The sequence below is a fragment of the Oncorhynchus clarkii genome, chromosome 10, assembly GCF_045791955.1.
Source record: "Oncorhynchus clarkii lewisi isolate Uvic-CL-2024 chromosome 10, UVic_Ocla_1.0, whole genome shotgun sequence".
Lineage (NCBI taxonomy): Eukaryota > Metazoa > Chordata > Actinopteri > Salmoniformes > Salmonidae > Oncorhynchus > Oncorhynchus clarkii.
Window position 1 is genome coordinate 22,192,441 of NC_092156.1, and position 288,358 is coordinate 22,480,798.

General features: G+C 42.8%; 2 protein-coding genes across 3 annotated transcripts; one reads left to right on the top strand and one right to left on the bottom strand.

Annotated features, from left to right (window-relative positions):
• The first annotated feature begins 10,894 nt into the window (after positions 1 to 10,894).
• On the top strand, positions 10,895 to 50,675 carry LOC139418149 (roundabout homolog 4-like). 2 transcript variants are annotated; one of them, XM_071167378.1, is made up of 19 exons: positions 10,895 to 11,224; positions 27,432 to 27,764; positions 30,057 to 30,214; positions 30,651 to 30,771; positions 31,072 to 31,210; positions 31,776 to 31,903; positions 32,347 to 32,462; positions 33,883 to 34,114; positions 34,360 to 34,481; positions 35,012 to 35,183; positions 39,512 to 39,712; positions 41,413 to 41,455; positions 41,638 to 41,753; positions 42,265 to 42,564; positions 42,668 to 42,769; positions 43,084 to 43,231; positions 45,455 to 45,679; positions 45,979 to 46,340; positions 49,067 to 50,675. In XM_071167378.1, the coding sequence occupies exons 1-19, from the start codon at positions 11,134 to 11,136 to the stop codon at positions 49,318 to 49,320; spliced, it is 3,363 nt and encodes a 1,120-aa protein (XP_071023479.1). In that variant the 5' UTR covers positions 10,895 to 11,133; the 3' UTR covers positions 49,321 to 50,675. The 2 variants fall into 2 exon arrangements, with proteins under 2 accessions (XP_071023479.1, XP_071023480.1); XM_071167379.1 differs by having other exon boundaries at positions 10,935 to 11,224; positions 32,350 to 32,462.
• Positions 50,676 to 55,745: 5,070 nt separating this feature from the next.
• Positions 55,746 to 190,949, bottom strand: LOC139418148 (roundabout homolog 2-like). The gene is made up of 27 exons (XM_071167377.1): positions 190,376 to 190,949; positions 155,090 to 155,416; positions 113,473 to 113,630; positions 111,247 to 111,367; positions 110,903 to 111,041; positions 110,538 to 110,665; positions 101,543 to 101,667; positions 97,383 to 97,554; positions 85,353 to 85,555; positions 79,997 to 80,078; positions 78,514 to 78,682; positions 75,544 to 75,710; positions 75,130 to 75,251; positions 74,428 to 74,644; positions 73,669 to 73,793; positions 72,824 to 73,001; positions 72,278 to 72,514; positions 71,299 to 71,338; positions 70,775 to 70,914; positions 64,134 to 64,421; positions 63,635 to 63,785; positions 61,766 to 61,990; positions 61,181 to 61,377; positions 60,764 to 60,880; positions 60,419 to 60,565; positions 59,889 to 60,037; positions 55,746 to 56,517 (listed from the first exon to the last, which is right to left on the bottom strand). Exons 1-27 carry the CDS (start codon positions 190,437 to 190,439, stop codon positions 56,506 to 56,508), a joined length of 4,200 nt encoding a protein of 1,399 aa, XP_071023478.1. The 5' UTR covers positions 190,440 to 190,949; the 3' UTR covers positions 55,746 to 56,505.
• Between the last annotated feature and the right edge of the window lie 97,409 nt (positions 190,950 to 288,358).

The window sequence follows — 288,358 nt, forward strand, 5'->3', positions numbered from 1 at the left end:
TACACGGTCAGGCCCATCTACTACGAACGGTCCATCTCACACAGGCTGGGAAACGGGTGCTAGTTGAGCCTGGCCTGGGATGGATCTGAGACCAACCCAAGGGGGGGGGCTCCTTGCCTGTACTTGAGTGTGTGATTTCCACAAAACATGATCTTAGCCATAGAGGGGTAGAAGAACGGGTAACACTTTACTTGACACCCAGCGACATAACACGTTATGACACGGTCATAACCATGTCATATGTCATAACAGCTGTCATATTATGGTCATGACACATATATTTAGACCTGTTGTGACATATCTATATTGCATTATTTTAAGGCAGGTTATGACACCTACAAGGCAAAACATTCCATTCCACCACAGCCTACTTGTCAACAGTATGTTGATGTTATATAACATTTTCTTAAATGGACAGTATTCAATTATCATTGTTATTGCGCACACATTGATGTCAGACATGCACCTACCCCAATGCTTTGTTTCTGATGACTGAGTTGAATGCAGGAGCAGATATCAGGAGAAGGGAATGTACGTGATAGGCTTATCTGGTTTATTTGATTATGATGGTCATAATGCTTCTTGACAGTGTATTTTTACAAGTTATTTAAAATATAATGGTAAAAAAATAAGTGACTGTAAAGAATTCCTTCCAGCATCAACAATGGACTTTTTACATTTTTTATTGAACCTTTATTTAACTAGGACTTTCAAACGAAAGCAGGGAAAAAATACATTTGATAAAATGTGGGTTTTGACACTCTGTAGGTGTCATAACCAGACATAAAATAACCAAATATGTCACAACAGGTGTAAATATAAGGGTCATGACAGGTTATGACAAGTTAAGCTGTTATGACACTGTTTTGACCGTGTCATAACGTGTTATGACGCTGGGTGTCAAGTAAAGTGTTACCAAAGAATGTCATAGAGAGGTAGAATGTTTTGAAGCATAGTGACACTTGTTGTATAGGATTTACCTCTTAGTGTAGTCAACAAATGTGGCATACGCGTTGAAATTGTAATCAGAGACTAATTTATTTTCAGATGTGTGGGAGTTGTCGTTGAAATGGTCCTTTTTGAAAGGTTTTTCCTGCAACAGCAGTTGGTATTTCAAGGTCGCGATGCAGCAGATGCCACTGATTACCACCACATCTTTCAGATGCCTCAGGCTCTAAATCTGACAGTTACAAGGCCTGTGCAAAATGCAAGCCCAAACTTCTTTGCTCCAGCCGATCCTAGTGCATTTCCATGCTTTACCTTTTAAAAAACACAACTCTTTCTCACTCTTTCTTTTTGCTTTATCACTTCTTCATTTTCAATTTTGTTTACAAACTCCCAATAGGGAGTGGGAAAATGGGCAGAACAAAGTGTCTGGGGGTTTGAGGTTCATTTGGATCCTCGATCCAGAGCCTTTGTGTAGCAGCCAGCTGGACATACAAAGAGATGGGGAGACTGGAGAGAGAGAAAAAAAGAGGGAGAGAGATGTGGGGGCAAAGAGGTGTGTGCAAAGCTCAGGATGTGAGAGTGGGTGCTTGGTTTTGAAGCAGGGGAGGGTGCTCCTCCTCACTAGATCCTCATTGAGATCCACTCAAGCAGAACTCCTGCCTTTCACACCCCCACCCTCTCTCTTCCTTGTGCGATATGGCCAGTTTCACCAAGCCTTTCTGCTCTCACTCAAGCTAACCCTGAAAGACCCTCTATCAGTACTCCAATATCCTGACCCAAGGTTAGAGCATCCCATCCATGCTGTTTCATAGGAGACAAGAGCCCATGGTTTAGCAGTGGCAGTATTGACGATAGATCTTAGATCCACTCAGCTGGCAGGTTTTCAGCAGGCCTCCATTGCTAATTTGTTATAGGTTTCAAAACGTAAGACATTTTTTGACGAGGGCTTATACAGGGGAACGTCAAAAAATGTGTGAGCTGCTTCTAAATCTTTAATTTGAACTAGGACTCCCTGCCCAACGAGTGGAACTCTAGGAACATCCGAACCTCCAGTGAGTCCTCTCACTACCCTGGCTTGACTGGCTGCTTCACCAGAGCTGGGAAATGTTTTTGTTGTTTTTTAGCTTGATGCCGGGTTGCCCCGGTAACAGCTGATGTATTTTTGGGGCCGAGGAGTGTGGATTTTCTCACTGCCGCCCTGGTCTCGCTCCATTACCCTCTTTGTGCGAGGCCAGAGGGTGCTGTCAGTGCCCCACACACCCAGGGACAAATCTCGAGTCCCAGGACCAGGCGTCGCCTCTGCCTCTTACTCCTTTCTCAGGAGGGGATTACCCCAAAGCCGCTCCTCCCGGGGGGAAGATGAAGGCCCAATTTAGAGGTCAGAGTGCTCTCCAATGGCCCACTGGCAGCTAGGACCCGACGCCCCATCGCGGGCGAAGCGTGGCTCTTTGGGCGTCCCTGTGGGGGAAAGATGTCCGAACATGGGCCACTTCCCGGGGAAGGGGCTACAGTGTCAGGCTTTAGAAAGATTGTGGTCAAAATGATGGAGATAGAGATGGGTTGTCTGTAGTGGGTGGTCACTGGACTCCAAAAAATATCTGATACATAGGATACAATGTGGTCTGTTTTTAGTTCATACACAGGGAGGACTGTCACAGGACACACCTGTTGGTCTTGCTCTTTGTGTCAATCAGAGTCAAAGAGTGATTTTCATTTAAATAGTATCACATGCTCAATGAATGTGTTGAAGAAATGGCTAATGATGAACAAGGTGTTTGTACTATTGACTTGGCATAGAAATGCTCCTGAAATAGAATAGTGATAGCTCATTCAACTCAATAGTTTGACTTTGGAGCTGAATTCACACTAGGGAGATGTTGTAGCCAACCAGATATTAAAATCTAATTTGATTTTACCCGGTAAGTTGACTGAGAACACATTCACAGCAATGACCTGGGGAATAGTTACAGATGGGAGGAAGGAGACAATTGGAAGCTGGGGATGATTAGGTGGCCACGATGATTGGGAATTTAGATAAGACACCACGGTTAACACCCCTACTCGTATGATGTGCCATGGGATCTTTAGTGACCACAGAGAGTGAGGACACCCGTTTCAAAATCCCATCTAAAAGATGACACTCTACACAGGGCAATGTCCCTAATCACTGCCCTGGGGCATTGGGATATTCTTTTTTTGACCAGAGGAATGAGTTCCTCCTACTGGCCCTCCAACACCACTTCCAGCAGCATATGGTCTCCTATCCAGCTAGCTATGTGCTCTAATGTGTACTGCTCACTGCTGGAAGAGATGCATACAGCAGAAGAGACCAGTCATAGTGACTTTTAGTTCATCAAAGTCAAGTCTGTCATTGTCCATTAGCAGTTACAGGGCACAAAGTGAAAAACAGTCGAGGTTGTTGGGATAAAACCCAAGATCAGGTCTGATGTGTTAGCCCAGCACGGTACCTCTGTTACCTATTTCCCCCCAAGGCCTCTCTAGTATCCAACCAGCTGGACTGAATAGTGAAACATCGGACTAGAATGTTTCGACAAGGTCGTTGTAAAAAACTTTTGTCTGATTGTGATTGCTGAGCCAAGATGATGTATGAGGGCTCATACTGTGTGTGCAGGCAGCTACAAATTTGCCTGGCTAGTTGCGCCAGTGGGGGGTGGGCAATGGGGGTTTGAGTTGCCTTGTTAATGGAAGACCGAGAGGCGGAAAAAGAACCCTTTGTGGCCCTTTTTCCCTTTTACGTATTCCTCATCAAAGGGAACTGGCTGTCTTGCAGCCAGATAATTGATACATGAGCTCCGAAAATGTAAATTGTCACCAGTGAAAATGAATTATCTCCACCTCAACAAATGAGAATGCTGCAGGCTTGATGTCTAGTTTTTTTTCATCTTGCATTTGACTTTTCGTGGCATATTGTAATATTCCTTGTCGGAAAAGCTTGAATATCCTCCAACAAAGGCTTGCCCTTTCTTGGCATTAATGCATTTAGAGTTATCAGAGAGGGTCAGACTTGTTTGGAAACACTCCATCTCCAGTATTCGGTCTAAAACACTATGGGCAAGAAAGGGGGGGCACACAGTAACAGATACCGCCTGCCTACTTCAGTGAGTCACCCTTGAAGAAATAATCTCAGAACACAAACCAATGGGTGTGGAGAAGCAATGCATATCAAATTCCTTTGATGGAGTGGAGAAAGTGGTATTGCCTGGTATTGTGCTGGACGTGATCAGTCAGCTGGTAGACACTTTATTAATGGAACTGATCTACACTGAACAAAAATATAAACGACATGTAAAATGTTGGTGCCATGTTTCATGAGATTAAATACATTTTGTGCACAAATGTGTTTATATCCCTGTTAGTGAGCATTTCTCCTTTGCCAAGATAATCCATCCACCTGACAGGTGTGGCATATCAAGAAGCGAATTAAACAGCATGATCAGGTGCACCTTGTGCTGTGGACAATAAAAAGCCAATCTAAAATGTGCAGTTTTATCACACACCACAATGCCACAGATGACTCAAGTTTTGCGAGAGTGTGCAATTGGCATGCAGACTGCAGGAATGTTCACCAGAGCGGTTCCCAGAGAATTGAATGTTCATTTCTCTACCATAAGCCGCCTCCAACAACGTTTTAGAGAATGTGGCAGTACATCCAAACAACCTCACAACTGCAGACCATGTGTATGGCATTGTGTGGGTGAGGGGTTTGCTGATGTCAACGTTGTGAACAGAGTGCCCCATGGTGGCGACGGGGTTATGGTATGGGCAGGCATACGCTACGGACAACGAACACAATTGCATTTTATCGATGGAAATTTGAATGCACAGAAATTCCGTGCTGAGAACCTGAGGCCCATTGTCGTGCCATTCATCTGCCGCCATCACTTCATGCTTCAGCATGATAATACACGGCCCAATATCGCAAGGATCTGTACGCAATTCCTGGAAGCTGAAAATGTCTCAGCTCTTCCATTGGCCTGCATACTCACGAGACTTGGCACCCATTGAGCATGTTTGGGATGCTCTGGATTGACGTGTATGACGGCGTGTTCAGTTCCACAGGCCACAATCAACAGCCTGATCAACTCCATGAGAATGAGATGTGTCACGCTGCATGAGGCAAATGGTGGGCACACCAGAACTGACTGGTTTTCTGATCCACGGCCCTACCTTTTATAAGGTATCTGTGACAAACAGATGTTTGACTGTATTCCCAGTCATGTGAAATTCATAGATAAGGGCCTAATGAATTTATTTAAATTGACTGATTTCTTTATATGAACTGTAACTCAGTAAAATCTTTGAAATAGTTACATGTTGCGTTTATGTTTTTGTTCAGTATAGCTTAGGTGAAACAGGCTTCTCTGGATCTCCCCACCCCCTGCCCAAACTCGTTTCCCCTCTTCCTCCCCCTCCAGGCCTTGTTTTCGGTCCCCCCGCTCCGTGCAGAACGAATGGCACAGATGTTGTTGGAGAAGACAGGACCCATTTGGTCCCCTTCCGTGCCCTCCTCTCCCAGCATGGGGCCTGAAACTTGTTTTTCAATCATTGTTTCCCCCCCCCCAACTTCTTTTACCCCCCAAAGAAAAAAGAAGCACAGAGAAAGAGGAGGGTGAGAGTGAGAGAGCAAGGAGAGAGGCAAAAAAGAAAGAGGGAGGGAAGGGCATCACAAAGCTGGGGTGGAAGGAATATAAAGAAAAAACATTCTTTATAACAATCTCCAATAATTTAACGCAGGGAGGTCCAAGAGTTGTCAGGGGAGAGACTAGTTGAGTTGTGCCTGTTTGGGCTCAAAGTCTATCATGGTAAGGCATGGTGCCTTAGGCTAGGAGCTTCAGTGTAGAGCTGTGTCATCCAGATAGGGAAGACACGGAGGCTAGAAGATGCAAGTTGACAGGTGGCTGCTCTGGGTGACCTGGCTCTATATCTGGGCGGAAGGGTCACGCCAGTGTCAATGCCAATGCACCTGTATACCGGAGCCGGGACTGGCCGAGGGGTCAAAGACACCGGTTAAGGAGCATGACCGTCATCGATTGGAACACCGGCAGCATCGGCCACACAGGGACAAGCCACACCGGAGAAAAGGTAAGCACCCCCCTTCCTTCCCCCTGACCTATCTCAGACATCTTTTGAGGGAAACCTGTACCATAGCAAAGAATGATGGATGAGTTCATTGGAGTTGTGGAGTGCTGATGCTATTAGCCTAGACAGTTCTCCATGTTCTCCATGTGCAGGATAGAATTTGTGGAGTTAGGCTACATAATTAATTAATAATGCAATTCGTTGTCTTAATTTATAATGCATTACTGATTAAGTAATATATTTGATATTTTATAATCTATTGACTAATTATATAACAGTACAGAAAGACATCAAGTTTGCATACAAAGTCAAATTAATGTTGGTCAATATGCATACATATGTTCTATCCAATTACTAATGTAAATGTAAATACATATGAAAAATGATCAGTTATATATGAATTATTTAAGGTTGTCATTTGCATGTTTGGTGTATTATTTAATCGTAGCCTGAGACCGCTATGCCTGCGCCAAGCTGTTATGAGAAACATTGCACTCAGCATGTGTCCCAGTGTGAGGACCAATGCGTGACATCTTTAAGATGGAAAACGCTGAAAAATGTATTGGACAATTGATGGAAAACCAGTATGAGATGACTTGGGTCAGATTCACCCGCGTTGACTCTTGTTGCTGTATTTGCATCAATATTGTTGAAAACCTCAAACTGCAGCCAAAAAGTTTGTAATGTCGTTCTTCTTTCAACTTGTTTTAAGGAACAACTGTTGCTCAAACAGATGACTTGGAATCTCTTCATGTTTATAAATGAATCTACTAACGTGTTATTAGCAGTAGCGTGAAAATAAACATTTGTTTATGTTTGTGTAACAAAAAATATTGAGTTACAAAATATTTTTATTAACAATTTCTTAACACATCTGTTTAGCATTCAATACACTAAGTGTAGCATGTAATTAACAATGAGCTTAAAGATCAATGTACTTCAAACATTTCTTGACTTACTCAAAATGTTTAACCTGACACAACTCAAATCTAGACCCCCTACAAAATCAACTGTAACTGTACTCTGCTATGGTAGTGCAACGGGTTTCCACAAAGGTTTTGAGTAATAACAGCACATTGGGATTTACAGTGTACCTTTGATGAAACAATAATATATCCTCAATCTAATTACTTTTTGTGATCATTGACCTGATTTTCAGTGTATAACTATAAAAATGACGTAGCACTGGATTGCTTCTGTTTTAAGATACATTTGTGTAGTGGTGCTTCAAAAGAGGTTGCAAGTCAGTGGGGGCTCCGAGGAGGAGGGAGGGGAGGACCAACAACTCAGAGAATTTCAGAAAAATAGTGAAACATTAAAGTTTTCCTTTTTAGATAAAACTATATTAAATATATTCACCACCAAATAATTGATTAAAACACACTGTGTTGCAATGAAGGTCTACTGAAGCCTCAACAGCACTCGGTAGGGTAGCACCATGGTGTAGCAGGAGAACAGCTAGTTTCCGTCCTCCTGTGGTTACGTTGACTTCAATACAAAACCTAGGGGTCTCATGGTTCTCACCCCCTTCCATAGACTTACACAGTAATTATGACAGCTTCCGGAGGATGTCCTCCAAACATATCAGAGCTCTTGCAGCATGAACTGACATGTTGCCCACCCAATCAAAGGATCAGAGAAATAATCTAGTACTGAAAGCATAAGCTACAACTAGCTAGCACTGCAGTGCATAAAATGTAGTGAGTAGTTAACTCAAAGAGAGATAAAGACAATAGTTTAACCATTTAGAACAAATTAATTTCTTTAAAAATGAAGGAGAAGCAAGAAAGAGAGGGAGTTAGAGCTAGCTATATTTTGTTGTATTTTTTCACGTTTCACTAGCTGGCTATGGCTACCCAACACTGGAACTCTTCCAAGTCAAGGTAAGCTTTTGGTTTTATTAATTTATTGCCACCAGGGCCTGCCGGTGTAACTGATAAGCTGCTTGTTGAATGTACACTGTACTGCATGATTGTAGCGGGTTTACAAACGCGTTATTTTAGTAGCTAGGTTGACTATGACGTTACTAACGTTGTTAGCTAATATGGTGACAACGATGTCTAGCGGTTATGATATGAAGGTTTGGCTTGGAAAGGTTTTTTCGTCTGGTCAAATACAGCTGATGTGTTGTCACTGAAGTCCACAAGCGAAGGGTAAACGTGAGAAGAGAAGAGTGCATAGATCCGAAAAGGAATTATACAACGAGCCAAATGTTCATGCTGTTTGTATGTGGCTACTATGAAAGTGAACTGTCTTTGCGTGTGATCAGGGGTGTATTCATTCCGCCGATTCTGTTGAAAAACATTTCTTAAATTAAATGAAACTGGGAAAAACATACATGAATTTGTCCAATAGAAACTCTTGTTTGCAACGGTTGGACTAATGATTACACCCTAGATCAGCTAGACGCAGGCAAAAGTGTGCAAGGCGGTATTGAATGTGTCACCTTGATTTCTCCAATTTTTCTCTCAATCTGTGCATCTACATTGTAAACTTTCATTCAAAGGCTAGGTTGGAGGAACCTCATGAGTATAGGGAAAATGTTAGTGTCATGTAGTAGCCTGAACCTATTGATGTTACATTGAGCTCTGTGAATGGAATATGAATGACAGTCATCCAATATGCTGTAATATAAATAAGGCCATGCTCATGAAAAAATGATCATCTTCATCTTAAAAGACACCTGTTGCAAGTATATATATTTCTAGCTTGCTTGAAATAAAACAAAAAACACGTCAAAAGCTTTTAGCATTAAGTCCCTCTTTTTAAACACATAATTTTTCTCATTCCATTCATCTCTCTCACCCATTCCAACACCTCCTTGACCTTTGAGACTTCATAAAATTAAAAGTGGTCAATTTTAAAGCCATCCCTCAGCACATCTTTAACCCACCACCATTTCCATGCATTGTGTTTAGGGCTAGCCATCTTCCTTCAGCCTCTCCAAACCTTTTGTTCATGGCTGAAATCTGGCCAAGGCCATCTAGCACGAGTTCTTGGATCAATATAAGCGTCCATCACCACGACTGGGCCTTTCTAGACCGACACAATGGCAGGTTCACTAAACAACACTTTATCTATGTGGTTTTTGGGAGGGAATTAACTACCAGTGGCAGTTTCCCCCTTTTATCTCTCTTCTCTCCCTCCGAGAGCCCTGTTTGCACAGGGGATCTTGGGTAATTGGGATAAGTAACTATTAGCTCCTGAAGTTGTTTTTCTTTTCTCTTCACAGCTATGCTCTAGCAGGACCTCCTTGTTGTTTCTGCTGTAATGTATCACTTGGTGATGACATCTGAGTGGATTTGTAGCAGGATGGAAAAAAGAGAGATCAATTTTGTCTCAATTAAAACTCTAAATTCTAAATACTAAAAGAATATTTGAATGCATATGTTATTCTTTAGAGATACTTTAGAGCTACTCTGCATGAATCTGTAGGCTAGAGCAAGTCAAACCTCTCCATAAGTTGGGACCGAGAGACTGAAAAACAGCTTCTATCTCAAGGCCATCAGACTGTTAAACAGCCACCACTAACATTGTGTGGCTGCTGCCAACACACTGACTCAACTCCAGCCACTTTAATAATGGGAATTGATGGGAAATGATGTAAAATATATCACTAGCCACTTTAAACAATGCTACCTAATATAATGTTTACATACCCTACATTATTCATCTCATATGTATATGTACTGTATATACTGTACTCTATATCATCTACTGCATCTTTATGTAATACATGTATCACTTTAACTATGCCACTTTGTTTACATACTCATCTCATATGTATATACTGCACTCAATACCATCTACTGTATCTTGCCTATGCCGCTCTGTACCATCACTCATTCATATATCTTTATGTACATATTCTTTACCCCCTTACACTTGTGTCTGTCTATAAGGTAGTAGTTTTGGAATTGTTAGCTAGATTACTTGTTGGTTATTACTGCATTGTCGGAACTAGAAGCACAAGCATTTCGCTACACTCGCATTAACATCTGCTAACCATGTGTATGTGACAAATAAAATTTGATTTGATTTGATAAGTCATTTAAATTCAGTTGAAAAATAAGGCTGTCGATACTAGCAGATATTATTGTGATTGCATCTCTCTACAAAACAACTCCTTGCATTTCCAATTCCTTGTTGTGCAACATCTTTTCAGTTTAGATGAAATAATGCAATGATAAACCATGAGATATGACATGATTGCAAGAACTGTAAAATCTCTTCAGTTCATTAGAGATGAGATCATAACATTTACATTTATTGTTTAGAAACATGGGAGCCTCCACATTTCCTGCCTCACCATGTAGGGTTGACAGAACTGCTGCTACAAATAAGAAAACATGGAAGAAAACATGGAACTTGAAGACCAGTCCACATGGCTGTTTGTATTTTAAGCTTCTAAGAATGCAGGAAACCAAACACATAGGCAACCAATAAACTTATGAGGATCAATATTGCTGTAGGGTACCATCATTTATAACCCTGAAATTGGCACTTCAAATAAGGGAACATGTACATAAATGTAAACGAATAAGGTAGGCTTTAATGTGCCCCAGAAGCAAATGATCTTATTATTGCGTTTCAGGAAACAATTTATGTTCAAAGAGGACCACAATATATCCTGTTTAGCCCATGTATGCAGTGGCAGTCCTTTTTATTTCTTGCCATTTATGTTTGTAATGCTTACTTAGCAGGTGTTGGTGATAAAACGGTGGCATAAGCCCCTCATGCGATTAAAGTCATTTCCAGCCAGGGAGTTAAAACGTGGGAGTGTAGCTTTTTTAAAGCGGTGACTTGTTGCCGCTTCGCCTACCTCAATTCTGTCCGCATCATAGTCACGAGGGACCGTTCCTAATTGCGTTGGCGCTTTGTTGGATCTAGATAAAGCGGTAGTCATTGTGTGACGGAATGGCAAACGAAACAAACATTGAAATATCTGAACTATTTTATTCAATCTTGATAAGAAATTCCTCAAATTGAAATTTGGTTCGTGCGTAAAAGTTGAAAGGAAACGAACGTCCTCAAGTGAAATAATATGCACCAGATAGGTCAACGATGCAATAAGAATTTGATTACATGCTGTGTTTTGGTGACCTAACATTTAAAATGACGGAACAGGTGTTTACAAGATTGTTGGTATTTTTCGCAACTCTTGGCAACCTTGCAGGTAAGGCTTTTATTTTGATATGATATATGTAATGTAGGCCTATCTATGGTAAACATCGATTGTATGCCATATCTGATAATGCATTTAGTGTTAATTTTATTCTCATTATTGCTATCAATGAAATAAATAAAGTTTGTAATACCGTAGTTGTAGCCTATATTGGCTGGGTTATTGTTGCCTGGTTTGTGAGCTATTGAATGAATTGAACTTTCTCAACAGAAGTTTCTCTCTCAACAAAATAACTTTATCTCAACAACAGTTTACAAACAGAGATTCCAGTGGTATCAGAGCCACCATTTGTTTATTGACAGGCGTAGCTTTTTAAAGCCAGACTTTAGACTTAACTGTATGATCAATAGTTAATATAGTTATCTCCTGTTACATATTTTTTTTAATCCCCTACTTTTTTCAACAAGAGAGGAACAAATGTATTTTTACATTTAATTTTCCTACTTTTCAATGGCACTTTGTTGTTTAGTAAATAATCAACACTTGATCTAACCTACAGTATCTGCCAAGTCAGCCCATCTGTGTGACACACTATTGTTATTCCAATCAATATGGAAGTGACAATTTAGGAAAGATTTATTCGACTATTCTAGAGATTTTGAAAATAATAAACATGTAAAAATATAATATTCGATTTTCAAAAAATAGTTGTAGGATTTTGAGATGTTTCTTCCTCACGAAATAGCTCTGTCCGAAAGAATATAGACTTTACATGGCAAGCCACAGACAAGATTGTCTTATCCTATGATCAGGAATAGGCCTATGGCTAGCCTAGTGTTGCAAGTTACATCTGAAAACCTATGAAAAAGATCTTGACAGTCTTTGAAAGCATGTCCTCTCATGCATGATGAAAGCATCCATCAGATAGCTGTTCTAGTTGCAATATTTTAATATAAAAATCAACACAGGCACATATAGCCCATCGCAGCTCAATGGCCAAAGTTTGTGATTTTTATCCAATAGTACATATCTGCAATTAAGCCTTAGAATCAATAGGGTATCATCCTCCCAAGTCCCTCCCATTGGCACATGTGATTGACATGTTTTGACATTGCCATTCAATAAGGGCATTGTTGACAGGCCAGTATTAGCATGGGTACACTGCCACTGCCCAACACAGATTTCCCTTTGAGCCCTCTTGATTTTGTTTGTGTGAATGCGCTTTTGTTGCATCATTTAGAGGGGGGGGGGGGGGCCTTTCGACTGGTTTAGCTTCCTGTCCCATACAGGAAGTACAGCAAATACCCCCCACTTCCTCCAACTTGGAGTCATACAATACCATAGGACAATTAAACAATGGGAATTCCAATGCTGCTGGCTTAAGAATAGACATTGTTTGTTGGTAGCGGAGTCTCTGCTTGTTTGTGTTGGGTGTTCTTACTTAAGTGTGTGAGCTGACCCTGGACTAGGGGCACCCTCTGGTGTGGTGTCTCTGTACTGTAAAAGTTCACTATTGCTGACTCTTAAGTATACTCTTGCTCCACTTTGAGTTTGTTCATCTCTTCATCTGCCATTAGCCTCTGAGTCATACTGTACCACAATGTCGTCTCCATCACAGTAAAACTCATTTTTGAAGGTGGGAGTTGCTTATGGTATGAAAAGCATTGGGGAGCCTCCCAATGGAGGCTCTTGTTGTATCTAGCCTTCTAAACTGACCCAAGAACGGGGGCGCTAGTGCTCATGCGTATGGAGTAGAAGCGTTCCTTCAAATCTCCTCTCCACTTATTTTGAAATCTTTAATTGTTACCATTTTAGTTTCAAGTTTGCAAAAAAATATATACACATTGTTTAGTATGTTTCCCAGGCACTAACTAGCAGCAAAAAAGTTAAATATTGCGACGAAAACCAACAGAACAGCTAACACAATCTACACAGGCCCAACAAGCAGCAGCTAGCTCCATTTGAGTACTGAAGGTGACAACTCCAAATACCCAGCAACAAGATTCAATGTGTCAACAAATGAAAGAGGCTGTAATAAATCTATCAATGATCATTTTGACAGGCTCGAAACAAAGTTTGAGTCTCTAAAGACGGCACAGGCCGAACTGAAGAGCCGCATGGACACAGCCAATTAGGACTTGTCTGACCATGACACCCGGATCGGAGGCCTGGAAACCACCTGCGCGCAGCTTAAAAAGAAGAACAAGGCGCTCCAAGCCAAGGTTCTCGATTTAGAAGGCAGCAGTTGCAGGCTGAACATCAAACTTGTGGGGATTTTGGAGGATGAAGAACAAGGTTAACCCACAGAGTTCATGTCCTAGCTCATTCCTAAACTGCTGGGCGACGACAACTTCCCAAAGCCTCTCATCATTGACCGTGCACACCGCTCTCTACAGGCAAATCCCTCACCCGATGCCAAGCCACGCACCATAATTGCAAGGGTACATCGCTTTCAGGAAAAGGAGCTCATTCTACGACTTGGACGACAGCGAGCTATGGAATACAAAGGCCAAAAGGTTCTCATCTTCCCGACTAAACAATGGAGGCCCTAATCTATGGATTTCACATGACCTAGGAATCCAGATATGCATCTGTTGGTCACATATACCTTAAAAGAAAAGGTAGGGGCGTGGATCAGTGATCATTTGCCCACTGAAGTTGGTTGTGACACCGAACTGCAGTCAGATCAAAATCCTGAGGTTCCCTCAGACGGTTTCTGTTAGTTTGTGCAGAAATTCCTTGTTTGTGAACCCACAGTTTCATCAGCTGTCCGGTTTGCTGGTCTCTGACGATCCCGCAAGTAAAGCCAGATGTGGAGATCTCGGGCTTGCGTGGTTACACTTGGTCTGCGGTTGTGAGGCCAGTTGGAAGTATTTCCAAATTCTCTAAAACAACATTGGAGGCAGCTAATGGTAGAGAAATTAACATTAATTTCTCTGCCAACAGGTATGGTGGATATTCCTGCAGTCAGCATGCCAATTACACACTTCCTTAACTTGAGACATCTGTGGCATTTAGTTTTATGTCAAAACTGCACATTTTAGAGTGGCCTTTTATTTTCCCCAGCACAAGGTGCACCTGTATAATGGTCATGCTGTTTAATCCGCTTCTTAATATGCCACACCTATCAGGTGGATGGATTATCTTGGCAAAGGAAAAATGCTCACTAATGCTCATTGCATTTATATTTTTGTTCAGTGTACATGTGGTTAGGGGTAAAAGTAAGGCAGGCATTGCGGGAGGGGTTCACCGACACAGCTGATATAGGGAGAAGGGGGGAGAAGGATGAAGTGAGGGAGGGAGACTGTTATTGACAAAATAAGGTTGTTAAACACAAAGTGTTTAACAGGAATCTCTGTGTGTCAGTGTCCCCACCTGGGGTCCACAGTGTCCACACTAAGTGGCTACAGAGTACTTTATCCTGAAAAACAGACACACACACTCACATCAGTGGTGGTCGGTGCCATTTAAGATTAGGGAGGACAATTGTTATTGTTATGAACATGGCCTTATTTCTATTACAGCATATTGAATGACTGTCATTCATATTCCATTCACCCAGCTCAACGTAACATCGATAGGTTTAGGCTACTACATGATACTCAAAGTTTCCCTATACCTATCATGAGGTTGCTACAACCTAGCCCATGAATGAAAGTTTAAAACGTAGGTGCACAGGTCGAGAGAAATTTGAGTAATCAAGGTGACGGTCATTGACACATTCAATATTTCCTTGCACAATCTTGCCTATATCTAGCTGATCTAGGGTGTAATCATTAGTCAGTTGCAAACAAGAGTTTCTATTGGACAAATTCAGGTATGTTTATATTTTTATTTTATTTAACCGTTATTTAACTAGGCAAGTCGGTTAAGAACAAATTCTTATTTACAATGATGGCCTACCAAAAGGAAAAAGGCATCCTGCGGGGATGGGGGCCTGGAATTAAAAATTAATACAATATAAATATAGGACAAAACACACATCACAACAAGAGAGATAAGACTCCACTCCATAAAGAGAGACCGAAGAAGACAACATAGCAAGGCAGCAGCACATGACAACACAGCATGGTAGCAACATAACAACAACAACATGGTAGCAACAAAACATGATAGCAGCACAAAACATGGTACAAACATTATTGGGCACAGACAACAGCACAAAGGGCAATAAGGTAGAGGCAACAATACATCACACAAAGCAGCCACAACTGTCAGTGAGAGTGTCCATGATTGAGTCTTTGAGATTGAGATAAAACTGTCCAGTTTGAGTGTTTGTTGCAGCTCATTCTAGTCACTAGCTGCTGAAAAGAGGGAGCGACCCAGGGATGTGTGTGCTTTGGGGACCTTTAACAGAATGTGACTGGCAGAACGGATGTTGTATGTGGAGGATGAGGGCTGCAGTAGATATCTCAGATAGGTGGGAGTGATGCCTAAGAGGGTTTTATAAATGTGCATCAACCAGTGGGTCTTGCGACAGGTATACAGAGATGACCAGTTAACAGAAGAGTATAGAGTGCAGTGATGTGTCCTATAAGGAGCATTGGGGGTAAATCTGATTGCCGAATGGTTAAGAACATCTAGCTGCTCGAGAGCACCCTTACCTGCCGATCTATAAATTATGTCTCCGTAATCTAGCATGGGTAGGATGGTCATCTGAATCAGGGTTAGTTTGGCAGCTAGGGTGAGAGGAGCGATTACGATAGAGGAAACCAAGTCTAGATTTAACTTTAGCCTGCAGCTTTGATATGTGCTGAGAGAAGGACAGTGCACTGTCTAGCCATACTCCCAAGTACTTGTATGAGGTGACTACCTCAAGCTCTAAACCCTCAGGTAGTAATAGCACCTGTGGAAATAGGGGCATTCTTCTTACCAAACCACATTACCTTTGTTTTGGAGGTGTTCAGAACAAGGTTAAGGGTAGAGAAAGCTTGTTGGACACTAAGACAGCTTTGTTGTAGAGCACTTAACACAAAATCCAGGGAGGGGCCAGTTGAGTATAAGACTGTATCATCTGCATGTAAATGGATGAGAGCTTCCTACTGCCTGAGCTATGTTATTGATGTAAATTGAGAAGAGTGTGGGACCTAGGATCGAGCCTTGGGGTACTCCCTTGGGTACAGGCAGTGGCTGAGATGGCAGATGTTCTGACTTAATACACTGCACACTTTGAGAGAGATAGTTAGCAAACCAGGCCAAAGACCCCTCAGAGACACCAATACTCCTTAGCCGGCCCACAATAATGGAATGGTCTACCGTATCAAAAGCTTTGGCCAAGTCAATAAAAATAGCAGCACAATATTGCTTAGAATCAAGGGCAATGGTGACATCATTGAGGACCTTTAAGGTTGCAGTGACACATCCATAACCTGAGTGGAAACCAGATTGCATACCCGAGTTAATACTATAGACATCAAGAAAGCCAGTCAGTTGATTATTGACAAGTTTTTCCAACACTTTTGATAAACAGGGCAAAATAGAAATAGGCCTATAACATTTAGAATCAGCTGGATCTCCCCCTTTTAAATAAAGGACAAACTGTGGCTGCCTTCCAAGCAATGGGAACTTCTCCAGAAAGGAGATACAGGCTTGGTGATGATAGGGGCAGCAACCTTAAAGAAGAAAGGGTCTAAACCATCTGACCCAGATGTTTTTTTGGGTTCAAGTTTAAGGAGCTCCTTTAGCACCTCGGACTCAGTCACTGCCTGCAGGGAGAAACTTTGTAGCGGGGCAGGTGAAAACGAGGGAGAAGCATCGGGGATAGTCGCATTAGAAAGGGTGGGAGATGAGGAAATGTTGGATGGGCAAGGAGGGATGGCTGAGTCAAATAGGAATACTGACTTAATGAAGTGGTGATTAAAGAGCTTACTCATGTGCTTGTCATGTAACAACCACATCATCAACATTAAGGGACATGGGCAGCTGTGAGGGGGAGGCTTTATTCTCCAGGTCTTTAACCGTTTTACATAACTTCTTGGAGTTACAGAGAGAGAACGGCTCCTTAAAGTAACTAACTTTGGCCTTCCGGATAGCCTAAGTGCACTTATTTCTCATTTGCCTGAACGATAGCCAGTCAACCTGAGTATGCGTGTGCCGAGCCTTTCGCCAAATGTAATTCTTAAGGTGGAGTAACTCTGCAAGATCACGGTTGAACCAGGGGCTGAACCAGTTTTGAATTCACATTTTCTTTATGGGGGTGTGTTTGTTAACAATACCACTGAAAATATTAAAAAGAAGGTCCAAGCGTCATCGACAGAGCTGATCAAGCTGATTCTATACCATTTTACAGAGGCCAGTTCATGAAGGAAGGCTTGCTCATTAAAGTTTTTTAGCAAGCGTCTATGACAAATCAGGACAGGTCGTTTCACTGAGCAGCCATTGCGAACACAGACTGTAAAACAGTGATCACTAAGGTCATTACAGAAAACATCAGACTGATACCTATCAGGATTATTTGTGAGGATAACATCGAGGAGAGTAGCTTTTTTTTGGGGTGTTTGGAGTCATACCTTGTGGGATTGGTAATAATGTGAGAACTATTTAGGGAGTCCCATTGCTTTAGGACTTGGTCAGATGGTTTAAGCATGTCCAGGTTTGTCACCTAGCAGGACAAATTCAGACTTAGTGTAAGGGGTCAGGAGAGAGCTTAGGGCAGGTAAGGTATGGACTGGTTCTGATGGAGGATGATTAGCACCCAGCAACAGTCAACAAAGAGCTATTTGAAAGTTTAATGCTTAAAACCAGCAAGTCAAATTATTTGGGGACAGACTTGGTGGAGACAACTGAGCACTGAAGGGGATCCTTGGTAAAGATTGCCACTCCCCCACCTTTGGATGATCTGTTTTCCCAGAATAATGTTATAATCAGAAAGGTTAACATCAGTATTCAAAACACTCTTCCTTAAATCTCTTGAAGCTAGGGGGCACTATTTTTATTTTTGGAAAAATAACGCTTCCAAAGTAAACGGCCTATTTCTCAGGACCAGATGCTAGAATATGCATATAATTGACAGCTTAGGATAGAAAACACTCTAAAGTTTCCAAAACTGTAAAAATATTGTCTGAGTATAACAGAACTGATATTGCAGGCGAAAGCCTGAGAAAAATCCAATCAGGAAGTGACTCTTATTTTGAAACCCCTGTCTTTCTATGCATCCCTATTGCCCATTGAAAGGGATATCAACCAGATTCCTTTTTCTGTGGCTTCCCTAAGGTGTCTACAGCCTTTAGATGTAGTTTCAGGCCTTTATTTTGAAGAATGAGCGTAAACGTCCACATTGCGTAAGTGGTCAGTTGTTGGCTCTCAGTGTGATATATTATCGAATAGATATTTGAAAAACACCTTGAGGATTGATTATAGAAAATGTTCGCCATGTTTCTGTCGATATTATGGACATAATTTTGAATTTTTGTCTGCGTTGTCGTGACCGCTATTTCCGGTGGATTCCTGGGCATAATGCATCAAACTAACGGCGGTATTTGGATATAAAAAATATCTTCATGGAACAAAAGGAACATTTGCTGTCTAACTGGGAGTCTCGTGAGTGAAAACATCCAAAGAACATCAAAGGTAAACAATTAATTTGATTGCTTTTCAAAAATACGTTTGACATGTTTCCTCGATCATTACGAATACTATTTGGAATTTTCATCTGCGATGTCGTGACCGCTCGAGCTTGTTGATTTCTGAACATAACGCGCCAAACAAATGGAGGTATTTTGGATATAAAAATCATCTTTATGGAACAAAAGGAACATTTATTGTGTAACTGGGAGTCTCGTGAGTGCAAATATCCGAAGATCATCAAAGGTAAGTGATTTAATTTATTGCTTTTCTGACTTTTGTGACCAATCTACTTGGCTGCTAGCTGTTTGTAATATTTTGCCTACTGAGAGAGAGGTAAACGCTTGGATAGCTTTCGCCGAAAAGCTTTATTGAAATCTGACACGCCAGGTGGATTAACAACAAGCTAAGCAGTGTTATGCTATTTTGCACTTGTGATTTCATGAAAATTAAATATTTTTAGTGATTTAATTTGAATTTGGCGCTCTGCAATTCAGCGGTGGTGGATGAAAATGATCCCGGGATGGGTGCATCAAGAAGTTTTAACACTGCTGCACCTGCAGAGTGGTTGTTGCCATATGATAACCAGATATTGTTACCCCATTTATTTTTCCAAAAAGCTAGATCGGAGGAACAAGCATGAGTCTCTTATAGAAAGTAAAAGTCTGCATTAAACTGTTTGCAATACAGGAAAATAGCCCTATGTTTAAGTAAATAACGAATACCCCTGACATTAATTGATCAAAGAGATAAAGACAAACTTCAACCAACAACCTTGTTATGCTAATATAAGCTTTTCCTAAGTATAAGTATCTCAAAAGGATTTCCATCCCATTATTAACCTCCAACAAAAAACAAACACATACTGGTCATAAAGTTGCCAAACTATTCTTACTCCCACAAGGGGGAGACATTGTGCATATTTTACAATAAGCAGTTATTCACCCATAGTCAGTGTTTAGTTTACCAGTTCTCAGATCAGCCTTTTCTCATTCAAGTGTTTGGGTAAATTTTGTATAATAAACGGGTGTTTGAGTAGGCTAAACCAGCTAGCTGCAGTCGCTAGCTAGGTAAGTGAAAAAATATGGCTAGCTCTCTCTATTGCTCTCTCGCTTTTTCGCTTCATTTTTGGAGAAATTAATTTGTTCAAAACTGTTAAACTATTGTCTTTCTCTTTGTGGCAAACATTTTATGCACTGCAGTGCTAGCTATCTGTACCTTATGCTTTCAGTGCTTGATTAATTCTCTGATCTTTTGATTGGGTGTCCCCTGTGACTCAGTTGGTAGAGCAAGGCACTTGCAATGCCAGGGTTGTGGGTTTGATTCCCACAGGGGACCAGAAAGAAAATGTATGTACTCATTGTAAGGTGTTCTGGATAAGAGCATCTGCTAAATAACTAAAATGGAAGGAGCCACAGCCCACACAGTTATACACCTGAGCCTTCTTACTGCAGAACACAATCAATTCGTCAGATTGATGCAGGTGTGGGTTGTAGGGCGTCTTAGTGTTCTACATTTTTTCAATATTGGTAACTCGTAAAATAGCCTGTTTTGAACTGTATGCTAACCTGAGAAGTAGAAATCAAAAGGAGGAAAACTGGGAATTGCTAAGTAAATGGAAGAATACTCTTATTGCAATGTGCGTGGCTCTTAAAAGAGCCTTTGGTTGTGCAATGTGTAGTCTATCGCAAAAGATGTTGCCTGGGAAACAGCACCCTCCTCGTAGAAGTAGGAGGTGACGGTCTCCCGCACAGGGATTGCCTCCCGTGCTGCGTTGTAGGCCCCCATCCTGGCATCATCCTGCAGAGTAGCAGACATCTCCTCTCACACACAGCACTGAGTCCTCGTGACCATCCTCATGAAGTTACAGTATGCAGGACACAGGTAGCCTTCACACGCCTCTGAGTTAGTAGGGTGGACCCCGATAACTCGTTGGTACCTCCGCCACTGGGACGCAAGAATGCCGAAGGTGCACTCGACTGTGAGCCTGGCTCGGGAGAGGCGGTAGTTGAAGACCATGTTCCTCCTGAAAAGGTTCGCTTCAGGGGAAGTGCCGCATGAGGTTTCTCCAGCACGGAAAAGCCTCATCTCCCATGAAGACATGGGGCTGGGGTCCCGGGTGCTCTTCTCCTAGAATCAGGCTGTCTTCGGGAAGGTCCAGGGTGCCATCTGAGGCCCTGACCATGGAGGAATTCATGCCTGTCCCTTGGTTGGGAAATATCTCTCATTACAAATGATAACATTGGATGGATAGATGCATGTGCGCACACGTGCATGTGACAACAGAAGGATCATATCAAGGATGTCATCGCAAATGAATACATAAATATCACTTGAAGCTTGATGGTGAGTTTGAATCAGATGTGTGGTGCTATGGCAAAAAAAACAAAATGTGCACCTCTTTGGGTCTCCAGGACCAGGTTTGAGAACCACTGCTCTTGGGACATTCATTGGGACCTCTTCATCTGCATACAGGTTTTCACAGCTCTCTGTATCTGAGGACAGAAAACATCACAAAGAAACAGGCTTCAGTGTACTGAAATTAGAAAGCAATGAATATTATGTTGCTATTATCTCTGTCCTCGGTTGTTCTCTCGAAGGACTGAAACTACACAAGTACCTGCCCTATCCAGAGTAGCCTACTCTTCCCTTCTTTGACAGCTTGAGCTGCTAATCCTTTCACCCTCTTCCATTGCTGTTAGCTATCTAGCTAGCTACCTACCTACAAATAGATTTGGAGTGTGGGTTTTATATTTATTTACAAGATAGCTAGCTAATATGAAGTTAGGTAGCTATCTGGTGATTTATTTCATTCACATAGCTAGCTAGCTAGCTATACAGTATGTAAAGGTGGATAGATAGCTAGCTATGTTAGCAGTTCATTTGAGCTAGCCTGCCTGCAATACTGTAGCTAGCTAGCTTTACCTGGAATGCTTTTCCAGCAGTCTTAAAGGAGTTCCCACATATGCTGAGCATTTGTTGGCTGCTTTCCCTTTACTCTGCCATCCAACTCATCCCAAACCATCTCAATTTGTTTGATAGGGCGGCGCACAATAGGGCAGCACACAATTGGCCCAACGTCGTCCGGGTTTGTCCGGGGTAGGCCGTCATTGTAAATAAGAATTTGTTCTTAACTGACTTGCCTAAAGGTTAAACAAAAAAATAGCCCTTACACAGCCTTGAGGTGTGTTGGGTCATTGTCCTGTTGAAAAACAAATTATAGTCCCACTAATCACATACCAGATGGGATGGCACATCGCTGCAGAATGCTGTGGTAGCCATGCTGGTCAAGTGTGCCTTGAATTCTAAGTAAATCACTGACAGTGTCACCAGCAAAGCACCATCACACCTCCTCCATGCCTCACGGTAGGAGCCACACATGCAGAGATCATCCGTTCACCTACTCTGTGTCTCACAAAGACACGGCGGATGGAACCAAAAATCTCAAATTTGTAGTCATCAGACCAAAGGACAGATTTCCACTGGTCTAATCAAATCAAATTAAATGTTATTTGTCACATGCACTGATTACAACAGGTTACAGTGAAATGCTAACTTACAAGCTCTTAACCAACAATGTAGTTTTAAGAAAAATACCTAAAAAAAAGAATCATGTTTATTGCTCCTGTTTTTTGGCCCAATCAAGTCTTTTCTTCTTATTGGTGTCCTTAGGTAGTGGTATCTTTGCAGCAATTCGACCATGAAGGTTTGATTCAAGCAGTCTCCTCTGAACAGTTGATGTTGAGATGTACAGTGCCTTGCGAAAGTATCCAGCCCCTTTGAACTTTTCGACCTTTTGCCACATTTCAGGCTTCATACATAAAGATATAAAACTGTATTTTTTTGTGAAGAATCAACAACAAGTGGGACACAATCATGAAGTGGAACGACATTTATTGGATATTTCAAACTTTTTTAACAAATCAAAACTGAAAAATTGGGCGTGCAAAATTATTCAGCCCCTTTACTTTCAGTGCAGCAAACTCTCTCCAGAAGTTCAGTGAGGATCTCTGAATGATCCAATGTTGACCTAAATGACTAATGATGATAAATACAATCCACCTGTGTGTAATCAAGTCTCCGTATAAATGCACCTGCACTGTGATAGTCTCAGAGGTCCGTCAAATGCGCAGAGAGCATCATGAAGAACAAGGAACACACCAGGCAGGTCCAAGATACTGTTGTGAAGAAGTTTAAAGCCGGATTTGGATACAAAAAGATTTCCCAAGCTTTAAACATCCCAAGGAGCACTGTGCAAGCGATAATATTGAAATGGAAGAAGTATCAGACCACTGCAAATCTACCAAGACCTGGCCGTCCCTCTAAACTTTCAGCTCATACAAGGAGAAGACTGATCAGAGATGCAGCCAAGAGGCCCATGATCACTCTGGATGAACTGCAGAGATCTACAGCTGAGGTGGGAGACTCTGTCCATAGGACAACAATCAGTCGTATATTGCACAAATCTGGCCTTTATGGAAGAGTGGCAAGAAGAAAGCCATTTCTTAAAGATATCCATAAAAAGTGTTGTTTAAAGTTTGCCACAAGCCACCTGGGAGACACACCAAACATGTGGAAGAAAGTGCTCTGGTCAGATGAAACCAATATTGAACTTTTGGCAACAATGCAAAACGTTATGTTTGGCGTAAAAGCAACACAGCTGAACACACCATCCCCACTGTCAAACATGGTGGTGGCAGCATCATGGTTTGGGCCTGCTTTTCTTCAGCAGGGACAGGGAAGATGGTTAAAATTGATGGGAAGATGGATGGAGCCAAATACAGGACCATTCTGGAAGAAAACCTGATGGAGTCTGCAAAAGACCTGAGACTGGGACGGAGATTTGTCTTCCAACAAGACAATGATCCAAAACATAAAGCAAAATCTACAATGGAGTGGTTCAAAAATAAACATATCCAGGTGTTAGAATGGCCAAGTCAAAGTCCAGACCTGAATCCAATCGAGAATCTGTGGAAAGAACTGAAAACTGCTGTTCACAAATGCTCTCCATCCAACCTCACTGAGCTCGAGCTGTTTTGCAAGGAGGAATGGGAAAACATTTCAGTCTCTCGATGTGCAAAACTGATAGAGACATACCCCAAGCGACTTACAGCTGTAATCGCAGCAAAAGGTGGCGCTACAAAGTATTAACTTAAGGGGGCTGAATAATTTTGCACGCCCAATTTTTCAGTTTTTGATTTGTTAAAAAAGTTTGAAATATCCAATAAATGTCGTTCCACTTCATGATTGTGTCCCACTTGTTGTTGATTCTTCACAAAAAAATACAGTTTTATATCTTTATGTTTGAAGCCTGAAATGTGGCAAAAGGTCGCAAAGTTCAAGGGGGCCGAATACTTTCGCAAGGCACTGTATCTGTTACTTGAACTCTGAAGCGTTTATTTGGGCTGCTATTTCTGAGGCTGGTAACTCTAATGAACTTATCCTCTGCAGCAGAGGTAACTCTGGGTCTTCCTTTCCTGTGGTGGTCCTCATGAGAGCCAGTTTCATCGGGCTGACTCTTTTCTCTGTATATATTAATGATGTCGCTCTTGCTGCGGGTGATTCTTTGATCCACCTCTTCGCAGATGACACCGTTCTGTATACATCTGGCCTGTCTTTGGACACGGTGATAACAAACTTCCAAACGAGCTTCAATGTCATACAACACTCCTTCCGTGGCCTCCATCTGCTCTTAAATGCTATTAAAACTAAATGCATGCTCTTCAACCGATCACTGCCTGCACCAGCATCACTACTCTGGACGGTTCTGACTTAGAATATGCGGACAACTATAAATACCTAGTTGTCTGGCTAGACTGTAAACTCTCCTTCCAGACACATATTAAGGATCTCCAATCCAAAATAAAATCTAGAATCGGCTACCTATTTCACAACAAAGCCTCATTCACTCATGCTGCCAAACATACCCTTGTAAAACTGACTATCCTACCGATCCTTGACTTTGGCAATGCCATTTACAAAATAGCCTCCAACACTCAGACTGCATCCAATTTGCTGAGCAATCACAGTGCCATCCGTTTTGTCACCAAAGCCCCATATACTACCCACCACCGCGACCTGTATGCTCTCGTTGGCTGGTCATCGCTACATATTCGTCGCCAGACCCACTGGCTAAAGGTCATCTATAAGTCTTTGCTAGGTAAAGCTCTGCCTTAACTCAGCTCATTGGTCACCATAATAACACCCACCCGTAGCACGCACTCCAGCAGGTATATTTCTCTGGTCATCCCCAAACCCAACACCTCCTTTGGCCGCCTTTCCTTCCAATTCTCTGCTGCCAATGACTGGAACGGATTGCAAAAATCACTGAAGTTGGAGAATTATATCTCCCTCACTAACTGTCAGAGCAGCTTACCGATCGCTGCAGCTGTACATAGCCCATCTGTAAATAACCCATCCAACCAACCACCTACTTCATCCCCAAATTTGTGTTTGTTTTTCTGCTCTTTTGCACATCAGTATTTCTACTTGCACATCCTCATCTGCACAACTATCACTCCAATGTTAATTGCTAAATTGTAATTACTTCACCACTATGGCCTATGTATTGCCTTACTTCATTTGCACACACTGTACACGTTTTTATATTGTGTTATTGACTGTACATTTGTTTATCCCATGTGTAACTCTGTGTTGATTTTGTCTCACTGCTTTGCTTTATCTTGGTCAGGTCGCAGTTGTAAATGAGAACTTGTTCTCAACTGGCCTAGCTGGTTAAATAAAGGTGAGAAGAAAAAAAAATCTCAAATACGTTTCTGATTTTTTTGGTTACTACATGATTCCATATGTGTTTTTTCATAGTTTTGATGTCTTTACTATTATTCTACAAACTACAAAATAGTAAAAATAAAGAAAAACCCTGGAATGAGTAGGTGTCCAAACTGAGTAGGTGTCCAAACTGAGTAGGTGTCCAAACTTTTGACTGGTACTGTATGTCACCAGTAGGCCAAGTAATTGTACCATTAATACCTGTCATTTGGTTACATTAATTTCTGTTAATGCATGTATTATTTAATAATTTACCGTTCTCATTCTTAGAGGTGAAACATAGTTTGCAGAGTTCAAAACCTGCTAAACTTGTGAGAAACCAGTAGTTTTTTTTTCTCATAACCATCATTTATGAGTTTTGGAAATTTTGCAATTGTCTTGTTTGGCGTGAGCAATGAGCATGTCTCTGTCGGGTTTCTCTGTCCTGATAATGTTCAGGGAACGTGCACGTCTGAGCACGCATAGAAGTACCTGGCCTGCTGCACGCAAATTTAGGAAAGTGCCCATTTGGGATGTCTGAGTTCTGATGATCCAATATATACAGTTGAAGTCAGAAGTTTTACATACATTTAGGTTGGAGTCATTAAAACACGTTTTTCAACCACTCCACAAATTTCTTGTTAACAAACTATAGTTTCGGCAAGTCGATTTAGGACATCTACTTTGTGCATGACACAAGTAATTTTTCCAACAATTGTTTACAGACAGATTATTTCACTTATAATTCACTGTATCACAATTCCAGTGGGTCAGAAGTGTAAATACACTAAGTTGACTGTGCCTTAAAAACATCTTGGAAAATTCCAGAAAATGATGTCATGGCTTTAAAAGCGTCTGATAGGCTAATTGACATAATTTGAGTCAATTGGAGGTGTACCTGTGGATGTATTTCAAGGCCTACCTTCAAACTCAGTGCCTCTTTACTTGACATCATGGGAAAATCAAAATAAATCAGCCAAGACCCCAGAAAACAATTGTAGACCTCCACAAGTCTTGTTCATCCTTGGGAGCAATTTCCAAACGCCTGAAGGGAGCACGTTCATCTGTACAAACAATAGTACGGAAGTATAAACACCATGGGACCACGCAGGAAGGAGACGCGTTCTGTCTCCTAGAGATGAACGTATTTTGGTGCGAAAAGTGCAAGTCAATCCCAGAACAACAGCAAAGGACCTTGTGAATATGCTAGAGGAAATCGTACAAAAGTATCTATATCCATAGTAAAATGAGACCTATATCGACATAACCTGAAAGGCCGCTCAGCAAGGAAGAAGCCACTGCTCCAAAGCTGCCATAAAAAAGCCAGGCTACGGTTTGCAACTACACATGGGGATAAAGATCGTACTTTTTGGAGAAAATTCCTATGGTCTGATGAAACAAAAATAGAACTGTTTGACCATAATGACCATCGTTATGTTTGGAGGAAAAAGGGTGATGCTTGCAAGCTGAAGAACACCATCCCAACCGTGAAGCACAGGGGTGGCAGCGTCATGTTGTGGGGGTGCTTTGCTGCAGGAGGGTCTGGTGCACTTCACAAAATAGATGGCATCATGAGGTAGGAAAATTATGTGGATATATTGAAGCAATCCCGTACATACGACTAATACAACCTGAACTTGAAAGAACCTGAATTTTCAGCAGGATATTTTCTACTGGTTTTATTTGTTAGCTTTAGGCCTATCTATTTGACTTTGTTGACAATGGAAGTTATAGGCCTACTGCTTCTCATGGGAAACAACTATGACTTAATCGTCTTGGATCCCATTCGATGCTAAATGCATAGTATGCATTGTAATAGTAATAAACTATTTTCAGATCTTCTGTGAATTAACAGACGCAATAGCCTACTTTGACAGAACCTGAATTTCTCCATCTTTCCTCCGTCCACTGTTCTTGTGTCCTCCAGGTTCCAGACTGAGGACGGATGTGGTGGAGGTGCGCCCGCGGATTGTCCACCACCCCTCAGATGTGGTGGTCAAGGTAGGCAGCCCCGCCACCCTCTCCTGCCGCGCCGACGGCACACCCGAGCCCTCCATTGAGTGGCTCCGCAATGGCCAGCCCCTGGAGATGGACAAGCTGGACAGCCAATCGCGGCCCATCATCCTATCGGAGGGCAGCCTTTTTTTCCTTAGCGTGGTGCCAGGGAGGCGGAGTCAGTCACATGAGGGCGTGTACGCCTGCATGGCAAGGAACAGCGCTGGCAAGGCTACCAGCCGCAACGCCTCCCTCTATATCGCAGGTAAGACTGTGGTGATGTCTTTCAAATTAGATGGACATGCGTATCTTGTTATAAATTCCAAGATGCCATGCAGAAATAATTGCACAGTAGGATGAAGAGAGGTACCATGTTATAAAGAGGTCCCACTGTTATAGATCATGTGAGTGAAGAGACTATGTATCAGTCTCAGCAGTGGGCAGACTAACTAATAAACCACTCAAGGGCTTGATTGGCTGACTCAGGTGTGCTCATACTGAGATGGAACCAAAGCCACACACAGCTCCCTTCCATGCACTTAAAAACACTATGCCAGATGCATGTGAAAATCTGGCCTTAGAATACATTCTGTTGTCTTGGTTGGATGGCCCTCTGGCTCCTACATCCTGTCCCATTAACTTCTCTCCCTCTATGCTGATCTTAAATATGATATCAAGCTGATATATTATCCTTCAGGTCCACGGAAAGCCCGCAGTAACCACAGACCCCTGCTCCAGAGAGAAAGCGAGAGACATTGAGATTGTCCGTGTGATTGCTGAGTAGAATTATTATTATATATATATTTTTTAAAACATTTATTTAACTAGGCAAGTCAGTTAAGAACAAATTCTTATTTACAATGATGGCCTACCAAAAGGCCAAAGGTCTCCTGTGGGGACAGGGGCTGGGATTAAAAAAATATATATTTATATGTGTATATATATATATATATATATATATATATATATATATATATATATATATATATATATAGGTCAAAACACACATCACGACAAGAGACAACACAACTCTACATAAAGAGAGACCTAAGACAACAACACAGCATGGCAGCAACACATGACAACACAGCATGGTAACAATATGGTAGCAGCACAAAACATGATATAAACATTATTGGGCACAGACAACCGCCCAAAGGACAAGAAGGTAGAGACAACAATACATCACGCAAAGCAGCCACAACTGTCAGTAAGAGTGTCCATGATTGTCTTTATCTTTGAATGAAGAGATTGAGATAAAACTGTCCAGTTTGAGTGTTTGTTGCAGCTCGTTCCAGTCGCTAGCTGCAGCGAACTGAAATTAAAGGGGGTCCAAAATCAATGTTTACCACATTCCCGGGACAAACACTGCTAATTTACCCCTAACCCCCAGCCTCTGTTTGCACACAAAATAGGGTCACCCACAGACCACTGGATTCCTGAGCTGACTGGTATAATTAGTGGCTGATGTTGGGGGGACTTCCCTGGAGCAGTACGTGGTGGAGGCATGGAGCCATTGGCACTTTACTTTCGATTGAGTTATAGAAGCAGATCGATTGTAGTATAGTTTGCGTTTAACCTTTTATTTATCCAGGTTAGTCTCAATAAGATAATTGTGCAATTGTGACCTTTTGTAAGTAATAGTTGAACTGGTTAGGTTAGTAGCCTCTACAGTCATGAACTATGCAGCACTGTTAATTCAAGAGTTGTGCTAAGTTTTCTATCATAGCTAGACAATTATTGAGTTCAAGAATACCCGTAATACATGTTAAAGAAGTCCAGCCTTGGATGAAGAGTGGAGATATTCCAGTAGTAGTTTATGGCACTAGACCATTATAACCATACATGTGACCAAGTAGATGCCAAATACGTTTTGTCTCATGATTCCATGTGGTGTCATGTCCTAATGCAATACCTATGTTATCAGTGAAGATTTAAACAGACATCCTATACATGTGGTAATGTACACATGCAAGGGGAAAATGCCATTGTCTCTGTCCTTTTGGATATAATGGAAGGGAGCTCCTTAGACCTTCAACTGAAATGGTTCACAGTGACTCTTAATGATTGAGTAAACATGACAAGTCCCTGCAAAGACATCAGGCTTGTCTGTCATGTACTTGTGTTAATATCAATGTAGACGGGTCAAATTTGCTCTATGAATTGTTTGGGACCTCTGGGGAATATATGAGGTTGTTGATGGGGCAACACTGGACAAAAGCACTGTGTATTCTGTGTATAAAATATATGGATATTTAGAGCTGTGCAATGTGGTCCAAAACATATAGTGTGATATGGTGTGGTAATGGTACTGTGAAATAAGATAAATCATTAGATTAGTTTATTATAAGCCTTGCTAATTTTCGGTGGTCAAAAGTCAAGTCAAGCAGACAGTGGTGCGTGTGGTGCTGGGCACATGTTTCCCAGGCAATGTTTATTAACTACAGGCTTGGAGACTGACTTTGACTTTGTTATCCAATGTAATGTTATGGCCTTGTGCACCAGCTAGTCTCAAACCCACTGTTTATGAATGGACGACCTCTGTGTGTTCTTTCAGCTCTGCGTGAGGACTTCCGGGTGCAGCCCTGTGACGTGGAGGTGGCTGTGGGGGAGGTGGCGGTGTTGAACTGCAGCCCGCCGGTAGGCCACCCCGAGCCCAATGCCACCTGGAGAAAAGACGGGGTCCCCATCAACAACACCAATCTGCACTACACTGTGAGACCTCCTTTATAACATGCTTTGTAGGGCTTTCTTTCTATGCTTTTTGAAATTAGAAATTAGAAATTGACAGTGTTGTCAGTGTGCATTTCTGTGCAGTAAATGTATTTTCAAGACACTATGGTTTTTCCATAATGTGGAACAGATGTTCTATATTATTGTAATTCATTTTTTTAACTAATTTCCAGAGGTGGCAGGAGCTGAAATGCATACTGTTTTGAATATTTATTTCTCGAATCAAATCAGTGGTAACACGGTATTGCCAATAGAGGGCACTGTTGTACAACATTTTGATTAAAACCACAGGCCGCTTCATACATTTTCCTCCATTATTAATAAAAGAGGACATGTCACCTTGGATGAAGAACTATTCCCCTCCCAAAATCCTTGTTTATTTGTAACTGTATGTGCATGATCCCCATGTGACCTATAGGAACTGAATGGGAAGTTGATAATCGCCCCAGCCCAGAAAAATGACTCTGGCGTGTACATCTGTGTGGCCTCCAACACTGTGGGAGTAAGAGAGAGCAGGGCTGCCCGCCTGTCTGTCCTAGGTAAGATGAACCCTGACTCCATGTACAGTACCATTTTAGCAATAACCTTTTTTACACTACTGAGCCAAGCTGTACTTTGCTGGCTTGGTTATGCATCCACCATAGTTGCTGGAACGGTGCTGGAAATGAAAATGTGAAAAGAACAGAGTCCACACAGTACAGTTTGGGTCGGCACATCAGTGTGAAAAAGGTATGTCAGTGTTTGCTATTGATATAAGGGATAGCATGGAATTGAATGCTTAGAGATATGATATGAATAACCATAATTTATGTATTTGCCCCTGCTTTCTCCATCCCCAGCCAAGCCAGTGTTGGTGCTGAAGCCTCAGGATGTGTCGGTGGGGACTGGAGAGTCTGCCCAGTTCTACTGCGAGGCTAAAGGAGACCCAATGCCAGCTGTGGAGTGGAGCCGAGTGCAGGGCCCTCTGCCCAACGGCAGGTCTGATTATTGATTCAACAAAAAAAAACTTTATTGTCCATTAAATCTACACTAAGAACTGTTCTTGACATGAGGTTTACAACATGTGGTTTATATGCGTGACTGTAAGTCGCTTTGGATAAAGGCGTCTGCTAAATGGCTTATATTATTATATACAGGAGGTCAAAAAGTATTTGGATGGTGACAATATATATATTATTTTGGCTCTGTACTCCAGCACTTTGGATTTGAAATGATACAATGACTATGAGGTTAAAGTGCAGACTGTCAGCTTTAATTTGAGGGTGAAACGTTTAGAAATTACAGCACTTTTTGTACGTAGTGCCCCCCGTTTTAAGGAACCAAAAGTATTTAGACAAATTCACTTGTGTATTAAAGTAGACAAAAGTCTTGGGGGTGTAATCTTTGTGTCTCTTTGAGCTACTCTTCTGCACAGTCAGTACATGTATCATAACATGCATTATTAGTATGCAATAATAATAACAATAAGTAATTATTTGATTTGTAATCATTTCATACAGTTTCTATAGTGAATGTTGTGTTGGTTACTGTGTCATGTCTGTAGGTATCTAGTGAATCCTGACCAGAGCCTCCAGATCCACTACGTGACACCACAGGATTCTGGGAGGTACACCTGCACAGCTGTCAACGACGTGGGGGTGGTCACCGCCAGCGCACAGCTTGTGGTGGAGGGTAAGAGTACTTAGCTTGAGCCTTCACCACTACATTTATGTGTTGTGTATTTGTTGAATGTGTAATGTACCATGTTTATTTTGCATACAGCAGTACTGTTTGTCTAAGACAGTTTCCCCCTGAGGGAAACTAAAGTTGATCCTGTCCTATTTCCTTACAGCTAGAATAGAATGTATTTCTTTCTCCCAGGGGAATACAGAACACTCTACTGGAATGCTAAACAAGGACCATATTATTCACAATATGTGCAGCAGGATGTAACACAAACAAAAACGTTTCTTTTTATGATGTTTGTGAGATGGTGGAGGAAATGAGTGTGGTTCAAAGTAAACCGTTTTTAGGAGAACTATGGGACTTTTCGTTACATGGAGTTTAGTTTGTGTCAATTTCAGTGCCAGTAGGGAATTTCAATTTATGAATAGATTTTTCTCCCTCCTTCACAGCAGCTGCAAGCACCAGACAGAGGGACCTTCACAGAGAGTTGTCGGACCTGCGCATAGCTCTGGAGAATGTGACGGTGCTGACTCCAAACTCCAACATGTCCCAAGTGCAGTGGAAGGTACAGACATCAGATACGTCACATGGAGGTTCATGTATTACTATGAAAACTGTTTTCAAATAACAGATGACTGCATCAAGACGTTGAGAGAGTATCCCCCAGCTAACACTTCAATAGTGAACTCCTAATGTAAGGAATTTACCTTTGTGCTAAACTAAGATTCAGACCTGACATTTTTTGTTTGTTTAGAACAATATTTTCATGTCACAAACCACATTTCCATCCTGTTTTTTTATGCGAGTAAAGGCAAACTGTTTGTAAAAACTTTTTATGACAGCTGTGATGGAAACAGGATGTTTCGGTACAATTTTATAAATGACGACAGATCATTTGTTCGTTTGACATGGTGGGATCTTTTTGTGCCTCTAAAATCAGTTATGCGAGAAATGGAAATGCCTTCATGATATACATGAAAACTGGGTGCACACAAAATCGTCTATGTCATCACGCACTGATTTATATCCGCAACAAGTCAGTTTGGTGGAAACACACCACTGGTGGCAAAATGCACATATTTACTTCATGCAGATTTTAGACTATTCACATGAAAATCTGTCGCCAATTGGATGGAAATCTAGCTACAGATAACATTCAAGGAATTCAAAACTGCCATAATTACAAAAATTACTGAACATTATCAAGTAATCAATGGCGATCTATGTTAACTTTGGCAGTTTATACCTGAATACATTTTGTAAAATGTATTCATATTTAGTATTCATTTTTTATATCTGTGTCCATATTATCCATGAGTTTCAAGTGGATATACCATATGGCTTGCCTAGATAAATAAAGGTTAAATAAAAAATGTTTTTACATTTTAAATGGTTAAAGAGGAAATAGCTTAATTAATGAAAATAGAATATAATCAACAATGGCATTGTTTTCAATTAACTCTGCAACTCCTCTAACTATTTACTTTTTTCATAACTGCCACCAGTTTGGCTGCAAAAGATTTACAACAAAAGACATATTGACATAGTAAAATAAATAAAGGTGTGTACACTTTTTTGTATATATATTTAATGCTGAAACTCACATATTAAACACCAATGGTATTCACAAAGTCTATGGTTTTTATTTAGGCTAATGTTTTACAGCTTTGCCAGTGTATTTTTTTTTTTTTTTAAAGAATCGTATTTGATTATTTTATATATTTCACATGTGATAAGGCCACACAGAAGGCTATAGATAATAAGACGCCTGTGATAGTCTGAAGTTCCCAAAATGGCCACTAGATGTCGTGTGATAAAATTCTCCCCAAACCTGAAAGTTACCAAAGTTCTGGTAGTTTACTGGTAAAATTCAAAAGTTACCAGTAATATACCCTCCCATTGCAACCCTGGTTTCTACACTCAAAAGCGCAAATCTCATTAATGCTTGATAACTGTGTCTTTCCTTTTTGTTCTTTTTCTTTCAGCTCCAGTCTTTCCCAACCCAGCCTCAATACCTGGATGGTTTCGAGGTCCTCTGTCGCTCTCTCTTGCCCGCCAGTTCGGACTGGGCTGCTAAGAGAGTGCCACTACCCAACTTTCAAACACTGGTCGGCCCGCTCAAGAGGGGCTACAAGTATGACTTCAAAGTGCGTCCCTACGGCAGCAGCTTGTATGGCCGGGAGAGCAACACCAGGCACCTGCGTGTACCTGAAACGGGTAAGGAAAAGTTTTTAAAAAGTTAGCAGGCTGTTATCAACTGTAAACCAAAAAGTATGAAAATATACTGTAGGTGTGTCTTTGGATACTGTGGTTCAGGAGTTGTCCGACTTTATTGAATAAAGGTGGTCCTTTGCGCGAATCTGTACTATGAAGATGAAAAACTATGATTTGAATCAAGATGGGTCATATGTGTGGTTTTTACACATGTATTGTTATTTTCATGACACTCCATCTTCCTGCAGTGCCTAGCGCCCCACCTCAGGCCGTCTCCATAACAAGGTCCCCTGACCACAATGACACGGTCTATGTGACCTGGGAGCCTCCACCCCACAAAGCTCACAACGGCATCATCCAGGGATACCAGGTAAGAATAAGATGGCTACCTACACCTTTACCTTATTGTATCTATGCCTGAAAAATCTAGCACCTAGCATTCTTGTATGCTCCACAATGTGTTTTATGACATGTTTGAGAGCATGCAAGAAATTCCAGGGTGAGTTTATTTTCTCTATATGCCTGACATTATGTTGTGTGTTGAAAAATCATATTTTTCAATAACCTTGTACTGTGTTTACCATATTAAATTCACATTCACAATTTAATTACACATTGTATTGACAGGGGTCCTCTGCAACCCTGGTGTGCAAGCTTTTGTTCAAGTGCAAAATAACTGATTCAACCAAGCAGTCCTGATAGAAGAAGACCATGATAAGATTAATCAAAGGTGTGGGCTGGAACAAAAGCCTGCTTTCCCTGACCAGAGTTTCATAGTATCCCTGCTGTGGAAGCTGTTACCTGAGTGCACACACACACACACTCACGCACGCACACACAGTTCTCTGTAATGCTTCCTTGGTTCCCTCTGAGTTCTGTGTGTGCGTTTGTCCTGTCCAGTTGTGGTGTGTGCAGTTGGAGGAGCAGCAGTACTTGAACTGGACAGTGGACAGTGGGACCCACAGTCTGGAAATAAACCCTCTGCACCCAGACAAAGAGTACTGGCTCCAGGTGGCAGCAGTCAACGGAGCTGGCGTCGGGGTGCAGAGTGACCCCCATAGACTGGTCATAGGTCAGTGACAACACGCCACAGATATCTGTATGGTCAACCAAACACCACAGGGTTACAAAACCTTACATAAAACAAGACTACAATAGTAGATTTGTGCAATTTGCAGTCCAGTTCATTGAAAGCATCAATGTGGGTTGGAAGGTTTGAAGATTAATGAAACAGATGTGTATAACACTGCATGTGTTAGTGTCAGTAGTGAAAAAACAACCCAATTGTCATACTTGAGTAAAAGTAAAGATACATTTATAGAAAATTACTCAAGTGAAAGTCACCCAGCAAAATACTACTTGAGTAAAAATCTAAAAGTATTTTTGTTTTAAATATACTTAAGTATTAAATGTCCATGTAATTGATCAAATATACTTAAGTATCAAAAGTAAATGTATAAATAATTTCACAATTAAGTAAACCAGACGGCACGATTTTCTTGTTTTTTAAATTTCCGGATAACCAGGGGCACACTCCTCCACTCAGACATAATTAGCAAACAAAACATTTGTGTTTAGTGTTAAGTCTACCAGATCAGAGGTAGTAGGGAGGATCAGGGATGTTCTCTTGAGAAGTGCATGAATTGGACCGTTTTCCTGTCCTGCTAATCATTCGAAATGTAAAGAGTACTTTTGTGTTTCAGGGAAAATCTATGGAGTAAAAAGTACATTATTTTCTTGAGGAATGTAGTGAAGTCAAAATATAAATACCCCCCAAAACTATTTATTTTTACTTAAGTACTTTATACGACTGGTTAGTGTTTATATAGATAAAGTAGGTACAATTCTGATATTTTGCCTAATTATTGACAAAAGATCTGAGCTGATTGGTTAAAACACCACTACATGTAAAAAATATCATAATTAGACTGCTTGTGTAAATGCAGCCTTTGCTGTACAGTGCCGAGAAAAAGTATTTGCCCCCTTTCTGATTTCTATTTTTGCAAATCTATGATACTGAATGTTATCATATCTTCAACCAAAACCTAATATTAGATAAAGGCAACCTGAGTTGACAAATAACAACGACAAAAAAATGTAATTGTGTATATATATGGCTGTATGTGTGTGTGTGTATATACATATGTGTGTGTGTGTGTGTGTGTGTGTGTGTACATATATATATATATATATATATATATATATATACATACATACATACATACACACACACACACACACACACACACACACACACACACACACACACACACACACACACACACACAGTGCCTTGCGAAAGTATTCGGCCCCCTTGAACTTTGCGACCTTTTGCCACATTTCAGGCTTCAAACATAAATATATAAAACTGTATTTTTTTGTGAAGTATCAACAACAAGTGGGACACAATCATGAAGTGGAATGACATTTATTGGATATTTCAAACTTTTTTAACAAATCAAAAACTGAAAAATTGGGCGTGCAAAATGATTCAGCCCCTTTACTTTCAGTGCAGCAAACTCTCTCCAGAAGTTCAGTGAGGATCTCTGAATGATCCAATGTTGACCTAAATGACTAATGATGATAAATACAATCCACCTGTGTGTAATCAAGTCTCCGTATAAATGCACCTGCACTGTGATAGTCTCAGAGGTCCGTTAAAAGCGCAGAGAGCATCATGAAGAACAAGGAACACACCAGGCAGGTCCGAGATACTGTTGTGAAGAAGTTTAAAGCCGGATTTGGATACAAAAAGATTTCCCAAGCTTTAAACATCCCAAGGAGCACTGTGCAAGCGATAATATTGAAATGGAAGGAGTATCAGACCACTGCAAATCTACCAAGACCTGGCCGTCCCTCTAAACTTTCAGCTCATACAAGGAGAAGACTGATCAGAGATGCAGCCAAGAGGCCCATGATCACTCTGGATGAACTGCAGAGATCCACAGCTGAGGTGGGAGACTCTGTCCATAGGACAACAATCAGTCCTATATTGCACAAATCTGGCCTTTATGGAAGAGTGGCAAGAAGAAAGCCATTTCTTAAAGATATCCATAAAAAGTGTTGTTTAAAGTTTGCCACAAGCCACCTGGGAGACACACCAAACATGTGGAAGAAGGTGCTCTGGTCAGATGAAACCAAAATGGAACTTTTTGGCAACAATGCAAAACGTTATGTTTGGCGTAAAAGCAACACAGCTGAACACACCATCCCCACTGTTAAACATGGTGGTGGCAGCATCATGGTTTGGGCCTGCTTTTCTTCAGCAGGGACAGGGAAGATGGTTAAAATTGATGGGAAGATGGATGGAGCCAAATACAGGACCATTCTGGAAGAAAACCTGATGGAGTCTGCAAAAGACCTGAGACTGGGACGGAGATTTGTCTTCCAACAAGACAATGATCCAAAACATAAAGCAAAATCTACAATGGAATGGTTCAAAAATAAACATATCCAGGTGTTAGAATGGCCAAGTCAAAGTCCAGACCTGAATCCAATCGAGAATCTGTGGAAAGAACTGAAAACTGCTGTTCACAAATGCTCTCCATCCAACCTCACTGAGCTCGAGCTGTTTTGCAAGGAGGAATGGGAAAAAATGTCAGTCTCTCGATGTGCAAAACTGATAGAGACATACCCCAAGCGACTTACAGCTGTAATCGCAGCAAAAGGTGGCGCTACAAAGTATTAACTTAAGGGGGCTGAATAATTTTGCACGCCCAATTTTTCAGTTTTTGATTTGTTAAAAAAGTTTGAAATATCCAATAAATGTCGTTCCACTTCATGATTGTGTCCCACTTGTTTTTGATTCTTCACAGAAAAATACAGTTTTATATCTTTATGTTTGAAGCCTGAAATGTGGCAAAAGGTCGCAAAGTTCAAGGGGGCCGAATACTTTCGCAAGTCACTGTATATATATATACACACACTGCCATTCAAAAGTTTGGGGTCACTTAGAAATGTCCTTTTTGAAAGAAAATCACATTTTTTGTCCATTAAAATAACATAAAATTGATCAGAAATATTGTAGACATTGTTAATGTTGTAAATGACTAGTGTAGCTGGAAACGGTTGATAAAAAAAAAAACAATTGAATATCTTCATAGGCGTACAGAGGCCCATTATCCGCAACCATCACTCCTGTGTTCCAATGGCACGTTGTGTTAGTTAATCCAAGTTTATCATTTTAGAAGGCTAACTAATCATTAGAAAACCCTTTTACAATTATGTTAGCACAGCTGAAAACTGTTGTCCTGTTTAAATAAGCAATAAAACTAACCTTCTTTAGACTAGTTGAGTATCTGGAGCATCAGAATTTGTGGGTTCGATTACAGGCTCAAAATGGCCAGAAACAAATAACTTTCTTCTGAAACTCATCAGTCTATTCTTGTTCTGAGAAATGAAGGCCATTCCAAGCGAGAAATTGCCAAGAAACTGAAGATCTCGTACAACGATGTGTACTACTCCCTTCACAGAACAGTGCAAACTGGCTCTAACCAGAATAGAAAGAGGAGTGGGAAGCCCCGGTGCATAACTGAGCAAGAGGACAAGTACATTAGAGTGTCTAGTTTGAGAAACAGACGCCTCACAAATCCTCAACTGGCAGCTTCATTAAATAGTACCCGCAAAACACCAGTCTCAACTTTAACAGTGAAGAGGCGACTCCGGGATGCTGTCCGGGAAGTTCCTCGGTCCAGTGTCTGTGTTCTTTTGCCCATCTTAATCTTTTACATTTTTATGGGCCAGTCTGAGATACGGCTTTTTCTTTGCAAAAGAACATAGAGCCGGGGTCCTTCTTGGCTGTGATTGGCAATGCTGGAATAAGAAGTGGACCACTATCTGTTATCCTCAATGACCTTAAATTCAGATTCATCCGTTGGACTGCCAGATGGTGAAGTGTGATTCATTACTTTAGAGAATGCATTTACACTGCTCCCGAGTCCAATGGCATTGAGCTTTACACGACTCCAGCTGATGCTTGGCATCGCACATGTGGATCTTAGGCTGGTGCGTAGCCGCGTTGCTTTCAGAGGCAGTTTGGAAATCGGTAGCGAGTGTTGCAAACCGAGGACTGACGATTCTACATGCTAAACACTTCAGCACTCGGCGGTCCCATTCTGTGAGCTTGTGTGGCCTACCACTTCGCTGCTTCCCCGTTGTTGCTCCTAAGTGTTTCCACTTCACAATAACAGCACTGAAATAGCCAAATTTACTACTTTGGGTGGATTCGGGGTGTGTGTGTGTGTGTGCGCCCACATTGCCAATCATGTGTGTGATAGTGTTTCCCTCTTTCATATTCTCTGTCTCTGCCTTATTTTATTTCTGTCTGTCTCTTTTCCTCTCTCTGTGTTTTAATTATTTTATTCATGTCTTGTTTTTCTTTCCCTTCCCTCCCTCTTACAGACTCCCGGAGGTCCGGGGTCCCCCAGTCAGACAGCCCCAGTAGGGACCTGACTCGGGTTCTGGCTGTGCTGAGGAACCCTGTGTTCATCGGAAGCGTTGGCGCCCTCCTGTGTTGCATCCTAATGGTGATGGCCTTCTGCCTGTACCGCCGCCACACACGACCCGGCGACCACCTGGGACGAGGCCACGGCAAGGCTAAAGGTCTGTCTGGGCTAGAAGTGGGGGCTAGCTTATATGTTGTATCTTTAGCATGAGCTTAGCAAGGTTATCTTAGCATGGATATGTCATGCTATGCTAGTCAACTGTGTTGTAGTGGCTACGTAATCAGCGTCAGCTGCTAATCAGGTTTTAATGTTTGAGTGTTATTTGGCTAAAACAAGAGAGGTTGTAGCTACAGTAGGGAGAACAAGTATTTGATACACTGCCGATTTTGCAGGTCTTCCTACTTACAAAGCATGAGGTCTGTAATTTTTTATCATAGGTACACTTCAACTGTGAGAGACGGAATCTAAAACAAAAATCCAGAAAATCACATTGTATGATTTTTAAGTAATTAATTTGCATTTTACTGCATGACATAAGTATTTGATCACCTACCAACCAGTAAGAATTCCGGCTCTCACAGACCTTTTCTTTAAGAAGCCCTCCTGTTCTCCACCCATTACCTGTATTAACTGCACTTGTTTGAACTCGTTACCTGTATAAAAGACACCTGTCCACACACTCAATCAAACAGACTCCAACCTCTCCACAATGGCCAAGACCAGAGTGCTGTGTAAGGACATCAGGGATAACATTGTAGACCTGCACAAGGCTGGGATGGGCTACAGGACAATAGGCAAGCAGCTTGGTGAGAAGGCAACAACTGTTGGCGCAATTATTTGAAAATGGAAGAAGTTCAAGATGACGGTCAATCACCCTTGGTCTGGGGCTCCATGCAAGATCTCACCTCGTGGTCATCAATGATCATGAGGAAGGTGAGGGATCAGCCGAGAACTACACGGCAGGACCTGGTCAATGACCTGAAGAGAGCTGGGACCACAGTCTCAAAGAAAACCATTAGTAACACATTACGCCGTCATGGATTAAAATCCTGCTGCGCACGCAAGGTCCCCCTGCTCAAGCCAGTGCATGTCCGTATTTTCCAGCGACAGCCCCGAAGCCTGAAGGATCTGGAAAAGGTCTGTATGGAGGAGTGGGCCAAAATCCCTGCTGCAGTGTGTGCAAACCTGATCAAGAACTACAGGAAACATATGATCTATGTAATTGCAAACAAAGGTTTCTGTACCAAATATTAAGTTCTGCTTTTCTGATGTATCAAATACTTATGTCATGCAATAAAATGCAAATTAATTACTTAAAAATCATACAATGTGATTTTCTGGATTTTTGTGTACCTATGATAAAAATGACAGACCTCTACATGCTTTGTAAGTAGGAAACACTGCTGATTTTGCAGGTTATCAAATACTTGTTTTCCCCACTGTATATGATGTATAACTAGAGGTTTTACACCACAAGGTTGTATAGTAGCAGGCATGCTATTACTTACGTAGGTTGGTTTTTACGTTTGACTTTCTCATCATTCAAAGTAAATGCTATGTGAGAATTTATATTAAGGACACTTTAGCATCTATATCGTTGTAGTGATGCTATAATGATCTGGAAGCTTGTGCTATGGAAGCATGTGCTTCTACATCTGCATTGCTTGCTGTTTGGGGTTTTAGGCTGGGTTTCTGTATAGCACTTAATGACACCAGCTGATGTGAAAAGGCTTTATAAATACGATTGATTGATAGTGTTGAATGACAAGATTACCATTAACATCTCCAATGTTCCTGTATAAGCTGTGATACCTCATTGTGAAATAAACCAAGTGACTGTTACTCTGGATTTTGCAGGTTTGTACAGGTTGGCCAGTGAGGACCTAATCATCAAACACCGGTAGGTGGAAGACCGTGTCGCTCATTGAAAAGGATTTCACTACTTTTTTGTTTTGTAATGTGTATAATATGATCTGATCCACTGTATGTGCCTCCTAGTTTTGCCATTTTAACCATACGCAATACATGGGATTGACTGATTTACTGACTGATTGATTGATTGATTGTCCTGTGTCTCTGCAGAATGGCGGCCCCAGACTCACCATGGATCTCGGGTGCGTGGAGACCGGCCCAGAGTGGCGAGAAGTACCAGGGCATGTGGGCTCAGAGCCAGGAGAACCCCGGCTTCAGGAAGACCAGTGAGTTTTGCTCTACAGCTTGTCTAGAATCAGTTCATCCTACCACAGTTCTTAATGTAAGCATTATGAGTTGGATAAAAAGACTGGCCCTGGACCAGTTGATAATACAACACGGTACTCAGTTTGCCCTGTGTGCTAAAAGAGTAGGCTTTTAACATATATTTTTAGGTCTGAGGCTATTCATCTGCTACCTCTGCTATTCATTATGGAAGCTCAGTGAACCACCTCTGCTATCTAAACAATACACTTGATCCATTCTGCCTCAGAATTTCTCCAATCTTAGATCGATAACTCAAAAATAATTCCAGCCACACAAGTGTATGCACAGCATTTAAAATCCACACAAGTGGATGCACAGCATTTAAAATCCACAAAAGTGGATGCACAGCATTTAAAATCCACACAAGTGATGCACAGCATTTAAAATCCACACAAGTGGATGCTCAGCATTTAAGATCATTGAGGATAACAGATAGTGGTCCTCTTCTTATTCCATAATTGCCAATCACAGCCAAGAAGGACCCCGGCTCCCTGGACTCGGCTGTCCCCATCGTGCCCGACAGCTGCGGTGTCTATGGGACGTTCTACGTGGACCTGACGGGAAACAGCCTCAAGACCTTCAACAGCCCCACCCGATGCCCCAAGAGGCCCCACTGCCACACCACCTCCTCCTCACATTACTCCCAGCACGGCACAGAGGTGGTGCGTACCGCTGTCAAGACCATGCTGGTCAAGGATGGACAGGCCCTGCCCCCAGCCCAGCCCAAGATGGGCGTGCTCAAGGAGTCATGGGAGAAGAATTACAAACGAGGTGATAGTCAATGCGGCCTTCTTAAATGGTTTTGATGTCCATGCTCTTGGTTAACATCAATCTGTAATTACTTTTGAATCACAGACTTTGTCTCCTCCCTCAGAGCTCCATGCAGAGAACAGCGCCCCCTTGGTGTCATCGAGGAGCCAGGCGCTGGCTGTGAGGGGAGTGCCTTACAAACAGAGGCTCAGCCATCTCCCATCAGGTATTGTACTGTACTGTCATCTTACACCACTCATACCCTAAAGGCTTTTAATGCTCAAGGACAATTAGAACCAGTGTTTTCACTGAACCCCAGGTATGTACGTTTTTGTTTTATCCCAGCACTAGCAAACCTGATTCAACTAATCAAGGGCTTGGAAATTAGCTGCTTATCTTAAATCAGGTGTGTTAGTGCAGGGCCATGAACAAATATGTGCACCCCCGAAGGTTCCCCCAGGAATGGATGGTACAGAACCACTATCCTTGACAGTGTTGTTGTTGTGTTGACCTTGGTTCCTGTGTGTATTCTTCCTCCAGGTGGGCGCTCCGAGTGCGTCAAGCCCCCGGCGTCGTCCCGCTTCCTGCACCACTCAGCCTCACTGCACTTGGTGGACATGCTCCCCACCCCACCCCCACTGCCCATGGACGACACCACTGACACACACAGCCTCACCTCAGAGGAAGGGTGAGGAACACACAGGCATGCATGTGCACACAAACATAACCACACAGACACACACACATCCAAACAGAGACACACAGACATTGGCAAGACTCCCCAATCCTGCTCCCCCTCTCTCTGTGCCACTGTTCAAGACCTCCTGCCCCAGTCTCAAAACCAAGGCTACTTATGTTGACTAACACTTACCACACACTTACCACTTACCACACATGACACATGAGAGAATACTCATCAAACTGAGCTCAATAAATGTACCATCTGTTACATCTTTCATTGGCTGTAGCATTATATTAATAACTCTCCTGTAGTGTGTTGATGATTGGCGCTCTCAGAGACATACTTCTGAACAATAACCAAGAATCAAAGGGTTCTTCCTTATGGACCTTGTATTTAGCCCCTTGAATCAATAAGACCAGTCATCTACACTACATCTGAGCACATATGAGCATCTATGAGCCGTGTGTTTCTCACGCTCTGCCACAGGGCTCCCTTGTTTACTTCCTTTTAACCTCTTCCTGACACCAATCTATTACAGTTTCTCCCATTCCCCACTCTCTAATGAGCCACTGCGCTCCGCTTCCCTCCGTTTCCTCTGCCATTATAGTCAAACCGGATGGCCTGAACTGGTTTCATGTCTCCCGCTGGGGGAAATGATTGTACTTCCTCCCTGTTCTTAGCCTCGATGACAGGGCCTTGACACGGCTCATAGAACAGCAACCAACATGCGCCAATTTACATGACCATGAATGACATGTAGCCACAGTTTTTAACAAAGAAAACATTTAAATTCGAGTTATAGTACGACTATATTCTCTTGCAAGGAATAGTACTATTAACACAAAATAAATGGGAATTTCTTGTAACTACAGACGTGGCCAAAAGTTTTGAGAATGATACACAAATATACATTTTCATAAAGTCTGCTGCCTCAGTGTCTTTAGATTTTTTTGTCAGATGTTACTATGGAATACTGAAGTATAATTACAAACATTTCATAAGTGTCAAAGGCTTTTATTGACAATTACATGAAGTTGATGCAAAGAGTCAATATTTGCAGTGTTGACCCTTCTTTTTCAAGACCTCTGCAATCCGCCCTGGCATGCTGTCAATTAACTTCTGGGCCACATCCTGACTGATGGCAGCCCATTCTTTTATACTCAATGCTTGGAGTTTGTCAGAATTTGTAGGTTTTTGTTTGTCCACCCGCCTCTTGAGGATTGACCACAAATTCTCAATGGGGTTAAGGTCTGGGGAGTTTCCTGGCCATGGGCCCAAAATGTTGATGTTTTGTTCCCAGAGCCACTTAGTTATCACTTTTGCCTTATGGCAAGGTGCTCCATCATGCTGAAAAATGCATTGTTCGTCACCAAACTGTTCCTGGATGGTTGGGAGAAGTTGCTCTCGGAGGATGTGTTGGTACCATTCTTTATTTTTTGCTGCCCTTCTTGACACCAGGCCATCCTCCAAAAGTCTTTGCCTCACTGTGCGTGCAGATGCACTCACACCTGCCTGCTGCCATTCCTGAGCAAGCTCTGTACTGGTGGTGCCCTGATCCCGCAGCTGAATCAACTTTAGGAGATGGTCCTGGCGCTTGCTGAACTTTCTTGGGCGCCCTGAAGCCTTCTTCACAACAATTGAACCACTCTTCCTGAAGTTCTTGATGATCCGATAAATGGTTGATTTAGGTGCAATCTTACTGGCAGCAATATCTTTGCCTGTGAATCCCTTTTTGTGCAAAGCAATGATGACGGCACGTGTTTCCTTACAGGTAACCATGGTTGACAGAGCAAGAACAATAATTCAATAATAAGAGGGACTTAATAAGAGGGACTTTGCAATTAATTGCAATTCATCTGATTACTCTTCATAACACTCTGGAGTATATGCGAATTGCCATCATACAAACTGAGGCAGCAGACTTAGTGAAAATGTATATTTGTGTCATTCTCAACTTTTGGTAACGACTGTACAGTACATTTAGGCAACTAAGCACAAAGTATAAATACCTGCATGATTTTCTCATACACTAGGGTTTAATCTTTTGCTTATACCTAATATAAATAACTGCTAATATTTGGGCTTAAAGGCCCAATCTGTGATTTAGCCATTTTGTTCATTAATTTATGATTCACAAGTTGATTATTGAAGAATATAACTTATAAATGTCTCATGAATTTAGTCTGAATGATTGGAAATTACCTTCTGAGCTTTATTTGTCACACCTAGGTCCAGCAGGTCCACTAAACTGATGGTGGATGACGGGTCTCACCAGTCTGTGTGTGCTGCGTCCGGTCTCCGTGGCCCCCCATCCAACACTACGGGCTTCCCCTCCTACAGCCGCCTGTCCACTGCCTCTTACTGCCTGTCATTAGACGAGGAGCAGGACACGACAATGACCTCACAGGAAGTCACCCAGTACCTGGAGCTCAGCCCCAAGGCCGAGAGGTGCAGGTAGGTTTGCCATGGAAACCAAGGGGTGGCAAATAGAGGAGGGTGAGAGGGTTACTGTCAGAGTCATTGAGGGGCTGTGCTTTGACACTATCTATTCTACTACATCGATTGATAAGGGCATTTAAAGACAACCAAAATTATTGTCAGTAATATTCAATATTTGAATAGCCAGTCTCTTTATTAGTAAAATAGTGTTGGATATTACAATAATGTTTGTTATTTTAGTACAGTATTGCTTTACCGGAATCAGTAGTTTTCACTTCATTCACCTCTCATCTTACCTCACTTCCTGTTTCCAGCACAATGCCGGAGAATCCTCCTTCCTCCTCCCTCTCCCGCCCTTTCTCCCCCACTCCCACTTTGGGCTACATCTGTGGGCTCCTCCCCTCCGACCAACTGGAAGACAGGTTGACTGACGACCAGGAGTCCCAGCCAATGGGCTCTCGACGGGCCCGGCTCCAGAGCACACCCTTGTCGCTCTGCAGTGAATGGGAGGGCTCGCTGTGGAATGGCTGGGGGTCGGTGTCAGAGGGCAACATGGCTAACAGTGCCCGCACCAGCTTCATCAGCTCGTCGGATGGCTCATTCATGAACGATGCCAACTTTGCCGGCGTGCTGGCCACTGTGGCCGCAGAGTCCATGAGTGGAGCCTCTTTCTCAGGCAAGACTACTAGAGAAAATGTACTCACACATTAATTATATTTCATACTTTAACAGGTTACTTGAGATTGAGCTGTCTTGTCACCAACTACCACTAGGTGGTGAACTCATACCATACTGTACAATCCTAAAATGGTGCTTTTGAGTCAGATTTACAACAGATTCCTCTTTTACGTCTAGCCTCTATAGTTTGGTCATGATATATATTTTTTGGTGGATGCTACATCAGGGTTATGTTTATTCATTAATTGAACATTGTCTATAGTATTTAACAATGACTTTACAACTCATAAATGGAATTGTAGTTTATTCCCCCGGGTAAAGGAATTGAAAAGCAATTGACCACACGATCAGGTGTCACCAGTTTTCCTTTGTGCAGCTTATCGGCATGCTCTGATTCCACTGGGGATGTAGCCTAGACTAGAGTTAAGCAGTGGTCTTGTATTCTGGGAGGACTACATGTGGGAAATGTCAGTGCTTGTGTGGCCACTGAGACTGACCTATGGGACAGATCGATGTGATTTAGGTGAGAGTGTATCTCACAGACACACACAGTGGAGACTGTGTGTGTGTGCGTGTGCGTGCGCACGTATGTGAGGTAGGGGGTAAACTCAGGATTCAGGGGTGGCAACTGCCGATTACTTAGGAGCTCTCAGCAAATTGAAGGCGCTAGCGAGTAATCTTTCTCAGACTGTCATTTAATTAATCACTCAGTCCTTTCTCCAAATGTGCATACGGCAGATTCAACTTTATTCCATTTGCCCAATTGTTATTTTTAATACAGGAGTGTTGCCACAGTGAAAAAGAGTCCTGATTGTGCACTGTGCATTATACAAATTGGATTGCTGTGTGTGTGTGTGTGTGTGTGTCACCTTTCTGTTATCATATCTATTTTATCATGATGTCAGTTGTCATGTAATATGCTAACTGATACCATGATACAGAGAGATATCTCACTTTATCCTGGTATCAGTTGTTATATCTCTCTTTATCGTAGTGTCACTTGTCATATGGACACTTGTCACTGTATCATGGTATCAGTTGTCATATAGAGTACAGTCAAGTTTGGACACAACTATTCATTCAAGGTTTTTTCTTTATTTTTACTATTTTCTACATTGTAGAATAATAGTGAAGACATCAAAACTATGAAATAACACATATGGAATCATGTGGTAACCAAAAAAGTGTTAAACAAATATAAAATATATTTTATATTTGAGATTTTTCAAAGTAGCCACCCTTTGCCATTACAACCTTGCAGACTCTTGGCATTCTCTCAACCAGCTTCATGAGGTAGTCACCTGGAATGCATTCAATTAACAGATGCCTTGTTAAAAGTGTTAATGTTAATGGGTTTCAGCATATCAGTTGTGTTGTGACAAGGTAGGGGTGGTATACAGAAGATAGGCCTATTTGGTAAAAGAGCAAGTCCATATTATGGCAAGAACAGCTCAAATAAGCAAAGAGAAACGATAGTCCATCATTACTTTAAGACATGAAGGTCAGTCAATAGTGAAAATGTCAAGAACTTTGAAAGTTTCTTCAAGTGCAGTCGCAAAAACCATCAAGCACTATGATGAAATTGGCTCTCATGAGGACAGCCACAGGAAAGGAAGACCCAGAAGACTCTGCTGCAGAGGATAAGTTCATTAGAGTTACCAGCCTCAGAAATTGCAGCCCAAATAAATGCCTCACACAGTTCAAGTAATAGACACATCTCAACATCAACTGTTCAGAGGAAACTGTGTGAATCAGGCCTTCATGGTTGAATTGCTGCAAAGATACCACCACTAAAGGACACCAATAAGAAGAAGACACTTGTTTGGGCCAAGAAACACAAGACCAGTGGAAATCTGTCCTAGATTTTTGGTTTCCAACCACTGTGTCTTTGTGAGATAGAGAGTAGGTGAACAGATGAGCTCCACATGTGTGGTTCCCATCGTGAAGCATGGAGGAGGAAGTGTGGGGGTGCTTTGCTGGTGACACTGTCAGTGATTTATTTACAGTTCAAGGCACACTTAACCAGCATGGCTACCACAGTTTTCTGCAGCGATACACCATCCCGTCTGGTTTGCACTTAGTGCCACTATCATTTGTTTTTCAACAGGACAATGACCCAAAACACACCTCCAGGCTGTGTAATGGCTATTTGACCAAGAAGGAGAGTGATGGAGGGCTGCATCAGATGACCTGGCCTCCACAATCACCTGACCTCAACCCAAATGAGATGGTTTGGGATAAGTTGGACCACCGAGTAAAGGAAAAGCAGCCATGATATGTGGGAACTCCTTCAAGATTGTTGGAAAAGCATTCCTCATGAAGCTGCTTGAGAGAATGCCAAGAGTGTGCGAAGCTGTCATCGAGGCAAAGGGTGGCTACTTTGAAGAATCTCAAATATAACATTTAATTTGTTGAACACTTTTTTGGTTACTACATGATTCCTTCCTTATGTGTTATTTCATAGTTTTGATGTCTTCACTATTTTTCTACAATGTAGAAAATAGTGAAAATAAAGAAAACCCTGGAATGAGTAGGTGTGTCCAAACTATCAGTTGTCATATCTGTCTTTATATTGGTATCAGTTGTCATGTATCTCTTTATCATGGTATCATATATTTATTTGTATTATGGTATCATATATATCTCTCCACATGGTGTCTGCTGGTGCGTCATGGTATCATGCATCTGTGTGTGTGATAACTCTAGTTTTGTTCTCCTCTCCAGACTTCTCTCCCCTGGCGTCGCCCCTCAGTGCCCTGTTCCCTCCGGCTCCAGATGAAGGAGCGGAGTGTTTCGGGGAGCTGGATCCCATGCCTGTTTTGGACTGGAGTACAACCTGGGTGGAGGAGATGGAGGCGCAGTACCGCGCCCAGTACACCTCCCAGGCAGATGCACCCCCCGCCTGCAACACCTGGGGGCATTGTTGTGCTGACCGTCACTGTGAGGACCGCCGAGCCACCGGAGGGGGTAGGGTTTGAGGACGAGGACGAGGGTCAAGGACAACCTCACAGCGATGATTGGATTGATGATACATTTTTTGTGAAGTCCATTTCAATGCCAAGACATGCCTTTAATTTACTCATGATTTGTAAAGTACTCATAGAAAATCAGAGGAAAACTATGTAATTTTATGTTTCATCCATGAATTAGGAAGTGGCCTTTGTTTTCCTGTGAGTGGTTTACAACAAGTCATGAGTAGAAGATGTAATTGGGAATGAAATGATGTTGACCATTCAACCTCTCCCATCCAGACCACTATTGGTTACCTGAACTATGTTTCCCACAATACCTCAGGGAAGTCTCTCCCATGAAAATAGAATTCCTAGAATAGGCATCTTCTATTTCTATGGATCCTCCTCCAATTTGTGTTCTCCATTTGTCCTAACCTGGGATTGTCTTTCCAAGAGTTTAACCACAGCCAGCCCCAAAAACAACTTTTAAAAAGTTTGGAGTGTTATGATTTTAGTGGCACTATTACTGTATGTAGTGCATTTAGTTTATTCCAGAATCTTCCATGGGCCATGATCCTGCTGGTTAAAACAGACTGAACTGAACGCACAATGATGGGCGTAGCATTCAGTCTGGTTTAACCAGGCTATGATCCTACCATATTAGAATGTATTGAAAACAACACGAGATAATTTATACAGAACATTCACTGATCATTCATTTGCAATAGAATGTAAATATACGCGACTGATTTTATTTAATGAACCATGAACACTGTGACTTTCCAACCCATTTTCTGCCTCTTCTTTTTTTCATCCTTTGTTCACAAAAGACGGTCTAAAGTTTTATCATGTTTTTCATTATTATTAAATGTGCTTTTGTCTCTATTGATTTTATAATGAGAGCTAAACATTTAAGTTGTTACACTAGAATTTGGACGATGTAGTTGTGTTCTGTTTCAGATTTAGTTGAATTTCTCTTCCCTTTGACTTCAAGCTAAACATTAAGGGCTGAATCATGACTTCAGATGTGTGTGCATCACTCAACTTTTTCTCTCTCGCAATTCTCCCTTTGACATTAATACATGACTACATGACAAACACACTCCCATGTCAGAAGTTAGGATTTGTCCCTATGTACTTGTGTACCTAAATGAAATGTGTATACATTTAGCAATAAGTAGAATGTTTTTCTCATGATGTAACACTCTTCCTTCTGTAAGAATGGGTTCAGTAGGACTGGACTAATGTGTATTATTGGAGAGGAGGAATAATTATTCATTTGATATAAATGTTTATGCATGACTTAATACTACTATTTGAAGCATAACTAACTAAGTGTCTTCTACTGTGGCCTTATTGAGAATAAAAACGTATACATTTCAGTCTGAACTTCTTTTTAGTAATTCATGTTTAATCCAGGAAGTCTTTCTCAAGTAGCAGTGGATGTTAGCCTGTGTTTCATCCTTGCCTGTCTAAATTTGCCAGTTATTTGGTAAGACCACAAGTTGGCTTAAGCAAAAACAGACCAGCCAACCAAGGCAAATTAATTATATTTTGAGACTACCAATCGCATTCTGTGGATCAGGATGATCTCCCGCAAATATTTTGATACCAACTGGTATCCAACTCAAATGACATCCAGTTCAATCCTAATGTGACACTAAACCTTTGAATAAAATGTAATATTCAGTGGCATTTACAAAATATTCTGTCCTTGTAATGTAGAGGATGTACAACAGGAGGGTTATATAATCATTTAAAAAATATTATTAAAACGAAAGGAAAAGATCATCTTTGTCAATGTCTAACATTTTGTCCCCACTGGTCTCAGATCACTGCTGATTGCTCTGTATTGCCTCTCCTCACATTTGGTTAAGTGTGTGTGTGTGTGTGTGTGTGTGTGTGTGTGTTAAGCTTTGGTCAATAGCTTCTTAGGCAAGGAAAGAGTTTGCTGCTTTAGTCTGTATTGAGTTGTTACTTAGTGTTAATCCCCATTTCCCACTACCACAAACAAACAAATTACATTACACAACAGTGTCTTCATCTTTCCTCGTATGTGTAGGCTACACATCCAGAGGGATTAGCCTTCATATCACAGTGCTCACTACCCCACGGCCATATGCTCAGCACAAAAAGCTACCAGTCCCCACTCCACCCCCACACACACACAAGCGTATGCACACACTTAATTCATGCACATTTGCACACACACACTCTTCCACCCCCTACACACAAACACATGGTACCGCTGGGTTAGGCCTGTGCCAAAATGGCAGCTTTTTATAGCCTGTAGGTAATCCATTGGCCCGGACAGAGAACACAGAAACTGTGCCCCAATGTCAGCCGCAAAGCAGACCTGGGTTCAAATATAATGTGCAATCTTTTAAATACTTTGAGTGTTTGCTTTAGCCTGCCTCGAGTGTCAAATGTGCGAGATGTATACATTTGGGAGTATTCTTTTGATTCCATTTCGCCATGCTTGCTCAAACACAGCTGCAGTATTTGAAATGATAAAAAATAAAAAAAATTCAACCCAGGTCTGCTTTGATGCTTGTTTTGTACTTTTTAGCTCACGTTCTTTCTGTTTTTATTTACATATCAATTTGTATGTCATAACTGCCATTTCACCAGAGGGATTAGGCATTTTTGGAGAAAAATTATTATTATTATGCCATCTGTGTTTGGTCACTGCTTTCTCTAGAGAGTATAACTTTGAATGAGAGAGAAGTATCCAATGCTTCCTCATGTATTTGGACTTGGATGTCCAGTTAGATTTGACTGGATCGTTGGACAATAATATTCAGTGGCTCTGCTTGTACAGAATTTATGACAAGTCATTTTCTTACATCCCACCTCTCTGGGCAGAGAATGCTGCGTATTAACTGAATATAATTTCTGTGTGTGTTTTTGTGGGATTCCTTGCTTTCAAAGCACACCCTCAACCATCTGGGCAGAGGGAAAATTGCAATTAAAAGTTGTACACTGAACTGTGACAAATGTATTTACAGTTGCATGTTAAAGTGACAATGATTTAACTAACTGGAAATCAATGTGGCACACATGGGCAATCCATATCCACTCTGTATGTCTGTCAATACTATGTAACCAGCTCACCTCCATCGCACAAACCCACATACAGTTGAAGTCGGAGGTTTACCTACAGGTTAGCCAAATACATGTAAACTCAGTTTTTCACAATTTCTGACATTTAATCACAGTAACAATTCCCTTTCTTAGGTCAGTTAAGATCACCACTTTATTTTAAGAATGTGAAATGTCTGAATAATAGTAGAGAATGATTTATTTCAGCTTTTATTTCTTTCATCACATTCCCAGTGCATCAGAAGTTTACATTCACTCAATTAGTATTTGGTAGCATTGCCTTTAAATTGTTTAACTTAGGTCAAACGTTTCGGGTAGCCTTCCACAAGCTTCCCACAATAAATTGGGTGAATTTTGGCCCATGCCTCTTGACAGAGCTGGTGTAACTGAGTCAGGTTTGTAGGCCTCCTTGCTCACACACTCTTCAGTTCTGCACACACATTTTCAATGGGATTGAGGTCAGGGCTGTGTGATGCTGTGTGATGGCCACTCCAATACCTTGACTTTGTTATCCTTAAGCCATTTTGCCACAACTAATGCTTGGGATCATTATCCCATTTTCCCATGGGAAGACCCATTTGCGACCAAGCTTTAACTTTCTGACTGATGTCTTGATGTTGCTTCAATATATCCACATAATTTAACTTACGCATAATGCCATCTATTTTGTGAAGTGTACCAGTCCCTCCTGCAGCAAAGCACCCCCACAACATGACGCTGCCAACCCCGTGCTTCACGGTTGGGACGGTGTTCTTCAGCTTGCAAGCCTCACCCTTTTTCCTCCAAACATAATGATTGTCATTATGGCCAAACAGTTCTATTTTTGTATCATCAGACCAGAGAACAATTCTCCAAAAAGTACAATCTTTGTCCCCATGTGCAGTTGCAAACCGTATTCTGGCTTTAATATGGCGGTATTGGAGCAGTGACTTCTTCCTTGCTGAGCAGCCTTTCAGGGTTATGTCGATATAGGACTCGTTTTACTGTGGATATAGATACTTTTGTACCTGTTTCCTCCAGCATCTTCACAAGGTCCTTTGCTGTTGTTCTGGGATTGATTTGCACTTTTCGCACCAGTGTTAATCTCTAGGAGACAGAACGCATCTCCTTCCTGAGCGGTATGACAGCTGCGTAGTCCCATGGTGTTTATATTTGCGTACTATTGTTTGTACAGATGAACGTGGTACCTTCAGACATTTGGAAATTGCTCCCAAAGATGAACCAGACTTGTGGAGGTCTACAATTCTTTTTTCTGAGGTCTTGGCTGATTTCTTTTGACTTTCCCATGATGTCAAGCAGAGAGGCACTGTGTTTGAAGGTAGGCCTTGAAATACATCCACAGGTACACCTCCAATTGACTCTAATTATGTCAATTAGCCTATCAGAAGCTTCTAAAGCCATGACATAATTTTCGGGAATCTTCCAAGCTGTTTAAAGGGGCAGTCAACTTAGTGTATGTTCACATCTGACCCACTGGAATTGTGATATAGTGAATTATAAGCAAAATAATTTGTCTCTAAACAATTGTTGGAAAGATTAATTGTGTTATGCACAAGTAGATGTCCTAACCGACTTGCCAGAACTATAGTTTGTAAACAAGAAATTTGTGGAGTGGTTGAAAAACAAGTTTTAATGACTCCAACCTAAGTGTATGTTATTTTCCAATTTCCATCAACTGTAAATGTTTTTAATTTTACCTTCATTTAACTAGGCAAGCCAGTTAAGAACAAATTCTTATTTTCAATCACAGCCTAGGAACAGTGGGTTAACTTCCTTCTTCAGGTGCAGAACGACAGATTTTTACCTTGTCAGTTTGGGGATTTGATCTTGCAAACTTTCGGTTACTAGTCCAACGCTCTAACCACTAGGCTACCTGCTGCCCTCTACCTGCTGCCCCCAACATTAAGTGCTGTGTGGTGGTGTCATATTGGGGGTGTTTGGTTGGCCCTGGTTGGTGGTGTTTCCTGTGCGTTGTGTGATCAGAGTCTATGGTGAATTGGTCAGACCCCATGGGAGCCTGCCTTCTGTGACCCAGATCTGGTCTGGACCAGATTAGACAGAAGGGTCCCTCCAGCTTCCTCTCGTCTCTTCTCCTTTCTCTACTCTTCTCTTGAAACATACTAACTCAACCAACTAATGTTCAATACCCAAAAGTTTACATACATATTATTTTCTTCTGCTCACATTTCCTCTTGACTGCATACGGCTTTATTTGCGACCCATTTTGCATACAGACGTCTGCCTAAAAGTAAAAAGCATCCATCTCTTCTCTGCCATGCAATTAACATGGAAATTGGAATGTGACATGTTGCATGGGACAGGGGTTTTAATGACCCACCCAATCCCCAACTCCTCATCCTTCCATCTTGCTCTTTCTTTCTCAGGCTATTCTCTCTTTCTCTAGTGGGCGTTTCTGGCTTGACACTGGCCTAATGAATGAGCTGGATGATTAATGGCAACAGGGGAGAAATGGGGGGGGGGGGGGGTTGAAGGCGGGAAAGGGGCCTTCCAGGATGCCATGAAGGTGGGAGATAAGTGGGGGTGAGGTTTGAGGGCGAGTCCTAAAGGCTCTTCCCTGTCTACAGTGTGTTGAGAGGACCTGTGAGCTAGTCTGTCAGCGATAGCTCAGTATATTTTGTTCTCAAGAGTCGATTCAGCGTTTAGGGATACATAAAGGTAGAAGTGCTTTATATCAGTCATACATCATTGTTTTGGGTAGTCTCTGTCGAGCTGAGCTATAATAGGTATATGAGTTGTTCTGAATATGTTAATTTGGAGACCTGTGTGTCTCCTGTCCTTGTCTGTGTTCCTTGTGACCTGACTTGCATAGTAGTGCATCCCAATTAACTACACAGAGAGCAGTCCCATTCCCACTCCCATTTGAATTACTCCTTGATCTGCAACATGCCTTGTTTTTCCAGGGCACAACAGTAGGCTACAGTACAGTACAAAGACAACACATCGTGCCCTTTTTCAGTTCACTGCTGGGGCACAATGAGAGTACTCCCAGGACACTATATTTTGTGTGTGTGTGTGGAACCTCAGGGTGTGTGATGTCTCAGGTGGGCAGAGGAGAGGGTGCGTGTTATTTATTGCTCTGGGTTAATGCCCCTCACACTGGGAATTGCATTCTTCTCCATGCAGAACCAACCAGGTGGAATGTACTGTGAATAGTCAGAGGCCTCAGGAAGAAAATAAAGAAAACATGACTTCAGCTAGGCTTTTACATTTTCATTTAACTTGGAAAGAAGTGGTGGGGGGGGGGGGGGGGGGGGGGGGGTCGTACACAGTAAACTTATTTCTAGACATTCTTATGAAACATGACTTGTAAAGTCCAAAAAAGTTCCCAATTATTGTTCAACTAGTGTATTTTATTGTATTATTACAAAAGAACAAGACTACCAAAAAGTTAGTTGACAGAACAGATTATTTTGGTTCTTTTAACAGAATATGCAAGTTGTCGCACAATCGCAGCAACAGTCCTTCAAAAGTGATGGTTACAATCTTTTCACAACGTTGTCGGTCTGTCGGTTCACAACTAGCTTCCTCTGTAAAAAAAATAAAATAAAACATTGAAAATAATATTCTCATTGGACCACGGGCGATAGGGATCCAGAGAAGATAGGCAGAGTCGTCCTGAGTGGACGAGGACCCCTGCAGGTTCAGCTGTCCGGCCGGCTGCCTGACATGAACACACTTTGTGCTTCATATTTGTTGTTTCTCCACCACAACAAGAGTGCAATAGTCTTTATGCTTTCCGAACGGTATACAGTTCTACAAAATGACGTTGGCACATTCAAGACATTACCTTTTTATACATGTGTTTTTCCTTATAAATACAATATACTTTTTCTTTCCCTTTGTCCAGAGCCCACGTAAAAACAGTACAGCAATGGCTATTTGCAAACGAATATGGGCCGAGCCCGAGAGTCATAAATAATCATAATAATATAAAACAATTTATGAAAATCTGTTCTTATTCCATTGTTCTTCAGAAAGTGATCTTCATTTATTTTCTGTTTGCTTTGATCGAAGAAAGAAAATGGGAGGCATCAAAGGAACGTCGAACGACAAAGGTGTTTTGTTTTCTGCGACTCTTCCGGTATCCACTTATCTCATTTCCTGCAACAGACAGACAGACAGACGTGTCAAAATACAAATAAAAGGGGGAAAACGCAGAAATTATTATCTGCACATAACAGTAAGGAGCTCTCACAAAGCATGTCTCATAAATCAAAATGGTAGTCTACATCGCTAGTTTTGAATACAACAACATGTATTTACTTGTCAATTTATTTTCAAAACAGAACCCATAACCAGATACAAAACTAAATGGCAGGAGCTTAAAACCCCTAAGGAGGTGGCTTTTAAGCAGTCATGGAAAAAGTACCCAATTGTCATACTTGAGTGAAAGTAAAGATTCTTTAATATAAAAAATAGTATTTGGTTTTAAATATACTTAACTATCAAAAGTAAATGTTATTGCTAAAATATACTTAAGTATCAAAAGTAAAAGTATGAATAATTTCAAATTCCTTATATTAAGCAAACCAGACTGCACGATTATCTTGTTATTTTAATTTACAGATAGGCAGGTACACACTCAGACATAATTTACAAGCAAAGCATGTGGGGTTTTGTGAGTCTGCCAGTAATTTGACCAGGGATGTTCTCTTGATAAGTGTGTAAATTGGATAATTTTCCTGTCCCGTTAAGTGTAAAAAAAAATAGTACTTTTGGGAGTCAGAGAAAATGTAGCACATAAATGTTCTTTAAAATGTTGTAAAGTAAAAGCAAAAGTTGTAAAAAATATAAATGGTAAAATAAAGTACAGATACCCTGAAAAGCAGCTTAAGTAGTATGTTAAAGTATTTTTTATTTAAGTACTTTACTCAGCTGCTTTTAAGTATACACTTTTGGGAGAAAAGTGACCCACATTTTTACTAATAACCATCGTAAAATGTTTCTAAACCAGGGCAAAACCCCTATTCAGCTCTATCTCACTGTAACCCAAACGCTATTCAACCGCCCTATGGGAGCAGCTCTGGTTCGTCCTTCATGGATTACTTGACTCTGTAATCACCCGAGGGATTGGCTGTTAATCGAGGAAGTCAAGATCTGAGGGAGTCACACAAAACGTATCCCCCACTGGAGGGATAAAGAACAACTCCCTCCCCAATCACACATATACCGCATTCAACCGCTCTGTCCAAGTGGAAACATAAGGCTCAGCACAATGACAGAAAGAGGGGTAACCCGCAACTGGCTCCCCAGTGAAACACACAGTCCCTCTATTGTAAGGCTCTCACTTTTATGCTCCTGGTGGAGCAAGAAGGGCAGTGGAGGTGAGGGGGGGGGGGGCATCCCCCTCACTAGGGAGCCTGCAGGGAGTGCATATAAGCAACCATCACGCAGAGAAGTGTTCCCTCAGTAGAGCACTATAGAGGGAGAGTGGGGTATGGGGCTATCCTTGACATTATTATACACTGTGCAGGGGGTTTTGTGTTGTGTGTGTGTGCATGAGTGGATATTTTAATGGAGAATGATGAAGTATTTGTGAGTATGTGCACATATTTTTTTTATAGAGATACAATATATAGTATTTGTACTACACGCTTGACAAGGTTTTGCTCAGTTATCCCTCGTGTCAGCATTTCCATGTTAATGAATGATTATTTATGTATGACACTAGCACTGAACCATAGACAGTATAACCACCTCTCAGTTATGGACTGTTTTGTTCCGGCACCTATTTGGCTGGATCTGGTAATCCCCAGGAATTACCAAATTATTTTCACTTTTTGCAATGTAAAAATTCTCAAGCGATCAAAGTTCATTCGAGTTGTCTTTTCCTTAATTCTCCTGCCCCCACAAAAAAACGTGATGTCAAAAAGTATATTTTCAGCCTGGGCCTAATATTCTAAGAGTTAATTTGGGTTGGGCCGGCCTGGGTTTATGGTTTGTGCAACATAGTAACCTATGTTTGAGACCAACGCGTGGCCATGGCTGTGTGAGATGCGCATCAGTATCTCTCAGATAACTAGAATGAGATGAACTTTCTATGATCTCTCTGCTCTGATAGACATGAGCCTGCAACTCTCATCTCTCCTGTGTTGCACTTCATCATGTATTTCCTAATAGAATCATAACCTCGTAAAGGGTCCTGGAGGAGCCTTTCGCCGCCAGATAAATTGAAATAAATTTGCCAAAAGTATAGAATTACTGCTGTCTGTTCTGAAATAAATAAAATACTTCATAATAGCCTACTACACCATGAGAAGGCCTATAATTTAGCCACAGCGCATAAATTGCTTCTTTTTAAAAAGTAGCCTAACTGTTGAATGTAGCCCAATAACAAGGAATAACCTACAGTCTGGAACTAGCGGCAAATCTGTCAGTAAAAAAACAGCATGCAGACAAAACAGGCCTTTCGCAATATTTCAAATAGATTTGAGGGAAAACACAGGTTGGAAAGCAAATGGCTCCTGCTGAAAAGAATATGCTGTAGGCTACCAAAATATTTGATCAACTTCCAAGTATTGTTTTACGAGAGAGAGATAGGCTTTTGGCACGAGCACATTTGCCATCATCAGTGAGTGAGCTGCATATCATTGGGCGAGTCAGAGAAAATGGAAAGCTTTTTTAGAACTATAATTTCCTCCTCACATTGTAGCCTACAATATATGTCTCCACACACCTAGGCCTAGGCGGATGGTGGATTCAAGACAAAGTCGTTTTTATTCATCTCAGATTCTCAGTTTGTCAGTGTTAAAGTAGCCTGCCATTTCAATTACTTGTGTGCAATAAAAAAGATTCTACCAGAGTCTCCAGTCATGTAAAATGACGTAGAATTGCATGAAATGTGTTTATAAAAGGTTACATTTTTCCAGGATCCTTGGCTACTAAAAATGCCCCCAATGTGTGCAACTTCTATAAGAGCCTCTACTCTACTACTCTATGCCACTATGCAAATGCGATGATATGCATACAATGCTTTATTTTTCTCATGCGTTCCAGTACCTTTGCTTTATTGACAAAGACCAATGCGTGGTAGAGGGGTACATCTGAATTAATTAAATATGTATTTTTATAGTACATGGACTATGAAAGCGGCAACATTTATGGCCAAGTGAGATACAACAACTGCAGGGAAAGATAGTGCGCTGACACTCTCAATTGACGAGCGAATTTTGAAAGGAGAACAGTAGACAAAGAATTGGCTGTCCCGTCTTAACTAAGACATTAATCTGACATTACCCTAGGTGGCCTCTGCTGTAGTATCTCTTCTCACCCCTCTATTAACCACTGAACTCCAGTAGACATTGTAGCTCCCAATAACTAGAACCAATCATGGTACCCTTGTATTACCACTGTTCCTACTAATGTAGTCTCTTCTTGCCCCCCTTCTTGATATGAATAGTTCAACTAAATGCCAGAGAGAAGAAAAAAACAACAGATATTGTGGCTCCCAAGAACCAGAACCCTTGTCTCACCTCGTTGCGTTTCCTGCCTGAGCCGGGACCCCCTCGTGACCCCGTGGAGCCCCGCGACGAGGAGCTTCCTGTAGTGGAGCAGTTACTGGACATCTGACACCCCCGCCCCGCCAGGTAGCTGGGCTTGCTGTATGGGATCAGGTCCTCATCTGTGGAGGAGATGGGATTGGAGGAGAGGGGAGAATTAGGGTCAGGGATTTCCATATTGGGAATGGAGAGTGAGACAAATGGCTATTCTACTGATGAAAGAGGGTCTTGAAGGAAAGAGGAAGTGATAAGAGTTTTAATGGATGGATTTGTGAAATTAAATGTATTCATATGTTATTGTGTGTGTGTGAGAACGAGCATAATTGATTTATGTATTATTATTTGTGTGAATTAGTATTTTCTGGGTGAAAGAGTGACTGTTTGGGAGTCAGTGCTAATAGGCAACTGCAAAGGCTCTGGTTGTGCTTGTGTGTGTGTTGTGAATATGAGCCTGTGCATGTGTGTGAGTTTGTACACCACACTTCAGTATCTGCACCACTCACCATCTCGGCGTCTCTGTCCTGATCCCTTCCTGTAGGAGGTGCTACTTTCTCCCTCTCTGTCCAGGGATGCTTGGCCACAGTCTACAGCCCTTGCTGGGCAATGCACTGCTCCATTCTCTGGAGGTGGCTCTGGTGGGGGAGGGAGGTCTTGAGGAGAAGACACATGGACAACAGGTAAGGGTTGGACTGCACTGGAAGACCAGTAAATATATAAACATATAGGCAATAATGTAGGCTTTACGCACACAGAGACATGCTCATGCCCAACATATATTTGCTGTTTGCGTCTGTGCGTGCGTGTGTGTGAACAAACAAATCAAGGAATATGTGCTCACACACACTCACCTCCTTGGTTAAGCACCTCTCTTCTGTAAGCTCCGCTTTTGGAAGTCTTCTTTTTCACTCGAGACTTCAGGCCGGGGGGAGTGTGTGTGTTGTCAGCTGGGGAGGGCTGAGCTCTCACTGTAGGTCAGCCAGAAAGACAGAAAACATTACTAGAAGGTAATTGGACATTGGTCCTTTGAAGCACTATACATGGATAAATAACAACAATGCAATGCCTTATGTAATTTCAGCTGATTGTTTAGGTGTTACGAATAACATGAATTACATACTGGATATAAATGTAATACATTTTCTGTGTGTGTACATGCATGTGCGTGCACTTCTGACTTGTATGTGTTTGTATGTATGTGTTTATGCACATCCGTATGTGGTGCATTCACTGGTGTGTGTTTGCACAGAGCGGTAAGCGTCACTGACCAGGTGTGCTGGAGCTGACATTGTCGGCACTCAGTGCTGCCCCCTGGCTGAGGTCACGGCGGTGGGCCAAGCCGTTGCGGAGCGGTGTGCCCACCTCGGAGCCCTCACCGTGTTGCTGGGCTGAGAGGTTGGGGTTGGACTGCGTGAGGGGCGGGCTGGGCGCCCGGGGCACTGGGACGGGACCGCAAGGTAACCTACTGTATAACGGCAAAGAAAGAGTGGGTGGTTAGCAATAGCAATGACATACTTCTGTTATTTTACTACGATGATATGTTACACAATTGAATTATTGTTTTGTTTATTTGAGTGGGGATTTTACTGCTCATATCATGAGCATTGTGTTATTTGCTGTTAATGACATTGGGCAATTACCATACCAAAGCAATGATTATACCTATGTTATTACCATCTTATTAATGTGAACAGGAAATATTCACTGCCATCCCCATTAGTATCCGTCGAGGCTGCTGAGTGGAGAACGGCTCATAATAATGGCTGGTACGGAGCGAATGGAATGGCATCAAACCTTGTGTTTGTACATAAATGATGTGACTTTTAGAATTTGACTATTTTGTCATGTCATACCATGCTAGCTGCTGCCCATCAAGGTGGTGAAGGCGTGCTGTGTTGTGGGGTGGATGGCGGCTCTCCTCTCTGGGCGACGGCGTGAGGGTGGCGGTGGACTGGTGACTATAGGAGGTGGCGGGGGACGAGGCGTCACCCCTGAGGGGAGGGGCGGGACCTGCCTCGCAGCCCTCGATCAGATAGGTTCTTTCCGGAAGGGGCGGGCACCACTCTTCCTCATCAGACCTGCGATTAAATGTAATTAATCCATAGGTTCACTTTAGACAGAGGAGGATGACGTGGACCTTAGAGAAAATGATTAATGCTCAGTTTTTACATTTTCCTTATTAATGGTCAGGATTGTGTAGGATAAACTGTTCTTAGATCTGTGTCTGAGGGCAATTTCAATCTGGACCATTATAAAACAGTCACCACTACGTCACTGCTTGTGCAGTTGGTGCTATGGAGCAGTAGATCGATCATAACACATTCACGATGTTGGCCCCAATAAGATCCTATTCAATTCTAATTCCTAATTCTATGGGTGGCCCTCCCTCTCTAATTCCTACAGTATTTGTCTGTACCGTATTGATTTCCACTACTCTACAGCATTATTAGACAGTCTTCCCTGTGGGCAACACTATACCTGTTACAGGTCTGCTGAGGGCCATGTCTGAACAAGAGACTTCACCTGGGTGAAAAAAATCACATTCCATGTCCTTCTATGCCCAAGGCATTTCCATCAAACTGAACTGGCTTCTTCACAACATGGGAAATGTTTTTCAGCTATGTTTTTCATTCGTGTGCATGGAATCAGTTTTATACATTTGTGTTTGGTAGAGAAGTATGTGTGTGCACGTGTGTGAGTGCCAAGTGCGTTCATTTGTGTGTACATCATGGAGGAAATGGCCGAGGCCAGGGAGTAAGCTAGTTAATGTCATAATGCCAGGCCAACGTTCCTCTCAGCTAGCCACAGGGGCTAACTCATAGGTTAACGCTGTTATCGTGGGTTCATCACCAATCTCTGCTAACTGCTAACGGCTAACCGCAGGGAGGGCGGTGCATGAGAAGACTGCTGAATGATTACTTTGTTCTGGTGACCAGGAGAAAAGAACATGAGAAGGGGAACGGGCTAACGTAGGCTAATGTCATTAGCTAACGGGGTCAATGTGTAAGAGGGTTGGGACTTGGGAATGGTGGCTAATTTTCTAACTGCCTGCTAGCTTCTTGGATAGCGCCAATGTAATCTAGCTGTCAGAAATGCTTAGAGGTAGAAGTTTCTAAGCCTCATGGCTGCTTTAGTTGAGCTGCTAGCCTATTCTAGAGGAGTGAGTGGCATTTAGGAGCGATAAGTGAATGGTTCCCTTTGCCAAAATGTTATGAATACTGACTTGCTGGCCTTGACAATACTGTGTTATATGAAGTGTGTGCGTGCATGCATGTGTGACTATGTGTGTAGGCGAATGCGTGTGTATCCATTTTGCAGTGTGACAGTAATGCGGTTCAGCGGGGACCTGGAATAAAAGGTGCATTGAGGTCCAGAGCTAGCAACGGGTTAACAGAGAGAGACCAAAGAAGTAACGTTATTAACCTCCACACAAAGCCCTGGCCCACCACTATGTGTCAGTGGGGCCTGAGAGTGCAAGGACATGGGCCAAGAGAAACACAGTGTGAGAGAGTCAAAGGTCCATAGGACAGTATACAGACCTATTAAAGATTGTCCACCGAGGTTACATGAGAGAGCTACCATACCTCAATCAGTATGCAAGAAGATAGTGTAACTGATGTGTATGTGTGTGTTTAGTTGGTGTGTGTTATGCCAGACATCGTAAGAGTGTGTGTGTGCACGTGTTCACGCTTATGTGTATTCATGTGTGTCTGTGTGCTTACCCTAGCTCCATGTCCTCTTGGTCATCCATGGGCATATCCTCTACCACACACTGCTCCAGCTCCCCAGATGAGGGGGGTGGGGGGAGGGCTTCAGTCCATTTTAGAGAGGGGGTCTTCACCGCCTTCCCAATGGACTTCTGCTTGGGTTTACCTACACATAGACACACAAAGAGCTGGTTTAGTGCTGTTCAATGGAGGTCCTAAGGTCTCTAAATTCATTTTAATATTCCTGAAGAGGATATTCACAAACCGCAAAATGGAAACATAACTGGAGATTCCTTGTCATTTTTGGAGACATGAATCAGTGTTACACAGTAGGTTAGCTACCGCTACCTCTTTTGTTGCTAGCTAGTAGGTACCATAATACGGTTTCATGGCTCCAAAAATGTCAAGGTGCCTCCAGTTATTATGTTTACATTTTGTGAATGTTGCTTTAGGGTATTGGTGCCCCACCCTGAACCATTTACCAATGGAAACACCGTCTTAAACACTGTCTTACCGCAGTCCGTCCTGCAGCGCTCGGGCTGGGCGTACTGGGAAGAGGGTCCGGCGGGCTGGGTGATCCAGTGGCTGCCATCTTCCTCTGTGGGGCTGTGAGAGCCCTGGAGCGCCTGGTTGGTGAAGGGCATGATGGGAGTGCTGGCGTAGGGCGTGGTGGAGGAGTAGGGGCTGTTGAAGCTACGCAGGTCCTCGGCGTTGGGGTCGATGGTGCTGTAGATAGGACCTTCATTGGAGCTGCCCGTGCTGTACTTCTCTGTCTGGTTCAAGTAGTTAGAGATGCCCGCTTCTGGTGGTGAGAGGGGTCAGAAGAAGTGAGAAGTCAGATTCAGGTGACAGGTGACTGACTTATGGTAATGAGAATGAATTTGTTATTCGACTGCAGAGTTAGTATTGTTATGTGAGTTAAGCGATTCTTGTATTACCCAAAACAGTTACCATGACATACAATTTATTCAGAAAGAATTCAGACTCCTTGACTTTTTCCACATTTTGTTATGTTACAGCCTTATTCTAAAATGGATTCAAATGTGTTTTTCCCCTCATCAATCTACACACAATACAAAGCAAAGCAAAAGCTGGTTTTGAGAAATAAAAAACTTAAATATCACATTTACATAAGAATTCATACCCTTTACTCAGTACTTTGTTGAAGCACCTTTGGCAACGATTACAGCCTTGACTCTTCTTGAGTATGACGCTATGAGCTTGGCACACCTGTATTTGGGGAGTTTCTCCAATTATTCTCTGCATATCCTCTTAAATTCTGTCAGGTTGGATGGGGAGCATCGCTGCAAGGCTATTTTCAGGTCTCTCCAGAGCCCGGTTCAAGTCCGGGCTCTGGCATGGGCCACTGAAGGACAATCAGAAACTTGGCCCAAAGCCACTCCTGCATTGTCTTGGCTGTGTGCTTAGGGTTGTCGCCCTGTTGCAAGGTGAACCATCGCCCCAGTCTGAGGTCCTGGGCAAGTTTTCAACAAGGATCTCTTAAGTACTTCGCTCCGTTCATCTTTCCCTCAATCCTGACTAATCTCCCAGTCCCTGCCGCTGAAAAACACCCCCACAGTATGATGCTGCCACCACCATGCTTCACCATAGGGATGGTGCCAGGAGGTTTCCTCCAGATGTGACACTTGGCATTCAGGCCAAAGAGTTCAATCTTGATTTCATCAGACCAGAGAATCTTGTTTCTCATGGTCTGAGAGTCCTTTAGGTGCCTTTTGGCAAACTCCAAGCGAGCTGTCCTGTGCCTTTTACTGAGGAGTGGCTTCCGTCTGGCCACTCTACCATAAAGGCCTGATTGGTGGAGTGCTGCAGAGATGGTTGTCTTTCTGGAAAGTTCTCTCATCTCCAGAGAGGAACTCTAGACCTCTGTCAGAGTGACCATCGGGGACCTGACCAAGGCCCTTCTCCCCAGAATGCTCAGTTTGGCCGTGTGGCCAGCTCTAGGCAGAGTCTTGGTGGTTCCAAACTTCTTCCATTTAAGAACAATGGAGGCCACTGTGTTCTTGGCGACCTTCAATGCTGAAAAAAAAAATGCTACTCTTCCCCAGATCTGTGCCTCGACACAATCCTGTCTCGGAGCTCTACGGACAATTCCTTTTACCTCATGGCTTGGTTTTTCCTCCGACATGCACTGTCAACTGTGTATATAGACAGGTGTGTGCCTTTTCTAAATCATGTTCAATCAATAGAATTTACCACAAGTGGAATACAATCAAGTTGTAGAGGATAAAATAATTTAATCCATGTTAGAATAAGGCTGTAACATAACAAAATGTGGAAAAAGGGTAAGGTTTTTTTTTCCGAATGCACTGTATACAGGATACAGTAGTTAGTTATGCACAAGAAAATATAAAAGTACAACAATTCAACCTGTTTGGTTTGCAGAAGATATTCAGACCTGCCAACCCTGTCCAGCATTTTAGAGTACCAGACACACGCGGGAAATTGAAGAATCAACTCACGCGTGTAGCACGCTCTTTTGGTTGGAATGCTTTCTTTCTTGACAGCATTCCATTTACACATATGGCAAAAGTCGCTAACAATATATTTTACTAGGCAAGTCACTTAAGAACAAATTCTTATTTACATTGACCTACTGGGGAACAGTAGGTTAACTGCCTTGTTCAGGGGCAGAATGACAGATTTTTACCTTGTCAGCTCGGGAAGTCAATTCAGCAACCTTTTGGTTACTGGCCCAACACTCTAATCACTAGGCTACCTGCCACCCCATCTAATTTGAACGAACACACAAAGGGCCTTTATTCTTATTTTTTATTTGATTAAACAAACAATAATAAGTTATTTATTTAGGTACAAAACGTACAAACATCTTTTTTTTTTAACTGATAAGAATAACAAATGTTTGAAGCAGTGCATCAGTGTCAAATAAACACTTTATCCATAATAAAAACAAAAACAATGATAGGAAACAGTGGGTGAGAACAAATCTTCTGGAGACCTTCAAATGTTCAGGAAATCATTTCCTAGACAGCTTTGCCTGGTAGCTAGCAGATGTAGCCTCACGCAGCAGGGCATCAGGGTAGACTTCTCTGTGGCAAACAGTTCCTCTGGCAATCATTGAAACCTTCTTGGTAACGAGAGCACTCAGCATGTCTGTACTGAGGGAGGCTGTACTGGGTTTTGTTCTTGGAAACAAGACGGAATATTCGTTCGCAGTCTGCATTGCTGTGGAATATGACCAATATTCCCAGCATCACAGCCAAAAGGTTGCCCCCCCCTTTCATTGTGCTGATTTCTCTTCAGGCCTGATTCTTGCGCATGTTGACCAGACTCTGCTCAAAGGTTGTTGACTGATAGAGTCTAAACTCATCTTCCAACAGATGAACAGCGGCTCCTTCAGGAATAATGCAGGGAAAGCGTGCCATGACAAAGTTGAGGGATGAGAACTTGGCAGTCAGCCTGTTGGCAATGTCAGCGACCACTGCATGCAGGAGGAGCACATCTCCAAATCTACTGGAGAATAAAATAAGTTTCTGACATCTGCATAGGTCTTCAGATCCAGCTTGCCTTGGCTTCCTATGTAGTTGCGGGTGTCCTGGCCAATGGGCAGCTCCTCCTCAGGAAGCTGGTTTTGTCTCGCCAGGTAGAGTGTAGGCTTGACACCACTACTCGTTTCTGCCATCATGGTAGTGACAGTGTCTGGCTTGCAGTAGGACATTAGTTTCTGCAGTTGCATCTCTAAAGTTGACAGTAAAATGTGAATGCACGGCGCCTCTCGTTGTAGAATCAGATTTCCGACATCAAAAATTGGTATGGCTTGGTCATGTAGTGTATTTTTTATTTTTTGGACCCATTTTAAACTAGATAGATAACTATGAGGTTCAGAGATATATTTATGTATATTTGAGTATACTCTGTAAAAAGTATGCATAGATTTTTGATACTGGATCTGTGAGACATTTTAGGACTTTCTCAATTTTTGTAAGATCTTTTGTTCCTTCTTTTTCCTTCTTTTCTGTCTTTTGTTTTGCCCCTTTGTCCCCGATAACCCTTTGCTTGAACAGATACTGAGTCAAGTCGAAGGTTTTGTCAGTAGGTCCACATTTGATGGAGGATGACTTCTACAACATGTAGGCTCTGTTCATTGCTGATAACCTATTAGAGTGGTGGATAAAACTTCTACAACATGTAGGCTCTGTTCATTGCTGATAGCCTATTAGAGTGGTGGATATAACATCTACGCTCTGTTCATTGCTGATAACCTATTAGAGTGGTGGATAAAACTTCTACAACATGTAGGCTCTGTTCATTGCTGATAGCCTATTAGAGTGGTTGATATAACATCTACAACATGTAGGCTCTGTTCATTGCTGATAGCCTGTTAGAGTGGTGGATAAAACTTCTACAACATGTAGGCTCTGTTTATTGCTGATAACCTATTAGAGTGGTGGATAAAACTTCTACAACATGTAGGCTCTGTTTATTGCTGATAACCTATTAGAGTGGTGGATAAAACTTCTACAACATGTAGGCTCTGTTCATTGCTGATAGCTTATTAGAGTGGTGGATATAACATCTACAACATGTAGGTTCTGTTCATTACTGATAGCTTATTAGAGTTGTGGATATAACATCTACAACATGTAGGTTCTGTTCATTACTGATAGCTTATTAGAGTGGTGGATATAACATCTACAACATGTAGGTTCTGTTCATTACTGATAGCTTATTAGAGTGGTGGATATTACATCTACAACATGTAGGCTCTGTTCATTGCTGATAGCCTATTAGAGTGGTGGATATAACATCTACAACATGTAGGCTCTGTTCATTGCCGATAGCCTATTAGAGTGGTGGATATAACATCTACAACATGTAGGCTCTGTTCATTGCCGATAGCCTATTAGAGTAGTGGATATAACATCTACAACATGTAGGCTCTGTTCATTGCTGATAGCCTATTAGAGTGGTGGATATAACATCTACATGTAGGCTCTGTTCATTGCTGATAGCCTTTTAGAGTGGTGGATATAACATCTACAACATGTAGGCTCTGTTCATTGCTGATAGCCTGTTAGAGTGGTGGATATAACATCTACAACATGTAGGCTCTGTTCATTGCTGATAGCCTATTAGAGTGGTGGATATAACATCTACAACGTGTAGGCTCTGTTCATTGCTGATAGCCTATTCGAGTTTCAATACGAGTAACATGACTACTCTTTTGCGCCGACATCACCCCAAAGTGCCAATCAGTGTGACTAGGCGAAAAAAATGAAACGGAAACCACTTCTCCCCACAGCCTTCAGGCAACAATATGAGGCTGACTCCGGTAGGGCTAAAGAAATCAACGGAGCGAAGGCAAAATTCATAGCGGCAGGCCTTCTCTGTGGTATAGAATGCAGGGTTCTGAAACATGTTTAAAGTGGTCGAGCCGCGCTGCACTATTCCTTCCCGTACACATTTGGCCCAGACATTAATGCCTGCCTTATACAAACCAAAAAAAACTACTTCAGAGCAAGTTGTCAGGAATGAGGTCTGTTGCTCTAACAACAGACAGTTGGACGTCTACAGCTACCATACTGTAACGGCTCATTTCATTACGGCAGAGTGGGAGATAAAAAGCCATTTCCTTCAAACACGTCCCCTTGAGAGTCATGTAGTTGCCGTGTGGAAGTTGGAGGGGGATAACGTAACGATTCCTGTGACCACTGACAACGCTAGAAATATTGTAAATGCCGTTGCACTAGCTGGATTGGGGCCACAGATAGGATGCTTTGCTCACGTTATTAATCTAGCATCTCAAAAAGCATTGTCAGTGAATCCAATCTCTTGCCTCCTAGCAAAGATCAGGACGGTGGTATCCCTCTTTCATAAAAGCACAACTGCTGCACATGTTTAAGACAAATCAGGAGATGCTGGAGCTGCCAAACCACAAATTAATCCAAGATGTCCCTACTAGACGGAATTCAAGCCATGACATGGTTGAGAGACACCTTGAGCAGAAAGTTACTGTGTATTCTACACCGACTGATCAAGCTGTGAGGAAGAATGTGAAAGCTATTGTGACTGTCTGAAAATAACATAAGACTAGCAGAGGAAGTTATCAAAGTGTGCAAACCTCTCAAAACAGTCACAACACTGATATGCACTGAAAGCATTCCATCAGTTTCCATGGTCCTGCCTATGAAAACAATGATCCTGAAATCAATGGTGGCATCTGATGAAGATGAACCCGCAGTAAGGGATGTCAAGACTGCTATCAGAGTTAACCTGGAGCCGAGATATGCTGACCCTGGTGTCCAAGACTTCTTACACAAGAGCCCCTGCTTTGGACCCCCGGTTCAAGTCCCTGCTGCACCTGGATGCTGCTGCTCGTCTGAGAGTCTACAATGAACTCACAGCAGAGATTGTGATTTAACAATTCATTATAAGGTAATAATTGTAATTGTCATAATAGTGTCTGATATATATTTCTAACAACAAATCATATTTTTAAAGCCACTTCAGAGATAGTATTTTCATCTAATTTAATTCTGCAGGGTCAAGCCACAGATACCACAGGAGCTAACCCCTCTCTAGAGATGGCAGGTGACAGGGGTTCTCCTCCAGAAAAGAAGTCTGCCATGACTGAGCTTTTTGGAGAGTAGTTCACAACCCAGGAGCAGGGAACCAAGTCAAAGGTCAAGGCCATAGAGGAGGAGGTGACCTCATACCGGGAAGTGGACTGTAGTCCCCTGGATGCTGATCCACTTACATGGTGGAAGACCAAAGAGTTAATATACTCTCATGTTGCCATGTTAGCAAGGCGCTACCTGGCTGAGCCTGGGACCTCTGTCCCTAGTGAGAGGGTATTCTCCACAGCTACCTGGCTCTGCCTGGGACCTCTGTCCCTAGCAAGAGGGTATTCTTTCTTTCACTATCAAATGCGAGTGAACTGCTGTTAGATTTACTCAGTGGATTCATTTTTTATTAAAATGTAAAAACAAAAAACAAAAAATCCGACCCTATTAATTTCTGCATACTTTTAACCCGGAACTCGTACCTGCGTACATGGACAGAGAATTGCGTAGTTGGTACGCAAAATGCGTGCATGTTGGCAGCCCCGTAGTATACCATTCATGTTTATACAAAACAAAATGGCCATCGTGTGCAGAATCATGCCCTGTCTCATACCATTGTAGTATCTCTCTGCCGTGTCATGTTTGGAGGTGCAGCATTTGACAGCCTCCTTGCCACTGTGGACCAGGTTGGTGGTGGGCCAAGAGTCTGCCAGCCATGGGTAGTTGCCCATGTTGCCACCCAGCATGCCAGGCCTAAAACACAATTAATCAAATCAAATCCATTTTTATTTATCACATGCGCCGAATACAACAGGTGTAGTAGACCTTACAGTGAAACGCTTACAATGCAGTTTTAAGAAAAATACCTACAAGAAATAAGAAATAAAGGTACCAAATAATTAAAGAGCAGCAGTAAAATAACAATAGAGAGGCTATATACAGGGGGTACCGGTACAGAGTCAATGTGCAGGGCCACCAGTTAGACAAGGTAATTGAGGTAATATGTACATGTAGGTAGTCACACACTATGATCATATCTGATGTCAATCCACAACTTTGTTCTCATCACATTACAAAAAAAGGACTAATATAAGAATGTGAAAATCAACTTGAAATGACATAAACAGGGATCCTTACCTTCCACTAAGTCCAGATGTCTCTCCATGTGGAAAGCCAACTGCAGAAAAAAATAAATGTGCATTCAGGTGTGAAGGGCAAGGTAAAATACAGTAAGGTTGCCACAGTGCAGTATGGTACAGTTCGTTGTAATATATTGGCAACCCTAAAGCAGGAATCAGCATTTAAAAAAAAAAAACGCATTCATATTCTGTTTCAGTAAAAAGCTGAGAGATGGGGCTATAGAAATGTAACCACTCAAATTTATAGACAAAGCTATGGATGCAAGGACTGACCGTCCATGATATCAAAATTATAGTTCTAACCATGTTGTCAGGATGTATAGTGTTTGTTTACATTTGCTTTGTTCCAAACATTTGAGTAAAGCAACCTTATATTTTGGGTTCTGATGAGGTATGACAGTTGAACAAAGCTCGCGAGGCATTTACTGTATATGTTATATTCTTCAAGAATCAATGGGTACATATCATTATGTTGTAAGCACGAAAATGGATGTAGCAACTGCAGATGGCCCCTTTAATGCATCAAAAGACTATTTTGGTGTTCACACAAGGATTTGTTTGATTTACAACTGCACAACAAGTAAAACATCTAAACTGAAATGAAGATTTAAAAAAAAAAGTATTACGAATTCAGAATTCAAATTAATTTGGTTGGAGGCAGGTGATTCTCGTTTACTATGTCACTTTGGGTAAGTTTCAGGTGCCTACAGGGTAAAAATAGTCATTCAACCAGTTTTGAAAAGAGAAAACAGAAGTTTCTACTCCATTGCACTCCATTGTCAAGTGCAAGTTTGCCAATATATTAGAATGCAACAAGTAAATATTTTGTTAGGTAACTTTAACTTTAATAGTAGCCTTTTGTAAAGTGCAGTGGAATACTTGATATGGTAAGGTGAGTTACAACATACTTCTTTGATATTGTGGTAAGGTAACATTTAGTGGTGTGTAAAGATTGCATCATATAAAGTGCAAAGTACCAGCAGGCGTGTAGTTGAACGATGCAGTGTAGTGACTAAGCTCCTTCCTCTTCTTGCGGCGGCAGTAGATCCACACGCTGAAACCCATGAGGATGACCCAGCAGGCCCCGCCGATCCCAGCGATGAATGCCGGCTGCTTCACCACATCAGTAATCTGCTCGGCCAGGCTCACGCTGCTCTCATCACCCTCCGCGTCCTCCCCGGTACCGGGCACTGACGGTGCTTCCACTGGCAGCTCTGAAGGAGAGCGGCAAGTAGTTAGTGGAGGGATATTTAACTTTTACCTGTTAAGTATTATAACCAACCTCGAATCCCTTAGCCGAATAGGTGAAAAATCTGTCGATATGCCCTTGAGCAAGGAACTTAATCCTAATTGCTCCTGTAAATCGCTCTAGATAAGAGCGTCTGCTAAATGACCAAACATTTAAATGTAATAAAAAAAATGCATGGCAATAATTTCAGTAATTTTAGCTACCCCCACTATCTCCTTGATATCGCAGTCTGAAATGTCTAATTCTGCTAGCTTGTGGTTCTGGGGGGACTCACTGATGAGGACAGACACAGGCTGGCTGTGGATGCCCACTCTGGCGCTGGTCACCGCTGCCACCTCCACCTGGTACAGGATGCCTGGCAGCAGCCCCTTGAGTACGGTGGAGAGGACAGTGCCATCCACGGTGGTGTTGATGTGGTAGCGGGTCTGGGTGTCATTGCCCACACACCACACCTGTTGATGGTTGGAGGACGGTGAGTTGGTGTGAGATTGAAGAGGTAAAATTTGCGGTGTCCAAATTAGGACGCATGTTAGCGTTTTTTTCCGTCATGAATCTTGTTCTGAAGGCAGCTCTGCACAGCCACAAAGTCATAAAATCTGATTTTAAACCTAACCTAACACTAACCTTAACCACACTGCTAACCCTAACCTTAAATGAATTTGAGTTTTTATATACATTTTTTACAATATAGACAATTTTGACATTGTAGCTGGCCTATCTAAGAAGAAATCACTCAGTTCTGCCTCCAGGACGAGACTCATGACAGTAAACGTCAACATGCTATTAGGACTGCCTGTTGTGACTCTGAGGAAGTCATTATATAGACACAATTTATTTTACAGTCCTGTTTGAGCTGGTGTTTACATTATATTTTGTTATTTAGAAAATACTTATTTGGTAACTGGGTACTTTCTGATACTTGCTTCAAATAATTCAAAACAATTCATAGCTACTCCTTTGTTTCCCATTACTTGTTTTAATGAATCCCAAAGAAACTATGTCGTAATTATGTAACTATTATTATGTAATGTCCATTTTGTTTATACGAAAATGCCAAAAAACGTGGATGCACGTTTTTGGACAGATCCAATCATCATGCCATTTTCTCTGTCAGCATACCTTGTACTCCTGGATTATTCCACTCTGCATGTCGGCGGGAGGAGGCTCCCAGGACACACTAATACTGGAGCTGTTGCTCAGCTTCACTGTAACCACGTTTACTGCTCTGGGAGGGGCGCTTGGGACTGCAGGAGAAGAGATACGAGCAAGGTGTGAAAAACCCCCAACTGATGTGAAAAAAATGAAATAGGGGCATTTGGCAAAATAGCGAAAATATGATTTGAGAATGATGAAAATGGCCGACTCCATCAAATGCCATCAAATGGTTATTGAACTATAAACAGTGCTTCGTCTTCATAACAGGATGTAAAGGTCACACAGGTGTTGGGAATTGCAATCCAATTGCTTCGACTGTGATGTGACTCCTAGAGGCTCCTGAACACCTAGCTATTTTCAAAAAGCCAGAGTCCTCAAAATGTTTCAAGACAAGTATTAAAATGTTTTATTTAAAAAACACTTCTAGAATGTATTTTGTATTTCACCCTTATTTTGCTGGGTGAATTGACTGAGGGCACATTTTCTTTGACAGCATCGACTGAGTATGACCAATCAATCGCCACTTTAAAAGCCTTTATTTGAACCTGGAAGTCCCATTGAGAAACACCTATTTTAAAACCCTTGTTACCCACCATTCCCTCCATTATGGACAGAGGCTATCTCAAGTGTACCATGTCCATATTAGGAGAGCCTCGGTCTCAAAAGGGCTTGTGTCAGTCTCATCAGAAGTTGTGAGTAACAGTAGCTTCAAGCCAGTCTTACCTTCCGCTGCTGTTCTGATCAGCAGCAGCCGACTGTCCTTGCCCTGGAACTCGTCGAAGTAGGGCCGGATCTTGATCTCATACTCTGTGCCTGTGAGCAGGTTGGCGACCACGGCCAGGCGCTCTGACGGGGCCTTGATATCCTGCAGCTGCCAGGTGCCACCGCTGGGCCGGTATAGGAGCCGGTAGCCCTGGATGTACTGGGACTGACGGTCTACCTGGGGAGGGACAGAAGAAAAGGGTGGAAAGAGAGAAAAAAAATAGACATTTATGAATTACAGTTTTACTGCCCTTGGAAATGGATATACAGTAAAAAAACAAAAACATTCCAGAGTGTGAAAGTACAACTGATGGTGTCACGCGTGCTCCCTCTCCGGCCTCTAGGTCAGCAGGCTGCTCGTTATGGCGCACACCTGTCACCATCGTTACGCTCACCTGCAGGTCATCAGACTCACCTAGACTCATCACTTCCCTGATTACCTTCCTATATATGTCACTCCCTTTGGTCCCTTCCCCAGGCGTCATTGTTTCTGTTTCAGTTTCCTGTCTGTGTGCTGTTAGTGTTTCTTGTTTTGTATTATGTTCCGTACATTTTTTTTAAACACTCACTACCTGAACTTTCTTCCCGACTCTGAGCGCACATCGTTACAGATGGTATTTCTCCTGTGAAAGAATATGTAAAAACTCAGGTCAGGGTACTCACCATCCATGATACTTGAACACTGGAGGCAGTGAGTGTGACAGGCTCCTGAAGATGAACACCCACCTCTCCCAACTCTCTCTGGACCTGCCTGTGGTCCACTCCCTGACCTGTAGGACTACCATCTGCAAACACAACATTAACAAACATCAGACACACAATAACAGTAAAACTATAGTAGATGCTTACTGTAGCTCATATACACTTGATTGAAATAATCTAAATCGTTTTTATGAAGCCTTCAAACCGCCATACTTTCATGATGAACTGCTTCAAAATTTGAGAAAAAAGTTTTCACTTTCAAACTTTTCACGCTCTCTCTGCACTAACAACCACCTTGTAATGCTTACATTTTTTTCAATTGTCTTTCATAGTAAATGTCCAGTAAAGCTGTTATATCCCCTCCCAGGTACTGACCTTGTGTGCGGACGGGCTCAGAGATAGGGCTGGGGTCACTCAGCCCGTAGGCGTTGACCGCTCGGACGATGAACAGGTAGATGGTGTTGGGAAAGAGACCGCTGACAGTGTGTTTCTCCAACTTTACCAGGTCAGCCACCGTTTGCCACGTACTGCCTGCTGATTGGCTAGAGTAAGAGACCACAGACAATGATGTCGTGTCATTTCCACTTATGTTAGTAAAGTTACTGTGCAAGGCAAGCCTTCCTTATACCCTGTAGTGACAACGATGTCATTACTCTATAGTGATAAACTATTATTCACTGTCTTCATTCTGATTACAATAACAATAATGCCAGCTGTATTTCTGTCAAGTCTTATGTTTTTTTGTCCTTTTAAAATTGCTTGTTTTTATGAAAATGTGTGAGATCACTTGCATAATGATACTATTTCGCTCTGTAATAAATAAATGTGATAAATCTTGTGAACAACACATCTGATGAAGGTAGAGGGAAACATGTTGAGCTTCTTTGGCTTTGACGGTCCCGCATTTTCCTCTCCTGACTATTATTTAGTGGCATGGTCACATGACAACCTCCTCCACCCCTCGCTTTTTTATTTTTTTAAAATTTCTCTCCATTCGTTCACTTTTTATTTTCTTCATCTTGCCAGAGACAGCAGCAGACTAGTGACTTTACAGCTAACCTGTGCAATTAGGCGACAGAGATATAAAAGCTGCGCGAGCCATTCATATTCCTCGAGCAGACCACCCAATACTGGTAGTGATAAATCTAAGGTCACTTTGTCGGAGGAGAGGCTGAAGCATGGGAAGCACACACACACAGGAAAACACAGATACACACGTAAACATACACTCTTTCCCAATAAACATGCATGTCCTTTAGAATGGTACATATGCCATTCTTCATACAGTAACAATGTGTCAGGATTCCATCTCCCCATTGTCACACACACACTCATCCCCACTTCTCTCTCCCTGGACACTCCCACCCCCACAACCCCCAGCACAATTTTGCCCACTTGGCACGGTGCTAACTACTGCCCAGGGGGCAAGGTGAGAGAAGAGGGATGAGGGGGCTAGTGAGTCAGGTTGGGAGGGGGCAAAATTCCTCTCAGCGTACAATAGCCCAAGGACTTGTCTGTCTGTGCCATCCGCATTTAAATTTATTACCATTTTAGATTACCCCACTAATTTCCATGAAGGCGCGCTAAGTTGATCACGGTGTGTTTATGTGTGTGTCATTACAAACCACTTGATGTTTTTTGCAACTGCATTCAAGGAAACTTTGAAAGTTCTTGAAATTTTCCGAAATGACTGACCTTCATGCCTTAAAGTAATGATGGACTGTTGTTTCTCTGCTTGTTTGAGCTGTTCTTGCCATAATATGGACTTGGTCTTTTACCAAATAGGGCTATCTTCTGTATACCACCCCTACCTTGTCACAACACAACTGATTGGCTCAAATGCAATAAGAAGGAAAGAAATTCTACAACTTAACTTTTTACAAGGCTCACCTGTTAATTGAAATGCATTCCTTCCAGGTGACTACCTCATGAAGCTGGTTGAGAGAATGCCAAGAGTATGCAAAGCTGTCATCAAGGCAAACGGTGGCTACTTTGAAGAATCTCAAATATAAAATATATTTTGATTTGTTTAACACTTTCTTAGTTACTACATGATTCCATATGTGTTATTTTACAGCTTTGATGTCTTCACTATTATTCTACAATGTAGAAAATAGTCCAAATAAAGAAAACCCCTTGAATGAGTAGGTGTGTCCAAAATTTGTCTGGTACTGTATATATTTATTTTATTTTTGCCTTTATTTAACTAGGCAAGTCAGTTAAGAACAAATTCTTATTTTCAATGATGACCTAGGAACAGTAGGTTAACTGCCTGTTCAGGGGCAGAACGGCAGATTTTTACCTTGTCAGCTCGGGGATTAAGTCCAATGCTCTAACCACTAGGCTACCTGCCGCATGCACATACACTGACATTGCTCGTCCTAATATTTTAAATAATATATATCCAGTATTAATTATTTCTTAATTCCTTTATTTTACTTTTAGATTGTTGTGAATTGTTAGATATTACTGAACTGTTGGAGCTAGGAACACAAGCATTTCGCTACATCCGCTGTCACACCCTGACCTTTGAGAGCCTTTTTATTTCTCTATTTGGTTCGGTTGGGGTGTGATTTGGGTGTGCATTCTAGTTTTTCTATTTCTTTGTTGGCCGGGTAGGGTTCCCAATCAGAGGCAGCTGTCTATCGTTGTCTCTGATTGGGGATCATACTTAGGCAGCCCTTTTTCACACCTTAGATAGTGGGATCTTGTTTTTACATAGTTGTTGTCTAGCGCTGCAGAACTTTATGTTCTGTTTTGTATTTTGTTGTTTTGTCGGAGTTCAGTTTTAAAAATCATGAACACTTTCCACGCTGTGCTTTGGTCTCATTCATCTAACGACGGACGTAAAACCCGCAATAACATCTGCTAAATATGTGTTTGCAACCGATAAAATGTGATTTGATTTTGATTTGTTTGATGTGGAATAAAAGCAAAGTGAGGGCAGCTGGGAGATTTGGGGAGTGGCTTAGCATGGGCCAGCTGCCAACCTAGCTGGGGTTGATTAGAATGTGAAAGGTGTCAGAGTCTGTGTGTCCGTGGGGGGGGGGGGGGGGGGTGAGCCCTCCTGCCTGCCATGCCCGGCTAACACGGCTCATGTGCTGACACACCATTAAGAAACGATGAGGGATGGCTGCACACAGCAACCTCTGGCTAGAGAGAGGGCAGTGGGCTGGAGGATAGAAAATGTGTGTTAGGGAAAGTGTGTCTTCAGATGTTTCGTGTTACTTCTAAGAAAAAACTGTTTTTCAAATCTGTCTTTCTGTCTGTTCTACAGAATGTACCACAAGGTTGAGCCCTACTGAACGCGGCCCAGGTCTATCTTCTACTGTCGACTCCACCCACCTGAAGGCCTCGAGGATGTAGGAGGTGACGGCAGCCCCCCCCTCATGGGCGTTGGGCTGCCAGGTGAGGGTGACACTGTTGCGGGTCACGTCGGTCACCACAGGCTTCTGGGGAGGTCCCGGTAGCTGGAAGGGTTCTGATGCCTGGGACACAGACGAAACGCCACTCTCTGAAAATCACAATCAAATCAAACTTTATTTAAAATGCATTTAAAAAGAGACAATAGAGACAGAGGATGAGAGGGTAGCTGGAGGGTAGTGAATCTCCTATATTTAGTAGTACCATTCTCAATATAACTGTTGTTGGAAGCCCTTTTGTGGTCTAAAGAGTTACAAATAAATAATTCATGCAATAAGGTCAATTAAATTTAAATTCTGTCAATTACGAATTGAAAAGAATTCAGAGTTTCTGTTTGGTTGGTTTACGATGCATTAGTAGGCACTAAATACCATCTTATCAAGCTTCATCAAACATTAGCATTTCATAACAGCAACAAGACACTACTTATTCCAACTCATCATCCCTCTGCTTCGCCATGGGCCAAGCAACGCCCCTAGGTGTGATTTCATCCACAATATCACAAGACCTCTGCCTTATTTCTTGATTCAATGATCTTATATGGGCATGACTGTCACGGATCTTTCTGGAACACACCTGGCCCCTATTCCCACTGATTGTATTTGTATATATGTGCCCTTTGGTTTCCATTTGGGGGTTGATTATTGTTACAATGTCCGTTGGTGCGTGTGAGTACCTGTGCTGTGTGTTTTGGGTTTTCGTGCTCTTGTGAGTCGGGTCTCGTCCCATGTGTTAATCATTGTGCGCATGTTTTATTTATTCAAGGTACTCCTAGTTTTTTTGTTTGGTCTTCGTCCCCATGCCTTTACATGGCAAGCCGTAATTTGTGCTTCATTTTAAAAAAAATATTACGCATTCCTGCGTCTGTCTCCCAAATCATTGTTACCAACGTGACAGAATAATCGGCCATTAAGGGAGACAGCGGGAATGGCCCGTCCGACAATGTTGCGACTGGTCCGTCTGGTGTTGCTGCAACTTCAGCAGCTACAACTGGCCCGTCCGACGACGCTACAACTAGTTTGTCCGGAGCCACTGCTACTGGTCCGTCCGGTGCCATCGCAACTTTGGCAGCAGCAACTGGCCCGTCCGACGCAACTTCAGCAGCTGCATCGTGTCCTGATCGACCTGCACTGCATTCCTGTGATTGTCCTCAAGGCCGGTGTCGTTGCGCTGCTGTCACGGATCCCTCCCCGTGCCTTTATACGGCACGCAGTAATTTGGGCTTAATAATAAAAACTATTACGCATTCCTGCGTCTGTCTCCCGATCCTTCATGCCAACGTGACAATGACATGGCAGAGGCAATCTAATACTGTAGGGAGGAGTTTATTACAGTAGATTTACCATTCACTGTGTCCGTGTGCATGTGTGTGTGTGCGCGCGTGTCTACGTGTGTGGGCATTTACCTTTAACAGTGAGTACACCGCTCCACATCGTTTCTCCGCTCGAGCTGGAAGCCACGCAGGTGTAGGCCCCAGAGTCGGTTTCCTGGCAAAAAGAGAGAGGGCCTAGTCAACATTGGTGTATATGCACAGAAGCACAATGCCTTTGCCTTTTCACATTCAGGTGTTCTGGAGCAAATCTTTCCAGATAAGTCAACATGAACATCTACCTAGAATCTATGGGCTATCTGTAGTCTCCAAAGACTGTTAACTATGTATAATAATTCTGTGTATCTCCCCAAAGATACCCATATGTTTTATTGCTCTAATCTAATAAGTACTATTCTCATAATGGTTAATGGGGAAGTATTCTATTTACAGTATGTTCTATTGGAACATAGTTGTTGGATATGTACATTTGCGCTCATATGTTCCCATGAACATTAATAAAGAGTAACATTACGCTTTGCTGTCAATGAAGTCTCACATGTAGCTGTAACACTGCTAGCTTGTCCCTTAATAGAGAAACCACAGTTCCTCAAAAAGGGTTTGGAGCATATGTGCTGTTATTTTAGTTCTTTACTATAGTACCTCTGGGCCTGTGCACATAAAGCGTCTTGGGTTAGAGTTTCTGATCTAGGATCAGGTCCCCCCTGTCCATGTAACTGTATTCATTAAGATGTAAAAGGCAAAACTGATAATAGATCAGCATTCCTACTCTGAAATACTTTATAAATATGGGCCCTGATCCTTTGGTACTAATGGGAGAGTTTTAAGGGGCAATCTGCAATTGCTAGATACATTTTTGGACTTATAAATGTATTATATCTACCAATTGATTTTTAAAGAACACTAACTTATAAATGCCTCATGAGCTTAGTTCAACTGTTGTACCCCAACGTTTAAAGGAGGTTAAAGGACTTTTCACATTATGTAGACAATGGTATTGTGCTGGGCATAATGAACATGACATTGAAAAGAGGTGGAATATGTAACCAAAGCGGTCTGCAAACTTCTGCCGCTCATACAGCACTTCATATTTCTGTGGCTCTGACTGTGCTGCATACTGAGCACTCAACAGTAAGCAGCAACACGGGCTGATGATCCATAGCCATACTACTAGCAAGGGAAACTGTGTGTGTGTGTGTGTGTGTGTGTGTGTGTGTGTGTGTGTGTGGGGGGGGGGGGTCATTAAAAATTCATTGGGAAGCTCAGAGCTAGACGGGGGCTAGAAATTGCTCACAACAGTGGAAGATGTAGAGACTTTCATTTGCAGACAAGGATCTAATGATGGTGACAGCTCACGGCCACCCGCTTGCAGGTTAGTGGGCTACACAATCACACAAACACAGATTTCAAACTAACAACTAGGTTTTCAGACCTTTTGGTTAATTTAAAACCACTATTATTCAAAACAAAGCTAATTAATAATGCAAAGCACACTACAAAAACACAGAGGGAGAAAACACAATGCAATCAATATAATGCAATGTGGTTGGTTTTTGGATGCCATCCACTACTTCTGTGTGTGTGTGTGTGTGTGTGTGTGTGTGTGTGTGTGTGTGGCTGGCTGGTCAGTTGCAGTGGCGTTGGCATTACACAAGTCTAAGTGCCTTGTCTAAAAGCCCCAAGAGAGACAGGAGAGGTGACTCCAAGTCGAACAGTACATCACTCTTCCATCTCTCTTCCTATAGGCCGGCTGACCCTGAACGGACCTGTATGGCAGCCAAGGATGTGGCTGTCTGTGGTGGCAGGTCCATGTTGGTGACTGGTGATTGGAGGAAAGAAGTGGGAAGGGGTAAATGGCCGGGCATCTAACTATTAATCATGGTTGGCAGCTTTGGGTGCTGCGCTAAACAGATTGTTAAAAATGTATGAAGGAGGCAAGAGTTTGTTATTTTCTCCACATCCTCGCTGTTCTTTCTCTATATTGTAGCATCTTCCTTGACTTGTTTTGTTTCTCTCTCATCTCAATACCCTGTCTTTCTTTCTCATCTATTTTCTTTCCATCCCCCTCGTTCTTGCTCTGGTCCCGGGGTAATGGGCATCTCTTCAGTCACAGAGAGGAACAAACCGACCATCTGTCGGGTCCCCTGCCCTCTCTTCTCCACCCCACCCTCCTCTCTCACCTCTCCTACCTCCACCATAAGTCACCTTCCTGTGCCCCACTCTGCTTTAGTTCAAAGATGAGCGTCCTGATAAAAGGGAAGGAGAGCAATTAAAAACAAACAGGGACAGTGTCCAAGTTTCAAAAAGATAGAATTGGCCATAAGTACAGTCCATCTAGTCGAGGCGAGTCGAGATGTGAGAAATTCTTTAATACAGTCATTAGAGGAAGTACCAAAGAGTGTTTTCTACATCTTGAGTGCATGAAAAATGTTTTGGTACATTGAGATGCTTGACTTAATCTTTTTTCTCTCTTGGTCTCTCCTCCTCAGCCTCTCTCAAAACTCCTACAAGGATTTAATTAGTGTCATGGCGATCGTTAATCACTCTGGGCCCAACAATCAATTAATTAACGCGTCAGCTGGTCCTGAAGCTCGCCACACACACACACAACCTGCGGGTTGCAGGTGCAGCCCGCAACCCCGGAGAGCTCTTGGTAGAATGTATATCATTATCCGTGCATATACTACCACTAACGATTGCACTCGTTCATTACCTTGGCGAGTATGCATCACCGCTAATTTATTTATTTATTTCACCTTTATTTAACCAGGTAGGCTAGTTGAGAACAAGTTATCGTTTACAACTGCGACCTGGCCAAGATAAAGCATAGCAGTGTGAGCAGACAACACAGAGTTACACATGGAGTAAACAATTAACAAGTCAATAACACAGTAGAAAAAAAGGAGAGTCTATATACATTGTGTGCAAAATGCATGAGGAGGTGTGATAAATGATCAGATGGTCATGTACAGGTAGAGATATTGGTGTGCAAAAGAGCATAAAATAAATAAAAACAGTATGGGGATGAGGTAGGTAAAAATGGGTGGGCTATTTACCGATAGACTATGTACAGCTGCAGCGATCGGTTAGCTGCTCAGATAGCAGATGTTTGAAGTTGGTGAGGGAGATAAAAGTCTCCAACTTCAGCGATTTTTGCAATTCGTTCCAGTCACAGGCAGCAGAGAACTGGAACGAAAGAAGGCCAAATGAGGTGTTGGCTTTAGGGATGATCAGTGAGATACACCTGCTGGAGCGCGTGTTACGGGTGGGTGTTGCCATCGTGACCAGTGAACTGAGATAAGGCGGAGCTTTACCTAGCATGGACTTGTAGATGACCTGGAGCCAGAGGGTCTGGCGACGAATATGTAGCGAGGGCCAGCCGACTAGAGCATACAGGTCGCAGTGGTGGGTGGTATAAGGTGCTTTAGTGACAAAACGGATGGCACTGTGATAAACTGCATCCAGTTTGCTGAGTAAAGTGTTGGAAGCAATTTTGTAGATGACATCGCCGAAGTCGAGGATCGGTAGGATAGTCAGTTTTACTAGGGTAAGTTTGGCGGCGTGAGTGAAGGAGGCTTTGTTGTGGAATAGAAAGCCAACTCTAGATTTGATTTTCGATTGGAGATGTTTGATATGAGTCTGGAAGGAGAGTTTACAGTCTAGCCAGACACCTAGGTACTTATAAATGTCCACATATTCAAGGTCGGAACCATCCAGGGTGGTGATGCTAGTCAGGCGTGCGGGTGCAGGCAGCAAACGGTTGAAAAGCATGCATTTGGTTTTACTAGCGTTTAAGAGCAGTTGGAGGCCACGGAAGGTGTGTTGTATGGCATTGAAGCTCGTTTGGAGGTTAGATAGCACAGTGTCCAAGGACGGGCCAGAAGTATATAGAATGATGTCGTCTGCGTAGAGGTGGATCAGGGAATCGCCCGCAGCAAGAGCAACATCATTGATATATACAGAGAAAAGAGTCGGCCCGAGAATTGAACCCTGTGGCACCCCCATAGAGACTGCCAGAGGACCGACAGCATGCCCTCCGATTTGACACACTGAACTCTGTATGCAAAGTAGTTGGTGAACCAGGCAAGGCAGTCATCAGAAAATCCGAGGCTAATGAGTCTGCCGATAAGAATATGGTGATTGACAGAGTCGAAAGCCTTGGCAAGGTCGATGAAGACGCCTGCACAGTACTGTCTTTTATCGATGGCGGTTATGATATCGTTTAGTACCTTGAGCGTGGCTGAGGTGCACCCGTGACCGGCTCGGAAACCAGATTGCACAGCGGAGAAGGTACGGTGGGATTCGAGATGGTCAGTGACCTGTTTGTTGACTTGGCTTTCGAAGACCTTAGATAGGCAGGGCAGGATGGATATAGGTCTGTAACAGTTTGGGTCCAGGGTGTCTCCCCCTTTGAAGAGGGGGATGACTGCGGCAGCTTTCCAATCCTTGGGGATCTCAGACGATATGAAAGAGAGGTTGAACAGGCTGGTAATAGGGGTTGCGACAATGGCGGCGGATAGTTTCAGAAATAGAGGGTCCAGATTGTCAAGCCCAGCTGATTTGTACGGGTCCAGGTTTTGCAGCTCTTTCAGAACATCTGCTATCTGGATTTGGGTAAAGGAGAACCTGGAGAGGCTTGGGCGAGTAGCTGCGGGGGGGGGGGGGGGGGGGGGGGGAGCTGTTGGCCGAGGTTGGAGTAGCCAGGCGGAAGGCATGGCCAGCCGTTGAGAAATGCTTGTTGAAGTTTTCGATAATCATGGATTTATCGGTGGTGACGTGTTACCTAGCCTCAGTGCAGTGGGCAGCTGGGAGGAGGTGCTAAGCTTTATGACGCCACAGAAACTCGACCACCAATCACTAAATCACTGACTCACCCATAAACCATAAAAAAGCCACTCTGCCAGTATTCCAATATTAATATCTGCCTCTCAATTAGATTGCTGAGTTGTGTTTTAGTGGACGGCTACTATGACCTGTATGACGCTTAATGAGTAAATATCAATATATCAAATGGACAGGTTGCTTTGCCGTGGCATCTCAACACTGCTATGCCTATTGCTGTGACTGGCAGTGAGTCATAATAGTACATAATAGTACAATGAATGAATTTAAGCTAAATACCATTAAGGCTGAGAAGTTGATTGGATTGAATTGGAAACAGCACTCAGTTGTGACTGCATGCAGTTGCTTAGTATCACCTAGGAGAATTAGCTCAGAAGATTGGCCATGATGAGACTTGGAGTGCATTGAGAGGAAATGTGAAGCGTTTAATTTAATTTACTAATATCCAGGGAGTGATGGCATTTACGAAGGAGGATGGAAAGAGAATCAATGAGAACATTCTTGCAACGTTCATGAGCATTATTGGGAACATTCTTTCTATGTTCTTAAGAATTATTGGGAACGTTCTATTTAAGTTATTTTCAGGTACCTGCAGGTTTGTGATCTGGAACATTCCGTTCTCCATCAGGCTGACACGCTCATCTCCCAGGATCCTCTGGCCATCCTTCTCCCATTGAATGCTGGGCAGAGGGTTGCCCATCACGTGGCACTGTAAATGGGCCGTGGAGCCCGGCGCCAGCGTTTGATTGGCCGGTCCTTGGCGGATGATGGGTGGGACTCGGTCGGAGGATGCTGTGTGGGGGAGGGAAGGAGAGAGAGATACGTTATGAGAGAGGGTAGTTGAGTGCATTCTCTTGGAGGACCATCCTCCACCAACCAGCTACAGAATACAAACACATTGCTATATATTCATGAGATATCTGTTTTAGAGATCATAGAAAAACTAATATACATAAATTAATCGTAATAGTTAATTAACGTAACAGTTATGGCATGTTGCGTTAATGTATCCTAAACATTTGCAGCATGGAGAAACCTTGAAGCCTCCAGTCACTCAGCCTTGTTAAAATACTCCAATCCAGTGGCCTCCCGAGTGGCGCAGCGGTCTAAGGCACTGCATCGCGTCACTTTGATGCGTCACTTCAATCCCAGGCTGTGTCACAGCCGGCCGTACCCATGAGACGGCGCACAATTGTCAGTGTTAGGGGAGGGTTTGGCTGGCTGGGATTTCCTTGTCCCATTGCACTCTAGCGACTCCTTGTGGTGGGCCGGGCGCCTGTAAGGTGACTTCGGTCGTCAGCTGGTCTGTGATTTTTGTACATTTTTATTTTGTATTTTTTTAATTGAATATCCAAAACATACAATATACTTGCAGTGAAGCCGCTCAACAACTACACCACACCAGTCATCCAACAGACTCCCATTCAGAGCGACACACAGAAGCATCCAGGGTCAACGCCCTGCTCAAGGGCACGTCGACAGATCTCTCACAAGGCCAAAAAAAACGGGGACGCCAACCCTCCACGATCCCCCCACAGTTCCCCATAGCTGTCCCTCAACCATCCGAGACCACTCCCACAGTCACCTCTCCCAATAAAAAAATGTAATTCCATTCCCCACCCCCAAGAACCCCCCCAATGCACCAAAAAAAAACAAGAAAATGAACTCATGAGAAAAAGAAATAGACAAAATAAAACAGAAAACAAGAATGCAAAAAAAACAAAGGACATCAAGGACAACTAAATTCATAACAACAAGGCCAACTGTATATGTTTGAGTGCATGTCTGGCACTATTTACATGTGTGTATTTGAATGAGAGTATGTGTATATGCATGTGTACAAACACCGGCGCTGCATCAGCCTCAGGCATCATTGTCTTGTTGGAAGACAAATCTCTTGAAATGGAAGGAGTATCAGACCACTGCAAATCTACCAAGACCTGGCCGTCCCTCTAAACTTTCAGCTCATACAAGGAGAAGACTGATCAGAGATGCAGCCAAGAGGCCCATGATCACTCTGGATGAACTGCAGAGATCTACAGCTGAGGTGGGAGACTCTGTCCATAGGACAACAATCAGTCGTATATTGCACAAATCTGGCCTTTATGGAAGAGTGGCAAGAAGAAAGCCATTTCTTAAAGATATCCATAAAAAGTGTTGTTTAAAGTTTGCCACAAGCCACCTGGGAGACACACCAAACATGTGGAAGAAGGTGCACTGGTCAGATGAAACCAAAATTGAACTTTTTGGCAACAATGCAAAACGTTATGTTTGGCGTAAAAGCAACACAGCTGAACACACACTGTCAAACATGGTGGTGGCAGCATCATGGTTTGGGCCTGCTTTTCTTCAGCAGGGACAGGGAAGATGGTTAAAATTGATGGGAAGATGGATGGAGCCAAATACAGGACCATTCTGGAAGACTCCTGATGGAGTCTGCAAAAGACCTGAGACTGGGACGGAGATTTGTCTTCCAACAAGACAATGATCCAAAACATAAAGCAAAATCTACAATGGAATGGTTCAAAAATAAACATATCCAGGTGTTAGAATGGCCAAGTCAAAGTCCAGACCTGAATCCAATCGAGAATCTGTGGAAAGAACTGAAAACTGCTGTTCACAAATGCTCTCCATCCAACCTCACTGAGCTCGAGCTGTTTTGCAAGGAGGAATGGGAATAATTTCAGTCTCTCGATGTGCAAAACTGATAGAGACATACCCCAAGCGACTTACAGCTGTAATCGCAGCAAAAGGTGGCGCTACAAAGTATTAACTTAAGGGGGCTGAATAATTTTGCACGCCCAATTTTTCAGTTTTTGATTTGTTAAAAAAGTTTGAAATATCCAATAAATGTTGTTCCACTTCATGATTCTGTCCCACTTGTTGTTGATTCTTCACCAAAAAATACAGTTTTATATCTTTATGTTTGAAGCCTGAAATGTGGCAAAAGGTCGCAAAGTTCAAGGGGGCCGAATATTTTCGCAAGGCACTGTAAGTAGTACAGTATGCAGTTTACATCAATAGTGTACGCCTTGCCCCTTGGCACTAAATCCCATCCCTCCATAGACTGTCCATCCTGTAGTGAAGCACAGGACCTGGCTATAGGCTCACTAAACCACCATTGCCATGCAAACAAAAGCAAGCCAATGGACATATGTGTGTCTGTCTATGCCAACTCTGTACGTCTGTGTGTACACCATCACGTGAACATTACTGTGTGTGTGCTGACATCTTACAGAAAAACATACAGTTTCAACGTCACCTAAGTACCACTGTACCTCACTTTCAGTGTGTAGTCTATTGACATGAAGTCTGCTCATTGACATTTAGTCATATATCATTTTTTAAAGTTTTTTAAATTGTGCGTTTTGATTGATTGTACCCCAGCCAATGTCACCAAAAGAAATCATTAACACAAAATGTACCTCAAAATGTATATCAAAACTACAGACTTATTGTATCATCATGAGACAAATTCATTTTTTTGCTGGAGCCATAGCTAGTGATATTGTTGGTTTATGAACTCAAACACCATGGCTGAACTATGACAAAGGGAAAATGTGAAAAAAATATTTACCATTGAGCTGTAAGCATAATGTACACTTAGGTTGTTGTCTGTATGCTAAGCTACAATATTCTAGCTAAGGTACAGTGCTTTGAGGCAAACACGGAGCACAAATGCATCTAAACAACAGTTTATCCCCTTCCCTAAATGGCACGGCGGGACGATGGGAGCATGTGTTCCCGGCGAAGTTAATTTGCATAGCGCCATTCCGACTTGTGCTTTTTGATTACGTCTCGCGTTACCTGCTGCTGTTTGTTCATTTGGGGGACTGGGGGGGCGACAATGTTTTATGTTTGATGGCTTTGAAGAATCTTTAATTGATTTGGGTTTAAACAATTGTGAAGGAAGTGATGGAGGGTGAGGGGGGTGGGATGGGGGTTACTGGGGGTCTAGTCCATTGGCTAAAACAGCAGTCCATGACATATGTCAGCATAAAAAATGATAATTAGGTAGTCGGAAATAGACTAATTCCCAAATGGCACCCTTTTGCCTTTATAGTGCACTACATTTGACCTAGGGCTCTGCTCAAATACATATAAAACAAATACAGTGCCATTTAGGATGCATCCAAAGTGTTAGATGGTAATGGGATATGAATGTGGGTTTGTACGAGGAAGGCCCTGGCTTGGGTTTAGGATATTGGTTATTGGCTGTGTGTGTGATAGTTGATAACCCCCTAGGGATCACTAACTCCAGGGAAACTCACGCTAGGTTTCTGTCCTTACAGATTAGCTTTCATACACACACAAACTGGCACACACTCACTCACACAGGAATGCACAAGCACACACACGCATGCACACACACACCAGTGGAGGCTGGTGGGAGGAGCTATAGGAGGATGGGCTAATTGTAATGGCTCGAATGGAATAAATGTAACGTTTGACGTTTGACTCGGTTCCATTAATTCCATTCCAGCCATTACAAGGAGCCCTCCAATAGGTCCTCCCATCAGCCTCTGACGCATATATACACATACACACGCAAACAAACTGAAACACACACACACTAAGAAGCTGTGACGGTGCAAACAACTATTTTGGAGGCCTCTGAATTTATGGGATGGTGGGAATCCATTCTTTAACGACAATGTTCAGGCAGGTGGGAGATTAAAACATGCCATGATTTCCTGATTTGTGTGTGTGTTTAGCATGTGTGTGTCTGTCCCAGACTTTTGTGTATGAACAATATACAATATAGATCACGTATATCATGATATACAATATATATCAATGTATATCATCCCTACAGGATTTCCTGGTGATTTCTTGGGATATTTGCATGAAAAAAAATGCTTGTGGAAATGCTTCTTGGAAATTCTGACTAGGGTTGCAAAGGTACTGGTAATTTACCAAGTCCCGAGAATCTTCAGTAAATGTGTTAATTAACAAAAAATATATGGCAATCTATTGTAAATTTGGTAATTTATACTCTAATAACTTTAACAAAAAAATATTCATATATAGTATTCATTTTTTATATCTGTGTACATTTGTCCATGAGTTTCTAGTAGATAGACCACATGGTTAATGAGAAAATAGCCTAAGTAATGAAACAATTAACTCTGCAACTCTTCCAAATATTGACTTTTATTCACAACTGCCCCCAGTTTGACACCAAAACATTGACAACAAATACATATTGACAATAATAAAGGATTTTTCATGCTGGAAAACTCATATTAAACACCAAAGGTATTCATTAAGTTGATGGTTTATATTTAGGATAATGCTTTTTGGTTTATTTTAAAATCATCTTATTTAATTATCTAATATATTTTACATTGATAAGGCCACACAGAGGGCCAGAACTAATTACAGACACCTGTAATAATCTAAAGTACCCAAAAGGGCCACTAGATGTCTTGTGATAGATTACAGAAAATCCTTGAAAGATACCAAAATTCTGGCAGTTTACTGATAAACTTAGAAAGTTTGCAAACCTATATCTCCCTTTGCAACCATATACAGTATCTGACATTTTGCATGTTAATATGCCCTGATTTTGTCAAATTTGTCCTGAAAATGCTCTGACGAGGGAAAACGTTTGTTGACGTGTGGCTTGGTTGAACCATATTATGCTGTAAATGTGCAGTGATTGGATGAAATTGTGAGCCCTCTTTTTGTACTGTGGTGATGGGTCAGTTTTATGTGATAATATTGATATGATTTGCCATCTCTGGTCTCTTGGCCCTCCCATCCCTACGGGAGGGCACCTGCAGCTCGGCCCAGTCAAAGCTCTTCTGTCCTGGGACCCCAATGGAATCAGCTTCCCTCTGAAGCTAGGACAGCAGAGTCCCTGCCCATCTTCCAAAAAACACAACCCTAGCTCTTCAAAGAGTATCTTAAATAATCGCACAGTACCCACTCCTAACACTCGCAGTTGACTCCCCGCCACTAGCACTGACTTTGCTGATAGCTACTTTATTGAGGAAAAATGTACTTACTATGATTGAGACATTTGGTTGTCCCACCTAGCTATCTTGCGACGAGCAATCCCGGATCCGGGATCGTAATCATAGCCTCAAACGAATTAGCATAACGCAGCGGACATAAATACCCCTAGTAACTTTTCCTTATCATGAAAATCGCAAATGAAATGAAATAAATATATTCAAACACAAGCTTAGCCTTTTGTTAACAACACTGTCATCTCAGATTTTCCAAATATGCGTTACAGCCAACGCTAGACAAGCATTTGTGTAAGTTTATCATGGCATAATGCTATGCTAGCTCTGCTGGCAGCAGGCAACATTTTCACAAAAATAAGAAAAGCAACCAAATGAAATCATTTACCTTTGAAGAACTTTGGATGCTTTCACTCAGGAGACTCCCAGTTAGATAGCAAATGTTCCTTTTTTCCAAAAATATTATTTTTGTAGGCGAAATAGCTCCTGTTTGTTCATCATGCTTGGCTGAGAAATCGACCGGAAAATGCTACCACTACAACGCCAAACATTTTTCAAAATTAACTCCATAATTTCGACAGAAATACGGCAAACGTTGTTTAGGATCCATCCTCAGGGTGTTTTTAACATATCTATTCGATAATATATCCGTCGAGGCAATTGGTTTCTCATAAGAAGCGATTGGAAAAATGGCTACCTCAGTATTTTACGCAAGATTTTCTGCGGGAGACACCATGTGACCACTTGCTATATATGGTCCCTTACGGCTATTCTTCAATGGAAATGCGTAAAAAGACGTCACAATGCTGTAGACACCTTGGGGAATACGTGGAAAACATAAGCTCATTCGTAGCTCATTCACAGCCATATAAGGAGTCATTGGCATGAGGCGGTTTCAAAAAATGCGGCACTTCCTGATTGGATTTTTATCTGGGTTTCGCCTGTAACATCAGTTCTGTGGCACTCACAGACAATATCTTTGCAGTTTTGGAAACGTCAGAGTGTTTTATTTCCAAAGCTGTCAATTATATGCATAGTCAAGCATATTTTCGTGACAAAATATATTTTTTAAAACGGGAATGTTTTTCATCCCAAAGCCCCCTAATGCATAACTGATGAATGCACTTACTGAAAGTTGCCCTGGATAAGAGTTTCTGCTAAATTACAAAAATTTAAAATGTAAATGTAATGATTTGACTGCTTTATGCAGAAATAGTGCATTGATTGGTCAAATTTGCAAGGCCTTGCATAATATGCATGGATTTGTTGATTTTACCAAAAAACATGCGATCGCAGAATTGCGGAATCCTGGAGGGACTGATATACAATAAGCTCCAAAAGTATTGGGACAGTGACAAATGTTTTGTTATTTTGGCTCTGTACTCTAGCGCTTTGGATTTGAAATGATACAATAACAATACGGTTATAGTGCGGACTGTCCGCTTTAATTTGAGGGTATTTTCATTCATATCGGGTGAACCGTTTAGAAATTACACCACTTTTTGTACATAGTCCCCTCTATATTAATGGACCAAAAGTATTGGAACAAATTAACTTATGTGTATTAAAATAGTAGAAAGTTTATTATTTGGTCCAATATTCCTAACACGCAATGATTATATCAAGCTTGTGACTCTACAAACTTGTTGGATGCATTTGCTTTTTGTTTAAGGATGTGTTTCAGATTATTTTGTACCCAATAGATATGTATGGAAAGTTATGCATTGTGTCATTTTGAGGACACTTTTATGGTGAAAAATAATATAATATGTTTCTAAACATGTCTATAGTAATGTGGATGCTACCGTGATAACGGATGGTTCTAAATGACTCGTCAATAATGATGCACATATCATACCCCAAATACATGCTAACCTCTCACCATTACTATAACAGGGGAGGTTAGAATTTTTTATAAGGGGTAGGATATTTGTGCGTCTGTCACGGCTGTTGAAGGAAGTGGACCAAGGTTTCAGCGTGGTGAGCGTAAATGTTATTTTATTATAAAAAATAAAGCCAACAAAACAACAAACGAGAAAACAACCGTGGCAGAACTTCCCACCACCACAAACTGACCAAGCAGCGTGTTCAGGAGGACTGGACATGGGTGGACATCTTAAATGGCAAGGGATCCTGGACATGGGAGGAGATCCTGGCGGGAAAGGATCGCCTGCCGTGGGAGCAGCTGGAAGCAGAGAGGAAGGCGGAGGCAGTGAGAAAGAGGGCCCAGGATTACACAGGGTCACGGCTGGCACTAAAGACCGTGAGGCCACTCCCCAAATATTTTGGGGGGAGGCATACGAGGAGATTGGCTGAGTCAGGTTGGAGACCTGAGCCAACTCCTCTTGCTTACCGTGGCAAGCATCGTACTGGTCAGGCACCGTGTTGTGCGGTGGAGCGCACAGTGTCTCCAGTACTCATTCTTAACCCGGTGCGCTACATTCCAGCTCCCTGCATCTGCCAGGCTAAGGTGAGCATCCAGCCAGAATGGGTTGTGCCAGCACTGCGCTCGAGACCGCCAGTGCGCCTCCACGGCCCAGTGTATCCGGTGCCTCTGCCAAGAACTAAGCCTCCTGTATGTCTCCCCAGCCTGGTGAGTCCTGTGCCTGCTCCCAGAGCCAGGCCTCCTGTGTGTCTCTCCACTCCAGTGATCCATGGCAAGAAGCCTCCAGTGATGATCCATGGCACGAAGCCTCCAGTGATGATCCATGGCAAGAAGCCTCCAGTGATGATCCATGGCCCGAAGCCTCCAGTGATGATCCATGGCAAGAAGCCTCCAGTGATGATCCATGGCACGAAGCCTCCAGTGATGATCCATGGCACGAAGCCTCCAGTGATGATCCATGGCACGACGCCTCCAGTGATGATCCATGGCACGAAGCCTCCAGTGATGATCCATGGCACGAAGCCTCCAGGGATGATCCATTGCAAGCAGCCTCCAGTGATGATCCATAGCACGAAGCCTCCAGTGATGATCCATGGCAAGAAGCCTCCAGTTATGATCCATGGCCCGAAGCCTCCAGTGATGATCCATGGCAAGAAGCCTCCAGTGATGATCCATGGCACGAAGCCTCCAATGACGGCCTCCAATCCGGAGCCTCCAGCGACGGCCTCCAGTCCGGAGCCTCCAGCGATGTCCTTCAGTCCGGAGCCTCCAGCGACGGTCTCCAGTCCGGAGCCTCCAGCGACGTCTTTCAGTCCGGAGCCTCCAGTGACGGTCTCCAGTCCAGAGGCCCCAGCGACGTCCTTCAGCCCGGAGCCTCCAGCGACGGTCTCCAGTCCGGAGCCTCCAGCGACGTCCTTCAGTCCGGAGCCTCCAACGACGGCCTCCAATCCAGAGCCTCCAGCGACAGCCTCCAGTCCGGAGGCCCCAGCGACGTCCTTCAGCCCGGAGCCTCCAGCGACGGTCTCCAGTCCGGAGCCTCCAGCAACGTCCTTCAGTCCGAGCCTCCAACGACGGCCTCCAATCCGGAGCCTCCAGAGACGGTCTCCAGTCCGGAGCCTCCAGAGACGGTCTCCAGTCCGGGGCCTCCAAAGACGGTCTCCAATTCGGGTGCCCAGTCCGGGGCCCGCAGCGAGGTGACACCAAAGTGGGGTGAGCCAGTGGTGGAGCGGGGTCTGCGTCCAGCACCTGAGCTGCCACCGCGGATAGATGCCCACCCAGACCTTTGGGGGGGTGGGGAGGGGACTGCCCACCCAGACCTTTGGGGGGGTGGGGAGGGGATACTGTCACGCCCTGACCTTAGAGATCCTTTTTATGTCTCTCTTTGGTTTGGTCGGGGTGTGATTTGGGGTGGGTAATTCTATGTTCTATTATTTGTATTTCTATGTTTTGGCCGGTTAGGGTTCTCAATCAGGGACAGCTGTCTATCGTTGTCTCTGATTGAGAACCATACTTAGGTAGCCCTTTTCCCACCTGTCTTTGTGGGAAGATGACTTTGTTTATGGCACATAGCCTTTAGCTTCACGGTTTGTTTTGTAGTGTTTCTTGTTTTGTCTTTTCTAAATAAAATAATATCTACGCTCCCCACGCTGCACCTTGGTCCAGTTCTTTCAACGGCCGTGACAGCGTCTGTAACTTTCTCACTCATCATTATTCCTTGATTCATTAAGGATTCATGGTAGCATCCACATCTGCACTTTAACCTCATAGTCATTGTATCATTTCAAATCTAAAGTGCTGGAGTACTGTATAGACCCCCCCTCACCCTTCCGGACCCGATAGGCATAATTTTTTTAATTATAGAGACCTGTTCTGAATGGACCCGAGGACAACTAGACCCTTTCCGTATAGACCTGGTTGGATCCAGACCCGGTCCGAGTGAGGAAAGCAACAGAAAGGAACATTTTTCAGCTACTTTATTAACTAAAGCTGATAAAACTCGAGAGGAGGGAGAGAGGTGCCGCTCTAGAAGGCAGGGGAGAAGGGCCATACTGTGATCGAGTGGCATGGGGAGGAGGGTGGGAGAGACAGCAGCAACTAACCAACTCGACTTGCTGCCAAAGCTGCCAAAATTTTTTCATCAAATATGATTATGCAGTACCTGTCTTAACTGCATCAATCCAGGAGAAGCGGATTACTTAGTACCTGTCTTGACTGCTTCAAACCAGGAGAAGCGGATTACTTAGTACCTGTCTTGACTGCTTCAAACCAGGAGAAGCTAGTTAAGCTAGCTAACGTTAGCTAGCTAGGCTAACTGAGGCTGCAGTTCATGCACTTTCTCATCCTACTGTTAGAAACAACAACAACTCCATTCAGAATATTAAGTAGCAGCCTGACTCCCTTTTGGCTATTGGTCATTGTAGACTATCCTTTTCCTTTAACTTTTAATTCTGTCATTTTAATTCCATCTTCCATTGATTAGATACAGTATCTCCTAACTTTTGCCACACATGGAGTGAGGCTCTATTTCTGTAGCCTATTGCCACTGATTATTTACAGTGCCTTTGGAAAGTATCCAGAGCCCTTGACTTCTCCACATTTTGTTATGTTACAGCCTTATCCTAAAATTGAATAAATATATATATTTTTCAGCAATCTACACACAATACCCCATAACTATGAAGTTTAAAGAGGTTTTTAGAATGTTTTACAAACGTATAAAAAAAAAAAAACACATACCTCATTCACATAAGTATTGCTATGAGACTTGAAATTGAGCAAAGGTGTATCCTGTTTCCATTGATCATCCTTGAGATGTTTCTACAACTTGATTGGAGTCCACCTGTGGTGAATTCAATTGATTGGACATGATTTGGAAAGGCACACACCTGTCTATATATGTCCCACAGTTGACAGTGCATGTCAGAGCAAAAACCAAGTCATGAGGTCGAAGGAATTGTCCGAAGATCTCCGAGACAGGATTGTGTCGAGGCACAGATCTGGAGAAGGGTACCAAATAAATTCTGCAGCATTGAAGGTCCCCAGGAACACAGTGGCCTCCAAACTTCCATCAGAAGTTTGGAACCACCAAGACTCTTACTAGAGCTGGCCGCTCAGCCAAACCGAGCAATTGGGGGCTAAGGGCTTGGTCAGGGAGGTGACTAAGAACCCGATGGTCACTCTGACAGAGCTCTAGAGTTCCTCTGTGGAGATGGAAGAACCTTCCAGAAGGACAACTATCCCTGCAGCACTCCACCAAAACCTGTCTCAGAGCGCTCAGGACTTCAGACTGGGGTGAAGGTTCCCCTTCCAACAGGACAATGACCCTAAGCATACAGCCAAGACAATGCAGGAGTGGCTTCGGAACAAGTCTCTGATTGTCCTTGAGCAGCCCAGCCAGAGCCTGGACTTGAACCCAATCGAACATCTCTGGAGAGACCTGAAAATAGCTGTGCTGCAACGCTCCCCATCCAGCCTGACAGAGCTTGAGAGGATCTGCAGAGAAGAATGGTAGAAACTCACCAAATACAGGTGTGCAAAACTTGTAGCGTCATACCCAAAAAGACTCAATGATGTAATCGCTGCCAAAGGTGCTTCAACAAAGTACTGAGTAAAGGGTCTGAGTACTTGTGTACATGTGAAATATCAGTTTTAAATTGGCAAAAAAAATTGCTTTGTCATTATAGGGTTAGGGTTAGGGCTAGAATATGGCTATAACAAAATGTGGAAAATTCAAGGCATCAGAATACTTCCCGAAGGAACTCTATGATTGGCCAACAACAAGCTACACACGCCACGCTCTTCTCTCTTGAAAAGCAAGAGCAGCTGCATAAATTATAAAATGTCTCTCTCTGTCTCTACTGCAGCAATCACATTCAGACCTGTACATTCCAGGCAAGTCAGTTAAAATTACACATACCCGAGACAATCATACCAGATCCAACTGAGACCCGTGACATTATTTAGAGTTCTGGATTTTTATTTAACCTTTATTTAACTAGTCAAGTCAGCTAAGAACATATTCTTAACTGGAACAGTGGGTTAACTGCCTTGTTCAGGGGCAGAATGACAGATTTTTACCTTGTCAGCTCTGGGATTCAATCCAGCAACCTTTTGGTTATTGGCCCAACGCTTTAACCACTAGGCTACTTGCTGCCCCACGGGTATATGTGGAGTCGGACCCGCTTGGGTCCCAGATCAGGTCTCGGGTATATGTGGATCTGTGAAGCCCTCTAGAGTTTGTGTTCCTCCCACAGACACTCACCACTCTCGACCTCCAGCAGGGCCTTGGTGAGGATGCTCCCAGCTACAGAGATAGCCTGACAGATGTAGTATCCCGAGTCCTCACTGTGGACGTCTGTGATGGTCAGCTCCCCGCTCAGAGACACAGAGAACCGTCCCGACTGGGCAGCTTCCTGGATGGGGAACAGCAGGATCTGGGGAGGCAGGAAATGACACAACACACTGTCACATAACAAGTAGGCTGAAACCAGTCAGCACAGGGGGACAAAACTTTACATAAACTGTTGTCACACAACAGGTAAAGCATATCACAACAACACATTATTCTGAATGTAATTTGGTTCTCAATTAACCACCCTGATAGAAATTGGCTGTGTAAAACTGAATAGTATTTTGTGAGTGGAATTTTGAAAGTGTAAAGCAGTGGATACACTTAAGATAATTCAGCCACATGAGAGAGAGAGAGAGAGAGAGAGAGAGAGAGAGAGAATGCCTGTGTGTGCATGCATGCAGTGTATGTATGTGTGTGTGGTGTTCGTCGCCTCTAATGTGTATGTGTATATTTTGGGGGGTTGCAGGGGTGCGGTGCTCTTTGACTCTGTCCTCTAAGAGGCTTAAAGCTGTTTGGTGGACAGCCCATGGCTAGAGGTAAAAGATGAAGGGATAATCGTGTGTGCGTGAGAGGCAGAGAGAGAGTGAAAAAGGGAGAGGGCCACAGTCGCGCTTAGTGATAGAGAGAGGGAGGACACAGGCACAGAGGGATTGAGGGATGGATAGAGGGAGAAGATGGGCACAGAGGGACAGTGGGAGGGATAGAGGGAGGGAAATAATAGAAGGAAAGGGCAAAGAAGGAAAAAAGAGAGGGCCACAGGGGCACAGATGGAGGGAAAGAGGGAGGAGAGGGGCGCAGAGGGATAGAGGAAGGTATAGTGGGAATAGTTAGTTAAACCAAAGAGAAGCCCTCTGTTGTGGTATTTAGAGCCAGGCAGTTTGGTGTTATCTAACAGCCATGGCAGGGCTACAAATGGGTTCTCTCTCTCTCTCTCTCTCTGCACCTCCTACTCTCACATACAATCCTTTGCTCTCTACATCAACTTCTCATTCCTCTCCCCTCTTTAACATTAGCATCTATCCATTTCTATCTTCCCTTTTCTGTTTCTACCTCTCCCTCTACCCACTATACCAACCACTCTCTCCCTCTATCCACCTTCTCTTCATATCTCTCTCTCCATCACCCCCCCCCCCCCCCTCCCCCCACCCTCCTTCTGTCCCTGAGAGTGGTGCTACAGGCTCCCACGCACACACTCCCATCAAGCCTTTCAGCATGTTGTCGCAGACTGTGATGCATCACAGAGTTCTCTGTATTCTCACAGTGACTCGCAGACACATACACACACTTATTTTCTATCTTGCTTAAAGAGCCTATATACTCCTGGTGAGATCTGCTCTAAAATGAGAAGTATATTGCACATTTACACCATAGACTAACACCAGAATCAGGCAGATTCTGCCTTTAAACTCCTTAAGTTCCAGTAATAGGCTACACCAGTGGTCGGCAGCCTTTTCCATTTGGAGTGCCAAGTTATTGTACCATTTCTACTGATCTGCATGACAGTTATGATTTTCATATGCACATTTTCATGGAACGGTTTCATTTTATTTATAAAAAGGTCTTCCTATCTCAAAGTCAATGTCATGTGGTTAATCAAAACTATCTAGATGAAAATTATACAAATCTAAAAGTAACTTCTATTGCCATTGCCAATGGGTAAAAATCGCCTACATAAAGCCAATAAATATAGACATTGCAGCCCGCAGGTAGAAAATATCCTGATAAAAATAAAAATCCTATAAACCACATTGGCTACGCATGGCCTGTCTGTAAGTAACTTGAAACATTGTATCAACCATTAACTTGGTCAGCCAGAAGCTGGTGCTAACAAACTTGCAACATTGTATCAAATATTCTGGGCCCTCAGAGTTTCCTGTGCCAATGAGCTCCAGACAGACAGACACCGCTGTAGACTTTTTGTGCAAGGGATAAGACGTAATCAGGTAGGCCTATTTTATGACGTTTCCACCCGACCAGAGCATGACATTTTTTTTCATTTCATGCTGAGTGGTTATCGAAAGGGAGAGCGCTGGAAATATTTTTCAAATAGGCGACGTTGAGGATCTATTGACAATCTCAATGGATGTGAAAAAAATACTGTTTACTTACTGTTTGAGTCAAAGAAAAATGAGTTTGAGAATTTCCACAGTGATGGTGAGGTAAGACAATGAGAAATGGTATCAGATCCCCAAATGGGCACATTTATAAGCCTACATTTCCGAGCAGGCCAGGTAGCCTAGGCCTAGTTCTATACGTAATTAAGTGCGTGTCCTTACTCAAGATTGACAGGAGCACTCCAAACAAAAGACAATGAATAAATTGACAACTTGTAAATGGAATGAAATAAACATGTGTAGCCTAGGTTGTGCGCTCTACAAACAACGTGTCCACTTCTACATTGACAACAGTAAGACTGTAATGCATTCAATATATCATTATTATTAACGGAAAATACCGTAACCAAACAAATGTAGATTAGAAGTTATGGGAATTAAAGGTAAATGTACTGCTGGTGATACTGGTGTTGTAAGGGGCTTATTACAGTTGTATTCCAGCCACTAGGGAGTACTCAGGTGAATCCCATGGGAAATAAAGCAAAACAGTTTATGTTAACTGGGGGAGAGGAATAAAAACTATTTTTTTTAAATGCTCTAAACTGCTGTTACATCGTGTTGACATGATCAAGTAAACAGTACCTTTCGCGCTGGAGTTTACATTATAAGCGCATAGAAAGGATAACACATGTGTTACTTTCTATGAGCTTATAATATACACTACCGTTCAAAAGTTTGGGCTCACTTAGACATTTCCTTGTTTTTGAAAGAAAAGCACATTTGATCAACATACAATTGATCAGAAATACCGTGTTGACATTGTTAATGTTGTAAATGACTATTGTAGCTGGAAACGGGCTGATTTTTAATGGAATATCTATATAGGCGTACAGAGGCCCATTATCAGCAACCATCACTCCTGTGTTCCAATGGCACGTAGTGTTAGTTAATCCAAGTTTATCATTTTAAAAGGCTAATTGATCATTAGAAAACCCTTTTGAAATTATGTTAGCACAGCTGAAAACTGTTGTTCTGATTAAAGAAGCAATAAAACTGACCTTTAGACTTACAGTATCTGGAGCATCAGCATTTGTAGGTTCGATTACAGGCTCAAAATGGCCAGAAACAAAGCACTTTCTTCTGAAACTCGTCAGTCTATTATTGTTCTGAGAAATGAAGGCTATTCCATGTGAGAAATTGCGCAATTGCCAAGAAACTGAAGATCTGGTACGTCGTGTACTACTCCCTTCACAGAACAGAGCAAACGGGCTCTAACCAGAATAGAAAGAGGAGTGGGAGGCCCTAGTGCACAACTGAGCAAGAGAACAAGTACATTAGAGTGTCTAGTTTGAGAAACAGACGCCTCACAAGTCCTCAACTGGCAGCTTCATTAAATAGTACCTGCAAAACACCAGTCTCAACGTCAGTGAACAGTGAAGAAGCGACTGTGGGATACTGGCCTTCTAGGCAGAGTTCCTCTGTCCAATGTCTGTGTTCTTTTGCCAATCTTAATCTTTATTTTTTAACTTTTTCTTTGCAACTCTGCCTAGAAGGCCAGCCTCCCGGAATCGTCTCTTCACTGTTGACGTTGAGACTGGTGTTTTGTGGGTACTATTTACAACATTAACAATGTCTACACTGTATTTCTGATCAATTTGATGTTATTTTAATGGACAATTTTATTTATTTTTCTTTAAAAAAACAAGGACATTTTAAGTGACCCCAAACTTTTGAATGGTAGTGTAAACTCCAATTTTTTAATTGGTCACCAATGTTGTATTGTACTGTTAGTTGACTAACTGTAGCCCGTCTGATGCTCAGCACAATTCATGTCAGCCTCCTCTGTCCTCTTTCATCAATGACCCATTTTCGACCAATGGCCTGCCATTGACATGGCAGCCATTTTGTGCCAGAACCACACTGACTGAACATCAGTTTCCACAGTGAAGTGGTCATATTGGTGTATACAGAACAACTGTGTTGACCTGATACAGCATTCTATGGAGGGTGTCTTACCTGGCTGCCTTCTTTCTGCCAGAACACGGCAGGTGGAGGGTTGCCCTTGGTTCCACAGAGGAAGTTTACAGTGCGACCCTGGGCTGTGATCTGGTCCCGGGGCCGAACCACAATCTGAGGGGGCACTGCAGAGAGAGGGAAGAGTATGTTAGGACATCCAGAATATGTTCAGGTTGTGTTTCTTTGTGTGTGCACGTGTGTGTGTGCATGCCTGTGTTTGGTGTGCACTTGCTATCCTGTCTTCTTGTGAGTGTGTCTGCAAGCGGTGTGTGTGTCCACCAAGCTGTAACCATTGACACTGTGCATGTGTGGAATGCTTAGAGGCCCACCAGAGCACCCTGTGCTCACAAACACTATGGACACACACACACACACACACACACACACACACACACACACACACACACACACACCTCTGTTTAGAGTGAATAAAATACAGACCACTACTTTGACAACTCTACCAATCTAGCACTTACATCATTTGGGTTCTTTGGCTTTCTACATGCTCAGCGGTGCATATAGAGGAGCCCATCCTCCCTCTCTATCCTACCCAGTCATGTACACCTTAAACTGGGGCACACATCTGGAGATTTGGAGGTCACTTCTTGATCTAGAACCTTGTATTCAGATGTCTTTGAAGGAGGAAAATAATACAATGGGGGTGAGGAGAATGAGACTTCATCCTCATAATCTCACACACACACTCACACTCACACACACACACACACACACACACACACACACACACACACACACACACACACACACACACACACACACACACACACACAGCTTCTTGATTGCTATTGATCACACAACCAGCTATTGTCTATTATTGCAGAGGGACTGAATGTGTAATGATGTCACCTTTGGCCTTGCAGTGCCTAATTGATTTCTCATCTCTCTGGCTGATCCACCTCTCTTATTTCACTCTCAATTAGAGAGCAGACAGAGATGAAGGCCAGGGGGTAAAGAGAAGGAGGGGTAGAGAGGAATATGGGTAGAGAGAAGGAGAGGGGGTAGAGCGAGTGAGTTGGGGGAGTGAGAGGCAGAAAGAGAGAAAGGAAAAGAGAGTTAGAGACAGGTCCTGACAGAGCACATTAATAGTGCCTTTGGGTTGCATCCTATTTATCTCCTCTTTCATTTCCTTTCAATTCATCAAACCAATAGTGGAGCCAGACCCCAGCAATCATTATCGACCCACCTAGAGCAGTTAGTCTAACAGAAAAACTACCACCTTTAGTTAACTGCCCTGTGAGTATTTTCACATTGGAGGTGTGTTTATTTCAGGATGGTTGCTCTATTTCTGAAGTGTATAGGCCTACCACAAGCTTTCATTTTTCCCTATCAACGCACCATAGACAAAGCTACCCCTTCTTCCTGTCACACTCGCTCTTCACATAGTGGGACGGGTGTGGTCGGCATGTCAACAACCGAATAAATCACCCGCAAAATAGACCCCGGGCAGAGGTCGCTGAGGGTCGTGTTCAGGGGTTAAACGAGGCACCACATGCTGACCCCAAAGGTCAACAAGTTAAAATCTGAAACACATTCCCTACTGTCTGTTATTTGAGCTAGGGGCTGTGGGGCAGAAGAAGAGCTAGCTAGCTAGCAAACAAAAGTAACACCAGAAAACAACAATCTATGTATCCCTCTTTTCTGTCTACGTAGCTATCTCTGGAGCGTGCGCTCCTATTGATTAAATCCCATTGTCACGGTTGATGAAAGCACTGAAGTAGTGCAGAAACGCAGTGTAATAACCACATCTTATGCTACCTCACCCTAGGCTTGTGCGCACACACACAAAGACAACACACTTGTATGTGGCGGCAGCGTAGCCTAGTGGTTAGAGTGTTGTACTAGTAACCGAAAGGTTGCAAGATCCAATCCCCAAGGTGACAAGGTACAAATCTGTCGTTCTGCCCCTGAACAAGGCAGTTAACCCAGTGTTCCTAGCCCGTCATTGAAAATAATAATTTGTTCTTAACGGACTTGCCTAGTTAATAAATAAAATAAAAAATATATATATATCGACAACAATACCAACAAAACAAATCCAGTGCACACTAGACAAGGGGTTTGATTAAGACAACTTGACTAAGCACACTCCAGCTAGTTTTAGTGTTTTTTTTAACTGGGTCTTTTTCTCCGCCGAAGCTCCATCTTGAGAATAACAATGGCGATGCTTGATTTGAAGAGACATTCACTCACACATTGCCTATGGCTACAATAAATAATTAGCCATAAAGGGCACAGCGCTACGCACTGAGCTTCAGAGCCAGGAAAAATTGAGAAAATTCAATGTTCTCACATGGGATAGCACATTGGGGAACACACTGTAATGGTGGATCTAAAATATACATAACACCAGAATTGAGAAAACGTATCAGATGTGTCATAGGGAAGAAATAAGAAATGCCTTCCGCCTACTACACGTTTTAAGAAACTAATGCTTACATTAGTTTTTTCCCACAATGTGATTTTCTGGAGAAAAAAATTCTCATTTTGTCTGTCATGGTTGAAGTGTACCTATTATAAATTACAGGCCTCTCTCATCTTTTTAAGAGGGAGAACTTGCATAATTGGTGGCTGACTAAATACTTTTTTGCCCCACTGTATGTAAGAATGCTGTTCATTGACTACAGCTCAGCCTTCAACACCATAGTGAAGCTCATCATTACGTTCGGGGCACTGGGGCTGAACCCCGCCCTGTGCAACTGAGTCCTGGACCTCCTGACGGGCCGCCCCGAGGTAGTGAAGGTAGAAAAAATCCAATCACACATATACAGTTACTGGCACAATGCTCTAACCACTGGGCTACCTGCCGCCCCTATCTACTCTGTTTAGAGTACATGTACAGTTGAAGTCGGAAGTTAACATACACCTTAGCCAAATACATTTGAACTCAGTTTTTCACAATTCCTGACATTTAATCCTAGAAAAATGCCCTGTCTTAGGCCAGTTAGGATCACCACTTTATTATAAGAATGTGAAATGTCAGAATAATAGTAGAGAGAATGATTTATTTCAGCTTTTATTTCTTTCATCACATTCCCAGTGGGTCAGAAGATTACATACACTCTCTTAGTATTTGGTAGCATTGCCTTTAAATTGTTTAACTTGGGTCAAATGTTTCGGGTAGCCTTCCACAAGTTTCCCACAATAAGTTGGGTGAATTTTGGCCCATTCCTCCTGACAGGGCTGGTGTAACTGAGTCAGGTTTGTAGGCCTCCTTGCTCGCACACGCTTTTTCAGTTCTGCACACAAATTTTCTATAGGATTAAGGTTAGGGCTTTGTGATGGCCACTCCAATACCTTGACATTCTTGTCCTTAAGCCGTTATGCCACAACTTTGGAAGTATGCTTGGGGTCATTGTCCATTTGGAAGACCCATTTGCGACCAAACTTTAACTGATGTCTTGAGATGTTGCTTCAATATATCCACAAAACTTCCCTCCTCATGATGCAATCTATTTTGTAAAGTGCACAAGTCCCTCCTGCAGCAACGCACCCCAACAACATGATGCTGCCACCCCTGTGCTTCACGGTTGGGATGGTGTTCTTCTGCTTGCAAGCCTTCCCCTTTTTCCTCCAAACATAACGATGGTCATTATGGCCAAACAGTTCAATTTTTGTTTCATCAGACCGAGGACATTTCTCCAAAAAGTATGATCTTTGTCCCCATGTGCAGTTGAAAACTGTAGTCTGGCTTTTTTATGGCGGTTTTGGAGCAGTGGCTTCTTCCTTGCTGAGCGTTCTTTCAGGTTATGTCAATATAGGACTCGTTTTACTATGGATATAGATACTTTTGTACCTGTTTCCTCCAGCATCTTCACAAGGTCCGTTGCTGTTAGGGAATTTATTTGCACTTTTCACACCAAAGTATGTTCATCTCTAGGAGACAGAACACGTCTCCTTCCTGAGGGGTATGACGGCTGCGTGGTCCCATGGTGTTAATATGTGCGTACTATTGTTTGTACAGATGAACGTGGTACCTTCAGGTGTTTGGAAATTGCTCCCAAGGATGAACCAGACTTGTGGAGGTCTACAATTTATTTTCTGAGGTCTTGGTCTTGGATTTTCCCATGATGTCAAGCAAAAAGGCACTGAGTTTGAAGGTAGGCCTTGAAATACATCCACAGGTACACCTCCAATTGACTCAAATTCTGTCAATTAGCCTGTCAGAAGCTTCTAAAGCCATGACATAATTTTCTGGAATTTTCCAAGCTGTTTAAAGGGACAGTCAACTTAGTGTATGTAAACTTCTGACCAACTGGAATTGTGATACAGTGAAATAATCTGTCTGTAAACAATTGTTGGAAAAAATATTTGTTTCATGCACAAAGTAGATATCCCTAACCGACTTGCCAAAACTATAGTTTGTTAACAAGAAATTTGTGGAGTGGTTGAAATACTAGTTTTAATGACTCTAACCTAAGTGTATGTAAACTTCCGACTTCAATATACACTGCTCAAAAAAATAAAGGGAACACTTAAAACAACACAATGTAACTCCAAGTCAATCACACTTCTGTGAAATCAAACTGTCCACTTAGGAAGCAACACCGATTGACAATAAATTTCACATGCTGTTGTGCAAATGGAATAGACAACAGGTGGAAATTATAGGCAATTAGCAAGACACCCCCAATAAAGGAGTGGTTCTGCAGGTGGTGACCACAGACCACTTCTCAGTTCCTATGCTTCCTGGCTGATGTTTCGGTCACTTTTGAATGCTGGCGGAGATTTCACTCTAGTGGTAGCATGAGACAGAGTTTACAACCCACACAAGTGGCTCAGGTAGTGCAGCTCATCCAGGATGGCACATCAATGCGAGCTGTGGCAGGAAGGTTTGCTGTGTCTGTCAGACAGGCCAGTACATCAGGAGATGAGGAGGAGGCCGTAGGAGGGCAACAACCCAGCAGCAGGACCGCTACCTCCGGCTTTGTGCAAGGAGGAGCAGGAGGAGCACTGCCAGAGCCATGCAAAATTACCTCCAGCAGGCCACAAATGTGCATGTGTCTGCTCAAACGGTCAGAAACAGACTCCATGAGGGTGGTATGAGGGTCCGACGTCCACAGGTAGGGGTTGTGCTTACAGCCCAACACTGTGCAGGACGTTTAGCATTTGCCAGAGAACACCAAGATTGGCAAATTCGCCACTGGCGCCCTGTGCTCTTCACAGATGAAAGCAGGTTCACACTGAGCACATGTGACAGACGTGACAGTCTAGAGATGCCGTGGAGAACGTTCTGCTGTCTGCAACATCCTCCAGCATGACTGGTTTGGCGGTGGGTCAGTCATGGTGTGGGGTGGCATTTCTTTGGGGGGCCGCACAGCCCTCCATGTGCTCGCCAGAGGTAGCCTGACTGCCATTAGGTATCGAGATGAGATCCTCAAACCCCTTGTGAGACCATATGCTGGTGCGGTTGGCCCTGGGTTCCTCCTAATGCAAGACAATGCTAGACCTCATGTGGCTGGAGTGTGTCAGCAGTTCCTGCAAGAGGAAGGCATTGATGCTATGGACATGGCCCGCCCGTTCCCCAGACCTGAATCCAATTGAGCACATCTGGGACATCATGTCTTGCTCCATCCACCAACGCCACGCCACATTGCACCACAGACTGTCCAGGAGTTGGCAGATGCTTTAGTCCAGGTCTGGGAGGAGATCCCTCAGGAGACCATCCGCCACCTCATCAGGAGCATGCACAGGCGTTGTAGAGAGGTCATACAGGCACATGGAGGCCACACACACTACTGAGCCTCATTTTGACTTGTTTTAAGGACATTACATCAAAGTTGGATCAGCCTGTAGTGTCGTTTTCCACTTTAATTTTGAGTGTGACTCCAAATCCAGACCTCCATGGGTTGATCAATTGGATTTCCATTGATCATTTTTGTGTGATTTTGTTGTCAGCACATTCAACTATGTAAAGAAAAAAGTATTTAATAAGAATATTTGATTCATTCAAATCTAGGGTGTGTTATTTTAGTGTTCCCTTTATTTTTTTGAGCAGTGTATATGTACTTCAGACTCCAACATTGCTCATCCTAATATTTATATATTTCAAACCAGATGCAATGGAGTATCACTGCAGAACGCTGTGGTAGCCATGCTGGTTAAGTGTGCCTTTAATTCTAAATAAATCACAGTGTCACCAGCAATACACCATCACACTTCCTCCTCCCTACTTCCCGGTGGAAACCACACATGCGGAGATCATCCGTTCACCTACTCTGCGTCTCACAAAGACAAGGTGGTTGGAACAAAAAATGTCTAATTTGGACTCACTCGACCAAAGAACAGATTTCCACCAGTCTAATGTTCATTGCTCTTGATTCTTTCTTATTGGTGTCCTTTAGTAGTAGCTTCTTTGCAGCAATTCGACCATGAAGGCCTGATTCACGCAGTCTCCTCTGAACAGTTGATGTTGAGATGTGTCTGTTACTTGAACTTTGTGAAGTATTTATTTGGGCTGCAATCTGGGGTGCAGTTAACTCTAACGTACTTATCCTCTGCAGCAGAGGTAACTCTGGATCTTTCTTTCCTGTGGCGGTCCTAATGAGTGCCAGTGTCATCAGAGCGCTTGATGGTTTTTGCGACTACACTTGAAGAAATTTAAAAGTTCCGCATTGACTGACCTTCATGTTCTAAAGTAATGATGGACTGTCGTTTCTCTTTGCTTATTTCAGCTGTTCTTTCCATAATATGGATTTGGTATTTTACCAAATAGGGCTGTCTTCTGTACCTTTCCTTCACAACACAACTGATTGGCTAAAATGCAATAAGAAGGAAAGAAATGGTTGAGAGAATGCTAAGAGTTAGCAAAGGTGTCATCAAGGCAAAGGGTGGATACTTTGAAGAATTTCAAATATAAAATATATTTTTATTTGTTTAACACTTTTTTGGTTACTACATGATTTCATATGTGTTATGTCATAGCTTTGAAGTCTTCACTATTATTCTACAATGTAGCAAATAGTCAAAATAAAGAAATACCCCTCCATCCTCCAAAACACCACCCTGCCAAGCCGCACTGCTCGCTTAATCCAGAAGCACCAATGTGTCGGAGGAAACACCGTCCAGCTGGCAAACGGGTCAGCTTGCAGGCACCCAGCCCACCATAAGGAGTCGCTGGAGAGCGATGGAAATCCCAGCTGGCCAACTCCTCCCCTAACCCAGACAACGCTGGGCCAATTGTGCGCCGCCTCATGGGTCTACCGGTCACGTCCGGCTGTGGGAGAGCCCGGGTCTGTAGTGACGCCTCAAGCACTACAATGCCTTAGATGGCTGCGCCACTCGGGAGGCCCCCCAATGACCAGTCTGACAGAACTACAGAGTTCCTTGGCTGCGATAGAAGAACCTGCCAGAAGGATAACAGTCTCTACAGCACTTCACCAATTAGGGCTTTATTGGAGAGTGGCCAGAAAAAAGCCACTCCTGAGAAAAAGGTGCATGAAACACGCCTGGAGTTTGCAAAAGATTCTGATGAGACAAATATGTAACTCTTTGGCCTGAATGCTAAGTGCTATGCCTGGAGAAAACCATGCACAGTTCATCACCCGTCTAACACCATCCCTAGCGTGAAGCATGGCGGTGGCAGCATCATGTTATGGGGATGTTTTTCAGTGGCAGGGACTGGGAGACTGGTAAGGATAGAGGTAACAATGAATGGAGCAAAAACAGGCTAATCCTTGATAGCCTGCTTCAGAGTGCAAACTACCTTTGACTCGGGTGGAGATTTACGTTCCAATAGGACAATAACCCCAAGCATACAGTCAAAGCAATGCTGGAATGGCTTCAGAACAAGAATGTGAAAGTCGTGGCTCAATGTCAGCAATCCAATCAGCTTCGAGTTCATCTACAAAATGGTCTGTACTATAGATAGTCTGCACTATAAATACAGCAACAGCCATTGACACTTTAACCATAAACATTAAAATGCCAAAAAATGCAATTGGATCAAACTGGTCCATGATATTGATGCACGCAAAGCTAGCCTTTTCTGTACACCTACAACAACATACAGTACATATGGTATTGTCAGAGTATGATTTGACAGGTCTGCCAGGGGGGCTTAATGAATATTGACTTTTTCCCCCAATCATACAGTATAAAAGCAAACGAGGGGTTTAACTGGCTCAAATTAAGATCCTACATCTGTATGGCAACCACATGGAATCAGATAATTCCTTGCCCTCCTCCCGACACACACACACACACACACACACACACACACACACACACACACACATACACACACACACACACACGATGAAATGGTGTACTTACTGAATGGACCCACTGGAATGGTGAGATGGAGAAAAATTGAGCAGAGAGAAAAAACAAAGAGATGAATGAAAATGAGATGGGTTGAGTTGAGACTTGATTTAATGTGCAGTGCAGTCCAGTGAACCAAGATTCAAGATTTAGTGTATCATCATTAGATTATGCTTTATGTAGTATGGCTCAGGTTGGAGGGTTGTAGTATGGTTCCGGTTGGAGTCAATTTAGTCAATTCAGGAAGTGAGAAATAAATAAATGCCATTTTAAAATTTCGAACAGAATTTCTATTCATCTTCTGAATTGAGTGAATTTAAATTAAATTGACCTCAACCCCTGCTATGGCTAGGTATTACGGTTTGATGGCTATACTTCAAAAAAATAACACACACACACACTAGCATAACGCATTAATATTGCAGCTGCACTCTCCAAACTAAATAATGTTGCCATAATTCACACAGAACAATCTCCATGCAATTCCATGCCATAAACTCCTATTGGTGCGTGTGTGTCTTTACTTGTGTGGGTGTATGCGCACAAGCATGTGTGTGTGTGGAGGATTCCAAAAGTAAATTGTTAAAAAGTGCAAGAGACCTAAGTCATTACTGATGGAGTCAAATGCTGCTGAAATTGAAATTGCCTGTCAGCTTTACATAAGAGACTGTGTGTCACTCATGCCCATATTCATGTGTGTTGTGCCTGGTCTTACCATGGACCTGCAGGCTGCCCGATGCCTCTGCCTTGCCCACGCTATTCTCAGACACACAGGTGTAGGTGCCCTCGTCCTCAGCCCGAACCTGGGTCAGACGCAGGCTGTGGTCACTGCGGATATCTGACCTGCAACAACAACAACAGACCAGGGTGAATATATAGAATGATATCCTACTGTACATGGGGTCCATTCACTCTCATTGATGTCTGGTGACCTCTCTCTCTCTCTCTCTCTCTCTCTCTCTCTCTCTCTCTCTCTCTCTCTCTCTCTCTCTCTCTCTCTCTCTCTCTCTCTCTCTCTCTCTCTCTCTCTCTCTCTCTCTCTCTCTCTCTCTCTCTCTCTCTCTCTCTCTCTCTCCTCACCTGCCACGGGGCAGCTCTCCTTCCTCTCTCCTCCAGCGGATGGTGGGGGCGGGGTCTCCATGGGCCTCACACAGGAAGTCCACCGTGTCATCAGCCAACACCACCTGGTTCACAGGACGCTTAACGAACATGGGTCGCTCTGACAGACCGAGAGTGAGAGAGCGATATGGTCAGAGAGAAAACAACGTACAGTGAGAGCGATAGAGAGAAAAAGAAAAGGAGGACAAGATTGGAGACTGACAGAAGTTGGGAAAATATGATAAATACACAGTAGAAAATAGAGAGGACCAGAGAAAACACAGAACCTGGGAAAGCAAGGTCATCTGAATTTAAACTCCACTCACCAAACACCACTAGTTCTGCTGGGTCGCTGTCCCTTTCCCCCACCATATTGGTGCCCACACACACAAACATGCCTGCGTCGCTCTTCCTTGTGTTCGAAATCATCAGCTTGCCTCCTCGAATCTATGAGAGAGAGAGAGAGAGAGAGAAAAGAAGTAAGTCCCCTTAAAAGACACCACAGGGGGGAAGGAAGCATGGTGATGTGCTTGTCATGTCCCCAAGCCTATTCACTCTATCATGTTGTTTATTAAGCAACCAACACATTTAGGCATCTGTGTCTGTTTATCTCTCTTTCTCCATACCCCTAGCATCAAATTGTCACTATCTCTTTCCTTTTCTGTCCCTCTCTCTTTCTCCAACCTCACCCCACTCCACTCTCTCTCTTTCTCTCTCCCATCCCCCCTCTATTCCTCTTATTCATGTGGTTGTATTTGACATTGAGAGAACCTCCACATAGACAAATGTGGAATACATATACCCAAAGCCTTCTTTACAAATAAGTGACTGTAGTTTGTGTTATGTGTAGTGTATCTGAGTGCTTTAGGCCTCAGAGAGAGCAGAGAGGTGGTCTATTATACTGGTGGGTTCAGTTTTTGGTCATTACACCTTCAAATAGATTCAATTAAATGAGTTTTTTGTCCGTCCGTCTGTCTATCTGCATATACACTACCAGTCAAAAGTTTGGACACACCTACTCATTCAAGGGGTTTTCTTTACTTTGACTATTTTCTACAATGTAGAATAATAGTGAAGACATCAAACTATGAAATAACACATATGGAATCATGTAGTAACCAAAAAAGTGTTAAACAAATCTAAATATATTTTATACTTGAGATTCTTCAAAGTGGCCACCCTTTGCTAAATCTTGGCATTCTCTCAACCAGCTTCATGAGGTAGTCACCTGGAATGCAAGTTCATTTGTGGAATTTCATTTGTTTTTAATGCGTTTGAGCCAATCAGTTGTGTTGTGACAAGGCAGAGGTGGTATACAGAAGATAGCCCTATTTGATAAAATACCAAGTCCATATTATGGCAAGAACAGCTCATTACTTTAAGACATCAAGGTCAGTCAATGCAGAAAATTTCAACCATGATGTTGAAACTGGCTCTCATGAGGACCGCCACAGGAAGGGAAGACCCAGAGTTACCTCTGCTGCAGACAGTATGTTCATTAGAGTTACCAGCCTCAGAAATTGCAGCCAAAATAAATTCTTCACAGAGTTCAAGTAGACATCTCAACATCAACTGTTCAGAGGACACTACATGAATCAAGCCTTCATGGTTGAATTGCTGCAAAGAAACCACTACTAAAGGACAACAATAAGAAGAAGATGCTTCTTTGAGCAAAGAAACACGAGCAATGAACATTACACTGGTGGAAATCTGTCCTTTGGTCTGATGAGTCCAAATGTGCGATTTTTGGTTCCAACCGCTGTGTTTTTGTGAGACGCAGAGTAGGTGAACGGATGATCTCCACATATGTGGTTCCCACTGAAGCATGGAGGAGGTGGTGTGGGGGTGCTTTGCTGGTGACACTCTTGGTGATTTATTTAGAATTCAAGGCACACTTAACCAGCATGGCTTCCACAGAATTCTGCAGCGATACGCCATCGCATCTGGTTTGCACTTAGAGGGACTATCATTTGCTTTTCAACAGGACAATGACCCAACACACATCCAGGCTGCGTAAGGGCTATTTGACCAAGAAGGAGAGTGATGGAGTTCGGTATCAGATCACCTGGCCTCCACAATCACCCGACTTCAACCCAATTGAGATGGTTTGGGATGAGTTGGACTGCAGAGTGAAGGAAAAGCAGCCAACAAGTGCTCAGCATATGTGGGAACTCATTTAAGACTGTTGGAAAAGAATTTCAGGTGAAGCTGGTTGAGAGAATGCCAAGAGTGTGCAAAGCTGTCATCAAGGCAAAGGGTGGCTACTTTGAAGAATCTAAAATATATTTTTATTTATTTAACTTTTTTGTTACTACATGATTCCATATGTGTAATTTCATAGTTTTGGTGTCTTCACTATTATTCTGCATTGTAGAAAATAGTCAAAATAAAGAAAAATCCAATAAGTAGGTGTGTCCAAACTTTTGAGTGGTACTGCAGGTATAGATAGACGAATATGCAGGCCTGCAGGTCTTTTTTGGATAGCCACAACAATAAAATTATTGAAGGATGCAACAGAGGCATATTTCTATAGACAGATAGAAAGGACTCACGGTGATCCTCTCGTCGTGGTCGTTGACTTTCATGTTGTTCCTCTTCCAGGAGATGGTGGGCTCCGGGTGGCCCCGCGGGGGGATGCACTCCATGACAGCTGGCTCCCCTGCCGCCACCACAACGTCACTGGGTGTCTGCCTGAAGTCATCCCTCAGGACTGGAGGTAAGAGAGAGGTTGGAGAGAGGGAGGTGAAGGGGGGTTATCATACAGCAATGATTCCTCAATATCATTTGCTTGGTAATTTTACACATGTATTTCTTGCCAAAAAAGCACTATCACAGATGGAATTGAATAGAGAGAGGGAGCACTACACCTACTGCCCAATTCCAAATCAACCCCTAACCCCCTAAGCATTTGTTGATGTAACATGATTTGATAGGTAATAGCAAGATTGTAATAGCTCTGCCTTTTCCTCTGTAAGGGAGAGACATAGATGCTGTGGAAGTCCACATCAAAATTCTAAAGTAAGGGTAGTCTAGTACATCTTTCACTGTGCAGGGTAGCTTATAATGTAGGCTAAGTTTAATTTGTAAGTGGGAACTGTATGCCATAAAGTTTTGTGCTGCCTCCACTATCAAGTCTCAAGTCTAAATAAGAGATGAATGCAAAACAGATGAAATTCAGAAAGCAAGAGCAACTCTCAGTGTGTGATTTAATGTTATAACCCAAAGCCCTTCAATACTGGGATAATGAAATGACTGTGTTTACTTGCATGCGTGTGTTTACTTGCGAGCGTGTGCGTCTGGTTCCTCCCTATGGTCTTCATTGACAGTGTGCATGTGTTCTTGTGTGTGTTCGTCTGTGTGTTATCGCGGCTTAATTCTTCAATCAGACCCACACACTACCAACACACACACACACACACACACACACACACAAAATATATAGACGTGCTGTACATGAGACAGAAATACAAACACTTGAAAATACTAAAGAGACATACACTAAAACACATAGTTGCGCACAGAACATGAGACAAAAGCCTACTGATATACGATCCCCCCCCCCCCTCTTTATTTCACTCTCTCTGCCACTCTGCAATTGGTGTTTGGATATGGCCTTACGTTTATGAGCAGAAGGGCTTTGTGATATTGCTTTGCACTCGATTCAATATACTGCAGTGCTTCATTTGAGCTGGATCTTGTCGGAACAGGATCCGGCACCTCTCCGTTTTGGACTCCTGTACCTCTTGTGGCATGAAAAATAATTAACTTTTTTCAATGTAAAAATTATTATAAAAGCGATCAAAGTTCATTCAAGTTGCCTCTTCATTAATTAGCCTGCCCCCACAAAAACATTATGTGAAAAATAAAAATCTTAATATTCTAAGAGCTGATTCGGTTTGGGCCAGGCTCGAGTTTATGGTCTGCTCAACATTGTAATTTACTGTATGTTCGAGATCAACGCAAAGCTGTGGCTGTGTGAGAAGTGCACCAGTATCTCTCACATTAGAATGAATTCAACTTGTATGATCTCTCTGCTCTGATAGACATGAGCCTGCAACTGTCATCTATCCAGTGTTGCACTTCATCATTCATTTCATTATAGAATCATAGCCACGCGAAGGGTTCTGAAGGAACTGCAGCACCCCTGATCAATTGAAATACGTTTGCCTGAATAATAGAATTCCTGCTGTCTGTTAATGAAATCGTTCAGAATAGCCTACTACATCATGTGAAGGCCTATAACTTAGCCCCAGAGGATCATTTGCTTATTAAAAAAAATAGCCCAGCTGTTGATTGTATCCCAATAATAAGGAATAGGCTACAGTCGGGAACGTGTGGCAAATCTGTCAGTGAAAGAATATAATGTAGACAAAACAGGCCATTCGCAAAATTTCAAATACAATCAAGGAAAAACACAGGTTGGAAAGCAAATGGCTCCTGCTGAAAAGCAAAATATTTGATCAACTTCCAAATATTGTTTTACAAAAGAAAGAGAGATACTTTGGCACGAGCACATTTGCCATCATCAGTTAGTGTGCTGCGCATCATTGGGCGAGTCAGAGAAACTGGAAAGCATTTTTAGGACTATAATTTCCTCCTCACATTGTAGCCTACAATAAATGTCGTTTTCATTGAGCTCAGATTTTCAGTTTGTCAATGTCAAAGCCTGTCATTTTAATAATTTGTGATGTATTAAAAAAGTCTCCAGTCATGTAAAATGACATAGAATTGCATGTAATGCATTTATAAAAGACCCTAGGTTAATAGAATGTTCCCAATGTGTGCAACTTCTTTTAAGGGCCTCTGTTCCACTGCTCTATGTCACTACACAAATGTGATGCTGTGCATGCAATGCTTTATTGTAAAGGTGATTTTCTTTTTTTCCCCCTCATGCATTCCGGTACCTTAGAACTCCCCAGGTCACCCCCCTCTCCTGCTCACTTTTTGTTCCGGAACCTCCCGATTTACAAATTTAGCACTGATCCACTGTAATACCAGACTGCTATTAAACTGAATGGAGTCAGTTGGAAAATGGCAGTAGCTTGTATCATTGCCTTAGAAATAACTATGAGAATAGTGGAGTTGGTATTTGAGAGGGATCACTGTCCAACCCCAGGATCCTATCCTCAAACAACGCGCCATTTTGTACCCTCCCAAAATTCCCTTTCACATCAGCTTCTGTCCCACGGTTAGCCAATGGGAAACTTGTGAAAATGTTGGGTGTCTTCGGCTTCTAAAGTTACTCAACTTTCTTCACAAAATTGGCCATTCATCTTTGAAGTTTAGAGTGAATTGAGATTCGGACATCAATGATGGTGGATGATTTATTGATGTGTGAGAGTGTTATGGGGGTGGATGTGTTGCATATATTATGATGACCTGATTAGTAATATCAACGCTTGGACGTTCTCACCACATTCTCACTGAACATTCTCTCATGAGTATGGAAAGTGTGAAACTCTCAAATCTTCCAGTCAAATGTTAAGAGGAAAGATTTCCCTCAAAGGTTTTCCTCCAAAAAATGGAAGTCCTTACCCTATATTAATTGCAACAGCACTGATTCACTATATTGTCTATTATTCAGATATTCCAATGAATATCATTCATCTCTTTGTTTTTTCTCTCTGCTCAATTTTTCTCCATCTCACTTTGTCACACTCCAAAAAGCACCACTATCCCTTAACTGGGCATTAGGGGCTGAATTACAGTGCTAATGTCCTCACAATGTCACCCGAGCAGGGTGGTTCTGAGCTTAGTCTATCTGGTTAATGACAACTCACTCCTATAATGAAGGTTGAGAAAAGCCAACAAAACCTGAGGACATTACCATAACCATCCTTTATGGAACTTATGAAGACACTTCCTATCTCTGTCAATGGCTAACATCCATTATGAGGACACCTTATCTCTACTGATGGGTTACGTTCCTTATGAGGACTCACTCTCCCTATCTCTGTCAATGGGGCCCTCTCATCCCGCTTATGTTTGTAATAATTTCTCCAAATGTCAAGATAGCGTGGCGTTCAGTGTGTGTGTGTGTCTGTGTCTCCATACATCAGCCTGTTTTGTTTATAAGCAAGGTCATGCCAGATCGAAGTGTCTAAATGAGAAAGAATGGGGGATCTTTTTTTATTTCCTTCAACAGTAGCAGCATCACGGAGATACAGTATATGCTGGAAGAGATGTTTTCTGGGATGAATGAACAGTAAATGAGCGCTCCACATCTCAGTTTCCTTGAGGATAGTAAATTGTAGTGCCTTTGTTATGAGTATATCATTGCTATTTCTAAGCCCTTGCCTAGGGCATGTGTGTGCTTACTTGCCCATACGGTATATGTTAGATCCCATACTACCACCCCTGTCCCTAGACTCCAATCATTGGAGTGGACCACACAGCCTTTGGGACCCACACTCTCCCATCGGCACATCAACTGAGGGCCTGAAACACACACACACACACACACACACACACACAGCCCTTGACCTTATATAAACCTAATTCAAACCTTACCCCAACCACCATTAATCAAGACCAAAACAGTGCACTACCAAAATCACTCAGGGACCTGTCCAGTCATGGCATGTGGTTTCAGGGAACCTATTTAGCTTGCTACATCCTGGGTCCGGATTGGAGTGCCACAAGGTTAAGGAAAGCTTGTGTTGACCTGTCACACCCGATGCAAGGGGCCCTTGATCCTTGTTCCCTGGATCCCTCTCCTCACTTGCCTCTGCTTCACTGGATGCATCACAAATGGTACCCTATTGCCTATTTAGTGCACTACATTTGATAGGGGCCCATAGAGATCTGGACAAAAGTAGTGCACTATATAAGGAATAGGGTGCCCTTTGGGACCCAGACACTGACTGGCCAGCATCTTTGAGAAAAGGGGCTCCACAGAAACTTGATTAGGCACTGGCAATTACCCATAAAGCCCTTGGGGGACCAGATTAAGCAGGTGAACCTTGACCCGCCAGTGCTGATGCCCCTCGGGGGAAGCTCCTCAAAAAAGCCAGGCATAATCCCTACCACCAGGCCTGCATGGTCCACTTCAAATAAGAGGGGGAGACACACACACACACACATATGCAGAGAGACATGCACACACACAGATATGTTTTATTTATATATATATATATACAGTGCCTTGCGAAAGTATTCGGCCCCCTTGAACTTTGCAAACTTTTGCCACATTTCAGGCTTCAAACATAAAGATATAAAACTGTATTTTTTCGTGAAGAATCAACAACAAGTGGGACACAATCATGACGTGGAACGACATTTATTGGATATTTCAAACTTTTTTAACAAATAAAAAACTGAAAAATTGGGCGTGCAAAATTATTCAGCCCCTTTACTTTCAGTGCAGCAAACTCTCTCCAGAAGTTCAGTGAGGATCTCTGAATGATCCAATGTTGACCTAAATGACTAATGATGATAAATACAATCCACCTGTGTGTAATCAAGTCTCCGTATAAATGCACCTGCACTGTGATAGTCTCAGAGGTCCGTTAAAAGCACAGAGAGCATCATGAAGAACAAGGAACACACCAGGCAGGTCCGAGATATTGTTGTGAAGAAGTTTAAAGCCGGATTTAGATACAAAAAGATTTCCCAAGCTTTAAACATCCCAAGGAGCACTGTGCAAGCGATAATATTGAAATGGAAGGAGTATCAGACCACTGCAAATCTACCAAGACCTGGCCGTCCCTCTAGACTTTCAGCTCATACAAGGAGAAGACTGATCAGAGATGCAGCCAAGAGGCCCATGATCACTCTGGATGAACTGCAGAGATCTACAGCTGAGGTGGGAGACTCTGTCCATAGGACAACAATCAGTCGTATATTGCACAAATCTGGCCTTTATGGAAGAGTGGCAAGAAGAAAGCTATTTCTTAAAGATATCCATAAAAAGTGTCGTTTAAAGTTTGCCACAAGCCACCTGGGAGACACACCAAACATGTGGAAGAAGGTGCTCTGGTCCGATGAAACCAAAATGTAACTTTTTGGCAACAATGCAAAACGTTATGTTTGGCGTAAAAGCAACACAGCTGAACACACCATCCCCACTGTCAAACATGGTGGTGGCAGCATCATGGTTTGGGCCTGCTTTTCTTCAGCAGGGACAGGGAAGATGGTAAAAATTGATGGGAAGATGGATGGAGCCAAATACAGGACCATTCTGGAAGAAAACCTGATGGAGTCTGCAAAAGACCTGAGACTGGGACGGAGATTTGTCTTCCAACAAGACAATGATCCAAAACATAAAGCAAAATCACAATGGATTGGTTCAAAAATAAACATATCCAGGTGTTAGAATGGCCAAGTCAAAGTCCAGACCTGAATCCAATCGAGAATCTGTGGAAAGAACTGAAAACTGCTGTTCACAAATGCTCTCCATCCAACCTCACTGAGCTTAGGCTGTTTTGCAAGGAAGAATGGGAAAAAATGTCAGTCTCTCGATGTGCAAAACTGATAGAGACATACCCCAAGCGACTTACAGCTGTAATCGCAGCAAAAGGTGGCGCTACAAAGTATTAACTTAAGGGGGCTGAATAATTTTGCACGCCCAATTTTTCAGTTTTTGATTTGTTAAAAAAGTTTGAAATATCCAATAAATGTCGTTCCACTTCATGATTGTGTCCCACTTGTTGTTGATTCTTCACAAAAAAATACAGTTTTATATCTTTATGTTTGAAGCCTGAAATGGGGCAAAAGGTCGCAAAGTTCAAGGGGGCCGAATACTTTCGCAAGGCACTGTATATACACACACACATAAACACACAAACACATCTCATGAGAGAGGTAGACCCTAATGAAGGCAACCCTATTCCATCTATCAGCTACCATAAATCAATTTCTCATCTCAGAAGCCTTTTCTGTTTTTAAGTGAGCTCTTTTACAGAGTCAACAATCACGCAGCACGTCTGTTTGAGTTAGCTGTCAATGCGCGTCTCTCATCCAACGTAGCTGTTTGTCAACACCAATGACAAATATACTAGTCACACAGAATGACAAATAGCAAGTCTAAGCTTACCACTCTGTCATCTACATGCAAACATGTCCATTACATTGAATCTATCAAAAATAATAAGCCACGCATATAAACAAAATCAACAATACCAGCTGTGTATTCACGGAATCAAACTTTTCCCCAGTGACCAGCGAATTACTCTTGCAATGCTTCTAATATGTCCCCACTACAACAACACTGTCAGGACCTCACTAATATATAAGTGCATCGTTTGTGCTCCTGATTTGAAGTAAACGCTTGAGGCAGGCATGTGGCTCACTTTTAATTAAAAGTCCACTTTATTGTCATCATCAAATGCTCATCAAACGTTCATCACATTCATCCGATGTTCAGGAAGAGGCTAGTGTGTGTTCTTTCCACCTGACAAGCGTCAGTAATTTACAGCAGCTCTATTCATGAATACATTTTCATATAGATGATGGAGAGTGAGAGAGAAGGAGAGACAGAGAATGACAGATCATCTCAGACTGGTAAAAAGAGAGTGAGAAAAGGAGAGAGATGAAGAGAGAGAGGGAAGAGAAGTGAGTGGGAAAGATAGGGAGAGAGTAAGGGGGAGGGAAGAGAGAAAGAGACGTAGGTCTCCATTTCAGGCTTTATTGTGTGGGGGTTTGCGGCGGTCATCTGCCAATCTGTCCACTTGCATCTCAAGCTGATGTGAGGCAATCTGTCACACACACGTGCACACGCACGCACAGGTCATCTACGCCTCCACACACTAATCGCTACGTTTTATCAACCTCAAACATTGATCTGATTTAGAACCAACAAAACATAACACACACATTTACAAGCCCCCCAGACCCCTGTGAAATGATTCCAAACAGAGATTGAAATTCTAATACGTTATACGACTGTGGATTTACCTAAAGTTACAGTCTTAGGGGCCAAGCAGAGTTTCATCAGCTCCTGAAGTTGAAGAGGTGCTGTTGCGCCTTCTTCACCACACTGTCTGTGTGGATGGACCATTTCCGGTTAGCAATGAGGTGCCCGCTGAGGAACTTAAAGCTTTTCACCCTCTCCACTGCGACCCAGTCGATGTGGATGGGGGCGTGCTTTCTCTGGAAGTCCACGATCAGCTCCTTCATTTTGTTGACGTTGATGGAGAGGTTATTTTCCTGGTACCACTTCCAGGGCCCTCACCTCCTCCCTGTAGGATGTCTCGTCATTGTTGGTAATCAGGCCTACCACTGTTGTGTCATCAGCAAACTTGATGACTTGAGTTGTAGACGTGTGTGGCCACACAGTCATTGGCCTCCGCTCAGAACCCAACCCTGAACTTAGGTCACTGTTACTAGCCAGCTACCACCCGATACTCTACCCTGCACCTTAGTGACTGCTGCCCTATGTACAGTGCCTTCAGAACGTATTCACACCTCTTGATGTTTTCCACATTCTGTTGTGTAATATTTTGCCAATGAGCAAAAACATTATTTAAGGAAAATAAAGCACAAATATATCTTGATTAGATAAGTATTCAACCTCCTGAGTCAACACATTTTACAATCACCTTTGGCAGCGATTACAGCTGTAATTTTTTTTTGGGGGGGGGGTAAGTCTCTAAGAGCTTTGCACACATGGACCTTGACATTTTCCCATTAAGCTCTGTCAAGTTGTTTATTGATCAGTGCTAGACAGACATTTTCAAGTCTTGCCAGAGACTTCGAAGACGATTTACGTCAAAGCTTTAACTACGACATTCAGGAACATTCAACGTCATCTTGGTAAGCAACTTGTGTTTTAGACAATTGTCCTGCTCACAGGTGCATTTGTCTCTCAGTGTCTGTTGGAAAGCAGACTGAACCAAGTTTTCCTCTAGGATTTTGCCTGTGCCTAGCTTTATTCCGTTTATTTTTATTTAAAAAACTCTGTAGTCCTTGACGATGACAAGCATAGCCATAACATGATGCAGCCACCACCACGGTTGAAAACATCTGTTACATGGGCAGGATTTAAACAAACCCAACCTTCATTTACATTGTGATGCAGTCACAACCACAAGTCTAACAAAACTCAGTTTAGCACGAGATTGACTTTATGACCAAAATTATCCTATTTGACAGTAGAATAAATGTGTCTGACTCAAATCGATGCCACATAGGTAGTTTTCTACAGAAGTTGTTTTTAGGGTCAGTTGCTCTTTAAAGTTATTGTAAACTGACACGACCAGGTCAACTCCACTGTAAAGACAAATGCAGGTGTCTGCACAACACAACTCCAAATGTAACACATGCGGATGTAAAACTTACTACTCAGCCTGAACTGTCCCTACTTGTTCCAGCAAATAGGTCGTTTTTTTGTGTGGAGCCAACTGGTAAGATGCTTCAGGAGGGCGGTCACGTGTGCTAGCAAGGCAGAGGTCCCGAGTTTGCGCCAGGTATGGGAGAAATTGGGAGGAAAAGGTCCTCACAAAGCAAGCAGCGTGATGTCCTTTACACAAACATGACAGATAAGAAGCTACACTATACAGTATATAGAAAAGTTACACTATATATAGAAAAGTATGTGGACACCCCTTCAAATGAGTGGATTGGGCTACTTCAGCCACACCTGTTTCTGACAGGTGTATAAAATTGAGCAGACAGCCATGCAATCTCCATAGACAAACATTGACAGTAGAATGGCCTTACTGAAGAGCGCAGTGACTTTCAAATGGGCACCGTCATAGGATGCCACCTTTCCAACAAATCATTGGTCAAGTTTCTGCCCTGCTAGAGCTGCCCTGGTCAACTGCAGGTGCTGTTATTGTGAAGTGGAAACGTTTAGGAGCACCAATGGCTCCACCGCAAAGTGGCAGGACAGAAACTAACAGAACGGGACAGCAGAGTGCTGAAGAGCATAGCGTGTAAAAATCGTCTGTCCTCGGTTAAAACACTCACTACAGAGTTCCAAACTGCCTTTGGAAGTAACTTCAATACAATATATGTTCGTATGTAGCTTTATGAAATGGGATTCCATGGCCAATCAGCCGCACACAAGCCTAAAATCACCATGTGCAATGCCAAGCGTGGCTGGAGTGGTGTAAAGCTCGCCGCCATTGGACTCTGGAGCAGTGGAAACGTTCTCTGGAGTGATGAACCATGCTTCAACATCTGGCAGTCTGGCAGATGGACGAATCTGGGTTTGGCAGATGCCAGGAGAACGCTACCTGCCAACTGTAAAGTTTGGTAGAGGAGGAGTATTGGTCTGCGGCTGTTTTTTATGGTTCGGGATAGGCCCCTTAGTTCCAGTGAAGGGAAATATTAATGCTACAGCATACAATGACATTGTATATGATTCTGTGCTTTGTGGCAACAGTTTGGAGAAGGCCCTCGTGCACAAAGCGAGGTCCATACAGAAATGGTTTTGTCGAGATCGGTGTGGCCTGCACAGAGCCCTGACCGCAACACCATCGAACACCTTTGGGATGAATTGGAACGCAGACTGCGAGCCAGCCCGAATCGCCCAACATCAGCGCCCGACCTAACTAATGCTCACGTGACTGAAAGGAAGCAAGTCCCCGCAGCAATGTTCCAACACCTAGTGGAAAGCCTTCCCAGAAGAGTGGAGGCTGTTATGGCAGCCAAGGGGGGACCAACTCCATATTAATGTCCATGATTTCGACGAGCAGGTGTCCACATACTTTAATAAAACCGAAAGCATACCTTGACTTGGAAGAGTTCCAATGTTGGATAGCCTTAGCCAACTAGCTAACATAAATAGCATTCCTCTCTGTTTAAGTCAGGTTGTTGATTAAGCTAAATTAGCTAAATCAAACACCTTTGGGAATACAGGCAACATCCGCACTGAGCTAAAGGGTAGAGCTGCCGCTTTGAAGGAGCGGGACTTTAAAACGGAAGCTTATAAGAAATCCCTCTATGCCCTCCGACGAACCATCAAACAGGCAAAGCTTCAATACAGGACTAAGATCGAATCTTACTGCACCGGCTCCGACACTTGTCGGATGTGGCAGAGCTTGCAAACTAAAAAATGTATTAATTTATAAGACCTCTATGATTCATTTTATACCAGCTATAAAGTTATACCAGCGAATGTGAAAACATTACTTATGGGCCGATGTATTTTCTATGTTTTGTTCACCAACAGTCTAACCACAAAGCTGGCAATTCTTTCCCCTCTCTTTCTGGCTGCCCTTTCCCTTCCCTTCTAAGTTCAAGTTTGTTTATTTGTCATATACACATGATTTGCATGGAGTACACAGTGCAATTAAATGCTTACTTGCAGGTTAACCTCTTGACAATGCAGCAACAATAAGAAAGGTATGTAGCTAAATAAATAAAACAGTAATATAAAAGATTAATTCAGTAATTTCACCAATTTAATAATGAGCAGTTCATTTATTTATATATATATATATATATATATATATTAATACAAATTGTTACATAGTCTATATGGAAATAACAAACATGAACCAAGTATGGAATAGGTTAGAAGACTGTCAGTTCTACCACCTCAACATTGCTAATTTTATATAGGGTTAAATATAATGTTGTTAAGTTCAGCTTCAGTCCACAGGGGGGCACTGTGTCACTTGGCTGTGCTTCAGTCAGAAAAACATTTTCTTATCTCTTCAGGTCTCAGCTAGCTAGCCAGCCAGTAGTTACTGAATAGGCTAGCCATCCAAGCTAGCTACTAGGGCTGACCCCATTGTCACGTTTGTCGTAACGATGAGACCAAGGCGCAGTGTGATTTGAATACATTCTTCTTTATTTACGAAGAACACTAAAACATAATGACCGTGCCGCTAATAATAACGAGTGCTGACATGCAACTACACATAGAAAATAACCCACAAAACCAAAATGGAAAATGGCAACCTAAATAGGATCCCCAATCAGAGACAACGATAAACAGCTGTCTCTGATTGGGAACCAATTTAGGCCACCATAGACCTACATTTACCTAGACAATACCAAAACCCCATAGATATACAAAAAACCCTAGACAAGTCAAACACACATACCACCTCGTCACACCCTGACCTAACCAAAATAATAAAGAAAACAAAGATAACTAAGGTCAGGGCGTGACACCCATTTAGTCAACTGGTCGATTGTTTAGTCTCGACTGAGATTTCGACTGAGATTTCGACTGAGATTTCGACTGAGATTTCTTTAGTCGAGCAGTAGCCCCCCCCAAAAAAAATATATTTATATTGTAGTGTACAAGACACAGTCTGATTCGCGTTGAGGGGACTGATCCATTCTGTAGGTCGTAGGGATGGCACAGTCCATCAGTATAAGACGTGATACTGAACTTGTATTTGATGGTATTACATAAACAATAGTGCAAAACTAATACAAATGATATTATTTAATAACAAATGCACTTTCTCCCTCGTTGGATAGTGGCTGCTGTCCACGGTTCTAAAACACATCAGTGCGCTGTTGAATTGGAACCTTTTCCTAGACCATGTTGATATGTGCACATTAGGAATGTTAACCAGCTGTTGAGAGCAATGCCGCGGAGGCACTAGCAGAATGAGGAGATGAGAAAACAGCTCTTGCCTTATTGTCTAAGAAAAGTGAGGAGAAAGGAAACCCAAACTTAATTAGGTCTATAATCAATAGCCTAACTGTTAAATGTCCCTGGCTTTATAAATCATCAGTATATTTACAGAAATAAGACAGATCCTGCTTCTGTTGCCAGTTTGTAATTGTATTTGCATTTATTATGGATCCCCAATTGTGACCCGATTCAGGAAACTAGGCGTATGTCGCAAGTCACCACTTCACAGGAGAGCCGTTTGAACATAAAAAATGTTTTTTTAACAAAATGCGTTTCTTTTGGCAGAAATGCCTTCTCGACCATGTGAACTTTCATGTGCCTTAATAACAAATTTGTATGCCATCTGTAAATATGAATACAATTGTTAATTAAGCCACAGAGAAGTCAGCAACCTTCCCACTAGCCATGATTGGCTGAGATGAGTGGGCTGGACATGCCGAGAGAGGAGTTCGGATTGGTCTGCCATTTTGAAGGTGTCTGTCTATTTGAGCTCGTCAGTCTGTTGGTAATCCTATCGAATGTGGCTTTTACATTTTTTTTATTGCGTAGTGGAGCTGCATAATTGTTGCTCTCCATTTTCTGGAGGATCAAGTTTTGAAATCAATGTAATTCAGAGACTTTAGCTATCATACTCTAATTCCATCTTCAAACTAAGGGCAACTGTGGTATGGCATTCCTGACAGGGAGATACGTCCATGATGCATGTTGATGTATGCAGGTGAGATAGTCAGCTAGCTACTGTACATTTTTATATATTACACATTTCACATTTTGACAGAAAGTGGTTTCATTTCAAGCTAAAGTGCACTCTTAGCTAGCTAGCTAACGTTAGCTGGCTGGCTCCCTAGCTGATATTATTTCTTTCCCAGAGCCATTTGCTTTTCTAGTTAGAGTCTAATGTTAACCAACCAGGTCCAATGTTAGCTAGTTATCTCCCAGCACTGTGGCATTGTTGCCACTTTGTTCATTGTTGTTTAACTAGCTAATGTTAGCTGGCTGGCTCGTTAGCTAACGTGACGTGTGTACAACACCCGTTGAATATGGCCGGTGTCAGTAAATGTCTGCAAAAAAAGCGTAATGAAATTGTTGACAGCAGTTTTCATGTTATCCAGAGGTAAACTAATCACCGGTCAGTGTCAAGTGTGTGCTTCGAGAGAGAAACAAGATGGGTGGGGCTAAAGCTTAAGAAGGTGTGAACGATGCTCAATGGTTGTAGACAAAGAAGAGGTCTTCACTAGATACCAAAACATTCAAAGGGGATTTTTTCAAAAGTGAGTTTACAAGTTGATCAACTTTCAAAGCAGAATTACTTTCCCATTGTTCCTCAAATGTAGTGTATGATATACCATTTTGTAGCACTGAGTCTCTACTTTATCCAATGTAAAAAATAAAAATAAAAATTTTCTCACTTCACAACATAAGACCGAATCCAGGTGGCGAGTCACATTGGCAAAATTAAGGCAGACATTCACAACAGATTTCACAACATATTAAGTGTGTACCATGCTCCATGCATGTTCCATGCAGTCATGGCTATATGTATTACTGTGTGCCTCCATAGTCTGTTCTGGACTTGGAGACTGAAGAGACCTCTGGTGGCATGTCTTGCGGGGTATGCATGGGTGTCCGAGCTGTGTGCCAGTAGTTCAAAGAGCCAGCTTGGTGCAATGAACATCTGATGAAGTCAATCTCTCCTCCACTTTGAGCCAGGAGAGATTGACATATATATTTTCAATGTTAGCTCTCTGTGTACATCCAAGGGCCAGACGTGCTGCCCTGTTCTGAGCCAATTGCAATATTCCTAAATCCCTCTTTGTGGCATCTAACCATAAGACAGAACAGTAGTCCAGGTGCGACAAACCTAGGGCCTGTAGGACCTGCCTTGTTGATCGTGCTGTTAAGAATGCAGAACAGCACTTTATTATGGACAGACTTCTCCCCATCCTAGCTACTGTTGTATAAATCTTTTGGACAACGACAGTTTCAATCCAGGGTTACTCCAAGCAGTTTAGTCTCCTCAACTTGCTCAATTACCTGTCATGATCGTCATAGTGAGGAGACCAAAGTGCAGCGTGGTGTGAATACATATTTTTAATGAAAGACGAAAAAACACGAAGTACACTAAACAAACAAAATAACAAGACGAACGTGACCGCTATCAAAACTGAGTGCTAACATGCAACATCACATAGACAAAAACCCACAAAATATCCAAAGAAGATGGCTGCCTAAATATGGTTCCCAATCAGAGACAACGATAAACAGCTGCCTCTCATTGAGAACCAACCTAGGCAACCATAGACATACATAAACACCTAGATGGTAAACAACCCCATAAACCTACAAAACCCCTAGACAGTCCAAAAACACAAACATCACCCATGTCACACACGTGACAGAACCCCCCCACAAAGGTGCGGACTCAGGCCGCAAAACCTAATCTAAAGGGGAGGGTCCGGGTCGGCCTCTTTCACGGCAGTGGCTCGGGTGCGGGACGTGGACTCCGCTCTACCTCAGTCTTGGCCCACTTAGGTGGCGCCTCAGGAGCGGGGACCCTCGCAGCGGCCCTGGACTGAAGATCATCGTAGAGAGCGCCACTGGACGAAAAGGTGCCTCTCGACTGAGAAGCGACTCTGGCAGCTCCGGACAGGAGGGAGACTCTGGCGGCTCCAGACAGGAGGGCGACTCCGGCATCGCCGGCGTGACAGGCGGCTCTAGCAGCTCCTGGCTGGCTGGCTGACGGCTCTGGCGGGTCCTGGCTGGCTGACGGCTCTGGCGGGTCCTGGCTGGCGGACAGCTCTGGCGGGTCCTGGCTGGCTGACGGCTCCGGCGGCTCATGGCTGGCTGGCGGCTCTGGCGGCTCCTGGCTGGCTGGCGGCTCCTGGCTGGCTGGCGGCTCTGGCGGCTCCTGGCTGGCTGGTGGCTCTGGCAGCTCCTGGCTGGCTGGCGGCTCTGGCAGGTCCTGGCTGGCTGGCGGCTCTGGCAGGTCCTGGCTGACTGACGGCTCTGGCAGGTCCTGGCTGACTGGCGGCTCTGGACAGACTGGCAGCTCTGGCGGCTCAGGACAGGCTGGCGGCTGTGGCGGCTCAGGACAGGCTGGCGGCTCTGGCGGCTCAGGACAGGCTGGTGGCTCTGGCGGCTGGCGGCTCTGTAGGGATGAGACAGAGACAGCCTGGTGCGGGGGGCTGCCACCGGAGGGCTGGTGCGTGGAGGTGGCACTGGATAGACCGGACCGTGCAGGCGCACTGGAGCTCTTGATCACCGAGCCTGCCCAACCTTATCTGGTTGAATGCTCCCAGTAGCCAGGCCAGTGCGGCGAGGTGGAATAGCCCGCACTGGGCTGTGCTGGCGAACCTAGGACACCATGCGTAAGGCTGGTGCCATGTACGCCGGCCCGAGGAGACGCACGGGAGACCAGATGCGTAAAGCCGGCTTCATGGCACCTGGCTCGATGCCCACTCTAGCCCGGCCAATACGAGGATCTGGAATGTACCGCACCGGGCTATGCACACGCACTGGGGAACGGTGCCTGCCCGGTTCCTCTCTCTCTCCGGTAAGCACGGGAAGTTGGCGCAGGTCTCCTACCTGGCTTCACCACACTCCCCGAGTGCCCCCTCCCAATACATTTTTGGGGCTGCCTTTCAGGCTTCCAGCCACGCTGCGGTGCTGCCTCCTCATACCGGCACCTCTGCTTTCGCTGCCTCCAGCTCTGCTTTGGGGCGGCGATATTCCCCTGGCTGTGCCCAGGGTCCTTCACCGTCCAGAATCTCCTCCCAAGTCCATGAGTCCTACGTTCTTTGCCGCTGTTGCTGCTTGCCGTTACCACGCTGCTTGGTCCATTGTTGGTGGGTTATTCTGTCACGATCGTCGTAGTGAGGAGACCGTAGTGAGCGTGATATGAATACATCTTTTTAATAAAAGACGAAAAAACATGAAGTACACTAAACAAACAAACAAAATAACAAGCCGAACGTGACCGCTATCAAAACTGAGTGGAAACATCACATAGACAATAACCCACGAAATACCCAAAGAAGAAGGCTGCCTAAATATGGTTCCCAATCAGAGACAACGATAAACAGCTGCCTCTAATTGAGAACCAATCTAAGCAACCATAGACATAAATAAACACCTAGATGGTAAACAAACCCATAAACCTACAAAACCCCTAGACAGTACAAAAACACATACATCACCCATGTCACACCCTGACCTAACCAAAATACATAAAGAAAACAAAGAATACTCAGGTCAGGGCGTGACATTATCGCATTATTCATTACAATTTTTAGTTGAGGTTTAGGATTTAGTGAATGATCTGTCCCAAATACAATGCTTTTAGTTTTTTTATTATTTAGGACTAACTTATTCCTTGCCACCCATTCTGAAACTAACTCCAGCTTTTTGTTTTCAGTGTTGCAGTCATTTCAGTCTGTCACGCCCTGGCCATAGAGAGGCTTTTATTCTCTATTTTGGTTAGGCCAGGGTGTGACTTGTGTGGGCATTCTAGTTTCTTTATTTCTATGTTTTCTGTTTCTATGTTTTGGCCGGGTATGGTTCTAAATCAGGGACAGCTGTCTATGGTTGTCTCTGATTGGGAATCATACTTAGGCAGCCTGTTTTTCCACCTTAGTTGTGGGTAGTTGACTTTGTTTGTGGCCTGTATAGCCCTAGTAAGCGTCATGGTCGTCGTGGTTGTTGTTGTTTCTGTTGGCAACATTCTTAATAAAAAGAAATGTACGCTGCACCTTGGTCCGGTCATTTCATTTCCCTGACGAAGTTCGTGACACAGTTGCTGTGGTAGCTGACGTGTATAGTGTTGAGTCATCCGCATACATAGACACTCTGGCTTTACTCAAAGCCAGTGGCATGTTGTTAGTAAAGATACAAATTGTAAGGGGACAGCTACCCCAGGGATTTCCTAATTCTACCGGGATTTTGTTGGAGAGGCTTCCATTAAATAACACCCTCTGTGTCCTGTTAGACAGGTAACTCTTTATCCACAATATAGCAGAGGGTGTAAAGGTATGACACATGTTTTCCAGCAACAGGACTATGATCGATAATGTCAAGAGCCGCACTGAAATCGAACAAAAAATCCCCCACAAACGTTTTATCATCAATTCCTCTCAGCCAATCATCAGTCATTTGTGTGCTGTGCTTGTAGAATGTCCTTCTCTATAAGTGTGCTGAAAGTCTGTTGTCAATTAGTTTACTGTAAAATAGCATTATATCTGGTCAAGCACAATTTTTCCAAACGTTTACAAAGGGTTGGTTACAGGCTGATTGGTCGGCTATTTGAGCCAGTAAAGGGGGCTTTACATATCCTTACGTTGGGGAATAACTTTTGCTTCCCTCCAGGCCAGAGGGCACACACTTTCTAGTAGGCTTAAATTGAAGATATGGCAAACAGGAGTGACAATATCATCCGCTATTATACTCAGTAATTTTACATCCAAGTCATCAGACCCCGGTGGCTTGTCATTGTTGATAGACAACAATCATTTTTTTCACCTCTCCCAAACTTACTTTACGGAATTCAAAATTACAATGCTTGTCTTTCATAATTTGGTCAGACATACTTGGAGGTGTAGTGTCAGCGTTTTTTGCAGGCATATCATGCCTAAGTTAGCTTATCTTGCCAATGAAAGTTGACAATATCAGTAGGTTTGGTGATGAATGAGCCATCTGATTCAATGAATGATGGAGAGGAGTTTTCCTTTTTGCCCAAAATTAAATTTAAGGTGCTCCATTTGTCAAAGGCAGGGCTGCAAAATATTTTGCTTGTCCATTCCCAGCGTTCCACTCCAGGGTGCTGTTGGAAAGATGCATTTCTGCAGTGCTCCACCAACATTCAGTCCCAAAAAATTATCTAACATAAATCATGTAACAGATATAGGATATGGTAGAAAGAGTATGTGGCCTTTTCTGAAGCCTACAGGCTGGAGATAAAATGTATGACAATGTAATGAGATAGACACTTTTTACATCATGCAGGTTTCTCCGATCAAATAGCCCAACCCAAATGGCACTCAATCAAATAAAAAAGGAGCTGTCATGTTAGAAAAGCAACATATCCTTCAAACAGGACAGGTCAAAGTAAGATGGACAATCACAACTGCTGTCCAGGAGTTTCACCCCATTGTCATGATCAGTGGTTTCAACCCTTGCGATAAAGATTGCAGTCAGAATGCAGTATAAGTGCAGTACACTGCAGTATAACTCCAGTTAGGGTGCTATATAACTGCAGTATCCTGAAAATACTTCATCCAAAATAACATTGTTTTTTTCACAGGAGTAATGTATCAGTGTAACTGCAGTTAAAGTGCAATACAACTGCAGTACACTGCAGTTATTCCGCAATTACTGCATCTAAATAAAGGCCTGTCTGGAACTGCACCAAAAAAATACATCTAAAAGGCGCTGGCATTGGTCAACTGCAGTTACTGCACCTTTACTGCATCTTTTTTCTTAAGGAAAGTTTGTATCCTACCATTTTTTCACAAGCTTAACATATAGAGCGAAAAAGTTAATACTTTTGGATTTCCCACTGTGTAAACACATTACAAATACTCTCGCGATAGCTCCTGATAAAGTTGGCTAACTGATATTCAGAGCATAAATAGCCAAATTGATTAGTCACAGGAATCAGGACTAATAAAGACAATGCAATGGCCTGTTTTACAATTGGTGGGCCTACCACATACTGTACATGGGCATTCATAAAATCCCATTGCAGGCGGACATGGTAGGCTACACCCTAGTAAGCACGAGCCAATGTCTTTTGGACGTGTTTTTTGGTCCTGTCCTGACGTAGTTTTTTAAAATTAAATTTAAGGCAACACTGTAGGCTCAGTAAGCAAGGACCGACGCCAAAGCCTTTTAGACGTCTTTTTTTGGTGCAGATCCGGACTTGATTTCCACATCCACGGACATTGGTTTCTGGACCAGCCTTAATCTGGTAAAAACATTTGGTAAAAACATAAATGTCTATATATGACTTCTTTCCAACTTTTATTCAGAACACAAAATGAGCCTGATTTCAACATCCAGAAAATACGCATTTTTCAAAGTCCGGAAAATATGCATGTTCAGTGTCCTGGAAATTATATATTTTAAACATACGGAAAATACCTTTTCACCTTTCATTCAGAACCTAAATTGAACCAAACTTCAATGTCTGGAAATACGTATTTTAGTCTTTCCAATGTAACTGTAACCTATTGTTTTTTGGCAAACTCCAAAGTCATCTGATAATACTAGTTCCGTGCGAATCGACATCCTTGTGTTTTAAGAGAAATGTCTGAGTTTGACGGTGTTGCTCTCGGTTTGCGTATAAAAACAATAACTCATTCGAGAAATTTAACTAAGTGCTGCGAATAAGCTATATATGAATGGCCTACATGTAGCCTATCAACATTCACAGTGAATGCTTTTGTTTACAGTAGCAGTGAAGAGTTTGGACACACCTACTCATTCAAGGGGTTTTCTTTATTTTGACTATTTTCTACAATGTAGAATAATAGTGAAGACATCAAACTATGAAATAACACAAATAACACATGTAGTAACCAAAAAGTGTCAAACAAATCATATTTGAGATTCTTCACAGCTTTGCACAATCTTGGCATTCTCTCAACCAGCTTCATGGGGTAGTCACCTGGAATGCATTTCAATTAACATATGTACCTTGTTAAAAGTTCATTTGTGGAATTTCTGTCCTTAATGCGAGCCAATCAGATGTGTTGTGACAAGGTAGGGGTGGTATACAGAAGATAGCCCTGTTTGGTAAAAGACTAAGTCCATATTATGGAAGAACAGCTCAAATAAGCAAAGGGAAATGACAGTCCATCAATACTTTAAGACATGAAGGTCAGTCAATCCGGAAAATGTCAAGAACTTTGAAAAGTTTCTTCAAGTGCAGTCGTAAATCAAATGAAATTGTATTTGTCACATGCGCCAAATGCAACCTTACAGTGAAATGCTTACTTACAAGCCCTTAACAAACAATGTAGTTTTAAGAAAATACACAAAAAAAAGTAAGAGATAAGAATAACAAATAATTAAAGAGCAGCAGTAAATAACAATAGCGGGGCTATATACAAGGGGTACCGGTACAGAGTCAATGTGCGGGGGCACCGGTGTTGAGATAATAGAAGTAATATGTACCTGTGGGTAGAATTATTAAAGGGACTATGCATAGATAATAACAACAGAGAGTAGCAACTTGCTGCTCCGGAACCGCTTGCCGTGCAGTAGCAGAGAGAACAGTCTATGACTAGGGTGGCTGGAGTCTTTGACAGTTTTTAGGGCCTTCCTCTGACACCACATGGTAAACAGGTCCTGGATGGCATGAAGCTTGGCCCCAGTGATGTACTGGGCCGTACGCACTACCCTCTGCGTGCCTTGCAGTCGGAGGCCGAGCAGTTGCCAAAAACCATTAAGCGCTCAACATCTCAACATCAACTGTTCAGAGGAGACTGTCTGGTTGAATTGCTACAAAGAAACCACCACTAAAGGGAGAAACAAGCAATGGATATTGTGAAACATTTATTTAACTAGGCAAGTCAGTTAAGAACACATTCTTATTTTCAATGACGGCCTACCACTGTTCCAGTGGGTTAACTACCTTGTTCAGGGGCAGAACGACAGATTTTTACCTTGTCAGCTCAGGGATTAGATCCAGCAACCTTTCAGTAACTGGCCCAACACTAACCGACATTCGACTGGTGGAAATCTGTCTTTTGGTCTGATGAGTCCAAATTTGAGATGTTTGGTTCCAACTGCAATGTGAGACGTAGAGTAGGTGAAAGTTTTTGTTTTTCAATCAACCAACAAAACAAATTCCACATTCACAGATGTGGCAGACATAAATAACAAAATAAAAATATAAAACAAACAAACTTGCAGCATCACTATCAGCGTTCCTATTAGCTAATTCCAGCCTTTGCTGAGACGACGAGCAAAGAATTTGTTTTTACAGCGCATGCATCTGCCCATTCACTCTTTCCAATTTGTGTAGTGGAGTAGTGGAGACCAGAGGCTATCAAACTTGGGCTGTCTCTTGTGGAGGTCATAGGTGAGCTTTTCAAGAGGAAGAAAGTCAACAAGCTGGTCAATCCAGCTTGCGATGTGTGATTATGGAAAATCATATCAGACTGAAATGTAAGAACAAACAAATAATATCAAAAGATTCGGTGCTGTATTAAAAACATCTGGCTGAAGCCCCGGAAGCCAAGGCCTAATGACGCCACTGGGCCCAGCCCACCATGGTATGTCATCCTTCAGCACAACATGTAACCCTTTATAAGTCTTAACGTCGAGTCTCGATTTAAGTCCCATGTAATAATGGGCAAGTCTCAAGTAAAGTCCTAAGTTCCACAGCTCACGTCGAGTCAAGTCAGAAGTGCCTAATTTTGGGTTTCGAGTCCTCAAGTCAATGGTTAAGTGTTTTATGCCAATTTCATTGCAATTGAAACCGATAGCAATGATTTTTGGATCCGATGATGCCCTGATGCAGAGGTGACACCACAGGTCCCAGAGTGGTGGGGCAAATTGTTTTCCCTGGGGCCCAGAGCTTTTCCTAATTTGGTAACCTTACCAGGTATAAATCAGGACCCTATTGGATCTGACAGTGATTCGTTACTAGTTGTAAAATGATATTTATATTGGCAATGGTGGGAGTGGGACCAGATTCATGGGGTTAAGTGCATTGCTCAAGGGAACACAGACCTTGTCAGCTCGGGGATTCAAACCATTGACCTTTCAGTTACTGGCTCAACGCTCTTAACCACTAGGCTACCTAGTATACAGATATTTTCTAAACAGGTCACATGTTTTTTTTTTTATTCTGGTAAAACATCTGGCTCTAGGGAGGGTGAAAACCCTGTCAAACTGCAGCAACCTAGTACGTGTTATTAATATTAATTATATTTTAAAACTAGACTTTCCTTTACACAGACACAACCACTGCAATTGGACAATATAACTCACAGGGCTGAGCTTGCATTATGCAGGTTTTCATTGTATAGGCCTATGCAACTGCAATTAAAAAGTAACACACACAGTCTATTTATGTAATCGATATTGTTTGAGTAATTTCAGTAATTTTGGATTGAAAAGGTCAAGGTAGCCTAGCCAGCCAAAATTGAATATAGCCAAATTACATTTTATCACATTTTCCCCTAACTTAAATAAATGTGCTATAAATAGGCTACATAACATTATTAGCATTATTAACATTACCCTGGCCAGAGGGCAAGAGAGGACAGGGTGCATTGGCTGTAGCCTATGCAGCTGTGGGCTACGGTTGTTATCAGTAGCCTAGTTGATCAGACTGAGAAGTTCAATACAGTTTAGGTGTAGGCTGCTGCAACATTTCTGTGAAGAGTTCTTGCTTGTATACTGTATGTCTGGAGTGATGTATTATCAAGTTTGCTAAATAAATACCAGAGGACAGTGGCATGGCGAGCACTTTGCGCTTTGCTAGATGACATGCATTTGCCCTGCCTGCACAACCTGTGATTTCCATGAATCAGATTGGTCAAGATACAGAACGCACAGAACCTACAGCGCTGATATAAAAGACAGACAGGCTTACATAGTGCGCTAGTTGACAAAACGAGTCCAAGTTAAGTCACGAGTCATGGATGGTCAAGTCGAGTCGCAAGTGTTTTTTCTTTTTGCCAAGTCAAGTCTCAAGTTGCAAAATTTGCATCCAAGACACGTGATTTGAGTCCACATCTCTGTAAAGCATGACATATGGTCATAGATGCTTTGTAACACATTTATGTAGTGCTTATGAAGGCATTATGAAGGCTTTATGAAGCCTTTATAAGCTGAACATAATTTAAAGCAGGACCATTATCGTTCTGGTCCCTAAGTCGAGCAGGGAATTTCAAACACAGATTCAATCACAATGACCACAGAGGTTTCCCAATGCCTCAGAAGAGAACTTATTGGTAGATGGTAAAAACAGACATTGCATATCTCTTTGAGCATGGTGTAGTTATTAATTACACATTGGATGGTGTATCAATACACCCAGTCACTACAAACATACAGGCGTCCTTCCTAACTCAGTTGCCAGAGAGGAAGGAAACCGCTTAGGGATTTCACCATGAGGTTTTAAAACAGTTACATAGTTAAATGGCTGTGATAGGAGAAAACTGAGGATCGATCAACAACGTTGTAGTTACTCCAAAATGCTAACCTAAATAACAGAGTGAAAGGAAGGAAGCTTGTACGGAATAAAAAATATGGTGGTGGTGGCTGCATCATGTTATGGGTTTGCTTGTCATCAGCAAGGACTAGGGATATTTTCTAGGATAAAAATAAACAGAATAGAGCTAAGTGCATGCAAAATCATAGAGGAAAACCTGGTTCAGTTTGCTTTCCAACAGACACTGGGAGACAAATGTACCTTTCATCAGGGCAATAACCTAATACACAAGGCCATATATACACTGGAGTTGCTTACCAAGATGACATTGAATGTTCCTAAGTGGCCTAGTTACAGTTTTGACTTAAATTTGCATGAAAATCTATGACAAGACTTGAAAATGGCTGTCTAGCAATGACCAACCACCAATATAACGGACCTTGAAGAATTGTATAAATAATAATGGGAAAATATTGTACAATCCAGGTGTGCAAAGTTTTTAGACTTACCCCCAAAAGACTCACAGCTGTAATCACTGCCAACACTGATTCTAACATGTATTGACTCAGAGGTGTGAATACTTATGTAAATTGAATTTAATTTTAATTTATTCATAGCTGACTATGAATGTGTGCTGTATTGATGGCTTGTGTTTGACATTCAATGGAAGCGGCCAGTGCCTGTGATGATAAGGTCAATGTATGCAATCTATGCCTCATCTCCTGTGTGTTGTATTAAGTGGGCCTAGCCTCCCCCCTTTATGGTTTTGCATGTCCCTTTTCTGTATGAGGAAGTTGTACAGTCGTGGCCAAATGTTTTGCCAAATATTAATTTCCACAAAGTTTGCTGCTTCAGTGTCTTTAGATATTTTTGTAGAATGTTACTATGGAATACTGAAGTATAATTACAAGCATTTCATAAGTGTCAAAGGCTTTATTTGACAATTACATGAAGTTGATGCAAAGAGTCAATATTTGCAGTGTTGACCCTTCTTTTTCAAGACCTCTGCAATCCGCCCTGGCATGCTGTTAATTTACTTCTGGGCCACATCCTGACTGATGTCAGCCCATTCTTGCATAATCAATGCTTGGAGTTTGTCAGAATTTGTGGGTTTTTGTTTGTCCACCCGCCTCTTGAGGATTGACCACAAGTTCTCAATGGGGTTAAGGTCTGGGGAGTTTCCTGGCCATGGACCCAAAATATCGATGTTTTGTTCCCCGAGCCACTTAGTTATCACTTTTGCCTTATGGAAAGGTGCTCCATCATGCTGGAAAAGGCATTGTTCGTCACCAAGCTGTTCCTGGATGGTTGGGAGAAGTTGCTCTTGGAGGATGTGTTGGTACCATTCTTTATTCATGGATGTGTTCTTAGGCAAAATTGTGAGTGACCCTTGGCTGAGACGCAACCCCACACATGAATGGTCTCAGGATGCTTTACTGTTGGCAAGACACAGGACTGATGGTAGCGCTCACCTTGTCTTCTCCGGACAAGCTTTTTTCCGGATGCCCAAACAATCGGAAAGGGGATTCATCAGAGAAAATGACTTTACCCCAGTCCTCAGCAGTCCAATCCCTGTACGTTTTGCAGAATATCAGTCTGTCCCTGATGTTTTTCCTGGAGAGAAGTGGCTTCTTTGCTGCCCTTCTTGACACCAGGCCATCCTCCAAAAGTCTTTGCCTCACTATGCGTGCAGATGCACTCACACCTGCCTGCTGCCATTCCTGAGCAAGCTCTGTACTGGTGGTGCCCCGATCCCGCAGCTGAATCAACTTTAGGAGACGGTCCTGGCGCTTGCTGGACTTTCTTGGGCGCCCTGAAGCCTTCTTCACCACAATTGAACCGCTCTCCTTGAAGTTCTTGATGATCTGATAAATGGTTGATTTAGGTGCAATCTTACTGGCAGCAATATCCTTGCCTGTGAAGCCCTTTTTGTGCAAAGCATTGATGACAGCACATGTTTTCTTGCTGGTAACCATGGTTGACAGAGGAAGAACAATGATTCCAAGCACCACCCTTCTTTGAAGCTTTCAGTCTGTTATTCGAACTCTATCAGCATGACAGAGTGATCTCCAGCCTTGTCCTCGTCAACACGGGAGAATCACTGACATGATGTCAGCTGGTCCTTTTGTGGCAGGGCTGAAATGCAGTGGAAATATTTTTGGGTGATTCAGTTAATTTGAATGGCAAAGAGGGACTTTTCAATTAATTGCAATTCATCTGATCACTCTTCATAACATTCTGGAGTATATGCAAATTGCCATCATACAAACTGAGGCAGCAGAATTTGTGAAAATGAATATTTGTGTCATTCTCAAAACTTTTGGCCACGACTGTATATTTATTTTGCCTTGGACACCAGATGTATATGCAGATGTATAAGGGGTGGGGGATTGAGTGTCTTGGTGGGTCCCCAAATTGGTGATCAATAAAAGTTCATTTTTGGCGGAGGGGAGGTAGGGGGATGGAGGAGGTATGCCTTTGGGGCCTCTCCATGGGGGCCCCATACTTTCACTAGGACGAGACTAGGATAAGACAGTTGTGGTTTGGCCTATAAATTCTCACATAAAACACGAACACACATGTGGCCACACATACACACATTGAGTGACATTGACAAAAACACACACGCATGTGTGTGTGAGAATGTGTACCTGAGGGGCAGATGATCTCTAGTTACCCCTCATACTCATAATGTAGAGGGTATTAGTGTTGGGACTCAGACAGACAGCACTGTCTGTCCTACTGCTGGAACCACAGCTGTCATGGAGGGTGTGTGTGTTGTGTTTGGTGTTGGGGGGGTTGGTGGCATGAGCTGGACGGGTGGTTTGAGGGGAAGTTTGTGTGTGAGTGTGTGTGTACGAAGAGAGGAGGGAGTTGTTTGGTGCCTAGAGACACCTGCGGCCAGGACATCTGTCCCACCCAGAGCCCCCTCACACACACACCCACCCCTCCCTCCACGCTCTCTCCTTGACGTTTCATCATCTCCAAACTCCCGATAGGGATCAAAGAAAGGCCCACTCTGGATAATGAGACTGGTTGATGGTGGTAGGGAAGACTGAGACTGGTATGGTGAGGCAACCACTGACGGACCCAGACAGATATTGCCTTGGGGATGATAGGGAAATGAGAAGGGGGAGCAGGGGAGGTTGGGGGGAGGAGGGTCCAGTCCAGGAGGGTTCCACCCCCCCCAGCCATATGACCCTGATGGCGTGTTTTCTCCTCTCCTTTCTCCCCTTCCCTCATTTCTCCTCATTTTCTCCCCCTCTTTTGTTTATGATGCGCCACTCATTTAGACGCTGTCTCCCCTGGTTTGGCCCGTCACCTGAGTCCTGTTAACACACAACAGCTGGGGGTTCCTCCCCTTCCCCTCACAGACCCCCATCCCTAGGCCAACCTCTCTGGCTTTTGGGTGACTGATGGGTGAAAGGCAGCTGGCCCCACCGTGGTGGTGACAGGGCATTAAAAATGATTTCCTTTATGACAGAGAAAACACATAGGACTCTCCAGGTTGATTGGAGTTCTGATACACCACCATGCATTAAGCATTCTTCCTTTTGTCTTTGTTGCGTTGCATTAAATGTATTTTTTTTATGAAACAATAAAACAAACAATGTTTGCATGTCTGCTAAAGTAGTGTGTCAGTTCGGGCAACTATATGAGGTAATATTGTTTACAAATAAGGTTTCACTTCCATTTTCCAACTCTACCCAGGGATGCATGACAGAAAACATACACTTCTTTAAAGCTTCTCAAAACTCATCAGCTTTGGTCGAAGCACCTCATAAAAATTCACTTGTAGCATGACTCATAACAACGCAATGTAGAAATACTGTAACGTTCGTAATTCAAACTTATATGACATAAAAATCTCAGACAGCCATGAAAATAGTTGGGGGAGGCCAGCATAGACTGGGAGGGACAGATAGACGAGGTGAGCTGTCAAGGTGCAACATTTCAGGCCTTTTTAAGTGGTCATAAATGGCCATGCCTGGCCCTCCTCAGCAGCCTTTCACAGACAGAAGTGCCAGGGTACAAATTGGAGTAAGAAATGAGTGTGTGGCGACCGCACTACTCAATGTGGAGGGTGACTGTGACCTGCAGGGCCTCATATGAGAGCGAGCGAAACCTTGCCTGTGTGTGTTCATATTTGTACATGTATAGGTGTGTGTATACAGTGGGGAGAACAAGTATTTATACACTGCCGATTTTGCAGGTTTTCCTACTTACAAAGCATGTAGAGGTCTGTCATTTTGATCATAGGTACACTTCAACTGTGAGAGACAGAATCTAAAACAAAAATCCAGAAAATCACATTGTATGATTTTTAAGTAATTAATTTGCATTTTATTGCATGACATACATGTAAGTATTTGATCACCTACCAACCAGTAAGAATTCCGGCTCTCACAGACCTGTTAGTTTTTCTTTAAGAAGCCCACCTGTTCTCCACTCATTACCTGTATTAACTGCACCTGTTTGAACTCGTTACCTGTATAAAAGACACCTGTCAACACACTCAATCAAACAGACTCCAACCTCTCCACAATGGCCAAGACCAGAGAGCTGTGTAAGGGATAAAATTGTAGACCTGCACAAGGCTGGGATGGGCTATAGGACAATAGGCAAGCAGCATGGTGAGAAAGCAACAACTGTTGGCGCAATTATTTGAAAATGGAAGAAGTTCAAGTTGACGGTCAATCACCCTTGGTCTGGGGCTCCATGCAAGATCTCACCTCGTGGGGCATCAATGATCATGAGGAAGGTGAGGGATCAGCCAGGAACTACACGGCAGGACCTGGTCAATGACCTGAAGAGAGCTGGGACCACAGTCTCAAAGAAAACCATTAGTAACACACTACGCAGTCATGGATTAAAATCCTGCAGCGCACGCAAGGTCCCCCCTGTTAAAGCAAGCGCATGTCCAGGCCCGTCTGAAGTTTGCCAATGACCATCTGGATGATCCAGAGGAGGAATGGGAGAAGGTCATGTGGTCTGATGAGCCAAAAATAGAGCTTTTTGGTCTAAACTCCACTCGCCGTGTTTGGAGGAAGAAGAAGGATGAGTACAACCCCAAGAACACCATCCCAACCGTGAAGCATGGAGTTGGAAACATCATTCTTTGGGGATGCTTTTCTGCAAAGTGGACAGGACGACTGCGCCGTATTGAGGGGAGGATGGATGGGGCCATGTATCGCGAGATCTTGCCCAACAACCTCCTTCCCTCAGTAAGAGCATTGAAGATGGGTCATTGCTGGGTCTTCCAGCATGACAATCACCCAAAACACACAGCCAGGGCAACTAAGGAGTGGCTCCGTAAGAAGCATCTCAAGGTCCTGGAGTGGCCTAGCCAGTCTCCAGACCTGAACCCAATAGAAAATCTTTGGAGGGAGCTGAAAGTCCGTATTGCCCAGCGACAGCCCCGAAACCTGAAGGATCAGGAGAAGGTCTGTATGGAGGAGTGGGCCAAAATCCCTGCTGCAGTGTGTGCAAACCTGGTCAAGAACTTCAGGAAACGTATGACCTCTGTAATTGCAAACAAAGGTTTCTGTACCAAATATTAAGTTCTGCTTTTCTGATGTATCAAATACTTATGTCATGCAATATAATGCAAATGAATTACTTAAAAATCATACAATGTGATTTTCTGGATTTTTGTTTTAGATTCCGTCTCTCACAGTTGAAGTGTACCCATGATAAGAATTACAGACCTCTACATGCTTTGTAAGTAGGAAAACCTGCAAAATCGACAGTGTATCAAATACTTGTTCTCCCCGCTGTATGTGTAGCCTACAGTATATGTGTGTGGGGAAGGCCAGTAAACTCCTTCGTAACAGTGAGTTGGAGGGAGGGAGGTTAGTTTATGTGGTAGTTGGCTTGGTCTTCACCCTCTCCTTCATGCACCTCCACCCTCCAAAGGTCTGCCCCATGTCTCAGGCCTACTGGGCCAGTTTGATTGAAACACAGACATATTTCAAGTCAAGAGGGGCGTTATTAAAATACTGGACAGCTGGAATGTTCTGACACCAGTCCGACCCACTACTTCTCCCCATCACACTATCACACTCCCCTCTGCCTTTTCAAGCTTTCTTTTCCTCTCTCCCCTTCTCCTTAGCCCTCTTCCCACAAAAGCATCACTGGTCTCTTTCAGCCTTGGGAAGCAGCCTGTGGACACACACACACACACCTCATTGGGGTGTAAATCCTTCCAATCCCCCATACCATGGGAAGTGTTCACCTAGTGTCTCGCTTCATGGCCCATTCCCATCTCCTATAACGGTGGTCTTGCTCTGGCTGTGCTCATCCGACCAGGGGCTTCCGGCCAGGAACTTCCGGCGCCGACAGAGATGGCCGCCTCGCTTCGCGTTCCTAGGAAACTATGCAGTTTTTTGTTTTTTTACGTGTTATTTCTTACATTAGTACCCCAGGTCATCTTAGGTTTCATCACATACAGTCGAGAAGAACTACTGAATATAAGATCAGCGTCAACTCACCATCAGTACGACCAAGAATACGCTTTTCGCGACGCGGATCCTGTGCTCTGCCTTACAAACAGGACAACGGAGTGGATCCCATGCAGCGACCCAAAAAAACGACTCCGAAAAAGAGGGAAACGAGGCGGTCTTCTGGTCAGACTCCGGAGACGGGCACATCGTACACCATTCCCTAGCATTCTTCTTGCCAATGTCCAGTCTCTTGACAACAAGGTTGATGAAATCCGAGCAAGGGTAGCATTCCAGAGGGACATCAGAGACTGTAACGTTCTTTGCTTCACGGAAACGTGGCTTACTGGAGAGACGCTATCCGAAGCGGTGCAGCCAACAGGTTTCTCCACGCATCGCGCAGACAGGAAAAAACATCTTTCTGGTAAAAAGAGGGGCGGGGGCGTATGCCTTATGACTAACGTGACATGGTGTGATGAAAGAAACATACAGGAACTCAAATCCTTCTGTTCACCTGATTTAGAATTCCTCACAATCAAATGTAGACCGCATTATCTACCAAGAGAATTCTCTTCGATTATAATCACAGCCGTATATATCCCCCCCCAAGCAGACACATCGTTGGCTCTGAATGAACTTTATTTGACTCTTTGCAAACTGGAAACCATTTATCCGGAGGCTGCATTCATTGTAGCTGGGGATTTTAACAAGGCTAATCTGAAAACAAGACTCCCCAAATTTTATCAGCATATCGATTGCGCAACCAGGGGTGGAAAGACCTTGGATCATTGTTACTCTAACTTCCGCAACGCATATAAGGCCCTGCCCCGCCCCCCTTTCGGAAAAGCTGACCACGACTCCATTTTGTTGATCCCTGCCTACAGACAGAAACTAAAACAAGAGGCTCCCACGCTGAGGTCTGTCCAACGCTGGTCCGACCAAGCTGACTCCACACTCCAAGACTGCTTCCATCACGTGGACTGGGACATGTTTCGTATTGCGTCAGACAACAACATTGACGAATACGCTGATTCGGTGTGCGAGTTCATTAGAACGTGCGTTGAAGATGTCGTTCCCATAGCAATGATTAAAACATTCCCTAACCAGAAACCGTGGATTGATGGCAGCATTCGTGTGAAACTGAAAGCGCGAACCACTGCTTTTAATCAGGGCAAGGTGTCTGGTAACATGACCGAATACAAACAGTGCAGCTATTCCCTCCGCAAGGCTATCAAACAAGCTAAGCGTCAGTACAGAGACAAAGTAGAATCTCAATTCAACGGCTCAGACACAAGAGGCATGTGGCAGGGTCTACAGTCAATCACGGACTACAGGAAGAAATCCAGCCCAGTCACGGACCAGGATGTCCTGCTCCCAGGCAGACTAAATAACTTTTTTGCCCGCTTTGAGGACAATACAGTGCCACTGACACGGCCTGCAACGAAAACTTGCGGTCTCTCCTTCACTGCAGCCGAGGTGAGTAAGACATTTAAACATGTTAACCCTCGCAAGGCTGCAGGCCCAGACGGCATCCCCAGCCGCGCCCTCAGAGCATGCGCAGACCAGCTGGCCGGTGTGTTTACGGACATATTCAATCAATCCCTATACCAGTCTGCTGTTCCCACATGCTTCAAGAGGGCCACCATTGTTCCTGTTCCCAAGAAAGCTAAGGTAACTGAGCTAAACGACTACCGCCCCGTAGCACTCACTTCCGTCATCATGAAGTGCTTTGAGAGACTAGTCAAGGACCATATCACCTCCACCCTACCTGACACCCTAGACCCACTCCAATTTGCTTACCGCCCAAATAGGTCCACAGACGATGCAATCTCAACCACACTGCACACTGCCCTAACCCATCTGGACAAGAGGAATACCTATGTGAGAATGCTGTTCATTGACTACAGCTCGGCATTCAACACCATAGTACCCTCCAAGCTCGTCATCAAGCTCGAGACCCTGGGTCTCGACCCCGCCCTGTGCAACTGGGTACTGGACTTCCTGACGGGCCGCCCCCAGGTGGTGAGGGTAGGCAACAACATCTCCTCCCCGCTGATCCTCAACACTGGGGCCCCACAAGGGTGCGTTCTGAGCCCTCTCCTGTACTCCCTGTTCACCCACGACTGCGTGGCCACGCACGCCTCCAACTCAATCATCAAGTTTGCGGACGACACAACAGTGGTTGGCTTGATTACCAACAACGACGAGACGGCCTACAGGGAGGAGGTGAGGGCCCTCGGAGTGTGGTGTCAGGAAAATAACCTCACACTCAACGTCAACAAAACTAAGGAGATGATTGTGGACTTCAGGAAACAGCAGAGGGAACACCCCCCTATCCACATCGATGGAACAGTAGTGGAAAGGGTAGCAAGTTTTAAGTTCCTCGGCATACACATCACAGACAAACTGAATTGGTCCACTCACACAGACAGCATTGTGAAGAAGGCGCAGCAGCGCCTCTTCAACCTCAGGAGGCTGAAGAAATTCGGCTTGTCACCAAAAGCACTCACAAACTTCTACAGATGCACAATCGAGAGCATCCTGGCGGGCTGTATCACCGCCTGGTACGGCAACTGCTCCGCCCTCAACCGTAAGGCTCTCCAGAGGGTAGTGAGGTCTGCACAACGCATCACCGGGGGCAAACTACCTGCCCTCCAGGACACCTACACCACCCGATGTCACAGGAAGGCCATAAAGATCATCAAGGACATCAACCACCCGAGCCACTGCCTGTTCACCCCGCTATCATCCAGAAGGCGAGGTCAGTACAGGTGCATCAAAGCTGGGACCGAGAGACTGAAAAACAGCTTCTATCTCAAGGCTATCAGACTGTTAAACAGCCACCACTAACATTGAGTGGCTGCTGCCAACACACTGACACTGACTCAACTCCAGCCACTTTAATAATGGGAATTGATGGGAAATGATGTAAATATATCACTAGCCACTTTAAACAATGCTACCTTATATAATGTTACTTACCCTACATTATTCATCTCATAGGCATACGTATTTACTGTACTCTATATCATCGACTGTATCCTTATGTAATACATGTATCACTAGCCACTTTAACTATGCCACTTTGTTTACATACTCATCTCATATGTATATACTGTACTCGATACAATCTACTGTATCTGCCTATGCTGCTCTGTACCATCACTCATTCATATATCCTTATGTACATATTCTTTATCCCCTCACACTGTGTACAAGACAGTAGTTTTGGAATTGTTAGTTAGATTACTTGTTGGTTATTACTGCATTGTCGGAACTAGAAGCACAAGCATTTCGCTACACTCGCATTAACATCTGCTAACCATGTGTATGTGACAAATAAATTTGATTTGAAGAGGTTAATCCCCCACACACACCTTTCCTGTATGTGTCTTTTTGGGGTGGCGAGGGGGGGCGTGTATGCGTGCCTGTGTGCGTATGTATGTATTTGGGCTACAGTCCCCCAGGCAGCTAGGCTTAGCTGAGCACCATAATTCAAGGAGAGTACGATAGGGAAACATGTCTGCTGCCAGCCAAGAAGCCCTCTCCAACATCTCTGCCGTCACACTGGAGCATTCTAACTGAAGCCAGTTTTGAAGCCATGTTCCAAATGGGCCCTAATAAAAAGTAGTGCACTATAAAGGAAAAAGGGTGCCCTTTGGGATGCATACTATGTCTCTGTCTAAGAATGTGAAAACAGCACCAACGAAGGGCTAGAATTTACCTAAATAACTAATAGGTCCAAGAAAAGTATCTTAACTTATATATTATATTTTCTTTCCACAATGAATAACAATGAAAACACTTTGTTTCATAACAGCTCCCTATGAGTGACTATGTTATATAAAGGTCAGCAAAGAGTGGAAAATGAATACAATTCCTAACGTGCAGCCTACAGTATATGTGTGTGGAGAAGGCCAGTAAACTCCTTCATAACAGTGAGTTGGAGGGAGGAAGGGGAGGGTCGTTTATACAGGGGCTGGCTTGGCCTCCACCCTCTTTTGCGTGCATCTCCACCCCACCCCAACAGTCATAGTGGGACAGTTTGATTGAAACACAGCCATACAGTACTTCAAGTCAAGAGGGGCCATATTAAAATACCACTTGATGTTTGCGAGCGGTGTATACACCTCTTCGCCACTGGAATAAAGGTCTGACCCAAAACAACTGAATGGTGACAACAAAGAGAGGAAGCATGGTGAGAGGGAGGAGGGACGAGAAGAACGAGGGGACTGGGCACTATTGATGGCAGGGCTGACGGGGGGAGAGTCCTGCCCCTTTCAGCCCCCAAGCATAGTAATTTTGTATGCAGATTCCTCCAACAATAAATCCATTACTGATGTGGTCTAATCCCATGCGTGTGCCCAGCTAATAGAAACATTGTTTGCCCTGGAAGAGGGTTACATTCTCCATTCTCCATTCTCTCCATTTGCCCCCATTCTCCCAAATTCTCTCTATTCTGTCTACTGTACGCCAGCCATCTGGAGAAACTGTTATGTCCCCACACTATCACAATGAGATGAGAATGGAAGATTAGAATGGGTAGTTCTGTTTCCACCTCCCCCAACCCCTCTCTTTAAGGTACCATATCTCAGTACGATAATGAAGATCTCTGAATACTAAGCGAAGTCTGATGAATAATTGAAAATTAGGTTTCAAAAGGTGCTTAAGAGTTAGATTCCCAACTGATCTCTTGAAGAGTGTTTTATGGCTTTCTAAAAAAACGACCAACCATCCAACCAACCAACCATCACAGCCTGGGGATAAATATGGTGTAAAATAGGTATAGGGGGGCAAGGGTTCAGCCGGTGTGATGTTTAGTTTGAGAATGCAGCCCGGAGGCATTGTCGTTCCACACAAACAAGGAGTTGATGAGTGGTCAAACATAAAAATATCTCAGCCTTTTCTCTAAAAGCTGTATGACAATAAAATTACCATAAAATGGACAATAACAAAACATAAAAAGCTTAATTGAACAAAGATTGAATTTTGCAGCAGCATTGCCAAAAACCAAAATGGTAGATCTAGTATCCTGAAGAGAAATATTCTATTTTGCACCTCGAAAGCTTTCTTGGTGCCCACCTTACAATGTGGGACAGCTTGCCAAATCCCATACGCCTCTTTATCCACCTTCCCTCAGGAGCCAATGCGGGGTTAAAAAAAACGAGTTCTGAACATAGTCGAAATGACTCATGCACACACAACAGCAGAGAGACATGACTGAAATGCAGAATCTGGACTGGAACTGGGCAGTGAGCAAGAGCGAGAGTTGTATTGGGTGCACACATCGGTGATAAAAACCAGGCCCGTTTTCAATCTGTTTATCGGTGCTCATTTCCAGGTCCATGTCCTTTGGAAATGTAGGACAGATTTTTTACTTGTCCAAAAGCTCAAATCACTGTGATTATGCCTTTGGCTGCTGGACAATAAAATAATGTTGATCTGAAAATCAATAGAACATGAGAAGAATGCTGGTTTCAATGGCCTATTAAGTGTTTATATGGTCATATATTGGCTCGGCTACTTTGAAACAAGGTAAGACATGCTTTATAAAATTATTTAAAATGTTCAGGTTTTAAACAATTACGTTTATGGTTAAATAGTTTCAAAATACTGACCGCCTCCACTCAGATTCAAAGTGGGTGAAGTGCGGTGCAAAACAGGCACGGTCCTTCACTCTCCGGTCTTGTGACCAGTTGATCTGGGTGAACTTCAGTAGGCTATGTCAACAGAATCAAGTCTTTAGATGCTAATTATCAATTTGTCAAACATGACTGGCGTTTTGCCTATATTTATGAAATTAAAAGTCTCATTTAAGTTTGGCTACATTTTCTGGCGTCTCCCTCATGTCAGGATCGGTCTGGACATGAGGCTGTAGACAATATGCATATCACCTACACTTTGACACGTAGGTTTTTTTATTGATGTACATGGAAAAAATATATATATTTTTAAGCACTTTTCTCCCCAATTTCATGACATCTAATTGGTAGTTACGATCTTGTCTCATCGCTGCAACTCCCCAACAGTCTTGCTTACTCTGAAACATGACCTGCGCTGTTTCTTGACACACTGCTCGCTCAACCCGAAAGCCAGCCGCAACAATGTGTCGGAGGAAACACCAACATCCAATTCTGATCGGAATAGTCCTTAATTGTTTGATATTGTGATTTGTCAGATTTTGCAAAAATTGTCAATTCGGACAGCTTATTAAATCTATATTATTCTTGTCTGACAATTTTTTTACTTGTCTTGGACAAGAGGAGAAAAGTCGGGAGATTTAGCCGTTGGGGGATTTAGAATAGATGCTTACGCAAACACGCAAACAAGGCAAGGCCGGAGACAATGCCAGACACCACATTGTTCTAGCATCTACTGGCATGCGCCAACTATTACACTGTTGGTTACTTCTCACTTTTGTGCTATTGCTGTAATCGAGGTACATGTCATGTTATCAGCTCTTTATATTGGATAGAGATAGGATAGGAGGCCAATTGAATAGGAGGCGGTTTGTGTGTGTTTGGTGTCAGCAATCTCCACAGAGAACACACACATACATGCCTCGGTCACTTCTGTCTCATTCTGGCTGGGGACGGTGAGTTTGACAGGGTACGATTGCATGTGTCCTCACTGCCCACATGGCGGTCAGTCAGTTTGGCAATGTCAGCTTTCCTGATTTTGTGCATTGTGTGGTTGTTGTCGGTTGCTGACACTTCTGTCTCATCTCGGAGACGGTCAAGACTGTGTGTGTAAGCGGACAAGTGTCCAACTGTGTCTGTCCATTCATGACGTAGGGGCAGTGTGGGAGCTCCCGATGAACAATTGGTCCAGGAACAGATGGCGAAGGTGCGCTTTTTACTGACTTTCTGCATACCGCGGTGCCCAGTGCTCTGTCAAATGTGCTGAGTGTCGTTTATCCAGTGCCCATTAATGTGCCCTGCTCATGAAAACTCCCAAACAACTCCCTCAAGCGTGGCAGATAAAAGAGGGTGTGGAGTTCAAATGCACCCATTTTCCCCACGTCAACAAACTCCAAAGAAAATGGATCTGAGATTAAATCCATTTAGATCCAGTCGAATGACTTAAGCTCTTCTCTGACCTTTCCAACTCTGAAGCGGTGGTCATCTTAAGGTGAATTTCAGCTTAAAAAGTTTAAACGGTCATTTGCTTGGTCATTTACCATTTGTGGAGGGTTAAAAACAAATATATCCCCTTGAAATGTGCTTTTAATACAACAATGTATGGTATTGTTGAACGCCCAGAGTTGAATGTCTGTAAATAAAATGTTCCCAGAGTCAATTAAGCGAAAACTTGACTTTGAATCAGCCTCTCGTCTGGCACGCAGAAGGCTCCCGGGGAAGAGGACGATGCAACAAAATGAACGGAATAATAAAGCAGCCGTTGGTAGAACCTAAAAACAGCAATATATTCACCGAGCCTGACCCCACAGGAGTCACCTTGGGGACAAGAATGGGAGTTGATCTATTTTTGAACCGCATCTTATTCCCGTACAACATGCTTTTGAAATATATCTGAACAAATTTGAGGAATTCTGTGATCACAGTATAACAAGGTTACAGGACTCCAATTAGCACTCCTACTATTGCATAACAGTTTGGGAACTAACAGAATCTGACAGACGGTGGAGGTCAGTGGGAGGGTCTGGTGGATTTGACAGTGTGGCGGTATAGCCGACGGCGCTAGTGATCTGTAGCCATGAGACATAATGTATTGTGATTAGTCACAACGGTCGGAGCGGGCTTTTATTGTTCTCCACGATGGTCTGCGTGGTTCTGCCATAACCCAGGGCACACAATGGCCCTGCAGATGCCCCACAATGGCCCTGCAGATGCCCCACTGCTCATTAGCATGGGGCAGGGGTGAATGGAGAGAGAGAGAGTGTGTGTGTGTGTGTGTGTGTGTGTGTGTGTGTGTGTGTGTGTGTGTGTGTGTGTGTGTGTGTGTGTGTGTGTGGGTACTTTTATAAAGCTCTTCCTCACACCACCTGTTGTCATCTCCTCTTGACCCCCATCATCCCTCTCTCTACACAACACACACACCACTGGCCCCAGGCCACCAGTACAGGTCTTGGTCTCGTTAGCCCCTAACTGGTCTAATTAATTCATGATCCTATGAGGAGGTCAGATTTGGCCGTTGGGGCCGGCTCGATGACCACCAGAGGGAAGGGGGACAAGAGTGGCCAGCCAGGGTCCCAGCCTCACCTCGGGCCATCTGACACCTCCTTTTGTGTTTAGCCCCCATGGTCCTGTCCTCTGCCCCGTCCTCAGTCTGCACAAGCCTGGCCGCCAGCCCACTGATCTCATTAGTGAAGCCTGGACACACAGGAGGGCTCAGAGAGAGTCCAACTCTGAGACAGACCAACTCAGAGAGATCAACTCAGAGAGGTCAACTCAGAGAGATCAACTCAGAGACATCAACTCAGAGAGATAAACTCAGAGAGATCAACTCAGAGACTGACCAACTCAAAGAGAGATCAACTCAGAGACAGTCCGACTCAAAGACAGTGGCAAATTACCTCGGAACCACTGATGTCCCTAATCTCTGATGGCGACTATGGGCCCAGGCCTATATTTCAGGATTTCTGCTCCTAGCTAGACATGAGGTTGGAAAAAACTCAATCAGGAGTGTGAAGCAGTTATGGAGAAACGTGCCCCATATTGGCTCTGACCAGGGTTAATAACAAAGAGGGAAACCATCCTGGAGCTGCCTGAGGAGAGCGTGCCCTGTAGCAGCTTGGCCATTTCAAAATGGAGGGAGGCAACTCAGACACCCTTATCTGCCAAGTCCCCCCTTCCTCCCAGTTCCTAATCCCCTAAAACCTCAATATTTTTTTTCTGGAGGAAGGGTGGGGGTGTGTGTTTGTGTGCGTGTGCGTGTGTGTGTGTGTGTGTGCTTCAGCTGCTTCTCAGACACTGCCGTCCTGGATTAGGACGGGTGATAAAGTTGGCCCTGCTCCTGCCACACACATACAAACACAGACACACACAAACATAAAAAACAGACACACACACACACACACGGAACCACACACACACCAGATAGAGGAGAGAGGACAGTGTTGTCAGATCCTCCCCTCACCTGTGGAATCCCAGAATTCCCCCGGCAGCTGCCATCCTGCCCCCACCAGTTCCCCTGGAAACCACAGCTGACCTCCACATGACCTTCGGGCTCTTTTTTGGACCCCCCTCTCTCCCAAGTTACCCCAGGCAATCCTATTTCAAATGTATCTCAGGGACTGACCCTGTCCCCCTCTGGTACACCTCCATGCCTCGTCTCCTCAAACATATTCATGAACCATAAAAGCAGCGGTAGAGACAGAGACAGGGTCATAAAACCTTCAGAGCAATATAAAACCCCAAACAATGGACTGGCGACCTGGGAAAAGGCAGTCTGAATTTCAAACAGCTTCTTTTCAGTTGGGTCTATTGTACAGCGATGGCTATTACGTTGCAATTTTAGCCGTAAAATGTGATATGATCTTTGATGTGGATGCCATCCACGAAACACACACACAGGCGAACACATTCAACACAGACACACTAATGTACTATATATACAATGACACATACACACACACACACACTCACAGTATGGACAGTGCCTGTCTGGTCTCTAGACCACCGCTCATCTGTGCTGCTCAGTGCCTCTCCGCTGGTAGCAGATGGAGCAACTAGAGGTTAAACCCCCTGAACCTGTGAGTGAGCCGTCCCACCGAGCAATCTGGCTCCTACCCCCAGCTCACTAACTAGCAAAGAGCCATTGAAAGGTTACTGCCATGCCTGCCCCATACCCGCGCCACACCGATGCCATGCTGTGCCCCTGGCATGGGCACAGCGGCACAGAGGGTCCTGGCATCCAGGGTCGTATTTCAAGCATCACCATCATCATGCAGGCACCATTGGCACGCGCCCACTGATGGAGATGAGCAGTTCCTCTCTAGGCGACCCCAGCCATGAGCCAGCCCTGGGGCCAATGATCCGAAAGTCAGATGTGTGCGCACACACACACACTCATATAACCATGAGGTTGCAGGCTGAGAGAAAAAGGAAACATAGGATCCTTATCTTCTGGGGAGAGGAGATGGGAGGTATGAGCAGAGCGACTGATCCACAATGGGCAGTGTGTGGGGGTGTGTGTTGTAGTAAGGGATGTGTGTGTTGGTGAGGGGGGGGGTCCTCTCCCTGAGGGTCGGAGCAGGCGTTCGGTGCGTGTGTATGTGTGTGTTTCTCAGTCGAAAGCCAGCTGCAGGGTGCATTGGTCTCAGAGATACTAGCTTCAAAAACCAGCGGAGACACTGGGCTCCAGAGACTAGGTCAGGATGCCAGTACCTCAGGGCCATTGGATTAGGAGTGACTCAGTGAAGCAAGAGAGAAACCTGTATAGCACTGACTTAGTGAAACCAGACCAGCATCAAATAGAGACGAGATAAGTTGAGAGCCATCTGTGGCTCAGTCAACCACTTTTCATTGCAACTCTTCCTTAGACCATACAGTGTAAATGAGAATGTCTTCTCAATCAACTTACCCTGGTAAAAGAAAGGTATGTCTTCTGTAAAACCAACACCAGTCTTAGAGCTAACATAAGCAGCCCGCCTCAAATATACCATCATGGCATATACGGCTGAAAATACTAGTCAGACAAATCATGATTCCAACAAAAACATTTCCACTACACATTGCCTTATTCCTCAGCTCCCAAAGTGTCCTGTGTTCTGCAGCCTACTCCACTTCCCCTAGCTCAAACGATTACTTCCTAAGGCTTTACTGCTGAAAGTACACCCTTCTGAACGGCCAAGAACACAACTCCAATCTGCTTGCTCACAGCCAATCCCATAAAACATGTAGCTATTTGAGGCATCGGGATATGAGAGCAAGACAAAGTAAAAAGATAATCCTTGGAGCTATGCTCTCAGTTCAGGTGACCGATGTAAGCCTTAACGACCCCGCCAAAGAACAAGCATGGGACTAATTTATGTTAGTGTTTCCGTGGAAGCAGCCAGGGTGAAATTAGGCTTGAAGATTAGGTTATAGGGCTGGAGCTTTCCAAAACAGGACGCAGGACCTGAGGTGTTGTAAGAGGGTCTAGAGTTTCACTGACTTTTGGAGTGAAGGGGAGATGTTTTCCCCTCTTTTTTCTCTTCTCTTCAGCTGTTTCTTATTACTGCATTGGGAGGTGAGTTTCATGTTATGGGGGGTTTAAGCAAAGGGCAGAAGAATGTAGAAATTCCTGAGATGTTTGCAAGTTTTAAGGTGAGCAATATTGGCTCCAATATACATTGGTATATCACTGCTACCTTAGTAAAAACAGTTTCTGTGTTTCAGGGCTAATTTGAGGGGAGAAAGTTAGTCATGGGGTAAAGACAGCCTTCACAAGAATTTAGCTCTAATAGATATGTGTATGTTGCTATCAATACTGTATACAACCAACTGCTTACATCATCCTATAACAGATTCTGAGGAATTGGGTAACTGTAGCCTCCCAGGCAACAATACATACGAAGAAACCATCCTCAACTCATATCAGGAAAAACGTAATAAAAACAGCTTAAGTACTGAAATACTCAAATGACCCGTGTTGTTGTAGAACGGAATTACATAATGAAATCCTAATGCAATAGCGCATTGGCTAATCTAATAGTGAAATCAAATTGGCCCGTCCACATTCCATTACAGCAGAACAGATATCAGCAGTGTCCTATTGTGAAAAGTTGCTAGGCGCCAACTTCCATTGCTTTCCATTCTTACAGGTTTTTCTATAGTGGGTGCGTGTGTGTGAGATGATTTTGGGGGCTAACACCTGGAAACAGGAACCATTGGCTGTTCTTGCTACACTTTCCCTTTCGAATGGCACTTATTCGCTTGAGCTGTCACTTATTCGCAATAATGAACCCAGTCCAGGAAGATTGCCTCTATTTTCTGTCAGTGCTATACAGTGCTATTCTCCAGCCATCTCTTCCATCTTGGCTGACATCAAGAGACAAAATGGCAGACAAAAGCAAAGGCACTTACTTGCCACCTCCAGCGATGCATTGCGACTGACGGACTCGCCTAGGTAGTTGCGTGCCACGCACACATAGACCCCCTCGTCAGGCTTGCTCCGTCGACCGTGGACAATACGCAGGAAGAAGAGGGAGCCGCTGGGCAGCAGCATACGGTGGGAGCGCGGGTCTTCCCTGTCTGTCTCCACTCGTTCACCATCTTTGTACCACTCCACCATGGGGCTGGGACGCCCCTCGGCCTTGCAGTTGAGGGTGGCTGGTTCGCCCTTGGACACGATCAGGTCAGAGGGGTGCTCCACAATCCGCGGGGGGGCATCCTCTAACCTGGGCCGGGATCCTGGAATAGAGAGAGAGGGGGTAACGGGTTAAAAGTGTACAGTGTTGTGTGACTTGTTGTCAGTAAGTAGGAAAAAGCAGGAGAGAGAGTGAAGAGGGTGAATACTCTTCTATGTTGTGAATATGCACTAACTTTCTGGAGGGGAGAGGGGATAGGGCTCCTTGACTATGCACTAACTTTCTGGAGGGGATAGGGCTCCTTGAGTATGCACCAACTTTCTGGAGGTGAGAGAGGATAAGGCTCATTGAGTATGTACTAACTTTCTGGAGGGGAGAGGGGATAGGCCTCCTTGAGTATGCACTAACCTTCTGGAGGGGAAAGGGGATAGGGCTCCTTGAGTATGCACTAACTTTCTGGAGTGGAGAGGGGAGAGGGCTACTTGAGTATGCAGTATCTTTCTGGCAGGGATGGGGCTCCTTGAGTATGCACTAACTTTCTGGAGGGGATAGGGCTCCTTGAGTATGCACCAACTTTCTGGAGGTGAGAGAGGAAAGGGCTCCTTGAGTATGCACTAACTTTCTGGAGGGGATAGGGCTCCTTGAGTATACACTAACTTTCTGGAGGGGATAGAGCTCCTTCAGTATACACTAACCTTCTGGAGGGGAGAGGGGATATGTCTCCTTGACTATGCACTAACCTTCTGGAAGGGAGAGGGGATAGGGCTCCTTGAGTGTGCATTAACTTTCTAGGGGAGAGGGGATAGAGCTCCTTGACTATGCACTAACTTTCTGGAGGGGAGAGGGGATAAGGCTCCTTAAGTATGCACTAACTTTCTGGCAGGGATAGGGCTCCTTGAGTATTAACTAACCTTCTGGAGGGGAGAGGGGATAGGGCTCCTTGAGTATGCAGTATCTTTCTGGCAGGGATAGGGCTCCTTGAGTATGCACTAACCTTCTGGAGGGGAGAGGGGATAGGGCTCCTTACGTATGCACTAACTTTCTGGAGGGGAGAGGGAATAAGGCTCCTTAAGTATGCACTAACTTTCTGGGGGGAGAGGGAATAAGGCTCCTTGAGTATGCACTAACTTTATGGCAGGGATAGGGCTCCTTGAGTATGCACTAACCTTCTGGAGGGGAGAGGGGATAGGGCTCCTTGAGTATGCAGTATCTTTCTGGCAGGGATAGGGCTCCTTGAGTATGCACTAACCTTCTGGAGGGGAGAGGGGATAGGGCTCCTTGAGTATGCACTACCTTTCTGGAGGGGAGAGGGGATGGGGCTCCTTGAGTATGCACTAACCTTCTGGAGGGGAGAGGGGATAGGGCTCCTTGAGTATGCACTAACTTTCTGGAGTGGAGAGGGGATAGGGCTCCTTGAGTATGCAGTATCTTTCTGGCAGGGATAGGGCTCCTTGAGTATGGACTAACTTTCCGGAGGGGATAGGGCTCCTTGAGTATGCACTAACTTTCTGGAGTGGAGAGGGGATAGGGCTCCTTGAGTATGCAGTATCTTTCTGGCAGGCATAGCGCTCCTTGAGTATGCACTAACTTTCTGGAGGGGATAGGGCTCCTTGAGTATGCACCAACTTTCTGGAGGTGAGAGAGGATAGGGCTCCTTGAGTATGCACTAACTTTCTGGAGGGGATAGGGCTCCTTGAGTATGCACTAAATTTCTGGCAGGGATAGGGCTCCTTGAGTATGCACTAACCTTCTGGAGGGGAGAGGGGTTAGGGCTCCTTGATTATGCAGTATCTTTCGGGCAGGGATAGGGCTCCTTGAGTATGCACTAACCTTCTGAAGGGGAGAGGGGATAGGGCTCCTTGAGTATGCACTAACTTTCTGGAGGGGAGAGGGGATAGGGCTCCTTGAGTATGCACTAACTTTCTGGAGGGGATAGGACTCCTTGAGTATGCACTAACATTCTGGAGGTGAGAGAGGATAGTGCTCCTTGAGTATGCACTAACTTTCTGGAGTGAAGAGGGGATAGGGCTGCTTTAGTATGTACTATTTTTCTGGAGGGGAGAGGGGATAGGGCTCCTTGAGTATGCACTAACTTTCTGGAGGGGAGATGGGATAGGGCTCCTTGACTATGCACTAACCTTCTGGTGGGGAGAGGGGATAGGGCTCCTTGAGTATGCACTAACTTTCTGGAGGGGAGATGGGATAGGGTTCCTTGACTATGCACTAACCTTCTGGAGGGGAGATGGGCTAGGGTTCCTTGACTATGCACTAACTTTCTGAAGGGGAGAGGGGATAGGGCTCCTTCAGTATGCACACGCCTACAGGAGAGGATGGAAGATGGTTGGTGCTGATCACTAGGTGGAAAGGGTTCATTTCTCTTTGAGCTCCACCTTAGCCCTCAAATTATTTTTTACTAAGGAGACACTCAACACTTGGGCTGAGTGGACAGCAAACAACAGAATAAACAAGTCAACACAAACATGTTGAGTTATTGTTCTCCACGTGATACTATTCTGTATTCATATCAACTTGATGGCTGAGAAATTACATGCTCTAAATTTGACTACCAAACAAAACGCATCTCTAGCGAAACGTGTCAATTAAAACATCTCAGGTATTTTAGAATTTACCGCCAAGGGTTTTTGTTTTGAGAGAGAGAGAGAGAGAGAGAGAGAGAGAGAGAGAGAGAGAGAGAGAGAGATAAATAATTCCAGCAGGTTTTGATGCTGTAGTGCTTAGAAATTGCTTCCTTGTCATTCCCCCAAGTTTTAATGACAGTGTGTTGATGGGACAATTATGGATGAATAGCAACAGGAGCAGAAACACTAGCACCGTGGGGCGAGTTTTTTCTGTGTGTTTTTCTCACGGTGTTTGTCAGAATAATTACGGAGATGCATCCCGATGCAGATTTTTGATGAAGCCACAAGTTTTTTTGAGTCTTTGAGCCGAGTTGACTTGTCAGCAAACCAAGATGGAGGAGGAGGCTCTCAAGACCTCTCCGCAGAGCCAGGTGTGAGAATGTAGGTTCAAATTATGTCTGAAAGCAACTGATAAGAGGGCGGCTTCGTGTCCACTGGACGGATGCCTTTCCTTCCACGGTCGAATCCTCCAGGGTTATAGGATTAACAAGTCAAAGGTAGATGGCTTTTAGTTGATGGAGGAGATATATGATGATTGTATTGAGTGATGGACCCTCGCTCAAACCTATTACTTTCTTATAGAAGGAATGTGTGGAATCTTGATGTAAAGGAAATGGTGGTAGATGGAATTTCAAATCATATGTTAAACAGCAAATGTGATAGCTTGACCTTAGTTAGTGGCTAATATATCATGGATCGTTATCATAGAGAATGATAGGCCTTTCAAAGCAAATCCTTGAACTGGCTGCTAAATCATAACTTGAATACTGTCTCTCGAAGAGAACAAATAACCTGTATTCCAGCAGAGCTTGGTCTACTCATGCCTATAACCAAGTATAACACAGAATCTGACGGTCTACTAAACAAGAAACTACTCTCCATTTGTTTGTGGAGAGTAGTTGTCTTCCCTCTAGGGCAGACTCTGCAGAAGAACAGTATAGGACCAACTGACACTCAGCTAATAGCTTTTAGGGTGTAGAAAAGCTGGACAGATTTACGTTGAGGGGGTTGGTGGAAGGTTGTCGGGAAACCCAGCATGACCGGGCTTTAAGAGCTCCTTCATAAATATTACAGGCCGGGCCTGTCAGAGCAGCCCATGTGGGAACGTTGAGCAAAGGTTTTTAAAGGGGAAGGGACCGTGGTCTGAGACTGAGCTAATGTTATGTGGGCATTTTTAAAGCAACCAAGCACCTAACAGGAAATGGAGCAAAATGTTATGCAAAGGTTTTTAAAGGAGAAGAATACATTATTTTGCTCAACTTGAAATAAGCTAAATATTAGGCAAATGTGATACAACCTGGATTCGAACCAGGGTGTCTGTAGTGCCTTAGACCACTGCACCACTTAAGAAACCTTTTTAACAGAATCGGCGGAATGAACACACACCTGATCACCCGCACACACAGTTCACTTTCATAGCAGCCACATACAAACAGCATCATCACTTTGCTCGTTGTATAATTCCTTCTTGCATCTAGGCGTCCTCCTCCTCTCACCTTTTCCCTTTGCTTGTGGACTTCAGTGCAGTCTGTGACCAGGTGAAAAAACCTCTCCAAACCTTCCTAAGTAGACTTCCCTTGTGCAATCCGGAACTAATCATAGGGCAGGAGCCTATCTTCTGTTTCTGTAGCGTGAGGCAGCTTGACATAGAAACACACACCCTGGACAGGACGCTAGTCTATCGCAGGGTCTTACCCCCAATCTATCTCCTAAATGTTGATTGCCAAGCAGAGACACATCAGGTCCCATCTTTACAGGCTTCCAATCTCAGAGTGGATACTCTAACCACTGAGGCCACTGAGTTGGTAACCCAAACCTTCATACCATAACCACTAACCGCTACACACAGCCTACATTGTTGTTACCATCATATTCAACATAGCTACACTATATATAGTATGTGGACACCCCTTCGGCTAATTCAGCTACACTCGTTGCTGACAGGTGTATAAAATGGAGCACACTTCCATTCTATCTCCATAGACAAACATTGGCAGTAGAATGAAGAGCTCAGTGACTTTCAACATGGCACCGTCATAAGATGCCACCTTTCCAACAAGTTAGTTAGTCAAACTTCTGCCCTGCTAAAGCTGCCCCAGTCAACTGTAAGTGCTGTTATTGTGAAGTGGAAATGTGCTGAAGTGTGTAGCACGTACAAATCGTCTGTCTTAAATAGCATTCCTCTGTTTGAGTCAGGTTGTTGATTAAGCTAAATTAGCTACAGTGAGGGAAAAAAGTATTTGATCCCCTGCTGATTTTGTACGTTTTCCCACTGACAAAGAAATAATCAGTCTATAATTTTAATGGTAGGTTTATTTGAACAGTGAGAGACAGAATAAAAACAAAACATATATAACATATAACAAAAATGTTATAAATTGATTAGCATTTTTATGAGGGAACTAAGTATTTGACCCCCTCTCAATCATAAAGATTTCTGGCTCCCAGGTGTCTTTTATACAGGTAATGAGCTGAGATTAGGAGCACACTCTTAAAGGAGCACATCTCAAGACATCAGTCAGGAAGTTAAAGCTTGGTCGCAAATGGGTCTTCCAAATGGACAATGACCCCAAGCATACTTCCCAAGTTGTGGCAAAATGGCTTAAGGACAACAAAGTCAAGGTATTAGAGTGGCCATCACAAAGCCCTGACCTCAATCCTATAGACATTTTGTGGGCAGAACTGAAAAAGTGTGTGCAAGCAAGGAGGCCTACAAACCTGACTCAGTTACAGCTCTGTCAGGAGGAATGGGTCAAAATTCACCCAAATTATTGTAGGAAGGTTGTGGAAGGCTACCCAAAACTTTTGACCCAAGTTAAACAATTTAAAGGCAATGCTACCAAATACTAATTCAGTGTATGTAAACCTCTGACCCACTGGAAATGTGATGAAAGAAATAAAAGCTGAAATAAATAATTCGCTCTACTATTATGACATTTCACATTCTTAAAGTAAAGTGGTGATCCTAACTGACCTAAAACAGGGAATTTTTACTTGGATTAAATGTCAGGATTTGTGAAAAACTGAGTTTAAAATGTATTTGGCTAAGGTGTATGTAAACTTCCAAATTCAACTGTAGATAGGAAGGACTGTGTGTGTAAAAAAGCCAGTTAAAATTCTGACCCTACCCATGTCAACAGGGTTGGATAGTATCTAGATAGTGTTTGTGTGGCTGAATGTTATGCTGGCATTGTATTTGTGTAGTAGTGCTGTAATTGACTGTTAATTAGCATAAACATGTTTAGCATCTCCAGGCCTCTTCACATACAAGTTGATGATGCTCTCCTTTGGAATATCTCCATTTAAAAAAGTCAAATCAATTTAAATTACACCATCACAATGAATCCATCATTTATTTTAGGCAGGTATAAAGAGACATTATGAGAAATATACTTTTTGTGCTTATGGAACATTTCAGGGATCTTTCATTTCAGCTCATGAAATATGGGACCAAGACTATACATGTTGCGTTATATTTTTGTTCAGTATATATTATTTGTTTTTATAGTAAGAAAAATATAATTTAACATAGCTGAATAAAATATAAAGGATATTTTTCGCATTCCAGAGCGAGTGCGCATGTGATGTGGCTATGTTGACCATAAAAGTGATAAGTTGAAACAGGTCCTATACACTAGATTTAGAGTTATCTGGCAACCTTAGTTTTGAATGATATGAATCTTAGAATATCAAAAAAATCTAAACATACAGTGCATTCAGAAAGTACTCAGACCCCTTGACTTTATCCACATTTAGTTATGTTACAACCTTACTCAACATTTTTTTTAATTATCCTCATCAATCTACACACAATACCCCATAACGGAAAAAGAAAAAAATGTTTTTTAGAAATGTTTGACAATTTATTAAAAATAATAAACTGAAATATACGTTTGCATAAGTAATGAGACCCTTTTGCCAGTACTTTGTTGAAGCACCTTTGGCAGCGATTACAGCCTTAAAGTTCCTTGGGTATAACGCTACAAGCTTGGCACACCTGTATTTGGGGTGTTTCTGCCATTCTTCTCAGTAGATCCTCTCAAGCTCTGTGAGGTTGGATGGGGAGAGTCGCTGCACAGCTATTTTCAGGTCTCTCCAGAGATGTTCAAATCGGGTTCAAGTCTGGGCTTTGGCTGGGCCACTCAAGGACATTCAGAGACGTGTCACAATTGTCTTGGCTGTGTCTTTAGGGTTGTTGTCCTGTTGGAAGGTGAACCTTCGCCCCAGTCTGAGGTCCTGAGCGCTCTGGTGAAAATTTTAATCAAGGATCTCTCTGTACTTTGGTTGTTCTTCTGGAAGGTTCTCCCATCTCCACAGAGGAACTCTGGAGCTCTGTCAGAGTGACCCTCAGGTTCTTGGTCACCTCCCTGATCAAGGCCCTTCCCCCCTGATTGCTCAGTTTGGCCGGGCAGCCAGCTCTAGGAAGAGTCTTGTGGTTACAAACTTCTTCCATTTAAGAACAATGGAGGCCACTGTGTTAATGGGGACCTTCAATGTTGCAGCGTTTTTCTTGGTACCCCTCCACAGATCTGTGCCTCGACACAATCCTGTCTCAGAGCTCTACGGACAATTCCTTCAACCTCATGGCTTGGTTTTTGCTCTGACATGCACTGTCAACTGTGGGACCTATATAGACAGGCGTGTACCTTTCCAAATCATGTCCAATCAATTGAATTTACCATGGGTGGACTCCAATCAAGTTGTAGAAACATCTCAAGGATGATCAATGGAAAGGGGGACACCTAGTCAGTTGTACAACTGAATGCCTTCAACTGAAATGTGTTTTCTGCATTTTTCCCAACCCCTCTAAATCAGAGAGGTGCTGGGCGCTGCCTTAATCAACATCCATGTGTTCGGCGCCCGGGGAATAGTGGGTTAACTGCCTTCCTCAGGGGCAGAACAACATATTTTGACCTTGTCAGCTCGGGGATTCGAACCAGCAACCTTTTGGTTAACCCAACGCTCTAACCACTAGTCTACCTGCCACCAACGGGATGCACCTGACCTCAATTTTGAGTCTCATAGCAAAGGGTCTAAATACTTACGTAAATAAGGTTTCTATAAACCTCTCTATAAACCTGTTTTTGCTTTATCATTATGGGGTATTGTGTGTGATCCAATTTCAAATACGTCTGTAATGTAACAAAATATGGAAAAAGGGAAGGGGTCTGAATACTTTCCCGAATGCACTGTATACAGTATGGGCTGCATGATGTGACTATAGGCTGAGATGATTTGAAAAAGTAGCAAAATAATCTTGCGCTCTGTTCCTTGCCTCAGGCTGCACACTCTGTTCTCTCATCAAGTGATCATATTTCCACCAATCAGACTATTCTCAATTTAATCTTGTCTTTAGTAATATGTAACATTTATTTTGATTTAGAATGGCCCATTATCAAATGGGTGTAACGGCCGTCGTCGGTGGAAGAAGGTGAGGACCAAGGTGCAGCGTCGTAAGGGTTCATGATTTTTAATATAACCAAAACTGAACACTAAACAAAATAACAACTAGGAAGAACGAACAAACGAAACAGTCCTGTCTAGTGAATACACACAAAAACAGAAAATAAACACCCACGAAACACAGGTGAAAAAAGGTTACCTAAGTATGATTCTCAATCAGAGACAACTAACGACACCTGCCTCTGATTGAGAACCATACCAGGCCAAACTCAAAAACCAACCTAGAAAAACAGACTGCCCACCCCAACTCACGCCCTGACCATACTAAAACAAAGACAAAACAAAGGAACTAAGGTCAGAACGTGACAATGGGCAGGAAAAGGGTCAAGGGAAAAAGGCATGTCATCCGTATGTACTTTCTTTCTTTTGATTGTTTCTGGATTATATGTGTGTCGTTTTTTTATTATTATGATTGCAAGGTATTACTGCACTATTGGAGCTAGAAACACAAGCATTTTGCTGCACCTGCAATAACATCTGCAAATCTGTGTACGCGACCAATAAACTTGATCATAATTTGAATATTTCACCCCATGAATCAACCACTGTTTGAGGAACATGCAGCCTTTCTCTGCGCGGCAGGTGATATTCCATCCAAACTCTGTATGCCATGGGCTCGCCAAACCTGTTCCTGCAGCTAACTGTGCTTAATTTGGGAAACCAAGTGAAATCTGTTCAGGAACATCGAAAGTAACATGTCACAACTAAACATATTTCATTAAACTGTTGACAGCTCCTCTCTCAAGAAAGGAATGAAGAGGAGAGAGAAGAGAAGAGAAGGAAACACACAGTGGTGAGATATTCTGTAGCTAACGGTAATATGACAGCCTATTCATTATGAAAATATAAAAATGCCTATTATTAGGCTATTCAAAATCAAGTACAAACTCACTATAATGATAGGCTAACTCTGTAAGCCGCCCTGCACAATCAATGAACCAACAGCATCACCTAGGCTTATAGATTCTCCCCCAGACTCAAGGAAAGAAAGTTTGGAGCGTAGCATAAGGTCCATCCAGTATGCCTAATAATACAGTCCACACTCAAAGGCTACTACTAGAATTTGTTACATTTTGGATTATATACCAGTTGTGTACCAAAGACATCTTAAATCAGTTGTTTTTTTGTTTTTCTGCCATGCATTATATGCTGTAGGCTATTAGGCTATGTATTGTATAACAACACAATCATTATTGTGTTCACTATGCTTATTCCACTCAGTTTTAACCTGGTGTTGAACTTCTTTCTTCAAATTGATCATCACAGTCAGGTAAGTTTTAAAAGCATGATTCTGTTTTGATGATAAGTGTTTGATGTGATTTTTGATCGCATTTGCATTGATGTCAGAGTGGTTAGAGGGACAATAGAGTGCTTAGTACCAGGCCATTAGCAACGTCATTAGCAAGTTGGGTACTACCAACGCATGTCCAGAGTGTATAAAGAGGATATTACGGTGACTCAACTGTCACATTGAATTTGACTGCGGTCATGACTCATGACTGCTGGTGTGGCGTAATACTGTCACCGCTACAGCCCTTGTCCAAAGGCAGAAAGATGTGCAATGGTTTGGGTTTCCTTAACTGACCTGAGGAGCATTTGAAGTGCAATGTAGGCTACTGCAATGTGGGCTATGGTCCCGTGTAGCTCAGTTGGTAGAGCATGGCGCTTGCAATGCCAGGCTTGTGGGTTAGATTCCCACGGGAGAAAAGTATGAAAAAAAGGAATGAAAATGTATGCACACTACTGTAAGTTGCTCTGCTCTGCTACTGTGTTGAGTGTTGAGCTGCTTTGTCTTCAATTGATATTAGAATGCTTTAACGTTACATACTGGCAGTTGTGTGATTACATATGAGTTGTTCGGCTATGGGTGTATTGACCAGATACTGTGTGTATGGAAGTACAGATGTTAATCAAATCATTCCGAAATGTGTGGTCATGCTATGGTTGCTGCTAACGTAGGCCGTCATTGTAAATAATAATTTGTTCTTAACTGACTTGCCTAGTTAAATAAAGGTAAAAAAAAAATGTTTTTTTAAACTTTTTTTTTAAACATACAAATAGCCTAGTGAGAAGAACATGCTATATACAATATTGTCATGCCCACTAAGACTCCACAGCAAGCTATCGTGACTGATTAACAGCAAAGGATGAGAGTACATTTGAGTATTACATGTTCGTCGGGTAAGCCTCAAAATGACAGGGACAAATGCTAAACTAATGCTGATGCTAAACTAATAAACTGATGCACGATCAGCATCAGCAAGAAACATCAGGACTGTGTCAATGTTATTAGAGTGAATACGCATAAATGCACAGTCACAAGAAAAAAATACTTTATTCCAAATCTTAGACAGACCTTTCTTAGCTGGAGAGTAGATCTAAGTCTAAGTCTAAGTCTGAGAGAGAGAGAGAGAGAGTATTTTCCCATCACTACAACAATGTATATAGACATAATACAGACCTTTCTTAGCTGGAGAGTAGTAAGTCTGAGAGAGAGAGTATTTTCCCATCACTACAACAATGTATATAGACATAATACGACATTTTAAATATCTTTATTCTTTTGGAACTTGTGTGAGTGTAATATTTACTTGTAACTTTTTATTGTTTATTTCACTTTTGTTTATCCATTTCACATCCATTTCATGTTTCCCATGCCAATAAAGAAAATTGAATTGAGAGAGAGAGAGAAAGTAACACAATGGCCTTAGTACGGGAACATATTCTTGTTCAGACTTCAAATATCATTCTATACTGGTGAATGAAAAACTGCTGTGAGGTGCGTTTTTCTCTTCTTCAAGTTAGCGAGTGGATTGGTTTGACCTTGTCATCTGAAAAAAGAGACGGTACCAGCATCCATAGTGGATTCCATCTCCATGCCATCTCCCTCCACTATTTATTTCACAATGTCTATCCTGGTGGGCTTTTACCCGCTAAGCAGATTGATCAACTTCTCTGGGGAAGTTAACTCAATCTGCACATCACCCAACTCCCACAAATCACTTAAGTACTCACTTGACTGACATTCTGATGAAAGACGGGCCGAGGGGTACAAATAATTTGCACAGGGCTAACATTGTTCAAAATTTAAAAGAGACACTAGCAATTTAGAGCAACTTCTCACAAACGGAACGAAGATCATATTAAACCTTTTCTTTGTGTTTTCTAGTAGTCAAAATATAATTCAATAATGGATAAACACTATTTTTACCACACAAATTCACCACATCAACTAAAATGTGGTCCATGGAGGCATTTGGCAATTCTATCTTGGTTTGACCTGGGTAAAAAGTTCAATTTCAAATCGTCATGACAACAGGCTCAACCCCCCTAAGACATTAGAGGTCAATTGAATAATTGTCTTCTTCATTCAAGCACATGAGAAAGCCTTGAGGTCAACACTCACCAACGTACAGAAGACTAATTGATACAGCTAGCTTGCTAAACATCCCCCCACACAACTAGCTAGCTTGCTAACCACCCCCCCCCCCCCCACATACCTCCAAAGTACTCTCATGGCAGTTATGACACATGAGGTAAAGTATGTGAGAAGACCCTGCTTTCATCTCCCTGCGGGGCAAACCTGAGCATAAAACACTGATGACATCTTAGCTGAGTCGGAGTCAGACATTTTAACACCGTGAAAAATCTCTTTAATTTCCACCTGAGGAACTTGAGATTTAATCAGGCATGGGCTGCCTATCAGAACATAGCACCTCAAATCCTTATCACACTGTGAGTCTAAAAAGAGAAGATTAATCCATGCACTGGCTTACCATTTGAAATCACAGCTAAGTCAACCCCCTGCTTCAACTCAGCCCCGCTTCCCCGCAACTCTCTCAAATAAAACTTCTGACTTCAAGTCTCCACGGCTGGAAGGAGCCATTCACATTGTAATTCCAGTACAGTGGCTACTATAGAAGTGACCGCCATATGAGAGTTTAAAGGGGGTTATCAACATGAGGTATTAGGACAAGAGGAGAGGCATGAGGGGAAAGAGAAAGTGAAAACCACCAACATTCTTATTCCTCCCTCATCTGCAATTCTTTTTACCAGACTGCCCTCCCCTCCCTCTACACTGAAGTTTGTTTTTTTACAGCATCCCTCCTCCACCTCCTCCTCTTCTCTTTCGCCAAAGCCTGGGAATTTATTTGCAAATGGGCAATCCTTTCCCTATGTTAAATTGGGAGAGGGAAGGGGGCGGAGAGTGGGTGCTTTCTCTCCAACCGCCTACTCTTTGACCCGGGGTACAACAAAAAGGGGTCTTCAAAATTGAGCTTCTGTTGGTTGTGAGTGACTAAATAAGCCAGGGTCAACTCTGAAAAGGAAATTGCTCTGGTGTTTCCTTCTCCCTTCTCGCTCTTGGGGCTAGAGGGTTTCATGACCGGAGGCTCTTTCTCTGTCTTTGAGAGAGGACTTAAGGGGTCTGCATGCTTCCCACCCGAAACAGTTCAAAACAGTTTGTGCATATTATTATGAAAACATTTTGTGACGTTATGTTTGTTTTGGTCTAAAGCAAGGGTTGTTCATGCACAAATTTTTTCTCGAGGCAAGCCGAAGTCGGTAGCTGAAGTATACTCCCCTTTGTTGGTCATTGGTCAACAGTAGGATTTCTTCAATGAAGTGTTTGTTTTCATTCAGCGATAGACAACTCAGTTTTCATGCCAACATTTGCGCTTGAGAAATACTGCACCAAACATCTTACTTAGATGTAAAATTGTGTGACTAAGATCTCTTCAGCAAAAAAATAAAAAATTAACCTCTTGAACCTCTGGGGGCAGTATTTCATTTTTGGAAGAAAAACGTTCCCGTTTTAAACAAGATATTTTGTCACGAAAAGATGCTCAACTATGCATATAATTGACAGCTTTGGAAAGAAAACACTCTGACGTTTCCAAAACTGCAAAGATATTGTCTGTGAGTGCCACAGAACTAATGCTACAGGCGAAACCAAGATGAAATTTCATACAGGAAGTGAGCCAGATTTTGAATGCGCTGTGTTCCAATGTCTCCTTATATGGCTGTGAATGCGCAAGGAATGAGCCTACACTTTCTGTCGTTTCCCCAAGGTGTCTGCAGCATTGTGACGTATTTGTAAGCATATCATTGGAAAATTGACCATAAGAGACTACATTTACCAGGTGTCCGCTCGGTGTCCTCTCCAGGTGCGTGCATTTTTCCATTTTGTTCACAGGAGAAACCAAACTGCCACGAGTGATTTATCATCGAATAGATATGTGAAAAACACCTTGAGGATTGATTCTAAACAACGTTTGCCATGTTTCTGTCGATATTATGGAGTTAATTTGGAAAAAAGTTAGCCAAACGTGATGAACAAAACGGAGCGATTTCTCCTACACAAATAATATTTTTGGAAAAACTGAATATTTGCTATCTAACTGAGAGTCTCCTCATTGAAAACATCCGAAGTTCTTCAAATGTAATTGATTTTATTTGAATGCTTTTCTTGTTTTTGTGAAAATGTTGCCTGCTGAATGCTAGGCTTAATGCTATGCTAGCTATCAATACTCTTACACAAATGCTTGTGTAGCTATGGTTGAAAAGCATTTTTTGAAAATCTGAGATGACAGTGTTGTTAACAAAAGGCTAAGCTTGTGAGCCAATATATTTATTTCATTTCATTTGCGATTTTCATGAATAGTTAACGTTGCGTTATGGTAATGAGCTTGAGGTTATAATTACGCTCCCGGATACGGGATTGCTCGTCGCAACAGGTTTTAACTGACAGATTTCTTGAGTTATCTTAGATTACTTCTGACTATTTTGAGGAAGTGTACGCCTTGATTCGGTCTTATGTAGCAACATTTGAAAAAGTGTTTTTTACATTGGATAAAAGCAGAGACACAAAATTATATATCATACACTGCATTTGAGGAACACATTTTGAGAAAATGGACCCATTCGTTCACACCCTCTTAAGCTTTAGCCCCACCCATCTATTTAAGGGTTGATCTGAGCGTTCTGTCCTAACAGCAGTCAAGCACCAAAGCTAACTGGCCAATGTTGGATAGCTTGCCATCTACTTCCAGACACAAATGAGAGAACAGATCACTGACCATTTTACTCACCTTAGCAGAACTGGTTAGGCTGTTTTTATGTTATCCAGCGCGTTGGTGACTGCAACTGTGCTGCTGGCAACAATTTACGGGGCGAATTTACTATTTACTATTTTGTCTATCAACAGCTGTCCCAGTGACATTCTATTGAAATGTTTACTTGCATAGTGGAGTCTTTCGTCAAGACATAGGTAAACAATGAACCATAACCTGCATGAATCTGCAGGTAGCTAACCAACCAGGTTCAATATTAGCTAGCTAACATTAGGCTATAGCTAGCAAAGCAAATGGCTCTGAGATACGAATAATAAGATCATACACGTAATGTTAGCTAGTGAGCTAACAGTACACTTGAAATGAAAACAACTTTGTCAAAATTAGAAATGTGTAATATCTGAAAATGTAGCTAGCAAGACTAGTTTACCGTATACATAATTGGACCTCACGTCTTGCTGACAGTGCATATTGGTGGTTGGGGTATTTAATTTATTTTGTAATTATAAAAATAAGCTGTTACCATGTTCTAACATATGCATTCTGTTTCAAAGTTGTAACAAATGCACTAAAATTGATTGAACACTTGAACTTATATATATTGTTTTTGTTTTTACATATAGCCTACAGTAACATAAACTAAGGCAAATACTATTGTGTTATTTGAACAACATAAAAAATCGTATTCTAAACATGACCAAATTATCATTTTTGCGATAGCAAATATTACATGTATTAATTACATTGTTAGAATGTTGCAGTAAGAATGACTGCTCACTAGCTTGAAGGGGGGTCCCTTGAGGCTCAGCTTTCTAGTATTAAGGAGAAAACACATTGCACCTAATGACGGTCTACTGTTCATCTGCTGTTCGTTCACAGAGACATGTAGAATCGGTTTGCACTTGGTTTGCAAATTACCTGCACTCTGTTCAGAGGTGCTCTCGGACGGCAAGCACTTTAGAAGCCTCAAATGCAGAGAGCTTGCCTACGAATTGGAGTGGGTAAGTGATATTGAACAGCAAGAATCTGAATGTAGGCATACATTTAAGATGTACAATATACCACCCCATCCATGAATTAAACTCATCATCCTTTTTCTAGGGCTTTATTGGTTCAAGTTATTCAAGAAACAGCAACATCTATCATGTTGGACACCAGAGGCCACATCCTTGGCAAGGGTCACTGCCTAAAATCATTTTTTTTAATTGTGATTGTGTTGAATTGTGTTTGTGAAATAAACACAATTCAGTACAGAAATTAGTAGAAGTGAAAGATGTTACCCCAAGGGGGCTCAACTTACCCTATCCTTATTCTCAATTTACCCCATACCTGGGCTAAGTTGTGGGACCACTTTGTTTTCAGTAATGTTTACATGAATTCTGATTATATCCTGAAATATACGTAGACAGCTTTGTTAGAAATAATACTATATTTTCCTTGAAGTAGTGATGCTGAATGTTAAAAAAAAAAATGGGTCAACAAGCCCCACTCTCCCCTATTAACACTGTCAATTGTACATGAGAGAGGGAAAGGAGGAGGAGGATGGGGAGAATAGAGAGTGGAATCATAAGCGAGATATTGATTCTTCATGTGCTGAGTTTTCCAGGGGTTGTCACTTTGCATGAAGGCTACGGTGATGCACAAGCCACCCTCAAGTCTTACCTCTGCTTAACTCTTTCTACATTTGATCCCACTGAAAACTAATTCAGAGAGATGCTCACAAATATTTTCTTCTTTCTTTATAATCATTAACCAAACAACAGCGACATCTGGAAAACAACTTTGCAACCGATCACGTTTCACAAAGAGCTGTCTGTTTCAGACTACAGGCAGTAATTTTACATAGCGTAGAGGCAGGGGTGTAAAAGGCAGATCACTAATAAATTGTCGGTGAGTGCAACAGTGGAGCCCCTGCTTAGCTGTATCATATCACTGGGGCGTGTGAGACTGTATCCCAGAGTGAGTTCCTGGTTTGGGGGTTCCACTGAGACCAGCCCACCACCACAGCTGGGGGAGATAGCAGCAGTTTACACACAGTGGCACAGTCTCAGCATTCTTCTGGATTAGAGACCCCACCGGAACTGAAGACACAGACATACACGTGTGCACACATAAACTGCCCCTAACTCATATCCTGTCTGACCCACAGACCCCACATATCACCACAGAAGAGGAAAGGGGCCCAAAGTGAACTTGGTGGATATTATCAAGGCATATATTGAATGGTGTAGTAGGGGGGATATCAAATGTCTGGCTGCAGAGCCTGTTCCTGCTATCCGCAGCAGATTAAGTCAGGCTAACATCCCTATGCTCAGTCAGAGGCCTAGCCTCTCTTTGTGCATTTGGCGCTTAACGCCTGCCTGAACAACAAAAGAATAAAGGTAACAAGGCAAAGTATGCATCATAGCTAGTTTTAAACTCACTCTCATTCACATTAGAGATGTACTCCTTGGAGTTTCTTATAAACTGGCAATACTGCTTTACAAAACGAAGGCAATACAAGGCACTAGGGATGTGTCCTAGAGTGATAAGGGATGGACACAACAGAAAATGGAGCAAACAACCAGCGGAGGAATTCTATGTGGAGAAAGATCTTCCCTTCTAGTCTGTACCTACTTCTCAATACCTCTCCCATATTGACATTCCTATTTGAGACGACAGGAATATTCAGTGGAAATCTGACAGGAACTTATCCTAATGACAGATGCCAAAGTCAAGGAATCGATGACAGCAGCTGACAAATGATCCCCTACACTGACAGGAAACTAGTCACCTTGAGAAACGGAGGACGGTAAATTATGAATCATCAAATGATTGCCTGAGCCTTTCGAAGTGCTCAAGTCTGCAATGTCTGGCACCTGAGAAATACCAAATGGTCTCCCTGCCAATTTGTAGAATTCTGCCAGCTGCTTCGGGTGACAATTAGACTTCGGGAGGGCGCACACTTTTACTACGCATATCATTTTGGTTGTTGACAGTCAATTTGAAAATTTAGCTGCACTTTTGTGGAACCACTACCTGAGCTGATTCAAAGCTGCGTGACAGGGAGACAAGTCCTTCAATGAATAGACACTTTTTCACAAGTAAATTGTCTCATCTAATGAAAACCAAATCTCTGTTGTTAGACTTCAGAGGATGGCTAAGGTGGAAGAGAGAAACAGAAGCTTCACTCCATCTCCAATCCACTTTACCATATGCCATATATGTATTGTTTATTTGTAACATTTTCATGTGACCTTCACCAGAATGCTGAGCAATTATAACTGTCCACTGAATACTATGCTGTTAATGGAAATGGAACTAAGATAAAGCTACTACCAGTACAACATACAGACAGACTACTGTTGTTGGCAAGTAAGACTAGCTAGGAGTCTATTCCCTAATAGTAGTAGTAGTAGTAGTAGTAGTAATAGAGTGACAGGAGATAGAAAGTATGAGTTTAGTTAAATGACAAAGTCAACAGTGGAGGTGAGGAAGTGTGTCTGTGCTCAGAGTCATTAGACTGAGATCTCCTGATGGGAGTATACACATGGCAGTGGGCCAATGCTGTTTGAAGTGCCATTCAGAGGGGTCTAAGTTGGCAACTAGTTTACTTAGCGGGGAACTATCCAAATACAGCACCATATAAGAAGACCATGATTAGGTTGTATTTATTTGCACCAAAGAAAACAAATGTAAGACAAAACAGAACAGATAAAAAAAAAATGATAAAAAAACAGTGTGCAGGTGAGCTTGAAACCCAAAAGGGCTTATATTTATTTATTTACAGTGCCTTGCGAAAGTATTCGGCCCCCTTGAACTTTGCAACCTTTTGCCACATTTCAGGCTTCAAACATAAAGATATAAAACTGTATTTTTTTGTGAAGAATCAACAACAAGTGGGACACAATCATGAAGTGGAACGACATTTATTGGATATTTCAAACTTTTTTAACAAATCAAAAACTGAAAAATTGGGCGTGCAAAATTATTCAGCCCCTTTACTTTCAGTGCAGCAAACTCTCTCCAGAAGTTCAGTGAGGATCTCTGAATGATCCAATGTTGACCTAAATGACTAATGATGATAAATACAATCCACCTGTGTGCAATCAAGTCTCCGTATAAATGCACCTGCACTGTGATAGTCTCAGAGGTCCGTTAAAAGCGCAGAGAGCATCATGAAGAACAAGGAACACACCAGGCAGGTCCGAGATACTGTTGTGAAGAAGTTTAAAGCCGGATTTGGATACAAAAAGATTTCCCAAGCTTTAAACATACCAAGGAGCACTGTGCAAGCGATAATATTGAAATGGAAGGAGTATCAGACCACTGCAAATCTACCAAGACCTGGCCGTCCCTCTAAACATTCAGCTCATACAAGGAGAAGACTGATCAGAGATGCAGCCAAGAGGCCCATGATCACTCTGGATGAACTGCAGAGATCTACAGCTGAGGTGGGAGACTCTGTCCATAGGACAACAATCAGTCGTATATTGCACAAATCTGGCCTTTATGGAAGAGTGGCAAGAAGAAAGCCATTTCTTAAAGATATCCATAAAAAGTGTTGTTTAAAGTTTGCCACAAGCCACCTGGGAGACACACCAAACATGTGGAAGAAGGTGCTCTGGTCAGATGAAACCAAAATTTAACTTTTTGGCAACAATGCAAAACGTTATGTTTGGCGTAAAAGCAACACAGCTCATCACCCTGAACACACCATCCCCACTGTCAAACATGGTGGTGGCAGCATCATGGTTTGGGCCTGCTTGTCTTCAGCAGGGACAGGGAAGATGGTTAAAATTTATGGGAAGATGGATGGAGCCAAATACAGGACCATTCTGGAAGAAAACCTGATGGAGTCTGCAAAAGACCTGAGACTGGGACGGAGATTTGTCTTCCAACAAGACAATGATCCAAAACATAAAGCAAAATCTACAATGGAATGGTTCAAAAATAAACATATCCAGGTGTTAGAATGGCCAAGTCAAAGTCCAGACCTGAATCCAATCGAGAATCTGTGGAAAGAACTGAAAACTGCTGTTCAAATGCTCTCCATCCAACCTCACTGAGCTCGAGCTGTTTTGCAAAGAGGAATGGGAAAAAATGTCGATGTGCAAAACTGATAGAGACATACCCCAAGCGACTTACAGCTGTAATCACAGCAAAAGGTGACGCTACAAAGTATTAACTTAAGGGGGCTGAATAATTTTGCACGCCCAATTTTTCAGTTTTTGATTTGTTAAAAAAGTTTGAAATATCCAATAAATGTCGTTCCACTTCATGATTGTGTCCCACTTGTTGTTGATTCTTCACAAAAAAATACAGTTTTATATCTTTATGTTTGAAGCCTGAAATGTGGCAAAAGGTCGCAAAGTTCAAGGGGGCCGAATACTTTCGCAAGGCACTGTATTTATTTTTCACCTTTATTTAAACATGTAGGCTAGTTGAGAACAAGTTCTCATTTACAACTGCGACCTGGCCAAGAATAAAGCAAAGCAGTTCGACACATACAACAACACAGAGTTGCACATGGAATAAACAAAACATACAGTCAATAATACAGTTGAAGAAAATCTATATACAGTGTGTGCAAATGAGGTAAGATAAGAGAGGTAAGGCAATAAATAGGCCATGTTGGCAAAGTAATTACAATATATCAATTAGACACTGTAGTGATTGATGTGCAGAAGATGAATGTGCAAGTATAGATACTGGGGTGCAAAGGAGCAAAATAAATAAATAAATACAGTATGGGGATGAGGTAGTTGGATGGGCTATTTGCAGGTGGGCTATGTACAGGTGCATTGATCTGTGAGCTGCTCTGACAGCTGGTGCTTAAAGCTAGTGAGGGAGATATGAATCTCCAGCTTCAGTGATTTTTGCAGTTCGTTCCAGTCATTGGCAGCAGAGAATTGGAAGGAAAGGCGGCCAAAGGAGGAATCGGCTTTGGGGGTGACGAGTGAGATACCTGCTGGAGCGCATGCTACGGGTGGGTGTTGCTATGGTGACCAGTGAGCTGAGATAAGGCGGGGCTTTACCTAGCAGAGACTTGTAGATGACCTGGAGTCAGTGGGTTTGGCGATGAGTATGAAGCGAGCGCCAGCCAACGAGAGAGTACAGGTCACAGTAGTGGGTATTATATGGGGTTTTGGTGACAAAACGGATGGCATTGTGATAGACTGCATCCAATTTGTTGAATAGAGTGTTGGAAGCGATTTTGTAAATGATATCGCCGAAGTCGAGGATCGGTAGGATGGTCAGTTTTACGAGGGTATGTTTGGCAGCATGAGTGAAGGATGCTTTGTTGCGAAATAGGAAGCCGATTCTAGATTTAATTTTGGATTTGAAATGCTTAATGTGAGTCTGGAAGGAGAGTTTACAGTCTAACCAGACACCTAGGTATTTGTAGTTGTCCACATATTGTAAGTCAGAACCGTCCAGAGTAGTGATGCTGGACAGGCAGACAGGTGCGGACAGGGACCGGTTGAAGAGCATGCATTTAGTTTTACTTGAATTTAAGAGCAGTTGGAGGCCACGTAAGGAGAATTGTATGGCATTGAAGCTCGTTCTCGAGGTTAGTTAACACAGTATCCAAAGAATGGCCAAAAGTATTCAGAATGGTGTCATCTGCGTAGAGGTGGATTAGAGAATAACCAGCAGCAAGAGCGACATCATTGATGTATACAGAAAAGAGAGTCGGCCCGAGAATTGAACACTGTGGCATCCCCATAGAGACTGACAGAGGTCCGGACAACAGGCCCTCCAATTTGACACACTGAACTCTATCAGAGAAGTAGTTGGTGAACCAGGCGAGACAGTCATTTGAGAAACCAAGGCTGTTTAGTCTACCGAAAAGAATGTGGTGATTGACAGAGTCGAAAGCCTTGGCCAGGTCGATGAAGACAGCTGCACGGTAATGTCTCTTATCGATGGCGGTTATGATATCGTTTAGGACCTTGAGCGTGGCTGAGGTGCACCCATGACCAGCTCTGAAACCAGATTGCATAGCGGAGAACGTACAGTGGGATTCGAAATGGTCGTTAATCTGTTTGTTAACTTGGCTTTCGAAGACCTTACAAAGGCAGGGTAAGATAGATATAGGTCTGTAGCAGTTTGGGTAGAGTGTCTCCCCCTTTGAAGAGGGGGATGATCGCGGCAGCTTTCCAATGTTTGGGAATCTCAGACGACACAAAAGAGAGGTTGAACAGGCTAGTAATAGAGGTGGCAACAATTTCGGCAGATAATTTTAGAAAGAGAGGGTCCAGATTGTCTAGCCCGGCTGATTTGTAGGGGTCCAGATTTTGCAGCTCTTTCAGAACATCAGCTATCTGGATTTGGGTGAAGGAGAAATGGTGGAGGCTTGGGCGAGTTGCTGTGGGAGGTGCCGGGCAGTTGACCGGGGTAGGGGTAGCCAGGTGGAAAGCATGGCCGGCCGTAGAAAAATGCTTATTGAAATTCTCAATTATTGTGGATTTATCGGTGGTGACAGTGTTTCCTAGCCTCAGTGCAGTGGGCAGCTGGGAGGAGGTGCTCTTATTCTCCATGGACTTTACAGTGTCCCGGAACTTTTTTGAGTATGTCCTGCAGGATGCAAATTTCTGTTTGAAAATGCTAGCCTTAGCTTTCCTAACTGCCTGTGTATATTGGTTCCTAAGCATATCACGGGGGCTATTCGATGCTAGTGCAGTACACTACAGGAGGTTTTTGTGCTGGTCAAGGGCAGACAGGTCTGGGGTGAACCAAGGGTTATATCTGTTCCTGGTGCTACATTTTTTGAATGGAGCGTGTTTATTTAATATGGTGAGGAAGGCACTTTTAAAGAATAACCAGGCATCCTCTACTGGCGGGATGAGGTCAATATCATTCCAGGATACCCCGGCCAGGTCGATTAGCAAGGCCTGCTTGCGGAAGTGTTTTAGGGAGCGTTTGACAGTGATGAGGGGTGTTCATTTGACCGCAGATCCATTACAGATGCAGGCAATTTTATTATTTATTTTTTATTTATTTAACTAGGCAAGTCAGTTAAGAACAAATTCTTATTTTCAATGATGGCCTAGGAACAGTGAGTTAACTGCCTGTTCAGGGGCAGAACGACAGATTTGTACCTTGTCAGCTCGGGGATTTGAACTTGCAACCTTCCGGCTATTAGTCCAACGCTCTCACCACTATGCTACCCTGCCACAATGAGGCAGTGATCGCTGAGATCTTGGTTGAAAATAGCAGAGGTGTATTTGGAGGGCGAGTTGGTTAGGATGATATCTATGAGGGTGCCCGTGTTTACGTATTTGGGATTGTACCTGGTAGGTTCATTGATCATTTGTGTGAGATTAGATTGTTGGGCTATACTCGGCCTTGTCTCAGGATGGTAAGTTGGTGGTTGAAGATATCCCTCTAGTGGTGTGGGGGCTGTGCTTTGGCAAAGTGGGTGGGGTTATATCCTTCCTGTTTGGCCCTGTCCGGGGGTGTCCTCGGATGGGGCCACAGTGTCTCCTGACCCCTCCTGTCTCAGCCTCCAGTATTTATGCTGCAGTAGTTTATGTGTCGGGGGGCTAGGGTCAGTTTGTTATATCTGGAGTACTTCTCCTGTGCTATTCGGTGTCCTGTGTTAATTTAAGTGTGCTCTCTCTAATTCTCTCTTTCTTTCTCTCTCTCGGAGGACCTGAGCCCTAGGACCATATCTCAGGACTACCTGACATGATGACTCCTTGCTGTCCCCAGTCCACCTGGCAGTGCTGCTGCTCCAGTTTCAACTGTTCTGCCTTATTATTATTGGACCATGCTGGTCATTTATGAACATTTGAACATCTTGGCCATGTTTTGTTATAATCTCCACCCGGCACAGCCAGAAGAGGACTGGCCACCCCACATAGCCTGGTTCCTCTCTAGGTTTCTTCCTAGGTTTTGGCCTTTCTAGGGAGTTTTTCCTAGCCACCCTGCTTCTACACCTGCATTGCTTGCTGTTTGGGGTTTTAGGCTGGGTTTCTGTACAGCACTTTGAGATATCAGCTGATGTACGAAGGGCTATATAAATAAATTTGATTTGATTTGATTGTAGGATGGCCGTGGTGTTAAGCATGTGCCAGTTTAGGTCACCTAGCAGCACGAGCTCTGAAGATAGATGGGGGGCAATCAATTCACATATGGTGTCCAGGGCACAGCTGGGGGCAGAGGGTGGTCTTTAGCAAGCAACAACGGTGAGAGACTTGTTTCTGGAAATGCCCTTGTTTCTGGAAATGTTTAAAAGTAGAAGCTCAAATTGATTAGGTAGTAACACATAACTCTGCAGGCTATCTCTGCAGTAGATTGCAACACCGCCCCCTTCGGCAGTTCTATCTTGGCAGAAAATGTTATAGTTAGGGATGGAAATTTCTGGGTTTTTGGTGGTCTTACTAAGCCAGGATTCAGACAATGCTAAGATATCTGGGTTGGCAGAGTGTGCTAAAGCAGTGAATAAAACAAACTTAAGGAGGAGGTTTCTAATGTTAACATGCATGAAACCAAGGCTTTTACGGTTACAGAAGTCAACAAATGAGAGCATCTGGAGAATAGGAGTGGAGCTAGGCACTGCAGGTCCTGGATTAACCTCTACATCACCAGAGGAACAGAGGAGAAGTACGATAAGGGTACGGCTAAAGGCTATTAGAACTGGTCGTCTAGTACGTTCGAAACAGAGAGTAAAAGGAGCAGATTTCTGGACACGATAGAATAGATTCAAGGCATAATGTACAGACAAAGGTATGGTAGGATGTGTGTACATTGGATGTAAACCTAGGCATTGAGTAATGATGAGAAAGATATTGTCTCTAGAGACGTTTAAACCAGGTGATATCACTGCATACGTGAGAAGTAGAACTAAATGGTTGGTTAAGGCATATTGAGCAGGGCTAGAGGCTGTACAGTAAAATAAGACAACAATCACTAACCAGGACAGTAATGGACAAGGCATATTGATATTAGGGAGAGGCATGCATAGCCGAGCGATCATAGGGGTCCAGTGAATGGTTGGGCTGGTTGGAGACACGGCGATTCAGACAGCTAGCAGAAGGGCCTTAGAGGGACGTTGTGACGGAGGAAAGTCTGTTTTAGCCTCCTCGTGTGGTGACATCGATAGACCCGTCGTGATGGATTAGTAGGGTTCCGAGTAGCAGAGGGGTCCAAGTCCAATTGACAAAATAGGTATAGTAGCCCAAGAAATTGTCCGATGGATCTATTCAGCTAACAGTCCAATATGCTCTAGACAGCTAGCGGGCCGTGGCTAGCAGGCTAACGATGGGAATTCAGGGGACGTCGCAACGGATTGGGCCTGTTGAAAAAAAAAACTTGGGCAGATTACGTCGGTAGACCTGTTGTGATGGATATGCAGAGCTTCATTGAGTAAAAGGGGCCCAGGCCAATTGGCAAAATAGAAATAATGGCCCGAGAAATTGGCCGATGGGCCTGTTAGCTAACAGTCTGATATGCTTTAGACAGCTAGCAGTCTGCGGCAAGCAGGCATCGGGCATTCAGGGGACATCGCGAAATAGGAGCCAGTTGAGTACCCCCTCGAGCAGAAGGATCTGCGGGGTTCCATGCCCCGTACCTTCAGTAGAAGGGGTTCGGGTATTGTAGCCCAGGAGTGGCTGATGTGCCTCTTCAGCTAGTGGGGAGATGGGCCTAGAATGGGCTAGCTCCAGGCAAATTGGTGCTTGCTTCGGGACAGAGACTTTAGCCAGGAATAGTCACTCGGGTTGCAGCTAGATAGCTGCGAAGATCCAGGTGAAAAGTTTCAGAGCTTGCCGTAGGAATCCGGGGAAATGGAGAGAAAATAGGTCCGGTATGCTCTGGTTTGACTCGCGTCGTACTGGCAAGAGCCTTCCGAGCTTAAGGTTAGCTGATGACCGCTAGCAGTGGATTAGCTGACTGCTTACTACTAGCTAGTAGCTAGTGAGCTAGCAAGCTTCTGTTGGGGGATTCCGGGCCCGAAGTAAATAGAAATACTTTACAAAAAAACAGATCCACACCACATTGGATGAGGCAGGTTGCAGGAGAATATTTTGAAGTTGAGGTTTAGAAAAATATATAAAAAGATTTATACAGTGGGGCAAAAAAGTATATAGTCAGCCACCAATTGTGCAAGTTCTCCCACTTAAAAAGATGAGAGAGGCCTGTAATTTTCATCATAGGTACACTTCAACTATGACAGACAAAATTAGAAGAAAAAAAACAGAAAATCACATTGTAGGAATTTTAATGAATTTATTTTCAAATTATGGTGGAAAATAATGGTCACCTACAAACAAGATTTCTGGGACCAAAGTAACAAAGCCTACCATCAGTAACACACAACGCCGCCAGGGACTCAAATCCTGCAGTGCCAGACGTGTCCCCCTGCTTAAGCCAGTACATGTCCAGGCCCGTCTGAAGTTTGCTAGAGAGCATTTGGATGATCCAGAAGAAGATTGGGAGAATGTCATATGGTCAGATGAAACCAAAATATAACTTGTGTATAACTCGTGTTTGGAGGACAAAGAATGCTGAGTTGCATCCAAAGAACACCATACCTACTGTGAAGCATGGGGGTGGAAACATCATGCTTTGGGGCTGTTTTTCTGTAAAGGGACCAGGACGACTGATCCGTGTAAAGGAAAGAATGAATGGGGCCATGTATTGTGAGATTTTGAGTGAAAACCATCAGCAAGGGCTTTGAAGATGCATGACAATGATCCCAAACACACCACCCGGGCAACGAAGGAGTGGCTTCGTAAGAAGCATTTCAAGGTCCTGGAGTGGCCTATCCAGTCTCCAGATCTCAACCCCATAGAAAATCTTTGGAGGGAGTTGAAAGTCTGTGTTGCCCAGCAACAGCCCCAAAACATCACTGCTCTAGAGGAGATCTGCATGAAGGAATGGGCCAAAATACAAGCAACAGTGTGTGAAAACCTTGTGAAGACTTACAGAAAACGTTTGACCTCTGTCATTGCCAACAAAGGGTATTGAGATAAACTTTTGTTATTGACCAAATACTTATTTTCTACCATAATTTGAAAATAAATTCATTAAAAATTCTACAATGTGATTTTCTGGATTTTTTTCCTTCTCATTTTGTCTGTCATAGTTTAAGAGTACCTATGATGAAAATTATAGGCCTCTCTCATCTTTTTACAGTGCCTTGCGAAAGTATTCGGCCCCCTTGAACTTTGCGACCTTTTGCCACATTTCAGGCTTCAAACATAAAGATATAAAATTGTATTTTTTTGTGAAGAATCAACAACAAGTGGGGCACAATCATGAAGTGGAACGACATTTATTGGATATTTCAAACTTTTTTAACAAATCAAAAACAGAAAAAGTGGGCGTGCAAAATTATTCAGCCCCCTTAAGTTAATACTTTGTAGCGCCACCTTTTGCTGCGATTACAGCTGTAAGTCGCTTGGGGTATGTCTCTATCAGTTTTGCACATCGAGAGACTGAAATTATTCCCATTCCTCCTTGCAAAACAGCTCGAGCTCAGTGAGGTTGGAAGGAGAGCATTTGTGAACAGCAGTTTTCAGTTCTTTCCACAGATTCTCGATTGGATTCAGGTCTGGACTTTGACTTGGCCATTCTAACACCTGGATATGTTTATTTTTGAACCATTCCATTGTAGATTTTGCTTTATGTTTTGGATCATTGTCTTGTTGGAAGACAAATCTCCGTCCCAGTCTCAGGTCTTTTGCAGACTCCATCAGGTTTTCTTCCAGAATGGTCCTGTATTTGGCTCCATCCATCTTCCCATCAATTTTAACCATCTTCCCTGTCCCTGCTGAAGAAAAGCAGGCCCAAACCATGATGCTGCCACCACCATGTTTGACAGTGGGGATGGTGTATTCAGCTGTGTTGCTTTTACTCCAAACATAACGTTTTGCATTGTTGCCAAAAAGTTCAATTTTGGTTTCATCTGACCAGAGCACCTTCTTCCACATGTTTGGTGTGTCTCCCAGGTGGCTTGTGGCAAACTTTAAACAACACTTTTTATGGATATCTTTAAGAAATGGCTTTCTTCTTGCCACTCTTCCATAAAGGCCAGATTTGTGCAATATACGACTGATTGTTGTCCTATGGACAGAGTCTCCCACCTCAGCTGTAGATCTCTGCAGTTCATCCAGAGTGATCATGGGCCTCTTGGCTGCATCTCTGATCAGTCTTCTCCTTGTATGAGCTGAAAGTTTAGAGGGACGGCCAGGTCTTGGTAGATTTGCAGTGGTCTGATACTCCTTCCATTTCAATATTATTGCTTGCACAGTGCTCCTTGGTATGTTTAAAGCTTGGGAAATATTTTTGCATCCAAATCCGGCTTTAAACTTCTTCACAACAGTATCTCGGACCTGCCTGGCGTGTTCCTTGTTCTTCATGATGCTCTCTGCGCTTTTAACGGACCTCTGAGACTATCACAGTGCAGGTGCATTTATACGGAGACTTGATTACACACAGGTTGATTGTATTTATCATCATTAGTCATTTAGGTCAACATTGGATCATTCAGAGATCCTCACTGAACTTCTGGAGAGAGTTTGCTGCACTGAAAGTAAAGGGGCTGAATAATTTTGCAAGCCCAATTTTTCAGTTTTTGATTTGTTAAAAAAGTTTTAAATATCCAATAAATGTCGTTCCACTTCATGATTGTGTCCCACTTGTTGTTGATTCTTCACAAAAAAATACAGTTTTATATCTTTATGTTTGAAGCCTGAAATGTGGCAAAAGGTCGCAAAGTTCAAGGGGGCCGAATACTTTCGCAAGGCACTGTAAGTGGGAGAACTTGCACAATTGGCGGCTGACTAAATACTTTTTTGCCCCACTGTACATGGGACGAGGACAAGACGAAGGACAAAGACGTCTGACTGCTACGCCATCTTGGAATAATAATATGAAAACCATGACACGAAAACCAATATACAAATATACTGTAAGCTAAAAAAAAGTTTGTTCAAACTACTTTTGTAATACAACTTTAGGTATTTTTAAGCGTTAATAATCGATCAAATTGTAGACGGGTCTTTCTGTGTACAATACAGAAAACAAACCAGCGCCACTTTTCACATCTTGCGCAACTCACAAAAGTGTACCCAGTTCCTAGTTGGCCTACTTCTTCATTGCACAAAGGAATAACCTCAACCAAATTCCAAAGACTGGTGACATCCAGTGGAAGCGGTAGAAGTTTAAATACACCTTAGTCAAATACATTTAAACTCAGTTTTTCACAATTCCTGACATTTAATCCTAGTAAAAATGCCCTTTCTTAGGTTAGTTAGGATCACCACTTTATTTTAACAATGTGCAATGTCCAAATAATAGTAGAGAGAAAGATTTATTTCAGCTTTTATTTCTTTCATCACATTCCCAGCGGGTTAGAAGTTTACCTACACTCAATTAGTATTTGGCAGCATTGCCTTTAAGTTGTTTAACTTGGGTCAAATGTTTTGGGTAGGCTTCCACAAGCTTCCCACAATAAATTGAGTGAATTTTGACCCATTCCTTCTGGCAGAGCTGTTGTAACTGAGTCAGGTTTGTAGGCCTCCTTGCTCACACATTCTTTTTCAGTTCTGCCCACAAATGTTCTATAGGTTTGAGGTCAGGGCTTTGTGATGGCCACTCCAATACCTTGACTTTGTTGTCCTTAAGCCATTTTAACCACAACTTTGGAAGTATGCTTGGGGTCATTGTCCATTTGGAAGACACATTTGCGACCAAGCTTTAACTTCCTGACTTTAGATTGCTTCAATATATCCATGCTTCACAGTTGGGTTGGTGTTCTTCGGCTTGCAAGCCTCCCCCTTTTTCCTCCAAACATAACGATGGTCATTACTGCCAAACAGTTCTATTTTTGTTTCATCAGACCAGAGGACATTTCTCTAAAAAGTATGATCTTTGTCCCCATGTGCAGTTGCAAACGGTAGTCTGGCATTTTTATGCCGATTTTGGAGCAGTGGCTTCTTCCTTGCTGAGCGGCCTTTCGGGTTATGTCGATATAGGACTCACATTTTACTATGGATATAGATACTTTTGTACCGGTTTCCTCCAGCATCTTCACAAGGTCCTTTGCTGTTGTTCTGGGATTGATTTGCACTTTTCGCACCAACGTACATTCATCTCTAGGAGACAGAACGCGTCTCCTTCCTGAGTGGTTTGACGACTGTGTGGCCCCATGGTGTTTAAACTTGCGTACTATTGTTTGTACAGATGAACGTGGTACCTTCAGGCGTTTGGAAATTGCTCCCAAGGATGAACCAGACTTGTGGAGGTCTACAATATTTATTTTGATTTTCCCATGATGTCAAGCAGAGGCACTGAGTTAATCAATTGGCCTGTCTGAAGCTTCTAAAGCCATAAAATATTTTTCTGGAATTTTCCAAGTTGTTTAAAGGCACAGTCAACTTAGTGTATGTACACTTCTGACCCACTGAAATTGTGATATAGTGAATTATAAGTGAAATAATCTGTCTGTAAACATATGTTGGAAAAATTACTTGGGTCATACACAAAGTAGATGTCCTAACTGACTTGCCAAAACTATAGTTTGTTGACAAGACATTTGTGGAGTGGTTGGAAAACGAGTTTCAATGACTCCAACCTAAGTGTATGTAAACTTCCGACTTCAACTGTAGCTAGCAGCTGACACTCCAGCACACACATAACATGCACACACATTTATACTGACTCTACACATAGTCACATACAATCATCATTCACACTACTGGTACGCTGTTTATCATATATCCTGATGCCTAGTCACCTTATCCCGAAACATATCTACCTCTATCACTCCAGTATCCCTGCACATTGTAAATATGGTATTGGAAATGAAAATTAGAAATTCTATTTCTTGTGTGTTTTTCTTCTACCTTATGTTATTGTTAGTGCTACATTGATATTGATTACCACATTGTTGGGTTTGGAGCTTGCAAGAAAGGCATTTCACTGTACTTGTGCACGTGACATTAAAACTTGAAACACACCAAGAGTATTGATTGAATTTGAAAACACACAACGCCACATAAACTTGGCATACATACACTCATGGACAAACACATACAGAGCAAACACACAGTGCATTCAGACACATCTACACCAAACAAACTGTCTTCCATTTGACTACCCTAGACATGCTGCCTCTCTGTGTGACTTCCTGACAGACAGACAGACAGGGGGACCTTGTGAGGTCTGGGCAGGGCAATGGGGGGGGGGGGGGGCTGTGTGAACAGGATGCCTGAGAGGAACAGGATAGCTCCTCTACTATGTTCAAGTGCCCACGCTGTCTTCATCAACACAGCGCCGCGCAGCCACACATGTCACTCCCCCTGTGTCTCACATATGCTCACACACACACTTTCTTATAAAATGGCATTTTCAAAACACTTGGTGTTACATGCTGTAGCCAGTGCATTAAGGATGTGCCCCATGCCAGGGGGCAACAAGGGCACAGAGAAGTCAACTCCTATGGGGAAAAATTGCATTGGTTATGTGTTATTCCAGTAAAATTCTCTGGTTTGGTTAAATTCCAGTAAAATTCTCTGGTTTTCCAGAAATAGATGAATGTGTATTCACAAACACATAACAGAAGGATCACAGATATTGCTTTAATGTTGGATTAACACAGCAATAGCAGGGAAAACATCCTATTTACTTTGCCATTTCATGCAAAGAAAACTATTAATTTGCAGTTCAATCATTTCAACCGGTATCTATGAAATTGAAAACACTTTGAGAGCCTCCGCAGACAAAACGTGGAGGGGTGAGACTTCCAGAGTTTGAAATGTCTTCTTCCTCAGCCCACATCACGCTGTTCTGCATTTAACTAACTACACAGTCCTCAAGTAGCAGAAGTTTAACGGAATATGCAGAAAATGTTGTTGACAGCTTGTGTTGACAGTGACAAGATAAAAATACATTATTTTAATTATATTCCTATGCCGACAGCAACAGGACATAGAAATACAATGCATAGAATATCCTTTATGGTAAAACTGAAAAAAAATACAGAGAAACACAAAGTCGTAACAGTCATACATTGTCACTTCTGCGCTCTTTTTTTTCCTCTCTTTCTCTGTCCATTTTAGTGCGTGACCAGCGCTAGGGGTCAGCGTCCACGCAACGTTTTATCAATGTCTATACAACCACTGGACTACTGGAACTAATGCCCCCGGCCATTAAGCCGTCTGCGACTTGGGGCCCCGGCCCAGGGGCCCGTCAGATTTATGCCACGCTGGTATTGTTGAGGGCCCTGTGGCCCCTTTTCACTTCGGACAGCCGTGCTGGAACTCTTTAAAGTCTGGAGAGAGGTGTTGTCAGCAGTCACTGTTAAAAAAATGTCCCCTGTGGTTTGGTTTGTTTCTTTTGATGACCGGATGAACTGGATACCTCAGCCATATCTGGCAGTGGCAAACAGGTTAGGGTGCCTCTTTTTAGCCCTCGGAATAAGAATGTGTCCGACCTTCAAATTACTTTGTGCCTCTTGATGGGTATTTTAGTGTGCGCTTATGATAACGGACTTTGGCTGATGACAAAGAGCAGACACATGAGGAATATCATGATCGTCTTTAATAGTGAGTGATTTAGATTTTGAACATGTCTTTATGCTTGGTTAGCTGAGTCACGCTATGGGTGATGGATCAACTCTACAGCTCATGCCAACGCTTCCCAAGTTATCGACAGTTTGTTTGATCTGCATGATAACAGACGAAGATAGGAGCGATGAGGGGGACTGCTAGTGTGTCAAATCAAATCACATTGTATGTCACATGCGCAAAATACAAAAGGTGTAAGTAGACCTTACTGTGAAATGCTTACTTGCAAGCCCTTAACCAACAACGCAGTTCTCAGAAAAATAAAAGTTAAGAAAATATTTAATAAATAAACTAAAGTAAAAAAAGAAAGTAACACAATAAAATAACAATAAGGAGGGGTATGCAGGGGTCCCGGTACCAAGGCAATGTGTTTGGGGTACAGATTAGTCAAGGTAATTTAGATAATATATACAGTACATGTAGGTAGGGATAAAGTGACTATGAATAGATAATTAACAGCGAGTAGCAGCAGCGTAAAAAAAAGCAGGGTCATTGCAAATAATCCAGGTAGCCATTTGATGAACTGTTCAGCAGTCTAATGGCTTGGGGGTATAAGCTGTAAAGGAGCCTTTTGGACTTGAAGCTCCGGTACCACTTGCCGTGCGGGATCAGAGAGAACAGTCTGACTAGGGTGGCTGGAGACAATTTTTGGGGCCTTCCTCTGACACTGCCTGGTATAGACGTCCTGGATGGAAGGAAGCTTGGCCCCAGTGATGACCTGGGCCGTACTCGCACTACCCTGTGTGTGTGTGTGTGTGTGTGTGTGTGTGTGTGTGTGTGTGTGATCTGAGAGGCAACAGAGAGCAAGGGGCACAAAATATGTGAGGATGGCTGGGGGGCGGTCCTAGTTGGAGAATGTTGCATTTTTCAAACACCTGAAACAGCTTTTCTTTTTCCTGCAATCTACAGCCTTAATCATTATACTTATTTCTATGTAAGAAAAAAAGAAAAAAAAGTATTTGTCTGCATATTTAAGCATACATCTTGAGCTGTCTGTTTACTCCTGACTTGGGTAAAAGATTGAAAGGAATGTGAGTTTTATTCAGTACGTTTAGTCATGTCTTGCTTTTCTAAAGTCTACCAACCTTGCCAGCAGGCATGCCAGCTAAGATGCCAGCTAGTTATGAGGTTGGGAGATTGAGAACCTATCTGGGCTAGCTAAAGCCAACTTCGTAAAATTGCTAGGTGGCTAGTACTATTACAGAGAAACAACAAAAGCAAAAATTAAATATAATATTAATAATCTGAGGGGCACGTGCCCTGCCCTGTGGGCATGACGCCTCTGACAGAGAGGGTTCTGACTGTGTCTTACCTAACGTTCTCCCTCTGTCTTCTCTCTGCCTGTTTGTCTGTCTGTCTCTCTGGTGTGTCTCGCTGTCTGTACATCTTTTCAGATCTTATCAAAGTGACGATTTTAGATCAGAACCGAGATGATTAAGGTGTCTGGTGTCCTCACTTGGGGATGCAGCTCTCTGTCTACTGTATGTTTTATGGGCTGGTGGCAGTCAGACGTCTTAGACAGTGTTTACAACAGACAAACAGGAAAAGCCTGGTCTATGGTAGCCTAGTGAGGGATCCCTGTTACCCATCAAACGTCTCCATTATTCACGTCACCGTTTAGGGAATGACTCACTGAGTAATGGTGATGACAGAGAGATGCATAGCTTAGCTATTGGTTTCTATTGTAGCTGCACGCACTCTAGACCAATAACATAAGCCATTCCCCACCCAGGCCTGTTCTGGGATGTGTGTACTGTAATTACGTTAAAGGTTTCATCCTGGCTTTTTGGCCTCATTAAAGGCCTGTTTGGGGACAGTCGTGAGAAAACTGACAGCTGTTCTGAGGCCACTTTCCAGTGACTTTAAAAGGAGCTGAGCAAACACATGGCCCTCTCCCATTCGGTCATTCAGGAGACTGAAAACAGGGTTGACAAACTAGCAACTGGGTTGATTGAACGTCACCTTACTGACAAACTGAAGCCAGAGCTTGAAACTCAACCCTGGCCCCCATTTAAGGCTCTTATCAGGTGTGAAAAAGTAATGGGCGATAGCAGGATTCACCGCATAGCGGGAATGGTTGGTGGAGACTTTTTGTTGAAAGGTGATATGCACAGTGGAAAACAGCTTGCATCTTAGCATGGACACATAGGATAAAAATAATATTTGGACTTAGAGAGGAAAATCTGGTGGAAAATGACATTGATTCGATTTGAGGTTATGGGAACATTGAATTAGGAAGATTTGACAAAGCTGTGAACGAGTGTGCATTCAATGTAGCCTTGTGGCCGCATTGGAGCATCTAGAGTCATTGAAGGAGTGCTTTCGCAGATGTTGTCACGGTCTGGGTTCATAGCCTATGTTTACAGCCTCGTAAAAGCCAGCTCAGCAGTATAGGGCAGGGTCCCAGACACCATGCTGTCGGAAAATGACAAAATCCCAGTAATTCCTGTTAAATTGGCACCATACGACCGGGAATCCTCCCTGTGGCCATAGGACATGCAGTGGGGATAGCGAGTTATGGTAACTTAGTTGTATTAATCAACAGGCTGAGTTCCCTTGAGAACAATCCACCTTCTGTTACAAAACTCAGTGAAACTTCAAATAAGAAATGATACTGTGATTGGGACACACTGTTACTATCTCTATTACTTACAACTGCAACATTCAGCTGTTCGAATTCTGGCCCCATCTCCTCTCATTAGTTATTCAAGAATATAGATATTGAAGACACAGTCACAACAGAGGTCAACATGTTGCCAAGGTCCCCATGCCATCCATTTTTCCTCTCTTAAACTCGTTTGCATAATTTAAGTGGTGTCGAACCCAGTGGCATCACTGAATAGTTATTTCTGTGATTGCTCAAGCTTTGTCAAGGTGGCCTCAAAGACCTAAACATTTCTCCCCTCACGGATATCTGTTCCTCATTTTAAAAGGTACACTGATATATTTTCCTCATTTATAGGTACAGCCAGTAGTCTGCGTTTAGCTGAGAAACGGATGCGCATCAAAGGGCATTGTTTATAATGTCGTAATCAACTTTCTCAATTGTCAATGTTTTGAGCAAAATACACCAATTTGTCATATTATCTTCTTATTCAAGATCACTCCATAATATTTTTTTACTCGGCTTATACCGAGAGGAGTGTAAGTGAATGCGCGTCTGTCACAGAAGGCTTGCGCGCAAAAATAAACCCCACATTTAATTTAATTGGTTTATGGACCGAGAGTGTCACCAAAAACAAATGCATCACAACGGATAACAAATTTATAGTCAAACACATTGAGCATAAAATATAAGAAATAGTATAATTGTATCATGCATTGAACTTACCAAAAACCAAACCAATAAGCACAATAAAAACCAATAGGGTATCCAACGTGAGGCGAAACTCCATTACCCTCTGGTGTATGATAAAGTTGTCTTCAAAGGTATCCCCCCAAAAATCTCAATTATCCAAATGTGGGTATGGTCGGTCAAGTCTACAGAAGTGGCATCCGACAACTTTGGAAAGTCAGCCCCACATGTTCGGTCAATTTCCACCACCTAACCACTCGCAGCATTACAACTGATTAAAAAGGCCTACATAAGACATTCTGAAGAATTCGTTCTTTTCGGCTTCTACTTATATCATGTATTCCTCTGATAATGTCCTGCAACAGGCGCGGAAGGATGGCAAAATTACGCGTCTGGATATGGTCGGCCTTAGAATATGCGCTATTTTCTTAGTTTTCTCTGTCACTGTCACCGTATTGTTGATGGGAATTTTTCGTAACTCTGTCCCTCTGTATTGAGAGTCAACTTCCTCATCAAAAAGGTATTCTTCTGATAGAGTATGTGCAGCTTAATTCTTGATAGAGACTTTCATCCTTTCTCTGTGTCTCCCATTTCCTCCTCACTCTTGAATGAACAGAAGTCCTGTTATCTGCAAAAACGCTCTCCTGGCTAAAGCCCACCCCCTAGCTCCTGTGTATAGTAGTCGAAACGGTGAACACTTAAAGAGACCGTGAATAAATATTTTTTGTATAACTTTTTTTAGAACTGACCAAAATTACACATAAATTGCACACACCATGTTGCACATTTCGAGACTGTAGGTATAATTATGCCAATGCCTTTACTTCAATCTACATTTATATAACAAATACATGTTTCAATAAATAGACCAAATAGTTGTATAAGAAAATTCAGTGTATACAAATCAATCAGGTATTGGAAATAAAAACCTTAAAACTTTTCCATGACCCAACCAGACTTAAAAGCAAGTCTAAGAAGCTGTATATCTGTTCTATGTGAACTATTTCTATGCTTCCCGTTCTACATTTTACTTTCTTTTACTTTCAGTTTTGTATACCAGCTTCAAACAGCTAAAAATACAGCGGTTTAGATGGTACAATGATTCTCTACACAATGACTGCTTGTTTTGTCACATAAACTGAAATTAGGTCAACTATTAAAATTTTAGCAACCAAGAAATGGCAGAGTGATTTCTGCATATTGCACCTTTAAAATATGGTTTACAGATCAGTAGAACGTACTGGTCTCAACTAATTTCACAAAAATAGGTCAGTTAGTGTCAGGATAATATTTTCACTTGAAATTTTATGAATGTCATATATCAGTCGAACAATTTGTGTTAATTAATAAAGTTGTGGGGAGATTTTGTATTGCCAGTTAGAGGGTTCAAATGAGATGCTTTCAGAATGCAAGGCCTATAATCATAGTTTTCTATCTATATGGGGTATGTTGATTCAAAATATTCCCATGAAAATGCATACATTATTCAACGTGTGCATTTCATTAAGCCTGCCATAACATTTACCTTGAGATACTGGCATCAATCACGTGATCATGGAATGAATTAAAATGTAAACGTATCATATGCCTTATATGAAAAGACACACACCAGGCTTCACAATCACATTGAGTAGGCATTAGGCTGATATGATGTTATTTACACAGAGCAGGGAATAAAATAGACCATTCTAGAATCTTAACAAACCCCACCGTGCTGAGAAAATGTCACTATACCTATCTGAACGAGGGCTGTGTCTTGACTTGATGGAATGCGAAAGGCAATATTACATGTGCTTGAACAGGGGGAAACTGCAGAGTATAAGACTCAACAGAGCAGGACATAGTAAGACCCATCAAGTGCCGCAGTGGGCAATAATACGGAGTGATTTGATAGAGTGCCGCTTGGCAAAAATAAATATGACTTATTGCAAAATACCCAAGTAAACGCAGTGCTTGGCATTCATAGAAATGCTTCTGGAGATGGCATTTACTGATCTGCCTGTGCATAGGGACTGCGATGTTATTGGGATTCCTTGCTATTCTGGTGTAGGCCACCATTGTAGATTTCTAAAAAAAAGTGTTTCTGTTGTAAATTCCTAACTTACAAATCCATGCATTCAAACACAATCTACACAATCTAACAACATTTAGCTTGAAATGCATCCTTCTCCTAAAGCACAACAAAACCAAGGAAAGCAACCCTAACTTTGAATACCCTTGATATCGCCCTCATGTTTCATGCATGTGCATGTTTAACTTAATTGCAAAAACTGATTCATTGAGCTCCAGTGCGTAATTGAATAAAACATGATGATGCAGTCCCTAAATACATTTCAGCTCATCTGTGACGGATGCCGCTAGTTTGGGGCCCCCATCAAACATTTGGCCAAGCTGTCAGCGAAATGGTGCAGTCAATGAATTTAGATGAATTATCCGGCATTAGATGTCGTATTATGGCTGACAGCTTATCAACATGGTTGGATGCTGTGTCTCGGCCCTAGAGGTACTTCAGTTTTTAGCGGGTGATCTTTCTATTGCTGTGCCTCTGCTTCATTTGTCACGCCTTGCTGTTTGAAGTAAATTATCATTGTGGATTACAAATGCTAAAACGGATGAGCATGACCTTTTTGGAATATTTGACGAGACGCCTTTGGGGGTTCTCTCTCTCTCCCTTAATTTATTTTCGCCATTAGCATCCTTTTTACGGAAATTCTCCTAACCTTTTACGGAAATTCTCCTAACCTTTTATGGAAATTCTCCTAACCTTTGTCGTTAGTTCTCCTAACCACCAATTCTCCCAGTAATTCTCTCTTGTTGTTAACAGAGAAAGACGCAACAGAGAAAGACGAATAATACTATACATCCTCCAAGATGTATGATACGTTACGTCATCCAATTCGTATGATATTGTCCAACCACTATTCCATTCATAATGTATCCTAACCTAACATATATGTCATACATACCAAATCCTACAAATTGCCCTGAGATCTGGTTGAAAGTTCATTCTAGCCTTGAAAGTGTAAACTGGAAAAGATCTTCTCAGAATATTGTGAACTGTGATCAGAATGCAAATAGCTTAACTAACCTTAAATTACTTTGCGCAACACGGTTAGCCATGCATAATGATTGCTGGAAAGACAGACAGCGTCAACAACAACTTGGAACCGTATACATGAACCATCCATACAACCCCCAGGACATCACACAACACACATGACCATCACATGGCCCGGCTCAGAAGTGACAATATGTCTAATATGGCTAATTAATCCAATGACTGTGGACTGGGTTTCAACATGTGCCAGTGTATCATGATTTATTGCCCCAGATCAACCACTCACCATTAAAGCTGACAGCTCCATTTGGACTTTGGCCAAGCAAGTCTTTCGAGCATATAGTCCCTTGGTTGTGGCACGCCAAAGCAAGATCACATGTTATGTGGAATGTGGAAAATAGTTGTTTTGCATGACACAGCAATAATACAGAATTATTCAAATTATTGAAGTTCTGTTGCACAATCTATTTCATCTTCATTTGAGCTGTGTCTTTTTAGCTTGCAAATGTTCACCCTTTCACAAAGTGTCACGACTTCCGCCGAAGTCGCTCCTCTCCTTGTTCGGCCAGGGTTCGGTGATCGACGTCACCGGCTTTCTAGCCATCGCCGCTCCGTTTTTCATATATCCATTTGTCTTTTCTTATTTCTATACACACCTGGTTTTCATTTCCCCAATCAATCTACTTGTATCTAACCCTCTGTTTCCCATCATGTTTTGTGTGTAATTGTTTCATGTTATTGTGGTGTCTTATTACGCGCTTTACTTTTGTTATGTTCCATGTTTTGAGCGCATTTGATTTATGTAGTGCTCTCGTTTTGGAACTAAAATAAAAGTGCACCTGTTTACCTCACGCTACTCTCCTGCACCTGACTTCGCCTCTTATACACCCGTTGACACAATGGGCCTCATTGTTGTATATACTGCATATCCGCCTCTGTCAAGCCTTGCCAATTTCATTATTTTTTCACTGCTATCCAACAACTCAAGTGTCCACACATATTGCAGAGAAATCAAACTGTGATTGCCATGGAGACTGATGAAAAACGCTGCCTCTGAATAGTACTTGACTGCATTTCACAAACTGCTCTAAACGTTTGCTGGAAATTATGTTAAGGCCATTGAGTTAAGTATATTATATGCAAATGTCATGAGCCACTCTTCAGTGTTTCATTTTCCAAATGACCTGCCATTTTATTTATGTGTTTACTACATGACTCTGCAAGGGTAACATGTATAAAACAAATGTTTTGTTTACACCATCGCTTCATGCTAGCTACCTGTCATATATTGAAAACTGGAAGCTTTTGCATGTGAGGGGATTCTTCCAGCTGTTTTTATAGCACCAAAAAACTGTTCATGGATTTTATGTTACTTCTGGGAAAAGGTATGTCCAAATGCTACTGCTACTGCATAAATACTACAATACAAGTTTTAATTGAGCCTACATTGGTGTGGTTTAGGACAAACGCACACATACACTTAATAACCTGTATTTTAGGTGGTAACTGCACATCTATTCAACATTTCTGAGGTAAAGTTAGCATCTCTCTGTGAAGATTTTGATAATAGCTTTCCAAAGCATTTATACACATTTTTAAGTATTCCCTTATTTACAAAGCATATAATTGCCGAACATGGGGCCCATTCGTTTCATTAACCCACCCAATATCTTTGGGGTGTAGTTATATTTGAACTGTGGTTCCTCAGAGAGAACACAGTGCCTTTAAGGTACAGATCCCTGGTCGGAAGTCGACACTCGCCCAGCTGTTGCCTTGATTTATCCATTCTTCCTCACAAACACACATTTTAGTGTGTGAGTGAGTTGTCGCTTTATGACTCTTATTTTAAAGTAGCTTTAAACTACTGGCATTCCAGATCATAATGGGAAGTCTAGTATGTGTTTATTTTAGCCACCGCACTACTCTAAATGGCTTGGAAACACAAAATTGCAAGTGCATTAAGATAACGTCAGCAACATATAGTAAGTACATCAAGCCTCTACGGTATGTTGCCATTAACCAATCCCAGTCATTTTTCTTAAGTGCATTATCTGATTGACCGGACATTGTAAAAGACGAAAATAACTCACAAAGAGTATTGTTTTGTAAGTCACATATTTCCATGTAATTTATGGACATTTCTTGAAATGAATCCCGTGCAAATCTGTTACTCTCTGTTTCTCACTATTCCGTCTCTAATAATCAAGCCCATATCTGTCAGCACCTGTTAATGGAGCCGCTGGCCCTTTAAGGGGCTCCTCGGATTCTATTATAGATTAATTGATTAAGAGGGTGGCGCTGGAAAATGACAATATATCTCTTCATTGATCTGCCTTTCAATTAGATTGGCTGCTACCCAACCACCCTAAGGGAGGGAGAGAAAAGGAGAGGTAGAGAATAAGAGAAAGCAAGGGATGCTGTTCTGGGGACGTCCAATTTCCTGTTTCTCTTGATTTGGTCTCTCTGTCTCTCTCTCTCTTTCTCTCTCTCTCCTTCTCTCGCTCTCTTTTTGAGCCTTTTTTTGTGAGGCCCCAACGTTAATTGTTGGGCTGTGAAGCGAGAACATCCCTCTGTTCTCCCGTGCTCTCTGTGAATAGGAAGGAAATTGGTGTATAGAAAAGGTGCTGAGACCCCCGCCTTCTGTTTGACACCCAAATGATGATATGGCAGACGACCTGAGAGCCAAAGGCGACATTAACTCTTTGTCTTTCAATGGGATCCAATGGGATTTAACCATTAAAAGGGCAGAAATTAAACTGGTTTCAACCGCTAATTATATAATGAAGGATTCATTTTGGCATGCAAACACAGCATTGGTTCATTTGTGATTGTACATGACTGAGCAGACCATTCAAGATGTGCATATCCCTCGGAAAGTATTTGAGGTTACATGAAGTACATGTGTTGTTGATTATATTGTGGTTGACGTTAGTGATGGTCAAGCCTGAATGTCAATCTATCTCAAGATGGACGCCTTGCCTGGTTCCACAGTCGCAGAGGGTAGGAGGACCAAAGCAAGCGCCTGCATGCTCAGTAATTTGTCCCCAGACTGTGTGCAGGTCCTAGGCTCTAATGACGCGCTCCACATCCCCTCTTTCCCTCCCTCAACTTCTGCTGGCCAAATTGGAGCTCCCATCATTTTGTTTCCCTGGTGATTAAATGACTCTTCCAATTCCCACAGTCTGTGCCTGGGCTCCGAAAGGCGAGATGACAGCAATTATAGCCCCACACTATCCTAACAGTGATGGGGGAAAGCTGCTCCCACAAAGCTGCCTGTGTTTTGTCTGACTGCTACACTGAGGCCCTGACTTGATTTTGATTTTCTCCCAGTGTTAACAGGCTGCCCTGGTTTCCTAGGCTTCTGATTATGGGATGTCGGGTGCGATTCGGGCACAGCCATTCAAGATGGTTGGCCCTTTCAAGATCTTTAACAGGGCTATAGGCTATAGGAAAGCATGCTGGTGCTCAACGTAGCCTTTTTTTAATAGCAGTGATATGGAGTATTCTTCTATATCTAACCCACTCTGTCACCACAACACATATGTAATGTGTACATGTAGCACTAATGTCAATGTTCAATAATGTTATGTATATATGAGTATCACCAAAGAATAACATACAACACATATTTATCTAATGTCTGCACCTAATACTAGTATTTTCAATCATTTATACAACAATGCTTCCTATGGATAAGTAAAAGTACATCTTTGACCATTTTCAGATCCAGGTCAAGCAGTATGAAATATGCAAACAGAGGCTGCAAATGGCACCCTATTCCCTACATACTGTAGTGCACTACTTTTGACCAGAACGCTAATAGCCCTGATCAAAAGTAGTGCACTAAATAGGGAACAGAGTGCAGAGAATTTGGGACGTAGACAGCCAGTAAGAGGCTGAAATCGGAGTGGAAATTACATATAGCCATGACTCATCCCCACACACTGGTGTTCATCACAATCACTTGGCGAGTAATTATCTGCACGTGGATCTGGCAATTGAATGTTTTGGGCTCTGATTGTTGGAAGCGAGCAACCGAGGCTGCATTCTCCCACATTGAATTTAGCCCCTTTCATTTCTTAACGCACGGCAGAAAGAGAGCTAATGTTGGTTATTCCGGTTATTACTTCAGCCACGCTCAATAATGCAAATTGTCCATTGATATTTCTTATGAAAATCTGTATCATAAACAAAAACAAGTTATGCTTGGGAACGAATAATGAGTGTTTTCGTGAATTCATTCATCGAGTTTGCCAGGAAAATTTGAAAGGTTACTGAAAACAGTATATAACAGTATATAGAAACCAAACTGTTTCACTCTCAGTAGTAAACCACTGCAAAGCTGTTCTCTGCATGATTCTTAGATACTGCTTGTATAAAAGTGTTTTTTAAATGAATCAGGCACATAGCCCTGGCCTTTGTGATTCAGCATTAAATTAAAACTTACCCTGTTTTTTTCCTTTCAATACAAAACAAAAGTTTGTTCAGATTTAATAGGCAACTCGAGGAGTTAATGAGCGCTTTTATCAACTGGAATAGCTGTTCATTTATCTCCAATTCCCTCTTGTGTCATTTAAACACTTCCAAAAAGATAGCAAGGTTAATGATTAATTATAGGCTATACAGGATAGCCATTGATTCTGGAAGAATTCACATTGTGAAATGCCTTATGAACTTAGTTCAACTGTTGTACCCTGTCAGAACCCAAAATATAAGCTGGTTTTACTCCATGGTTTGTAAATAATGTCATTGTGAAGCAATAACTTTAAATCATGTTTGAAACTATAATTTTGGTCTCATAGATGGAAAGTTCTTGCATCCATAACTCTACATACAGTATCTATGTATCTAAAAGCGGGTACATTTCTACAGCACCATCCCTCAGCTGTTTACCAAAACAAGTGGAGGGGTGCCTTGCTTTGTCCAATCTCAGATGGTCCCTTTAAAGTGTCTTTTTTTTGGTATTGGCTTTAATACTGTCAATTTCAAACCATAGTTTGAAACCGTTGCTTTAGCAATACATTGCTTTTGTAAATTACCCTTATGGAGGCTATGGTGAACACAGTGATCAGGCTGGTTCTATCAGGCTATTCATGAATGTTGAGATTGTCAAATCTTTAACAGGACACTGAAAAGGGTGGGTTCGGCACAAACAGGGAAATCCCTTTCATTAAAGGTTTATGTATTGAATTGAATATAATTTCTAGCCAACTATGCTACTATATTCTTCAAAGGTATCTCAGTGCATTCCCTCTACTTGAATGTCAGGTGTAGGTGTAGGAATGCAATACAATTTCTCCTCCTTACCTCTTTTTCAGGCTGTCAACATTCCCCTTCAACCGCTCAGGGGGAAAATGTGAGATGATGAGTGAGATGATGGGTGAGCGAGTAAGAATTGTTCCGGGGTGGAGGACAAAACGTAGCAAAAGCTTGTTTAGTGGTGTGTGAGACCATCATAGAGACGGTAAACAATGTCACAGAGAGAGCGCGAGAGCAAAGTAAGCTACTACTAAGTCAAACTGCCATGGCAGAATGGATTAATAACGCGAGAGGAGAGGTTAGGCTATATACAGTGTCTTCGGAAAGTATTCAGACCTCTTGACTTTTTTCACATTTTGTTACGTTACAGATTTATTCTAAAATGTATTAAATTGTTATTTTTCCTCTCATCAACCTACACACAATACCCTATAGTCATAAAGCAATAACAGGTTTTTTAGAATTTTTGCTAATTTATATTTAAAACAAACTTAAATATCACATTTACATAAGTATTCAGACCCTTTACTCAGTACTTTGTTGAACACCTTTGGAAGAGATTACAGGATCAAGATTTCTTGGGTATGACGCTAGAAACGTGGCACACCTGTATTTGGGGAGTTTCTTCCATTCATCTCTGCAGATCCTCTCAAGCTCTGTAAGGTTGGATGGGGAGCATTGCTGCACAGCTATTTTCAGGTCTCTCCAGAGATGTTCAATCGGGTTCAAGTTCAGGCTCTGGCTGGGCAACTCAAGGACATTCAGAGACTTGTCCCGAAGCCACTACTGCATTGTCTTGGCTGTATGCTTAGGGTCATTTTCCTGTTGGAAGGTGATACTTCTCCACAGTCTGAGGTCCTGAGCACTCTGGTGCAGGTTTTCATCAAGGATCTCTCTATGCTTGGCTCTGTTCATCTTTCCCTTGATCCTGACTAGCCTCCCAGTTCCTGCTGCTGAAAAACATCCCACAGCATGATGCTGCCACCACCATGCTTCACCGCAGGGATGGTGCCAGGTTTCCCCCAGACGTCAGTCTTTAGGTGTGTGTGTTCAATCTTTGTTTCATTAGACCAGAGAGTCTTTATGTGCCTTTTGGCAAACTCTGGCCACTCTATGATAAAGGGCTGATTGGTGGAGTGCTGTAGAGATGGTTGTCCTTCTGGCCGGGCGGCCAGCTCTAGCAAGAGTCTTGTGGTTCCAAACGTCACTGTGTTCTTGGGGACCTTTACTGCTGCAGAACTGTTTTGGTACCCTTCCACAGATCTGTGCCTCGACACAATCCTGTCTCGGAGTTCTACCGACAATTCCTTCGACCTCATGGCTTTGTTTTTGCTCCGACATGCACTTTCAACTGTGGGACCTTATATGACAGGTGTGTGACAGGTGTGTGAAACATCTCAAAGATGGTCAATGGAAACAGGATGCACCTGAGCTTCATTTTGAGTCTCATAGCGAAGGGTCTGAATACTTATGTACATAAGATATTTCTGTTTTGAATTTTTAATACATTTGCAATCATTTCTAAAAACCTGTTTCCGCTTTGCAAATGTTTTCTTTTCTATGCAGATTGCTGAGGATTTTAATTAAATCCGTTTTAGAATAATGCTGTAATGTAACAAAATGTGGAAAAAGTCAAGAGTTCTAAATACTTTCCAAAGGCACTGTATATATACTGTACCAGTCCAACATGGTTTTAGGATAACAGCGTACCAGGGGACACCTGGGTACGGTTGGGCCAATTATGTTGTAGGCTGGTGTTTTTACACACACACACGCAGTAGTTTTGTGTGTAACTGCTAATTGTGCGTGGAGGGTATGACAATCCCTTAGCGAGGGACATGGTGAGTCCAATAAGTCACACACACACACACACACACACACACACACACACACGCACGCACGCACGCACGCACGCACACACACACACACACACACACACACACACACACACACACACACACACACACACACACACACACACACACACACACACACACACACACACACACACACACACACACACACACACACACACACACACACACACACACACACACACACACACAGAAGAATAGCAAAGCATTCCTCATCACTGTTTCACCTCACATCTCACCTCTTGTATACATATTTTCTGCCATTGTACTGCAGGAGAGTGAGGGGCCTTTATTCCTGTGAATATAAGGATGTTGGTGGGTGGGGGTAGGTACAGTAAGGGGTTGCTATGAAATGGCACATAGTCAGAAAGTCCCTGCAAATAACTTTGTGTTTCCTCTGCAACAGGGGGAAATCAAAAAGATCACCTGTTCATTAGCCTTTCTCCCCATATTTTTGTGCTAGTGTTGTCATAGCTAAACCTACCCCCAGCTGAGACTGTCAGGTCTGTGTGTGTGCGTTCACATGTATGTATCCCTCTCTCTCTCCCTCTTAATCCTTGTCCTTTCCTGCCTTTGTCTCCCACACTCCCCATGTCCTTGCCCCTGTCCTTTTAATCATTACATCAGGTCTTGCTTCTGGGGCCTGGTTCCCACTTTAATGTCGCTTTGCCTTTCTTTTCCCCCTCGGCTTGGGTTTGTCCCTGATTTACAATGGCCCCAGTGGCCTATGGGGAGGAATGGTAACGAGGGGGGGGAGATGGGGGAAGTATTTATGATACCTTCAGCTCAGCCAGGGATGCGTGGTGCCCGAGGGAACAGTCTTGGCTTGGGAGACAGAGGGAAAGTCTCTCCCTGGAGGGAACCCAAGGCAGAGTTAGCGGTTAGCGCGTCGTGGCTTCGGCTGCTCAGGAGACAATGGCCCCTGCCTATCACTCTGAGGGAGTCAGCTGGGTTGAACTTAGGGTGAATGGGTCTATCATGAGAAAGCACACAAGGTCTATCAGGACTTTCAACTGAATAATGGCTACATTCTGGGCTGGGGGCATGAGGGTTGGCCCACTGAGCATGACAATGAGCGTTGCTAGCTTGTCTGACACAGTCCTTCAGGGATGCGTCAAATGTTGGGTATTGTTGTTCTGTGGTGTTGTTGGGATATAAGACCACTAATGGTTCCTCAAAGCAGGATGTCTGTACTCCTGATTGAGTTAGAGGATAGAGGGATTAACTTTCGATCAAACATGATGTGAGAAATAAATGCTTGTTAAAACATTTGCACCATCTGTTGAGTTGAATGAATGGTCAACAGGGTGGATAATGGGATATATATAAAAAACAAACACCAGACATATTTACAATATTATGATAGAGCAACTGCGAGTAAAAAATGTATATGTTAGTAAGTTTGGATATGTACCTAGCAAAGGTCTGACAGGTAACAGGGTATTGGAGTTGTAACCCAGACAGACTGTCAGTGGCTGCAACACTAACTGGCCCCCACACCTGTTTTGCTGTGTTTTAGAGCAGGTGTACAATCTTGAGGTCAAAGGTCAGCGTCTATCAGGCCAGAGTTCATAGAGAACAATCGCTAGGGAGTAGTTGTTGTGGAGTACTGGGCAAATCCAGTGGGGCCCAGAACAGAACCCTGTGGAACACCAATGGCCTTGTCATAGATGTAAATGAACTTTTCAGCTGCCCTGTTCTATCAACTGTTGTGCAGACCACCCCATCATCTCCCCCTAAACTCCAGAATTGTTGTGGTCATTTCATCATTATGAGCATGTGCGCATAGGGGAGTTTTGCTCAAGTTCAAGGTCATGGAATGAACCACTAGACATGGGTTATGTTTTCTGGAGAGCCTGACCTGCATTGACAAATGAGGGACACACTGTGTATTTTATTTCAATCAATTATTCTCTTTGACAAGAAATATTAAATGGTCAAAATCTGTTTGAACAAATCTAACTCGCAAACTGCTAAAGATATAGTATGCATCTGTGTGTGCATCTGATCTGACAGTATATTTATAGCATTACTATATTTCCATTAATGCTATGCAGTAGCTAAATCCACCGTACACAAAGGTCCGCAGGACCAGAGTTAAGAAACACAACTGTCTAATTTCCATTTATGCAGCCATGTCTTGACCGCAATGTAATCTTGATTAAATGTAGGTCATTTAAAAAAAAATCAAATGTATTTGTCACATGCTTCATAAACAACAGTTAAAGACTAACAGTAAAATGTCCCTTCCCAACAATGCAGTGAGAAATAAATATAGAAATAATAGAAAAGTAAAACACGTAATAATTAAAGTAATAAATACACAATGAGTAATGATACCTTGGCTATATACACGGGGTATCAGTACCAAGTCCATGTGCAGGGGTACAAGGCAATTGAGGTAGATATCAAATCAAATCAATTCAAATGTTATTTGTCACATACACATGGTTAGCAGATGTTAATGCGAGTGTAGCGAAATGCTTGTGCTTCTAGTTCCGACAATGCAGTAATAACCAACAAGTAATCTAGTTAACAATTCCAAAACTACTACCTTATAGACACAAGTGTAAGGGGGTAAAGAATATGTACATAAAGATATATGAATGAGTGATGGTACAGAGTGGCATAGGCAAGATACAGTAGATGGTATTGAGTGCAGTATATACATATGAGATGAGTATGTAAACAAAGTGGCATAGTTAAAGTGGCTAGTGATACATGTATTACATAAAGATGCAGTAGATGATATAGAGTACAGTATATACGTATACATATGAGATGAATAATGTAGGGTATGTAAACATTATATTAGGTAGCATTGTTTAAAGTGGCTAGTGATATATTTTACATCCTTTCCCATCAATTCCCATTATTAAAGTGGCTGGAGTTGAGTCAGTGTGTTGGCAGCAGCCACTCAATGTTAGTGGTGGCTGTTTAACAGTCTGATGGCCTTGAGATAGAAGCTGTTTTTCAGTCTCTCGGTCCCAGCTTTGATGCACCTGTACTGACCTCGCCTTCTGGATGATAGCGGGGTGAACAGGCAGTGGCTCGGGTGGTTGATGTCCTTGATGATCTTTATGGTCTTCCTGTGACATCGGGTGGTGTAGGTGGCAGGGCAGGTAGTTTGCCCCCGGTGATGCGTTGTGCAGACCTCACTACCCTCTGGAGAGCCTTACGGTTGAGGGCGGTGCAGTTGCCATACCAGGCGGTGATACAGCCCGCCAGGATGCTCTCGATTGTGCATCTGTAGAAGTTTGTGAGTGCTTTTGGTGACAAGCCGAATTTCTTCAGCCTCCTGAGGTTGAAGAGGCGCTGCTGCGCCTTCTTCACGATGCTGTCTGTGTGAGTGGACCAATTCAGTTTGTCTGTGATGTGTATGCCGAGGATCTTAAAACTTGCTACCCTCTCCACTACTGTTCCATCGATGTGGATAGGGGGGTGTTCCCTCTGCTGTTTCCTGAAGTCCACAATCATCTCCTTAGTTTTGTTGACGTTGAGTGTGAGGTTATTTTCCTGACACCACACTCCGAGGGCCCTCACCTCCTCCCTGTAGGCCGTCTCGTCGTTGTTGGTAATCAAGCCTACCACTGTTGTGTCGTCCGCAAACTTGATGATTGAGTTGGAGGCGTGCATGGCCACGCAGTTGTGGGTGAACAGGGAGTACAGGAGAGGGCTCAGAACGCACCCTTGTGGGGCCCCAGTGTTGAGGATCAGCGGGGTGGAGATGTTGTTGCCTACCCTCACCACCTGGGTGCGGCCCCTAGGAATAAAGTGACTAGGCAACAGGATAGATAATAAACAGTAGCAGTAGCGTATGTGATGAGTCAAAAAAGTTTGTGCAAAAAGGGTCACTGCAGATAGTTAAATAGTTAACCAAATAGCTAACCAGACCTACTATTTAGCAGTCTTATGGCTTGGGGGTAAAAGCTGTTCAGGGTGCTGTTGGTTCCAGACTTGCATCAGTAGCACTTGCCTTATGGTAGCAGAGAGAACAGTCAATGACTTGGGTGGCTGGAGTCTTTGACAGTTTTTAGGGCCTTCCTCTGACACTGCCTGGTATAGAGGTCCTGGATGGCAAGGAGCTCGGCCCCAGTGATGTACTGGGCCGTACGCACTATCCTCTGTTGTGCCTTGCGGTCGGATGCCAAGCAGTTGCCATTTCAAGTGGTGATGCAGCCAGTCAATGGTGCAGCTGTAGAACTTCTTAAGGGTCTAAGGGCCTTTTGTCCAAATCTTTTCAGCCTCCTGAGGGGGAAAAGGCATTGCCGTGCCCTCTTCACGACTGTGTTGATGTATGTGGACCATGATTGATCTTTAGTGATGTGAATGAAGCTGTCGACCCAATCCACTACAGCCCTGTCAATGTGAATGGGGGCGTGCTAGGCCCTCTGTGTCCTGTAGTCCACGATCAACTCCTTTGCATTGCTGACGTTGAGGGAGAGAGGTTATTGTCCTGGCACCACACTACCAGGTTTCTGACCTCCTCCCTATAGGCCTCCACACGGGAAAGCGTCAAATCCCATGTTCTCTCCTCATGTCCTGGTTCAAAAGTCAGCTCTGCACTTTGGTAGAGAGCTACTTCGGTCCTGAATCTTTAATTACTGCTAATAAATCATAAATCAGCATGTTAAACATCTTGGTCTTGCAGTCCAGTCCACAAGGCAATTAAAAGTGTATTGATGACACAGCATTAGTCATCTCAGCCTAGGCTTGGACATGGTTTCCCTATGAACTTTGATTGTTTATTAATGCTGATGAATTCACCTTCATTGTAAAAAACTAAAATTAAGGAATGAATCGAGAGATATTTTAATTTCGAACCATGTGATGTTTTAATACAAAGTAATCAAACCACAATGAGCCCAAAAATAACAAGACCCAGTCCCCATCTAACATTAATAAATAAACATAAACTAAGTAACATATATAACAAATTATACCAGTTCCATTTATGGACCAAAAAATGGACAGCTGCGCCATAACGGTTGTAAAATAGTTGGGAGGAGTTTTTCGATGTGCCGATTCCATGGCACACGGTTTATGAACAGATACAGAAAACAACACCTGATTCAAAACTTAGTTTTAATTATTATACAAAATTCTTGCAACCAATAGAATGTTATGGGGAATAAAATCATCCCAGCTCTGCAGATTTTGCTGTGAAGAGGCAGAATCATTAGATATTTTGGTACTGCCCATATGTAGATTTTTTGGTTGAAGGTTCAGGAATGGCTGAAAAATCACAACATTTACCTTAAACTAACCGCAAATAGCACTGCTAGGTAATTTGAAAAGCAATAGTCAAGTAGAAACTATACTGAACAAAAATATGAACACAACATGTAAAGTGTTGGTCCCATGTTTTATGAGCTGAAATAAAAGATCCCAGAATTGTTCCATCAGCACTAAAAGCTTATTTCTCTCAAATTTTGCCATGATAATCCTGACAGGTGTGGCACATCAAGAAGCTGATTAAATAGCATGATCATTACACAGGTGTACCTTGTGCTGGGGACAATAAAAGGCCACTCTAAAATGTGCAGTTTTATCACACAGCACAATGCCACAGATGTCTCAAGTTTTGAGGGACCGTGAAATTAGCATGCTGACTGCAGGTATGTCCACCAGAGCTGTTGTCGGAGAATTTAATGTTAATTTCTCTACTATAAGCAGCTTTAGAGAAGTACGTCCAACCGGCCTCACAAGCACAGACCACATGTAATCATGCCAGCCCAGGTCCTCCACATCCGTCTTTTCCCCCTGCGGGATCATCTGAAACCAGCCACCCAGAAAGCTGATGAAACTGTGGGTTTGCACAACCAAATAATTTCTGCACAAACTGTCAGAAACCGTCTCAGGGAAGCTCATCTCCGTGCTCGTTGTCCTCACCAGAGTCATGACCTGACTGCAGTTCGGCGTCGTCACCAACTCCAGTGGGCAAATACTCCCCTTCGATGGCCACAGGCATGCTGGAGAAGTGTGCTCTTCATTGGGTTCCTCGCAATTCCGCCGGCGGTACGCCAAATAAAAATGTGATCCACATGTTTTAAAAGTCTAACATAATAATAACATTTAAAAAAAAAAATTTCTTCACATTTTCAAACATATTTTCCAACAGGGCTATACATTTGGGTGTGGTTTACATTTGGGTGAGGTTTTTTTCTCACCTAGGTAGCCTAGCTTCACTGACAAAAATAAAATGAAACCATCTAGTGTTAAGCGAATTAACAACACAATGTCAAATACAGGTAGTCTAGTCAAATATTAACGTCCGATCACATTAACTCTCTCGTTGGAATTCCACTAACGGTCCGTATGTAGCCAAGCATAGTTGCTGCTCATTCCATTTGCTCAAAAATTGATCAATGGTTTAAAAAAGTAAGGCCCGCTACTACCAGCAGTACTACACCTGCCCCTGTCGACAACACAAGTTGTTCTGCTTCCACAAGCACACCCAATGCTGCATCAGTCATTCTACAATTGTTGTTAGCCCAGCTAGCTTGGACACTGACAGTTGTGAATCTGAAGCAGCCGAATAGCCACTTCCCCCTTACCCGGGAAAGCACCAAACAACAGACAGGGACGTTGGACCATCAAAGATGCGCAAATATGATGAGAACTACATAAATTTGGGGTTCACTTATATTGGGAGTAGTGCCTTTCCTCAGCCACTGTGTGTTATATGTGCAAAAGTACTATCTCAAAACTCGATGAAACCTTCACTCTTGAGCAGACATTTAGAAACAAAACATGCCAATTTGAAAAAAATAAGCCACAGGAGTTTTTTGAGCAGAAATATGATGACTTTTGACTAGTAAGACATGTATACAAGCAACAGATACCAAGGGGGCAGCATTTTCACTTTCGATGAATTGCGTGCCCATAGTGAACTGCCTCCTACTCTGTCCCAGATGCTAATATATGCATATTATTATTACTATTGGATAGAAAACACTCTGAAGTTTCTAAAACTGTTTGAATTATGTCTGTGAGTATAACAGAACTCATAGGGCAGGCAAAGTTCCAAACAGGAAGTGGAAATTCTGGGGCTGGTTGATTTTCAACTCATTGCCTATTCACATCCAAATAAGATATGGATCTGTTCGCACTTCCTACGCCTTCCACTAGATGTCAACAGTCAGTAGAACGCGGAATGAAGCCTCTAGTTTGATGTGGGACAGGATGGCAGCTATTTGAGTCACTGGCCTGGCAGAATGCCAGTTCCTGGTTACACACAGTACTTATTATACCGCCTTGCGTTCCATTACTCTGTAGACAAAAACGAATGCTTCGGTTAGAACGTTATTGGATATATATGATGATAACATCCTGAAGATTGATTCTCTACTTAGTTTGACCAGTTTATTCGACCTGGAATATAACTTTTTGAAGTTTTCGTCCGAGTTCGCCTGGACCCGCGCCAGCTTTTGGACATGTGAGCTAAAAGTGCTAGCAAAAGTTCCGTTAGCGGAACCTGTGTCCTAGACAGGTTAATAAGAACGAGCTAGAAGCGTCTTATATGGTGAGCTACCGAGTGGCTAGGACAGGCAATCCCCACACTATTCTGGAGGACTTAATTCTTCCCGCTGGCTGGGACAATGCTGGGGGAAAAGGCCAACATAACTATACAGACAATGTCTTCATCAAACAACATTGTTTCACGACGCATCAGTGACATGGCAGGAGATGTTTTGAAATAATTACTGCTTCGCATACCTGCCAGTGAATTCCATGCGTTATAGCTGGATCAGTCAACAGACATGGTGGGCCTGGCACAGCTCCTGGTACATGTCCATTACGTTTATGGGGGGTCAATTAAGAAAGACATCCTCTTCTGCAAACCACTGGAAACCAGGACAACAGGAGAGGATATTTTTGAAGTACTGGACAGCTTTGTGATATAAAATGGACTTTGGCAGTCAAGATGTGTTGGTATCTGTACTGATGGTGCAAAAGCCACGACAGGGAGACATAGTGGAGTGGTAACACATGTGCAAGCAGTTTCTCCCGACGCCACTTGGGTACACTGCAGCTGCCAAGGGAATGCCTGACAGCTTGAATTACGTTTTGGACACAACTGTACAGTGAAAATGGTTCACTTTGTTAAAGCAAGGCCCCTGAACTCGGGTATATTTTCTGCATTATGCAATGATATGGTCAATGACCATGTAACGCTTTGGTTATCAAGGGGCAATGTATTGACACATTTTTTTTTTAAATTGAGAGACGAGATTAACCTTTTCTTTAATGACAATAATTTTCTGACCGCCTGCATGATGATGAGTTTCCCACACGACTGGCCTATCTGGGTGATGTTTTTCTCGCCTGAATAAACTGAATCTAGGACTACAGGGACTCTCCGCAACTATATTCAATGTGCGGGACAAAATTGAGGCTATGATTAAGAAGTTGGAGCTCTTCTCTGTCTGCATTAACAAGGACAACACACAGGTCTTTTTGTCATTGTATGATTTTTTAATTTTATTATTTGTGCCCTGGTCCTATAAGAGCTCTTTGTCACTTCCCATGAGCCGGGTTGTGTCAAAAAACACTCAAATATATATCTATATTTTTAAGTGTGTATATGCAGGTGTGTATGCATGTGCACGCGCTTGTATGCCATCAGCCTCAGGCAAACAGGAATTGGATGTAACAACTTTCCTTTTTTAGTGTCAGTACATCCTTTTTTAGTGTCAGTACACACACACACACACATATATATATATATATATATATATATATATATACACACACAGTGCATTGAGAAAGTATTCAGACCCCTTGACTTTTTTCACATTTTATTATGTTACAGCCTTATTCTAAGATTGATTAAATCTTTCCCCCCCTCCCCCTCCCCCCCCCCCCCCCCAATCTACACACAATACCCAATAACGACAAAGCAAAAACAGGTTTTTCTAAATGTTTTCAAATTTATTAAAAACAAAAAAACGAAATATCACATTTAGATAGGTATTCAGACCCTTTACTCTGTACTTTGTTGAAGCATCTTTGGCAGCAATTACAGCCTTGAGTTTTCTTGGGTATGACACTACGCATGGCACACCTGTATTTGAGGAGATTCTCTCATTCTTCTCTGCAGATCCTCTCAAGATCTGTCTGGTTGGATGCGTAGCGTCGCTGCACAGCTATTTTCAGGTCTCTCCAGAGATGTTAGATCGGGTTCAAGTCCGGGCTCAGGCTGGGCCACTTAAGGACATTCAAAGACTTGTCATTAAGCCACTCCTGCGTAGTCTTGGCTGTATGCTTAGGGTTGCTGTTCAGTTGGAAGGTGAATCGTCACCCCCAGTCTGAGGTCCTGAACGCTCTGGAGCCAATTTTCATCAAGGATCTCTCAGTACTTTGCTCCGTTCATATTTCCCTCGATCCTGACTAGTCTCCCAGTCCCTGCCGCTGAAAAACATCCCCACAGCATGATGCTACCACCACCATGCTTCACCGTGGAGATGGTGCCAGGCCGAAGAGTTCATTCTTGGTTTCATCAGACCAGAGAATCTTGTTTCTCATGGTCTGAGTGTCCCTTAGGTGCCTTTTGGCAAACTCAAAGGGAGCTGTCATGTGCCTTTTACTGAGGAGTGGCTTCTGTCTGGCCACTCTACCATAAAGCCCTGCTTGGTGTGGTGCTGCAGTGATGGTTGTCCTTCTGGAAGGTTCTCCCACCTCCACAGAGGCACTCTGGAGCTCTGTCAGAATGACCATCGGGTTAATGGCCCTGACCAAGGCCCTTCTCCCCCGATTGCTCAGTTTGGCCGGGCCGCCAGTCTTGGTGTTTCCAAACTTCTTTCATTTAAGAATGATGGAGGCCACTGTCTTCTTGGGGACTTTCAATTCTGCAGAATTTTTTTGGTACCCTTCCACAGATCTGTGCCTCGACACAATCCTGTCTCAGAGTTCTACGGACAATTCCTTCGACCTCATGGCTTGGTTTTTGCTCCAACATGCACTGTCAACTGTGGGACCTTATATAGACAGGTGTGTGCCTTTCTAAATCAAGTTCAATCAATCGAATTTACCACATGTGGACTCCAGTCAAGTTGTAGAAACATCTCAAGGATGATCAATGGAAACAGGATACACCTGAGCTTAATTTCGTGTCTCATAGCAAAGGGTCTGAATACTTATGTAAATAAGGAATTTAAAAAAAAAACAATTATACATTGGTTAAAAATTCTAAAAACATGTTTTTGCTTTGTTTTTATGAGGTATTGTGTGAAGATTAGTAATATATATATATATATATTTAATATATTTTAGAATAAGGCTGTAACTTAACAAAATGTGGAGAAGTCAAGGGGTCAGAATATTTTTCAAATGCACTGTAAGTAATCAAAGTGGCAATAGGGTACAGAAATAGAGCCTCGCAATCAATGGAAGATGGAATAAACAGAATTAAAAGTTAAAGGAAAAGGATAGACTACAATGACCAAGAGCCAACAGGGAGTCAGGCTGCTACTTAATATTCTGAATGGAGTTGTAGTTATTTGTAACAGTAGGAAGAGAAAGTGCATGCACTGCAGCCTCAGTTAGCCTAGCTAGCTAACGTTAGCTAGCTTAAGTAGATATCCCAGTTTGAAGCAGTCAAGACAGGTACTAAGTAATCCGCTTCTCCTGGTTTGAAGCAGTCAAGACAGGTACTAAGTAATTCGCTTCTCCTGGTTTGATGCAGTTAAGACAGGTACTGCATAATCATATTTGATGACAAATAACCTAGCTTTGGCAGCTATGGCAGCAAGTCGGCTTTGTTAGTTGCTGTCTGTCCCTCCCTCCTCCCCATGTCTCTCCCTCCTCTTGCGCTTTATCAGCTCTGGTTAATGTTGCTTTCCTCACTCGGACGAACCAGGTCCGGATCCAACCAGGTCTATACAGAAAGGGTCTAGTTGTCCTCTGTTCCATATTATAGACAGGTGTGTGCCTTTCCAAATAATGTCCAATCAATTGAATTTACCACAGGTGGACTCCAATCAAGTTGTAGAAACATCTCAAGGATGATCAATGGAAACCTGAACTCAATTTCGAGTCTCATGGCAACTGGTCTGAGTACTTGAGTAAATAAGATATTTCTGTTTTTTATTTGTAATACATTTGAAATAATTCTAAAAACGTGTTTTTCGCTTTTTCATTATGGGGTATTGTGTGTAGTTTGATGAGGTACTTATTCTAAAATGGATTAAGTCTGTAACATAACGAAAAAGTGGAAAAAGTCAAGGGGTTTGAATACTTTCCGAATGCATTGTATATACCTTTAACCGTCATTCTACCCCCCGCCCAGCAACTTCACTCCCACTTGTCTCCAGTTCCACCTTCCAACCCTCAGTTTACCTCAGCCCATTCCACCTATCTTTGCTGGCCACCCTCTTCAGATTTCTATCAACGATCAAATAAAAGAAATTTAAATTGTATTTGTCACATGCGCCGTGAAATGCTTACTTACAAGCTCTTAACCAACAATGCAGTTTTAAGAAAATACAAAAAAAAGTAAGAGATAAGAATAACAAATAATTAAAGAGCAGCAGTAAATAACAATAGCGGGGCTATAGACATGTAGAGGGGGTACCGGTGTCGAAGTAATTGAGGTAATATGTACATGTACAGTGGGTAGAACAAGTATTTCATACACTTCCGATTTTGCAGGTTTTCCTACTTACAAAGCATGTAGAGGTCTGTAATTTTTATCACAGGCACACTTCAACTGTGAGAGACGGAATCTCAAAAATCCAGAAAATCACATTGTATGATTTTCAAGTAATTCATTTGCATTTTATTGCATGACATAAGTATTTGATCACCTACCAACCAGTAAGATTTCCGGCTCTCACAGACCTGTTAGTTTTTCTTTAAGAAGCCCTCCTGTTCTCCACTCATTACCTGTATTAACTGCACCTGTTTGAACTCGTTACCTGTTGGGTCATGTCCTCTTCACGACTGTGTTGGTGTGCTTGGACCATGTTAGTTTGTTGGTGATGTGGACACCAAGGAACTTGAAGCTCCAAACCTGCTCCACTACAGCCCCGTCGACGAGAATGGGGACGTGCTCGGTCCTCCTTTTCCTGTAGTACACAATCATCTCCTTTGTCTTGATCACATTGAAGGAGAGGTTGTTGTCCTTGCACCACAAGGTCAGGTCTCTGACCTCCTCCATATAGGCTGTCTCGTCATTATCAATGATCAGGCCTACCACTGTTGTGTCATTGGCAAACTTAATGATGGTGTTGGAGTCGTGCCTGGCCGTGCAGTCATGAGTGAACAGGGAGTATACAGCTCATTGAGTGCGGTTTTAGTGCCAGCATCGGTCTGTGGTGGTATATAGACAGCTCCGAAAAATACAGATGATATCTCTCTAGGTAGATAATGATGCTGTGATGTTTACCATACAATTTGAATCTATCTAATTGAATAGAATCCGCGGATTGAGAGTTGAAGATAAGTACTTTTACTAAGAGTATTAGTATATTAGTAATTGACTGACCAGGTCTCTCCAAATCTCCCAACAATGCTATTTCTAGGGCAATACCAGAACTTTTAAACAAAGGATGAGCATTTCTTAGTAATCTACCTGAGAACCATTTTGGGTTCAAGTAAAACATTTGTATAAGTGAATGTTATTAGCTAGCTAACACAACAACATAATGGTAATACTTTTTTTGACTGGTAAATCTCTTTATCAACTGGTTAAATCAAGATGGCATAAGCCTATTCACAATATAGGTGAATTCATATTCAATAGGACTATGTGCATGCATTGAGTTGTCCATCCACGTTGCTCCTTTTGTCTGATTTCAGTGGTCTATGGAGCAACAGATGACAAAGAATCTGGTTCCCTTTCATTTGGTAACATGTTCGGACTACTGATTAACAACATTTTCATAGGAGTAGGCTATTGTCTTCAATCATACAAATGTGTGCTGTCTCTTTAAGAGAAAATACACCACTTGTATGTCATATAGCCAGATAGTTTGGCTCAGCAGTTCAGCTCGGCAAGGGAAAGACAAGTAATTTAGCTTAATCAGTGAAATATATATATATATATATATATATATATATATATATATATATATATATATATATATATACAAATATATATATTTTTTGTGACAATTACCTTTGAAATTAGCCAATTTTGCTTTTAGGTTTGGGGGCCCGACAGCTTATGTGTATGTCGTTTATGCCTGGAACCAGAACTGCACTCAACAGTTTACTGGGTATCAGTCAGCACAACACTACCTCATGAAGAGACAGCTGGGTGTGGGTCAACATTGATGGAGAGAAGCCTGACAACAAAAAAGCGAAAGTTAGCAGGGCAGGGGGAAAGTGAGAAATGAACAAGAGAGAGGGAAAAATATTTAAAATGCCAGGGCTTGGGGAAGCACAAAACCTCATCACCCCATCACCAAGCGAGAAACAGAGAGCCACATCTTTGAATAAGTCATGAGTTTAGTTCAACCTTGGCGGCAAGGACAAGTTGTGTGGGTGCGGATGTATTCAAACGAACAACTTGCACAATCTCATCTTATCTGACGGTTCTTGTGAAAAGAGAGGTGCATCTTGAGAGGTGTGAATGTAAGCTAAACACATGGCATGTTTTTACCTGAAAGGTATTGTGGGAGTTTGAATGGCTGGGATAGTGGGGGGCAGTGGGGGCCTAGATAACAGAGGATGTTCCTCGAATGCTACCCTGTAGAATTCTCAGTGGGTCACGATCAAACATTATATGGCATTCAATACCTGGAAATGCATCAGGAAAATGTGAGCTTTGTGACACATATATTGGAGGACAGGGAACATTGTGTAAAATAAATATGAATATTGTTATTAAGTTTCAATTTGATGGCAACAGCCCAGCTCATAGGTACTATGTCCTTGAAGGCACCAAAAAAAAGAAAACAGACATACTGTATGTTCTCAATGCTAGTGTATACTAGCTACTATACAAATACAAAGTTATTTCTCAGAATACTTGCAAGGAAACTGTGGTCTGCACTGCTTCTATGCTGTCTGCTAGAACAGAATAAACGGCCTGTAGTGCAGAAGGACATAGCGGTTAGGTCGGGGTACTAAGAGGTCTTGAAGACAGCGTCTTGGGGGATTTGCTGTGTTTGTCAGTGCGGGTCAGTGAGTGGTTGAGATGTTCAGCTGTCTGGCCTGTGTGTCTCCAGACTTCCCCTCATGTTGTCCCTCTTAAAGCCTCAGTCCACTTACACAGACAGGGCCCCGGGAGCCAGCTGCCCACTGCCCATCAATGACCCACATGTTTACACTTGGCTACACATCAGTCAAACAGATACACTAAACACACACACACACACACACACACACACACACACACACACACACACACACACACACACACACACACACACACACACACACACACACACACACACACACACACACACACAAGTTTCAAGTTTTATTAGTCTTATGTACAGGATTTGCATGGCACACATCCACGTCCAATGAAATGTTTACTTGCAGGTTCCTTCTCAACAATGCAACAACAATAAAAAATAATAACAAAAATACAAATACGAACATAAATGAAATGGCAATGGATTAATGCAAAAATAGCCATAAAAAAGCAAAGTGGAGCAGGAGCCGGAACACATTGCTTCTCTGCTTGTGTGGAGGCTTTGGTCTTGACACTGTCCACAGTGTAGGCAACAAAAGATGTTTGCCTGGACACCCAAGTCATCTGTCCCTGGTCTGGTCAGTCATCAGTGCTTCCTCATTGAAACCTCGCCAAAAGAAGAACAAATGCTACGTCTTTTACCCGCAGCTAAAGTGACCATGTTAGGTACTGACAGCTCTATGGCCTATGGTTAGAATGGATTAAATACAGTAAACTCAAGCATTTGTTAGCCAGATATACTTCCATTATGTGACAAAAGTATAGAATCCCCATAGTTCAAACCATTATGGATCATTAGAATTGCACTATGTGAGAACATATTGAGTTGGGTTTAATGACTGTACAGTTTTTTTAATAACAATTTTGTTGCAGAGTAGACTTCAGAATACCAAAAACAGAATTCTATTGTCTTTCAAACAGCCCCAGAACCTGTCTGCTCTTTCATGCCAGTTGAACTCTGACATAGACAAGACAATTGAACACAGCCGGGCAACTAGCCCTAAAATGACCACAGAGTCTGTTTGAGGTCAATTGAACATTGAGTTGGGATGAAGTGACTCTAATGCGTCACCCTAAGGGACATCTGCCTTAGGAACTCCGAACCAATATTGAGTTCAGTACCGGCCTCTTTACTCAAGAGAAGGACTGCACTGTCATATCGAATAACATTGATCTGTTCATCGCTAACGGCTAGCTCCTCTAACTCCATTGAGCCTCACTAGCTTCCGGCTTCTTCTCAGAATACAACATCACAAAGACATGCTGGCATCTGGCTCGTTTGTTCAACACACTTCACAGAGTTTCTTCTTCACCGGACAGAAAACATCCCAGCTATGAAATTAGCCAGTTTCTGTTTTGGATGGTGAAAAGCGAGGGGCTGGTGAGTTGACAAGTCATAAACAAAGGTCTTTCGGTTGTCTCCAGAGCAAGTTCTATTGGAGGGGTGGGGAGAGAGGAAACGAAGGAGAGGTGCTGATTGGAGGGCCGGAACTGTCTGTCAGGCTTCCAGATGGAAAATTGCTTGTCCATCTGCACGGGCTTAACTCTTAGCGTAACCACCGGTTGACCTGCAAACCATGGGGGGTTGGGTCTCAGTTACCATTAGTTGGCACTAATGCTAAACCCCCCAACAGTCAGGGATTTGATGACAGTGAAAGGGTTGGCGTGTGCCAACCGTTTAGAGGAGTGACAGCAATGACAAGGGTCGACATCTGTCTGGGCATCAGTAACTAAGCTAATGTGAACAATAGCTGTTATCTCTGCCCGCCAGCCCGGCTTTAGCGCTATGCTAGCTACAACACACTGAGCTCCTATCAAGAGGTTAGAGCCAGAGGTGGGAATGAATAGATATACCTAAGAGGTATTTGTTCAACACTGATCCAGGGGAAAGTCATTAAAGGAAATTATTTTAACAGATAGAACATTGCTTCCAGCAAAGAAGTGTTGTTTGCCTCATTGTTGGGGAGCTGGCTCTGAGAGTCGATTATCAATATTGATCTCAGAAAGATATGATGATGTGAATGACTGAACTTAGTTGCTCTCATATTCTCATGTTCTTACACTACTGGTCAAACGTTTTAGAACACCTACTTATTCAAAGGTTTTTCTTATTTTCACTATTTTCTACATTGTAGAATAATAGTGAAGACATCAAAACTATGAAATAACACATATGGAATCATGTAGTAACCAAACAAGTGTTAAAGAAATAAAAATATATTTAACATTTTAGATTCTTCAAATAGCCACCCTTTGCCTTGATGACAGCTTTGCACACTCTTGGCATTCTCTCAACCAGCTGCATGAGGTAGTCACCTGGAATGCATTTCAATTAACAGGTGTGCCTTCTTAGATGTTCATTTGTGGAATTTCTTTCCTTCTTAGCGTGTTTGAGCCAATCAGTTATTGTCACGTGTGCTCCCTCTCCGACCCCTAGGTCACCAGGCTGTTCGTTAGGGTACACACCTGTCACCAGCGTTACGCGCATAATGACACTCACCTGGACTCCATCACCTCCCTTTATATGTCACAGCCAACAAGTGATCAGCATATGTGGGAACTCCTTCAAGACTGTTGGAAAAGCACTGCAGGTGAAGCTGGTTGAGAGAATGCCAAGAGTTTGCAAAGCTGTCATTAAGGCAAAGAGTGAAGAATCTCAAATATAAATATTTGTTTAACTTCTTTGGGATAAGGGGCAGCATTTTCACCTTTGGATGAAAAGCGTGCCCAGAGTAAACTACCTCCTACTCAGTCCCAGATGCTAATATATGCATATTATTAGTAGATTTGGATAGAAAACACTATACGTTTCTAAAACTGTTTGAATGATGTCTGTGAGTATAACAGAACTCATATGGCAGGTGAAAATCTGAGAAAAATCCAAACAGGAAGTGGGAAATCTGAGGTTTTTAGTTTTTCAAAGCTGGGCCTATCGAATACACAGTGTCTATGGGGTCAAATTGCACTTCCTAAGGCTTCCACTAAATGTCAACCATCTTTATAAACTTGTTTGAGGCTTCTACTGTAAAGCAGGGGCTCATAAGTGCTCTTTGAGTGAGTGGTCTGGCAGAGGGCCACAAACTCTGACACATGAGAGGTAGCTCTAGTTCCATGGCTTTTCTACAGACAATGGATTTCTCCGGTTGGAACATTATTGAACATTTATGATAAAAACATCCTAAAGATTGACTCTATAAAATGTTTGATATGTTTCTACGACCAGTAATCTAACTTTTTGGAATTTCCTTCCGACCTTTCCGCTGGAAGTTGCACGCGCGTTTCAATTTGTTTACCAAACGCCCTAACAAAAGGAGGTATATGGACATAAATTATGAACTTTATCGAACAAATCAAACATTTATTGTGGAACTGGGATTTCTGGGAGTGCATTCTGATGAAGATCATCAAAGGTAAGTCAATATTTATAATACTATTTCTGACTAATGTTGACTGTGCAACATGACAGATATTTATTTTGGCTGGTTCTGGCTCCGTGCCCAGTACTCAGATTATTGCATGGTATGCTTTTCCGTAAAGTTTTATTGAAATCTGACACAGCGGTTGCATTTACCTCTTGATCCTACTTGAGACGCAGACGTCTCATCTAGACACCTGGAAATGCAAATGCGCTACGCTAAATGCTAAATGTACTCGTTAAAACTCAAACGTTCATTAAAACACACATGCAGGGTATTGAATTAAAGCTACACTCGTTGTGAATCTAGCCAACAAGTCAGATTTTTAAAATGCTTTTCGGCGAAAACATGAGAAGCTATTATCTGATAGCATGCAACACCCCAATATACCTGAAGGGGACGTAAACAAAATAATTAGCGTAGCCGGCGCTACACAAAACGCAGAAATAAAATATAAAACATTCATTACCTTTGATGATATTCTTTGTTGGCACTCCTATATGTTCCATAAACATCACAATTGGGTCTTTTTCCCGATTAAATCCGTCCATGTATGCCCAAAATATCCATTTGTATAGCCTGTCTAGTTCAGGAAAAAAGCTCTCTTCCAACACGCAACGTCATTTTTTAAAATTATATAAGTTGCCTATATTCTTTGACAAAACACTTCAACCTACTTTTGTAACCCAACTTTAGGTATTTGTAAACGTTAATAAGCGATCAAATTGATCACTTGGCGATCTGTATTCAATAGCAGCTACTCAAGAAAACAATGTCCCTTTTTCTCTCTTCCAAAATCGATTGAGTGTCATCTGATGAAGATCATCAAAGTTTAGTGATTCATTTAATCTCTATTTGTTTTTGACTCCTCTCTTTGGCTGGAAAAATGGCTGTGTTTGGTGGTGACCTAACATAATCGTTTATGCAGCTTTCGCTGTAAAGTATTTTTTAAATCAGACAATGTGGCTGGATTAACACGAATTGCATCTTTAAAATGGTGCCTAATACTCGTGTTTGAAAAATTTGATTTATGAGATTTCTGTTGATTTGTATTTGGCGCCCTGCAATTTCATTGGCGGAACCCCGTTCCCGGACAGGTTAACACTTTTTTGGTTACTACATGATTCCATATGTATTATATCGTAGGTTTTGATGTCTTCACTATTATTCTACAATGTAGAAAATAGTACAAATTAAGAAAAATCCTAAAACATTTGACCGGTAGTGTATATGAGGTGCACACCTTAATCTCTTTTTCTGCCCATAGTGAGACCTGATATTTCTATTTGTAAATAGGTAGGTCGGTATTGGTCATGTAATTGCCACTGAGTTATTTGAATTCTGACTAGCGTGAATGCAATTGCTAACTAGCGTTAGCAATGACTATGGAATTCCATGGGTATCTGCTAGCATGCTTGTAAATACCCTTAGACCTCCAGTCATTGCAATAACACAAGTTAACATTGTATCACAAAACAAGCTCTAACTTCCTTCATACTGGACACAGAGATATAAAAATGGTGTCCATGAGTTCCTCTAACTCTGGGGAAGTAGATAAAGGGTCTCATTGCCAAAATCCTGAAGTATCCCTTTAATGAGCTCAAAGCTCAGGGGATTGTCCTTAATTTTGTAGAAACATGTAAAAAAAAACACAATATCAACCAATAATATTTGTCCCTCCATATCCAAAGGGCATTGATAAACAGTTCAAAGACTTGAATGTCTTCCAGTGAGGTGCCAATGGGATCTTTTGAAATTCCACCACCTTTTCTATTTTTTAACTAGGCAAGTCAGTTAAGAACAAATTCTTATTTTCAATGACGGCCTAGGAACAGTGGGTTAACTGCCTGTTCAGGGGCAGAACGACATATTTGTACCTTGTCAGCTCAGGGACTTGAACTTGCAACCTTTCGGTTACTTGTCCAACATTCTAACCACTAGGCTACCCTGCCGCCCCCTCACCTACTTTGAGGCTTAAGGTGACACATTGAAATTCATTGTATTAATTGCTCACCTTTGGCTATCTCCTCCGGTGCCTCCAGACTACAGTAGCTAAGAGGAGGAACACGCCCTGGCCATGCACCCTGCTCTCAGTCCAATTAAATTTTGCTCATTAAATAATCCAAATGATAGCGCTCTACCTCCAGGCGGTGGGGTAATCAGTCTAAAGAGGCTGCACCATCAGTTGTGTAGGCTACCCACACACACTTATGTTCTCATGTAAATACAGGATAAAATACTGATGGTGAAACACATGAATATGACCATAATAATACTTACCCTGAGACACACTTGTTCACAGATTGTCTGCATGGAAGATATTCATGCATGTACACACACACACATTATCTCGCTCTCAGTGGCGGCAGGTAGCCTAGTGGTTTGAGTGTTGGACCAGTAACCGAAAGGTTGCTAGATTGAATCCCCGAGCTGACAAGGTAAAAATCTGCCCCTGAACAAGGCAGTTAACCCACTGTTCACCAGTAGGCTGTCAATGTAAATAAGAATTTGTTCTTAACTTACCTTACTCTAGGACACTACAACAATTGAACCACCAAGGTCTTGAACCAACAAAGCCACAAGGTCATCAGCTTGATAACCCCTGACCCCTCATTTGACAGCAGCTGTAAAACATAAGTTACTGATAAGATAGCATGGTGTCACTTTAGCCGATCAATGCTAGCTCTTTGTCTTACACCTGGTACTAAACAAGAGACCGAGAGCCAGGGAGATAAGAAACGAATACACCATTGTATGCGTGTTTCTGTGTGTATGTCTGTCCTCACCGTGAAGTGGGGTGTGTTTGTCAGTACAAATGAAAGCAAGCATGTGTGTACACAGCCTTGTTGTCCCCTAGGTGGACTGTCTACATGCCACCCCCTTGGCTCCAACTCCTTCATTCTCTCTCTCTCTCACACACACACACACACACACACAGAGGCTGGGCTGCTCCCTCTCCCGAGAGGAAGGCCTATTGATCAGGAAGGCATCTCCCTAATTAGGCTGAACCAAGAGAGAGAGAGGGAGAGGAGAGGAAGGGGGAGGGGGGAGCACAAAGACAGAGAGAGAGAGAAAAACAGAGGGAGAGGGGAAACAGCAGATGTAGGGCACAGCGGGCTGGTCAATGAATGTGTTGTTCCAAAAGAAATGGAGGTGTGAGGGGAATAAAGTTGTGCTACACAAGCAAAAGAGAAAGAGAGAGGAGGAAGGTAGGAACGACAGGGCTGTGATGAAGAGAAAGAGAGTGGAGAGACGGTGGGAGGAAGGTAGGAACAACAAGGCTTTGATGAAGAGAAAAAGAGGAAATAGGAGAGATGGTGGGAGGAAGGTAGGAACGACAAGGCTTTGATGAAGAGAGAGAGAGAGAATGAGCAAAGTGGATTACTTGGAGGACAGTAAGGGAAGGAGAGAGATATACAGATAGTGATGGATAGAGGTAGAGAGGGCTGGAGAAAAATAGAAATAGGTTCATAGAGCTGGAAGGTGGTGGAGGGTGCTGTGACTTTGTTACACAACCTCATAACTGATTGAATCCTTCGCTCCAGCCGTTGGTTTTCTGAAGCATTTTGGAGAATGGAAAAACACAGGCAACTCTGCTATTTGATTCCAATCACCTTCGGGCCTCAAAATGCTCCTGGGATTGAATTAAAAGATGCAATTAACTTGTTCACAGTTTTTCCTCCTCCTTTCTCCCCCCCCCCCCCCAGCTAAATAGGAGGAGTAGTTTAGAGAGAGAGAGAGAGAGAGAGAGAGTTTTTTTTTTTGACACGAGAATACACTTTTCTGACTAATATCGATGCCACTTATTAAGCCAAAACAAGGAGTTGCTTTTTAGGGGCAGTCGCTGTTTAAATCTAATTAAAGGGAATGGATCCATCCCAGTCACTTTAAATGGGTGATAAAAAAAAATAGACACCTGGGAGAACTTACATCCACATACCATCCCCACTGCTCACTATGCACAGTCTTATATCTAAAGGGAAATATGCTGTACATTGGGAAATACAGTGCATTCGGAAAGTATTCAGACCCCTTCCCTTTTTCCACATTTTGTTACATTACAGCCTCATATCTAAAATTGATTACATTATTTTCCCTCCTCATCAATCGACACACAATATCCCATAATGACAAAGTGAAAACAGGTTATTTGAATTTTTTGCAAATGTATTAAAAATAAAAAACAGAAATACCGTATTTACATAAGTATTCAGACCCTTTGCTATGAGACTCGAAATTGAGCTCAGGTGCATTCTGTTTCCATTGATCATCCTTGAAAGGTTTCTGCAACTTGATTGGAGTCGAACTGTCGTAAGTTCAATTGATTGGACATGATTTGGAAAGGCACACACCTGTCTATACTAGGTCCCACAGTTGACAGTGCATATCAGAGTCAAAACCAAGCCACGAGGTTGATGGAATTGATTGTGTCGCACAGATCTGTGGAAGGGTACCATAACATTTCTGCAGCATTGAAGGTCCCCAAGAACACAATGGCCTCCATCATTCTTAAATGGAAGAAGTTTGGAACCACCAAAACTCTTCCTAAAGCTGGCTGCCTGGCCATCCAGGTTCTTGGTCAGGGAGGTGGCCTAGCCAGTCTCCAGACCTGAACCCAATAGAAAATCTTTGGAGGGAGCTGAAAGTCCATATTGCCCAGCGACAGCCCCGAAACCTGAAGGATCTGGAGAAGGTCTGTATGGAGGAGTGGGCCAAAATCCCTGCTGCAGTGTGTGCAAACCTGGTCAAGAACTACAGGAAACATATGATCTCTGTAATTGCAAACAAAGGTTTCTGTACCAAATATGAATATACTTATGTCATGCAATAAAAGAAGAAGGTGAGGACCAAAGCTCAGCGTGGTAAGTGTTCATGTTTTTTAATAAAGATATGAACACTGAACAAAACAATAAACGTGAAGTAATCAAACCAAAACAGTCCCGTGTGGCACTAACACGGAAAATAAACACCCATGAAACACAAGTGGGAAAAGGCTACCTAAGTATGATTCTCAATCAGAGACAACTAACGACACCTGCCTCTGATTGAGAACCATACCAGGGTAAACGCAAAAACACAACATAGAAAACGGAACATAGACAACCCACCCAACTCACGCCTTGACCATACTAAGACATAACAAAGGAACTAAGGTCAGAACGTGACATGAACATATGCTTATTTTTCATATTTGTACTGTAGCATGCTTTTCTTCTACAAAGATGTGTATACAAAGTCTCCTCAGCAAATATATTGCTCGCCCAATTATACCATTGCTACAGAGTAGTCTAGACCCAGTGATCTTTTTCTTTAACCTGCTCAATATGTCAGCTCTTAGACAATCCCTTTAATGAGTCCAACAGGCAAGTCTATCAAAAGACAGGTCAATGCGAGGAAAAAGGGAAGAGAGAAAAAAGAGCGGTATGGTTCAAAATGACTGCAGCTTGACAAACCACTGCGATGGAAGACGCTGGTGACCTCGTGCTATTAGCCAATGACCAGGGGATCCTCTTTCAGTATGCGCACACAGGTACTACAGATGAAAGACATTGTTGGAGAGGGGGACAGGGAGAGAGGGAGGGAGAAGGGGTTGTTCGCTCAGAAGAGTTCACTGAGAGAAGTAGGGAGTACACACTGACTGGGGAAAATAAAAAATAATCATTTGGGTTGAGCTAAGAAAATGGCTGTGCCCTGTGTGTGTGTGTGTGTGTGTGTGTGTGTGTGTGTGTGTGTGTGTGTGTGCATGCGAGCGTGCATCTGTCTGACTCTATTTGCATGTAGCCTAGGAATGTACACTGTATGTCTCTGTGGTCTTTGTCTGTCTGACATGATTAGTCTGATTGAGTTGGTTTTGTTGTGTGTTGTGTTTGAAGTGTGTGTTTGCTCACTTGTGTAGGCATGTATGCTTTTATGTGTGCACATGGGTGTGTGTTTTCAGTGTGAGTTTCCCCTTTGGGTTAAATCTCCAATTCCACCCAGACACATTTTCCCTCTGTCTCTCTCTCCCTCTCTTCCCCTCTCTCTTTAGTGTCAGTGCTACTCTTCAATCCCGCCAATTGCTTGTGAGTCTAATGTGAGATGTTCAGCTCATCATGCGCGCTGCCCCACTTTCAAGCAGCCAGTAAGCAACAAACCTCTGAATAAATACAAGAAGTGTCAGCTTCACAACACGGAACTAAACATCAGAGCTCACAGTCCCCCAGTAGCATTTCCCAAGTGTGACTCCACCAAGGACCCCATTCAGCCTCCCTCCGCCCTGCCTGCCTGAAACGGCAAGGAATAGAAATAGCTGTCCGTGCACACTGTCTGAAGTGGAACAGGCTTGCTATGAAACGTGTTAAGATGGAGAAAAACAATGCTTTTCTACATGGCATTGTTGGCTGGTAGAGCGGGAAATGTGAGACAGACAGATCAAAGGATACGAAACATGATCGTAAAGACGTTTCGTAAACACGTCGTCTTCGAAACAGGGCCCCTGATTAAGAGGATCTTAAGAAGTCGTTATTTTAGAAATGTGGGTTGAGTTTGATTGTGTCCCAAATGACACCCTACTGCCTATGATCTACTTTTGACCAGGGCCCACATAATGCACTATATAAGGAATATGGTTCCATTTGGGACACAATCAAACTCAACCCAATTTTTTTTAAATAACAACTTTTGTGTGTGTGTGTGTGTGTGTGTGTGTGTGTGTGTGTGTGTGTGTGTGTGTGTGTGTGTGTGTGTGTGTGTGTGTGTGTGTGTGTGTGTGTGTGTGTGTGTGTGTGTGTGTGTGTGTGTGTGTGTGTGTGTGTGTGTGTGTGTGTGTGGTGGGTGTAAGGAGGAGGGACCTCGGTGACTGCCTCTTCTCCAGCTATCATGCAATATTAATGGCCTCTATTGATTATGTCTATCCTTCACTGGGGAGATGGGACACGCAGACATGTCTGCAGTCACTCACACCTCCACTCACGCACACACACACACCACACATACACACACACATCTGAAGACACTGAAAACTCATGTGGATAATCCCTCCAGACCCAAATAAATAACGTAAAAACCTATCTTCTGTCTTTCCTCCCTCCATACCTCCCTACCTCCATCCCCCATCCAATATTGTGTACCAGGTCCATGTAACAAAGTGCCCTGACGTCCCCAGTTTCGTTTGTAGGAGGACAAAAGACAAACTCCTCAGTTTCAATTGCTGGAGCTGTCGGCCCAATGTAAAGGCGTGTTGGACGGTCTTGTAAGGTCACCGACCGAGGGGAAAAAGTAATATTTTTTATTCATTATTCTCTTCTTTCTCTACTCGTTTCTCACTCTTGTCTCTCCAAGATGGAATACATTCTAAGTCCAAGGATTGATAAGTTGACTGGCTGCCGTCCTCCGAGGGTAGTGTGTGTGCGCGTGCATGCTTGTGTTTGTATGTAAGGCTAGATTTGTCAGAATGTGTAGGTTCTTTCTGGCCCATTGACCGCTTTATCATATAATTAGTTAAGCCCAAACTTAAAAGTTACTACCCACTGGGCACGAACTGTTTCAATGTGTCAACATATTGTGACGTGGAATCTACGTGGAAAATACATTGGGTTTGAAAAAAGTCAACTTAAACTGTTGTTTTGAGGGTGAAATTTCAACTACAGGATTATGCCATCATGGTAACCAAATTTCAACATAGACAAACCTTGTGTAAAATATGTTGAATTTGTACCTTTGTCAGATATTCAACCTTATATACACAATCAGAAAAAAAACTACAAGCTAGGCAGCACCTCTTACTGGAGAATTTATTTATCTAAAGTTGTGTTTTGGTCTCCCATCCAGTGTTTTAACCAGGCCCAGCTATGATATTTGTCACTATTTTATTTTATTTTATTTAGCCTTTATATATTTTAAAAGGGAAAATATATTAAAACCTAGGTCTCTTTACAAATGTGCCATGTATATACAACATAAATATACACAATAGACGAAAACGTATACACATTAAAATACAGAAATATGCTCATGTGAAACACAAATATAACTGTTACATTCCTCCACAAATAAGTCTCCAATCAATACTTTAAATTGCATTAACGGCACCAGAACATCAAGATGAAATGTATTTAGAATTTAGTTCCAGCAATACGGTGCATTATAACTAAAAGCAGATTTACCTAGCTCGGTTGAGACCCTAGGAACCTCAAGAGTTAACCAATCCTGTGAACGGGCTAGGCAACTCAGGTGTCTATACTTCAACAGCAAAGTTAGATGAGACAGAAATATATGAAGTAGGGCCTTGTAAACAAAAAATAAGTAATGTAGTGATCTACAGGTCTTTCGCGAAGTCCAACCAACCTTTTGATAAAGGATGCAGTGATGAGTATCAAAACTGTCACCTGTAACAAAACGAAGGGCACTATGGTAGATGGCATCCAAGGGTGTAAGGGTAGTAGCAGCTGCACTTAGATAAATAATATCACCACAATCAAGAACAGATAAAAGGTTGACTGAATAATCTGGTCCTACTGCTTCGAGAAAAGCACCATCTGTTTCTGTAGACAAAGCCCACTTTAAATCTTAGCTGCTTAACCAGCTCATGTACACCACCGGTCCGAAGAAAACTACCCATTCAAGGGTTTTTCTTAATTTTTTGCTGTTTATTTACATTGTAGATAATAGTGAAGATATCACAACTATGAAATAGCACATATGGAGTCATGTAGTAACCAAAAAACAAAAAACAATATGTTATATTTGACATTCTTCGAATAGCCACCCTTTGCCTTGATGACAGCTTTGCACACTCTTGGCATTCTCTCAACCAGCTTCACGTGGAATTATTTTACAACAGTCTTGAAGGAGTTCCCACATATGCTGAGCACTTGCTGGCTGCTTTTCCTTCACTCTGCAGTCTGACTCATCCCAAACCACCTCAATTTGGTTGAGGTTGGGGGATTGTGGCCAAGTCATCTGATGCAGGACTCCATCACTCTCCATATTGGTAAAATAGCCCTTACACAGCCTGGAGGTGTGTTGGGTCATTGTCCTGTTGAAAAACAAATCATAGTCCCACTAAGCCCAAACCAGATGGGATGGCGCATCGCTGCAGAATGCTGTGGTAGCCAAGCTGGTTAAGTGTGCCTTGAATTCCAAATAAATCACAAACAGTGTCACCAGCACAGCACCCCCACACCATAACACCTCCTCCTCCATGCTTCACGGTGGGAAATACACATGCGGAGATCATCCGTTCAACCACACCGCGTCTCACAACGACACGGTGGTTGGAACCAAAAATCTCAAATTTGGACTCCATACCAAAGGACACATTTCCACTGGTCTAATGTCCATCTAATGTCTCATCTTTTCACACAGTCTGCTCTGAACAGTTGATGTTGAGATGTGTCTGTTACTTTTAAAGCATTTATTTGGGCTGGAATTTCTGAGGCTGGTAACTCTAATGAACTTATCCTCTGCAGAAAAGATATCTCTGGGTCTTCCATTCCTGAGGCGGTCCTCATGAGAACAGTTTCATCACAGCGCTTGAAGGTTTTTGTGAAAGCACTTGAAGAAACTTCCATGTTCTTGAAATGTTTCATATTGAATGACCTTCATGTCTTAAAGTAACTATGGGCTGTTGTTTCTCTTCGCTTATTTGAGCTGTTTTTGTGATGACAACCAAACACAATTCAACATCACTTTTCAATTATAATAAATAGCCTATTAACTTGTTGACAGGTTAAGAAAGTATATGTTGGATTCACGTCTCCAACTGTGTGAGACATACCTGCTGGAGAGCGTGCTGCGGGTGGGTGTTGTTATCGTGACCAGTGAGCTGAGATAAGGTGGAGCTTTACCTAGCATAGACTTATAGATGACCTGGAGCATTCCCTTCTGGAGGGAAATGCTGTAAGAATGCTCAAACGGTGTCGCTCATTCAGCCGACAGAAACTTTCAACCGGTTCTCCCCATTAAGCAGCGAGCCGAGCCATCTCTGGTCTCTACTCCTCCCGTTACGGGGTCTGATACGCTGAAGCTTCCCACCATTAGCTCTGACAAATTGAAAACCCTAGTCAGTGGCGACTCCATTACCCCCAGTATTAGACTTAAAACAAATCATCCAGCGATCATATACTGTTTACCAGGGGGCAGGGCTACCGACATTAAGGCTAATCTGAAGATGGTGCTGGCTAAAGCTAAAATTAGCGAGTGTGGAGAGTATAGAGATATTGTTATCCACGTCGGCACCAACGATGTTAGGATGAAACAGTCAGAGGTCACCAAGCGCAACATAGCTTCAGCGTGTAAATCAGCTAGAAAGATGTTTCGGCATCGAGTAATTGCCTCTGGCCCCCTCCCAGTTAGGGGGAGTGATGAGCTCTACAGCAAGGTCTCACAACTCAATCGCTGGTTGAAAACTGTTTTCTGCCCCTCCCAAAATATAAAATTTGTAGATAATTGGCCCTCTTTCTGGGACTCACCCACAAACAGGACCAAGCCTGGCCTGTTGAGGAGCGTAGCTGGAGGGGTGCTTTCATCTTATCTATGAACATAGACAGGGCTCTCACTCCCCTAGATCCACAATGAAATAGGTTGCAGGCCAGGCAGCAGGCTGTTAGCCAGCCTGCCAGCTTAGTGGAGTCTGCCACTAGCACAGTCAGTGTAGTCAGCTCAGCTATCCCCAAAAGAGACCATGTCTGTGCCTCGACCTAGGCTGGGAAAAACTAAACATAGCGGTGTTCGCCTGAGCAATCTCACTAGAACAAAGACCTCCTCCATTCCTGCCATTATTGAGAGAGATCGTGATACCTCACATCTCAAAATAGGGCTACTTAATGTTAATGTTAATCTTGATGTGATTGGCCTGACTGAAACATGGCTTAAGCCTGATGAATTTACTGTGTTAAATGAGGCCTCACCTCCTGGTTACACTAGTGACCATATCCCCCGTGCATCCCGCAATGGCAGAGGTGTTGCTAACATTTATGATAGCAAATTTCAATTTACAAAAACAAAAACTGACATTTTCATCTTTTGAGCTTCTAGTCATGAAATCTATGCAGCCTACTAAATCACTTTTTATAGCTACTGTTTACAGGCCTCCTGGGCCATATACAGCGTTCCTCACTGAGTTCCCTGAATTCCTATCGGACCTTGTAGTCATAGCAGATAATATTCACATTTTTGGTGACTTTAATATTCACATGGAAAAGTCCACAGACCCACTCCAAAAGGCTTTCAGAGCCATCACATACTCACTGCCACAGTCATACTCTGGACCTAGTTTTGTCCCATGGAATAAATGTTGTGGAACTTAATGTTTTTCCTCATAATCCTGGACTATCGGACCACCATTTTATTACGTTTGCAATCGCAACAACCCAAAGATTCCTTGATGCCCTTCCAGACTCCCTCTGCCTACCCAAGGACGTCAGAGGACAAAAACCAGTTAACCACCTAACTGAGGAACTCAATTTAACCTTGCACAATACCATAGATGCAGTTGCACCCCTAAAAACTAAAAACATTTGTCATAAGAAACTAGCTCCCTGGTATGCAGAAAATACCCAAGCTCTGAAGCAAACTTCCAGAAAATTGGAATGGATATGGTGCCACACCAAACTGTAAGTCTTCCGACTAGCTTGGAAAGACAGTACTGTGCAGTATCGAAGAGCCCTCACTGCTGGTCAATCATCCTATTTTTCCAACTTAATTGAGGAAAATAAGAACAATCCGAAATGTAGTTTTGATACTGTCGCAAAGCTAACTAAAAAGCAGCATTCCCCAAGAGAGGACGGCTTTCACTTCCGCAGTAATAAATTCATGAACATCTTTGAGGAAAAGATCATGATCATTAGAAAGAAAATTACAGACTCCTCTTTAAATCTGAGTATTCCTCCAAAGCTCAGTTGTCCAGAGTCTGCACAACTCTGCCAGGACCTAGGATCAAGGGAGACACTCAAGTGTTTTAGTACTATATCTCTTGACACGATGATGAAAGTAATCATGGCCTCTAAACCTTCAAGCTGCATACTGGACCCTGTTCCAACTAAACTACTGAAAGAGCTGATTCCTGTGCTTGGTCCTCCTATGTTGAACATAATAAACATCTCTCTATCCACCGGATGTGTACCGAACTCACTAAAAGTGGCAGTAATAAAGCCTCTCTTGAAAAAGCCAAAGCTTGACCCAGAAAATATAACAAACTATCGGCCTATATCGAATCTTCCATTCCTCTCAAATTCTTTTGAAAAAGCTGTTGCGCAGCAACTCACTGCCTTCCTGAAGACAAACAATGTATACGAAATGCTTCAGTCTGGTTTTTGACCCCATCATAGCACTGAGACTGCACTTGTGAAGGTGGAAAATAACCGTTTAATGGCGTCAGACCGAGGCTCTGCATCTGTCCTCGTGCTCCTAGACCTTAGTGCTGCTTTTGATACCATCGATCACCACATTCTTTTGGAGAGATTGGAAACCCAAATTGGTCTACACGGACAAGTTCTGGCCTAGTTTAGATCTTATCTGTTGGAAAGATATCAGTTTGTCTCTGTGAATGGTTTGTCCTCTGACAAATCAAATGTAAATTTCGGTGTTCCTCAAGGTTCCGTTTTAGAACCACTATTGTTTTCACTACATATTTTACCTCTTGGTGATGTCATTCGGAAACATAATGTTAACTTTCACTGCTATGCGGATGACACACAGCTGTACATTTCAATGAAACATGGTGAAGCCCCAAAATTTCCCTCGCTTGAAGCCTGTGTTTCAGACATAAGGAAGTGGATGGCTGCAAATGTTCTACTTTTAAAGTTGGAAAAAACAGAGATTCTTGTTCTAGGTCCCAAGAAACAAAGAGATATTCTGTTGAATCTGACAATTAATCTTGATGGTTGTACAGTCGTCTCAAATTAAACTGTGAAGGACCTCTGCGTTATTCTGGACCCTGATCTCTCTTTTGACAAACATATCAAGACTGTTTCAAGGACAGCTTTTTTTCCATCTACGTAACATTGCAAAAATCCTAAACTTTCTGTCCAAAAATGATGCAGAAAAATGTGTCCATGCTTTTGTCACTTCTAGGTTAGACTACTGCAATGCTCTATTTTCCGGATACCCGGATAAAGCACTAAATAAACTTCAGTTGGTGCTAAATACTGCTGCTAGAATCCTGACTAGAAGAAAAAAATGTGATCATATTACTCCAGTGCTAGCCCCCCTACACTTGCTTCCTGTAAAGGCAAGGGCTGATTTCAAGGTTTTATTGCTAACCTACAAAGCATTACATGGCTTGCTCCTACCTACAGTGCCTTGCGAAAGTATTCGGCCCCCTTGAACTTTGCAACCTTTTGCCACATTTCAGGCTTCAAACATAAAGATATAAAACTGTATTTTTTTGTGAAGAATCAACAACAAGTGGGACACAATCATGAAGTGGAACGACATTTATTGGATATTTCAAACTTTTTTAACAAATCAAAAACTGAAAAATTGGGAGTGCAAAATTATTCAGCCCCTTTACTTTCAGTGCAGAAAACTCTCTCCAGAAGTTCAGTGAGGATCTCTGAATGATCCAATGTTGACCTAAATGACTAATGATGATAAATACAATCCACCTGTGTGTAATCAAGTGTCCGTATAAATGCACCTGCACTGTGATAGTCTCAGAGGTCCGTCAAAAGCGCAGAGAGCATCATGAAGAACAAGGAACACACCAGGCAGGTCCGAGATACTGTTGTGAAGAAGTTTAAAGCCGGATTTGGATACAAAAAGATTTCCCAAGCTTTAAACATCCCAAGGAGCACTGTGCAAGCGATAATATTGAAATGGAAGGAGTATCAGACCACTGCAAATCTACAAAGACCTGGCCGTCCCTCTAAACTTTCAGCTCATAGAAGGAGAAGACTGATCAGAGATGCAGCCAAGAGGCCCATGATCACTCTGGATGAACTGCAGAGATCTACAGCTGAGGTGGGAGACTCTGTCCATAGGACAACAATCAGTCGTGTATTTCACAAATCTGGCCTTTATGGAAGAGTGGCAAGAAGAAAGCCATTTCTTAAAGATATCCATAAAAAGTGTTGTTTAAAGTTTGCCACAAGCCACCTGGGAGACACACCAAACATGTGGAAGAAGGTGCTCTGGTCAGATGAAACCAAAATTGAACTTTTTGGCAACAATGCAAAATGTTATGTTTGGCGTAAAAGCAACACAGCTCATCACCCTGAACACACCATCCCCACTGTCAAACATGGTGGTGGCAGCATCATGGTTTGGGCCTGCTTTTCTTCAGCAGGGACAGGGAAGATGGTTAAAATTGATGGGAAGATGGATGGAGCCAAATACAGGACCATTCTGGAAGAAAACCTGATGGAGTCTGCAAAAGACCTGAGACTGGGACGGAGATTTGTCTTCCAACAAGACAATGATCCAAAACATAAAGCAAAATCTACAATGGAATGGTTCAAAAATAAACATATCCAGGTGTTAGAATGGCCAAGTCAAAGTCCAGACCTGAATCCAATCGAGAATCTGTGGAAAGAACTGAAAACTGCTGTTCACAAATGCTCTCCATCCAACCTCACTGAGCTCGATCTGTTTTGCAAGGAGGAATGGGAAAACATTTCAGTCTCTCGATGTGCAAAACTGATAGAGACATACCCCAAGCGACTTACAGCTGTAATCGCAGCAAAAGGTGGCGCTACAAAGTATTAACTTAAGGGGGCTGAATAATTTTGCACGCCCAATTTTTCAGTTTTTTATTTGTTAAAAAAGTTTGAAATATCCAATAAATGTCGTTCCACTTCATGATTGTGTCCCACTTGTTGTTGATTCTTCACAAAAAAATACAGTTTTATATCTTTATGTTTGAAGCCTGAAATGTGGCAAAAGGTCGCAAGGCACTGTATCTTTCCGATTTGGTCCTGCCATACATACCTACACGTACGCTACGGTCACAAGAAGCAGGCCTCCTAATTGTCCCTAGAATTTCTAAGCAAACAGCTGGAGGCAGGGCCTTCTCCTGTAGAGCTCCATTTTTATGGATTGGTCTGCCTACCCATGTGAGAGACGCAGACTCGGTCTCAACCTTTAAGTCTTTATTGAAGACTATGATTGAGTGTAGTCTGGCCCAGGAGTGTGAAGTCTCTGGAGCAACGAACCGCCCTTGCTGTCTCTGCCTGGCCGGTTCCCCTCTCTCCACTGGGATTCTCTGCCTCTAACCCTATTACAGGGGCTGAGTCACTGGCTTACTGGTGCTCTTCCATGCCATCTGTAGGAGGGGTGCGTCACTTGAGTGGGTTGAGTCACTGACGTGTTCCTCCTGTCTGGGTTGGAGTTGTTAAACTGTTCTGCCTGTGGCTATGGAACCCTGACCTGTTCACCGGACGTGCTACCTGTCCCAGACCTGCTGTTTTAAACTCTCTAGAGACAGCAGGAGTGGTAGAGATACTCTCAATGATCGGCTATGAAAAGCCAACTGACATTTACTCCTGAGGTGCTGACTTGTTGCACCCTTGACAACTACTGTGATTATTATTATTTGACCATGCTGGTCATTTATGAACATTTGAACATCTTGGTCATGTTCTGTTATAATCTCCACCCGGCACAGCCAGAAGAGGACTGGCCATCCCTCATCGCCTGGTTCCTCTCTAGGTTTCTTCCTAGGTTTTCCTAGCCACTGTGCTTCTACACCTGCATTGCTTGCTGTTTGGGGTTCCAGGCTGAGTCTCTGTACAGCACTTTGATATATCAGCTATATAAATACATTTGATTTGATTTTGATTTGGAGCCAGTGGGTCTGGCGACGAATATATAGCGAGGGCCAGCCGACTAGAGCATACAGGTCGCAATGGTGGGTGGTATAAGGGGCTTTGGTAACAAAACGGATGGCACTGTCCACATATTCTAGGTCAGAACCGTACAGGGTAGTGATGCTAGTCGGGCGGGCGGGTGTGCGCAGCGAACGGTTGAAAAGCATGCATTTGGTTTTTACTAGCGTTTAAGAGCAGTTGGAGGCCACGGAAGGAGTGTTGTATGGCATTGAAGCTCGTTTGTTAACACAGTGTCCAAAAAAGGCCAGATGTATACAGAATGGTGTTGTCTGCGTAGAGGTGGATCAGGGGAACACCCGCAGCAAGAGCTACATCATTGACATATACAGGGAAAAGAGTCGGCCCGAGAATTGAACCCTGTGGCACCCCCATAGAGACTGCCAGAGGTCCGGACAACAGGCCCTCCGATTTGACACATTGAACTCTGTCTGCGAAGGCAAGGCAGTCATTTGAGAAACCAAGGCTATTGAGTCTGCCGATAAGAATAAGATGATTCGAAAGCCTTGGCAAGGTCGATGAAGACGGCTGCACAGTACTGTCTTTTATCGATGGCGGTTCTGATATCGTTTAGTTAAACCCTGATGAAGACAGCTTGGCTGTCGAAATGTTGGTAATTAAATTTTTGCATCTGAGCTCCTAGAGTGTGCGACTCTCTTTTATTTTCATGATATCGTTTAGTACCTTGAGAATGGCTGAGGTGCGCCCGTGACCGGCTTGGAAATATTAACTTGACTTTCGAAGACTTTAGAGAGGCAGGGCAGGATGGATATAGGTCTATAACAGTTTGGGTCTAGAGTGTCACCCCCTTTGAAGAGGGGGATGACCGCGGCAGCTTTCCAATCTTTAGGGATCTCGGACGATACGAAAGAGAGGTTGAACAGGCTGGCAATAGGGGTAGCAACAATGGCGGCAGATAGTTTTAGAAATAGAGGGTCCAGATTGTCTAGCTCAGCTGATTTGTACTGGTCCAGGTTTTGCAGCTCTTTCAAAACATCTGCAATCTGGATTTGGGTGAAGGAGAAGCTGGGGAGGCTCGGGCAAGTAGCTGCGAGGGGGACGGAGCTGTTGGCTGGGGTAGCCAGGAGTAAAGCATGGCCAGCCGTAGAGAAATGCTTATTTAATTTTTTGATTATCATGGATTTATCGGAGGTGACCGTGTTTCCTACTCTCAGAGCATTTGGCAGCTGGGAGGAGGTGCTCTTGTTTTCCATGGACTTTACAGTGTCCCAAAACTTTTTGGAGTTATAGGATGCAAATTTCTGTTTGAAAAAGCTAGCCTTTGCTTTCCTGACTGACTGCTTGTATTGGTTCCTGACTTCCCTGAACAGTTGCATTGTATTCTCATTTGAACTTTGCTGTGCTTTTAAATGGTTCAAAGTGCAGTGATAGACATTTGGGTGTATACTTAACCAACATTCTTACATTCTATTTCCATTGGAATTTGGTTGTGCTTTTAGATTGTTGAAAGCATAGTGACAACACATTGGAAGTTCAACTAAGTTTTTTCTGTTTTTTGAGTGGGTGAACATAGGTTGTAATCTCATTGATCAACGTCTCATCCAAATATTACCCAATTATTCACGTTGAAATTACGTGTTGTGCCCAGTCGGTAGTAAACAATAAAATGACTTACCTTTAGAAGGACACAGAATACCAAGAAAACAGCATTCATCAAGACACCAGAGGATGCAGAGGAGAGGAGAGAAAGAGAGAACAACAAACACTGAATTAGTAATTGGTTTATAATGTTATTGATAACAAGTTGTATACCACATATGCTAAACTGTTTCGGATGAGAGAGAAAGAGATGTCATAGGCTTTGACTGCTGCAGTCCTTAATACTTATATACTCACAACTCTCATTATGGAGAGGGTAGCATATTATGACAGAGCCAAGAGAGATGTCATCAGTTTATGTTGAGTGTTAAAAAAGTTTCTGGCAGTATTATGGGTGTTCTGATAGTCGTCTACACACTCACTAGTGCTGGTGCTCATTTTAACGTCCAACCGATGACGCCCAATGAATGGTAATGATATGTTAGCAGGAATCCTCATGCTTCGAGTTGGCAAAGTAGGTTGGAATGATGTATCTGATGATAGGAAATGACAATGAGCTCTGCAAACACAATAACTACTTGTGTGAGGTTCCGACGTGCATCACCTAGAATTTATCTGAAAACATATGGTTCCAACACCAAACTCCCCACTCATGCATAACAGGCTGACTACACCATTTGCCTCGTGTCTGCGAGCGTTGCAAAACACATTTTGAAATCTATGTTTTTCAATTATTGCACCCACACTGCTCGCACGGGCCAATGAGCGTCTGCGTTGCCAAGGGCTAAAATAGAAGTCAGTTCTATTTGTGACACAGATCGCGCTGCAACTCCTGCCTCTCCCATCTCCTCATTGGTTTATAGAAGCATGTACCCGCATGCCATCTCCTCATTAGTTATACTCACGTGGGTGACTGAAAGACGAACAAGGTCAATGGTGGTAATGCACCTCATTTATAAAGTTGCCAATCGCAATATAATGTCAAGAGAAGAAAAGGCCTGGAAGGAGGAGAGATGACTAGAAACGATTCGGTTAACCGTTTTAAGTATGGATTAATTGGCGGAGTAGAGGTCCTTGTGCATTTCAGGTAAAATAACAACTCAGTGTTTATATCCCAGGACAAATTAGTTAGCAACAGCAAGCTAGCTAAATAGGACATTTAGCTCGTAAGTGCAAGCAAGCTAGCTACATTTCCATACATGTTTAATGCTTTTAGACCTGTTCCCCAAATTAATATAATTGGTTTTGAGTTTGTTTTGATATTTTAACCTGTGTGTCGTGATAGTGTTCGGTGTGGGGGGACAAAATACATTTATGCACAATGGCACACGCATGCAGCCGGTTTGGGTTCCGTGTAAGTCTCGTGCTATTACTCGCCTGAGGTAGAGTATCTCATGATAAGCTGTAGACCACACTATCTACCTAGAGAGTTTTCATCTGTATTTTTCGTAGCTGATTACATACCACCACAGTCAGAGATTGGCACCAAGACAGCATTGAAGGAGCTGAATAAACAAGAAAATGTTCAGAGGCGGCGCTCCTAGTAGCCGGGGACATTAATGCAGGGAAATGTATATCCATTTTACCAAATGTCTATCAGCATGTCAACTGTTCAACCAGGGAGGAAAAAAACTCTGGACCACCAATACTCTACACAGAGATGCATACAAAGCTCTCTGACCATAATTCTATCCTCCTGATTCCTGCTTACAAGCAAAAATTAAAGCAGGAAGCACCAGCAGACTAGATAAATAAAAAAAAGTGGTCAGATGAAGCAGATGCTAAGCTACAGGACTGTTTTGCTAGCACAGAATTGAATATGTTCCGGGATCCTGTCAATACAGGACTAAGATTGAATCGTACTACACCGGCTCTGACACTCATCGGATGTGGCAGGGCTTGCAAACCATTACAGACTACAAAGGGGAGCACAGCCGAGAGCTGCCCAGTGACACGAGCATACCAGATGAGCTAAACTACTTCTATGTTCGCTTCGAGGCAAATAACACGGAAACATGCATGAGAGCACCAGCTGTTCTGGAAGAGTGTGTGATCATGCTCTCCGCAGCTGATGTGAGCAAGACCTTTAAACGGGTCAACATTCACAAGGCTGCAGGGCCAGACGGATTACCAGGACATGTACTGTGAGCATGCGCTGACCAACTGGCATGTGCCTTCACTGACATTTTCAGCCTCTCCCTGTCCGAGTCTGTAATACCAACATGTTTTAAGCAGACCACCATACTGCCTGTGCCCAAGAACACTAAGGTAACCTGCCTAAATGACTACCGACCCATAGCACTCACGTCCGTAGCCATGAAGTGCTTTGAAAGTCTGGTCATGGCTCACATCAACACCATTACCCCAGAAACCCTAGACCCACTCAATTTGCATACCACCCCAACAGATCCACAGATGATGCAATCTCTATTGCACTCCACACTGCCCTTTCCCACATGGACAAAATGAACACCTATTTGAGAATGCTATTCATTGACTACAGCTCAGCGTTCAACACCATAGTGCCCTCAAAGCTCATCAATAAGCTAAGGATCCTGGGACTAAACAACTCCCTCTACAACTGGATCCTTGACTTCCTGATGGGCCGCCCCCAGGTGGTAAGGGTAGGTAACAACACATACACACGCTGATCCTCAACACAGGGGCCCCTCAGGGGTGCTGCTCAGTCCCCTCCTGTACTCCCTGTTCACTCATGACTGCACGGGCAGGCACGACTCCAACACCATCATTAAATTTGCTAATGACAACACTGGTAGGCCTGATCACCGACAATGATGAGACAGCCTATAGGGAGGAGGTCAGAGACCTGGCCGTGTGGTGTCTGGACAACAACCTCTCCCTCAACGTGATCAAGACAAAGGAGATGATTGTGGACTACAGGAAAAAGAGGACCGAGCACGCCCCCATTCTCATCGATGGGGCTGCAGTGGAGCAGGTTGAGAGCTTGGTGTCCCTATCACCAACAAACTAACATGGTCCAAGCACACAAGACAGTGGTGAAGAGGGCACGACAAAACCTATGCCCACTCAGGAGACTGAAAAGATTTGGCATGGGTCCTCAGATCCTTAAAAGCTTCTACAGCTGCACCATTGAGAGCATCCTGACTGGTTGCATCCCTGCTTGGTATGGCAACTGCTCGGCCTCCGACCGCAAGGCACTACAGAGGGTAGTGCGAACGGCCCAGTACATCACTGGGGTCAAGCTTCCTGCCATCCAGGACCTCTATACCAGGCAGTATCAGAGGAAGGCCCTAAAAATTGTCAATGACTCCAGCCACCCTAGTCATAGACTGTTCTCGCTGCTACCGCGCGACAAGTGGTACGGGAGCGCCATGTCTAGGTCCAAGAGGCTTCTAAACAGCTCTTACCCCCAAGCCATAAGACTCCTGAACATCTAATCAAATAGCTACCCAGACTATTTGCATTGACCCCCCCCCCCTCTCCTCCTCTTTACACCGCTATTACTCTATGTTGTTGTTATCTATGCATAGTCACTTCAATAACTCTACCTGCATGTACATACTACCTCAACTAACCGGTGCCCCCGCACATTGTTGTTGGTTGGGGGCTCTTAAGTAAGCATTTCACTGTAAGGTGAACCTGTTGTATTCGGCGCATGTGACTAATAAAATTAGATTTAATTTGAAAAAAAATGATCAAGTGCATTATTTGCATACCATTACATTTACACAGAAAGTGTCAAATTCAATCTCCTATTTCTGTTGTCGTTTTCTAGTCACCACAGTCACACGTACTCTGCATAGAAAAGCATGAGCTGCCATATGTGTCAGTCCATCAAACTAAACCAGGTTGTGAGGATATATAATAGAAACGCAGCCAATAAAACGCGTAGGCACGCTAAATTAGCTTCCATACAGCCCTGGGGGCCACTGTTGCTGTGTATTGGAACATGCTACCGTCATGTCAAAAATGACCTTTGGGGGGAAGAATTTGCCTCCTGCAACGTGATTACCAATTTCCATATCCAGTTGTAGCACTATAGCCACGTTGATTTGATTTCATTGGGTTAATAGGATTTGATCTGCCATGCACTGCCACCAATATCCATAAAACAGGTCCCCAGAATGTAGGCTTGAGTGTGTGCATGTTATTGGCTGGCGCACCCCTCCGGAGCCCTCACAGAACATTTCCGACAACGTTGTGAGTGTTACTGAAGAGTTGTCAAGCTTTCATGCACGGTGGCCGGCAGACTGGTAGAGGCAATTATGGGGGTGTAATGCTAGTAGTGGTGGCGATATAACTCTGAATTATAATGCCCATATTTATGGGAGTTGGGAGGTTGCTGTGTGGCAGATTGTGTGTGTGTGTGTATGTGTGTGTATGTATGTAGGCTGTATGTTAGATAGAGGATAGCTAGATGGATGGTAAAAGGATGACTTCTAGTCCTCCAATGCACAGATCTGTCGGAGAGAGGGCTTCAAACACATGTACACCCACACAAACATCACACACTAGCAACCTCCACATATTCATGTATTCACACAATACTTCCACTTATCTTTTTGTATACAGACATACACAAGCACACACACACACATGTACATACACATTTGCAAGCACGCACACACACTCAGACACAATGTCAATCTGGTAATGGAGAAGTGGATACACAGCTTTTCACTTCAAGGCTCAGCAGGTAGCTTTTCATTTGCTTCCCTGACCATGGCAAAAAAACAGTGGCCCCAGCATCGATCCCTGCCTCCCTCCCTTCATTACCATGTTAATATCTGCAAAACGCTCCTCTTTCAGAAAAGCACAGGCTCACTCCACAGCAAGAGATGGAGGGAATGAGGGGAGGAAGACTAATTTCCTTTCGTTCCAGCCATGAAAAAATGCGAAGAGTAGAGGGAAAACTAAAACACACAAAGCTCTGGGGTGTCCAAGCGAGTGTCTGTTTTAGTTCCGGGTGATTTCCTCACTCTCTGCGAGTCTGACTGGGGGCCTCCAGGAATGGGGGTAGGGGAGGAAACACACCCAGGAGAAGAAGTCTCTGCCCTGGGTAAGTAGGGGGGATGGAGCCCTGTGTAGCTAGCCTAGCATCATTAGCCATCTCCAGCTGCCTGGGTAATGTGCACACTTCATTTCCCCCCTGTGGGCCCCCAAACCACTGCATCTCCCAGTGCCTCCAAACTACCAGCAATTTAGGCCAATCTTGGCTCCTTAGGTTCTGAAGTCTAATGGTAGCCCCCTGAACAGAAACATCAGTGGAGTTTGCTTTTTAGAAACCTTTGTTGGTGTGTGTTTGGATAGCTTTGTTTCTTTTCTGAAGTCTTTCTTGACAACACAGTATGGCTACCATGAACAAAGAGGAAGATTTCCAGTAGAGATAGGCTGTAATTTGGAGCACTGGTGAAATTTACCGTCGTAAGGTGAGGTGTCATTCATAGAAATGTTCATGGAAGTCAAATCAAACCTATATCTTATATCTTATCTTTTTAGGTTTGTCCTTGCATGATCAAACTCATATTGAAAATGCAATTATTTTGGAATCCCTATTACAGTTCAGTGTTGATGTTTTTGTTTATTTTTACATTGGGTTTAGCCACTGTAATTCTTAAGACAAGGCTGTATAATTAAATGTAAAAGGGTCAAATGTGTCTTTTAGTTTGACCCACCCATTCTTCACCCTGTTGCATCCCCTCCCCCTCGATGTGTGATGCATGCTGGGTAATCCACAGCGCTCCAACCCCTCACCATCTTCTCTGCTCAACCCAAGGACACAGGTCTGTTTAGGAGCTATGGCCACAGCCAGACGAATTTGTCCATTACATTACCTGACCCTTTGTCCGACCCTCTGCCTTCTTTGCTAATGCTAATTTAGTACTGTCACGTAGTCTACAGTGGAGTGCGGTGGGGGTGGGGGTGGGACAGAGGAGACGTCCTCATTTGTGCCCACTGATTAAGTGTCACCAGAGAGCAATGACCTCCCCCCACCTCACTCTCCTGCTGGAGAGGTACAGGTACAAAATGCTTTAACCCTTTCATTACTATTTCCCTGCCAGGCAAAGCTAGATATAGCGATAGCTTGCTTCAGTGTTTATGGCTGTTTGGTGGGGAGGGAGGGAGGGAGGGAGGGAGGGAGAGTACAGGAAAGGCAGGAGAGAAAGAGAGGGGGAGGAAGGGAGAGAGAGGCAGAGAAGTAGCTAGCTCAGTGTTTATGGTTGTTGTGGTAGGGAGAGAGGGAAAGAGATAGAGGGAGGAAAGGTAGTTCAGTGTTTATGGCCGATGTGGTGAGGAGGAAGACAGAGGAAGGGAGGGAAGCGAAGGAGAGAGAGAGGGACAGTGGCTCATTTAAATTCAATGCAGTGCTGAGGTGGGAGATAAGCAACAGATGACAGTAGTGCCGGGCCATTCTATCTCTGCCTGGGAGAGGCCAATCAGAGAGACAGATAACAAAATACACTCCTAAATACTGAAATTATGGGGATGGTGGGGGTGTACCGTAGGGAGAGGGGATAGGGGGTTATTGAAAATGTCGAAGGGTGAAATAAAATGGCGATGGCTCTTGAAATTCTCCTTGAACCTTTGTCTACTAATACAGTTCATAGTTTGCTCTTCCTCTCTTTTTTTTAATGATCAACCAATACTTGAATACACTAAACAGGTCCCACACATTTATATCCAGAGCCATACTGATATACTATATCCATTCATTATTTTTAGATCAATAATAACGAAGGAAATGAGGAGATGATTATATTCAAGACTATTGACTACAGCTAATAGTGATGGAGTATGGTGGTGGGTGCACTAAGGAGGGTCTAGGCTGCACAAGGAGACCCCCTAAGAAACAAAAGGTGACCTTGCCAACGCCCAATGCCTCCTTGCCTCCACCATTGCCTTCACATGGTTTACCATGTCTTAATTACCACACACCACCAAAACCCTGATTGGATTGAATGAGAGAAAAGAGGAGAAAGGTGGAAGGGGAAACAAGAGGCTTTGATTGGTTTGGTACGAACATGGAAAAGAAAGTGCATTTGAGGAACCCAAATGAAGACTTGCCAGGGTAACTTCCCAAATCAATCTCCATCATCGCTCCCCGCGTAATCAATTAGTCTTCATTTAGAATGGAGTGTTACAGATGGAACACCAAGAACCCACTAGACTGCGATAACAGTTTTCTAATTGGAACCATAATAGGTGATTATAACACTGCTTGGATTTAATTAATTCAATAATACTTCAATATTATTGCCTAGTCAAACAAGGGATTTACTCTAAATGAGTTTAAGTGTTAGGAAGTCTTATTTTTCAGTTCACTTTCTGTACCATAAATGTTGTTTTTTTACTCAGTGCCCAATGGCTGAACGGCTTCCAAATTAAATTCCCTCAGTTTGTGAAAAGGTTCATCTGGACCATATCCACCACGCAACAAAAATATTGAGCAGAGCATCAGACGCTTCCCTGCGGCACTCTCAATGTGGCATTTGTCATGCTCTTATTGCTGGTAAGCCATTTCGCTAAGCTCCATGGGTGAGAAGCAATCCAGTCTCCTTTGGTTCTTCCAAAGTCTATAAGCTGGCGCATTATCTCTGAGCCACGCTACAGACTGTCACAGGTCAGACCACCAACCTACAGCAGGCTACTCACCACCAGGGTTGGGCTCAATGCCAGACTCTGCTCAATGCCACATGAATTAGATTACCATCAATGACTTCAGACATTCTCATGGCAAAATGAATTCCCGAATCAATGAATTCATGAAAATGAAAAATCTAATTTTTGTTAGTTAAGAACATGTTTCAAGAATCTGTTTACTAAGAATCTATACTATTTCATTGCATTTCCTGATTTGACAGGAAATAGAATTGACCCAAACCCCCCTGTTTCTCTCAGACGTCGCCTACTAGACACAGAGTAATAAAGAAAAGAGGATGGCTAATAGAGTGACCTTGTGTGTGTGTTATGTGTGACCAGGGTTATGTGTGGGGTGACCTCCAGTTGCACTGACCCATATTAATAATGACTTGTGTCAAATGAGGCTCGTGATTTCCTTTATAATCAGCCCCCGCCAGATGGATGCACACATGGCCGTGGATCATGGTATTGTCATTCAGATGATGTGTGTGTCACTGCCGTTTTCTTAATAAATGAGGAGGATATGGTTTCGTGCCTAACCTTCTCTTTGCATCTTTGTGTTCTTTGTGTTCACACAGATGCATGTTTCAGTAATAGGCCTAGGGATGTTTTAACCTAGGCACAATATCTCTGTCGTAGCAAAACACCTTTTCAATGGATTATGATGGCTTATGTTGCAGCCTTTTGTGTCCGTTCAACATCTATTATGCATTGATGAAATGGAGATGTTAGGGATACCGCGATCCGTTTTGTCCAAGAATGTTTCTACTTGGCCATTTCGAATATTCAAGCTGCCTTGTAAACAAAACTACACACTTCTGTAATATTCTCATCCCAGCTTCTGAAATGTAGCTATACGTTTTGCTTCCACACTCAACAGCCCTCTTTATCTAAATCTCTATACCACAGACAGCATGCTGAACACGCAATCCTATTTCTGATAGCTATCTACCACAGGCAAGGCAGTGGAGCAGCAGTGTTGTTGTAGTTAAGCCTCCAGACCTAGGGCGACAGACCAGCACACAGCACACATAGCACATCTCTTTGACTAAAGTGTTTGGACTGAAGTGTGCCCTCGCACACAAATACAATACTACTCTGATCTGACTTCCTCTACCATAGGGAATATGCTGGGAGGCATCCTTTTCTCCTCTTTACCCAAAGCTACATTGCATATCGGTGTATGTGTTTGATGTATCTCAGCTGCAGAGAAAGACTTATTATATAATGCAAAGACAATACTTCATATGCCAATTGTCAATGAGTACTCCCAAATGGAGGTTGATAATTTTGATAACCTTCTGTTGGGTCATACAGTACATACCTGTATAATGCAGAAGGTTACCATAGCACTCCTATACATTTTTTGAATGTCAGTATTTTTGCTATAAGTGTGTGACACATGCTTACGGCTGGTTTTCTCGACAGCCCAATTTGACGTAATCACACATTCTTTTGACTTCAACCACGGCACACAGCATTCAGAGGGAACTCTTCAAGTCCAATCTTCACAAGTATGTGGTACAATTTCACAACTCTAAGCACAAAAATCTAAACAGATAATCTTTCACGCCCTCACCTTAGAGAGACGTTTTATTTCTCTATTTGGTTAGGTCAAGGTGTGATTTGGGTGGGCATTCGATGTTTTCTATTTCTTTGTTTTTGGCCATGTGTGGTTCCCAATCAGAGGCAGCTGTCTATCGTTGTCTCTGATTGGGAATCATACGTAGGCAGCCTTTTTCCCACCTATGTGGTGGGTAATTATTTATTTTCTGTGTGTGTTTGTGCGCGGCACGGTTGCGTCATGGTTGCGTCACGTTCGGTTTCTGTATACCTGTTTTTTGTGAAGGTTTCACTTTATTAATGTGGAATTACATGCACGCTGCGCCTCGGCTCATCTATGACAGGGAGTTTGAAGACAGTGACCGTGACATGATCAAATAAATGATTTTCAAAATGCAATATTAACTTCTTTTGATATGATTTTATTGTCATTTGTTAACAATACATTTAACCATAATTCAATAACTGCTCAAAACTGATAACAACTCAACCAAAATTATGTAAACTCAAAAAAAGCAATGTCCCTTTTTCATTACACAATCTTTCAAAGATAATTCGTAAAAATCCAAATAACTTCACAGATCTTCATTGTAAAGGGTTTAAACACTGTTTCCCATGTTTGTTCAATGAACCATAAACAATTAACGAACATGCAACTGTGGAACGGACGTTAAGACACTAACAGCTTACAGACGGTAGGCAATTAAGGTCACAGTTATGAAAACTTAGGAAGATGGTCAGTCAATCCGGAGTTTCTTCAAATGCAGTCGCAAAAACCATCAAGCGCTATGATGAAAATGGCTCTCATGAAGACCGCCACAGGAAAGGAAGACCCAGAGGTACCTCTGCTGCAGAGGATAAGTTTATTAGAGTTAACTGCCCCTCAGATTAATTCCCAAATAAATGCTTCACAGGGTTCAAGTAACAAGACACATCTCAACATCAACTGTTCAGAGGAGACTGCATGAATCAGGCCTTCATGGTCGAATTGCTGCAAAGAAACCACTACTAAAGGATATCAATAAGAAGAAGAAACTTGCTTGGGCCAAGAAACACAAGCAATGCACATTAGACCGGTGGAAATCTGTCCTTTGGTCTGATGAGTCCAAATTTGAGATTTTTGGTTCCAACAGCTGTGACTTTGTAAGATACAGAGTAGGTGAACGGATGATCTCCACATGTGTAGTTCCCACCGTGAAGCATGGAGGAAGAGGTGTGATGGTGTGGGGGTTCTTTGCTGGTGACACTATCGCTGATTTATTTAGAATTCAAGGCATACTTAACCAGCATGGCTACCACAGCATTCTGCAGCGATACGCCATCCCATCTGGTTTGCTCTTAGTGGGACCATCATTTATTTTTCAACAGGCCAATGACCCAACACACCTCCAGGCTGTGTAAGGGCTATTTGACCAAGAAGTAGAGTGATGGAGTGCTGCATCAGATTACCTGGGCTCTACAATCACCTGACCCCAATTGAGATGGTTTGGGATGAGTTGGAACGCAGAGTGAAGAAAAGCAGCCAACAAGTGCTCAGCATATGTGGGAACTCCTTCAGGATATCTCATGAAGCTGGTTGAAAGAATGCCAAGAGTGTGCAAAGCTGTCATCAAGGCAAAGGGTGGCTACTTTGGATAATCTAAAATCTAAAATATATTTCAATTTGTTACGTTGCAGCCTTATTCTAAAATGTGACCCGATCAGGAAGCTAGGCTTATGTCTCAAGTCCCGACTTCACAGGATAACATTTTGAATGTAAAAAATATAGTTTTATCAAAATGAGTTTTGGGGCAGAAATGCCTTCTCGAACATGTGAACTTTCATGTGGCTTACTATCAAACTTGTATGCCATCTGTAAATACAAATAAAATAGTTAAATTACGAGCCTAGTTGGTTTAGCCACAGAGAAAGGCAGCAACCTTCCCGCTAACCATGATTGGCTGAGATATTGAGTGGGCTGGACATGCCGAGAGATGAGTTTGGATTGGTATGCAGTGTTTCCTCTTGTGTCTATAGAATGAGTTGCTCATAATGCTCAAGATAATCCTTTCTACTGCAGTTTCATTTAAAGATATAACGTTAACCATGGAAAACTGCAAATATGTTGCTACTGCTCTCAATAACATTGCTGCCTTGAATTTATCAGGTGTATCGACAAAGGTCAGTGGGGAAAAGTTGTGATGGACTACTTTCTGGACAACGAATGCTGACCCTCTCTCACTCTGAAAATAACTTGTTTTGAAGTCAGTGGAACACAACGGGCCAAACAAGCTGTACAAACTAAACAGAAACTTACCTGACCAAGAATTATTTGGAAAACATTATTGACCATTTATTTGGGAGTTAATCTGAGGTGCAGTTAACTCTCCATTTTTTGATTGGTAAGTTAGTCTTGCCAGCTATCTACACTTATAGTAATCATAAATTAATACCGAACGGGCACACAGAGAGTCACCTTCAAAAACACCATCATTGGAGAGCAATTCTGAGGTAATACCTTTGCGTGGACTGAGCGAACGCTTGTAAAATAGAGTCAAGCAACCAGCATAGCAAAGGATGCTTTGGTTCATTACGGGGGCCGGTCAGAATCTTGTAAGTCCTAGCAACAGCCCTAGCAATGGAAGCTAGAAGTCATTGAATCCCATTGTGATGTGGTGGGGGGACACTATTAGGCATTACAGCCCCCCCCCCCCCTCATTGATTTTGTTAGTCACTCTCACTAAAATATTACAAACATTTTTCCCAGATAAGTTGACTGAGAACATGTTCTCATTTACAGCAAAGACCTGGAGAATAGTTACAGGGGGTCAATTGGCCAATTGGAAACCATGGTATGAGGGCCAGATTGGGAATTTAGCCAGGACACCAGGGTTAACACCACTTCTCTAACAACAAGTGCCATGGGATCTTTAGTGACCACAGAGAGTCAGGACACCCATTTAACGTCCCACCCGAAAGATGGCACCCTTGGCACACATGGCAATTTCTCTAATCACTGCCCTGGGGCATTGGGATATTTTTTAGACCAGTGGAAAGAGGGCCTCCTACTGGCCCTCCAACACCACTTCCAGCAGCATCTGGTCTCCCATCCAGAGACTGACCAGGACCAACGCTGCTTAGCTTCAGAGGCAATCGAGCAGTGGGATGCAGGGTGGTACGGTGCCAGCATAAGTCATGGCAAAATGTGTACAATTACAGGAAATTATCTTTAGAAATGCAAAAATGACTCTCCACCCCATGGCAAAATGGTTATAATTGCAGGAAATTACCTTTAAAACTGAAAAATGATCCTTGCCCCATGGAAAAATGTGTAGAATTGAAGGGCCCAACCAAATCTCGCTTAGAGGGCATGTTTTCATGATCTTGGGGCCCAGGAAATGTCACGCCCTGACCATAGTTTGCTTTGTATGTTTATATGTTTTGTTTGGTTAGGGTGTGATCTGAGTGGGCATTCTATGTTGTATGTCTAGTTTGTCTGTTTCTGTGTTTGGCCTGATATGGTTCTCAATCAGAGGCAGGTGTAGGTCATTGTCTCTGATTGGGAACCATATTTAGGTAGCCTGTTTTGTCATTGTGGGTTGTGGGTGATTGTCTATGTTATGTTGCTTGTATGCACAGTGGTTCATTAGCGTCACGGTTGTCCCGTTGTTGTTTTGTAGTGTTCAGTTTTCCCATTAAAATGACGAACACTTACCACGCCGCATCTTGGTCCGATCCTTACTCCTTTTCAGACGAAGAGGAGGAAATCTGCCGTGACAGGAAAACACAGAATTTCTCATTTGGATCCCAGGCTGAAAAAGTTTAAGAAACCCTGGTTTATAGTTTTGTACTTAAAGTTTTGAAAATATACCACTTACATCTGAAAAATGTGCCAAAGTGATTGAAAGAAATGAACAGCCTCACCAGATCAGAGAGAGAGTGTGTGTGTGTGTGTGTGTGTGTGTGTGTGTGTGTGTGTGTGTGTGTGTGTGTGTGTGTGTGTGTGTGTGCGTGTGTGTGTGCGTGTGTGTTAGTGATGTACAGGTTGACTCAACCCGCAGTCCCCACGGTTATATCCACAGGGCGGGCGGGTTTAGGGTCATGAAATATTGTGTGGACGAAGGGCGGGTTAGTGGGTGGCAGGTTTAATAAATAGAAAACAATGCAGAAAAAATCCCTAAATGTATAATTATTTAGCAATATTGAGTTTTTTCTTGCATTAATTGTATCTGGCGTTAGTGCATAGCCTTAGCTTTAGGGCCTAACTGTAGAGCGCCAAATACACGGCAATTGTCAAATGCTTTTGGGAACATGGGCAGAAAACGTTAACATCGAACCACTGAGGCAAAAAGGACAATGTCGAGTTTGATTCAATGATAGAAAATCAGTGAAATAGAGAGTTGAAAATGAATAGAAGGGAGGGCAGCAACAGGAAATGTCAATTATAATTATGTGGATTATAATTCATGGACATTATTTGTAGGGATGGATATATGTTTCGTTAGGACATATCAAATTTGACATTTTAAAGTGGAAATTAGAACCTTAAGAAGCCTTTTAAAGGCACTACAGAGGGTAGCGCGTATGGCCCAGTACATCACCGGGGCAAAGCTTCCTGCCATCCAGGACCTCTATACCAGGCGGTGTCAGAGGAAGTCCCTAAAAATTGTCAAAGACTCCCGCTACCCTAGTCATAGACTGCTGTTTCTGCTACCGCACGGCAAGTGGTACCAGAGCGCCAAGTCTAGGTCCAAGAGACTCAAATAGCTTCTACCCCCAAGCCATAAGACTCCTGATAATTTGCATTGCCCCCCTGCATTGTTGTTTAAGGGCTTGTAAGTAAGCATTTCACTGCATGGTGTACACCTGTTGTATTTGGCACATGTGACAAATAACATTTGTCTTTGAAAATTCTCAGCAACAAAAGAGTGATCAAATGAAGATCTTACATCTGTAGGTCAATAACCTTTCACATAGCCTAATATAATATTAACTCCTGAAGAATTAAGCATTTTTGCTGTAAATTATAAACCAAATGTACATTTTGACTTGGGAATAGGAATGGAGAACTATCTTTCCATGAAAAAAAAAAGATTATTGCATTTTCTCCATGGTCTCTAAACGTCTTTGCTGCTAGAGTGAAGCAGAAATAAAAGAGGAGAGAGAAAACAAACCGATGTCAACTAAATTGAAGCATTCATTGTATTGATTCATGACATTATTCAGGTGAGCAAGGGCTTATTTAATCTTCTAAGGCAATAAGTAATGACAGAAGAGAAGCTGCTAATTTTAGACAAGTTGACTAACAAATAGCCTACCAAAATGTACATTATAAACAGAAACACAGGCCTATCTAAGAAGGCCTTCAGATAGGCCATTTTCTATATTAGCGGGTTATGGTTGGGTGAAGGTCTCAGATTTTCACTTTATCTCATATAGTCAGGCAGTTGTGGATGTGTTATTAGCAATTGTGGGTGGGTGAACAGCTGACCTGCGCATCATTAGCGTGTGTGTGCGTGTTCATGCGTGCGTGTGCATGTGTGTGTACATGTGTGTCTGCAAGAAGACAGTATGTACTGTATGAGAGTATAGTGTCAGTATATGTGTGTGTTTTTGTCTGTGTTTCTACACCTAACTGTTTGTATCTGGATACATCTAGTAGGAGATAACACTCCTCCTGACCTCAGTGCTGCACTAATCCTCCTTCTACAAATCCCCAACTTCTCTCTCCCTTGCCAGAGCTGCAATCTAGCTCTAAAGACAGGCTCCACAACTCACAAGCCCTGCAGAAAAGCTGTGTCTGCACTACCTGTGGCTGGGGATTTCCAAAGTCATTACATGAGAAACAGAGGAACAGGGAAGGGGGGAGAGGGGTGGAGGTAGGGGCAGAGGGATGGGAGGGAAGGAAGAAACATGATAGAAAGAGGAAAGAGGTAGATAGAGTGGTGGAACGGGTGAATAGTGATAGGGGAGCAATTCACATTGGCATTTTCCCTGTTGTACGTCCTATTGATTAAAGTGCTTTTCAATTTCGCTGCCATGAGTTCTAATACACGCCTCAAATTAGTAACCCCTCTGTTCTTGTTATTGGATTCAATTCCATAGACAACTGCAACAGAGGGTGTTCACCAGATAATGGATGTTCTCCTTCATAGGCTTTGGCTTGTGTTCCTATAGAGCAAGGGTTGGCAACCTAAGGCAGCACTGAAGATGAGAGAATCGTTTTCACATGGCTAGCAGCTAGCAAGCCTTCTTTTGTTCTTTGAAAAAAGTTCAGGGCGTAAAATGTCATGAGCAAAGAAAAATAAGGCAGATGTCAGCTCATTTGTTGCCTCTTGGACAAATGAAAATGGATTTGTTTTACTGAAGGACTGGTCTGTTTGCGCTCCTGTTGTAAAACTGTTGTTTGTCGGACATTAAGTGTACAGCGTCATTTTATAACGAGACGTGAGAAAAACCAAGGATGAGGAGGACAAGGCTGAAGGAATCAAGAGGAACATGTATGAATAGCAAACCAGTGTGTTTACACATCTACATGCAGTCAAAACTCCAGCTATAGAGGGGAGCTACAAAGTTGTGCTGTGCATAGCTAAACATGGAAAACCATTTACTAATGGGGAATATATTAAGGAAGCTTTCCTCAGTAGTTCGCAGGCTTAATTTGATTGCCTAACAAAGACACACTCATCTCAAAGATAAAAGACATGCCTGTGTCTGCCAGAACTGTTGAAAGGCGCAATACCGAGATGGTTGAAAATGTAAAGGAGCAGCAAACTGTAGCTTTAAAAGACGCACCTGTGTTTAGTGTGGCTCTTGATGAGAGTTTGGATGTGAATGAAATTCCACGCCTGGCAGCTGTTGCAAGATACTGTGTCTCAGAGCAGGTACGTGAGGAGCTGCTTTGTCTGAAACCCATGCATGGTACTACTAAAGGGGAAGATGTAGCAAAAGCCTTCACAGATCATTTTGAAGAGGTGTTATTAAAAACATATTCGCTATTACAACTGATGGTGCCCCGCTATGGTGGGGGAAAATAAAGAATTCACAAAGCTGATTGAAGATAATATTGGCCACCCCATGGTTAAATGTCACTGTATCATTCAACAAAAGAATCTGTGTTCCAAGATCAAGTCCGTGGTGCTAATGGACAGCACCTCTTTTTAGGGAGCTATGGAATTCTTCAGTTTGTGGGCAATTAGATATTCAAGAGACACAAATAGTTGTAATGCACATGTGAAAATCAGAACTGGCATACAGATTGTTAGAAATGGTAGGATAAATTGTAAATTGGCACTCCACACAAAAAAGGTTGCCAACCCCTGCTATAGAGCTTGGTTAAAATATTTCAGCCAACCTGTCTTTTCCTACCCAACCCCAATTTACTTTATTGAATTATTTGAGGTTTCCCCCGATACCATACTACATCCGTGGTGGGAAGAAGATATATGATACAATTTAGTACCTTTCAAGGAACTCATTCATTTATTTCTGAATGACCAACCAAACACTTTCGAAATCTGTCATAGAATCCGGGGTTATTCTGGTGTTCCTCTCGGGAGACGACTCGGAGATAGGAAGCGTATCCCAATCCGAAGGAGGGAGGAAGCAGCTTGACTTGAGAAAAGAGAAAAGCTTGGGACGACTGGAGACGGTGATGTCATTTATCTCCCTATACAGTAGATTATGCACTCCCAACAAACAAACAGGAACAGGATGTCATAGCACTTCCTGGTGGTATGCTGTCAAAAAGATACCCCCCCCCCCCCCCCCCCCCCTGCTATATGGAGTCAGACAGGCCAGATTTGGTGGTGGTGTAGTTGTCACGCTGGTTGTTTTGGAGGTGTTTAGAAAAGAGGGCTGCCATTTCCTGACTCGTTGCCTCATGGGACCCATTGAGGATGGGGGGTGATGGGGGGTGTAGTGCACAGGAGGCTTCTGAGGGGAGGACAGCTCATAACAATGTCTGGAACGGAGGGAATAGAATGGCATGTGTTTGATGTATTTCATACCATTCCACTGATTCCGCTCCAGCCATTACCTCGAGCCCATTCTCCCAATTAAGGTTCCACCAACCTCCTGTTGTTTAGTGAGGGATTGTGATCCTGAAACTGGTAAAGTTCAGGATGCCTGGAGTGCAGGTGCGGTGACTTGAATGGAGCCCAAAATATCCCCCGTCACCCAGAATGCAAATATCCTTCCTGCATCCTGCCCCACACACAGCACTGCTAAACACATCAGCCTCTCTTTCACTCTCTCCCACTCTATCTATCTCTATCTTTACCTGACATTTACTGTACATTTTACCCCCACTATAGGTCTGACTAAAGTCCTTGGCTATGCATTGCACAGTAAATGTTGGTTAATATAATGGTAGATTGCAAATTATATTACCAAACATTTAAAGTAGATTTTTATTCCTAACAAACTAAAGGACTGATTTGCATGAATTTGCCCTTAAATCATGGAGTGACGCTATAAATACTTTTTAATGACTATTATTATCTTGTGTGCGTACAGTCACTGTAAGAACACTTGAGGTTGGATCCCCACCTGAAAACAGTTGATACAGCGATGGCGTCATTCAAAATCAAATACAAAGTATTGGATAGCAACTTCTCGAAATGTGATTAACATACCACTGTGCTAGAGAATAGGCACAATCCGTGACTCAAATCTGGTTGCCCACAGCGGTCATTAGTAATTAAATTAGTGTTTGGACAGCCAGCAGGTAAGTGGAACAGCTTCATGTAGGCAACGAACACATTAACATAATGGTAGTTAATTACACTTTGGGCTTGGCTGGAGACTTATTATTGAGAAGTAAGGAGTAAAGCTGACCTTTTGGGAAAGTTTTTACTTTGGTATTGTGATAGATCTCCATTGTTTTGAGGTACAAGTGAGGTGTGGCCTTTCTAAAAGTATTATACTGTATGTTTTAATGTTAGAGTTTATATGCTGGTGCATATAGTAAAGATTTACAGTATAGAACATGTATTGACATATTTGTGTTTCAGCCAGCCTGTCTTCTCCTACCCAAACCTGGTTTACTGTATTGATTCATCTGTGGATTCCCCCTATACCATACCACCTCTGTGGTGAGAAGACGATATATTATGGAATGTAATACTTTTCAAGGATCGCATTCATTTTTTTCTGAACGGCCAACAAAACGTTTTCATTTCCCCGCGTCTACAGAATCTATCATAGAATCCCGGTGTTCATCTCAGGAGATGACTTGGAGATAGGGAGCGTATCCAGATCCAAAGGAAGGAGGAAGCAGCTTGACTTGAGAAAATAGAAAAGCTTGGAGACGGTGATGTCATTTATCTCCCTATACAGTAGGTTACACACTCCCAACAAACAAGCAGAAACAGGATGTCACGGCACTTCCTGGTGGTGTGCTGTCAAAACGAGACCACATCCCCCCGCCTGCCGTATATGGAGTCTGATGGGCCAAATTTGGTGGTGGTGTAGTGGTGTCACACCTGTTGTTTTGGAAGGTGATTAGGAAAGAGGGCAGCCATTTCCTGACTCGCGGGCTCACGGGACCCAATGAGGATGAGACATGATTGGGGATGTAGTGAGGGATTGGGCTCCCGGAACGGATAGAGTGCAGGTCAAGGATGCCTGGAGTGCAGGTGTGATGAATTGAATGGAGCCCAAAATATTTCCCGTCACCCAGAATGCAACTGTTCTTCCTGCATCCTGCCCCACACACAGAACTGTTAAACACATCAGCCTCCTCTCTCTCTCCCTCTGTCTCTCCCTCTCTGTCTCTTTCTCTCTTTCCCTCTCTCTCTCATGATATGCTTCTACTGTATGTGTGTCTCTATCTTTAGCCAACATTTACCGTACATTTTACCCCCAAAATGTACTATCGGTCACAACTAGCTCTCGGAGTCACTTCAGAAATAGATGTGCATCTATGGTTCTCAAAAGTTCTCACATTTACAAGTTGTTGCAAAAGTCAAATTTCAAAGTGTTTAAGGTTAAGTTTAGGCATTAACTCCAAAAACGGAAGGCTAGACATTAACTCTGAATGGTTAAGGTTAGGCATGAACTCTGAATGGTTAAGGTTATGCATTAACTCTGAATGGTTAAGGTATGGGTTAAAGTTTGGATAGGCAAAAAAAAAACACAACAACAAAAAACACTTTCTATCTCTGGATTCGAACTGGTAATCTTTGGGCGGCGCCTGCGCCACGTCGAATCATAGGCAGATACTTACTCCCATCCACCATCCTCGTCCACAGCATCCAAAACCAAAAACCTCACTTTTGCCCAGCAGCCCAGCAGCCCTCACTGTTGCCCCTAGTGGCAGGTTTCCAGATCTCATGACATCCTCAAAAATGGATACTCACGAGTGACCTGGCTGCTGACTGAAGTCCTTGGCTACACCCTGACTGCTGACTGAAGTCCTTGGCTACACCCTGACTGAAGTCCTTGGCTACCCCCTGACTGCTGACTGAAGTCCTTGGCTACCCCCTGACTGCTGACTGAAGTCCTTGGCTACCCCCTGACTGCTGACTGAAGTCATTGGCTACCCCCTGACTGCTGACTGAAGTCATTGGCTACCCCCTGACTGCTGACTGAAGTTTTTGGCTACCCCCTGACTGCTGACTGAAGTCCTTGGCTACACCCTGACTGCTGACTGAAGTCCTTGGCTACCCCCTGACTGCTGACTGAAGTCCTTGGCTACCCCCTGACTGCTGACTGAAGTCATTGGCTACCCCCTGACTGCTGACTGAAGTCATTGGCTACCCCCTGACTGCTGACTGAAGTTTTTGGCTACCCCCTGACTGCTGACTGAAGTCCTTGGCTACACCCTGACTGCTGACTGAAGTCCTTGGCTACCCCCTGACTGCTGACTGAAGTCATTGGCTACCCCCTGACTGCTGACTGAAGTCATTGGCTACCCCCTGACTGCTGACTGAAGTTTTTGGCTACCCCCTGACTGCTGACTGAAGTCCTTGGCTACACCCTGACTGCTGACTGAAGTCCTTGGCTACCCCCTGACTGCTGACTGAGGTCCTTGGCTACCTCCTGACTGCTCACTGAAGTCCTTGGCTACACCCTGGCTGCTGACTGAAGTCCTTGGCTACACATTGTACAGTAAATGTTGGTTAATACAATGTTAGATGGCAAATTATATTAACCAACATTTATATTATATTTTTATTCCCAACAAATGATAGGACTGATTTCCATGAATTTGCCCTTAAATCATGGAGTGACGCTATAAATACTTTTTAATGACTATTATTATCTTGTGTGCGTACAGTCACTGTAAGAACACTTGAGGTTGGATCCCCACCTGAAAACAGTTGATATGGCAACAGTGTCATTGAAAATCAAATTAAAATGTGATTAACCTCTCATTACATTTGCGCAAATGACAAATTAAATCAATTAATGCAACTAACGTATTCTGATAGTCACCATTTAAACCACCCGCTGTGTTAGAGAATAGCTGCAATCCATGACTCAAATCTGGTTGCCCACAGCGGTCATTAGTAATTCAATTAGTGTTTGGACAGTCAGCAGGTAAGTGGAACAGCTTCATGTAGGCAACGAACACATTAACATAATGGTAGTTAATTACACTTTGGGCTTGGCTGGAGACTTATTATTGAGAAGTAAGGAGTAAAGCTGACCTTTTGGGAAAGTTTTTACTTTGGTATTGTGATAGATCTCCATTGTTTTGAGGTACAAGTGAGGTGTGGCCTTTCTAAAAGTATTATACTGTATGTTTTAATGTTAGAGTTTATATGCTGGTGCATTTTGTTAAGATTTACGTTATAGAACATGTATCAAGGGGTTTGTCACAGGTTTTGCATGGTGGCGCTCTGGACAGGTGGTTTGACAATGTCGTGACAAAAATGCGCAACGTTGAAACAAAAGGCAGTCACTAATTGGTCAGATTCTTAGCAACTACAGTATGACTAGTAGCTGCACTACAGTGAATTGTAGAAGGCTTGTTTCAACTTGCTGCATTTTGTTGTATGTCTTGTTTTGATGCTTGTCACGTCTATGCTAATATGGCTAGGGTTGGCTAGCTGGCCAACCAACAACTGTAACAATAGCAAGTTTTTGTTGAGTAAATTGAGGCAAATATATTGATAAAACTCACCTTGTCCGAGAGAGAATTACATGACTATCAAAACGTCACGCCAAGGTAAGCCTACAACAAACACACAATTAATTTGATTTTTGGATAAAATTCACGATCTGAAAAATGTATGACTGAAAAACCATTGGAACCATTTCTGTGTTTTTGTTGGTATTATGACGTGTCCACTGTGGCGGACTATGACTGTAGCCTATTGCCGCTTTGATGACTTATGATTGGCCAACAACAAGCTACACACGCCAAGCTTCACCCTCATGAAAAGCAAGAGCAGCAGCATAAATTATAACATTTCTCTCTACTGCATTGGTCGTGTTCAGATCTGTATGGGTCAGGTAAATTACACATACCCGAGACCCGTGCCAATCATATCAGATCCGACCCAGACCTGTGACATTATTAAGAATTCTGGATCCGGACCCACTCGGGTCCGGATCGGGTCTCAGATATTAGGGTACTGGTGGATCTGTGAAGACCTCTACCGTGTATATAGCCAAGTTATCGTTACTCATTGTGTATTTATTCCTTATTTTTCAATTTGCTATTATTTTTTCTACTATTTCAAATTTTTTTCTCTCTGGATTGTTGGGAAGGACTTTTAAGTAAACATTTCACTGTTAGTCTACACCTGTTGTTTACGAAGCATGTGACATACAATTGGATTTGATTTGGTTCGGTTCGCAATGTCTACTGTAAGACCATGGGTCCTTTACATTGAATTGATGCGGAGAATAGCAGGTGAGTTGAAGGCAGTTGATACAGTATGAGTGACTACTAGCCTATTCAATTTAGGATTGTAAAATTCCTGGAACTTTCAATATATTCCCTGGTTTTCCAGAAATACCATTTGAATGTTTCCCGGAATCAGGAGGGAATAAAGCAGATAATCCAGAATGCTCCAACCAGGATTTCGGGAAAACCAGGGAATTTATGTAAAGTTCCTGGAATTTTGCAACTCCAATTCAATTTAACTTTAACTATTGTTTGTGTGCTAAAACAATTATGTCAGTGTCGATGAGTGTTGTTGTTCTGTATGTTTAACTGAAGCACAAACATGTTTTCCTCGTTCAGTCAGAAAACCCACATTCTGCTCAATTTCTCTTTCCTCTCATGAATCTTTCTGCATCATCTTATTGATCGATGGACCGGAACAATTTAATACCTCCAATTTGTGCAAATCTTTCCGCACTGAACGTGCGTGTGTGGTAGGGAATGGAGAGGAGCACTGGTGTGTGTGTGTGTGTGCATTCGTGCATGAGGGTATGTGTGCTTTGAATTACAGTTATTTGCCACAGAGAACCCCCACCCTACCCCCAAAATAAGCAATGATTCAGGAAGAGCAACAGGAAAGAGATAAGCCATCTGAGTGGAATGCAAATGGTTTATTGGATATAACAGCTCTTTTCCTGTACCAGAACAAGATCCTCTGTGTTTTATGCTTTGGGGACTTTTTATTTGCTCCTATTGACTCAATGCTTTGACAATGCTAAACAATCCAAAATCCTGATGCTATGTCAGTGTGCTGTTCTGTGAATGGGAGATTGGGTGTCTTTATTGAAATGTGTGGTTTAGTGAGGGGGATTTCTCTGAAGATTTCTAGAAGGTTGGGGATCTGATGGGAAATGTAGCTGTACACACATGAACACACACATACAAATACACTCACACACAAACATAAAACACACACACACAATCCAGTACTCACACAAACATGTTAACAAGTACGCACATGCGTTTGCTCATGCTCTGACACACACACAAATACACAGGGGAACCCGAGCTTTAGATCAATGCTTCAACATAATCAATATACAGCGATGAGGAAGAGAGAGGAGGTAGAGCGCTCAACAGAGATATATTTCAAAGGCAACCTACTCATTAGTCAAAAGAAATGTGGGAGTGAAAGGAAAACATAAAATAGAGATTTGGGTTCAATACAACGTTTACATATTAATTTGTTCAATTACATTTCTCCAGAGGAGAAATCATGGTGTTTTCAATATATACGATGAGCAAGGGGAGGTAACACACAGCCAATTAGAGATATACAGTGCCTTCAGAAAGTATTCACACCCCTTAGCGTTTACCACATTTTCTTGTGTTACAGCCTGATTTTGTGTCACGGGCCTACACACAATACCCCATAATGTCAAAGTGGAATTATGTTTTTAGACATTTTTACAAATTAATTAAAAATGAAAAAAATGAAATGTCGTGAGTCAATAAGTATTTAACCCCTTTGTTATGGCAAGCCTAAAAAGTTCAGGGGAAAGAATTTGCTTAGCAGGTCACATAATAAGTTGCATGGACTCTTAAGTCCCTCAGTGGAGCACTGAATTTCAAACACAGATGGGTTAAAATTTTAAAAAGCAGACATTGCAAATCCCTTTAAGCATGGTGAATTGTGTATATCCCTTGAGACCAAGTTCCCTGGCAAAGGTCAATATTAAGGTAAAATAAATTGATGTATAAGTCAACGCAGAGGAAAGCTAAATAAACAAAATGATGAGAGAGAAGGGGAAATAGTCCAACCCTGATGAATGGTAGTTATCACTAGCAATACAAGTGGCACCGTGTGCACTTCTTTAAGCTGCCCTATGTGGATCTGGATCCAAATACTCTGCTGAGCCCAGTCTAAACACTACCTGGTAGCCTACTCGTTCCTCGTTTGGTCCTAATGCCTTACGTGTCTGTGTTTAGGTCCATGTCAGGTTAGGTGGACATGGGCTATGTTTATGTCATATGGCCACCCCCCAGGCGCACTAATCTCGTTAACCCATAATTAAAATCTTGTGTAATTTGGACACAGCTGCGTGATTAAATCTGGGTCCATATGTGATAGAAATGTGAAGTTTACAAAGTCTCCACCCTCAAAAAGGGAACTCTCAGCCGCTAATTTTACCACATGCTGTCACGACTTCTGCCGAAGTCGTTGCCTCTCCTTGTTCGGGCGGTGCTCGGCGGTCGACGTCACCGGCCTTCTAGCCATCATTGATCCATTTTTCATTTTCCATTGGTTTTGTCTTGTCTTCCCACACACCTGTTTTCAATCCTATTCATTACCTGTTGTGTATTTAACCCTCTGTTTCCCCTCATGTCTTTGTCAGAGATTGTTTTATGTCAAGTGTTGTTTTATGTTGTATAGGTGCGCGATGGGTCCTCGTACCAATGTCTGTTTATGTATGAACGTATGTAGTGTTTGGAGCATGTTAAGTGGACTTGTATTAAAAGACTCCATTTACACTCCGTTTGACTCTCCTGTGCCTGACTTCCCTGACACCTATACATATGACTCTGACACGTGCGAAACAGTCAAAGTTTAAGCACAGCCTTTGCCCAATCCTGATATGTCCAAATAATTAGCTACGGTCATCCTATGCATTCCATCCCGTTGTGACGGATTCTTTGTTTTACTCACAGAATCTGTCCACCAGAGATTACAGGCACACACACTCACTCACACACACACTCACACACACACACACACACACACACACACACACACACACACACACACACACACACACACACACACACACACACACACACACACACACACACACACACACAGACACAGAGAGAGATGGAGAAACAGTGAGAGAGAGAGATGGAGAAACAGTGAGAGAGAGAGAGACAGGGAGAAAGACATGGACAGAAAAAGAAAGAGAGGAAGATAGTCCATTGATTTGACTAGGATTGGGGCTATACGAGGACCAGGGGTGGGGTCAGATTTGCATAGAGAGGGTGTGAGAGGACGCTGTCCCAGGGACCCCCAGAGACAGGGGGCAGAGTGGGGTGACACACACACACACTACTCCAAGACAGCAGGGTGACAGAGTGACAGAGTGGGGTACGCCTGAAGAGGTGGACAGAGGATACAGATGAGAATTACTGGGGTTTGGGCTGGAGACGCCCCCTCACCTGCCACCATGGCGCACCCGAACAGAGACACAGAGACACACACACACACACACACACACACACACACACACACACACACACACACACACACACACACACACACACACACACACACTCTGCACATATACTAACACACTTTAACATGATGAAAGGAAAAAGGAAAGGGGGATACCTAGTCAATTGTACAACCGAATGCATTCAAATGAAATATGACAATGCATGGTAATATACTGTGTGTATGTCAAGTGAATGTCTATAATAACATCTGCTTCTTGAATTAATTTGTTAATTCAGTTTTATCGATTTCTATATATCGCTTATCCGTTTGCATAGACTTAATAGGTCTATGACACAGTCTGACCCCTTGCTCATGGATATACCCAAATAGACGTATATATCCCTCTAGTAGCTGGTGTAAGCTAGTGTTGACATCAACTTGAATAGAATGGTTGGGCATATAATGTATTTGAATGCCATCTACTGGTCATTCTAAGGTGTTGCATGAGGGGAATGGCTCATCATGAGAAGAGCAGTATTCTCAGGGGAATGTATTTCCCACTGCTTTACGGTGTAGGTTTTAAGGTAATATCCATATTACAACAACACATTAAAATTATGCATAATTTACAAATATCTTCTATAATTTACAATGGGTTTGAAATATGAAGTATAATGTTACAATTCGACCTAAATGTATATGAATTCTATTTCGGTATGATTTCGTTTGCTCTCATCTGAGAGAATAACTTGGGAACACAGGGTTCTAGCACCATCGTGTGTCCATTTGGTAATATTGCAGGGGCATTCATCAGTGTGTATCAATAGGCAGTTTATCACACCCCAAATCATATTACTGTACTAGTCGCTGTGGGCTACATGTACATGTATATAGAGGATATTCTGGGTAGGGTATATTACTTTAGGACAAAACATTCTATGTGCTTTGGTAATATAGTTTAGCAATTTGCAACAAGGGTTGCTAACCATGAAAAGCCTATACAAAGCAGGACTAGGTTCACTACAATCCAAATAGTTGTTACTACATAGCCACAAGAGGGAGACCTCATCTCAGATTTAACACACATTCACCCGCAAATGCATGTTAAAACGTTACCAATGTATAAAAAACCAAGTCCCTGCACTACAAACTCTGTACAATTGGTAAGTCCGCTGAACACTTTGAGGAGCAGGTGCAATGGCAGGTTGTTACAATTACTAGTATCTCTTTTGCAGTGTGTTAGCAGGAAGTGCACTGACACTGCCTAACTTTTATGTTCCTATTCTTCGTTCTCTTTCTATATTTTTGTCAGGTCTTCATTGGAAAGGAGTGGAACATTTCACATGACTCGCCTGATAAAACAAAGGGGAGGACAGAATGAATGACAAAAAAACATCTTGTGTAGCCTGGCCCACAGGCTATAGCCTCATTGACCTCCTTTAGAAAGACCCCAAGACTCCATCAAATGTATTGGTCACATACACGTGTTTAGCATATGTTATTGCGGGTGTAGCGAAATACTTGTGCTTCTAGCTCCGACAGTGCAGTAATATCTAACAAGTAATATCTAACAGTTTCACAACATATACCCCAAATACACGTACATCTTAATAAGGAATGGATTCAGAATATATACATATATGTCAGAGCGGCATTGGACTAAGATACAGTGGCATAGTATAGAATATAGAATATACATATGAGATGGGTGATTCAATATTAACACACAATTAAAAGTGACTAAGATACAATAGAATAGTATAGAGTACAGTTTATACATCAGAGATGAGTAAAGCAAGATAAGCAGACATTATTAAAGTGGTTAGTGTTTCATTTCCTTAAAGGGGCCAGTGATTCCTCATCTATGTCTATAGGCAGCCGCCTCTGATGTGCTGGAGATGGATGTTTAACAGTCAGTGGTGTAGTATAGAATACTATACAGTATATACATATGAAATGGGTGATGCAATATCTGAACACAATTTAAAAGTGATTAAGATATCGTATAATAGTGTGGAGTGCAGTTTATTCATATGAGATGAGTAATGCTAGATACAGAACATTATTAAAATGGCTACTGATCCGTTTCTAAAAGCGTCAAGTGGTTCCAAATCTATGTCTATGATGTGCTAGTGATGGCTGTTTAGCAGTCTGATGGCCTTGAGATAAAAGCTGTTTTACAGTCTCTCGGTCCCAGCTTTGATGCACCTGTACTGACCCCGCCTTCTGAGGACAAATCTGATGGGAGGGGTTTGTCCTGCTCTCCACCACCTTGCATCTTTTTCACTCCAATTCCCCACCCCACCTTCTGTCCCACACTGGAGGAAAGAAAAGGGAGGTGGTCGTGGAGGAGAATCTCTGAAACGTCATCCAGGGATTGGCCAGCTTTGATAAGCAGCTATCAGAGCTACCCCTTGCCCCTGACATTTCCTTTTAATGTGTGGGGCTCCTGGCTGGCAGCAGGGTCTTTTAAATGCAAAGCTCCAGGCCCAGGGGGGAGCAGAGCTGGGAGAGAGAGAGAGGGAGAACTCCTTCCTTTCACCCCTCCCCTTTTCCTCTCTGTGGGCACCACATAGTTCTTAATTGGCAGGGTAAATGGTTTGGCACACACATGCTAATTAAGGTTGCCTAAGTCAATACCCCCCCCCCCCCCCCCCCACACACACACACGCACACACACATACACACACACGCTCTCCCCTCCTGCCTCCCCACCAACCCCAATGCTTCCTGATTTCTGATTCCACTCTTCTATTCAAAAGAAGAAAGGATGGGGTGTAGGTTTCAAATGAGATACTCATTAGGTTAGGAAACAGGCGTGAGATTATTTCCATAGTGAATTAAATCTAAAGGGTTATTTTACTTTGAATGGTTGAAAAAAAAAACGAATTAAGTTCATTCAGTGTGGGCATGGGCATTTCAACTGTCAATGTATGAGTATCACTTTAGTTATGACCACACACACACACACACACACACACACACGTTTTATTCTACAGCTTAAGACCTATTTAATGATTGGTTTCACACGTACATACACATAAACACACACACATACCAGTGGATTCATGGGATGACTGTCACATTTAATCACAGTATGTCTCAAACAATTAGATTAGAATATTAATGTTATTCTCCCAATTAACCTTCTGCCATGGCATGTAGTGCCTGCCCTTCTAGCAGTCATCATGTTGACTGTTACAGGCTAAATGAAAACTTTACCATTTAATTGAATATGGTTACATCAAGGTGATAGTAAAATAGGATGGACAAAAGAATCAGGATAAGATTTATTCCTGTCGTAACAGCTTCTATATGTTATTTTAACATGTATTTAAAACATGAATCCATAATAAAAATCTAGATTGATCCACCAAGGGAAAGCCTCTCTCTTGTGGCGAAGGAGTAGAATTGCAAGAAGGCCACTCAGTGCCATGATTCCAGTCAGTCAACTGAGTCAAATTTCAGATACTAAACAGGAAGTAGGCATGAATTTCCTCATCAGACATAACTTAAATCAAGCCAAGCTTTCCATACTGTAACAGTATACCAATGCAGCTGTCACTTTATTTAAGTCATTTTACGCAGTTTATCATAGCGCATTTCGCTTTATTACAAGTTACACATCATTGTATTTTGTAGCAGAAAGTAGGCTGGCCCTCCTTGAAGTCTCGTAGACTGATGCATTGCGCTCTTTTTGTCTGTAAACCCTCTTGCATAAACTTCCACCATACTTTACCTCATTGTTAACCTTCAGGCATATAAGTTACCAGACCCCAACTCAGGGATGGAAAACCCTGGAGATCCCTTCACTCTCCACCCAGTTAGATAAATCTGCTTTTAGGTTTTTTGCGCCTCTCATGTGGAATGATCTTCAAAAGTCCTTAACGTTGGTGGATTTGGTGGCTCTAGGGCAATTCAGGCGGATGTTAGAGGGCCTTTTTACTGAAGAATGTGTTTGTTTCATATGGTTGTGTGTTTTGCTTTTAGTGTTTTGTGTTTGCTTTTCATGTATTGTGTGATTGATTTGTACATAAATATGTGTAGTGTAATTATTGTTTATGAATGTGTTCATGCAGAGCTCATCTGAGAAAAAGACAGTAGTCTCAACATGACTCCCTGCTTAAATAAAGGTTCAATAAAAACAATTATATCATTATCACCTATTTGCACCTTACCTACTCCTGAAGAGTTGGCTAATGACCTTTTCATTCATCTTTTCTTTTCACACACACACGCACGCACGCTCGCACGCACACGCACGCGCACACACACACACACCAACTGCTGGGAGAGCAGAGGTGCCTCAGTGAAAGGTCAGAAGCCATTGGTGTAAATAACATATGAAGCTGAGAGTGGCACAGGGTCAATGGTGTATAGAGGAGGTGTGCCAATCACAACATCAGTTGTGTGTGACTTTTCTATAGCAGAGGGGGTATTCACCATTAATACAACACAGGGTTGAGGGTTTCTGTCCCAATCCCAAGTCAAACCCTGACCACTGGTCTTAGACACTTTGTGATGGTCCCTACATCTGACATGGGGAAACAGTCTCCACCATAATGCTGACACCCATCCAGTCTTTTCAGGCTGTCTTGTAGTTGCTCACTCCTGATCTAATGGGGGGTCATTGCAGTCAAGCTGACTAGAAAGAAAGGGTGCCCTCTACTGGCCCATCTACACATATGCAGAGATAACTTTAAAGCCAGTGAGCCAAGAAGTGAGGATAACCAAGACCCTTGTAGCACTCTGCCCACCCTTCTGCCCCTGCTCTGACCACTTCCTTCCATGTGCCAGACTCAGTGGGCCAGCCTGCTCCTGGTTGGCATTTTACTCCCTGGTAGCATGCCTGGTATTGGCATAACATGAGGAGTTGGTCAACAGCAGGAGTTCTCTCTCTCTCTCATTCTCACACTCACTCACTCACACCTGGCATCTCTAGGCCCCCTTCAGTACACTTTAAAGGGTTTGCTGTGAATTTGAAAGTAACTTACAGGCAGCTCTGTGGCAACTAAAATTCAGTATTTCATATTACAGTATTATACACCTACTGTAATATAAGTACAGTATCAAAGCAAGTACTGTGTAATGACACACAGTACAATACCATAAAATGAACTGTATTATACTGTAAAAAAGTTAATGCTACCGTAATCGGAAATGAATGAATGAATGAATGGCTGGATGAATTAAATTCATTGAGGGAGGGGTTTGTTTTTAACAGTATTTTACAAGTCATTGGTAAAGCAGGTTGGCTGCTAGGTAAAGTGTTACATTACAGCATATTCATGAATATTTTGTGTTTTATAACAAAGGCTTCCAAACTGGCAGCAACTACAAAACGGACCAAAAGGACATGGCAAAATGTTCAACTGTTTAAGGTTTAAAACTTGCTCCCACTCCAATCTGTCCCCTATACATGTTACAGTGCCTTGCGAAAGTATTCGGCCCCCTTGAACTTTGCGACCTTTTGCCACATTTCAGGCTTCAAACATAAAGATATAAAACTGTATTGTTTTGTGAAGAATCAACAACAAGTGGGACACAATCATGAAGTGGAACGACATTTATTGGATATTTCAAACTTTTTTTTAAAATCAAAAACTGAAAAATTGGGCGTGCAAAATTATTCAGCCCCCTTAAGTTAATACTTTGTAGCGCCACCTTTTGCTGCGATTACAGCTGTAAGTCGCTTGGGGTATGTCTCTATCTGTTTTGCACATCGAGAGACTGAAATGTTTTCCCATTCCTCCTTGCAAAACAGCTCGAGCTCAGTGAGGTTGGATGGAGAGCATTTGTGAACAGCAGTTTTCAGTTCTTTCCACAGATTCTCGATTGGATTCAGGTCTGGACTTTGACTTGGCCATTCTAACACCTGGATATGTTTATTTTTGAACCATTCCATTGTAGATTTTGCTTTATGTTTTTGATCATTGTCTTCTTGGAAGACAAATCTCCGTCCCAGTCTCAGGTCTTTTGCAGACTCCATCAGGTTTTCTTCCAGAATGGTCCTGTATTTGGCTCCATCCATCTTCCCATCAATTTTAACCATCTTCCCTGTCCCTGCTGAAGAAAAGCAGGCCCAAACCATGATGCTGCCACCACCATGTTTGACAGTGGGGATGGTGTGTTCATTGTGATGAGCTGTGTTGCTTCCTTCTTGCATTGTTGCCAAAAAGTTCAATTTTGGTTTCATCTGACCAGAGCACCTTCTTCCACATGTTTGGTGTGTCTCCCAGGTGGCTTGTGGCAAACTTTAAACAACACTTTTTATGGATATCTTTAAGAAATGGCTTTCTTCTTGCCACTCTTCCATAAAGGCCAGATTTGTGCAATATACGACTGATTGCTGTCCTATGGACAGAGTCTCCCACCTCAGCTGTAGATCTCTGCAGTTCATCCAGAGTGATCATGGGCCTCTTGGCTGCATCTCTGATCAGTCTTCTCCTTGTATGAGCTGAAAGTTTAGAGGGACGGCCAGGTCTTGGTAGATTTGCAGTGGTCTGATACTCCTTCCATTTCAATATTATCGCTTGCACAGTGCTCCTTGGGATGTTTAAAGCTTGGGAAATCTTTTTGTATCCAAATCCGGCTTTAAACTTCTTCACAACAGTATCTCGGACCTGCCTGGTGTGTTCCTTGTTCTTCATGATGCTCTCTGCGCTTTTAACGGACCTCTGAGACTATCACAGTGCAGGTGCATTTATACGGAGACTTGATTACACACAGGTGGATTGTATTTATCATCATTAGTCATTTAGGTCAACATTGGATCATTCAGAGATCCTCACTGAACTTCTGGAGAGAGTTTGCTGCACTGAAAGTAAAGGGGCTGAATAATTTTGCACGCCCAATTTTTCAGTTTTTAATTTGTTAAAAAAGTTTGAAATATCCAATAAATGTCGTTCCACTTCATGATTGTGTCCCACTTGTTGTTGATTCTTCACAAAAAAATACAGTTTTATATCTTTATGTTTGAAGCCTGAAATGTGGCAAAAGGTCGCAAAGTTCAAGGGGGCCGAATACTTTCGCAAGGCACTGTACATTGATGGGGCACTATAATCACATATGAGTTAAATTGGTACAGCATTTTCACTCACAGGTTGAACAAATATAGCCTCTTACAAGGCACACCTCAAATGATGTTAATGAGTCAGAACAATACCATGCACTCACTAGTGGTCAAAAGTTTTTGGTGCTCCAAAGGCACGGTATGGTACGGTACTGTTTTCTGTGGGGTGGAATTAAAGTACCATTAGAAATACAGCATTTATTTCCCGCCCACAACAAGTGACCTACTTCTCATACATGCCAGGTTATGTAGTATGTGGGATAATTGATAAGGTTGATAGGCGCACACCTGTGTGAATTGGCAGAGTCTATTAACTTGACTGTGCTTGCCTGCATGTATGTGTGTGCTTGCCTGCATCTACTGCCAACTCAGACCTAATGTAAGCTGGTGTGTATGTGTGTTAAAGGAAGGAAAGGTATGCACCTAAATGAAGCTGACTAGAGACCTGACCTGTATGTCTTTTATTTGATTCATTCACAAGGGTTTTGTAACATGTCTATTAACAAGTCATTTTCCAGTAAGACAGATTCAAATCCTTCTAATCCACATGAGATGCATATGAACTATGGTGTAAGAAACAGAACATCTGAAAGGCAAATGCTACAGTGTGTCTCATTACAAAACTCCCTACACTGTCTTTTCTGCAGCTGGAGCTTGGTGGAGGAGAAGGGAGATCAATCCCCTGGTCTCATCACCCAACCCTTCCACCTGCAAATGGCCAGCGAGCATTCTCCCTCACGCCTCTGCCCCCCACACTTCCTCTGGCGCAACCATGGCAACGTGCCCCTAACCCCAGCTTTCTGTCATTTCCGTTGGCAGGGCGAAGGTGCACTCAGCCTGGGAAATCAGCCTAATAAATAGCTTTATGCTAATGAGGCTGGCGAGCGGCGGACAGAGCTGCCAATCTTAATACACTTATTAAATTTCTATCAGGCGCCCCAGAGACAGAGGGGGGAACTCGGTGCTTCCGTCTCTTTCTCTCTCTCTCGTTTTGTTTCTTCCTCTCTCGTTTTGTTTCTTTCTCTTGCTCTCACTTTCCCAATATCTATTTGACACTCTCAGCCTCTGGCTTCATCCACACTCTCTTTTTCTTTCTCCCTCACACCAACACGCATGCACGATCTCAGTATATTGGAGTTTATTCTCTTGTGCTCTACAGAGAATAGATACAGGGTCTATCCAGGATGACTGGGCTGGCCAGCTGTTCTCTCGCCACGTCCATCTATGCTCTCTCTTTGGTTCATGCCCCCTACAGCACTCTCTCTTTGGTTCATGCCCCCTACAACACTCTCTCTTTGGTTCATGCCCCCTACAACACTCTCTCTTTGGTTCATGCCCCCTACAACACTCTCTCTTTGGTTCATGCCCTCTACAACACTCTCTCTTTGGTTCATGCCCCCTACAACACTCTCTCTTTGGTTCATGCCCCCTACAACACTCTCTCTTTGGTTCATGCCCCCTACAACACTCTCTCTTTGGTTCATGGCCCCTACAACACTCTCTCTTTGGTTCATGCCCCCTACAGCACTCTCTCTTTGGTTCATGCCCCCTACAACACTCTCTCTTTGGTTCATGCCCCCTACAACACTCTCTCTTTGGTCCATGCCCACTACAACACTCTCTCTTTGGTTCATGCCCCCTACAACACTCTCTCTTTGGTTCATGCCCCCTACAACACTCTCTCTTTGGTTCATGCCCCCTACAACACTCTCTCTTTGGTTCATGCCCCCTACAACACTCTCTCTCTTTGGTTCATGCCCCCTACAACACTCTCTCTTTGGTTCATGCCCCCTACAACACTCTCTCTTTGGTTCATGCCCCCTACAGCACTCTCTCTTCGGTTCATGCCCCCTACAACACTCTCTCTTTGGTTCATGCCCCCTACAACACTCTCTCTTTGGTCCATGCCCCCTACAACACTCTCTCTTTGGTTCATGCCCCCTACAACACTCTCTCTTTGGTTCATGCCCCCTACAACACTCTCTCTTTGGTTCATGCCCCCTACAACACTCTCTCTTTGGTTCATGCCCCCTACAACACTCTCTCTTTGGTTCATGCCCCCTACAACACTCTCTCTTTGGTTCATGCCCCCTACAACACTCTCTCTTTGGTTCATGCCCCCTACAGCACTCTCTCTTTGGTTCATGCCCCCTACAACACTCTCTCTTTGGTTCATGCCCCCTACAACACTCTCTCTTTGGTTCATGCCCCCTACAACACTCTCTCTTTCTTCTATGCACTTTTCTCTTTTGTATTCCTTTCACTTTGCCACCCCTTTCTTTACTTATTTTTTTCTTTCTTTCTTTCTTTTTTTCATGTCCCCATCCCCCTCTCTACTCTGCAATAATAATGGAAGTGCAACACCTTATTGTGAATCAGTGTTTCACAAATATTTTCCCCCTCTCCCTGCTCTTCCCCCTCTCCCAGCTCTTCCCCCTCTCCCAGCTCTTCCCCCTCTCCCTCCTCTTCCCCTGTACTCCCTACAACCCTGTCTGAGGACCTTTCTGCATTGTCTCTCCATCTGCTCTCCTCCTCCTCTTCCTCCAGCACAGATGCCACAGGTCCTCACCTTACCCCACCACCCAACCGCCAGAGTGCGGGCATGAGGAAGTAGCAGCAGTGGTGACAGCCTGGCACTAAATACCTAATCAGTCGTACCACCCTGAGAGTGAGCACACTGCAGCCCCACTCGTATCAGCGCTGCCAGGGGTTAAGACAAGGTATGAATACAAAATTTAGACTGCACGGCTTCCTATCTTATCTCCAAGCTATGAAAAGCAGCCATTTTCTTATTATATGTCTGAAACAGAGTTGGATGTTATGAAGTAGAGCTTACATCTTATCTCTTTTGTACATGCTGATAGTTTTCATGTGTATTTTTATTCATATCATTATTCACAGCTCACTGTAACATTGCACCAGAGGCAAAGATGAGGGATATATCCATGAACTGAATCGGATGTATGTTTCACAGGACTCTTGTGTACTATATCACATACCATTACCCCCGGGGTGGTCACTCTCTTCCCAAGGATATAGGTCATGTGCTGGGGATGGGATGTGTACTTACATTATCTTCTCTGTGTCCATATTAGGACAGCTTTAGTCTCTACAGGACTTGTGTCAGTCTGAGACCAAGGCTGTCCTAATATGCAAAAACACCGTACTTAGGGGATATTAGATACCACTTTACATATAAGACCTGTTGTCATGCCTCCATATTCCCAACCAACAACCATATGTCAACATCCACTCATTACTGTTTATTGGTTATTTGCTTAACAAAAGGAACTTTATGTCCCCAAACCTGGTTCCTTCCATACAGTGCCTAATTATATTCTGTAACAACACAATGGCAATAATAACTTCAATCAAAACTAAATGTTTCCCTAATCATATTAGCATTTAAGTCACTAACACAAGCATTCCAAAAAGTAACATAATTTCTTTAGTCTAGTGGGCTAATAATTTGCACTGCAGAGTGTGTGTGTGTGTGTGTGTGTTTGTGTGTGTCTGTGTGTGTGTGTGTGTGTGTGTGTGTGTGTGTGTGTGTGTGTGTGTGTGTGTGTGTGTGTGTGTGTGTGTGTGTGTGTGTGTTGTGCAGGGCCGCAGGTGATTAATAGTGTGATTACTATTGCGGTGTTTGCTCCTCTGCATTCTGGAGCACACTTGGTCCTCTCATCATTAGTTACAGAGAGAGATAAAGAAAGGAAGAGAGGAAGAGTAGGAGGAGGAAAGAGGATCTCTCCCTTAGAGTGTGTGTGTGTGTGTGTGTGTGTGTGTGTGTGTGTGTGTGTGTGTGTGTGTGTGTGTGTGTGTGTGTGTGTGTGTGTGTGTGTGTGGTGGATGTGGGCATGATACTGACAGTACTGCTCTGTAACGACTTAATTAGTGTTTAAATGGGAAATGCCTATTGATTGGCAATATGGCTCTTCTCCCCAAGGTAGCCACCCCCTCCACAAACACACACACACACACACACACACACACACACACACACACACACACACACACACACACACACACACACACACACACACACACACACACACACACACACACACACACACCCCTGATGAAGTGATTTATCATTGCCACACACCCCGTCCTCTCGCCAGGCACACACTACGCAAACCAACCAGCCATTAACAGTGTTGGCTAATGAATCAATAGCCGCATGCAGCCGCATGCAGCCACAGCAGCGTGACGAAGACAGTGATCATATGCAGCCCATAATAATGCTAAAAAAATCATGTTACGGATTAGCTGTCACACCAGGGCAATTCCATGGTAACGGAATTACGATTTGACTCCGTTTTTTAACTTTAAAATGTATGCTAAACTTTGGTAACGGGATTACGGTAAAATCTCCCTCCGTTTTTTACGTGACTATGTTTTTTAAAATTTTATCTGTAACATTTCTGCTCCAAATTAAGATTCAAAGATGTCTGCAGAAGTAATGGGGTGACAGCTATGACATGGTACCTTGAGTTTAAAAAATAACTATTTTGGTTATTGAAACTACAGTAAGTAGAGTGGGTTTACACCCGGTAACAGAATTGCGGTAACGGAATTACATCATGGGTCCCTGATCTGTACCTCACAGAAATGCATTATTATGGATATGAATGTAATTCTCCTCATGTTTCACAAGTTTGGACATCACAGTGCAGCACAACAGAGTACAGTAGAGTACAGTGCAATACAGCACAGTAGAGTAGGGGAGAGTAGAGTTCAGTGCAGTAGAGTACAGTACAATAAAGTAGAGTATAGTTCAGTGCAATACTCTACTTTTCTTTACTGTACTATCAAAACTATATTGTACTGTACTCTACTCACTGTACTGTATTGCTATCTAAACTTGTGAAACATACGTCTTTGATAGATAGGTTCTGATTTGCTCCAGTCCGGTCTGTCTACAGACGTTGACATCAATACCAGGTTGGACTGACCAAATTTCAACTACTTTTCAACATCCATGGACGTCTGGTTACGGTCGGTGCTCAGTGGGTGAGGATTAGGGTGACCACATTCAAAATACCCAAATGTAGGCCGCAGTGGTCTAAGCCACTGCATCGCAGTGCTGAGGTGTACTACAGCCTCGGGTTCGATCCCAGTCTGTATCACATCCGGCCTTGATTGGGAGTGCCATAGGGTGGCGCACAATTGGCCCAGTTTTGTCCGGGTTTGGCCAGGGTAGTCCGTCATTATAAATAAGAATTTGTTCTTAACTGACTTGCCTAGTTAAATAAAGCAAAAAAAATTACTACATAAAAAAAAAAAGATATATACAATTGGCATAGAGTCGACCGGGTCAGGGGAGGGTTTGGCTGGCTGGGATTTCCTTGTCTCATCGTGTTCTAGCAACTCCTTGTGGCTGGCTGGGATGTCCTTGTCTCATCGTGTTCTAGCAACTCCATGTGGCTGGCTGGGATGTCCTTGTCTCATCGTGTTCTAGCAACTCCTTAGTGCGGGCTGGGATTTCCTTGTCTCATCGTGTTCTAGCAACTCCTTGTGGCGGGCTGGGATTTCCTTGTCTCATCGTGTTCTAGCAACTCCTTGTGGCGGGCTGGGATGTCCTTGTCTCATCGTGTTCTAGCAACTCCTTGTGGCGGGCTGGGATTTCCTTGTCTCATCGTGTTCTAGCAACTCCATGTGGCTGGCTGGGATGTCCTTGTCTCATCGTGTTCTAGCAACTCCTTAGTGCGGGCTGGGATTTCCTTGTCTCATCGTGTTCTAGCAACTCCTTGTGGCGGGCTGGGATTTCCTTGTCTCATCGTGTTCTAGCAACTCCTTGTGGCGGGCTGGGATGTCCTTGTCTCATCGTGTTCTAGCAACTCCTTGTGGCGGGCTGGGATTTCCTTGTCTCATCGTGTTCTAGCAACTCCTTGTGGCGGGCTGGGATTTCCTTGTCTCATCGTGTTTTAGCAACTCCTTGTGGCGGGCTGGGATCTTGTGGCCGGGCGCCTGCAAGCTGACTTTGGTCGTGAGTTGGACAGTGTGTCCTCTGACACATTGGTGTGGCCGGCTTCCGGGTTAAGCGAGCAGTATGTCAAGAAGCAGTGCGGCTTGGCAGGGTCAACTATCAATTTGATACTACGAAAAAGGGGGGGACATTTTTAAATAAAATGCGAGACAATGGGATGATTTTGCAGGACATTCGCCAGACAGTGTAAGCAGTCCCCCACCGACGTCTCGTCTTGCACTGTGCAAAATATCAGATCTCAATTTGAGAAGTGTTAAACATCACCAGTAGCCTACTTTATGATATATATCTTGTCATAAGCGCAACCTGACTGCAAGATAGAGGTTGGAATGTCAATTCTCATCAAATGAATAGGAAGTCTGACTGAAATATGCAACAAATCAACTTTTTTTTATTCGTGTTGTTTTAATTCATTGATCAAATGCAGTACATGATTGTTTTGTTGTGGGAGAAGGGACAAAGGGACAAAATGCGGTACTGTCCCGCACAATTCGGGATCTGTGGTCACCCTAGTGATGATGTTGGTTATAATATAGTGGGGCAAAAAAGTATTTAGTCAGCCACCAATTGTGCAAGTTCTCCCACTTAAAAAGATGAGAGAAGCCTGTAATTTTCATCATAGGTACACTTCAACTTTGACAGACAAAATTAGAAAAAAAATCCAGAAAATCACATTGTAGGATTTTTAATGAATTTATTTGCAAATTATGGTGGAAAATAAGTATTGCTGGGAGAGTTGACATTAACGAGAGAGAGAGAGAGAGAGAGACGTCCAGACTCAAACTGTTTTAACACTCTTGTTTTGGCCATAATACATCAGAAAGACAAAGAAATCAGATATGAGCTGAACATAACAGTGGAAGGGAGGACGGTATCAGGTAGAGGTCTTCACAGATCCATCTGTACCCAAATATCAGAGATAAGATCTAGGACCCAAGCAGGTCCGGATCCAGAATTCTAAACAATGTCACAAGTCTGGGTTTGATCTGATATGATTGTCACGGGTCTTGGGTGTGTGTAATTTTAAATGTCTTGTCCGGAACGGCTGTACAGATTCGAAAGACACTGCTGCAGTGAAAAGAGAGACATGTTATAATTTATGCTGCTGCTCTTGCTTTTAACGAGAGTGGAGAGTGGCACGTGTAGATTGTTGTTGTTGTTGTTGGACAATCATAAGTCATCAAAGCAGCAATAGGCTAAAGTCATGCAGTCTTCCCATTTAAATTCTGCATTAACTTGATTCTAGCACTGTACAAAGTGTTATGCTGGAATTCAGCATATGGTGTTGTTTTGTGTATGAGTGAGTATGAACAAGCATGCATAACCAATTCCCTTGACATTGTGGGTGTATCAGTGCTCCTTCTCAAGTGTGGAATTCCCAAAATAATTGGTGACGATATTGTGGTGTGACTGTGAAATATGAATAGGTATCTTGGCGTGTGCCTGAATATGGAAGTGTTGATGTGTTTTTCTACGTAAAGGTCAAGGTCTCTGAGTATACTGTCTGTATTGCTATGTGAAAGTGTTGGACTGTGTGTGTCCATGCACATAATGTCAGGCAAGGTGCATGCTTTGTCGCCCCACACATTGCATCTGCACTGTGTACACTGGCCTGGTGGTGCAAACACAAGCCCACATCCACTGGGGGATTGTAGCCATTAGAATAACAATAGTGGAGGCAGATGTCACAGACAAAAGACTGGGCTCCTTTTCAAAGCCCTGCGGTGTACTGTATGACCAAACTGTCATGGGTTCTGAGCTTTGGGGGGGCTCTGTGGAACTGAGATGGAGGGTGAGTCATTAGCTTATGTCATAGAATGGAAAATAAATGAACCCCCGTGATCTGTGTTATGGGATCAGGGAGGATCAAGGGGCACGACCCCTCTGGCGTCATCATCACACTTAACCCCCTCACTTACATTGACATCCTGCTTGTTGGTGAGCTCCCAAGTGGATACTGGGACAAGATAGCCCCAATAGGCCAGACCAGAGGAACATAAAAGTCAATCTGGTTAGTTTTTACATATCATTTGATTAAATACAAAAGGCTAGTGTTTTACGACAGCCGAGGATATTTGTAGTAGATAGTGACATACTGTGATCATGTATGAGAGAGGAGGGAGGGGGGGATGGTGTTTATAGTATTGATGAGATGATTGACAGGAGCTCAAAAACTGCAGCAAGACAAATAGCCTGATACAGTCACCATCTGCTACTATGGGTTGGCTAGCATGCATGAATACAGCGAATGTGCGTACACACACTGTCACGATCGTCTGAATGAATGGACCAAGGCGCAGCGTGCATAGAGTTCCACATGTTTTAATAAATGAAACTCACCGAAACCAATACCGAACAAACGAAACGTGAAGTAAATGCAGTGTTCACACGCACTACACAAAAACAAGATCCCACAAACAACAGGTGGGAAAAGGCTGCCTAAATATGATCCCCAATCAGAGACAACAATAGACAGCTGCCTCTGATTGGGAACCATACCAGGCCAACAAAGAAATAGAAAACATAGATTGCCCACCCTAGTCACACCCTGACCTAACCAAATAGAGATTTAAAAGGATCTCTAAGGTCAGGGTGTGACACACACACACACACACACACACACACACACACACACACACACACACACACACACACACTGCCCCTATTTCTATTCAACCCAACACATTCTGTAAAATCCCACCACTTCACATCCCAATAACACACCACACAAATAATTTCCATCCCCCTGTGCACATAACATCACAGTCCTTTTAATACCTGGACGGAGTTGGACTTCCTTCCTGACAATTACTATGGCAGCACCAATACAACTCCCTGATACGCGCTTGTCATGCCATGAATAAATCCTACCGCAGTCTCCACTATATCACTTTTCAATCTTAGCTGCATCCCTAAGGGCCCTGGTCAAGAGTAGTGCACTACATAGAGAATAGAGTATCATTTGGGACGCAACCCTACTCCACCCCCTCACCTCCTAAAAAAAACCTCAGGGTAATTGAGTAAGTTTCTGAAATGTGCATTAGTATATCAATAACAATTGTGACGCCCAAGTTCTGTCTCATCTCGCCCGACGCTAGCTCGCTACCCCTTAATGCCCGTCACCTTCACACATGCAGATACAGATTGCAGCGGTAGAGCTGCCTCATTTCCATTCCCATTAGGTTATGTACATAATTCTGCATATCATCACAGGTGGGGGTTAAGACCCTGGGATTAGCTTGGCAGGGTTAGCGGAACGGCGGAGATGGCAGTGGTGATTGCCTGGCTCATGGAGGCAGATGAGGAGGCTCACCCACCCTCAGATAGAGAGACAGATAGAGAAAGGGTCTGCTTCTCAAATTGCACCCTATTCCCTACATAGTTTACTTATCTTGACCAGGGCCCTAGTCAAAAGTAGTGCACTAACTAGGGAATAGGGTGCCATTTGGGAAGCAGCCAGGGATGATACAACAGTCATTTTCTGGATTCCTGGACAGATGGCTCTATTGCCACAATGTTATTCATAGCCTGCCCAGTTGGAGGAGATTGACGCCGTGGCGGGGATATTGAGATCATGCGAAGACAGGCTGGAGGAGATGGAGAGAGATAGGGAGGGAGAGAAATAAGGAGGGAGGGGGGGAGAGAGATAGGGAGGAGAGAACTAGGGAGGGAGGAGAGAGATAGGGAGGGGGGAGGAGACGATGGATAGAGGGAAGAGATAGAGATGGAGGGGAGTGATAGTGATGGAAGCTCAAGGAGGAAGATAACATGTGCTGTTATGGCCCTGCTTTCTGCTTAACCCCAGTCTCCCATGATATTACCCAGAGTAGACATGAGACAACCTTGCTTTCTGTGGTGATAGCATCACATGTCAAATGAATGGTAATGCCCTTCTCTGTCAGGCCAGAGCCTTCCCAGACCAGAGTGCATGAATGAAAAGAAGCAACAGGTCCGCCCCAACAGAGAACCACTGTCACAGCCTCTGCCTTTAGATCCTACAGTATATCTGAATGGATGGAGAAAGACAGTAGTTACAGGTATGTAGCCTTCTGTACATGATAGCATTTGGTTTGATTTGGATGCCACAATATTAATTTGAAATAATTTGACTAAATTCTGTGGCTATTGAATCTGTCTGGCATTGGAGATGACAAACTGTGATATTTGAACCTGAACCTTACTATGGAACATCAGGTGCTGTTTCTTCAGCTTAACCATGATAATAGGTCCCTATTGAAATGGCACAGGGAAGAATAAATAGCTCTCTGTTGGTCTATGGGCCTGGGCCTGCCAGTCTAGGTAGCCAGCAGCCAGTTGGTCTTCCTATTAATCAGTCATTCTCTTTCTCTCTTACTACAAAGTCCCAAAGCCTAGCCCTGTGCCGAGTATCATGACTGGCAACAGAAGACTGGAAAAGGTCAGATTTAATGACGGTGGTCATGATTTATCTGGTGCATGCTGTCTATGAAAAATGCATGTGTGTAGGTGTAAGAGCATATGTGCATCTGTGTGTGTGTGCCCACGCGTGTGCATGTCTTTGTGTGCGCGTGGATCCGTATGTGTGTGTGGGTCCATGTGTGTGTGCCACTGTGGCTGCTAATGGCAGGCTTTGGGAGAGTGGGGAGATGAGGCAAAGAGAAGGGGAGGACACCTGGCGTTCCCAGTCCTTGGCTACAGTATGAATAAACATGTTTGGCTTCAGAAAAGCTCTCCAGCATTCCATTAATAATGCATTCCTGACCACCCATTCCAAGTGAATAAATGAGGAATACCGGAGTGGGGAAGTGCCAGTGAGGCGCCACTACTGCGCTAACATTCTTTCACTGTTTGTCTCTCTAACTATGTCTTTCTCTCTCTCTCTCCCTCTGACTCCCTGTCGTTCTCTTTGTCTCATACTAGTAAAAGTTCATCAGTTCATGTAGTCCACAATTTTGTATCCAGTACGGGCCCAATTAAGACACAATTTATGCAGCTCACCTCTCTCTTCTTCCCTTCTTCTTCTCCTCCCTCTCTCCCTGTCAGAGCTGGGCCAGAGCCAGGTAAATGCAGGGGGTCAACAGTTAGTCAGTAGCACAATATACACACCCTGTCAGATTGACAGTGTGTTCTCACACCTCGTATCTGACAGACACCACGGAGTGCTCTGGCACAGGAAGTGTGTGCACTTACTCAGCACTCCTCCTTCAGGACACATCACAACCATGCCACGCTGATTGCTCTCCCCAGTAGTGTCAGGGCACAGCAGGTTTGGATCCAACTTTTACGTTTTAAATTCAGTGTTTTCTAAAGCTGCAAATTGAACCTGTCGAGTTAAAACAAAACAAGAAAGTTGATGTACAGAACACCTTATAAAATAAGATATTTGTTTCTGTCATGACTATTTAAGGATAAAAACAGATTGGACACAGTCAGAGCTTTCACACTCTGGATTTGCATATTGAGAGATAATTGCCACATACACACACAGCACACATGCACACATGCACACACACACGCACACACACACACTCTCTCACATGGTGAACATGTTGAATGAATGACCTGGGTTGATATGGCTTGGTGAAAGAGCGCAAAGGGGAGCTTGATCTCGATGAGCAGACAAATGGCCACATTAGCACAGAGGGATTAGCACACAAACACGCATGCTGGCCACCTCGCACCAGCACCCACATCCCTAATTAGAGCACAGGGATGACACTCCCATAGAGTCAAGGTTTTAATACTAATAACCATTTCCTCCAAATGGGATCCATTTGCTAAAAACCTGAAGATATCTCTGAACAGGAAGTATTAACATTTAAGACTAGGGCTGTCTGTTATTTAGATCACCAATCTGGCCTACAAACCATCACGGTCACCTAATAATCCACAGTTTACAATTGGCTCATTCATCCCCCTCCTTTCCCCTGTAACTATTCCCCAGGTTGTTGCTGTAAATGAGACCGTGTTCTCAGTCAACTTATTTAACGGATAAATTAAAAATTAAAAAAACATAAGCATAGGAGTTTAGCTGACATGTTGTAATTATGATGTGTACAATCAAACCTGTCGATTAGCCCACACATGGACACTCACACACAGACTCACATGGCAAAGCTCAAACTATTTCAGATACTCCAAATCAAAGTCAAATCAAATTGTATTGGTCACATACACATATTTAGCAGATGTTATAGCGGGTCTAGCAAAATGTTTGTGTTCCTAGCTCCAACAGTGCAGGGGTGTCTAACACAACAATGCAATACACTACAATACAATACACAACAATACACACAAATCTAAAAGTGAAAGAATGGAATTAAGAAATATATAAATATTAGGACGAGCAATGTTGGAGTGGCACTGACTAAATACAGTAGAATATGGTATTAAATATTAAATGAGTAAAACAGCATGTAAACATTAAAGTGACTAGTGTTCCATTATTACAGTTACCAGTGATTCCATGTCTATGTACATAGGGCAGCAACCTCAACCTTACTTTCTGAAGGTCATAAGAACAACCTCAAAAGGAATACATAATGAGCTTGAACGATAATAGAAAAAAGCAGTCACCAGAAACAGTCTAAAGCCTGACAAAAGTCAATATTTACTGTGAGCCTCCTCAAACACAGCTATCTCTGCCTACAAAAGTCATTCCATGCCTCCAAATACGATCCTCCCATCACCCCTAGAAGAACATCAATCAACAATACTGCTGAATGAGCAAACCCAACAAAGCCCATTGAATCGCAATAGTCTATGTGCGATAAAGGGACTGGAACTATGCAGACAACATTGTCAAACAAAGAGAATAGAGAGAAAGGAATAGTGAGAGAGAGGAATAGTGAGAGAGAGGAACAGTGAGAGAGAGAGGAATAGTGAGAGAGAGGAATAGTGAGAGAGAGAGGAATAGTGAGAGAGCGGAATAGTGAGAGAGAGGAATAGTGAGAGAGAGGAACAGTGAAATAGAGGAATAGTGAGAGAGAGGAATAGTGAGAGAGAGGAATAGTGAGAGAGAGGAATAGTGAGAGAGGAACAGTGAGAGAGAGGAACAGTGAGAGAGAGGAATAGTGAGAGAGCGGAATAGTGAGAGAGAGGAATAGTGAGAGAGAGTAACAGTGAAATAGAGGAATAGTGAGAGAGAGGAATAGTGAGAGAGAGGAATAGTGAGAGAGAGGAATAGTGAGAGAGGAACAGTGAGAGAGAGGAATCGTGAGAGAGAGGAATAGTGAGAGAGAGGAACAGTGAAAAAGAGGAACAGTGAGAGAGAGGAATAGTGAGAGAGAGGAATAGTGAGAGAGAGGAATAGTGAGAGAGAGGAATAGTGAGAGAGAGGAACAGTGAGAGAGAGGAACAGTGAGAGAGAGGAATAGTGAGAGAGAGGAATAGTGAGAGAGAGGAACAGTGAAAGAGAGGAACAGTGAGAGAGAGGAATAGTGAGAGAGAGGAATAGTGAGAGAGAGGAATAGTGAGAGAGGGAAAGCGAGGGAGGGAATGTCAGAGAGGGAGAGATAGATAAAATAATGGATAAACTATTGCCAATCCGCTGTGGTCCAATATAGACTGTGTTTGAACAAATACACCATTATTTCCAGGATTGGTTATTGGGCCACATCGATTTTCTCCATTACAGTCGATGAGGCTCCAGGGAACCCTAGCAGACTGTCCACTCTCTGCCCCGCTGTCGAGCTTCTCGCCTGGGCACCCTTAGGTTGACTGCCCCCTGGTCCTCTAGTCCTGGCTCGGAGAACCAGCAGGAAGAAAAAACAAAAAGAGATATAGCGGGAGAGCGAGGGTGTCTTTAAGAGCAGGGCTCACGATAAGTCCCTTCTTTACATTCCTGGAATGAAGCCCAATACACCAGACAACAGTTATGCTGCTGAGGTCCATAAAGATTTTCTGACACCTCCTAACCTTCAGGGCTCCTCTACCTGTCCTTGTCATCCTGTGGCTCTATTACTCTCTAGCTTGTCTAGTTCCCCTACTCTTGGCAGGTTTAGTAGAGCAAGGACTATACCATTGTTACTGTGTGATGCTTCTCTCAGTAATGTGGGCAAACCTGGCAACATTGCTCTGTAAAGTTATAGTTATCTTGGAGACAACATCGGTAATTTACACTCTAAACGTATCTTATTGGAGGCTGTCGAATGATCGTTAGAACTCGACCGGCTCTCGGCTCTCGAGCTCCAACGAATCACCACATTGAATATCAGCTCATTTAAACAAGAGTCACATCTAATAAAGGCTTCAGATAGCATCTGCAGTGCTGACATCAGTCAATCCCTCTGCAATAGATTGTTTGCCTCGGCAGTCGGCACACTCCTCCCTCATTGTGCTCCTATAGATCTGAGGAGTGGACTGCCGCTCCATCTCTATCTGCACTCCATTAGGGCTCTGTGATGAGACCGATGGACAGAGGGAAGAAAGAAAAGGTGAGAGGGAAAAAGAGAGGTTGTAGACTCAGCATTATCAATACGCCCACCGCTGAGATAAGCAGCTTATCGGGAGGCTGCATTTACTTCCCACACGTACGCCTTTAAAATACAGCCCTCTGCCCCTCCAACAATACACCACCTACACACATGCATGCACGCACACACGCACACACGCACACACACACACACACACACACACACACACACTCTCTCTAACCCTCCCCACGCCACTTTCTAACTCACAAACATCAATCTGCAGTGACAAGCTGTATATTTATCAAACAAAATACTATTAGTCAAGATGTCAGACGTGTTCTGAGAAGAAAGGGGGGAGAAGGGATACAAAAGATTGTGTTACTAAAAAGATTGTGACATGGTGAAATATAGAGTGAAGAAAGAAAAAAAAAAGAAAATAAAGAAAAAAACATGTCAGATCAATCATAACATTAATTGCCATGATAAAACTGCTTTAGTCAACATCTGTCAACAGCAATTTCTCAACTCTCCAGTGTAATCCTCAGAATCCAGCAGACTGCAACTTAAACCAACCATAACATATGATATAGCCTATATACCTGACCATGGGAAGCCCATAACCTTGAGTGCCAAGGCATGAGAGGAAGTGTGTGTTTGTGTGTTGGCCAGTATTACAATATTGATTGGTGCATCCAGAGCAGGGGAGCTCATTAGAGAAACATCAAGGTGAACACGCCCTTCCCTCCACTTAACTCCTCCCCAACTCTCCCCTCCCCATTTCCTATCCCTACTCCCTCATTATAGCCAGAGGAGCAGGGCACAGCAGGAGCTTCCCATTACACCGTTTGCCTAGCTGCCTGTTGGTCGATTCCATTCCAGCGGGAGAGGATTTTTTTTTGTTGATATTCATATAAATATTTTTTATGTTGAATAAATGAATGTGAAAAAATCAGTGGTGGGAAAAGTTCTCAATTGTCATACTTGAGTAAAAGTAAAGGTACTATAGAAAATGACTCAAGTAAAAGGGAAAGTCACCCAGTAAAATACTACTTGAGTAAAAGTCTAAAAGTATTTGGTTTTAAATATACTTAATTATCAAAAGTAAATGGAATTGCTAAAATGTATCAAAAGTAAAAATATGAACCCCTTTCTAATTCCTTATATTAAGCAAACCAGCACATTTTTCTAGTTTTTTTTTATTGACGGATAGCCAGGGGCACACTCCAACACTCAGACATAATTTACAAACAAAGCATTTGTGTTTAGTGAGTCCACCAGATCAGAGGCGGTAGGGAGGACTAGGGAAGTTCTATTGATAAGTGTGTGAATTGGGCCATTTTCCTGTCAACATGTAATGAGTACTTTTGGGTGTCAGGGAAAATGTATGGAGTAAAAAGTACATTATTTTCTTTAGGAATGTAGTGAAGTAAAAGTTGTCAAATTTATAAATAGTAAAGTAAAGTACAGATACCTCAAAAAACTACTTAAGTAGTACTTTAAAGTATTTTTACTTTAGTATCTTACACCACTGGACAATGTGTATTTCAGAATCTAGGCATACTCCACATGTTAGAGCACAGTGCACACTATGAGTATAATAATGACACCAAGATGTTGTCTGTGTCATGTACGGTTCACAAATCATAGGGTCTTACAGGAGACATATGGGTCTAAAAAGGACCTAAATGGCCACTTTCATCGTGATTTTCCCAAAAACTTCTGTGATACAAATGTAAAAAGCACGTCAAACATTCGTCCTTCCAATTAAGTTTCTATGTGAGAATTGCCAGAATAATCGGAGATTCCAAAAATATGATGTTAAATTGTGAATAAGTCTACGAAAGACAATGCATCATCTTTCTTTGCTGTAGGCAGAGAAACTCTCTCATTCAATCTTGTCTCACCCCAATTTAAACAAATTACAAGACAATATATTTATAATGACAGACACATAACAGCTATCTTTACGTTAAACTGCTAAATAAAATATCATTTCATATTCAAATATCAAATTAATCTTAAAATGCCCATCCATCAAAGTCAGCAGACTATATATCTTCTCTCATGCCAATTTGCTCCTTATTTATTTCTGATCTCCCTCTACACTCAAATGAACACTTAAGAGAGCTCCACACCAGTCAGTCAGTCAATCAGTCAGCGAGTCAGTGAGTGATACTATGACATAAATTAACATAAAGTCTGTAATTTTACGTTATCTTGCTTTCAAGATAACTATTCTTACTCCTCTTTCTACACTATAGAATTGCCACATTACAAAGCCCCACACATACAGCACCTCACAACATACAATAATAAACTTTGTGACAGTCAGTGAGTCATTATTTGTAATAAGACAATTGAGACACACCATTGTGAAGTGTCAGACAGTGGTCCACTCTCCACTGAAGCTGGCTTAACATTTGCTTTCATGATAACACATTACTTGTTCTTACTTCTTTTTTTACCACTCAACAAAACCCCACACATACAGTAGCTTTAACACACATACACTGATAAATCTTATAACAGTCAGTCATTCTTAGCAATAAGACAACAGAGAGAAACACCAGATAAGGGAAGTGTTAGAGGTCCACATTCTTTATTTTTTTACCACTCAACAAAGCCCCACACCAACAGCACCTTATACAATGACAAAACATATATCATCCAGTCATTTTTGGAAATAAGCCGATAGAGGCACCATTAAGAAGTGGCAGACCGCTGTCTACTCACCATTGAAGCTGGCTTTACATTTGCTTTTATGATAACATTAAAATGACTTCTTCTTTCACCCACTCAACAAAGCCCCAGACATATATCACCATACATACAATGTAAGCCAGCAGAGAGAAACACCCTTCACAAATGTCAGTGTTCCACTCACCGTTGATGCTGGCGGTGAAGTTGCCCCAGTCCAGCAGTAGGGAGGTGTTGAACGAGGAGATGGAGGAGAGGTTGAAGAGCAGCTCGCTGCTGTTAGACGGGTCTCTCAGGGTGTCTGTGAATAGGTTCATCTGGAGCAGGGTCTTGATCAGGTAACGCAGCATCTTGCCTCTATAGCGGTCAAAGAGGGGGAGCACTGTCCCTATCTTCTATCACTCCTTTCAGATCTATATCTCTCCTTTCAGCTCTATGAGAGACTAAATGAGCAGCTCTCTGGCTCCCACTCTCTCGTTGTGTGAAAAGTGTTAAATGAGGGTCCTCACTGTATTATGAATGTCCACTTATTCCCAACGCTGTATTCAATGGTAATTCAGCAAAGTCTTACACTTTTAAAAGTAGTCTTTTGTAGGTCAAAGTCTAGGGGTTGGAAGGCAGAAAGCGGATAAAAAGATGAAAAAACTTTTCTCATTAACTGTCAGGCTCCGAGGGTTGTCAGATTGGGGGGTACCCCTCTTTCTATTCTTCCCTTTCTTTTCTTCTCCTCCTCTGAGTGCATCGGATTGTTTCCCCTGCTCTCCTTTTGTTCTGCAATCACATAACTTCACACGGCGTCTGCCGCCGCACAAAAACACCTTGCCAGTGTGAAAGAATCTAGCTTCTATCTGATTACCCTTTGGATTGCCTGCTCTTTTTTTCACCCCTCCCTCTTGCAGCCTCTGTCCCTCCTCTCTCTCTCTCTCTCTCTCTCTCTCTCTCTCTCTCTCTCTCTCTCTCTCTCTCTCTCTCTCTCTCTCTCTCTCTCTCTCTCTCTCTCTCTCTCTCTCTCTCTCTCTCTCTCTCTCTCTCTCTCTCTCTCTCTCTCTCTCTCTCTCTCTCTCTCTCTCTCTCTCTCTCTCTCTCTCTCTCTCTCTCTCCAAGCTTCCTGGAATGGTGTGATGGCGTCCCCAGGGGTCCGGGAGAGAGAGAGAGCAGGTGCTGTCAGCAATAAATGTTTAATTATTGGATTAATAATCATCCCTGGAGGCACGATGGAAGAGGGAGAATACACTGTCACTGTCTTAACAGAGCGGTACGTGCACACACACACACAGAGGCATAGACACACGAACAGACATATACGGTCACCCATAAATGAATGCACACACACACAAATGCAGTGAAATAAACAAACATGAACTGATACTAACTTGTGCTATCTGATACTGTTAGTATGTTGAATTTTCAATGAGAATGAGCTGGAACCCAACAACCACTCCTATCTGTGACTATTAATGAGCATTTATATATATTCGATTCCAAACAATGTTTTCAGAACAGTATTTCCATAACAGTGGGAGCAGTTTTAGGTCAGACGACTAAATCACAGCTAGCTCAATTGATACATGTATATATTATGATTTATGACTATGCTGTGTTGCGTTTATGAAATATGTATGAGGAATCATTGTCAAACACAATTTCAATAATCCCGAACTGATTTTGAGCTCTTCATTGGGCATGCATAATAATAATTGCTATTACGCTGCAAATCTAATTTCATAAGTCTAACATTTATATACAGCAGTCAGCATTTTTGGGATAAAACATGTTTCATGATACTTTTGTCATTATGTCATTACTTTTTATGTGATTTAAAACCTCTACAACAAAAGGAAGACATCCGCTGGTGGTTGGTCAACAACACAAGATGGTGTGGCATCAACTCTCATTTCATCTCACTATGAAAGACGAGCTGATGTCTTCTCCTTTATAAAAACTAAACCAAAAATAAGAGAGCGTGATTTAGATAGCGGTCACATCTGAGCTGCTACAGAACTGTTTCTATAAGACAGAAAGATATGATTTCATATTCCATTTCAGATCGAGTAAAGCAATGTCTAAGACTAGTAGTGAAAAGGAAGTGGTCTGATTGTGAATAATTATGTGACTCCTACTCAAAACTGTAGGTAAAATAGTGTCCCAGATTATTAGTGAAGTCTAAAGGGTGTAGTGATGCTCAGCAAAGTGGAGGATCACTGAATATACAGTCTATCCTAAGCAATGAATGCAAGTGCATGCATGAACGTAGACCTATGTGTGTGCATGTGGATGAATGTGGGCCTGTGGATGTATGTTCATGTGGATATCTACAAATGCATGCTGTGTGTGTCTGTGTATTTGTATGCTTGTGAGAAATATTGAATATATACGTGTGTGTTGGCCAACACATTTGTGATGTATGGGTCTGAATGTGTGCATGTGTATATGTTAGCGAATTGTTTTGTCCCAAAATTAGTGTTTGTGCATGTCTCTTAATACGCTAAACTTGGTGCGTGTGTGTTGGGGTGGTCCGGGTGGTCACGTGTGGTTCAGCCCCCTGCTGACAGTGTCAGTGTGACTCCTATTAGCAGAGCCTTTCCCTCATCGGGCCCCTGTCCTCCCGCTCCGTCTCTGGGACAATGGGAGCCATCCCCTCTACAAAGTTGGCGTGACGACCCCCATCCTGCACCCTTTCCAGGGGAACTTTCCGGAACCCTCATTTTAAGGGGTCTTCCATTCATGGGGCAGCTGTGCCAGAAGATTCCACATCGGCTTCTCATCAGCGTACAATATGGGGATGGTATGGACCCCATGCAGTAGATCGATAGCCTCTCAGACTATGTGCGTAAGGCTGTTGCGTCATCTCATCCCTCAACCCCACTCTCAGACCTCACACCAATTCGCCAGTGTAGATGTTTGAGTGCCTCGGTAGTAGCTGGTGAGGTGAAAGAAATGCATAGATTATCTCTATAGGTGATAGTCGACATGGCAGCGTCAACATGTGGATGTGGTCTACCAGTAAAGATGTGTAATTGCAGTGCAAAGATAGAATGAGTGTCTTCGTCTCTCTCTCTCTCTCTCTCTCTCTCTCTCTCTCTCTCTCTCTCTCTCTCTCTCTCTCTCTCTCTCTCTCTCTCTCTCTCTCTCTCTCTCTCTCTCTCTCTCTCTCTCTCTCTCTCTCTCTCTCTCTCTCTCTCTCTCTCTCTCTCTCTCTCTCTCTCTCTCTCTCTCTCTCTCTCTCTCTCTCTCTCTCTCTCTCTCTCTCTCTCTCTCTCTCTCACTCACTCACTCACTCACTCACTCACTCACTCACTCAGAGGCACATTTGATTGTAGTAGAACCTCCACAGCCATGTCTTATTTTCTAGCAGGCACAATGAACACCCACTGGGAGACACACATCCACACCATAATCTTCCCATTTGGAATCATATTACATTGTCTGAGGTGGATTATTGCCTTCAATATATCGCCTCACAAAGACGATCATTTGTCTGTCAAACCATCGAATAATAGTCCTGGAAATGAACCAGTAAATAGTATTCCAACAAAATGAACTC

Coding starts and splice junctions, on each gene's coding strand:
- LOC139418149 (XM_071167378.1), top strand. CDS start 11,134: ATGCTGTGTTTTGGTGACCTAACATTTAAAATGACGGAACAGGTGTTT. Junction 31,211..31,775: donor GGCCCTCTGCCCAACGGCAG/GTCTGATTATTG, acceptor TCATGTCTGTAG/GTATCTAGTGAATCCTGACC. Junction 32,463..33,882: donor TGTCCCAAGTGCAGTGGAAG/GTACAGACATCA, acceptor TTTTTCTTTCAG/CTCCAGTCTTTCCCAACCCA.
- LOC139418148 (XM_071167377.1), bottom strand. CDS start 190,439: ATGGAGTTTCGCCTCACGTTGGATACCCTATTGGTTTTTATTGTGCTT. Junction 74,645..75,129: donor GTGTTCAAGTATCATGGATG/GTGAGTACCCTG, acceptor GTCCCTCCCCAG/GTAGACCGTCAGTCCCAGTA. Junction 71,339..72,277: donor GTTCAACTACACGCCTGCTG/GTACTTTGCACT, acceptor TTTTTTCTGCAG/TTGGCTTTCCACATGGAGAG.